We start from the raw sequence: 270,088 nt of genomic DNA on the forward strand, positions 1-270,088 counted from the left end.
CATCGTGCAAATCGTTAACGCCCCGTGGCGTAGCGTAGTCATCTCTCTCTATCACTCTTCCTTATTAGTGCGACGGAGACAGTAGCGTTTCGTTCGCTACGGAGCGCAAGCGATTGTAACGTTGGCTACGCACCCTGTTCCTGTCTCTGTCGCACACTCAGTCAATGTCACTATGCGAGCGAGACAGCATTATGCGGGTCAATGTACGATATTCCTCGTTGTAAGCTTATTTTCGCTGTTTTGAGTTATGGTTGGTTTTTAAACTATTTGAATCTAAAATTCTAAAAAATACGATAATCAAATAAAATCATTTGGGGCATTATCTATGAAAAGGGACCGTACCGGGAAAATTGTCGATGGCGCTTACGCCGCACAGCGTCGCGCGACATTGTATTTATATCGGAGCATCGTTAATAATGGCGTAAGCGCCATCGATAATAAGGTCCCTTTTCATAGATAACGTCACATTTGATGTTTTTGCATGTTGTAACATTTTGAATATGGCATTTCATCTAACATGCATTTTGAGTCTTATTAATAAGGCCGTATGGTGCACTTTTGTACACGTTAATATTGCATTTTGCGCTTCCCGTACTATTTAAATATACTGAGAAAAGTCCGTATATTTTTCATCGTGAAATATACAGTTTTGTAATTTTGGGGCTCAGTTCAGTATATTTTGATTAAGATTATTTAAGTTCCATGAGGAATTGAATATTTAAACAACATACATCGAATAATGGGTGTTTTTCGATTTTTATACCAAACATTATTTACATATGGCATTATGTAATAAGTATAACATGTTCTTTAATTAATGTTTTACTAAACACTTTTAAAGAGTTGTGAAATATGGAATTGGTGTTACACAGAAATTATTAGAGTAGAAGAAAAATTGATTGTTTTTATAGAAACATAATTTACAGATACCTTGTTTTATAGGCACAAAGGCCTACAGATGAAGCGCATAATTGTTTTCCTTCGTATTTTCTCGGAAACGTTCGTAATTGTCATGCTACTTCAGTCAACCTCAGTACTTTTTGTACCGAGACAGACTGAAATAGCAAGACACGTTCGTACGTTTCCGTGAAAATACTATGGAAAACAATTACGCACGATATCTGTACGTGGGATCCTCGCAACGACCAATCTTGCATCTAACGGTTTTCAGAGATCTTGATATGGGTGCCTAGCCAAAATGTCAATCGCTTGCGTTAGGACAACGAAACGCTTTCTGTCTCTATCACTCTTACATATTAGTGCGATAGACTGATTAGCGTTTCGTTGTCGTAGCGCAAACGATTGGCTTCTTGGCCCAGATGAAGATCTACCTTGTTTGGGGGCCTTCCTCTCGATATTTTCATCTATAGTTTGTCAAAGGACTGTCTCATTTCAATCATAGACAGAGAGAATCATACTATATTTGTCTTACACTAGTACTAGCACTCAAAAGAAAAGGATGAGTATAGTTTTCCTGGTTCTTACTGACTGACAAATTGGTTTGACCAACTATATACAAGGTTTTTGTTAGTTTTTATGACAAATACCTATTTTTTATCACCAAACCTGAATTTAGCATCTAGTTGAATAATTTGCAAAAGCAAATGAATACTTGCGAAATACATGAACATATATTTTATAAGATAATATAGCTTGAAAAGTTTGAGTCACAGGCGTTGTTAGCATGCAATATTAAACTATATCAGTATGAGAATAAGATACATTTTAATTGTACCTACACACATAGAATATTGTAAGACTGTGTGCGCGACTGTAGGCTACGGAACACTCAAGTCATTGCATAAAAATTGATTCTGGGCATTGTCATTTAACTTGACTTTAACCTTTTGTACGCCAATGACCGATATATCCGCACCGCAGGTTCAACGCCAAAGACCGATTAATCGGTCACAGCACAGAGCAAAATAGACCTACGTATTCACGTATATACGTTTCATATTCATGAATAAAGTTCAATTTCAGTTTTGACACTTCGGTGACGTGGCGTCCGAGTGACAGCTTTTGTATTTGACGTCGAAAAGGTTAAAGCGCGACTTAAGTCGTGTTTCAGTAGGGTCTAACCCTCTAACCTTCTAACCTAACCGTTACATTCCTGACAAAATGTATGGAATTTGACATTGACCGTCAGTTTTGTAACGATTGCTAACCGGCCGTTAAAGGTGCACAGTTAAGTGAAAATGCCCTTCTATGAAAGTTCAAATTTTTGCCACGTCGAGCGCGTTCACCACCCGCCACGCTCTTCGCGCCAAGGCTCGAAACCGGTTTTTTCTTCATACAAGAAATACCGGTATTATTACTTTCTTTGGTTTATTATTTCATTTTTAATGGGACAATCTAATAAGACGAAGTTGTTACCTAAATACATGATTCAGGCCTACGTAAAGAGCTTAAAATAATAACATTGGGATATTTTGGGATAAAAAAAACCGGTTCCGAGCCCTGTTTCGCGCACATAGCCAGTGATTATCTTATTAAATACAATGTCACTCAATATTAGTATGGTGTCATGCAAAGACCATACAACATTCAAATCTTGGGCTTTTTCTACACACAGTTTTATTGTATGTATGTTTGTCTCGTTGCTATCGCCTGTGTCTCAACCATTCATGTATACTTTGATAATCTTCCAAAATAATGATAGTCAATATTTTTATAAAAATTGCTGGTGCAAAAGTATTTAGTTTAGTATTAATATTATATTATATATGTAGTCAGCCGGCCATGAGTGATTCTAACTTCTGTTTCACTTACACATGTAACCTATAGTGTTTAATCATGTACATTTTTTTATGTGCAATAATAATCTAGGTATCATTATTATCTCTTGTAATCTGGCACATTAAAAAACCAGACTCTTTTTTATATTTTTATCCTAGCAACATTAACATCATTTGCTCATGTGTTGCTAGATTTTACGCAAATTTTAACTAGTATTTAAAAATGCTGCCCTCATAATATGGTTTATTAAGGCATCTGTCTAATTGCTTGCGAGAAAGCGAATATGGATCTATTTACTCGCTCAAGAAATGTGAATGTAGATTTTGTGTGAATAAACTTAACAAAAAACACATTAACTTATTTGTAAAAATAAACGTTAGCGGTGAGACAGTTGCCTATAACTATGCCTTAATATACATGTGGGCTTTTGGACGCTATCTTAAAATCTGTATTCAAAATGGTTGCCGGCAAAGAGTATTCGTATATTTACAATATCAACTTCTTTTTCTACACAATTTCTTTCTCATAGTTGTGTTATTTATTATATTTGTTACCTATTTTAGTTTTTAGCAAATGGATTTTAGTTAAGTCTCAATCTTAGGTAACCCTTTGCCAGGCTAAGGGATATATTTTCCCACATACGGCACTTCATATATGTGTTCTATTTTCAATGAGTAAGACTGTCAGTTTTCGATTGTCATTTTCGAAACGTCAGCCTGGTAAAGGGTTAATATTAAAATCACGAAATTGGGAATGTAAATACAAAATGTCACTGTATAGAGTCACTATCGATTATTGAGATTACGTGTCATATAATGTACTGTATATTGTATACTTTTAAGGCATTTAAAAATCGAAATATGTCTAATTTTTTAATAAGTTATGTGTAACGGCTTAGTAATAAAAATAAGGAATTACAATGATTTATTCTTCTCATCTCCCCGCTGGAAACCCCCATTAGCTTTAGCCAAGACGAATGCAAGTTTGATTAGTCAAAATAAAAATATAATTCCATTGTTGTTTATAAAATACTAGCGACTTGCCCCGGCTTCGCACGGGTTACACAAAACTTTAGCAAATTATACACCTAAACCTTCCTCAAGAATCACTATTGATAGGTGAAAACCGCATGAAACTCCGTTCAGTTGCTTTATAAGGGGTTGTGCACTAATCACGCGAGGTGTTTTCGGCTACTTTTTGACCCCCCTCCCCCTTCGTGATATTTGGTGTGTTTACGGGTCTAACGGGTTTATAGTAGTGAAAAACTCCAATTTATAAATAAATTAAAATTAAATTAAAATATAAAATAAGATGTTTAATCTTCTATTGTGGAAAAATGAGTATAAAATTTGACAAGCAAAAAAACAAAAGACATACGCTAACTTTTTTATAGGTAAAATTATAAGCTGCCAGTCTCTGCGGAGGTTCTATTCCATTTTCTTGCGAACATGCCCCCGGGCGTTGAAAGCTTGCCTTTCAACCCAAACTGCTCAACCCAGGATGCAAGTACATCATAACAGCAGATCGCCGAGTTACTGAAGAGGTATCTTCTCTTCTAAGAGCATAACGGCGTCAAGTTGCAACGCTTGAGTGTGTATCACTCAGGCTCTGGTGGAAGATTCCAATGCTTCCTGCTTGATTTGACTGCTGTCACAATTGTTCAACGCTAATAGACTGGCCAATGTAGCGTACTCCTCGAGGTCATGAACCGACACTGACGAAAGAGGGCGGTCACCGATGGAGTGGTAGCAGCAGCCTTGCAGCATTCTTGAAATAAATGGCAGCAATTCTTCTGGGTGGGACGAAATTCAAATCAGTGGGAAGTGGCAACCAAACCAGTGTTGAGGTCATCGACGATAAACATTATGTTACAATACCCAGCACTCCTTAAATAAAATGTGGTTAACTTTACCCCAGCTTCCCATGAAACTCCAATGTAAAGGAGGACACGCAGAACTAACGTTAGAAAATAATAATGTCATCATTGCTGCAGCATTAGCTTGCGAATCACAGCTGCGCTTTGATAAATAAGTTTAAGACTCAGTGCATCCATCCATAAATGATGTACAGTATATAACTTAAATAATGAGTAATTAATGCTAGCAAGTAAATACTAAATAATACTGGTTAAGTCACCTGCTAGCAGTAGATAGTACCTATATACATAGTACGAACACATACGAAAAATGCCTATATAGCACTTTTTTAAGTCTTAGTCTACTAAGAGCCAAAGTAGGTACACAAACGAGTTTACATATTTAAAAACGTAAGTAATAATAGCTGTGCTAATTAGTTGCTATTGTAATAAGTAAAATCTCAGAACACTAGGGTTTTTCTTTAACTTTAAATTTACATTTAAGAGAATATTTAGTCTTCTTGCCTAGTGAAAATCCTAGTAGTGAAATGCTTTCTAACTAATTTCCTGTTCGAGGAATGATGAGATTGTTTGGTACAGGCCTTGGCAGGCTGCTGGAACCGCGTGAGTTGGGTTCGAGTCTCATCGTCAAGCAATATATTACTAGCGCATGAGGTGACATTCGTAAAATAACAATTAATTCGCGAAGGAGCCGATACTTGACCGCTGTTTGTTGGGCCTGCGACTATATACCCTAATTTAGTCTCAAATAGTATCGTCTGTCCATCGCTTAATTCAATTTTATGCGACCCTAACAAGTTCCAAAAATGGTCAGCCCCAATCAAGATATCAACCTCGGATGGCTTATAAAAGTTAGGGTCAGCTAAACGGATGCTAGACGGAATATTCATTCGTGATATCTCCATCTTTTGATAAGGCATTTCGTCAGATATTGATGGCAAAACAGAACAATTTAAATAAGTCGAGTAGGTGTCATCCAACGATTTAATTGGCACCTGGCACATTTTACCTACGTGAGACTTTAATTTGTTTATGCTTGTAACCGATTTATTTACACGATCAGTATGTAAAATTAACTGCCGACTCATCTTCTCAGTCACAAAACAAGACGCACTACCATTATCTAAAACTGCTCTGGCTATGATCTCGCGATTGTCATGCCCATATACTTTAATCAATGCAGTTGTTAGTAGTCCGACGTCTGGTTCAGATGCATTCGAATGTGGAGTTGTGACTCGCATGCGGGCCGATAATGCAGGAACGGAGGCGGCAGCCGGCGCCGACGCCGTTGATGCCGGCGACGCAGGCCGCTCGCACGAGCTTGATTCCGTTGTTTGCGTATGCTCTGTGACATGAACGAGTGAATTATGCTTGCGCTTGCATATTCCACAACCTGCCTTCTTGCAATGTTTTGCATAGTGATCTCGTCGGAAGCAATTAAAACAAACTTTATAATTCGGCAGCAAGTTAAGCCGCTCGATATTGCTTAACGCGAGAAACTGAGAGCAGTTATTTAAGCTATGCTCACCATTACATTTCGGACATAACTGAGACTGAGAAGTGACACAGTGTTCAGTGGGTTGAGTAGAAAGCAAAACCCTATGTTTAGATGCGATTTTAGCCGGCTGACTAGATTGACCGGCGCCTGATGCGCTCGATAACTCTAAGGTTTCAATCAAGTCTGCACGATTACGCATAAAAGTGTTAAAATTATCAAATGAAATAGGCACAGTCTTATCAAAGCTTCCTTTATGTTCCTCCCACTCACGAAATGTCGTAGCGTCTAATTTGTTGCTAATAATGTGAATAAGGAGCGTGTCCCAATGTTTGACAGGCTCACCTAGGGATTCTAAGCATCTCAGATTTTTGTTTACGTGGTCAATAATACGTTTTAAATGCACGGACGACTCCTTGATGATCGGCTCGATGTTAAATAAAGCAGATACATGGTTTTGTAATAACAACCTCTTGTTATCGTACCGCTCACACAAGAGTGTCCACGCCACCTCATAATTGCTCCCAGAAAACTCAATAGAATTAATAACCAACGCCGCAGATCCTTCCAACGATGCTCTTAAATAATGGAATTTATTAATGTTATCGATATCATCGTTAGAATGGATCAGACTTGTGAAAGTATCTCTAAAGCCTAGCCAATTCTCGTATGAACCCTGAAATTTCGGTAACTGAATAGTTGGCAGCTTAACCAGTTTACGATTCGCACCACTTCGCGACCCACGATTACTACATGACTCAAACTCGTCACGTTTTTTATTAAAATTGTTGAGCATATCCTGGGCCCGCGAGAGTACAGAGAAGTAGCTATTTTGGAACTCATCTCGCTCTGTCATATGTGCATCTAAACTTTCACTGTTGCACTCTAACTGTGTCTGTACATCATCATAAAGTGCATACAATGCCTCAATCTTACCTATACGCAACTGCAATTGACTAGCTTCAGCTTGAGTTAATGACGACTCCTTCACTTTGCCTAGGTATGTAGTAAATAAGGTGAGTTGACCTTTATAACTGCCTCTTTTGCGAACTAAATCCTTTTCGTCAACCATTTCTGGGAAGCTGGTGTACGTACACCTTGAATGTAAACAATTTATAATGCTATTAATAAAAAATAATCCCTAGTAAAATAATTCCTGTTATAAATAATACAGATAAAATTAGTCCACAATACGTACGAAATTAAATATAAATGACAATAGTCTCAAGTGAATAGATTAGGAGTGCACGAATAACAGCAAATTAACGGTCAGAAGTTGCGTTGACAATATCACATTTTAAATAATTACAACGAACTAAATTACAAATGAATCTGACTCATATAACTACCAAATAGGTACACTTTATAATAAAATATTCACTAACCTGGAGTACACTATAAATCCTACCTATTTACACTACCTTAATAACGAGTGCTGGTCCTAATAATAAATCCTAACACACTCAACACTGGCGGATTCCGATGTCCCGGTGAATTTCTTCATCACAGCCTCGGCAGTCATAACATCCTCAGTGACAAATTGGTAATTTATAGGTTTAGGTATTTATAGGGTTAGTTTCCCTTCGGTCCTTCAATAAATTCTGGTTTCTTTATTTACACCCGGTTCGTGTGGACCATGTTTACGGGTCTAACGGGTTTATAGTAGTGAAAAACTCCAATTTATAAATAAATTAAAATTAAATTAAAATATAAAATAAGATGTTTAATCTTCTATTGTGGAAAAATGAGTATAAAATTTGACAAGCAAAAAAACAAAAGACATACGCTAACTTTTTTATAGGTAAAATTATAAGCTGCCAGTCTCTGCGGAGGTTCTATTCCATTTTCTTGCGAACATGGTGAGATTTTTGGCTACCGGGGGGTAGTAGAAAAATAAACAAGACCCCTCCCCCCACAAAACCTCACGTGTATTTTTTTTGATTTTTTTTCATTCTACCTAATTTTAAGATAAATAGTATTGTATATAGAAAATCTTGTTTATTTTTCTATTTTCGTCAAATAGACTCGCTATTTTGAAGTGCAGAGTGAAGATTTATGTTTAACGAAACCGAGAAAAAGTATCTACTCATGTGGTAGGTTTTTTCCTTAGTTTGTGAAGGAAACCTCACCAATACACGTGAGGTTTCCTTATACCCCCCTCCCCCAACGTGATCTATCGTGATTTTTTCGTGACCCCCCCTCCCCCTATCGAACCTTGCGTGATTTGTGCACAAGCCCTAAAGCCCCTGCTACACGGCAGCCGACAAGCCTACTAACCGTCTGACCTAGGTCTGTCCTTGGTGTGTGGGTCCGTCTGAGTTGTCTGGCTAGACGGTGGCAAACCACAGTGTGTTCAGAACTCGCGGACAGACAACACGTATTGCAAGCGCACAAAATGGCCCCTAACCTTTCAGAAAGTTGGCGTGGCATTAGTACCTACTCAGTGGCGTATGGCCCTAAGGGCTGCGTATGCCACCCCTGGCGGATTGCATTTTGTTTTTCTTCCTTCACTTCTGGGGCGGCAAAACTTATTGGCCGGGGCGCCAAATTTCATAACCTACCTACTCATACTAGTGCAATGACAAAAAAATAAGTTTTTGGCAAAAAAATAATATTTGGTACAAGCTTTTATCGCTGACTGTACTTTTCTTTCCAGAGGCATCTAATACTCGTCGAGACAATTCTAAAAACCCCAAACACAATTAGGTCGCGTTGTTCTATCACAGGGTTCCTATGGCCACCTCCTGTCTCCATCATCAGATCAGCTCTATGGTACCATAATTTTTAGCACCATCGGAAACTAGAAAGTGGGTCTAATTTAACTTGCAAGATTTGACCCATAATAACATATTTACATACTTACATTAGGTATATTGCAAGTTAATAAAAAGTTTGTAAAAAAAGAAAAGGGTATATGAATGAAACGCTGGCTCAAAAAACGGCATTTGTTGAATCATTTCAACTTAATGAATTCGCTGGACTCTACGCTACGGGGACATACATAGCTTTCTGAGAATGAAGAGGAAAGTATTTGATGAATTATTAGAAATGCTACTGAGTACCCATGGCATGGCTATTAACCACACGAGCGCACACGGCGCGTCCTTCAAGCGAAATGGCCTCGTGCGGTCGGCGTCGGGCGGCTACACGGTTCCGGACCGACCGCTCAGACCGCGGTCGCTGGCGCGCGCTCGCATGCCAAGGGCGTCCGGAGGTCAAACGAAATTTTGTTGGTAACAACTGTCTACACGGTCCGGGACAGACCAAGGCCACGCGGTTTGGGGGCTTGTCGGCTGCCGTGTAGCAGGGGCTTTAGGTGTAGAGTGATAATTCCTATTTGTCTCCGCCCGCGTGATACTTACTTTTTTAGAGATATTCATTCACACATTCTTATTGTAGCACCTAAAGTCTTGTCAACTACACTTAAAAAACTGATGAATGTGATGTTTAAATGAAGAAAAATAAATAAACAACAATACCAGTCTAAAACAATAGTCATTCGACGAAGCCGTCTAGACAGGAAAATCGTGCGGGGGAGTGTCGCGCGCACCCGAGCTGCATACATCGCCATTGTTAGTAGGTCGGTACTACTTACAGGGCTAGCGTGTCTTATAGTAAGTCTTGGGCAATTGTGTAAAAGTGTGTGACAACCCTTGTTCTTGTGCGGTGTCGGCATTTACGCAAACATCAAAGGCGTCGGTCCACTAGCTGTTACTTTTTAGGGTTCCGTATCCGTACCCAAAGGGTAAAACAGGACCCTATTACTAAGACTCCGCTGTCCGTCCGTCCGTCTGTCACCAGGCTGTATCTCGTGATCTGTGGTAGCTTAGACAGCTGGAATTTTCACAGATGTATATATTTCTGTTGCCGCTATAACTACAAATACTAAAAACAGAATAAAATGAAGATTTAAGTGGGGCTCCCATACAACAAACGTGATTTTTGACCGAAGTTAAGCAACGTCGGGCGGGGTCAGTACTTGGATGGGTGACCGTTTTTATAGATAATGGTACGGAACCCAACCCTTCGTGTGCGAGTCCGACTCGCACTTGGCTGGTTTTTACACTCCTTTTGCTTACTACTTACTTTTTATCCTCTCGTGCGTATATCCAGTACTTAAGTAACAATGACAATACATAAGAGGGGAATTTCGTAGGTAACTTGCAAATAAAACCACCAACTGATTTATTAACATAACTCTATTAAAAATAAACATTTCAACAACAGGCTTCTATGTACAGTGCCATTCTATCTACATGCGATCGCTGGTGGACTCGCCACTCTAGGACCCGCGCATCGGTCTATTACTCCAGTCAATGAAGAACTTTATTGTGAATAAAACTTTCCCGTTTATTTAACGGAATTAAGTCAAAATATAAAATCGAAGCGATTTATTTGACGAATTAGTATTAGATTTTAGAAGAGTTGATATTATCCATCTAAAATACTCATTTCTTCATAAACAATATAGAAAAGTGGTCACTCATGTAGAAAAACAATACTTTTCTGTTCTGAAAGTATTAGAACCTAATTTTTGGTTGTGACATATCTGACAAATCAGGTCCCAGCGAAGTTTAGAGCTATACAAAAATTATAGATATACATATATTCATTATTGACCAATTTTCTTAACTTTTTGGAACAGAAAAGACATTAGAATCTAAGGGTCAGTTGCACCAAACCGACTGTCACCGTTAACCTTTTCGACACCGTGTCAAACACAAAAGCTGTCACCGAAGTGTCAAAACTCAAATTGAACTTTATGCATATATGCACTTAGGTCTATGTTGCTCTCTGGTCTGTGACCGATTAATCGGTCTTTGGCGTTGAACCTGCGGTGCGGATATATCGGCGTCCAAAAGGTTAAAGAGTTTACTAAATTTTGTCGTATGGAAAGTTTCATAGTTCACTGCTGAGAGACGTTAGTCAGTTCGTCAACTGTGGTTGGTGCAACTGGCCCTAAATCTGTGTATAATCCCTTATGCCGGCTGTACACACTCGACGAGACCCCGCGACAGGCCGAGAACGAGTGTACATACTGCTCCCTTCTCGTCTTGCCCTTCTCTGATTGGATCGGAGCGGTGCCGAGACTCGATGAGAGGCTCTCGACGAGTATGTACGCCGGCATTACAGTAATGCTATAGGAGCAATTTTCTCGACTTTAATTGTCTCAACAATTTCTTCGTTAGTAAAAATGCCAGTAAAGAACGCACTTAGGCAATATTCGACTATTCTAATCTGAATTTTACTAACAAAGCAATAAGAGTCAAATTTGAATAAGTCACAGTTTGGCATATCCTAGTCCTAGAGTGACATCACAAATGCTCTCTGGCAGGGTATTTATATAACAAATATAAAAACGCTCTCATAAAAAAAGAAAATACATACATAGTATACACAGTGCCGAGAATGCTGTCAAATGTTGCAACTTTGCCTGTTTTGTGTCAACTTTACACTAAGTATCCGTTTGACAAATGTAAATAAGATGGAGATGTAGTGCATAATTGTTTTCCATCGAATTTTCTCGGAAACGTTCATATTTGTCATGCTACTTCAGTCAACATCAGTACTTTATGTACCGAGACTGACTGAAATAGCAAGTCACGTTCGTACGTTTCCGTGAAAACGATGGAAAATGTCTATATATAAAGTTCAATAAAATAACATTTTATACAGACCCGTCACTTTAGTTTGATCAATGCAAATTCGGCCAAAAATAATTTTTAAAACATAGGTACTTTTAAAACGCATTGTATTTTAAATGGAATAATAGCTAATAAGATGTCAAATATCGGCAAAGTTGCAACATTTCACATTTCCAAATACATGTTGTTCAGGCATTTTGTGATGAAATTTGAGTATACATATTTTTGGTTCGCCATCAAACGAAACTGCAATTATGCTATTTTTTTTCTGAATTTTTAATTTGTTTAACACAAGTTATTATAATGATAAATATCTTAATTATTCAATACCCTTAACGACGTATTAGACCATCCAATCTGTCGTAGGAACCCTAAATATCGGATTAGTGTAATACGTGTTTTATAAGTGTTTATAGTCTGTCGAAGCTAACTGTGCACCGGCTTGAACAGAACAAATATATTCATAGAATTTTGACATTGCCATACTTTGTCATTTCAAATGCCGTGCAGAGTTAGCGTGGTCCGATCTCCATATCTTGAAAAGTGACCCTCGTATATGTAGTTGAGGACAAAACTACAAATGTGGCTTTCCATCAGAAAAGGGCCCCTGAGGGAAAGATCCTAATTGGGTCAAAAGCAAAACTGTGGTCACGTCTTTCCTGTAGACATACCCAAAATTGCTTTAAAGATTAATTTTCTTATTAAACCCTTATCGACATGAAAAGCTACGTCTTTTATTTGTATAAGTATGATAAAATCATTACCTACATGCCCACAAGCTGTTAACTGTCCACAGAAGAGAAAACTTACCAGTTTTGTATTTGAACCAATTAACATGTAGCATAAAGACCCTTCTCTGATGGATAGCCACAACTACAGATAGTCCAAGTACAATTGTGTTACTACACAGAAAAAGGATACTTTTCTTTCATAATTCTTTGAGCTACCACCCATTACCAAATATCCCTTTTAAATGCAACTGGATTTAAGGTATGAATGTAACAAAACACATACATGCATACCATACATACAATATATGGTGGAAAGGAAAATTCACGCATACATTCAATGTCCATAACAATAATGAATTAAAATTAATGATTCGAAATCATTTTATAATATACTGGTCTTTGTCTAAACTCGTCAGGATGATAGCAACATGAACAACATAGTAATACACATTACACATAAGATACTCGTAGTAAATGTATACTTGGTCAAGCAAATCTTGTCAGTAGCAAAAGGCGGCAAATTGAAAAAATCGCGGCTTAGCAACTGTTTTCGAATAATCCAAACTCGCGTGTCATCTGCAGTGATCGTACATTTTCCAGCATTTTTGGTGCAGCGGAGTGGTGTTAACGGAATTGGTATAAATAATTTAAACCCTAATGATTAATTACGTTAATATTAACCTTAATTTACCATTTTAGTTGAAATTATCTATACCAATTCCGTTAACACCACTCGCTGCACCAAAAATGCTGGAAAATGTACGATCACTGTTCATCTGTGTTTTATCTGTGCAATGTGGATCGTGAATGACAGCCATCTTGTTTGTTTACATTCTGAATCGTTGCTATTCCAAGAGAAATCTCTGCTGTCACCATTAAATACCAATATATTAAATAATGTTATGCATGAACTTAAGCAAAGTGAAGGTGCCTACAATGTACAATCATGCTCTTTGAGTCATACCCTACTTCCCTTCGCTGTACATTCAGTTTTCAGTTTACAGATATAGTTTTGCTTGACAGATATAGTTTAGTGAAACATTTGGTTGTGAGACGCATTATGTGCGTGTTCACTATGTGTGGACAAAATAGTTGCTGATCATAGTACTAGTATACCACCCATATCACTGTTTTTCTCTCTTGTGTATAAAGTAATGATAGCTATATAAAATAGGCTATGTGCACGATTATAACGACAATGAACTATCTCAGTGGTTGGTTCAATACTTTTACAGTACATCTAGTGCTACATTAGTACATAACGACACCAGATGCTATAATAAGCTCATTACGTAACTACGTCGAAATTTTAAAGGGCCATATGTACGGTAAAGCGTACGATACACGTCCGATATTCCCATTTTTCACAATTGTATCGTAAATAACTTTTAATGTTTTTAAATCGAAACTCAAGGTTTGCTAGCGTGCGATGGAGCGTAGTATATTAGGTGTTCGCAGGACTGATCGGATCAGAAACACGGAACTACGCTCCAGAACTAGAGTTGTGGATGTAGGCGTCAAGACCGCTAAGCTTAAGTGGGACTGGGCTGGACATGTCTGCCGTATGCACCCAGAAAGGTGGGCCAAAATGGTTACCCACGGAACACAATAGACGGTGCAGGCCGGAGTTCAGGCAGACCGAAAAGGAGATGGCGGGACGACTTGGACGCATTCTACCCCAAATGGTGGGAAAATGCCGATGACAGGGTCGAGTGGAGAAAACGAGGGAAGGCCTTTGCCCAGCAGTGGGACACCAAAATAGACTAGAGAAAAATAAAAAGTCATTCTCTCCTATTAGTCAAATACAATAGTAGCATAGTTAAAATTAGTTATTTACGATACAAGTGCGGAAAGTAGGAAATTCTCAACGAGTGGTGAGAAATTAAAACACGACATAAACCCTTGGTTCAACATCGTCACTACCCAACCGTTAGGTGGGTTTTCTGTTCTTCCCTACAAAACGGAAAAAACAAGTTATTGGCTACACGCGTAGCGCGCAGCTCGCGTTGGCAGCGAATACGTTTAAGAAGTGACCTAGGAGACACTTCAGAAATTTAATCCAGTTGACAGATTCCACATAGTATCAAAACTTTAAACAATCAAGTTTTACACGCTTAGCACATAGCCAATATTATAATAACAAGTACACCACATATGTACAGTATAGAAACATACCGCTTGACAGTGTGTGGGTATCTTTGGGTGTCTAACCGATGATGAGTCCGCAGCCGAACTTGAACTGTTGCTTGGCCTGGTTGGCCATCCCGGAGAGTGCAAACGTAAAGGGCAGGGGTTGGAGCTTCTTCTCGAGGACCGCTCCGATGTTCCAGTTTGAGTCTACCATTCCTGAAAAAAAAATATGTAGTTGTTAATTTTATTTTAAAGACATGTATCGGCTATGGAGGAGCTCCTCTCTGATGCAGGTATTATTTTCATAATAGTAAAAAAAAAATTCATAATTTCCCATTATTAAACATTTTATTTAATAATTTTCTAAATAATTTATACTTCTTAACTTTAATAAAAACGATTTAATCCAGCTATGCTATTTAATAAAGTAAAGAAGCCAAAGTATAAGATCGTTATGTTGGGCTAGAATACAATAAACTACTATATGTCTAGATTTTTCTAGGTTTATCCTAGTTTGGAGCCAGTCTAGAGAGGGTAGTAAAAAGCGTTCAGGTCTAACCCGGACACTTTTATCAGTGTCTGTCTTACTATTTAATTATAGAAAATTATTATGATGCCTTATAACAGCGGTCGGCAACCTTTCAGCAGCCAAGGGCCACATAGTAGTTAACGAAGTTGACGCGGGCCGCACTTTGTTAATATTTATCAGATATTGTCGTTTGTCAATATTACATACAAAATAGCCAGAGAGGCTCGCGGGCCGCAAGTGAGAGGTTCGCAGGCCGCAAGTGAGAGGTTCGCGGGCCGCCTGTTACCGACCGCTGCTTTAGAAGAAAACACGGTTTTGCTAAAACATTTTGTTCAGAGTTACGAGTAGCAATGTGGGTGAATGCAGTTCTATTTTAAAATGGCAGCTTCTCATGCCAGCGCACAACTGAATATAAAATAGGTACCTAAATTAAGAAGTTATTATTTACCTCTGAAGACGAGCTCCGCCTTGGGGATGGTGACCTGGTATCCGATGGTGCCGACGGACTCCATTCCTCGGAAAGACGTGTCCATCTCCGCTACCACCTGAAGTTACATATAAAAATGTATAGCAGATAAATGTGTATAGAAAAAGTAAATATGTTGATTTTTAAGGTTCCGAACCTCAAAAGGAAAAAACGGAACCCTTATAGGATCACTCGTGCGTCTGTCTGTCTGTCCGACCATTCCCCCCCTTTGTCTCCGAAACTACTAAGTCTAAAATTATGAAAAAAATACACAAAATAGTTCTTTACCTATAGATGTCAGGAAAACCTATTAGAAATGTGCAGTCAAGCGTGAGTCGGACTTAATTACTTCGTTTTTGATCCGACCCCTACGGGTTTTTTAAAGACATTGCATTCACGTTTCACATAAAAAAATACATTGTTAGAAATTGGGTAATGTACGGAACCCTTCGAACGCGAGTCCGATTCGCACTTGACCGGGTTTTTTTAAATGCTATTTTTGGCAAAAATGATTAAAAAAGCTATACCTGAAGTTGTTCACTAGCTTGCTTGAAGTAGCATAAATGGAAGCCAGCAGCCCCCAGCGTCGCTGACACCTCCGAATCTGAAATATAGCAAATTAAGAGTTATTTATGTAGCATTTTGGACTAGTGTTGTGAATAACGCTCATTTCGAGGCTTAATGATTCGAACCCTTAAAGCTCTCGAGGCTTAACGCCTCAAAGGCGGCAAATACGATTTCTTACGCGATTTCTATACGCTAAAAATAAATAAATACAATTCTCAAATATAGTCGACTCTTCAAGACTTACGAGTCTTGAGTCTTTAAGCCTAAAAATAAGCGTTATTCAAATCAAATCAAAATATACCTACTTTATTCATGTAGGCCTAGCAACAAGCTTTTATGAATTCCCAACACTGTTTTGGACGCGTATGACTGCAATGTATTAGAGATAATTTATTACCGGGGGCGAGATGTGGCTGACGTCATTACCAAATGGAGTTGGGCGGGACATATTACCAGGCAGAGTGACGGCAGGTGGACCAAAATGTTGACCTTTTTGGTGCTCGCTTTCGGATGAAAGAAGCGCCTGTGGCGTCCGCTGGCTTGTCGGGTGGATGAAATTCGGAAAATCGCGGGACATTTCTGGATGAGACTAGCCCCGGACCCGGCGTACAAGAAGAGAGGCCTATGCTCAGCAAGGGGCGACTGCAGGCAGTGCAGTGTGTGCGGTGTACTGTGTGCGGTGTGCTGTGTGCGGTGTGCAGTGTGCGTACCGTCCATGGTGTAGCGCGCGGCGCCGGAGGCGATGGCGACCTCGCCGCCCGCCACGCGCGCGCCCGACTGGTACACGAGCTCCGCGCCCAGCGCCAGCCGCCGCGTCACCGACTGAACACAACAAAATTATGTGCTTTTAACTTTTTTCGAGTAGGTGTGACCATAGACATTAATGGAAGTGGTAAAAGCAGTCGTAAAAAAAAACGGGGAAACGAATCTAGAACGCTTTCTAATATCCCTCCCTATCTCTAATTTGTTGGTAAATATTTATATTCCATTCCAAAATCTCACATAAATAAAACTCCAACATATTTGGAGTTGTTTAATTCCTATCTATTCTCAATCAAACAATATCAAAAACGATTTATTATTTGAGCTAAATATCAAAGTTAAAGAAAAAAAGATGCAAGATTTGATTACAGAACGACAACGGGAGAGGTGAAAGTAAAAACAGTACCCGGCGATAAAGATTGCACATCGGTCTTTAGAAAGGGAATATTGGAGACAACGAGAGAGAAAGAGACAACACTCTACGAAGCCGAAATTCCGATGTGCAATCTTTATCGCCAGGAACTGTAAAAGCTTGTAACAAAAAAATAATTAAAAAACCCATCGGCAGAATCCACTGTTTTTTAACATGAACTCTAAATACATCTTCTTACAGATAATTTTTGCATATACAGTAAAATGATCATCAGAAATCGTTAACAATCCGTGTGCACTCATTATATCATTGACGATCTAATTACATTCTCGGCATCGCCATTACAATAAAAGCTATTAAATCTAATTACATTCTCGGCATCGCCATTACAATAAAAGCTATTAAATCTAATTACATTCTCGGCATCGCCATTACAATAAAAGCTATTAAATCTAATTACATTCTCGGCATCACCATTACAATAAAAGCTATTAATAAAAACAAAGATTGTGTACAAAAGCATGCACAATCGAAATTGGACTCTAATGATAAAGATTTACAAAATACTTTAGCAGAAATGCGGTACATTTGTACCACATGTGGTCACACTTTTTCTGACGGCTTTTTAACCGCAGCCATATTGAGACCAACATATCTTTCTTGAATGAAAAGAGATTTTTCAAAGTTAACTATACTTTAAGAAGCAAGTATATCCACTTTAATTTCACTTCACTTGCTTTTTCCGCAAGGCTTGTAAGATAAGGTATTTAGCTGTCTCAAAATAGGCATGCGGGTAGGAAATAAATTCTATAGATGCTAGGCCACAGTATATTTACCTGGACGTAATGCCCAACAAAGACCAAGGAGCTTTCACTGAAGTCCGGCTTGCCGACCGCCATGGCGAGCATGTAGTCCGAGCCTTTATATTCCAGCCTTGTTTGGCAGCTTATATACTGTACAGTTATATACTGACACTGGTGTACATACCTGGAGGTAGTGTCCTACGAAGACCGAGGAGCTTTCACTGAAGTCCGGCTTGCCTACCGCCATAGCGAGCGTGTAGTCCGAGCCTTTGTATTCTAGCGTGCCTTGTGTGGCTGTCAGCTTGCATTCTTGAACCTGAAGAGACAAAACAGTTTGTTAGCATGAAAGTTGCCAATAATTTCCTAAAAAAAAGTGTTTTGTAAAGTAGTAAGAATAATAAACTTTATTTTAAGTAATAAATTAAACAAATTCTTGTAAGTTTTATCTTACATCATAACCATACATTTATCAAAGAAAGAAAAGGTTTACTTATTGAAAGTTTTAGAAAAAAAAGATAATTGAAATTTTGTAAATAAATTTACAAGCCATATGAAATTTGTATTTTCATTTCTGTAAAATATTTGTATTTATTTGGTAAAATTTATATGGACAGTAAGCTACAGAGATAACTGACCCCCCAGCAAACAAGTTTCTATTGCTAGTAACTTCTGCAGGTGCTATACATGACAGGCAGGGCTCGGAACCAGTTTTTTTAAAATCCCAAAATAGCCCAACATTTTTCATTATTTTATACTCTTTCCGTAGGACTGAATCATGTATTTAAGTAACGACTTCGTATTATTAGATTGAACCATCAAAAATTAAATAATAAACCAAAGAACGTAATAATACCGGTGTTTTTTGTATGAAGAAAAAACCGGTTCCGAGCCTTGATGACAGGTATTACAAACACACTTAATAGTATAGGTCTTTTACCTGAGCAGCTCCTTTAACCCTGATCTCCGGTGTGAGCTGATGAATAAGGTTAAAGTTGAGGTTCCCCGAGGGATCCACATCTCCGAGTAGCACTGGGAATGCCTCGGTTGGTGACAGCTGTTTCGTGCCGATGTATGTGGCGCCCAGCTTGTAGCCGTTCTGAGCTGTGCTCATTGTTAATGTGTGTGACATCTGAAATTCAAATAAAATTTGTATAAATAATGTAATGTTGTAATTTGTATAAAGTATAAATTAGATAAATCAATAAATATTAGGGGCAATGCTTACACTGACAAGAACGAAAATAACAATTAGACACTTTGGGTACTAGACAATGAGATATGTAATCAAACAGATAAATACTTAAAAATATCCATAACTCAGGAAGAAATACCTGCATTCTTGAAACAGCTAAAAGCTCTTACAACAAAAGCTGATGGCCCTGGGTTCAATCACAGTAGAAAAGTTCAATCCGCTAGAGGGCGCACAAGTGTAAACACCTCCTCGCAGTTGCTCACGAAAAAAACACGATTAAAAAATAGCTAGACAGACCAATTCTAGTAGAAATAAACATTAAAACAACCATGTGAACTTTATAAATATGTGCGTGATATAAAACCCGTGAAAAAACATTCAAACGAAGTGATTTCTAGTGAAATATGAATACACAATCTCGGACGTAACTGACAACTCGATTCAAATCACCTGTTCGGAAGCCGTCGACATCTATACCGAACGTACGAACATACACCCGAAGATCAACGGAAACCAACGAGTAGCACCGACGTAAAAGGTACACTAACCCATATACCCACACAACAAAAAATAAATAAACAAACTGAAACATGAACTGTCAAGCTTGTCCTGAGAAAATTAATCCAAGAACAGAACTCCTAAAATGCATAGGCTGCAACGATAATTATCATTATAGGTGCCTTAACATGACATCAGCTTATTACAGGAGTAATTACCAAGAACTTCAACGCGTTTGGAAATGCCCCTTATGTGCAAATGTAACGCGTAGAAAGAATGACGACACCCCCGTACGTAATTCATTCCTTGCACAGTTAGATAACACCACAATGTCAGTTGATGACACCTCAAATGACCAATGTTTGTCAGATGACTCTATAGTCCACCAAAACGAAACAGAGAACAAAACCCAAGTAATCCAACACACTATTCAAATTTCTTCAAATACCCCTCAAGCTCACGAAACCATCACATTACAACAAATAAGTGATTTGTTTGAAGCAAAACTAAAAAATAATAATAAGAGTATGTTAATTGAAATGAGAAAAATTATCCATACAGAAGTTAACAACACAATCTACCAAGTTAGACAAGAAATATCACGTGATATCCAAACAATTACGAGCCGCCAAAAGAAGTTTGAAGACGAAATAATCCACACCAACACCAAAATAGGAATACTAGAGGCTGAAAATTTAAGTCTCAAACAACAACTAGAAGCACTTAACAACAAATTTGATAAAATGGAAAGGTCCTCTACTGTTGACAACACTGATAAGACGCTAGTACTGTATGGGCTAGACGAATACGACTATGAAACTGAAGGCGACTTATGTAGACGCCTTAATAATATGTTTACTGAGCTACTAAATGTACAAATCAATGGATATATAGAAACAGTTTTTCGTTTGGGAAGAAGAGGCCAGCGACGACCACTACAGATCGAGCTGGTCAGCAAAAGGATGGCTAGACACGTACTTAAAAATGCACATATTTTTAATAGTTACGGCTACTCTATCTCTAAACTTCTTAACAACGACCAGATGCAACACAGGAAACTACTCCGAGATAACTTAGTCAAGGCTCGTCGAGAGGGTAACTACGCAATAATCAGAAACAACAGATTATATATTAATGGAAAGGAGTACATACCACCATCCACACCAGCCCCCGATAGTCCCGTTACTCATAAATCCACACTGAAATCCGGTACGATGACACCATGCACCAATGCGTCCATCACTTCTGAGGTTACACACCGACTAAGCACTTCAATAGAACATGAACTAACCGGCGGCAGCAGCACCGGCAACGGCGGCAACACCGGCGGCGGCGGCAGCACCGGCGACGGCCGCACCGGCATATCAACTAATACCTCGACGACACCACAAAATAGCACGTTTTTTCGATAGTAACTCTGAACGAGACACCAACACACTTACGGACGACTTAAAAAATCAATTTAAAATTATGTACCAGAACATGCAAAGTCTTTTCAACAAACAGGTTATCTTAGAAGCATTTTTGAGCAAACATCACAATAACTACAATGTACTATGCCTCACAGAGACGTGGCTATCTAAAGAAAAACAACAATTAATTCACTTTAGCAATTACGTCATCGCGTCGTCATTCAATAGGACTAACTACACGGGAGGCGGTTGTTGCATACTGTTGCGCGATCAAATAGAATTTACCGAACGTAAGGATATCGTGGACATGTCCATCGAATATGTTATTGAAATCTCAGCCATAGATTTAAGTAAACTAAATATTTTGATTATTGTTATTTACTGGAATAGTAGAGAGGCCGAAATCTTTTTTAAACAGCTGTCACGGGTATTAGATGTCTTATCAAAAAAAGACCAGGGCAAAAAAATTATAATTGGCGGGGATTTTAACTTAGATATACTGCAAAATACTAACCAATCAAGACGCCTTATCGATCATATGCTAGAATACCATTTTACTCAACATATTAAATTCCCAACCCGAGTTACGAACACTACGTCCACGTGCTTAGATCTGATTTTCACGAACTTCACTGATACCATACTGAAAACTGATGTATGCGACCTAGGATTTTCTGACCATAAAAGTACTGAAATAAGCATCCACATACGTAGACAACAAAGGGATAATAGCTCTTTCAAAATAAGTAAAAGACTATTTACTGAGGAAAACATCCAAGCTTTCAAAATAAAACTACAAGATATAGACTGGAACAAACTTATTAATCCGAATCATGACATTAACCAAAATTATAAAATATTCAACGACACCCTAATAAATATCCTTAACAACTGCATTCCTATTGAACAAGTCAAGGTCAACACACGTTTTAAAAAACCCTGGCTCACGAAGGGTATAAAAATCTCATGCCGAACAAAAAGGCACTTAAAAATTTTAGTTACACAAACAAAAAATGATATACTAACTCGACATTATAAACAATATGAAAAACTGCTTAAAAAAGCCATAACCGCATCTAAGAAAATACAATACACCAAAAAAATACGAAAGTCCGATAACGTAGTAAAAGCCATGTGGCAATTAATAAAAGAGCGCACGAACAAAATTCAAACACGCACTCGACAAAATATAGAACTAGCGATCCATAATAAACTTACGTCCGATCCTAAAACTGTATCGAATAACTTCAACACATTTTTTGCGACCGTGGGCTCGGCCAACGGAGGCAACCCACCGCGCGGCCGGCCTGTAGTTCTACCCACTGTAAACACATTTTATTTGACCCCGGTATACCCGAAAGAAATTAAATCAATAATAATGAAACTAAAAAATAAAGTAAGTCATGGAATAGACGAGCTGCCACCAATTATTTTCAAACAATGTATAGAGGAACTAACTTTCCCTTTATACTTTTTAATAAACCAATCTTTTAATACAGGAATATTTCCGGACCTTCTAAAAAAATCTTTAATTAAGCCAATACATAAAAAAGGTTCCAAAACTGACCCTAATAATTACCGCCCAGTGGCTCTCCTACCAACGACCTCAAAGATATTCGAATCCGCAATGAATAAACGCTTGTACTCTTTTTGCGAAAAATATAACATCTTCGATGACGCGCAAAACGGCTTCAGAAAAAACCGATCTACGACTTTAGCAGTATATAAATACATCCAAGATATATTAACCACACTAAATGATAAAAAATACGCTATCGGAATATTGCTAGATATGTCCAAGGCCTATGACATGGTCCAACATGATATACTCTTAAATAAACTTTGGGGAATAGGGGTGAGGGGAATCACACACAAATGGTTCGTTTCTTACCTAAAAAATAGACAACAATATGTAGAAATTGAAAATGTTGACTTGACAACAAGACAAATTAAACGCATTCGATCTGACGTACACTATATGACCCATTCCATCCCCCAGGGTGGAGTACTCGCATGTTTGTTATTCTTAATATATATTAATGACATTCCAAAGTCTATAAAAAACGACTATACTTGCGTTCTCTTCGCAGACGACGTATCTCTCCTTACTTCATGCAAAGACAGTACGAGCATCGACAATGAAATAAACCTAACGCTAACTTCGTTGATAGAATGGATGGAAGACCACAATCTAAAATTAAACATATCCAAAACCAAAATCATTCAATTTAGGCCGCATCAAAAAGACCCCCTAGACATCAAAGTAACGCTTAACGGCATGGACTTGGAATGCACAGAGACAGCAACACTGTTAGGGTTTGATATCGATACTAATATAAATTGGAAAAAGCATATTGCCACATTAAAAACAAAATTGTCATCTTTTATTTATGCATTGAAAGAGCTTAAGAGAACGACGGATTTTCAGTCCGCGCTTACCGCATACTATGCGTACGCCTACTCGTGGCTTAAGTATGGTATAATACTATGGGGAAATAGTACAGATGTGAAAGATTTATTTATACTTCAAAAAAAATGTATTAGAGTATTAGCTAATATTTACTGCCCAGAAAGCTGCTTAGGGTATTTTAGGGAATATAAACTTCTCACGCTGACCTCTATATATATCTTGGAGATGGGTAAATTTGTTAGAGAAAACTCAAACCTATTTACCTGTATCGAAGATCAACCGCGACGATATGAATCCCGATTTAAAAATAACCTGGTAGCAATAACAGGCTCTAAATTAAAATTATACAGCTCAAGCCCGTACGCCATGGCCATAAAAGTGTACAACAGAATAGATGACAGTATAAAAGCAGAAAAATGTAACAAAACCTTTTTGACTAGACTTAAAACTTATTTGATTGACAAATGCTACTACAATTTAGAAGATTTTTTTACTGACCAGTCTCTTTAGCAACACCACTAATTTTGTGCACTAATTTTAAATTCGGACATTATCTGTATACTTACAAACCTTACTAGTTTAAATTGAATCAATTTGTTGACATATTGCATTTAAATATTAATCCACTTTTACTGCATTAAATCTACATTCTCATTATTTTTATACTCATTAACTTGACATCACTTAATAATTAATTCGTTGCCTATTTGTATTGAATACACATACTGACAATTAACTGATTCAATTCGACTTTCATATAAAAACTTGACTTACTTTCATATTATACACATAGATTTAAGATTAGATCCTAAGCATGTAATATTGCTATGCCCTCACAGGGTCCATGTGGAACTACCCAGACATTGTAATATCTATAGAAATACCATGGTTGCAATAAATAAATATGATATGATATGATATGATATGAAAATGTTCTATTCTATTACTATACCAAGGACCCCAAGGTGACTTTCTAGGTACTCTTAATGTGATTGAACCCAGTGCCATCAGATTTTTAGGCATACACACTAACAAGAAGGCTAAGTGGCTGTCTTATAGGTATATTTTTATTTTTTTTATATATTTCTTCTCAAGCAGAAAAATACAAAATAAAGTTTTACCTGGAAGTGGTTAGATATTCCCTTGTTGACCATTAATTTACCACCTTCAAAATTTACTGGCATTACATCTGAAAAATGGAATATCAATATCAGCATTGTTTGTGATGGGGTTTTAAATAATAATTAATATAGAAGTAATTGGTTATTGTGTGGCTGAACTGCTGCTGGTAAAGTTGGTTCTTATTGGATCCTAATCATGAACATTTACAATGTGCTAGTCCAGCGGTCAGCAACCTTTCAGCAGCCAAGGGCCACATAGTAGTTAACGAAGTTGACGCGGGCCGCACTTTGGTAATATTGATGACTTTATCAGACATTGTTGTTTGTCAATATTACATACAAAATAGCCAGGGATGCCCACAGGTTGCCTGTTGCCGACTAGCACATTAAGTGTAGTTTTCTTGTCTCTGTCTGCCTTATTTGATGGATGGTAAAAAAAAATATTTTGTTGTTTTACATGGTCTGATTATAACTGATAATAATTTTTTTTGTGATTTTTTAATTACTAATATGAGTGTTGCTACTCAATTGAGAATTCAAGGTCACTATTTAAATAATATTATCGTCCAGCATCTTAAAACATTTAATTAAATTTACATATGGAATCTTCTACTTCAAGCGCAACACTTTTAGAAGTGCCATCAAGATATAAAAAGGGTTCAGCTTGCATAAATCAGTTCTTATCAGTGAGTAAACAGAAAATTGGGTCGGGACACAGCTCACTTCAAGTACCACACTTTACTTACAAAATTAACGCAGAATAGCTTTCTACTTTAATTAACTAGCCTTGCATGATTAGATACAAGTATTAATTTAAATAATTGACTAATATTACATCACAAGATAACCAAACTTTTGAAGACAGCTCAAGTTATGTTTACCGGCTTTTTCTGACTGAACAGAAAACAACAATATTCCCGTAAGATGCGAATACCTTTGGTTATCATTTCTGATCACGTATATACTAATATTTCCACCCACACAACTCACCTTTGGTTTTTTTGTGCAACTCATCCAATGTCCCTGGATTTTCACGTTTATCTGCATTCTCTAAATTGTTAATGTCCGTGGGTGTTAGTCCGGAATTGTAGACGCGATATCTGCTTGCTATAGCACCCATTTTATTGAGGAATTTAATATACTTTCCCTAAATTCCTCAGAAATCGATGAACATGTGCAGTGAAACACAATTCTGTCGAATAAAAGACAATCGCAGCAGTGTGAAGTTGACAGTACACATGTACCAACATAACAGGTAACCATAAACAAACTAATTTCGTTTTTTACCGACTGTCAGGCTGTTTCAGATACTTTTAAAACTACTCAAAAAATAAAGGTTTATGAAAAGTGGTAGTACTGGCAACACGAGTTAAAAAAAGTATTTGTCACTGTCAGTTTGACATTGACTAATTAGATCAAAGAGCAGTGTTGCAGTGATTTTGGAAAATTAGAATTGATATTTCTATTAAAATTGGCTAACAAACAACAAGCTCTGTAATTTAGAGAAGAAACGACAGTACAATCTTTTTACGACTCCAATTACTGCGCTACACTCCGTTTTCAATCTTCACAATGCCGAAAGTAGTGTCTCGTAGCATCGTCTGTTCAGACACGAAAGATCAAGAAGAATACAACGAGACCAAGCCACTGCACATCTACTACTGCATATGCGGCCAGATGTCCCTGATTTTAGACTGCACTATCGACCGATTGCCGCTGCGGCCGACGGACGGAGCGCGCGTGATAGACGGCTCCAAACACGCCCATAAAATCACTTCAGACCCCGATGAGACAGTTTATTTGAAGCGTGAAAAGGGTATCGAGAGGCAATATAGGTTAAAATGCAAGAAATGCGCGATTCCTATCTACTACAAGGCGGATCAAGACAGCAATGTTGTTTTCATAATGAGAGGAGCCTTAGTACAAACTGCAGGTGAAAACAACGTTACAGATATGTACAAGCAAGTAGCGTTAACGCAGCCTAAGAAAATTATGGTTACTAAACACACTAAGAATATGGGCAAGTTTAGTTCGGTGACTGTTTCGACGATAGATGAGGAAGAGGATGAAATTGAAGCGAGAGAGGTAGCAGACAGCTACGCTAACAATGCAAGGATTATTGAGAAACAGTTGGAGAGGAAGGGCATGAATAAGAGACAGGCGGAGGCTCCCGTGCAGGTCCAGGAGAAGAGGGTCCGGGGGACTTTGATTGATAAATAAATTTTGATATAAATGACTGACTATTGAATTTTAATTTTAAACTTCAATTTACATTTATTTTCTTTCTAAATGTTGTTCCGACTGTCTCTGTGTTGTGGAAATGTAAATTTAAATCCATAACAGCAAACATATATTTCAAGTTATGTAATTTTACTGCCAAATTATGCAATATTTAATCTGCTTAAAAACATTGTTCGCGGAACACTTATTTACAATAAGAATCAGTTGCCTGTAAATACATTAAAACAAATTAATAGCATCCATTTTTTTATTAAATGAAAACAATTTTACAATGTTCATTTTAAACAATAAATATAATAATGTTTAAATATTAATATGACTGACGGAATAAATATACCTTTCACTTACGTTATCTATTTACAACAATTATGTACAATCAGATGTACTAGCCAATCTGTACTAAGATATAAAAATGTACTTAATTAAGAAGACAAATTGTTCAAATTCTGAAATTTCTATTTTGTACATTATTTACATATTTTTGTATACTTTTCGCAAAATGTGGCTTAAGTTCCTGTTGGAAAGAACAAATAAATAGAGATTATTTTTCCGACTTCTGAGGATCAAAAATGTAGGAGTTGACTAAAAATGTATGACCAACTAATAAAAAATCTATTTATCCAATCCAGCTTAACAAAACATGTTTTACTTGTAATTCACAATGAAAAGCTGCAAAACATTGGTGACAGTTTATGAAAAGCCAGAGAGAGTCACATTAATAGTAAAGACTCCTCATCATAATATGATATCATAGATTAAATCTAACAGAGACCTTCAAAGTTTTCGTTACTGGCTTTTTTATCCACTGTAAGAAAATGTCAATACAGTAGGTAGATAAAAGTAAATCAGGTACATTCACCGGCAATAATATGTTACACAAAAAAGGCCGCAAAAATATCTGACAAGAGCTTATTTGTAGAGCGATAAGAGCGTGTCACATATTTTTGCGGCCTACGAAGAGTAACATATTATTACAGGTGACTGTACATGTACATGAAAGACCATCAAAATTATGTCATACATTTTTAGGGTTCCGTACCCAAAGGGTAAAACGAGACCCTATTACTAAGACTTCGCTGTCCGTCCGTCCGTCCGTCCGTCCGTCCGTCTGTCACCAGGCTTATCTCACGAACCGTGATAGCTAGACAGTTGAAATGTTCACAGATGATGTATTTCTGTTGCCGCTATAACAACAAATACTAAAAACAGAATAAAATAAAGATTTAAATGGGGCTCCCATACAACAAACGTGATTTTTGACCAAAGTTAAGCAACGTCGGGAGTGGTCAGTATTTGGATGGGTGACCGTTTTTTTTTTTGCATTATGGTACGGAACCCTTCGTGCGCGAGTCCGACTCGCACTTGCCCGGTTTTAATTTTTTAGTATTATTTTACTCAATGTTGTGTCACAACAATGTATTCAAATTGAAACTATTCTTAACCAATAAAAATATTTAATATTTTTACATCTCTAATAAACTTTAATAGGGTAATTCGCCGGTAACTGGCCATTGGCCAATAACTGGCCACCCGAAACTAAATATGAATTCCATTCACTTATGAACAGAATTCATTTTAGTATAAGGTTTCAATAACTGGCCAGCATTCAATAACTTCACCTTATACTAAAATGAATTCCATTGGCCAATAACTGGCCACCCGAAACTAAAAATGAATTCCATTCACTTATGAACAGAATTCATTTTAGTATAAGGTTTCAATAACTGGCCAGCATTCAATAACTTCACCTTATACTAAAATGAATTCTGTTTATAGGTGAATATAATTCATTTTTAGTTTGGGGTGGCCAGTTACTAACAAGTGGCCAGTTACTGGTGAATTACCTAGCATAGAATAAACAGACGAATATACACAACAAGGAATAACAAAACATTTAGGATATACATACAAGTAAATCACAAAGAATAAATATCAAGAGTATTAAATGGGCACCATTTTTAAAGAAGACAATATTAAAAAAAGTTAAATTGGCATCTGCTCCTAACTTCACATTAACACAAAGGAAATAACTAACAATCAATGAATGTGAAAGTTAGCAACAAAATAGAAAATATGTACTTTGGATTTTTCAAATGCAAGTAATGCAACAGTATAATAGATTTCTCAGAATCAGGAAATGGCAGTTGGCACTTATAAAGATAGGGAAGCATAGAATTGTGCGGTTTCATTCCATAGTAGGCGAGAAAAGAATAATAGAATCGTTCCAATAATCTTGTACTAGATGGCGTTACTAAGTAATAGTAAGTTACTACTTACTACTTAGTTGTTAGTTGTTGCACTTGCTACTGCAAGTGCGCCATCTGTGGACTGTTCGAGTACAACTATTTGAAAATTATTAGAGATGCAACGGATAGTTGTTTGGCCGGATACCGGATATTGGATATTCGGCCTGAACATCGGCCGAATATTCGGTACCCGGCCGCCAAATATTCGGCCGGCGGAACTATACCTACATTTCGGTTATTCAGGTGCGCATTGTGCAGGTTTTGACCTGTTTCGTAGTGGACGTTCGCGCGGACTCATTTCTAGGTTCGAAATGAGTGCGTGTGCAAGTGAGTGGAATGTCTAAATAGTTTTAAAATAATAAACATTTACGATTATAACCGTGACTGTTTTTTATTCCAATTTTGTTTACTCCGAAATCAAGCAATGTTACTATCCGGTATCCCGCCGGATAGTAGGCCACTATCCGGTATCCGGCCGGATGTTAAAATCATGGCCGGATACCGGATGGTAACCGAATATCCGGTGCATCTCTAAAAATTATCTAAAGTCGTTTCTTGTTTTGTCTATCTTTTCTCTTTGGGCATAACGAAAACGTCGGTTTATTTAATTACCATTATATTGTTATTTTCTTATGTCTACGGAATGTTGTTCATTTGAAGAGATGAGAGCTAAACTACGTCATTTATTCGATTACTTAAAAGGGCACTTCCTAGGGGTCCTTACAAGGCTAAATTGTAAAATTTGACACGGTAAATAAAACGAAATGATTACATGATTCATAACACCTATGTTGTAGCTTTGACTTACGTTGGAATCTGAATTATGTAGTTTCCTCGTGGCTTCAAAAAAGATCTGCGTATGTTATATTTTGGTTACCTATGTAAGCATGTAATTTTGCCGTCTGAATAAGTTGACTTTAATTTTAAATAGCAACTGAATTTATTTTCATAGTCATTTACAGAATAATAACTACTTGTTTTTGTTTTGTTGGTCAAATATTTTACACATAATAAAATTACACGTTAAAGGTAGTACACACTGTCTGTACACACACTTTAAACATAATTTAGTATATTTTGAGTTCACGTAGTAAAGGAGGCATTGAGGTTTTAGGATTTTAGGTATACCGAAAAAGATTTAGAAGTTATACAATTTTGCTTTAAAATTTGTAGTGTAGGTATGTTAGGTAAGGTAAAACGTGGTCTAAATATTATTTTCAACTTCATTTGTAAGCTCGACTGAACTGTTGATAAATAATACGCTAATTGTAAACACTATAAAAACTGCATTTTGATTTCCAGTTTATCGATGTAGCGATTTGTGTGCAGCGCCATCTTTTAGTGACAATTATGAAACTTCATTGGTATTGAAATGCGGTAGTCAAATGTAAAGGTTATTCGTGAGTTTTATGGATGTTAGTTGGTCCATTAAAATGATCGGTTAGACTAAGCTTAGATAAGGCTAGGTTAGGGCTTGAAAATACAAATAATTTCTGCGTAAGGAAAATTGTTTTTTTTTTTGAAGTTTGCAAAGGATTGAGCCAAGTTCTGAAATACATGTTCTCCAATATAAAATCTCAGTCATCGCTAACTCTAAAATCTCTACGGAAAATTGTGTTTCTCTACAGTTTTAGACATATTATCAGTTCAACGATTTCCTGATCGGGTATTGTCAGACGGGTAATATGGAAATACGGATTATAGACCTTTGGAAGATGGTTTGATTTTTCGGGTTACAGACATACCTATAATTCTTACCGTAACTCATTAATAAAACGGAAAGAAACAGAGGGTAGTTTACTACCGTTGTAATTAGATGATTGCTATTACATGTACTTATTTGTTTATAAAAAATCTGTAGAAATAATAATAAGTTCTATACCTAATTATTTTATTTGTTTATAAAATGCTATTAATACTATATTGTTACATTGACATTATTTATAAGTAAAAGTCCCATCTATTGCGATTGGGATCTTTGTCTTGGTAAAAATAAATAAGAAACCAGAACGTATACAGCGATATTTGATATAATAATGGGAAATGGATAGGAACAATTTCCAACTGAATTTTATCAGATATCTGTGACTTTCAAGCCTTCTTATTTTATTTCGAGGAACCCTCTACAACCTAGCTCATTCTATCCGGACTTACTCAAACACTCAAATAATGTTGATCAAAATCGGTCCAGCCCTTTAGAAGTTACTGACTCGTCCCTGCCCCTTAGTAATCAAAGTTACTTCAGACACGTGAGACACGTCACTTGTATGAGTGCGCGGTATGGGGGCGTAGCCCAGATGACAATCTTTCATGGAAAAACGTCAAGAAAAAGAAAAAGTATACCTATACATATAAGTTTTTTTAATGTCATTTAAATCACGCCTTAGACTGATTTGTAAGTGGTATGTATGATTATTTATAATAAATAAATAATAATAAAGTTTCGATTGGCATTTCCTATCAAACATTGTCATCTTGCTAGCCCCTCTGCTCATTTATATTTTCTTAAATATTTACTACCTACTTTATATTAATGTAATCTGATATAACAACGGATCAAATTATACAATGAACAAATGTCTTCACGATTAGGTTGATGAATTGTGCGTTTTGCTTGGCCGTTTTCTTCCAAGCACCCAAACACAAAGGTCTAAATAATGCCATAAACACTTACCACGATACTGAAAGTTATTTTTGTCAATAGGTATACATATGTGTACCGACGAAATCACACACCTATATGACATATAGGTATGTATGATATTGATATATCTATATCATTTTCATATAACTGTAAAACTACACATCTAGAAAAATTACATTTTTTTCTAATACATAAGGTAAACGAAAGTATCTCTTAATATTGTTTTAGAGACAATTTTCTCTCTCTGTATTATGTTTTAAATCTAAACAAAGGGCCAATAGTACCAGCACAACTGCCCGTTACTTCTTTTTTAATTGATATCCGCCTGATGGGAAGCGGTGACCGTCGCCCGTGGACATAAGCAACTGTTTCATCTATTTCCCTCATACTATAGTAAAAAGGCAGAATTTTCTTGCCTTACCTATGTAATTAGGTAGGGTAGGCGATAGGTAATCGCCTCGCCACAAACTTGCAGGCTGTTTGCTACTTCCACAGTATTATAAAGATGGGTTAATTTTTAGAGGTACCTAGAACTATATTTCAAATTACGGATCCACTCCTGAAGTTGAAATTATTATTTGGCCCTTTCTAAACATTACAACGTCTAAATTTTACCAAATACATTACATTACATCTACTAATCTCACTTTTTCATCTGCCGTACACAGAAGTTAATAAAATAGGAAGTCTAGTATGCTTAATGCATAGAAGACCAATGTACCAACAAAGGTGTATGTACAGCCAACGAAGGTAGGCATCTAAGAAAAGATGCTAATAGACATTTTAATTAGCGACAAATAAATATTGAAGAGGAGGTTATCTATTTTGGTTGTAGATGGCGTTACATTAGCAAGATTTCAGTTACATATTTTGTAAGGCACTTTGACCTCAGCTTTTATTCCAATCCCATCTGCATTAGGTAAATCTCTCAGAGAGCACACTAGATCACGATATGACGTTAATAGGTCTATATTAGCCATACAAAATTTACGCTAAGTGGTGCCATCTATGCCAACGACAAGGAACGTGAGTTTGTGTAGTACTCTTATTTATTGCTCCTTGACCCGAACACAACTTACTGTCTTAGAACGTAGCCTTAGAGCATAGTCCTGTGTTTCCAAGCACTTTCCCCTATGTAGAATTAGTCTTCATTTAGAAGTTTTAATTACCTACTTTATAAGTCCAAGGACTTACTCGTACAATCAGAGAGCAATTGACAAGTAACAATGTTTCGCATTGACATGGAGCTAAATTCAATAAGGATTTACAAACGTTGTCGGTACAATCGATAAAGACACAGATATTTATTAAAAGCAGAACTATATTGCTGCCTCAATCTAACTATATTGCGATGATAAATTGGTGGTAAAAATCATCGGCCCCTAATCCTAAAGTAGAAACTATTCCCCGATTCTGGCCCCACCTCTCAGTGGTCACCGATCCTGACCCCAGGGCCGATCCACCGGCCCCGGTGAACCTACAAAAAAAAAAAAAAAAAAAAAGCCCCCCATTTGAATTGATTGCGCTAGGTCTCAGCAGTGCCCGGCGCCTCCTTCAGGTACTTACGAAATACGCTAATTAAACAATACACCTTGCTCACCACGGTAACAATAGGCTTATCGACCCTTTTCTATTGTTCGATCTCGACTCGGGCGCGTTATTGTGTTACCGAGAATACTACCTGGACCCTTCACCCACCGACGTCTTCATTCATGCCTTCTTTATGTGTGTTTTATACTGTAGGTGTTTGTGATAGGTATTAGCGATAGGTATTTGCAATAGGTATTAACGATAGGTATTTGCAAAAGGTACTTATTTGCGATGCATTATCTTATTATCTTACAACCTCTTGGAGCTATTTCGATTTATAAGGAATACAGTTCTAACCTAACCTAACCTAATTAGAATTTACACAAGTAATCCGTCGGTAGCCTAAACTAACCTAAACCTTCTTTTACCAAACCTAATTTGACCAAACCTAACTAAAATCAACCTAACTTCTCATTTCAAACTAACCTGCTTTCACCTAGTCTTCGTTCAAGTTATGTTTTAACCTAAATACCTAAACTTCTTACCTATCCAAACTAAAGCATCCTACATATCGTATACATACTTACCTATATTGTGCATATTGTATTGTGTTATTTTATTTAGTCTTACCTATTTCTAACTCATTATTTTTGTCTGCGATAAATGCAATTCAACCTAATGTAGCCTTTTTTATTCTTAAACTATTCTATCTTCTTAAACTTAGTATGTAAGTATGTCTCATTATCTAATACTATACAGTTTATTTTCACATACATTTTTATGTTCTTTGTAACACGATAGAAAGTAAACTCGTAGCTACTTGTTTCTTTGTATTATTAAAATAATAACTAGGCGTGTGAGGCATTTCTTGTGCACTTGTTTTCATTGTTATAACAGCTTAATTGCTTTATTGATAGACGTCTATTATATTTTATGCTGACAATGGATTATTATGTGGATATAATTTGGGTTTGAGTACAGGGAGCGTCTGTTTAGATGAACTTGTTGAGACATGTTACTTTGTATGATTTTAAAAAAATAACGAGACGTGTCAACTGGTTTCAACATGATTTAGTCTAATACGTCGGCATTTCTTGTGTGTTGGTATTCATTGTTATAACAGCATAATTGCTTTATTGGTAGACATCTATTATATTTTATACTGACAATGGATTTATTGTTTCCTATTATGCTTTTGAATTTGGGTTTTAGTAAAGAGAGCGTCTGTATTAGATGAACCTGTTGAGACATGATTTGAACGATACTGTATCCTGCTCACTATCACAGTATAAAAGCCGAAGAGAAATGGCTTTGAGTAAGTATTACTGTCGTGGCAGTCCTCTGTATCAGAGCTCCTTGTATCTACTGCAGTATATAGAAATATAGTGTTAATTCAACAGTGAAGTGTTTAAGTGTTTATAGAAAGACCCAACAATGGATGTAAGTATGTCTTTTATTACCGTAACTTACTTTGTTTTGTTTTCACTTGTGTTCTTTGTGTTTTAATTATCAAGATCGTAGACAGTGTGTAAATTATTGTTTTATATTGTTTCAGTTCACTGAAAATACTTTCAAGAACTATTACTACCCGGATGATAATAAAGACGAATCAAGCGATGAAGAGGGTACGCTTGGTCTCAAAGTTAAACAAGCCATCGCAAAGAAACGTTCAGGAAACAATATCGATAGCTTCTTTGAACGACCTAAAAAGCAGTCTAAAGTTGTGAAACGGTCTTCAAATGTGAGCAAAAGTTCACCAGACGGTGTTGCAAACTTGTCATCCGGACAAGACGACGGGGCCTATGCATCACATTTGATTAAAATCGAGATATATGATATGCATAAAATCAAAAACGTCCCACCCATGGAACACTGGAAGCATGCGGACTTCAGATTGAAATATTTTGCGTTGGAAGACGATTTGGAGCTACAAAATACGCGAAATATTATTTATAACATAACAAAGCAATTAGCTTCTAAGGACAGTAGTGTGAAATATTTTATAGATAATAAGAAACAGTGATAGTTATAATTATTAATGATAGTAGTAGCTTAATGATTGTGTTAACGTATTTCTCATTTTTTACCTCTCCTTAAGTACATTTTCCATGTAACAGATTATTTTTATTGTATCACATTACAACAAGTTTTAATTTAATACTTCTCATTTGTAAAGATTACAGTCCCCACTCTTAGAAATCTTATACCTGTAGTCAACTATTTAAATGAAAGTAAGCACTGTATGATTTCTCATTTCATAATGGACTCTTTGAGTTGTGATGTCTACGATCTTGAACTTATCAGGCTCTGTGAAGAAATAGAAGAAAATGAAGATCTATGCGAGGCTGCCCGTCTTGTGAGCCAACTACATCGAGAGGCGTAAGTAAAAGTATTCCTGTTCATACATGTTTATAACTCTTATCCAGTACCTGTTTAACAAAGGATGGGTTCCTCCTAACTTGTTGTGACCAGAACTTATTGTTAGGATAAACGTGGGGTGGGAGAGTGCTGGTTATATAAGCGGGGTATCTCGAGTTCATATCATTCAGTGTTTTGGTGCCTTGCTTGTACTGTGATATCCTTTGCATAATGGTGTTTACTTACTATCATATTGGTCTCACTTTGCCTCGTGATAAGATTGAGGAATTAAGTAAAGAATTTATTTTAGCATATTTTCATAGAAATATAAGAATGTGGTATATATCAAACAAATTACCTCACTCGTTACTGGAAGATTCTGATATTATACCGTATTATACACCATGTGATGGGCATATCAAAAATTCCAAGGGGAATACTCAGTCATCAGATGTGATTGATGGAGTTTTGATGATGCGGGCCTATTGTCAGCAGTGTCGAAAAGACTTACGTTAGTATATACAACCAACTGTTTTAGTAATTATTTTTATTTTATCTGACATTAAGATATTTATGTTTATTATGTATTGTTATAGATCTTCTCAAATAGGACGGGGAGTAAAAAGGACAGCTGCAGTTTTGGAGACCGAAGAATTCTTGGTGAAGAAAAACCGTTCAGCAGCTGCTGAACCTGTAGCATCAACATCATCCGAACCAGTTCCCGATGTCATTGTGAGTACAAATAATAATCATGAAATTGAATGTTCTGTGTGTAATAAGTTTGTTTCTAAAAGATATTTTAAAAATCATTTAAATAGTAATCTTCACAAAAATAATGTTTTAAGGGCTGACATTGAATGGGTTAATGTTCAGTTAATTGAAAATGCTTTTAAGAATAGGGTGGCCACTTACAGAATACTATTAAATGAAAATGTTCACCAACCATTTACTCCCGAATCCATTTTACTAGGAAATAAAGATAAAATCTTTGCATTATTGGATCGTTCCCTCACTGATCACCATGCATTAAAAGTAAACTTTATTTTGAATGCGGATTTTACTCAAGAGAGCAAACAAGTAAATAATACATTTGATTTCCAATTATGTAACAATGTAGTTGATGTTAGCAGCGACAAAGATGATATTTTCGAGTCAGTTGTTAAAGATATATTATCAAAATTATTTAACTTTGAGAGAAAGGACAGTGGATGGAGTTTAGTAAAATTTAACTATCTAGATGTCAATGTAAACAAATTTAATCCATTGCGTGGTTCTTCCTATATCGAATTACCACGTGATATTCAGAACAGAAAAGCAGTTATTAATGTAAAAAATAATGATCATGAATGTTTTAGATGGGCTGTATTGTCAGGCTTGTATCCACCTACAAGTCATCGTTCAAACACTGCGAAATCGTATATAGCGCATAAAAATAAATTAAATTTTAGAAATTTAACTTTCCCACTTAAGGTTGGAGATATTCAGAAATTTGAAAAAATGAATGATATAAGTATAAACGTTTTTGGTCTTGAATACAATTCGAAAAGTAAAAAACATGACGTAGTAGGCCCATTACACTTAACAAAGTGCAAAAAAGCTACCCACTTGAATTTATTGTACATATCCAAAGACAGTAAGGGGCATTATTGCTATATCAAAAATTTATCTAGGTTAGTATCTAAACAATTATCAAATACACAGCATGCTGCACATATTTGTGATGGTTGTTTGTCGAACTTTACAACTCGCGACAATTTAATGAATCATCAAAGAAACGATTGTTTCCATGTTTGTACACATTTACCTTCAGAACAGGATAAAAAGAAAAACTGGTTCAATGAAAACGTTTCCTCCAATATACTTACTTTCGATAATTATGAACGTAAATTAAGGGTACCTTTTGTTATTTATGCTGATTTCGAGGCCTTTCTAAACCCGATTCAAACAGGTACAATTAATCCTACTACATCCTCAACAACAAATGTACAAAAACATGAGGTATATAGTTTTGGATACTACATTAAATGTTCTTATAATGATAAATTGTCAGTGTACAGAACATATAAAGGCAAAAATTGCACCCAGGAATTTATGAAGTATATGGAACAAGACTTAAAGGCCATTTGTAGGAGAAATACTTTTGTAAAAACTCCATTGTCTTTATCTAATGCAAATAATCTGCATATTGCTCAGAGTAGTACATGTTATATTTGTGATAAAAATTTAAACGAGGATTCAGTCATTTCCTATAATTACCATACTGGTCTTTATGAAGGAGTGGCACATACATTTTGTTCTGAAAAATACAGGGCACCTAATTTTGTACCTGTATTTTTCCATAATTTGTGTAACTATGATAGTCATTTTATAGTGCATGGGCTTGGTTTGGCGGAAGGCGACATTGAACTGATTCCAGAGAACAAAGAGAAATACATTTCATTTTCTAAGAGCTTACAAATAAATAATCGCACAATTAAATTGAGATTTGTCGATTCACTTAAATTTATGTCCAGTAGTCTTGACAAATTGGCAAAAAACTTGTTGCCTGAACAATTTCATGAATTAAAATTGAATTTTTCATACGAGGAGGATTTTAAACGCTTATTACGAAAGGGTGTCTATCCCTATGAACACATGTCATCATACGATTCTTTAAACTTAACAGCTCTTCCCTCTAAAGATGATTTCTTTAGTTCCTTGTCTGATAGTCACATCTCAGAAGAGGATTATGATCACGCAAAAGATGTTTGGTCTCATTTTCAATGCAAAAATATGGGTGATTATTCTGATTTATATTTAAAAACTGATGTTCTATTACTAACTGATATATTTGAAAATTTTAGAAACCTTTGTCTTAAGACGTATGGATTAGACCCCGCTCATTATTATACTGCTCCGGGATTAAGTTGGGATGCAATGTTAAGAACTACAAAAATAAAACTAGAACTCCTAACTGATATCGATAAAATAGCTTTTATATCAAAAAATATTCGAGGTGGCATATCACAATGTAGTAATAGATACGCAAAGGCTAATAATATTTTTTTAGAAGATTATAATCAAAATATCCCATCGTCATTTCTTATGTACTTTGATGCAAATAACCTTTACGGGTGGGCTATGTCTCAATGTCTTCCTACCGGTAAATTTGAATGGGTAAATACAGATACTGACTTTAATATATCTGATGACGCTGATCATGGTTTAATTTTAGAAGTTGATCTCGAATACCCTAACGAGTTGCATGACTCTCATTCAGATTTGCCATTTTGTCCTGAAAACGTTTGTTTGGGTAATTCCAAAGAAAAAAAATTAATTCCTAATTTAAATAAAAAAACGAATTATGTCATTCATTATAGAAATCTAAAACAGTGTTTGAAGAATGGTTTGAAATTGAGTAAAATCCATCGCATTCTTAAATTTCAGCAGTCTATGTGGTTAAAAAGTTACATAGATTTGAACACCCACATGCGATCACAGGCATCATCCGATTTTGAAAAAGATTTCTTTAAACTAATGAATAATTCAGTGTTCGGTAAGACCATGGAAAATGTTGCAAAACGCGTAAATGTCAAATTATTAAATCACTGGGAAAATCGAGGAAAAACGCAGGGGGTTCAATCTTTGATAGCGAAACCTGAGTTCCATAGTTTATCCATATTCTCTGAGAATTTAGTGGCCGTTCAATTGAATAAAACTAAAATATTTTATAATAAACCGATTTATCTGGGATTTTGCGTATTAGATATATCGAAAACTTTGATGTATGACTTTCAATACAGCTACATGAAAACCAAATATCCAGACAATCTTAAGCTTCTTTATACAGATACTGATAGCTTAGTATATCAAATTTTCACGGAAAATTATTACGCAGATATAAAATCAGATCTTAATTTATATTTTGATACATCTGACTATCCTCCTAACAATAAATATGATTTGCCGTTAATAAATAAAAAGCGATTAGGGTTTTTCAAAGATGAAAATAATGGTAGAATTTTAAAAGAGTTCGTAGGTCTGAGATCTAAAATGTATACCTTAGATGTTGAAAAATATGATGAGAATGATGAGAAAACTGAAAAATATGGTGTTTTATCAAAAGCTAAAGGAGTCAATAAATGTGTTACAAAAAAATTTACTCTTGACAATTACAAAACGTGTTTATTTAATAAAAATTTGCAACGCGCTCAAATGCTAAGATTTAAGTCTATAAAACATATAATATTCACTCAAAAAATAAAAAAAATATCATTATCGCATGAAGATACAAAACGGTACTTATTAGAAAACTCTTCTGACACTCTAGCGTGGGGTCATTATAAAATACCGCAATAATGAAAAAGTTTCAAAGTTGTAATATAATCACACAGAACATTCGAATTCCAAATTATTGTTTGTACATTGTATATTTTTAAGGTATTACTTGTAAACATGTAAAAAAATGTATGAATTTTATTTTATTGTATCTTTTAAGGTATTTTTGTAAATATGAAACAAAAAAAATAATGTTTAAAGTGTAATCCTAAATAATAAAAAAAAAAATTTACGTAATCATTTTGTTTTTTTTTTGTCTACTATATCTGAGTTGTTTAAATAGTAATCATCTTTCTGAATATTACCATTTAAAGTCCATCCGTTAACATATCAACACTCACCCACACACATACACATAGATTACGATATCTAATAATGATTCACTTTTATCATCCTTTCACTACCATTGTCGCAGGTCCTAGTGGGTGTGGTAAAACGCAATTTGTTACAAACTTTTTGAATAACTCCAAAGAGATATGTAATGTTGAATTTGATGAAATTATTTGGTGTTATGATGAAATGCAACCTCTCTACAATCTGGAAAATGTAAATTATAGTCAAGGAATACCAGATTTTTCAATTTTTGATGGGAAGAAACCTAAACTTCTTATTATAGATGATTTGATGAGAGAATCAGATGGACGAATCGTTGACATTTTTACGAAGGGTAGTCATCATAGAAACTTAAGTGTTTTTTATATTACACAAAACGTATTTCATCAAGGTAGAGGGCAACGTGATATTTCATTGAATACAAGCTACATTGTATTTTTTAAAAATCCCAGGGATAAAACTCAAATACGCTACCTGTCACGACAAGTTTACCCAGAAAACTCAAAGTTTGTGGACGAAGCCTACAAAGATGCTACAAAGGAGGCTCATGGTTACCTCATGATTGACCTGAAACAAAATACAAATGACATATGCCGTTTTAAAACAAAAATATTTCCGTTTGATGGGCATTGCACAGTGTATGTACCTAAAAAGGGGTTTAAATATGATAAAAATCACCATATTTTAGTCAGTTCTACATGATGCATGCAAGAGTAAACACATATAAACATTTACTTGAAGCATTGCAGTTGCTTAAACCCAAATATCGTACTGCGTTACTTAAATCTTGTGACGATGAAGAGATCAACATTATTTGTGAGTGCATTTATAACGTCCTAAATGGGAAAATTCCATTAGAAAAAAAAGAAAAGACGAAACTAAAAAAATATAAAGATATTTTAAGAAAATTAGTTTCGAAAGGGAAACATAAAATAAGAAAAACTGTTATAGTTCAAAAAGGAGGTGCATTTCTACCTATTATTTTAGGTGCAGTTTTAAGTGCTTTAGTGAACTCTTTATCATAAACAAAATGGAAAACACAAAAAAAATGTTATTAGTTGAATCAGATTTTATTGAAAGGCTGAAACGGAATGAGAGTCCACCCGAAAATTCCTCATCTCGGCTAGATGGAGAGATGCAAAAAATCCTTAAAAGTAAAATAAATGATCGCGAAAAGTGGACGTTATATTCTCAAGCATTACAAAGATTTCTACATTTTATTGAAACAGATCGAAAACCGTTTAGAATACCCATCGTGATGGAGGGGGTAGATCAAGTCATCAACGAAAGTAATGATATTATAAAAACAAAAGTGAACAAAAAGGAGGAGATTGAAAATAATGAGTCAGTTACAGATAATGTAACTGAAGCAGCCACACCGTCATCGTTTAATACACCACCTGGCGAAATAAATCAAGAACTAATGCCAATTAGTCCGTCAAAAATTATAAACATATTACCTAAATCTTATGAAAAAAAAGCTCGAACGTTGTTAGATTACATTGTTTCAAGTAAACCGAAAATTTGGTGGAAACAGACTGGTGAAGTTGTTATAAATAACCAAACCATTCAAAATAGTAATATTACTGATTTGGTAAGCGACACCGTTAGATGTCTTAAACGTCCTAAGCCAATTGGATGGGAAGTGTTTGCTTTACTTTTAAAAGATATCGAAGTTCCTAGGTCATGCATAGGTAATCCTACAAATTTAGCATTTATTAATGGTACTCCTTTGATTGAACCCTTTACCCCCTCCACATCTGTGAAGACGAGAGCCTCAACAGATAAAGATAATAACACTTCTACGCCTCTTGCTACACGGGAGCAAAAGCGATCCGGAAAGAAAATAGAGTGGGAAAGATGGACTCCTTATTAGATATTAACAGAATCTATTATGACGTCTCTAATCCAGCTGGCTATAGCAGTTTAAATAATTTATCAAAGGAAATGAAAGGTCAAATGAACAAAGAGGAAGTGAAAAAATGGTTACAATCTCAAGATACGCACACGCTGCATAAACCTATTCATAGACGATTTACTAGAAATAAATACATTCTCTCGAACTTTAATGAACTTTGGCAAGCTGATTTAAGTGATATGAGTACTTATAGTCAATATAATGATGGGTACAAATATATTCTTTGTGTTATTGATGTGTTCAGTAAATATGCTTTTGCAAGAGCCATGAAGAAGAAGGATTCAGCAACTGTTAAACAATGTTTTGAAAGCATATTTACTGAAGCCAACTCTGTTCCCCGTCACATCCAATCTGATAAAGGTACAGAATTTGTTTCAAAGGCGGTTAGAGATTACTTTAAGAGCAAAAATATTAATTATTATACCACTAATAACCCCGACATTAAAGCAAGTATAGTAGAAAGGTTTCAAAGAACACTTAAAATGAAAATGTGGCGTTACTTCACTCATAAGAATACATATAACTACACAAATATATTACAAGATCTTCTACATTCTTACAACCATAGCTATCATTCTAGCATTAAAATGCGCCCAGTTGATGTTAGCTCTAATAATATTATGACTGTTTGGTGTAATTTATATGATCGCAAAAAAGATAGGCAAATTTCATTAGAAACTAAAAAACTAAATGTAGGTGATCATGTTAGAATCACTAAATATAAGCATGTGTTTCAAAAAGGTTATGAAAGTAATTGGAGTGATGAAATATTTATTATTGATTCGATTATTAACAGATCGCCACGAGTTGTTTATACAATAAAGGATTTAGAAGGTGAACCCATCATTGGTACATTTTATTCTAAAGAATTACAAAAGGTAACTTACCTCCCCTCCAACGAGTATAAAATTGATAAAATAATACGCTCGCGTCGAGTTGCTGGCAGAAAGGAAATACTAGTTAAGTGGCAAGGTTATCCTAATAAATTTAATTCTTGGATACCTGAATCAAACTTAAAGAAAATATGAGTGAAAATAGTTTTTATCTAACTTTGTTAAGTAATAGTTCATCAGATTACTACACGGATAACACGACTGCACATTTCTTAACTAAATTACCAAAGACCATTAAATTGGATGGAGAATGGGTAGTTGGGTTGGTGGAATTTCAATATCCTTGTTCCATGTATAATGTTCAAGAGCACGAAAACATCATTTATTTAAAGAAAAAGGTGTTATCACCCACCGATAAAACTACAAAAATAGTGGATATAAAAACTCATATACCAGCCACTACATATGATAATATAGATCATTTTCTTCAAGCGTTTAATGAAAACCCACAGTTAAAAAATAACGTAAAATTTCGATATGATGGATTAACAAAACTGGTTGGAATAGCAACAACAAATAAAGAAATAACATCTATCATTACAACTCCGATACTAAGTCTGCAATTGGGTTTTAAACCGAAAACAAATTTAAAACAAAATACATTAGGAAAAAGCCCTGCAAATTTATATTTAGGTTTACCATCTCAAATATTTGTTTATACTGATATAATACACCCACAAGTAGTCGGAGATGTTATTACTTCATTACTCAGAATAATACCTTTAGATCCAACTAAGTTCATTTATGGAGCTTATAAAACTCACATCTTCTCACCCGCTCATTATGTACCAGTTTTACGAAGAGAGTTCGATACCATTGAAATAGATATAAGAACAACGACTGGTGTCAGAGTACCATTTCAATTTGGATCTTCTTGCGTGAAGCTACACTTTCAACGAGTAAAATGATTTACAACAGATCGTCAGTCTCTTGTCCTTACGAACATTATTATTCACACCAAGCCGGCTCTGGGATAGGTATTGTCTATAAGGGAGTTCCATATCAACGAGGACATGGTATAGGCAGTTTTTTGGGTGGACTATTTAGATCAGTGCTCCCTTTGTTATCTAGCGGTTTAAAAACCATTGGAAAAGAAACCTTAGGGGCAGGGGTTGGTTTGTTAACTGATATGGTAAATTCTCGTCCTATGGATAGTTCCATTCGATCACGATTTAAGGAAGCGAGCGCTAACCTAAAAAGAAAGGCTGATGAAAAAATTGATTCTCTCATGTCAGGATCTGGGTATAAAATGTCGAATAAAAGAAGAGAACCGCTCATTACTCGAAAAGCATCGCGACGAAGAGGAAGTAGAAATAATAATAAAAATAACGATATATTTTCAAGTTAAATAATGTCATTTCTACACAGTCATTCATGTGAATGTGCAAAATCTGAATTAGATATATTTGCCCTTCCATCAACTCAAACAAGTATTGAAAGCGGACATTGGATTCATTACAAACCAATTTCATCTTTAAGTGATGATGGCCCCATTGAATTTCAAGTACCTGGATCAGGAGATGACTACATTGATCTATCACACACAATGTTACATATTACTGCTAAAGTATTGAATCAAGATGGGACAAAATTAAAAGCAGATGCCGGAGTTGGACCCACCAATAACTGGTTACATTCCCTTTTCAACCAACTTGATGTATATTTAAATCAAAAACTCATATCACCCCCAAACAATACATATGCTTACCGTGCTTATATGGAAAATCTTCTCAACTATGGACCGGCAGCCAAAAAAACCCATCTTACTTGTGGGTTATGGTATGAGGATACCCCAGGTTTTATGGATACCGTTGACGCCAACAACAAAGGATTTCAGAAAAGACTAGAATTTATCAAAGAGAGTAAGGAAGTGGAAATGATTGGACATTTGCATGGCGATATATTTAACCAAGAGAAATTCTTGATAAATGGTGTTGAATTGCGTATTAAGTTAGTCCGATCAAAAGAATCATTTAATTTACTTTGTCATCAAGATAAAAAACTTAAAGTACAAATAACAGATGCTAGTCTCATTGTTAGAAGAACAAAAATCAATCCTAGCGTTTTGTTAGCCCATCAAAAAGTATTGGCAACAACGACTGCGAAGTACCCCATTACGAGAGCAGAAGTTAAGGTTCTCACAATACCAACAGGGGTCCAGGGTAAAACATTGGATAATATATTTCTCGGACAAATTCCTAAACGCTGTATTATTGGATTTGTATCAAATTCAGGTTTTAATGGAAATTTAGCTTTGAATCCATTTAATTTTCAAAATTATAATATGAATTCATTTAGCTTGTTTGTAGATGGTCATGAAATTCCTTCTAAAACATTACAACCGTCATTTAGTTCTGGTTTAATAGCGGCGGCATATCATACCTTATTTTCTGGAACTGGTATTCATTTTCACAACGAAGGTAATGGAATAAGTAGAACGGATTATGGTGGAGGATATTGTTTGTTATGTTTTGATTTAACCCCTGATTTATCTGCTAGTTCAACTTCACACTGGAATCTTGTTAGACATGGAAGTGTTCGGATAGAAGTACGCTTTGATTCGGCTCTAACTAGCACCATTAATTGTATCGTGTATGCAGAATTTGACAACATTATTGAAATAAACAAAAACCGTGATGTATCTGTAGATTATAATAGTTGAAAAACATAATTATATAAATACAATGTTTTCTTTCGTTTACTTTATTTTGTTGTAGTCATTGTTTGCAGCATCATCAAGACATAAATTGTTATTAATTAAGTAATTATGGATACTAATGAGATTCAATTTTGTATGAAGAAATTAAACCCACTTTTTGAATCAAATGTTTTTGCTGCTAACAAAATACCTGTTTGGGTCGATCTACCTGTCTTTATTGTTAGTAATTTGGACCCTGACACGAAACCAGGCTCCCACTGGGTTGCCATACACATTGATGTTACTGGTATAGGAGAATATTTTGATTCCTTCGGACGGAAACCTTCAGGTTACCATAACTTATTTTTAAAAAGAAACACCAGACAGTGGTTTTATAACAATAAACCTCTTCAAAACCATTTTACTTCAGTTTGTGGTGAATATTGTCTAGTTTATTTGTATTTTAAATATCATGGAAAAACTATGACAGATATGCTAAGTTTGTTTTCTGATAATTCTGTATGTAATGACCTTATATTAAGGAATATGTTTAAAACATTTTTTGTGAAATAAAATAATATGTGTACTTAAATAAGATTTTTTATTTTTTCATATAATACAAAGACCTTTTAAACCACACATTTTTTTTTTTAATCTTAGTATTTACAAAATATTTCTTAACATTCTTTGTTACTTAAAAAACGAGACGACACAAAAAAATCTGTTACATGGAAAAGTACTTAAGGAGAGGTAAAAAATGAGAAATACGTTAACACAATCATTAAGCTACTACTATCATTAATAATTATAACTATCACTGTTTCTTATTATCTATAAAATATTTCACACTACTGTCCTTAGAAGCTAATTGCTTTGTTATGTTATAAATAATATTTCGCGTATTTTGTAGCTCCAAATCGTCTTCCAACGCAAAATATTTCAATCTGAAGTCCGCATGCTTCCAGTGTTCCATGGGTGGGACGTTTTTGATTTTATGCATATCATATATCTCGATTTTAATCAAATGTGATGCATAGGCCCCGTCGTCTTGTCCGGATGACAAGTTTGCAACACCGTCTGGTGAACTTATGCTCACATTTGAAGACCGTTTCACAACTTTAGACTGCTTTTTAGGTCGTTCAAAGAAGCTATCGATATTGTTTCCTGAACGTTTCTTTGCGATGGCTTGTTTAACTTTGAGACCAAGCGTACCCTCTTCATCGCTTGATTCGTCTTTATTATCATCCGGGTAGTAATAGTTCTTGAAAGTATTTTCAGTGAACTGAAACAATATAAAACAATAATTTACACACTGTCTACGATCTTGATAATTAAAACACAAAGAACACAAGTGAAAACAAAACAAAGTAAGTTACGGTAATAAAAGACATACTTACATCCATTGTTGGGTCTTTCTATAAACACTTAAACACTTCACTGTTGAATTAACACTATATTTCTATATACTGCAGTAGATACAAGGAGCTCTGATACAGAGGACTGCCACGACAGTAATACTTACTCAAAGCCATTTCTCTTCGGCTTTTATACTGTGATAGTGAGCAGGATACAGTATCGTTCAAATCATGTCTCAACAGGTTCATCTAATACAGACGCTCTCTTTACTAAAACCCAAATTCAAAAGCATAATAGGAAACAATAAATCCATTGTCAGTATAAAATATAATAGATGTCTACCAATAAAGCAATTATGCTGTTATAACAATGAATACCAACACACAAGAAATGCCGACGTATTAGACTAAATCATGTTGAAACCAGTTGACACGTCTCGTTATTTTTTTTAAAATCATACAAAGTAACATGTCTCAACAAGTTCATCTAAACAGACGCTCCCTGTACTCAAACCCAAATTATATCCACATAATAATCCATTGTCAGCATAAAATATAATAGACGTCTATCAATAAAGCAATTAAGCTGTTATAACAATGAAAACAAGTGCACAAGAAATGCCTCACACGCCTAGTTATTATTTTAATAATACAAAGAAACAAGTAGCTACGAGTTTACTTTCTATCGTGTTACAAAGAACATAAAAATGTATGTGAAAATAAACTGTATAGTATTAGATAATGAGACATACTTACATACTAAGTTTAAGAAGATAGAATAGTTTAAGAATAAAAAAGGCTACATTAGGTTGAATTGCATTTATCGCAGACAAAAATAATGAGTTAGAAATAGGTAAGACTAAATAAAATAACACAATACAATATGCACAATATAGGTAAGTATGTATACGATATGTAGGATGCTTTAGTTTGGATAGGTAAGAAGTTTAGGTATTTAGGTTAAAACATAACTTGAACGAAGACTAGGTGAAAGCAGGTTAGTTTGAAATGAGAAGTTAGGTTGATTTTAGTTAGGTTTGGTCAAATTAGGTTTGGTAAAAGAAGGTTTAGGTTAGTTTAGGCTACCGACGGATTACTTGTGTAAATTCTAATTAGGTTAGGTTAGGTTAGAACTGTATTCCTTATAAATCGAAATAGCTCCAAGAGGTTGTAAGATAATAAGATAATGCATCGCAAATAAGTACCTTTTGCAAATACCTATCGTTAATACCTATTGCAAATACCTATCGCTAATACCTATCACAAACACCTACAGTATAAAACACACATAAAGAAGGCATGAATGAAGACGTCGGTGGGTGAAGGGTCCAGGTAGTATTCTCGGTAACACAATAACGCGCCCGAGTCGAGATCGAACAATAGAAAAGGGTCGATAAGCCTATTGTTACCGTGGTGAGCAAGGTGTATTGTTTAATTAGCGTATTTCGTAAGTACCTGAAGGAGGCGCCGGGCACTGCTGAGACCTAGCGCAATCAATTCAAATGGGGGGCTTTTTTTTTTTTTTTTTTTTTTGTAGGTTCACCGGGGCCGGTGGATCGGCCCTGGGGTCAGGATCGGTGACCACTGAGAGGTGGGGCCAGAATCGGGGAATAGTTTCTACTTCCTAAGCAACAAATAAAAATTTGAGCACATCTCAAACATATTTCAATACACTATACCAATACTGGTTTCCTTTTTCTCTTCCTCTTGTGCTGTTTGTGGTGTTTCGCGCCATTGCCGCCATTCCGCGGCGCGGCGTCATCTTGGCTGCCATTTTGTTCGTGTCCGCCATCTTGTGAGGCGCGGCCACTCTCTGCTATAACGGCTTGAAGGGTGGGGGCATGGTTGGTGGCTGGTAAGGGTGGCGAGCTAGCATATCGCCCTGGAACAGCCCAAATGTTAGCCTATACATTCATTAAATTCTGTGCGCTTGGGAACTACAGGTAGGTTTATAAAGAGGGGCCGATTTCACCATTGAAAAAATGTTAACCTCGAAATGTTTCTTACTGAAAAAACCTACGACTGAACATAGGTACTTATTGAATTGAATTGAAAAGCAATCCTCTGATCTTAATTTTTGAGGAGTATATGTACAGTTAAGTAGATACCGACTATCATGATACGACACCAGTAATGCAGTCCACCTAATTAATTTATGAATTTTAGAAAGTTCATAACTAACCTCTCGGTTTTGTTGGATCTTCCAGCCAAAAATATTGAAAGTTAGAGTAGGCTAAGTTACCATTTCATTAAATATATAGTTAATTATTTGGAAAAATTTTGCCTAAGGGTTTCACAGCTGTGAGGGTAGGTATGTAGGTAACTATATACACACAAGCCATACTGGAATTGTCGTCTACAGGAAAAAACTGGATCGACCTCAAGCGCTAAGCTCATACCAACAGTTTTGACGGCGGAGGGCTGTGTTGACAATGGACATCCTCTGACTGATCATCAAGGGGTCATAGAACATTAACAAACACTGGAACTAGTATTTGGTTAAATACAAGGACAATTCGTGGTAAGAATGACATTCAGTTAGTGCGTTCGGATGATGCTTGGACGTGGTTTTTTATGGTGTTATCGACCCCACAGTGCTGAAGTAGATACTTACAACTTGAGGCTGGTTTTGGGCTTGCTTTATATTTCTCTCTTGAATCATGAGTTGGTGTGCCGCCCTATAAAAAGAAGTCAAATTTTAGTACTAGTATACTCGTTACCTGTGTGAATTTTCCTGATAAATTCTCTCAGAATAGGTAGCCAATAAAAAGTAAAAATGTAACCGGTATGAAAAATGAAATCGGCGAAGACAGAAGTATACAGAAGACATGACAAACCTACTTATACCAAGTCACTACTTTAAACTCACCATCAATTGAAAAATATCTATAACGGGAAGCTACGCTAATCAAAGACTTCTGAAGAAAAAGTTATGGTTTAATAAGTAGGTACCTATTACTAAAAATAATTCAGGGGATTGGGGGTAAAATGCAGCTACACACAACCTCTCTATTAACTTTCGTAGACATCAAACAAGTACTTAGTGAAAGGTTCGAAGAGAAAACAAGGTTAAGGCACCTTTATCGCAATCCAATCTTTCTTTTCAGTCTTTAAGGAAATCCATTGCACCAAATATAAATGTTTATCTCTATACCTGTTTCCTACTAGAGATCTGCAATAGCAATAGAGATGACGAATGAATTTTAAAACATGGATTTCGTGGGACTGTCTTTGCGCATAAAAAAGGTCCCAGTTTACCTGTCCATCTGCTCCTGCGTCATCTCAAGCGCCTCCTGCATCTCCCGCGAGGTGTTCCTCACGAATTCTGCGTCACAGTACGCCGCCAGACCTTGTTCAGCTAAAACCTGGACAGAGGATTAAGGAATAAGGGTTTATTCTGAGCACAAGTTCTCTTGTTCTTACTTTAAGCTTAAAAAAATAAATAAAATGTATGTAGGCACTCTCCTGCAGCTGTTTTTGTCATAGGCGCCTTCCGACATCCTATATCGGAAAGGCGCTTTCGATAAATCAGCCATGTTGGAGCCCCCCCGTCAGCTTTCGGACCGATAATATTTGTTTGGGTGCGTACGTGTAGGCATAATGCTTGTTGTAGTGTGCGTGACCGCTAAAGACGGCGCCCGGGCGCGCCCGCCCCCGCGGCCTGACTACGCGGATGTAGGATCTTACATCCGATATCGGATCGGACAATGTGAAAACGCTCTAATACTGAGCAATAGTTGTCGTCCTATGCAGTTGATATATATAGATAAGTAAAGTATCTGTGTATAGTACGTACCCTAGTAACGAGGCTCTCGGCTGACCCAACCACCGGGACTGAGGAGTTTATGCCGCGCGGACTGCCCGGCAGTGACACCACGCCGCGGCCCGAGCTATCGCCTCCTGTAATAAGAAAATACTAAAGATTTTGTGTAAATGTGCGGTTGACTACGCCATGTAGACTTTACTCACTAAAGTAAAGTTTCTTGAATTGAATGTCATACTATTCAAATTTTCAGTTTGTCAATAAACAAATAATGTTTTTTGAACTAAGTACAGACGTAGTGCATAATTATTTTCCATATTTTTTTCACGGAAAAGTACCTACGAACGTATCTTGCTATTTCAGTCAGTCTCGGTACAAAAAGTACTGACGTTGACTGAAGTAGCATGACAAAGACGAACGTTTCCGAGAAAATACGACGGAAAGCAATTATATATGCACTACTTAGGTATGTCACTTAATTTGTCATAACATTTTCACAATTTCATACCATTCAATTGTTCTTTGAATTATACCACGTGAAAACAACTGCCTAAAAGTGTCTGAAAGTAGTTTGAATGTACTACTTAGTACTCAAAACTATTTTAACTCAAAAACAATGATTGCGCTTTTATACATAATATTATGCCCTACAAGGGCATAGCAATAAAATTGATGTTACTTTAACTTTAATGTCTTCAAAATTATTATATTAAAATTCAGTAAGTATTTAGTTATGGTGTTGTCTAGGTATACTAATATATTTATCTATTGTTGAAGCGATTAGCTTCTCTATTTATTGTCATTCTAAAGCTTTAATCTATTTATTTAACAAACTGCAACTAAATCTGGAGTTCTCGTGAAACTTTACGATCTGTTTTATTAGAAGCTGTCGTGCTCAAATAAAGGAGGTGACAGAACGCCTGAAGTATCATTAATATCATTATAATTCATAAAATATTAATGAAATAGACAAAAAAATACCAACATCTGATAAAGACAACTGACTATCAGATTTGTACGATAGATCAAAAATAACGATCGATTTATGATATCATATTCTCATTATAAAGTTTGCATTTTTCTTTTTGACTAGGTAAAAGCTGAAGGTGAACAAATATTTCTTATAGGAATCTTTTATACTTACCTAAACAAAATTATACTCGTGTCACCGCCAAATATGTACTAGCTTTTGTTGTATTATTTTCACCCATAAACTTTTACTTTTTTTTTTTTATAAGTTGTTTATTATATGTGTCCGCGGCTGGCAAAACGCCTCACTTTGTCGCTTGCCATAAAGACGCTTTGACAGGTTATTCGTATCATGATACAAGCAAATCTCGTCCTTATGGTAAGCGACAAAGTGGGACCTTTGACTAGACTTCGACACATATGTTCTTGGTCATTGTCAATTTTATTGTCATTCTCTTTTTACTAAATGTTTTATGGATAATAATGATATTATTCAAAACATCCGTTCCAGCACCCGATTAAATTAAAAAATCAAATTTAACTTCTTCTATAAGCTGCTAAACCTCTTCTATTTACTAAGATGCACTATTTTAACTCATCAAACGATTTCTTTTCATGCTGCCATGTACAAAAATGGTTATTCTCGTAAATATTTAAAATACGTGTTAAATTTTAGCTGTTATTGTTTATGGATATGAATTATAATGTCACAGCAAATTCAGCGGTTGGTTAATGTGTACAATAATGTGCAATACAGTGTTAGTGTTATAGTCCGGCTAGCCAAATATGGCAGAAGACTGACATATCTTGTCGAAGCTGGAGATATTTCCCAATCTCTTTCTTTTAAACGGCGGTACCATAAGTAAGAAAGAGAATGGAAGGTTATTTTCTCAGCTCCGTTTACTGCCATATCTGGCTGGCCTGACTCTAATGTTAGTCGTAAAAAGTGATTTGATTGGCAGAAGCTCAATGTGATTGTGTTCATGTATACTCTGTTTCTTCCTTCGTGGTTCTGTAAAGCCTTGTAATTTTATTAGTGATGCATTCATGTTTACTTTTCTACAATTCGGAAGCTTCCTTCTAAGGAATAGTCAAGATAATTTGCTACATCTAAATGTTTTTTTGATATTTTTTTTAAACTGCCAATTTGAATGGTGCTGTAAAATAATCCAAAACTTCGAACATTAAAGGAAAAACACCAGTGTATTATTTGGTATCTAATTAAATAATAAGTAACATACCACGGAGTAAGGAAGTGAAACACAATAAATAACAGAAACTAATAAGGTTGTAAAGGACTAAAATAATTAAGGAGTTTGTTAAAAATCAATGATAATAACTTCTGGATTGTTTTACAACACGCGTCCATTAAGGACTTAAAGAAGGAGGCTCCCAAGGGTGCGGACCTGGCGAGTGCGGTCGAGCTAAAAGCTGGGCGGGCGGCGCATGCGAGCTCGCCGCCCCTGACGAGGCACTGCGCACCATCCGACCTGTCACCACCGGCTTGATGGCTCGGAGGCTCCTCCTCTCCCCTCCGCGGCACGCCGCCTTCGCGTGGGAGAACGCGAACGGAAGTTTCGCTGCTGCATTGTAGCCGTATAACGTCATCGTTTTCGACTCGGTCGTCGGCGTGCATTGGCTCGCCAGATGCGCGGAGATCTTCGGTTGTATCGCTTCGAACGCGCTCGGTGACGGCGTCTTATCCTCCGGCGACGCCTTCCTCGGTATCGGTAGCTTCTCCCTGGAAGACGTCGAGTCTTCTGGATGGATCTTTTGTCTAGACACGGCTGGGGACGTTTTTATCGCCTCGCTCGGCGTCGTTAGATAGTTAACGCAACCGAACGCGAGACCTATTTGACCTAACATCTCCGGGTAATTAGATTTCTGATTGCTGAATACGTTACCGGATTCCGCAGAAGGATGCAGTGAAATAGAAGATCGTGTTAGGAAAGGTGTTAGTACTAAAGCTAGGGTTATTTGGTGCTGTGGGCCAAAAGGCTGATCTACTTTGGGGAAGACAAACTCAAAACCACACAAGACTACCTTTGTAAGCGTTCTTTAGATCATTTGTGGTTTTTCTGCAACGTAACAATTAATTTGCATTTAGAACTGGAGATATATGGATTATATTCTAATTTATAAACAGTTGGCGTTGTGAACAAAAGTCTATATGTGCAATTTATCTTGCCAACGTTAGAGCTTAAACTACACATATTAATAGAATTTTAAGACAATAAAGCAATTAAATTACATTGGTCGTTAAAATATTGATACTCACTCTAGAACTTGATATATCTTCTCTGATTCTCCATTAAATATTAAAGGTCTAAGTGGTATTTGCTCCTTTGGTTGTCCATTCGGTCTGAAAGTTCAAGTTAAGTGACGTTACAGTTAAATGTTACGAAATTAATTACAGATGTCAGTTAAAAGTTTGTCTTAAATGGCGATTTAAATTGTGACATGTTGCATAATGATAATGATGTTGATGCAGTTAGCAGTACGTGTCATTCTCCACCCAAACTTCAATCCATAAATAAACCGTTATACACGTTATACAGGTTATTCTACAATAGCCTCAATGCCTGCTGTGACCGGTTCATGGATGTCTATTGTTGCGCCTGTGAGCGAGTTCCAGCAGGCGTTCTACATGACATTAAAGCTCTCCAAAGGACCTCTACGTGTTGGATCTATATCCCCACGCAAGCCTATCAAAAGACCGGGATTTATAGGCCCGTGAAATCCAAAATGATGATGATAGTCATGAAAATATTAATAGGTAACTTGAAAATAGTTTGAGAGTGGTTTACTTACACTGTCGGCGCTAGAGGCAAAGTCCCCACTCCGTATTCTCGCTGCATCATCGAACTCAGATGATTACCCACTCCTTCTCCTAATGATTGCAAAATAATAGTTATAAGTTACAAACATAAAAATATCTACTAAAGTGTTTTCGTTTGTTTGAACATATTTATCCTTATTATCCAGTCATATTATTTAATAACAGTTCAATTCATAATGCGTTTTGAATTTTAAATGATGCTAGATGTAGTGCATAATTATTTTCCATCGTATTTTCTTGGAAACGTTCGTATTTGTTCCTACTTCAGTCAACGTCAGTTGCATCGAGACGGACTGAAATAGCAAGACAAATACGAACGTTTCCAAGAAAATACGATGGAAAACAATTATGCACTACAGCTGTATCTGTCGAATTTAAACTGTATTTGGTTTTTAATGCATCTTCTTGTAAAAGGTAATCTGGTAATAATAACGCGACGCGAGATACTAATGACAAAATCTACTAACATTTTTGTTGGATTTCTAGTATGTTATGTGAATATTCATTAAAAAATCTAAATTTACCCATCGGAGGTTCCCCCGGTTTCCTCTGTCTGATGCTTCTGTTGGGTCCGTGTCTTCTAATGCTGGACCACACGCCTCCAAATAATGAGTGGTTTCTCTGTTTACACACATTCAGTCTTATTAATTAATAGATTCTGCATGTCAATTCGCTGTGTCTTAAAACATGTCCTTGCTTAAAAAATCTGATCCAAAGAAAACAAGGAAATTTATTGCGCCGAAAGTCCACTAATTTTAATACAAACACGAGAGTCTCTTGATTTAATTATTACAAGTTTTTAAAACAAATGCTTCCTTTTCAAATTCTGTGTTGCTTACCCTATGCATAGGCACATCACATTCTGTTGTGATGTCGTCCAGATTCCCTGATATAGCCCTTTTCAACTCAGGTCCTGCTTCATGAAGAGTCCTCAGACCAGCTTGGAGAGTCATCTGGTGACAGGCCTCATCGTTCTGCCTTAACTCTTGCTCCTTCCGCTTTTTGAACCTTGTGGTATAGAAGGTAAGACTGAGAATCGAATGGTACATTGACGGTACTTGTGCATCTAAACTATGAGATGGAAAAATCTAGTGTAAGCTAGGCTATGCGTGATCTAGGAGCCATCGTATATAATCTATAAAATTGGAGTATAATGGCTATTTGTATCTTTGAGAAATTGCGTAATATACTTACCAAATAAATAATAGTAAAAGTGCAATGGCGATAATATTATTCTTTATTTATGTTGTAAAATAATTAGCAGCCTAAATAAAATATTATGATTATAAGTGCTACAATTTTCCTAAAAGTACATCGGACAAAGACCTAGTTTAACGACAATTTAAGTTCTTAACGGAATATCACAAAAACACAACATTTAACCATATAATACCAAACAGAAAATTTTATGTACCATTATTATTTGGAATCGGGGACAACCCAAAGACATGCCTAGAAGCTTTTTATGGGAGCTTTAGTTATATAATATATTTATTTACGTCATCGTCTTAGGTACATGCATGGAACCCAAACTATTTGCGGGTAGTTACGTATATTTTATATTCTAATTTATTTACCATTTTTACACTGGTGCCTCACTGACGGTAATGTACAATCAATCGTGATTTCGTTTTTGTTTATTACATCAGAGAATAACATATGAAATAAAATGCCTAAGGGAAAATCGTCCTGTGAATATAGGAAAATGGCACCCAAATCGGAATATTATTGTGGCATTGATTTCTATTTTTGGAATGTAGGTACAAAAAAAAAACAACGGGCTGCACTCCGGGAGTGCCGGCAGAAGTGAAAACTCAATGACATTGTAACAGTTTTTCGATCAGGTCACGTGTCCGTCTTACGAGTTTTCAATCTGTCGAATCTGTCGGTCACGTGACCTGTCGCGAGTTTAACATTTTTTCCCCATCACAAAAAGTGCACAGCGCCGCTAAAGAAGTTTTCACTTCAAAAACAAATATTATTGCAGGGGGCCGTTTCTCAAAAGCTTGTAACTTGTAATACAAGTGGACGTGCCTTTCTAGCAAATGTTGTCAAAAAGTGTCTTGTTATTGTACAATTGACTTTAATGCACTATTAATGCACGAATAGTTGCATTAAAAACATTTTCCGAAGAGAATATAATATGTGATATAAATATTTGTCGATAGGTATAGTAACACAGCATTAAACTTCATAGTTAAATAAACAAAAAAAGAATTACGAATACGACATAACCGCCTGTGTGGAGCCAGCATTACGGCTCGGCCACGACATTGCGCGACTGGCGCCGGCGGTGGCGGCAACCATAGGTGGAAACGAAGGGTCGATCGCTGATCGATAGGTCGAACCTATGGTTGCCGCCACCGCCGTCGCTGGTCGCGCAATGTCGTTGCCAAGCCGTTAGGTCTTGCGTAAACACTAATTGGGAACATTCGAGACCTAGACATACGTCCGATGCGTTACTTACGCGTGATTCCTATGAAACAAAAATAACAGTGTCAGTGTTCGAAACAACTCAAACTTTAACAGAATGGAAATAAAATCCAAAATGGACTGGTTAAGACAAGAAAATAAGTGCCAATATTATACTTTTTTTCGTTATATTCATTTGCAGAAAGATAAGTATTGAGAACAAAATCTTTAACGTAATTTTATACCTAGTACATTGCTGGTTTGGAATCCCCTTTTATTTAAACCATGAAAGAGAACCACGAAACACCGACACGGAAATAGAAAATAAACATACCTAATATCTAAAATTCATAACATCAAATTCTAGTAAATTATTTAATCCAATTATAATATATTTCAAAAATGAATTTTGGTAAGTAAATTTAAAATTGAATGCAGGCGTTTCCAAACATTTTTGACTTCGAGCCCTCCTTGGTTTAACACAAATAACATCTTGTTACGCTGAGGTTAAAAACGCCTTCTAAGAGTTGGAGCCACCCCACACTAGCGTCTCCCGAGCGTCGGCGTCTTGTCAATTCTATGGCTGCTGCTCAACGCAACGTTGGCGCAATAGCGCAGCGATGCCATTTTCCACTTCGGCATCGCTGAGTAAAGATGGCATGGCAGAGTAAAGACGCCGACGCTCAAAAGACGCTAGTGTCCACCCCACACTTAAAGTTACAAAAAAAATTCTAAGTAACTAGGTAATTTTTTTAGAAGACCCCATCAAGTTCAGTTTGTTGCATAAGTATATAAGTATAAAATTAACAAGTTGACCAGAACCCTTTACCAACATATCCTACCTTCTAAAGTAGTCCTGTATCAGGAAGGTGGCATAGAACTTGCCGACGGTGATCTCATTCGGGTCCCCTGGTGGCGGAACCACCTGGTCCAAGAGTTTCGGAGACGTTCGCTTCCAAATCTTCTTGATGACCGCTCTTAGTTCTGTGTTGCAGTCGTCTATGTTGCCTGGGGAGGAAAATAAAACTTCGCAAAACAGTTTAAAATCGTACCATTTTATGATGGCCTTCTTCAGTAGTAAAAATTTACTATACCCCGTTTTTTTTAAGATTAGAATTTTTCTAAGCTCAAAAATAGTGGTACTTATTAACCTTTTCTTCCGAAATGCTAGGGTTCGTATGATATCTAATATTGCGGTACAATAATATGTAAACAACACTATAATTCAGTGCTTAATTACTCAGAGTCTCAGAGTCAATTTTAGAGGAAAAAAGGTACCGCTCCTTTTGAGGTTATAAAATTTCTAATCTAGAAAAACGGACTATAATGTACGAGTTATTAAATAGGTATATTCAAAGTTAAAGACATTCATGAGGGCTCTCCAGCAGATCGATGAATGAATACAAGGAATTATTTTACATTGTTTCAGTACAAGATTGAAAACTAGAGGTTTGAGTCGCCTAGTATAATAAAAAAATATCTGTGACAAATAAATCGAGAAATAACAAATAAATATATACAACATTGATAGATACGCAAGTTCTGTTATTGTTATTAACATTGAGTGTGTGTTAGGTATAAACGAGTGCTATTCCATATTCTAGTAACTTGGTGTGTGTAAATAGATACCTACATGTGTAGCTAGGGAATGCAAACCGGTAAATTTTAACATCCTGAGTCTAAATGTAGGTACATATTCATGCAATCTAATTTGAACTTTTCATGAACCAAATAAAGTAGCATTCCTTTTGTTTCATTGCTTTTTAAAACAAACGAAATACGTTCCAATTTAGATATAGAACAAGGTTCAAATTAAAAGTTGAAAAACTTTCTATGGTGGGTCTTATGTGGTTTGTAAACCGTATTATTTACCCCACAGGAGAGGTCAACCCTGGCGTGGGAATCAGCATAAATGTAACACTGTTATTTATTGTATTTCTGAAATGAACATTTTGTATTTCGTTATTATTTTTCATGCTAAATGTTTACCGGTTGCCTTCCCTATGTAGGTGTATTCTAACATTTAAATAACAGAAGATTGATGCTTACGTTTTTGTTAATTTTGTTATACAGAAGAACCGAAATTTTACGAAACTGACAGTTGGCAAATGGGTGAAAATTCTTTTAGTTGTCTTGTTTCTGATAACTCTGTCAAGCTTTTATTAGTTTCTTCTATCTTTTTCTAGCTCTTCTAACATATATTTTTTGTAAAAATAGTCTAGATTATATATTTTACACGAGGAAAATTAAAACTAATTTTCTCATACAAAAAGCACCATTAAGTCACATTTTTGAGGACAAAAAACAAGACAAATAAAATAATTTTGACCCAAATGATGACTTACTGGGAGTTGACGGTGCAACATTTTGATTGCGTCTTCCTGTGACCAAGAGGGTAACACCGTAAGGATTTGCGTAAGTAAATGTATCTTACTTTGTTCTTCTTCTTTTCGTGTAAAGTGATTAAACTTCTTAAAACTAAATTTTTGTCTGCCAATGCTTTGCTACTTCTAGCCCTTTGTTAGGTACATACTTACAACAAAGTTTGAAAAAAATAAATAAAACAAAACAAACAATAACTCAAATAAGCAATTACTTATATAAGTTACATATACAACTTAAAATATATATAGGTACAAGTAAAAAATGCTGCTATCTTACTTTTTATTGTTTTTAGAATTGTTAAAAGGATAGTTAATTTGATAATTGAAATTAGAAATATGTTTAGTCCTTGCGTTGGTAAAAGTGTATTTTGTGCATAAGTATTTATTTATACAACTTATTTTTTCCGGGATTTGTGATGCTGTCTGTGATTTGTAATAACTAATAAAGGAGTAATGTATAATATTGTCTTCATCGTTATCATCAATCCTATACGCGTACATCCTAGCAGGCCTCCTGTTGTGCTATACGTACCTAATCCCCTAGCCTAGACCTGCCATCACCTATGTTACTGATTACGGAAAATATCCAATTCATTTATAATTTTTGGTTGGGGTGACCGGCAAGAGTCCGGTTTTACCTGATAGACGGTCTTCTCCAAATTAACCATAATAATATTGTTTCTGCGCAAAGTTCCCCAGACGGGATTAAAACTACATCATAAAGGCCGTTGCGTCTATTGCAGACGATTTATGGTGTAACACCGCCTAAACACCGTTTTTGGTGGCTGAATAGACCGATTCGAGGCAGACATGGTCTACCACAGGCCTGACAAGAGCCTAAAACAACATAGTACCCCAACTACCACAGAATAAATCATAGTACTACCGTACAGAAAGGAAACTTCCTACAAAATCGAAGTTTGACAGCGGTTCAGGGTCGAATCATGCTGTCGCTTTCTAATATATGGCACTATCCTTTCGGCTATTTAGGGTTGTCAAAATTCAAGTGATTATCTTATCTTTGGTCGTGCACGCAAAGGGACGTCAAGTTGTGCCAACCCTAATAATTCGGAGCAATGCTGAGCCGAACGGAGCCGAGTTTGCCCGAAGCGAAGAGTTTCGCGCTCGTGATGGTACAAAAGATTTTAAGGGCGTCCCAGACGGACGGCAGCTTGTTATTATAGCAAGAAGAAGCTAAGTATTGGTACCCTCAGTTTTGATCTTCAGCGAAGTCCTGACGACGGCGAAGAGTGTCGCGTTGAAGAGGACAGTCCCGTCGGAGTTGAGAGGCATGTTCATCGAGACCAGTCTCTTGCAGGCCACGCGGTGTGGACACAGCTTGCCGAACCCTGCAAGTGGATGGTGAATAGATATTATTGTAAAATTCTTACAAATTTTCACAAGGACCAAAACACAGGATTGGCTTCATGGGCACATCAGTCTGAGAGGCGCAGAAATGAGCAAAAAGCAAAGTGCAATACGATATAATAATAAGTAGGTATATAGAATAAATTTCTTTATCTAAAATCTGAATGGACTTACCTAAAGGTGGACTAATTTTTCTTAACAAAGTAACTACATCTAAATGTTTTATCCGACCCTTCGCGTCCGGGTCGTATTCACTCCATAACCTGAAAATAAGTTTATATTAAATTCGAGTAAATCAATATATTTCTAAGTTCGTGTACATACACCTATCTTTTTACACTCATTTCTTCTGCACTTCAACACACAGCAGTCACGGTCACTTTGAATTTTGAATTTGGACCTTGAAGAATAAAGTAAACAATTGAATGTGTTTTCCAATATGTGTTACGGCTGTTATGCGTGGTTGGTAAGCCTTACCCATAGACTAGGAATCCTCTAGACCGAGTTTAGAGCAATTATTTCATGCAACCGATGACGCCAAAAATGCGGGGGTGTGCGGGACGAGGTGAGCGAAGTCCCGTGCCGTGATTGGTCCGTTCAAACGACGAACGAGTTCACGGACGTCACGAAAAGACACTTTCGACTCGAACATGGAGTAAGAGTACCGTATGCGTGGCAGAGAGGGTAGCGCGACTATGCTAAGTCTGGAGGATGTTTTGTCTGTGGCCTTACCTTATAAATTCATCTAAGTGGTGTGGTCCCAGTATTGACCAGTCTCTGGTCAAATAGTCGAAGTTGTCCATAATAACGGCTACAAATAAATTGATAATCTGAAACAAATAAATATATACTCATTATCAAGCAATCAATCATCAAGGGCATTATGAACTGAAAGACATCCATTATTTGAAACAGTTGAAGGTTTTTCCTATAAATAAATCGGCGCATTAAAAACCCGTCCACACGGGACAATCACATTGCCAAAAATATTATCAGATTGCGCGTGACAATGACAGGAATGGATGGTATAAGTCAATGTCATGTCCTAAGCATTTCTAGACCACGGTGCCATAATTCTTAGGTTTTGGTGCTTCACGTTTCCAATATTTTGACAAAAAAAATCATCCATTTTCCATTAATTACTGTTGATTATTTAATGGATTGGTTTATTGATCTTGACTTGTTACCACGTAAGAAAGATAGTAGGTATTTTATAAACGGAACTAAATATCCAATTGACATTAACATACCTATCGATTTTACGCCGTTTAAATACAAGCCATGTTACTACATTTCCAATTACTGCGACACATAAATCTTTAATAAAAAGCCATATTTTATTAACTTTCATAAGTATTATCTTCGTGATAATAATAAGCAGTACTAAGCAGTACCATACTCATAGTCTCATACTTGTATATACAAGCAGTACCAAGAATGGGTCCAAAACAACTGATACTATTGGTTCTAGTTTTGAACCTTGTCATAAATGTGGTCTGTGTTGAAAAAATTATTCCGGAATACGTTTACGAATTTGGTAAGTTACTTTGTACATACTGATATGCTTATTTTTTCATTGTCAAATGTATCCGTTTCTTCTGTGTGGACAAATGATGGTAGAGTCTGTACTCTACCATCCATCCGTAAAATACCCGTTTATTTTGCGAGTATTTCTATCTCTAGAAAGTTATCTTCATAATTCGCATAATTAATATGTATGAACCAAAATCCTTAGCTTTTGCTGATGCCCAAGAAATATCTTCCATTATTATTTGCAGGTAAGAAAGGCCGTGGAATAAAAATATATGATAGTCATAGTTGGATTGGGTGGCTTCGATTTAATACTCAAGTCACTATACCTGTAAGTATTTTGAAAAAAAAAAAAAACGTAATATCTATGATAAAAAAAAAACAAATCAGTAATAATCCTGTTTAATGTAAGCTCATTTTGTCCTGTGTTTCATTCATGGTTAGCGATCTGAGCTTGATATTGGAGTAGAAAGTTTTCGACCTGCTGGGCTAGCATATGACTGGCGCGACAGTATCTCGCGGCGAGATAGACTACCCGTCCCTCTTTTGTTAACATAGTTAGAAAAAGACCGGTAGTCTATCTCGCCGCGAGATACTGTCGCGCCAATCATGTGCTTGGCCTACAGCAACTGTCGTTTGTCTTTGAGATATATTTTTTGGAGGTTTGCATTCACAAGCTTACTTAATGACAAATGTTATATTTTCCTCAACTGCACATCTGTACCTATGAGATATTCAATAGTAAAACGTTTGATGATTTCAGACTCCACCAAACACTCAAGTAAGCTACGTCAAAGTTACAGTGAAAGCAATTAACCCTCCCAAAGTCGACTACGATGACAAAACCAGAACCATCAGTATAAAATACTCGCTGGTTGAGTTTTCTGGCAGTTCGTACAAAATTTATGCTGAAGGTATAAAGTTATATTAGAAATATATTAAAGGTATTGTTTATCCAGAATTTTAAGATAATGCGGAATTTCTCTTTATTGTATCTGAAATTTTATAAATTGTTTCGGTAAGTAATAAATCAGAAGTAAAAGAAGCATTTTTACTTGCTTTAGATTTAAATAACAAAACAAAAAGAGCAGCAAGAGCCAACATTTTCACCGGGTAGTAGTCTATAGTTATGTGGTAGGATGAAAAGAGAAAACCCAAGGAAAAGGTGGATGGACTGTGTGAGAGGTGATAGATAGATAGAATACTCTTTATTGGCACACCTCAGTAAAAAGATACAAAAGAAAAGAACAATTGATTAAATGTAGAGGCAGACAACAGGCGGTCTTATCGTTAAAGAGGTGATATGAAAAAAGCAGGTGAATGATAAGATGATGAACTACATAGAGGTATGGAGGAAAAATATATCCTACGACGATCCCTAGTAATAGGAAAAGGGCAAACGAATAAAAAGTTGTCTATTTTACGTCTCTCTCTTACCAAAAAAGAACACAGCACGTAGAAAGAGATGAAGTAGGGGAAGGCGAGCACAGAGCCGCAGGAATTTACATTCTCGCCGGGTTCTTCTTCGTAGTTGTCATCGCACTGCACTTCAGGCTCCGGGGACACCCCCATCATGATGTCCTGCCACGCCTCCCCTGGAACCGATAAAAATGATGACAATACTACAGATTTTAATTTTTAACAAGCAGAAACGTCTGCGAACGATGCTATTAAGCTTAGAACCCATAATATAGTGGAAAGATTTGCTGGCTATGGATGAGGTCTTGGTGGCTCAGATGGCAGAGCGCTGGAGTATCGACCCAGAGGCCGTCAAAAATCAAAATCAAAAATATACTTTATTCATGTAGGCCTAGCAACAAGCTCTTATGAATCGTAATTAATCTTAATCTAATTATCAGAGCAATTTATTGATGTTAATATTATTCCATAATAAAATTGGATTATTATACATATCAAATTTAACACTAAGAATTTCACAAAAGGATCGTCAAACAATAAAAAGATTGTATAAAAAAATACTAGTCTAGAATTTCTAGAATAAAATCTAAATGTCAAAAAAAAGCATAAGTAACAAAAGAAGTAGATAGTATTACATCGGAATATCCATTTCCTCATCAATAATCAAATATACCTAATAAATAAATAATCATTTCGAATAACAATTAATCCCACATTGTAATATCATTCATGTAGTCTTGTGTGGTATAATAAGCTTTAGAAATAAGTTTACGCTTTACATAATTCTTAAATTTATTAATAGATAATTCAGTAATATGGTTTGGAAGTTTATTATAAAATCTTACACAATTACCCATGAATGATTTTTTAATTTTATGGAGCCGAGTGAAGGGCACTGCGAGCTTATGTTTATTTCTAGTATTAATATTATGAATTTCACAATTTTTCCTAAAATTTACAATATTTTTATGTACATACAGAATATTCTCATAAATGTATTGACAGTGCACTGTCATTATGTCAATTTCCTTAAATTTATCTCTAAGTGAGTCTCTATGGTTCATTTTGTATATAGCCCTCTTCTGCAGAACAAAAATGGTATTTATCTCTGAAGCACCGCCCCACAGTAAAATACCATATGCCATAATGCTATGGAAGTAACCGTGAGTTCAAGTCTCACCCAAGACAGTAATTTTTCCACTTTTAAATTTATTCGAATACTACAGATACCTCATCATCACCATCATCATCATATCAGCTCTTTATCGCTCACTGCTGAGCATAGGCCTCTCTTCTCTCTTCTTCAGATACCTAATGATTCTTTTCTGATCTAAGTTTACCTACACTTGAAAACTGACTGTTAGTAGGATAAAAATATTTTTTCAGATCAAGAGTTGAATTACTTTTTGCACTAATTAATTCTTTCTAAAGTAAATATAATTCCATTCATGACTCTTGGATATAATAAAAATTATTGAATAATAATCCTAGACTGGATACCTACGGCTAAAACCGGAAAAGGATAACTTTTAAAGAAGGGAGAATATAATAAACAAAAATTGTCAAAAAGAGGTACGTAAGAAATTTTGTGTAGGTACAAACATGAAACAGCAACGCTCCTAACTGTACATCGGTGGACCTTATTACAAAAGGCGTAAGGTCCATGTACAGTTAACAGTGTGAGCGATGGTACTTAGGTAGAGACAATTTTACAGATGAAGTTAACAACGATTTTCACAATTCATGTTTTTTTAATCTGTTGCATCAAAAAATCCTAGAAAGCTAAAGCATTATCTATAACAATTTCTGTATATCGGCATTCTTACCTGTAGCTGAACGAAATAAGACTAGAATGGCTTGAGGGAATGTCTGGAAGTGGTTGTTTCTAGTGATCGGGCTTTCGTCGTCTATGGCTATTTTCCCAAACACCTGAAAACAAAGATAAGGTAAGACAAAGATACAGATAAAGTTTATTTTCCAAGTAGGCATATTACAATGCTCTTATGAAGGTCAAATAGAGCTACGCTGGCTCTAACCCTACACCTCTGACCCAAGAAGATGACCAAGAAGAAAGTTATAACAACACCATTGTAACTCCACCATCTTTCCCCGACTGAGCACTACTAATCTTAACTGTTAAAAAAAAAAATGAAATTTACCAGAATAGAAGTCATATAGCGTGATGATGACTTTTTATTTTCCTTATGAATGGACGGCTGGATGGTTGTTGAAACGAGTGTTTAAAATTATGCGAGTTACTGACCTAGTTATATATTATTGTAATATTTTGCTTAATATTTATGTTCATTTGTGGATATAATTAAGAACTGTAATGCCTTAGGTTATTGCCCTGTAATAATATAGCTAGACTACTGTAGTTACTAGAGTTAGCTTCCTGTAACAATATAGGAAGGTAACTCTAGTAACAACGACGACACTATTGACAAATGTACTTTTAGCATAGATGTAGAAAGAAACACTAAAAATTCAGAGACAATTAACATTAATGTTTGGAGCTAGTACATGTTTGGTTGCGATAACCTTTAAGCGTCGTTTAGTTAACGATTGGAGTGGCGTTGCCCTTATTATGAAACTTGCTTAGTTTGGAATCCCAATTGCACGAAATATTTCTTTCGTTATTAAGTATTACGTATGTGACGACAGTGACGACACTCCTAAAATTTTAATCAAAAGCGGTTTATAGAGCTGATGATCTTACCTGCATCCCCACTACAGCATAAATGAAGAACAGCATCAAAATCAGCAAGGCAACATACGGCAACGCTTGAAATGACTTTATAAACGTCCAGAGGAGAGTCCTGATCCCCTCCCCTCTCGACAGTAGTTTCACAAGCCTCATCACTCGAAATAAACGGAAGAAGTTGATCGATGGTATTGAGGTTTCCTGAAATGTTTATAAGTATTAAAAATTTTAAAGATTTACAAATATTTTTGGTTAATATGCAACGTGAACAGAGACCAACATTTGCAGATTCAAAACTTTCAATATTAATATGGCTGACTACTGACTATAGTTAGCTTTGAAACACAATCTTAATTTTTATGAACAGAGATACTATTTAATTGCTAGGAAATTGCTTAAATCTATTGGCTACAAATGTGTTGTCTTTTATTTTGATAATGTTAATGTCAATGCAATGATAAGAATTGAAAAATGATACAGCTACGTCATCAACTAAAAGTGTTGCTCTTAATTTAGGATATTGTGTCAGAGTTTCATTTTTACATTGCATGATATTGGCTGAGTGCTCAGTGCCAGATGCATTTACAACATTGGAAGTTGCAGATTTGCTTGTTACTGTCCCATCGTCTATATCTATATGTACATCTAAAGCTATATCGTTATCTTTATTTACAGCATTAAAAGGTTTTATTTTATTTTTAGGTACTTATTTTTGTTTAGTGTTTGGGCAGCTATTAGTGTCACCGAGTGCAACTTACCTTTATGTGGGCTTTTGTTAAACCGCTTCCCTGAAATCAACATGTTATCTACATTTGTAATAACATGGGAAAATATTACTACATCATGCGGCTTACATGAGTCATGAAATAATTAATTTGTTTGCAAAATGGGGATATAAACATTTTAAAATTACTCAGAAATGTTAGAAGTCTAGAAGAGTCTACAAAAACACACAACTTACTCAATTTATTCTTCACAGTTTGAAAGTATTTATGGGACAATGGATACTGTACTGTTGATGGTTTTAAGCATCAATAATCTAAGGGCTTGAAGATAGCTAGTTATAGAGTAAGCTACAACATTTACTTCTGTAACAACAAAATCATCCATGCGCGGGACAGTAACTGTACTATTTTTATCGAAAAAGTCATTTAAGTTTTCATTAATAATATAGTTTCTTAGTTATGTTGTTTTAAATGTTTACCTAATCATCATAATTCAATATGGTTATTAATATATACTGATTCAGTCTTTTGTTTTTATAGTAAATAACTTTTTCAATGTAAAATAGTACTTTTAATGTGGTCGGTGTCTGCTATAATACTAGTGGTGCACCGCGGTGTTACCTGGTTTTTGAGTTCGTTGACTTGTGATACCACAATATCTATAATACTTCCTAGCACGATGATAAAGTCGAATGTATTCCACGCGTCTCCAAAATAATTCTGAAAATTAAATTATCTGGTAATAATATTACATGGCAATTAATGGGACTTGAAATAGTACCTAATTACAGTTTGGATCTGACAGATGGTTATTACTGTAATCTTCTACTTTTTAAAACGTGTTGTGTAATGAAGGTATTAAAAAAGTTAAAATCATTATGATCACCTGTTGATCCGAAAGTAGAAGCAAGTAGAAGTAATCATGGTGTATATGTTACTGTAAAAGCCCGAAGTACGGCAAAACCTAGGATTTACCGGTAAAACCTAGGTTTTAAAATGATTGAAACTTTACCGGTCGCCGTGGTAAGACCTAGGATTTACCATATCGGTGTTGGTAAAAGCCCGAAGTAAACTAGTAAGATTTAACATTTCGGGCTTTTACCGATCGGCATCGGTAAAAACTAGGATTTACCGGTAAAACCTAGGTTTTGCCATATTTCGGGCTTTTACAGTAACATATACAGGGTATTTATCTAAGTAAATAGAGCAGTGAGGGGATATTAAAAACTACAACAGATAACTAAATTTGCTCTCGAGTGTGTATTAAAAAAGTAAGTATTTCAAAATAAAGAATACTACTACTTAGTACATGTAACAGTAAATTGATTCATGAATATTATTATATAATCTGTAATATCTGTATCTTATAGTTCCTCTTTTTTAATTTGTTCAAAAAACATTTTCTAAAATTCATCGATTGCCATATCATCCTAAATATTTACAAATTAACCATTTTGGGTTAGATTTGTTATTAAAAATAAAATAATTTAGGAATTTAAGGGCAAATAAAAACTACCTTTAAATTGATATTAAGTGAAAATATGAATCAAGTTTGCGACAGGTAACCACATTGACATGCTACGGAAGATAAAAATGAAATTAATTCAGAATTTATTAGTGACACCGAAACAATTTTCGTCATTATACCTGAGAACGTCTTAGCGGCTAAATGAAACGAAAGGATCGATGAATAACTGCCATGAAAAATTATGCTGATGATGATGATGTTAAAACTGGTGGTGATACAAACCTTAAACCTAAAGGCAGCGAGTTTAAAAATGAACTCAAGAGCAAAGACAGCGGTGAAAATCATATTGAGCATGTCCAAAGCTTTGCTGTATTCGAGGGGCTGATTGTGGTACTTCATGGCTAGTGTGATGGTGTTGATCATGATGAGAACGAAGATGGCGTATTCAAACGGCTGGGATGTGACGAACCACCACACTTTGTATTGGATGCGATGCTTTGGGATATACCTGAAATATAAATAAGAGTAAAAGATGATTTTAAAACCCTATATTATGAAATTTTGAGATATGAACTGAGAAATGCTGGGTTGCAGATGATTCCGAAAAAAACTGATTTTCCAATGAATACCGTAGGAAGTTTTTTGATTTTAATTAATACTACTTAATATCTTTTATAAATTTAGTGTCAACTAAATTTAAAATAGCTCGTTTCAGACGATGCTGTTGAAGCGAACTTGCGCGATCTCCAAGCCGATAACTGGCGGGAGATTGCGGGGGCTGCTGGAGGGCGCCGTGGTGGAATGACATCGATCCCATTGCGAACACGAACGACAAAGAGGGTGAACGCCAGAGTGGGTTTAGTGGGTAGGGCCCTCCCCCCCCCCCCTCTCGCCAGAAGAGGGGAAAGGAGCGGCGAGTCCCACACATAACGTGCGTAAACGCATTCCCACACCGTCAAGAAAGAAAAAGATCGAGACAACTGGCGTGTACTCGTGTCGGAGGCCAAGTAGACCGGGAGATAGTGACACATTTTACTGGGTCATTTGTACCAGTATGGCGGTTCGTCAGGGGTCTAAGCATGTAATGAAGGAAAGAAAATGCTATGACCATAGCGTTGGTACCGGCGGCCCAATCGCGTGGGCGTTAGTCGAACGTGTCGGATAAAATACGAGTGTCGAACGATTTGTACCACAAAAATCCTCGTATTATTCGATAGTCCATAAAAAAGAAGTAGGCGGTAGCGTAATGCCATACTTCTCCGGTGTGACTTACAGCCCGCCATACTGAGGCGAACACGTTAATTAAAAAAAAACAATTCAACCATTTGTACCAAGCTAATTTTTGCACAGGTGATCATCGTCGAGCAGCCATTCATGGACATCACCATGCCATACTTTTCGGATGGTTCCAAATGCCCGCCATACCGCCGCAAGGAAGTTAATTGTTTTTTTTTTTGCTAAACGATTTGCATTTAAATTTTTGGAGAGTATTTGATAAAATGTGACCGTTATTATAATTGCCATACTTATAGTAGGGGGAAAAAGTGCTGCCATACTTGAAAAACTTATTTAATCGACACGTTTCAAAAATACGACTATACAATACGTAAAATAATTTTTTACAACGGGCATTTGGAACCATCCGAAAAGTATGGCATGGTGATGTCCATGAATGGCTGCTCGACGATGATCACCTGTGCAAAAATTAGCTTGGTACAAATGGTTGAATTGTTTTTTTTTAATTAACGTGTTCGCCTCAGTATGGCGGGCTGTAAGTCACACCGGAGAAGTATGGCATTACGCTACCGCCTACTTCTTTTTTATGGACTATCGAATAATACGAGGATTTTTGTGGTACAAATCGTTCGACACTCGTATTTTATCCGACACGTTCGACTAACGCCCACGCGATTGGGCCGCCGGTACCAGCGCTATGGTCATAGCATTTTCTTTCCTTCATTACATGCTTAGACCCCTGACGAACCGCCATACTGGTACAAATGACCCAGTAAAATGTGTCACTATCTCCCGGTCTAAAGACTCATTGTGGGTCGCTGCGCCATTAAGTAAGTAAGTTATTTTTTTTTTAATTGTGTTCATATACCTTCTTATAGGTTTTGCTTTTAGGGCGAACTCTATGCAGTTCCGCTGATTCTTGTCCAGTTCACAGTTTTTATACTCCTGCTCTCCCTCGTTTTGGAATGTTACTATGACGAAACCGACGAATATATTTACCTGAAATAGAGTTACATAAACTTTTTTGGATTTTTTTTATTTTAAATACTAATTTTACATTTTACATCTGATTAATATTCTCCGTCGCTTAGAAGTAAATTTTGATCCTGTCAATTTAATTAAATTTGTGCCAAAAAAAATTTTTTTGACGCAAAATGTTGTATAAATTATCAATTTTTGAATTCTGTTCAGATACTTCAGATATAGTATAGAATAATATAGCTTGATAGTATTAAAGTTTATACCGTATTTATTGAGAATATTCACAAGTGTCATTATCAAAAATGTAAAATTATAAAAAACAGAATTGACCAACAACAAGAACACGACAGCTTGGGAGAGGCCTATTTCCAGCAGTGGACTGAAACGGGCTGATGATGATGATGATGAAGAACACGACGCTAGTGCGTGGTAGAGATAGACGGGTTAAAGTTAGATTATAAGTTCGCCTATTAAATAAAATGGCTGTATATTTTGGTATTGTTTAAGATTCAGAGTTATATATACGTAATAGTAATCATAGTAAGACGCACCATAAAGAAGGCAATTATAATAATATAAATAATATAGTAGGCTGCAACGATTGGACGGAAGTTAGTAATGGGACCACGGTCCTCTTGGTTTGAGTCGATGGACACGTACAACAACCTGCAACAGAAATATTTATTTTATCTTTTTTAAGGAGTTGGACCAAGCGAATTCTGCATGGCATTTGCAATGACAAAGTGTGGCCATGTCATCATAAATGTCACATTTCTATGAAAATATGACGCCTATAATGACTCTCCCTCCTTTTTATAAAAATATATACTTAACGATTGAAAATGTAAAATAAAGTGGAGCATTCTATGAAATTGTCTACCGTTTGTCCCGTACAAAATTTTCTGAAGATTTGCAGTATAAGAGTTTCCTTTTCTATGACAAATAGTCAAAAATATGCTTGGAAAAATAATCGCCTGCTTTAAATGCCGTAATAAAAGTCACAACACAGGAAATAAAATGTGTTTGTATGGGACAGCCCGTGGAATGCCCCAAGTGTAGAATGTAAATCTAAAACGAGAAAAAGAAAATGTTGCAATTAGCTAAAAAATAATCATAATAAAGAAGAAAACAATAATGACAAAACAACAATAGTAATTGACCGAAGCGTTAGCGAAGGTCTCCGTTTTAGCTTCTAGCTTTTGATAGACAATGCTGAACTTTGACCTTGAATAACTTCTGACGCGCACACGATATATGCGTCGACTTTTAAGAGAACCTTTAAAATGTCATAACAAAGGTGTATACGAGTTTCCAGCTTATTATCGCTCTTTCCGAGTATGACCCCCTTTTTAGGCTTAAGATGACTGGGCCAACAGAAGTTTTTGTGGCAAAAACGAGTGTTTGAGAAAATGAAACATCGATAAATCTGTTATGGATATTATATTTATAATTATTTAAAATATGTAATTTATACTGGCTGTAGGTAAATTACTGAGAAATATCAATAATGCAAATAAATTACAAAGCGGTACATAATTTCTTTAAAAATTAAAACGTAAACTGTAGTATACTATAATAATAGAAAACTACCAATATATCAAAAGAGAAGAAGATATCGAACGTGTTGCGTATTTCGCGGTAGCTTCTTATATCAGTATCTTCTTATAAAATGTAATAAATATCTAAGTAACTATAACGTTAAGGTAACATCGATAACAGACAAGTCGATATTTCATTTTGTCAATCACTTCTTTTTTTTTTTGCCACAAATACTTCTGTCTGAAAATAATTATACTGTGGTAAAACTATAAACTCACGCAGGCCACCCCTCGAACGTAGAGACGGTGAACAACGTCAGCATCCCTTTCATGACGTTGTCGAAATGGAAGTCATTCCTCTTCCACTCTCTATCTCTAACTACGTAATTACGATTTTCAAACACAAGGTATGTTCCTCTGAAAAATAAAAGATAAAGTTATTCCTTACTTTATGTCAAAATCACAACGAAATCAAAATGTTTTATTTATTCAAAGTAGATTCTTAAAGTATCTTTCTATGGAACTTGCTAACTATGTAAACAAATCGCCATATTGAAATTGTCAAAGAATGATGAATAATACTAGTGACTTTTGTTTACATAGTTAGCAAGTTCCGTAGAATGACACTTTACACAATATTTTTTGAAGAATTGTAACGAATAATAATATGAAATTGAATATTGATATACATTAGATATAATATACTAGACGACCGGCCTGACATAGTGGGTAGTGAACTAGTGAACCTGCCTGTGTAGCCGACGGTCCTGGGTTCGAATCCCGGTAAGGGCATTTATATGTGTGATGAACACCAATATTTTTTCCTGAGTCATGGGTGTTTTCTTTGTATATAAGTATGTATTTATCTATATAAGTATGTATATCGTCGCCTAGCAGTCATAGTACAAGCTTTGCTTAGTTTGGGGCTAGGTTGATCTGTGTAATATGTCCCCAGAAATTTATTTATTTATTATTTTATATGTAGGTACCTACAGGGAGCAATTTTAGATGTCAAGTTTAATTATAAAAACCTAATCCATATCCGACTAAATATACCTACGTGTTTATATGTCAAGTAATGTCTAAGCTAAAATGTGTCGCTTAATTTCAAACTCGGGTAAATCCATTCGACCCTCTCAGCAAATATCTACCCTATTACTTTTTCTTAATACCAAAATCGCTTAATCTGACAGATGGATTTACCCGAGTTTGAAGTTAAGCGACTCAAATAGGCTTTTTTATTAATGGCAGCTCTTATTGGATTTGGTTAAATGATTTTATTCCTATCATATTACACCAAATGAATAAATAGTTACTTACTGACACTCCGCTTTCGTCATCTTCGAAATATCAGTACATCTAAAAAACTTTCCCTGAAACCAAAACTCAATGATTAATAACGATTAAATTAAAAACCAAGAGATTAGTACCATGCTTTGCCACTACAAAAACATGAGTCAATTTAAATCATAAGATGACGTTAACCCTATTAAAGGATTTGATGGCGCCATTCATTTATTACGTAAGACGATTAAGGGGGGAAGGGGGTCACAATTTTTTTTAAATTTCTATGAAACTATGACAATTCAAAGAATACTTCCACACTATATGCTATCAAACATGGTGCAGAATTAGCTTAGACGGACTCCAATACCTTTTTAGGTACAAATAAACATTCTAAAAATGATTGTTTTGAAAAATAAACACTAAAACAAACCGAACATTGTATTAATTTTTTCCTTTAGATTCTTACGTAATATAGCGGTGTGTGCAGCTACACTCACCTGTTGCTGTTCCGCCGCGAAAGCTATACATGTTTTGTTTTGTTTGTTTGCTTTGTCTTAATTATAATACTAACTATAGATATAAGGGACTGTAATACCTAACCCTATATATGGACTACATGTTCGAAATAAAATATTTCATTCATTCATTCATATAGGGGGAGGGGGTCAGCCTCTTCTTATTTTTTTTACATAGGGGAGGGAGGGGGTCAAAAACTGGCAAATACCGTCTTACGTTATTAATGAATGGCACCTGATGTGTCTACACAACTCATTTCTCATGATGAAAAATACTATACAAAAGCATTGATATTGGCTACAGAATACAAATTTCTTTTGAATGATCTTCCTATTTTGCACGGTCTAACAAGCTGAATAACAATCAACTGATGGCTTGCAAGACTTTGTCACAACAACTGACGGTAAAATAAAGCATCTCATGTTATTTTTACATTTTTTTATTTCATTTTTATTTTATTTTATTTAGATAATACCTTAGCAACTCATGCATTAATTGGTTTGACTCTAGGTATAAGTGTTATGTTTGGAACATCGTTTGTTACCTAAATACATTTTATATCAAACGCAAGTTACCCATACCCACGCAGTTAAATGCCACAAAAACTCAAACCTTATAAATATTTAGTAGGGACCTTAAGTAACAATATTTAAAAGCATTAGTCTCTGATAGTCTTGCACCAGGGTGTGCCCTGGACCAGGTAAAGAAGTAAAGTTAGACTGCATAAGTTTGATGTAATTCTAGCACAAGAAGTCTTACTAATAAAATAAAATTTATCATTTTAATAGACCCGTGACTGACTAGACTGAAATGACGATCAATACGATCATGCCACAACACCTAGTTTACATGCGGCTAGAATTAGTTTAAAACTGAGATATTCTAAAAAGAGTTGAACACATTGATGTAATAACTGACTATTTGAGTAGGTAGCTCTATTCTTATAGTACTCACAAACCGCAGATAACGTCATATAACATAGCGTAACAAGTAATGAAATCATAACCATAACTTTGTAATAAAGATATTATTATGACTATCAGGTCACAAAAAGAAATTTGATTTTATATAATTTTGTATAAGTATAGAGTAGGAGCAGCTAAAAGTTAGCGCATGTATCGAAATACAGGCAGATGTAGACTATCTAAATGCTGTTCAAGTCTTTGTAGAAAATCCCAAGCACAACATCGAAATCTCACCTTAAACAACTGTACGCCAACGACAGCAAACATAAATTGTAACAAATATGTAACTAGCATTATATTGCCTATAGTCTTAATAGCTACTATCACACATTTCACCACATACTACTCAGGTTAGAGGGGCATACGTTACCAACGGGGACGACCGATCCAGCAGCGGAACATAGGGGAGAAGCAAACCAATTTTAATAACAAGGGACTTCGGGACGACTTTGTTATTAACGGGGCACTTGTTATCCTTGGGGGACTTGTAAACGCCAAGGTAGGGGTGGTTACCTCTAACATTCATGGGCTTTATTAGTCAACTAACGTCTACACCTTTGGGTTCGTTCGTTATTTCCATGCTTGACTATATTGACGACATACAGTTTTCTAAATTTTGCTACAGCTAACGAGATCACATGCCGACGATGAATTACTTTTCTCTTATTTTTATGTACCTATATGTTATTTTGGTTGTTTAGTTAATAGGATAGAGAGTGCGAAATGTGATGGATTCCTTTGGAAAATAATCAGAAAAGGAGATATTAAAGACAATAGGAATGAAGCAGAAGACGACATAGATATATCGTTAACCATCAAGCTTCCCAATATTGATCACATGGAAGCTTTAGCAGCAAAATAAATAGCGCAAGAGTTAGAAGCAGAACAAAACTTACAGAACTGACTTTAATAGACGATGAAATCATGAGAAATGAGTGAGATGTTATAGCAAATAATGTTTTGGGAGTAAATACTCGTAACAACATCACATTCTCATAAAGCATAGAGAATAGGATGGTGTAGTTAATACATTATATGCTACTGCACCAGGAAAAATAAAGATAGTTATAGAAAAGGTCATTTAGTTACCCAAAGGTGTAATCGAAGATTCTAGACAAGGAATCGATGAGAAATGTAGAGACCGTGGACCACACGTGTTCCCAAGGAAGGTGCTATGTGTGGAGAATTCAGAAGCCCCCTACCTTGAACATTTGTACTCCCATGACGGCGAACATGAATTGCAGTAACGACGTTACCAACAATATGTTCCCGATTGTTTTGATAGCAACGATCACGCATTGAACAACGTGCTATAATCATGGAAAAAATGTATCAGAGGTCAATTAATGTATAAATTTATGTATACAACAGCTGAAAGATCGATGATCTACAAAAAACATTGTTCTTACGAAAGTAACTTTCTGGATATAACTTTTTATTACACTGCATCCTCTATTTTCTACAATATTGGAAACCATTGTTGACATTGCCCAGAAATTATTTCAGAATTATGGATTTTTTTTATCTAAAATTAAAATGGCAGACTAATTATAAAGAACTTAAAAATCTTCACACATATAAGTATTAGGTAAAATATGAAATAATTAGGAAACAAGGTAGAAGATGACTGACCTTAAGGCCCTTGGCCCTATTGATGGCCCTGAGTGGCCTCAGCACCCTGAACACTCTTAATATCTTCACCACCGATATACTTCCTGACCTGAAATATTTATAACAAAATGTTAACGCTTTTCATACAATTTATTAGGAAGGAATATCAGAAAACTAAAATGATTTCGTTGAAAGGAAATTAATTTATGTTCTGCTAATAAAAGAGGATAACGAAGAAAATTAAATGGCAGTCTAGATAATTACAGATTACAGAGTAACAAATCTTGAAGACCATATACCTATATTATACTATACAACAAAATTTCACCACCAAACCTCACCTAGGTACCCTTCCAGATAAATAACTTGGATAAACTAATGTCAAAGAAAATGATTTAGTTATTGATAATACAACAAGCTATAGCTTATGATAAAAATTTGCAAATCAAAGGACGTTACGAACGGTAACATACTTAAAGCACATGGAGATGAGCGACACGCAGACGACGAGCATGTCGAGCACATTGAAGGCAGAGCGGAGGAATGCGCCCTCATGCAGGATCAGCCCGTACGTCACCAGCTTGAGGAACAGCTCCAGCGTGAAGATGCCCGTGAAGAACACGTCGAATTGACTTAGGAGCTGGAAGAGAAAGTAGAAACTAAATAGTAAACTTAGTTGCCATTGTAGAACATATATTAGACCTTTTAAAATGTGGAACTTTATGATTAAAATGTATCAACTATAGCGTGTACAGATATAGTGCATGATTATTTTCCTTCGTATTTTCACGCAAACATACGAACGTGCCTTGCTATTTCAGTCAGTCTCGGTACAAAAAGTACTGAGGTTGATTGAAGTAGCATGACAAATACGAACGTTTCCGAGAAAATAAGAAGGAAAACAATTATGCACTACATCTGTACTCCCGCTACTGGTTTTCCATAATAAAAAAACCAATAAGTACCTGAAGCAAGAAATCCCGGCTCTAGCTGTACAAAACTAGTTTTGGGAGCATATCTTAGTTAACTAACTAGATTCGCAAATGGAAGGAGAAAAAAAATTGGTGTCGGTTTGGGTTGGTGTCAGTTGAAAAATAGGCTAGGTTGAAGAGTTACAGCACGAAGGATTTAATTTATCAGTAAATGATTGTCGCTTGATTGTTTAAGCATAACAGTATGTTGTATGTGTAACAACACTTATCATAGAAAAAACTATAATGACTTTCTCTCACCCAATTCCTGAATCCTTTTTGCTGTGCATCCAAAGGATCTTCAGCAGCCAACATGGCCGACGAGAACATGATGCAGATCAGGATGATGTTCCCGAAGGTCGAAGATGCTGACAGCTTGTAGCAGAACACGCGGAACCTGCATATAATAACCATGTAAATGATGAAGGTAATTATACTGGAAATAAGGATAGAGCTGAAGGTAGTGATCTAAGGGGACACCAAAGTGATACACATAATATCGAATCGGGACTTAAAGTGACTATTGAACAATGATGCCAATAGGTAGGTTGGGTGCTACTTCATGTAAGAATACATTTATTATGTAGAAAGGTAAGAATATAATAGTATTCAGTAGAAAGTTGGAGTAAAATCTTGAGATAAACTCGAAAGGTCAGTATTTAGATAGGACAAATATTTAAACATTGTTCAGTAGTAATATACAGAAACATTTAGATGCTTTAATAACACGTATATAGTAAAGATACTTAAAATATAATAGTTATAACAAAATGAAGCTCATGCGTAGTGCATGCAACATAAATGCAGACGTACTAAATCAAACTGACAACATTTCATACATGCATGCAGACGATACTATAACTATTCATATTTTATAACGCCTAAATCTATCTAGGGAGCTCAATTCATGCTTTGATCTATTTATACTGCTAACAATCAAACCTAACGACTAACATGAATCTGCAATACCCTGAAATCTCATTGTTTTTCAACCTTTTGGGATTCACATTGAGGAACGACACTCGTGCGATGATTTAGACGGGACAATTGATATGAATGATGATGATAAGGCCAATTATTTGAAAGATATCACTACAATATGCGACGACAAGTAGAAGTTTTTATAAATCGTTGAAATCCATACACATTGCATGGGTTAAACTATATTGTATGTCTACGTTTACAACAAAATTTGAGCAAAATTCTTATTTTGATTATGTTTTATAGCTAATAAATTCATTGATATCGTTATGAGTATCTTAAATTTTAGGGATTTTATTAGCATTTAATTCTACGCGAAGCACTGATTTTTGAAGGATATTGATATACGAATGTAATATTATACTATTATTTGTTTGAATGTGCTCGATTTCATCGTTTATACAGTTACTGCTACTTGTATTCGCCCATTGTGACAACATGATGCTAATTTCGACAATGAGATCAGGTATGTCCCCCACCAATCACCTGTTCTTTGGTGACAATATGAAGAAACTACTAGCGTTCGGTATAGGCGGCACTTGATTGGTCATATTCATTTCTGAAACCCGCCGCGGCCTGGCGGTAACTAGCGTCCCTTCTTCTTCAGACTGCCCGGCATCTTTGTGAGATAGAAAGAGACGACAGTAGACTTTTGTTCAAATCTAAAATGCACTTTAAACCTAGAGCATACCCTAAACTAAAGAAACTCTTCTATTTACTTGCCGAAATCCCTGTAAAATATTTTAGATACCTAATTTCATTACAGTTTGTATCCTCAGCTAAAAGTATTTTAGAATAAGAAAATGCTAAATTAATTAAAGTGAGTGTAGCTGATAAACGTGTAGTTAGAGTAAATAATAGTAATATTAAAATATACATAATAAAACAGCTGAAAATATTAAAGTAGAGAAATAGAGGCGTGAAGAATAACAAGAAATTCGTCTTTGATAGTTAAAGTGACATCATTGATGTAAAATCAATAGTAAGAAATAAAATTGAAGTAGAAAAAATTGTAACGATAAAACTATCAATGACAAATCAAGAGACATCAAATCAAAAAATACTTCAAAAAATAACATCTAATTAATAGAAGCTGTAGATGCTGCTGTCCCACACCCTAACCTGTTGGTTTTGGTAAATATGAAGAAGGAGGTAGCGTCAGGGATGGGTTTCTTAGAGTCGTGTATGTCGACTTCAGACAACCTCCTTGGTCTCGCCGATGATGTTGTCGGCTTTCGCTTCAATCTTGGCTCCTCGCCCTCTGTGTTCACTGTTGTTGCATAGTTAGTTTCTGTTTCTTTGTGTGTTAGCTCCATCACGGTTACAGTGGGTCCTTCTTTGTTAGAACCTAATGCATTGTTAGTATTTTTACCATCTCCAGGGATTGTTTTAATACCTGTATATTACTTAAACTAGTACATAGATGTTAACAAATGTTAGTGATTAATAATTTTGTAAATTTGAAGTTTGCTGATGTTTACGAAATGTTCTTCAGTTATGAATTTATAATAGGAACATCATGTCAGAACATAAACAATTCATAGTAGATATCAGCAAACTAAAATCGTTTCATCAACATACATAAAAGTTATAGGTAAACCAGAATTTTGGGAGTATTGTCAAGAGGGCGCTCGTTTTGAATTTTATATAGCAACAATTTGTATAGTGGGGACAATGGAAATTGGCAGATGATTTTTGTTTTATTCCGACAACTTTAATAAGTGCGAAGTTTGATGTTTGGATATTTCTTCGGTTTTTACGCTATAAAATTCGTGAATTTTACGACGTATGACACATAAATCAAAATCATCCAAATCTATTTTATTTTTTTGTTTTCTTTTTTTTTTGGTTTGGTCGTTTAATTCCGCCCTTACGCCCTTCGCTAGCAATCCGTGATACCGATGCATGCGATACACCTAATACACAAATCAAATTATTACAAGACATCAACCAAATCGTGACGACCTGACTATAGTGACATTTGTCCATAAGTTTGAAACCTACCCGTCAATTCAGGTGGTAATTTTGTTATGTTTTCTAATGGAAGAAATTTCTCTCCCGCACGTTTTTTTTTTTTCAATAAATAACTATATACACCGTTTACAACTTTTTCTCTGTAAAATCTAAAACTTTCGGCATGATTATTGCAGTCTAATAATAATTCACACGAAACTAGACAAAGCAATGTTTACATTGTCAATATTGACAACTATCATAGAGGGTAGATGTTGTCTATTATTAAAGTTGTTGCCATTGCTAGAAATTAGTACCAACAAATTTCCGTAACATGGCGCACCCTCAATAGATCCTGGTTCACCTATACTTAACTATTGTACCTACAATAGGTATGTCAATTTTGAATTATTCTTTATATACTGTAATTTTTTTATCTATCACCACACGTCCTCGTAAATAGGTAAGTAATATTTTTAATTAATGGACGGAAAACCCTGTTCTTTTGGGTGGGTGGATATTGTTTTCAAATTTAACCGTTCGACCTTTATTGGTAATTTCTTATGATCAGGCATCCATCATTTTTTGTACTAAAGGACCTAATTCGAATCAAAAGTACTGTTTAAGTACATTTGAAAAAAAAAAACTCATTGAGACTTTAGCTTCTCTACAATAACGACAGAATAATCGATCAATCAATATACCTATATGATTCCTCTGAATAGTCTCTTCTTCCCGTTCTTGTTCCTCTTCTATCCTCTCTGTTTCCTCTCCACCCTCTATCTCAATTCTTCCATCTTCTCCTTCCTCTGAGCCTGTCTCTTCATATTCACGCTCCGAACTAAAGTGACAAAATATAAGTTCAGTTTTTGATTTTACTGTAATATTCGAATTTGCTTTTACTTCAGTATAGTGTACATACTTGTCCGTCGTATACGCATCGTCGTCGTGAATATATTCATCATCAGTGTCTGCATGTGCACCATCAATTATTACACTGCCGGCTTCCTTGTCATCGGGATTCTAAAAACATAATATAAACAATGTTAATTAAAGTGACTAAATTAAAGTATGTTACAGATTTAGGTTTGAAATTAATATGAGCTAGGCATTACGCACCGCTTCCTGCTTTTCAATGTTGGTCAACGATTCTGCGTCTGCGAGATTGTCTACGGCGATGGCCAAGAAAACGTTTAGTAGGATGTCTGTATTTATGAGCTCAGGACTTTAAAAGGCTTTTTATGATAAAGGTATTGAAATACAATTAACAATATCTTATTGAAGAATCACTTATAAAATAGGGATTCTACTGATGAACTTCGCATTTTTATAGATTAAAATAATGGGATAAAATATTTTAAAATTATACATTTGTTCAAGCGTATAATGTGTTCCAGCGTAGTTACCATGGCGGAACGTGTGTACCATGGTTTTCAATAAATAATTATGATTACGATTATTTGTATTTTAATTTAGATTTACGATAAATTAAATAAATACAATTGACCTATTTAGTTAAAGATATAACTCGAAATAACAGCTATAGTAAAGGATACAGTTGCCACAGATGAAGAGGATGATGAAGTAGATGCAGGCGACGATGCCGACGGAGCCGACGCCGCCGTATGCCTTGATGCCTTCGTACATCACCGCGTTCCAGTCTTCGCCCGTCAGGATCTGAATAATTGATTGATAATACTGTGAGTACTGTGACTAAGATCTTTGTGTTTATGTTCGTAAAAATGACAATTAAAATTTAAGAATTGCATTCACGAAAAATTTGGCTATTAACTACTACAACTATGAGGGGGATAAGATTGATGTCAATGTTGATATCATCATCATGACCTCATGTTCGTGTTGATAACAATGATAGTGTTTAATGATGGAATAAATGTATCCGCTTCCGTCTCTTTATTGTAGTTTTTATTGCTTAAATTAAAATAAAAGTATACAATTTTGCTTATGTACGCTGACAGCAGACAATAATGATGAAGTAGTAAGTAGCTGATAATGAAGATGATGTCTTTATAAATCTAAGTAACGTAAATAACAAACCTGAAATACCGTCAGCAACGCCTGCCAAAAGCAATCGAAATTGTGCCGATCCTTCTCCTCCACGGGATCATAGTTGAACTTCCCTCCGAAGACCTGCATGCCAAGTAGCGCGAAGATCATGATGAAGAGGAACAGCAGCAGCAGCAGCGAGGCGATGGACTGGATGGAATTGAGGAGAGACGCTACTAGGTTGGAGAGGGAGCGCCAGTATCTGAAGAATAACAAAAACTAAGTAACAATAGTCCAGAAGATGTTTGTTAGTAAAACTGGAAACAGAACTTACCGAGAACTACTTTTTAAGTTATTTCATGATTTCATGTTTCGCGCCATAGGCAAAGGAGGAGGTTTACATTTCGATTTCTCATCTTTAGTAATCAATAATCTCGTTTAATTTTCATGGGAACGTAATTTAGTTAGAGGCTTAGGCAAAATAATATCATAGAAAATGATTAGTTAATAATCAATGTGATTAACCAAAATTGTTAAAAGTTAAGTTATTAATAATAATAATTATTGAGTGAGTTTATAAGAGACACAAATAATAATTACAACTTAAAATAATTATTTTTGATTATCTTTTTAACGGGTAAGGAGAAATTAACAACAAATGCAAAAAAAGAATCTCGGGCAGTTTTCTAGGACGAATCTTATCATCCGCTAAAATATAAGTTTAATCTTACTTGGTGACTTTAAACACCCTCAGCAGCCGCACGCACCGCAGCACGGAGATTCCGAGGGGAGGCATCACCTCTGTCTTCGTGAGCACCATCTCGCTGATGGACCCGACCACCACAAAGCAGTCGAACCGGTTGAACAGCGACACGAAGTAACCCTGGACAGTGTTCAGGTTTGTAAAGATATGTAGATAAATAAATTATTTATTCGCTTACTCCTATATACCACGTGAGTAAATTGAAGGTGACGAAACAATTATTTGAAACTAAAAATCAGTCAAAGTAATCAATAATTATAATAATGACAATTAAGAGAATGCAAATATTAAAAGCGTATGAAATTGGAATGTAGTAATTGAAAAATGCATCGAAAAATCCATTTCTTGATAAAGTACTGCTAGTTGAGTGATTGAAGGCACAATGGTTGAGATAGACAAGATATTAATGGAGGTGGAAGAAAAAGAAGGGAACTGAGTTAAAAATTGTAGAAATAAATGACAGACAATAAATGTTGATAAAGATCTCGCCGTTGAACATGTTTGCCTGGGCATCACATGACCAAATCAATATGAGAATATAAATAAAACATGATTTAGGTCTATAACTTACTTGTAATCCTAGACTGTACATCTTGACTAACATTTCTAAAGTAAAAAGTGCTACGAAAAAGGCGTTCCCGTACTCTTGGAACAAATCCAGCCAGCTTGGTTGCCTGAAATAAAAATATAATCAATACAAAAAGTCTGCAAAAAGCCAATAAAGCCTTGAAAGCTTTCTGACTTATATTGTAAGCACTCTTTTCCCAACTGATTAACTTTATCCTCAGAGTTACATACTATACTTTAATTTCTATCCTTTTTAGAGGATTGCTCTTTACCTACTAAAAATGTATTTACATTTCCTGCGTTTTCTTGTTCAGGATAATTATTGTGTTCATTGTGTGTTTTAAAATCATACTGTAATTTTTTTTTTCTTTTATTAAATTTCCTTTATTTACGTTAAACCACTCTCATTTTTCTGCCTTTCAATTAAAACATACTCACTGATAATGCTCGCTGGCCAACACCACGGTGTTCAAGAACACAAGAAGAATGATCAGCCAGTAAAACGTCTGCGATTTCACGGCTTTCCGACAGCTACGCTTCATTCTTCGATTGATCTGGTGACGATTAAATTATTATTCCTTTTAATCTCATACATACAACATATTAACTAATACCTTTAATTTCAGTTAGAATTTTTAATGATTGAGAAATTCAGCAGCTGGCTTAGACGGTTTAAAAAGTAAATGACCAATTGATACAATTCTAAGCCAAAACTTGAATTCTCAAAAATCTGTTAAACACTTTTTTTTTCACGTTTAGTCTGTGCGGAAATAGAAGAGTCGTAGAATGTATGGGGCCCAATACATTCCACGACTCTTCTCTTTCCGAACAGACTCATAGCTATTAACATTACAAATAATAGTACTTACTTTATCGAAGTCTTGCTTCCAGAGTTTGCAAAGACAGCTCTTCTGTGGTTCACTCATCTCTACTCCCAAATGGTCTGATGAGTCGTGGTTTTCTGCTGTTCCTGCTCCTGTGCAAGCAGTAATTACAAATTTAAGCAAAAAAAAAATAAGCAATGAAAATGAGCGGCCAGGTATCAGACATTGGGAACACCTATAACCTATCTGGAGTTATGTCATTGGCGTTATCTTTTATCTTATTAACTAATAACCAAGTTTGGTTCAGTGTATTTTCCTTCAGTCCATTAATTTATTGAAATCATCCCTAGCGTCTTATCGCCGTTGCATTGAAGGTCGCATTGTTTTATTGTTTTTTCACTTTTTCAATGAGATACTTTGAGCTTTGAGCTTTGAGCTTTGTCTCCTATTAAAAATCATTATTAGTGTTAATAACTTTGATTTTTTTTGTTTTACCTAAACTATACTCCCTCAACTGGTCAGCAGTGTCGTTCTGATCCGCCAGAGGCTCCAAGTACTCTGCCTGCGTGATCCAGTCGAGGTAGCCCTTCAGGTCCTCTTCTAACTGCTGCTTCTCGCGAAGTTTCTGGAAGTCTCCCCGGTTTTTCGCCTTTTCTCTTTCTTTTGAGAATTCTCTGAAATAATGAAAATTATAAGTCACAATCCTAGTCTTTCGGTTGACAAAAAAGACACAATTTAAAAACCTCACGTAGCTAGAAGACGTTGATATTTACTTTAGCTTTCTTCTAACTTTCAAAACGTCGGAGATAAATTGGAAGTTTATGTATACGCAATTAAGTTCCTTTAGAGTTTTTAATCATTGATTATAATTTGGTTCATATTTAATGATTCGTACGTACCCAGACAACACACCGAGAATTAGGTTCATGACGAAAAAAGCTCCCAATATGACCATCGACACGAAATATATCCACTCCCAGCTGTTGCCCATCGCATCTTGAATCTGAAAACCACAATAATCTCACGTTAGGATCACTCTTAATTTTGTGGTCAATTTAAATGGCCCCAAAACACCTCCTTGTGATACAAAATTTATTGTATCTAAAACAAGCTTTCTGGAAACAGACATATCTGTCCGGTCACCGGTGGTTCTCCGTTTGCTTCCATTTACCAATGAGAATTTAAATAGAGGCGGATTGTCAAATTAAATAAATAATGTAGCCACAGTAAATTTACTGCCATCTTTCGACAGAAGATTAAAACTTTTAGAACGCAATTTGACTTTGATCTTTTTCTTTCACTGATATGTGTTAAATTTCTTTATATCAAAAAGTAGGCATCTACTCGAGATTATGCCAAACTGCCAAAGGTATGGTGCAATCTTTTCGAGCGATGGCGTCATACCTTTGGCCTAGTCTCGAGTAGATGGCGTTACCTTTTGATATTTAACAAATTTAATACATATCAGTGAAAGAATAAGGATCAAAGTCAAATGGCGTTCTAAAAGTTTTAATCATTTGTGTCGAAAGATGGCAGTAAATGTACTGACTACATAATTTACTTTGTCAATACTCCTCTAGTCTAAATTCTCTTTGCATTCACCAACGAATTCTCGTGAAACTTTGTGACCTGGCGGTGGCGGCGTAGCATGGTCGCGTTTTTATCGCTTGTCACCATGTCTGTCACGTTCTAACAAGCATGTAAGTGCGAAAGGGACGCGCATAGTGACAGGCGATAAAAATGGACCCATGCTGCGCCCGCAGGATCGGTAAATAGGTATGGAGAAATAACTATGGAGTTCGCGTGGTCTACATAACAGCTCACGTAGCCAGCCACTCGTATAAATAAAGTACTCACATTATACATGACTTCAGTCCACCCCTCCAACGTAATACACTGGAATACCGTCAACATGGACAGCCCGAAGTTATCGAAGTTAGTGATGCCAAAGTTAGGCCCGATCCAGCCTTCTTGGCACACCATCTCAGAGCCCAAGCTTGAGCAGTTGAAACCGTTATCCAAGTCGCAGGGGTGGGGAGATTCCATCATCTCGTCTGAAAAAAAGATCGCGTCGAAAAAAAGACGAAGTATTTTTGGAAAATGAAGAATTGAATGTTTCATTTAGGTGACCACACTTTGAAGATGCCAGATGCAGGCTAATGATTACGAGTAAATTAATTATTAGTGGCTCGTGCTAGTGTGCGATGCTCACAGGTAGAGAGGATACAAATAGAAAGGTAAGAAAACAGTTGCTGCCAATAAGTGATATACCGTTGAATTTTTTAATGTAATGTCATTATGACTCACGGCTAACTTAATGGCTCATTAACCCAAAACCACTGTTAGCCTCAGTCAAACATTAGTTTATGTAAGTTTAATCTTGCACAGTCTCCCATCAGTCACATAAAGATTGCACAAACCCGGTTCAATATCTTCAACCCATCGATATCTAGGGTGATTGCCTAGCTTTTATCCCACATATGTCACTTCAGGATTTAGAATCGCCTCACCTATTCATTCGATGGGGCTGATTTAGCAGATAGATATCTAGATCGATAGATGACTCATGAGTTTAAATTAAATAGTTACTGGTGTGTTTGTTGAAGCAAGTCTTGTGCATTTTCCCGGAGAAGAGCTCAAGGCCGATGATGGCGTAGATGATGATGACAAAGATGACCAGCAGCGCGATGTGGAGCAGCGGGATCATCGCTTTCAAGATGGAGTTCAGCACGATCTGGAGACCTGGAAATGGGAAATGTTTGTAAGTTTAGACTAAAGAGTAGTTAACTCACATTTATAGACGGGTCTAACGCGAATTTTATTCAATTAAGTACCTTGATTTACCGACGTTTCGACACAGATTTCACTGGTCGTGGTCGGGGCTGACTGATGTCCCAGCAAAATGTCTGTTTTGACATTTCAAAACGTCGGTAAATCAAGGTAATTGAATAAAATTCGCGTTAGACCCGTCTATAAATGTGAGTTAATATGTGTTCAAAACGCGAAAGTTTAAAATATTATAAAGAGTAGTTGTCACATGGTGAATTTTCAACACTTTATGCGGCTCGTGCCGCATTATAATCAAGTGCACTTGTCAAGTATTTTGATTTTAGACCAAGGCCTTATACATAGAAAAAATACTAACTTGGTACTCCAGAGACGAGCCTTAGAGGTCGGAGCACCCTGAACGCCCGCAGCGCCTTCACATCGAACGCATCTTTAAATATGCTCGACAGCACCGTGCTCACCATTCTGAAATGAGACAAACATGATTATTTACTACTTTTACTTTTACTTGTGAAATTCATCTCTATCATATCAGTTTAACAACATCCACTGCTTAACAAAAGCTTCACCCAATGATCTTCAAAATGTTCATTCGCTGCGGTCATTCGCTGCTCATTAAACAACTACGGGCAATTTTTATAAGATCAAATTGTTTTGAGGCCTCTTTCTCCTGTAGTGGGAATCTGTTTTACGAGTAGTTATGGCGTCCGTATACTGCCACTAACCTGGCATTTGTGTTTGATCAAATTTGTGTGTTTGTGAGTGAACTGATCAAATTTCATTGACCCTAAACCCAGTATATAAGTGCGAGATCGCATTACCGTTTTTCTATCGTGTCGGGAACAAGCCGCGTAGCCAACATGCTCAATCGCTTACGCTCCGTAGCGATCGAAACGCAACTGTCACTGTGGCACTAATATGGAAGTGTGATAGAGATACATAAAGCGTTTCGTTGTCGAAGCGATAGCGATTGTGACCTTGGCTAGGCCGGCGGTATGGTATCACAGGTATAATTACTACAGAAAAGGGCACTACTGAAGTTTTCACTTACCCAATAACGACGATGGTGAAATCCAGCAAATTCCATCCATTCCTAAGATAGGAGCCCGCGTGCATCACAAACCCATACGCAAAGATCTTCATCAAGCACTCCCCCGTGAAGATGACCAGGAACACATATTCTATTTTCTCCTGCAAATTGTAAAAAAGCAGCTTTAGAAGAAGACAAAAACTTTTTTGCGATATAAGGTCTTGGTTTAAAAATTTCGTAAACCGAAAGCATCTTTTCATGATTATTTTTTAAATCAAAAAGGTCAACTATCATCTCTCCAGTAAGTCTTTTAGAAGAAAATATAACATAATAAACTGGTCGTAAAACTTCCTACTGACAATTGGTCGGCTGGAAAAAACCGGACAAGTGCGAGTCGGACTCGCCCACCGAGGGTTAGAGGAACCCTAAAAATGAGCTTCCAGATCATTGATATACTTTCCAAAGAACGGCTTGGGACACTCAACGAATGTTACTTGATTTTGCAAAGGAATATTTTGCGTGGATCCTCCTCACCCTACTCCCTACTCCTGTCCATTTCTTCTCCAAGCGGCCCGATTTCCTACTCCTCTCCTCCAGAGTGGACCTACAATCTATTACTGTTACCCCCCCTCCTTCTAAATTTCTGGATTAGCGTGGATTATGTGCTGTAAGGGGTACTTACCAGCACAGAGTTGGTGTAGTTGGAATGCCAATGTCAACAGCGGTTGGGGTAGGGCGTGAACACCGCCAGCGCGATGCAGTTGGCAAGGATGGTGGCCAGGATCATCCATTCGATTAGTCTGGAGGATCCAGTGTCTGAAGACTCACCACTAGAGTTGGTGTGGTTCGTCTTTGTTTGGGTAAGGCGTGAGACAACGAGCAGTGGGTTACGATGGTGGTCAGGATTCACCTGGTTTGGAGTGAGAACACAGGGTCTGAAGATACTTAGTGGCACGGAGTTGATGGTGTAGTTGGTCTTTATTATGGTAAGGCATGAGACACCGAGTAGTGGGCTAAGATGGTGAGAATTCACCAGGTCTGGAGTAAGGATCCAGGTTTTGTAGACTTACCAGCACAGAGTTGGTGTAATTGGAATCGCTGTTGGGGTAGGGCGTGAACACCGCCAGCGCGATGCAGTTAGCGAAGATGGTGGTCAGGATCATCCATTCGAACGGTCTGAATGCTAGTTAAGGAACTCACAAAAGGCAACATTGTATAAATATAATATTTGTAATATAACACTTTAAACTGCTGAGCAAGCAGTTTCCACAGGGAGGATTGGAAAGGAAGAGGGGAGGCCTTTGCCCAGCAGTGGGACACACACATAGGCTAATAAAAATAAAATAAAAAACAGTTTAAACTCTCGCGTTTTGTACACATATTTAATTACACAAACGGGTCTACCGCGATATAATTTCATTGTTTTTAGAGTCTGGCTACTGAAATATTACACAAATGTTTGGCGGGAAATTCGAAAATTTTGTGTTATGTGAAATGTAGTGTAAATAAGACCTAGCTCGATAATACCGTAATATTAATTCATCACTAAAAAAATACATAGGTACGTACTATGCCAAATATGCTAAATGCTAAGTATCAAAATATTTATAGAGCACCAACCTCCTAATTTGTTTACATTTGTTTAGGAGTTGTAAACATTGCAGTTTTTCGTTATAAAACGCTACACGTCGACTTCGCACATTGTCGTAATTATTTACGAGCTTAAATAATAGTTTGCGAACCTCACTCAGTATAGACATTATTAATATTATTTAAAATAAACCCCCTTATAAACCGCAAACAATTTGACTGAATGACATAAATTGACAACTGACTTTTAGCTTTTTTTTTAAATCATAGACAATTGGTGATACAACAACGAAATATCTGTCAACAATTTTTGGCTAGCCAGACGCAGAGTGTAGGCGTTATATCGCGGTAAACCCGTTTGTGTAATTAAATATATAATATTTGTAATCCGTAAGCAGTTTTGAACTGTCATAATTATATTATACATATATATTGAAATTTGTATCTCAGTTATTAAATGTGGGGCCCATTTAAGCTAAAAGTCTTCATCGACTTTGACATAACAATGTGTGAAAGCGTCATAATAATAGTCATAATTTCATAAGTCGCTCGCCGTGCGATGAGTTTTTGGTTAAGTACCTATGGCCATACATTAACCTGCCAAGAAGACCAAGTCGGAAGAAACTTAAGCCTTAATAAGGCGGAGAGAATATATTTTACACCTGATTTTGAACTTTATTTCAAGGTGATACTGCCCGATTCGAACTTTAAGATACAAACAAAAACGTCACTTTTGACACTGACACATCTAATCCATATCGTTTCTAGATCTATTAATTGACGTATCTTAAAGTTCGAATCGGGCCGATAAGGTTTCAGGAATTTTGCATAATTCCTGACACCCTTATTCTACCTGTGTAACAACATTAACAACATACCAATATTGTCATTGTCAACTACTATGGAGGTTGAATGTCGTTATAATTTAATGTCTCTATTCTAAACCTTGAACCTGTATAGTTGCCGCATTTCAAACACTATACCCTTTCTAAACAACTCAAATGCTAGTTCACGCGATTATGGTCTTAATAGCTAGATGATTATGTCACAAAATAGCGTACACGTGTGTGTGAACTTGGGACAATAGGTATGGCGGCTTTATGGCGGTTATCACACTGGACGCGATTCGCACGTCGCTCCGATGTTTGAGCGAGACAACGCTATGCTCGTATTACAGCGATATCCCGCTCGCACACAGAGCGACGTGCGAATCGCGTCCAATGTGATAACCGCCTATGGGGCAGATTTTAGGCATCTGGAGAGGAGCCAAGAGCACAGTATATTCATAGTCTAAAGCAGTAGATCAACTGATTGGGAGCACTGGAAACCTTACTGACCATATATTCTCTGACTCTGGGAGTGCCGACAGAAGTGAAAACATTTAAAATACATAATTATTCTATTTGGAATAGTAGGTTATTAGTAGTAAATCATTGTGTGGATCCGAAAACACGAGAACCCGAGAACTCGAGAACACGAGAACCTATAGTCAACATAAGGAACACAACTTACACAACACTACATACAGAGTAAATAGCAGTGTTGTTATGGCTGTGGTTTCTCTATAAGGTGGAGGTATTTCCCCCGTTAGGCTGTTCCAGCTTCGAGTGAGATGGGAGCCATTCATTTATTACGTAAGACGATTTTTGCCAGTTTTTGATCCCCTCTCTCATGTATGAAAAAATAAGAATAAGCTGACCCCCAACCCCCTATATTACCATATATTACGTTGTACTACCAACTCATCAGAACGTAAGAATCGAAAGGAAAAAAATAGTAGGTACACGTTTGGTTTTTGTGTAGTGTTTATTTTTCGAAAAACAAAACGGTTTGCACTTCGGGAGTGCCGGCAGAAGTGAAAACTCAATGACATTGTAACAGTTTTTCGATCAGGTCACGTGTCCGTCTTACGTAATAAATGAATGGCGCCATCACATTTCTCTGTGCCCTACTTGTTTTCGTATATAATTGTTATGTTTAACTGTGGCAAGTGTCAGAAACCGGAAACGCGGGGCGCGTGGGACGGGGCGTGAATTACGAATTGGACTTCAAAAACTCGATGTCAGTTTGTTGAAACCAGGGATGTTGCGGATGCAGATTTTTTGACATCCGCGGATGCGGATGCGGATACGGATATTTAACGCCTCACATCCGCGGATGCGGATGCGGGTACCAAGATTTGGTACATAAAAAACGTCAAATATTACATTTTTAGCATTTTTTATTTTAAAAAAACGAAACGTTTAGTATTTGAGCAAGAATATAGGTGCGTTTTATTTAATAAACAGTAACTTGGCCGACTTTTCGGGATCTAGACGATTTCGTTATATATAATGACGAAATTACCTAGCACTTACGCCGCCGGCGCCGCTGCTAATACGTTCCTGTTACCGACTTGGGCGACATCGCATCATGCGGATGCTCCGCATCGATTTTATGCGGATGCGGATGCAGATGCGGATGTTGAAAATAATGCGGATGTTCCGCGGATGCGGATGGGGATGCGAATATTCGCAACATCCCTGGTTGAAACGGGGCAGGCGGAATTTGAAATGTTTAAGTATGTATGTTTCACATTGTTTCAACGTCTCTCTAACTTGCTGAACGGCCGATTCATACTAGTGTGAATAGGTTCCAATTTTGCGTCCATGTTGGCTAATATCATAGAGAATAATAATAAATAAAAGAATAATAATAAATAATCTAGATCTTGAGAGACTCTCGCTAGGTGGTTGGATCAAGGGTCGGATGCAGAAGGCGGTAATTTTGGACACGGCGCGTATAGTACGTTGGTTCCTCTCTCTGTAGCCCTGACCACCGGTAGCATGGGCCGTGCCTGCCCCACTGCCGGTGGCACCCTAGGTTAGGATTTTTATAATGTATTTGGTATTATTTATTGTTTTGTAAGTGTTTATATATTTTACTTTTATATTCATAATTATTATAAAGCATCTAGCCTAAGAGTTAAAATAAATAAAGAGAATAATAAAAAATAAAAATAATAACGGGTAATATAATCTTAGGCGCAAGTACCTTACGCCTGAATCAAAGAATAGTATTATTTCAAAATACTGCCCGTTTACTCTTTCTAATTTTCAAAGTGATCTCGCGTATTTATTTTCGTTCAATCTCCATAACGACTGTTTTAAATTTACAACCGCGATAAAAGTAGTTGGATTATCTTGTTCGCTCAATAAATCAGATTGATGGCTGCTCGTTTTTAACTGACGGACGCGCGATTATTTTTATGTTTTAGTGAGAATTGATATGTATGGTTTATTTTATACAACATGCCCCAACCTCTAGTCAATAGTTATCTTTACTATTTCATATCTAGTGAATCTCTAATTCATTTCCCGAATCGCGCCGTTATTGAATGTAATAAAACTAATAAAAAATACTTTTGTGCTACATATTGACTTTGATTTTACTTTGGACACTATATTAAAAAAAAACTATGACTATTTCGTTTGTAAATATGCATATAGGAAAACTAATTTGATGTTTTATTGAATTTCAATTAGCGATTATTCTTTAGGTCAGCACGTGCTAATGGTATAAATATCTAGTGCAAATGCAAAAAATACTTATAAAACATAACAATATGAACGTGCAAAAAACACGTCCGAAAATTTACTGGCTACAGCAGTAAGGCGTATTACGTGAGCTAATAAACTTGCACCTCTGGGGCTTTGTGGGGTAACATGGGCCGAAACGTAGGGTTAAATATACGGGTTCCCATTACTTGTCGAGAGACCAGGGTCACGGTGTATATCCGCATAGTTACTGGAAGTTTTTATATTCAAAATAGGTGCTAGACAATCATACGGCCCGCCTGATGATGAGCGGCCACCGTAGTCTATAGAAGACTGCATCTCTAAGTAATAGTAAAGTGCCTATAACGCAGCATTACCACGTTGGATAGCTATATACAACCTCTCCCTAATTAAAAACTAATTAGAATTCAATGAAAAGGTATTATGAATGTAAAATATGTTATTTTTTTATATCCGTGATATGCGCCGAAACATGTTCCAGTGCATATCGCATTAATTGAAAATTAATTAAAAAATACCCATTACACGAATACCTACACGTTTCATTATTCAAGAAGATAAATTGTGTTTCAAGATTCTGATTCAATTCTCATAATAACCCCTCTCTCTCGGCCTCTGCGACCCTAAAGGCTTTATTAACAGACGGATCTTCACAAAACACCAAACCAACTCCGATTTATAAGGTATCATTTTCGTCTCTTGTGACATAATGTGCTATTAAAAGCCCATGTGCCCGATTGTTGCGGATTGCGGCCGCAAATATGATTGTTTACTTAGCGCGGGTGGCCGGTTGAGCTCCACGGCTTAAATATTGTGGTTTCGAACGCATATTGCGCTAAAACTGCTAATTGCTTTTTCCGTATCCGTACCAACTAATGTAGCTACTTAGTTGACATAATTTTACCTGCATTTGTATTATATGGAGTATTTAGTTCAATATAATTTGCGCATTGTATTACGGATATGTGCTTTCCTTACCAGTGTATAGCGTTATGCTGTGGGGATACGGAACGCTGGGATACGGACTGTTGACGCAGTCCGTCTTCATGTTTCACAATTATTAATTAGCTACCTATGTAAAATGTGTAACGAAAAAAAAATTGATGTTAATTTTCTCTGTTATAGATTTTCTCTACATTATTTAACGTAATGACTAGGTATTTAAAACCATTAGAGGCTGAAAATATGATTGTTTACTTAGCTCGGGTGGCCGGCTGAGCTCCACGGATTAACGGCTTAAATATTGTGGTTTCGAACGCAAATGGCGTGTATATCTTCTTTTCTATATGTAGTATGTTGTGGCGTTAAATAAATGTATTTTCTTTCGACTTTCTTTCATATTGCGTTAAAAGTGCTTATTGCTATGCGTGTGTCAGTTGACGTCTTTAACGGTCAAAGGTTAATTAAAAATACAAAAAATTTAAAAGGATACTTCCACTCAACAATATCGATGCAGACCTTCCTAATCGGGTTCTTGAGCGTGAGACAGAAGAGCGCGCGCTTCGGTCTCTCCTGCAGGACTTTAGGCCCCCGGCGGGCGGCCTTGCGGGGCGCGGGGACCGGGATCAGGGGCCCGTCCGGCTCGGGGGGGTCCGCCGGGGTCCCGGCAGGGGCCGCCGGGACCGGCTCCGGTTCTGGGGCGCTCATGGTTGCCTGGAAAGGAGAGGTAAAATATATAATAAAAATTGCTGCAAAATCTACGTCGCAAAATTTTTACAACTGACCTACACCGAAACGAAAGTGACTTCCTAATTCCTGAGATCTACTCCGCCTAGGATTATTATATAAGTAAGAAAATAGCGCGCCAAATAAAATTTGCATTGACAGTTTTAACTAAGCTCGGACTACCTACCCTCAGTCATTTAAATATTGATTATTAAATAACAGTCTAAATTTATACCGATGTAGATATGCGTATGAGGGCTACTTTGAAAATACAAACGCATTATAATTTATAATTTTCGATAGGTATCAAAATAATAATATATTTCCACAGTTGCTCTAATGTTGCCCAGATTTCGCTTTTCACACGGACCTTTAAAAGTAGGCACAAGCTGTCTATATTTAAACGTGAACTTACTAATTTTATACGTACTATACTTATTTCCAATCGTGCGTATGAGTTATTAATAAATATGACCTGACCCATTCTATTAATAAATTATGACGTCAAAGACATTTTAAACTGGAGTCTATGAAAAACAGTATGAAAAAGCCATTAGAATCTGTTCGGAAAGAGAAGAGTCGTGGAATGTATTGGGCCCCATACATTTCACGACTCTTCTCTTTCCGCACAGACTCTAGCTGAAATCCAGCTCAAAATATATCCCTCACCAAATCTGAAAAGTATTAAAAATAACAAACCGGGCAAGTGCGAGTCGTACTCGCGCACGAAGGGTTCCGTACCATAATGCAAAAAAAAAACAAAAAAAAAGCAAAAAAAAAAACGGTCACCCATCCAAATACTGACCACTCCCGACGTTGCTTAACTTTGGTCAAAAATCACGTTTGTTGTATGGGAGCCCCATTTAAATCTTTATTTTATTCTGTTTTTAGTATTTGTTGTTATAGCGGCAACAGAAATACATCATCTGTGAAAATTTCAACTGTCTAGCTATCACGGTTCGTGAGATACAGCCTGGTGACAGACGGACGGACGGACGGACGGACGGACGGACGGACGGACGGACAGCGAAGTCTTAGTAATAGGGTCCCGTTTTACCCTTTGGGTACGGAACCCTAAAAACTGCTTTTTACCACAAAAAAGTTTCATTGAGTTATGTATTACGGTTACGTGCGTTCTGTTTTTGAGTATGGCAATTTGGTTTGGGAAAATAGGAGAAAGTGGTGGAATTGGAACCACTAACATAAGAATTAAAAAAAAATGGGTTTATTTAGAAAAGGTAGTTAGATAAGATAATAAATAAAATAAATTTACCTAAATCCCTAAATGTACACATTATAGATGTTGTCGCAAAATAATTGTTGTTAAAGTCAGTAATTATGAACAAAGTACATAAATGGCGTGTGGAATTATCGCTACAGTGTTAATTAATGTAAGTAGCCATTCACAACGACACGTAGGGTAATTATTTTGCTAACAAGCCCCCACTCCACATTTAATGTTGTGGTTGCCCGACTATACAAGGGAGCGCAATATTTTATTATACGCTTTATATTCCGTGACTATGTTTGTCTCATCTATGAAAATTAAAATATAATTGTTTATTGCCACAAATAAAATCAACAGGTACACATTATAGATGTTGTCGCAAAATAATTGTTGTTAAAGTCAGTAATTATGAACGAAGTACATAAATGGCGTGTGGAATTATCGCTACAGTGTTAATTAATGTAAGTAGCCATTCACAACGACACGTAGGGTAATTATTTTGCTAACAAGCCCCCACTCCACATTTAATGTTGTGGTTGCCCGACTATACAAGGGAGCGCAATATTTTATTATACGCTTTATATTCCGTGACTATGTTTGTCTCATCTATGAAAATTAAAATATAATTGTTTATTGCCACAAATAAAATCAACAGGTACAAAAGAAAATAGGTACAGTCGACGTCGAAAGATATATTTACACTTTTGAACCTTACTTCCTTGTAATAAGGCGGAAAATCTAAACATATCTTTGTCGTCGACTTTACCATAAATTCAAAAAGTCCAAAAAGTTGAAATTTTGCGAAATGTAATATATGGACGACTCCATACCCCTCGGCATCATCAATAGCACGCCTCGTTGTACCTAATGCATTTAGTTATTATTTATGTCTGTGTTTCACGGAAGTTTTGGTTATTGAAATATTATTTCTGGCTCAATATTGTGACATTGCATTAATGTAAGAATGATAACATCTGTGCCAATATCTGATTAACTAAATAAATAATGATAGACAGGGACAGGGACACGACGGGAAGTTTATGACGCGACCGGCGCGATGATAGAGTCGTATTATAAACAGTGTGTCAGGAAGTGAAACGGTGGGGCCCATTTCTTGAACGATATTAGACTAATATTATTAGTCCACGAACTGTCAAATCGTATGGGTTACCATGGCAACACACTAATATTATTAGTCTAATATCGTTCGATAAATAGGCCCCTGCTGTACCGTATCCCTAGTGTACATTTCATTCGATAGCATGACGTGACGTACGCGTTTGCGTTAAGCGTCACTTTGTATGGGATTTTCAGAAAAACGTCCCGTTTGGCGCGCTGTTCAAAATCCCATATAGACATAACGCAAATGCAAACACCCGTCATGCTATCGAATTAAATTTACACTAGGGATGTCTGATATTTCTATAATTTAGTATTTGGTATCTAAATATTCCGCTCGAAAAAACTGTTCCACATAATGTGCCGATTTCAAGTGTAGATGGAGGAATTGCTATCCGAATACGTACGCCAGTATTCAATAGGTATACCTACAGACTTTTGACAGTATGGCAATATGAGTAGGTATTCATTTTATTTAGGAATTTTTTGAACAAGGCGACAAAAAATGTAAAACCATTTATTTTGAAAGCATTAAAAAGCGAAATAATTAACTATTTGTTAGACCTGAATTTATTAAGGGTGAAAAAGCAGTTCCATCTCGGAAGTTAGTAAATTAATATCTAAAAAAAAAACTAATCTCTATTCTCAGTTTTTGGAACGATGTTAGGCTAATATCAAAGAGAATTTGAAATAGAGGCGGATTGTCAGAGTAAAAATGTAGTCACAGTGAATTTACTGCCATCTTTTGACAGATATTTAAAACTTCTAGAACACCATTTGTATTTAATCCTTATCCATTCACAGATGTGTTAAATTTGTTAAATATCAAACTCTATTCGCTTTGCTAATATTAAATGCGTATTGTCATGACAACCTATACAAAATGACGGTCCGTGGACTAAAATTATTCGTCAATTGAAATAAACCCTGGTAGGTACCTACGCTATAGTTCGTTTTTTTAGCATTAGAATAAAGGTAAACAATCTTGACGTGTCTTTTTATTGAAAACCACTTTTGAACAATAAGTCACGGCAAATATGTAACAATTATGAATCATATACGATTATTAACATTCTTTTGCTTTCATAAGTAATGGTTACTGATTTTTTTAAAAAGCGTTTTTCAATTAAAAGACACCTCAAAATCGTGTAGTCTTTTTCTAATGCTAAAAAATGAACTATAGATTTATCCTAAATGCGTTCGTTCTAATCCTTACTTCCTTATGTTTTAATTCACATTTTTGTGCCAAGGTCACAGTTGAATTACTGTTCTAAAAGCTACACTGCGACTGAAAGGCAAATTTTCCATTAGACATAAAATATGAGCCATTGAACTCCAAAACGGCCGGAATGATTATGTAAATTCAACTCTATTAACGTGGCTTTATTGCCCATATTGCCTTGGCTATTTTAGGTATGATCGAGAGATGCGCAGAACATTACTTTGCAGTAATTTCGTAATGTTTTTCGGGATCTTAGAGTTATGTTTGAAATAGAAGGAGGATGCGCGACCCAAGGATATGGTCAATTTGATTACAGGCCCGAATTTACAGACCTAGGGCCCCTAGGCACTTGGTACTTGGTATGGTACTTAGAATTTGTGGGGGCCCCCCTTCTCCATCTCTATCTCTCTATCTCGATCTCGACTACATCGATGTTTATTTTAAGAAAAATAACTGATAGGTAACGGTGTACACCTTACATTTAATTAAAGTTTCAAAAGGGACTCTACGTGTTGGCTTCGGCTTCAGGCAACGGCAAATGTCCGTAACACCATTGTTCCGTGATGAGAAAGCCTACATACATATACCTAACCTGCTAAAAAGTAAAATTAAAATACAACTATCTCTACCGCTGTCTAGGCTTTAGTATTCTAATGGTAAGTACTTTTTAGGGTTCTGTACCTTAAAAGGAGAAAACGGAACCCTTATAGGATCACTCGTGCGTCTGTCTGTCCGACCATCCCCACCCTTTATCTCCGAAACTACTGGGACTAAAATTTTGAAAAAAAATACACAAAACAGTTCTTTATCTATAGATGACAGGAAAACCTATTAGAAATGTGCAGTCAAGTTCAAGTGTGAGTCGGACTTAATTACCGTAAAATGGGGTGAGTAGGGTTCGCGGGGAGAGTTGGGTTATGAATGGGGAGAGAAGGGTTGAAAGGGGGGTGAGATGGGTTTTTAAGGCTACTGCTACAAAAATAATGTATTCCAATTTAAAATGGAGCTATAGTAATACTCATAATAAAAAAAATCGATCCAACAATCTACCAAAATCACCTTTGTATGAAAACCCAACTCACCCCAAATACGAGATATTACGGAGTGAGGTGGGTTTTCCTGTTTATCGTCAAAGTTATGAAATAGAACTACCCAAAATAAAATAAAAACTAAAATACAAACGTCCGGAACACTTATTATATACACCATTCAGTTTGCATATGTAAAAATAAAATGTTATCGAGGTTTGAATGTCAGTTTTGCGCCTACTCACCCCATTTTACGGTACTTAGTTTTTGATCCTACGGGAAGACATTCCATTCACGTTCCACATAAAAAAATGAGTACTTAATGTACGGAACTCTTGGAACGCGAGTTCGACTCGCACTTCACCGGTTTTTAATTTTTCTATAACTTATTTTATACCAACACATTATCAACAATCAAATATAATAACAACTCATTCAACATAAAATGAACTTCCTTACCCTAAATTTCTCGATATTCTGATTGTCTGAGTCAGCAGAACTCAATGCCCACTAAAAATATATTTTCCGTGAAACGGAGCGTTTAAAAGCTTCCGACCCGGTACCGGGAACATTAGCTGACTCAAGGCAGAGGAGGACAGCGATATATTAACTCTTTCTTTAAAACCAGATATCATGACTACAATATAGACTTTCATATTCTAGCCTATAGTCTGTATCTTTAGGTATTTAAAAAAAAAGTAAACAAAATCTACCATCAAATGGCTTCTTAAGCCAGTTGACGGCAGATGAAAACATTACACGATCAAATAATGTAGGTTAAAGTCAGGTCGTTCAGTACAGTACAAAACCACCTGGATCTGTCGATCCAGGTGGTTTTGTATTTGGTTGGTTAATCAATAAATGTTATAACTACCCGAAAATGTACAAATTATTTGTTTACTTTTATTTAAGTACCTAAAGATACGGAGTATAGCTGCTTCTTCCACTTGCGGGAGGGAAAATCGAACGTTCACTTTGACATCAAAATGCTATCTAAATGATGTCATTTAGTTAATTCGGGCGTGAATTAAGCTCGTAGGTATTTGTCCGACACACAAACTTTTACAGTACATATGGTGCTACTCTACCGCACTAGTGCGATAATTAGCACATTACGTAACTATGTCAAAAATTGAAAGGGCCATTTGTACTGTAAAACGTTGTACGATACATGTGCGAATAGGTTTGCAACTCGTGTCAATTTAAAAGTTAATTTGTTATGTGCAAATTTCCTACTTTTCGCACTTGTATTGTAATGTACTATTAGTTAGCTTGAAGGTCTAATACACACACAAAAAATTAAAATTTGACACTAAATTTAAGGGTTTACTTATGTTGATTCGTTTTTAGAAAACTCTGTTCAAACTCTCTGAGAATGGTCCATTTCATTTTACGAGTAATATACATTTTATAAGTGAAGTCTTTGTTACCATGCGACGAATTTAACGACGCACTAAAAACATTCTTGTTATGAAACGGAACGGTTATATAGTTGGTCAAATCAGTCAGTCAGTAAGAACCAGGAAAACTATACCCATCCTTTTCTTTTGGGTGCTAGAACTGGTGTAAGATAAAGATTAGTATGATTCTCTCTGTCTATGATTGAAATGAGACAGTCCTTTGACAAAATATATATAGATTATTCTATGATTCCTAGTAGATTGACATTTATCTGGGGCCCACTTCTCGAACGGTATTAGTCTAATATTATTAGTGTGTTGCCATGGTAACCCATACGACTTGACAGTTCGTGGACTAATAATATTAGTCTAATACCGTTCGAGAAATGGGCCCTAGGTACCGATTGAGAAAAGGGCCCCTGTGGCCTATTTTATAAAGCTACAAGTTACAATTTACAAGCGGAAGTCTCGTTCTAACACATAGGGTTAGAAAGAGACTTCCGCTTGTAAATTGTAACTTGTAGCTTTATAAAATAGGCCACTGATAGCGCCTGCAGATTTGAATACTACCCAATAACTACAGAATTTCCCGATATTAAATAAAAGTTTAATTACACAAACGGGTCTACCGCGATATACTTTCATTACTTTTATTTTTACATCGTTTCCATAGCAACGACGATGACGTTTCGACTATTCGTGACTTTTTGTGACCATCATAGCTGGTGCAACATAGGTGCAACTTATTGTCAGCTGAAACGTCGGAATTTAAGGTAGGTACCTAAAATTAAAAATAATGAAAGTATATCACGGTAGACCCGTTAGTGTAATTAAATATGTGTACAAAACGCGAGAGTTTAAACTGTTATTAAAAGTTGTAATTGGTGAATAAGAGTTTTGACTGGCTAAAATGAAATTCTTTGTGTGAAACGTACCTATATTTGAAGTTATTAACATGCGCACTGTACTTACACTTGAATTGCTCGCGGCATAATACACGTCGGGTTATTTTGGAACTCTAGTGAGACTTCTATACTTATTTGGTTATTGGTAATTTAAATTGTCATGTAATATTATAGACTACACCGTCTACACCACATGACCTTCACCTTTAAACCATTACCATTGAATCATCGGTCACAAGGTCATGCTGCTGCGAACTACATTGTGCAATAAACCTTAAGCTGTGTCTGCGTGGCTTGTGCTTCCCATAATGCTGTGGTCACATTGGTATATGGGCATTCCACAATAAGGTCTACCGCGGGGATGTGACGCGGATGGTAGCCACCTTAATAACCTGCAGAAATATATAAAGCCTGACCAGTATTATGATAATTGTCAAGAGGGCGCTGCACGCGCTGTTATTATCATGAATAGGGTAACAGTTCAGTATATTATGAAAAAAAATGTTCCAGTTTATATACATTAGTATATAATATACACACTTATAATATTAGACTAATACCATAACAGAAATGGGCATTTGGTCAGGCTTTACTTATTGTTGAATTTAAAGCGTCATCACACATTAATTTATTTTTTGTCTATCATAATAGCCGAAACACATCCACTACTGGACATGAGCATCCCTCAGCCTGACATGAAATTCGTAATAAATAAGTTTTTAATCAATTTTTATTGAAGAAGAGGGCCTCTAGTTCTTCGCTGCATAAGGCTGAATCACACCGCCTGTCTGTACCCAGCTTAACCGGTAATGGTGATTAACTCTGATTGAGTTTTTACGATTCAATAAAAGCTATCGTTTCCACTGAGCTGCTAGTTGCGGTGAGTTACGATGTGTATCGAGTGAATATACAAATATACATATTCGCGATGAATCTCTGTATCTCTGGTTTTTACAAGCGTTCATTCAACTGGTTGTGTTGTTTTCAACATACTACATATATAAATACCTACTACATACATACTGTTGTATGTGTGAGTCAAATTTTGGAAGGTAAAATAGAACCAGTTCCTGATGTTCGATTGGGCTCGGGCTCAAATTTGGTATACTTAAGTATGAAAAACTGGTGACAATGCCGTATTTATTTATTTATTTTATTGATCAAATAAGTAACACAGCATTATGTACAGTAAAACCAAGGCACTGTGAAACTACAAAAAATAATACTAGGAGACAAAGAAAAACAATACACATAAAAAACAAATGTGACGTCCCACGGTCAAAGGTACCTTATGGCGGGTATGGAGTTATGCATACCCCAGTAATCTACAATAAATAACCTATCGATAACACAAAAGATCAACCTTCTAGGTTGCGTAGTTACAGAGATATGATTTTTTGAAAATAATGTTGTGAAATGAGCAACTTTACGATAGAGAAGTTTTAAGTTTAGCCGCCTAAAAAACTATGTTCCTGAAGTAAGTTACATAGTTGACTACAAATAATAATGCCTTATATATCTGAGATTAAAAAAATATTGCGACTTGTTCTGTAATGCAAATAGAAACTTTTGATATCGACTGATTTATGTGTATACTAACCAATCTCTTGAAAATAAAGTTTTATTTCATTTTCACGATTGATTGCAATGAGCTCTCAAGATTTAAATTTTATCTATTAGAAAACGACACTGACAGACAGTTTTAAGCAAAAAACAATACCGATTTAGAGGTGAAAATGTATTTTCTGACTTTTTCATATAAAATCACAAAATTGAATATTTTTACTTTTAATGTGACACACAATCAATTTTTCTGAGCATATATGAAAGAAATTCTGTCATTCAAATGAAATAAATCCTAAAACCCCAACTAAATACTATATTTAACCCCTTATGCCACTTTAAACTTACATAACAATAACAGTATTTGCTCCATACATTTACAAAAAGGTACCTTATGGAAATAAATCTAATAATACATCACTACAAAATATCAATCATATTATCGTTTATCTTTTATGAATAGAAAATATTAATTTACATTAAACTGCCCCCAATTTAATTAGTTCTTCGTCATAATAATCTTAAAAAAGACCAATAATTTGTATGTAATGAAAAGGTACCTTGTGGTCAAGTTACATGATGAGGCATGATGATGATGGAACAGTTAGGATAAACTAATAATATTTTGGGGTTAAGATGGTATAAATCGTCTATTTCTTATCAATAATATATTTCGGTTGCTATTGAAGATAAGCGGCATTGAGGTTCAATGACCTCAGATATTCCATAAGGTAATGCGTCGGATATTGGCATTTTTCAGCAAACCAATGGCTGATTTACTGCATGCGACCAAACCAAATGAAGATTATTCTAGTTAAGAAAGACTTGACGAGAGTAACTTTGGTATAATAGCAGTCTACTTGGATTTGTGATGTCGGTCTATGTACGGTTATAATATTTGCGAGGCGCCCCAACCAGAACTGAAATTATCAAATTAGTTTTGCAGAATGCTAATACAGTTCTCTACCAAACTTCTTTTCCCGTATTGACTAGTTTTTTTGGGAATTTTCAATCTTTTTTCCATAAGGTACCTTTTCTACTAAACTCTGAGACGACATTACTAGGCTTATAACTAACTTATAACAAAAATAAAAACAGGTAAACAAACGTTACGCATTAAGGTTTCAGATCACACAATAAAAAAAAATTTAGCATTTTTTCACCTCTTTACAAAACATTTAATATCTCCGAAACTAGAAACCCTCATAAGGTACCTTTTCCCGTGGAACGTCACAAATATACTTACATAAATTAAATATTGGATTTTGGGATATTATGATGATGTTGATAGTTTTTAGTTTATAGCTATCGTGGTGTGAATTATTATAATTTTAACTTATATTTAATCTAATCTAATCATCGAGGTGATCTTATGATCTTACTGTTTGACTTCTGTTAACTGTTAAATAACGAACGTAACTCGTGGCTTATTATTTTTTAGGCTGCTGAAACTAAAGGGTAAAAACGGGACCCTATTACTAAGACTCCACTGTCCGTCTGTCTGTCTGTCTGTCTGTCACCAGGATGGATCTCATGAACCGTGACAGTTACAATTTTCATAGATGATGTATTTCTGTTGCCGATAAATACTAAAAAGCACGGAACCCTCGGTGGGCGACTGTCGCACTTGTCCGGTTTTTTCCTCAAATACTTTTTATTCATGAAACGTCAGTTTTATGTATTTATAGTGCATGGCTACTGTTCCTCAACCCACCAACTGAGTGGCAGCTGACGTTCATGGTTCAATACATTTCCCTTTTATGAGTTATCGCCGGAAAGAATTAGGTCATAAAATCTGGCCCGCGTCCCACTTAAAGTGAAAACCGCAACAGAGTTAAAACAGCATTATCGGTTCAACCTATAAATACCCGTTTACATTATCCCATAGCCATTCAACGGACGGGAATAGCTCAACCAATATTGTGATATCATTGCTCTATATAAAGACATACTGGGTTGCGCAAACACATAGTTACTATTGGATTCATCCCGATTGCGAAATAATATGATAGTTTTGCTTGTGACTTCGTCCGCGCGAATCTCCTTAAAAGGTACACGAGCCCGCCGAAAAAAAGAAACTATAACCTTACATTATAGTCGAAGTCTCTTATATTTAAAACGAGATAGAGTTAAGACCAAGAAAAATCTGCAGTGATTTTGATAGCCGACGCAGTGCAAGTGTTATTTTAAACATCAAACTTTTATGAAATTATGACGTATAAATAACACTTGCACTGCGTGGGCTATCAAAATCGCTGCAGACTTTTCTTGGTCTAACTCTACTTAAATTACATGAAACCTGGCATGAACATTAACTTAAGTATTTTATACTAGAGTCTGTGCGGAAAGAGAAGAGTCGTGGATTGTATTGGGCCCCATACTAGTATCAAAGACATATGTAACTTCGTATAAGACGAATAAAGTCTAAGGAAAAAACGTGCTTCGGAATTCAAGTCAAAGTCATTCTCGAATTGATGGCGCACACACCTTTAGCCTATCCTCGGCTAGATGGCGTGACGACACCGTTTCATATTTAACAATTTTTACACATTAAGATATCAGTGAACGATCATGGATCAAAATGATATAAAAATAATAAAATCATTTATCCATATATATACATTTTTTGATAACTTTATACGTTTTCATTTTGAGTTTTAGTCGTGTGACGATAGATGGCAGTAAATTTACTGTGACTACAAAATTTACAATGACAGGACCCCTCTATACTATCTATTCTTTTTGCTAGTATCTTTGTCTGGTACTACTGTACTAAAACTGTAAAACTCCTAATTTGAAAATTCATGTTCTTTCAAAATGTCGCTTTAAAATGAGAGCCACCTTCGATTGTATAGCGTCGGTTACGTCCATGTGACCCTTATGTCTTTTCAATAAAGATTCGTGTGACTTTTAACTGGAAGAGACCCCACAACGGGATAAGTTCGCCTTTGTACTTCTTACTAATTATAATTGCACATATGTTATTTTTTATTTGTATTTTTGTACAATAAAGAGTTTACTACATTTACTACTTTTATTTATGTGTTATTATGTGGACGACCGGTCTGGCCTAGTGGGTAGTGACCCTGCCTATGAAGCCGATGGTCCCGGGTTTGAATCCTGGTAAGGGCATTTATTTGTATGATGATACAGATATTTGTTCCTGAGTCATGGTTGTTTTCTATGTATTTAAGTATTTATATATTATATATATCGTTGTCTGAGTACCCACAACACAAGCCTTCTTGAGCTTACCGTGGGGCTTAGTCAATTTGCGTAAAAAATGTCCTATAATATTATTTTATTTAATTACACAAACGGGTCTACTGCGATATAATTTCATTGTTTTTACCTTAATCTCCGTTGACATTTGCTGGGACGTCAGTCTTTCCGTGACCACAGCTGGTGCAACTCAGCTTAAACGTCGGAATTTAAGGTAAAAACAATGAAATTATATCGCGGTAGACCCGTTTGTGTAATTAAATATATGTACACAACCGGAGAGTTTAAAGTGTTTTACTACTTTTAACTGACCATCAGTGCAATATCATTGCAAAATACAAATAAGCAGCTATATCGGCGATGGCACGAGTATATCACCCGTTTCTAGGTTAGCAGCATTCACGGAGCATTACATGCAAATCCGTGGAATGCATATTCTGGGGATTAAGCAAGGAATGCAATATGCAAGTAGTTTTAATATTTAAATTCTTGGAGATATTAAGTGGGGCTTGCTTTACGACAAGGCAACAGAATATAGCATCATTATAATAGAAAATAAAAATCTAATGAGTTATATAATATAATACCTTTAAACGAGCAATTCTTGTATATTTATTTCTTTATATGTATATATATTTCGGGGATCTCGGTAACGGCTCTAACGATTTCGATGAAATATGCTATATGCGGGTTTTCGGGGGCGAAAAAACGATCTAGCTAGGTCTTATCTCTGGGAAAACGCGCATTTCTGAGTTGTTATATGTTTTCCGAGCATAGCTCGGTCTCCCAGATATTTATGTACCTTGTTATTAACTCACATTCATAGTTCGCGGTAACGTCCGGGTCTCGTGTATCCATCTCCGGGGCCCCGTTCTCGTATTACACGAATCCGGATTTGTGGTCCGTTCGGAACGGGTAATTAGGATCCGTGTAATTAAGGTCCGTGTACCCGTGTTACCCGTTTGTCCGGATCCACGGATACAAGAGTACGGCCCGTTCTCGACGTATAGTGACGATCGGACGCGTTCTTTATAAGAGCGAAGAATGAAAAGTTTATAACGAACAATAACACATTACTAACGTGTAGCCATGTAACTCAAATAGCGCTTAGTGCGCATAGATAATAACAACACAAGTTTGATTGTATGTTTCAATGGCGGATCTCAAGCTAAGTAATTAAACAGTGGATTTACATAAAGCAGTGTCTTATTAAGTAGAGAATATCATATTGGCGACGAGGGCAAAAACAAAACCATGGCTATGATAGGCAATATAGAAAATTATCGCCAAGGAGGCGATTTTGTTGCTTACATTGAAAGGATGGAGCAATTCTTCATTGTTAACGACATCAAGGATGAACCGAAAAAGGTAGCATTGTTAATCACATTAATCGGGCCAGAATGTTAAGGCGTGCATTTACATAAAGCAGTGTTTTATTAAGTAGAGAATAACAAGCAAAACGAAAAACAAAAACAGAACAACAACAACTAGATCCGGACAACTACAATGTATATAATAGATAGATATAAATAAATATGTACACTCAGGAGGCGTTATTTAGTAAAGTGAAACTGCTGAAGACCCATGATGATATTTTAAAAACTGTTTTGTTAAATTGGGTTTTTATTAAAGAGTAAATTGTTTAAGTATGATCCAGTCTAGACACACCTTTACAGCAACATTCACATATCGTTATGGACGTTATTATGCAATATGCAGCGAATTGATTTTACACACGGTGCATGCACGACTGCATTTAGAACAGCATCGGTAAAAGTTTCAAACATGTCTCCAATATTCTATGCAGTTTATTGGTTTTGTTTATGCACGATATATCGGTTTAAAATCCAATATTCTTCAACCGTTCTACCGTACGGGGCTCCATAGTCAACTATTAGGAACCCTTATAGTTTCGCCATGTCCGTCTGTCTGTCCGTCCGCAGCATTGCTCCGGATCGTTAGTGCTAGAAAGCTGCAATTTGGCATGAATACATAAATCAAGCATGGCGACAGAACGGTATAATAAAAAACCCAAAAAAAAATTTTTTTTAAGGTTACCTCCCATATTTATGATATAGGAGGCAAACGAGCAGACGCATCGACAGATAGTAAGCAATTAACGTCGCACATGGACACCTGAAACACCAGAGGAGTATTAAGTGCGTTCGCGGTATTCGTATAAGTAGTATTCAATTAAATATTAAATTGTCAATTGACAGGTCAATTTAAAATGAATTTAGTGTTTAGGTGAAACAACTGAATTTCGTTTATCATTAAGAATTTTTTCATCGTTTTACCTCCTTAACTCGAAACCTTTTCAACACGAACCAAAAAGCCTATAAGAACCTCTCCACGTCAATACCTTCTATACCTAAGATTAAGACGAAAACTCGTTAGAGCGGTTTCGCACTACGTCCGATCCGAATCCGATCCGAACCCGTGAAAATATGGTCCGTAGTAGCCGTAGAACTATTTCTATGGTAAGTTACGCACTAGATCCGATCTCCGTCATCCGATTTCTTTCCGTCATTCAATGTGTGCGGTGCGTAATTTACCATAGAAATAGTTCTACGGCTACTACGGACCATATTTTCACGGATTCGGATCGGAGTCGGATTCGGATCGGACATAGTGCGAAACCGCTCTTAGAACGAAGTTTTTAGCATTTCCCTTGAGATTCTTGCTACCGAGATTCCACTTTACTAGCTAGTACACCTATCTAGACTTCAAATTTATAACTATGTCTGTTTAAATCTTCGGTGCACTGACCTGGGTTCACATCAAAGCAAATCTGTGCGTTTACAATTTAGATACAATCTTTTGAAATCCGAAACACTTTGATCCTTTGAAGTAAAAGGGGTGAAACTTTAAATTCAACTTTGGCTGTCTAAATATAGAACTCAATTTTCACTGTTCATTTGTGTTTAAAATAGCTATTTATGTGTTACCCCGATGAATAATAAATTAATAGCTGCTAAAAATAGTTAGATTTATTTGTCAGGGCCTTTTTCAGTTGATTTATGATTATTTGGGTATCATTAATTATTAATATATATCTCTTTATTTATTTTTCGTCTTAAGTTAGGTTATTTATAATATGAATATAAAAACACAAAACAATAAAAAATACATATAAACGCATTATAAAAAACCTAACCTAGGGTGCCGCCGGCAGCGGGGCTTGGCCCAAGCTGCCGGTGGTCAGGGCCGCAGAGAGAGGAATCGACGTACTATACGCGCCGTGTCCAAAATTACCGCCTTCTGCATCTGACCCTTGAGCCAACCACCCATCATTAATTTATTATTATTAATGATGAAGGCATATTTGCGTAAAGTAAAACTATATCAGAAGGAAATGAAAACGAAGAAAACTATTATTACGATCTAGTCGTGTGTTTATTTGTTAGAAAAAAAATAAATTAATTAAAAATTAAAAAACACGACTGCGAAAAAGCGAACTGAAAAGACAAAAATATTTTTTAGCTGTGTTAGTTACTCAACTTAATGAATGTAAAAAAATATTAGAATATGAGTGTTTAGTGAAGGTTATAAACAACAAACGCAAAAGTTTAATGCTCATTTAGGATCGTGACTGTACCTGTGTATTTTATTTCAATTGCAGTCGGGGACCTTTTAAATGGGAAAATGGTAATACATCAAGGTCCCCGACTGCAATTGCAATAAAATACACAGGTACAGTCACGATCCTAAATGAGCATTAAACTTTTGCGTTTGTTGTTTATAACCTTCACTAAACACTCATATTCTAATATTTTTTTACATTCATTAAGTTGAGTAACTAACACAGCTAAAAAATATTTTTGTCTTTTCAGTTCGCTTTTTCGCAGTCGTGTTTTTTAATTTTTAATTAATTTATTTTATTTTATACTTTTTAGAATTTTTACATTCATTAAGTTGAGTTACTAACACAACTAAAAAATATTTTTATCTTTACAGTTCGCTTTTTTGCAGTCGTGTTTTTTAATTTTTAATTTATTTAATTAATTTTGGGGTCATCATTTCTGTTACCGACTACCGGTAACACAAAACTTACTCTTAGCGTATTATATTTATTTATAATATGTTTTTCACTATTCTTCAAAATCAGATACTACTTTTCCATATTGCCATGTTTATTTACTCACAGCCATGACTACGTCAAATATAATTTGAATATAGGTAAAGAGTAAAAAAAAGGTAACTAAATGTAGGTTTCAGTAAGAAGTCCGCAACAATTTCCTTACTAAACATTGGACCGAGTGCAGCGCGCCACGTACGTCGGGCTACATCCGACTCTATTACTATTAGGGCGCCGAAGGCGCCCGGCTTTAGAACGCGTACAACGCGCCTCGTACACGCCCGACGCTTTGAGTAAGAGGGCGCCGAAGGCGCCCGGCATTGGTAAGCGTACAGCGTGTCACGCACGTCGGGCTACGCCCGACACTTAGTATGAACGAGTCGAAGGCGCCTGGCTTTGGACCGAGTGCAGCGCGCCACGTACGTCGGGCTACATCCGACTCTTTTACTATTAGGGCGCCGAAGGCGCCCGGCTTTAGAACGCGTACAACGCGCCTCGTCCACGCCCGACGCTTTGAGTAAGAGGGCGCCAAAGGCGCCCGGCTTTGGTAAGCGTACAGCGTGTCACGTACGTCGGGCTACGCCCGACACTTTTAGTATGAGAATGTTGAAGGCGACTGGCTTTGGACCGCGTGCAGCGCGCCACGTACGTCGGGCTACGCCCGACGCTTTGAGTATGAGGCCAGCTTTGGTAATCATACAGCGTGTCACGCTACGCCCGATACTTTTAATATGAGAGAGTCGAAGGCGCCTGGCTATGGACCGCTTGCAGCGCGCCACGTACATCGGGCTACGCCAGAACCTTTAAGTGTGAGGGCGCCTCGGCGCCTAGCTTTGGTATGCGTACAGCGTGTCACGTACGTCGGACTACGCCCGACACTTTTAGTATGAGAAAGTAGAAGTCGCCTGGCTTTGGACCGCGCGCAGCGCGCCACGTACGTCGGGCTACGCCCGACTCTTTTAGTATGAGGGCGCCGAAGGCGCCCGGCTTTGGAACGCGTACAGCGCGCCACGTACATCGGGCTACGCTCGGCGCTTTGAGTATTAGGCCGGCTTTGGTAATCATACAGCGTGTCACGCTACGCCCGATACTTTTAATATGAGAGATTTGAAGGTGCCTGGCTCTGGACTGCGTGCAGCGCGCCACGTACATCGGGCTACGCCAGAACCTTTAAGTGTGAAGGCGCCGAAGTTGCCCGGCTTTGGTATGCGTACAGCGTGTCACGTACGTCGGACCACGCCCGACACTTTTAGTATGAGAAAGTAGAAGACGCCTGGCTTTGGACCGCGCGCAGTGCGCCACGAATGTACGTCGGGCTACGCCCGACTCTTTTAGTATGAGGGCGCCGAACGCGCCCGGCTTTGGAACGCGTACAACGCGCCACGTACGTCGGGCTACGGCCGACGCTTTTAGTATGAGGTCGCCGAAGGCGCCCGGCTTTGGTAAGCGTATAGCGTGTCACGTCATACATGTTAAAATTAAATCAAACCATATGGTTATAATGATACTTTCACGATTTGTTCTGCCAAATTCGGTGCAGAGTTTGCTTAGACGGACTCTGCATCGTATCGATTAATAAATAGAATTAATATTTTAAACGTTTCGATTCCATAAGCGCAATTACGAACATGTTTTAAAAAGTATGAGTAGTATGTACCACCTAATATAATATAATTATATTTTTTTATGATCAGCGGACAAACCCTTTCCTTTTATTTTAATAAGTACCTATATCCCATTCAATAATAATATTTGGTTTTATGAGATTAGCTTATCTTAACATATTTTGTCAATTCTTACTTTCTCAAAATGAGACTTAAACCCACATGTTGCATATATATTATCAATCGGCTTTCAAAGCCCTTCATTTTGATACCCTACTCGATAAGTTTGCACGATATTTTTTTCTAAAGTTTGCGTAATATGGCGTATTAAGTCCGCCATATTGTTTTTATAATGACGTCACATAGCCTATGTTACCCGGGATGACGTAAAGATACTAATGATGTATCATACGTCTAAATCGGTTAAGGCATTCAGAAGTTAAGGTGGAATAAAGAAACTCACATACATACAAACATGAACGCTGAAAACAATACACTCTTTTTGTTTGGGCAGTCGTGTAATAATGAAACATACCTAAATTAACTTATTGAGGCTTGTCAATAAGGGGGTTAGGGTATATGGGGGATAATTTTAGCACGTTATTCAATACGATAACCACAATATACTATGTACAGTCGCCATCAGATATATCGGAGCGGCCAAGGTGTTCACAATATCTGAACACGCGCTCTAACGCCCTGATAATAGAGGCGTGTTCCGATATTTGTGAGCACCTTGGCCGCTCCGATATATCTGATGGCGACTGTACCTTGACCTACTGTAGGTACTGTGTGTACTGTAGCTATATACATACTGTAGGTACCCATGTTGTCACAAATAAAAAAATCTGATTCTAATTCATACAAAAATATGAGAAGCTTCTCAAATTTATCGATGTGAAACATTTTTGCACTTTCTAGTTTTTTTTGGTTAATATTTAAGTAATTGCAGCTGACTGTAATGCTGGCTGTACACACTCGTCGAAAGCCTCTCGCCAAGAATCTCGGAAGAAATTCGACCCAATCACAATGGGGATAAGTTCGCCTTTGTACTTCTTACTAATTTTATGTTATCTTTAATATGTATTTTTGTACAAAAAAGAGTTTACTACTACTAGTACAATCGAAGAAGAGCAAGGCGAGACGAGTAAGAGCGAGACGAGAAGGAAGCAGTATGTCATACACTCGTTCTCGGCCTGTCTCGGGGTCACTCGACAAGTGTGTAGAGCCAGCATAACAGTGTTTACTTCTAAAGAAACACTGTACGCATAAAACGAGATGTAAACATTTCAGCGAGAACGTGCAAATGTTACATTTAATTCAGTTTTATTGGGCAGATGTTGATTCATTACTTTACCTTATTTATTCTCTTACTTTAACAAGACGTGTAATAAAATTTATTCGGCCGTTTATTTTATTACTTAATTTTTCACTACTCTTTTACACTTTAAAATCTTTTTCTTTAGATAAATAAGTCGTATTTGTAATTTTTGACGGTTTGCTGGACGTAAAGACAATAATATTGTAGATGAGTTTTCGGTATTGATGTATTATGACATCAGTATGATTTAAAATTTGAAATATGGTAATTTGAGAAAAAAAATCATTCTGGGATTCAGGCATTTTGACACTCTCCCGCTTTGAACTCTAGGAATTTTGGTAAATGGAGACAACGAAATAAAATTGGAATGACACCAAATGACACCACTCCAAGGGACGCAGCCATACGGTAGAATGAGATAGCAATATCACTTGCTCCCTCTAACGCATAAATGCGTCCCTTGAAGTGGCCGGCGCCGGCCCATCGTGTAGAGGAGCCATAACACCATGCTGAGTCGGGACCATCTCTTGGCTAATATCATGTGTCATGTAATGCGTGTTATGCGTTGTAATGCTATGTACCTATAAGTTTGTTTTTGTTCCTTTTTTTATCTGTATATTTTTGCCAGGAATAAACTATTTATATTTCTATAAATTAATAAATATTGAACGTTACCTGTGTAGACACTCGGCCCCTTCCCACCTCACGGGAACCAGTAACCAAGCAGGTGCGGCGGCTAAAGCGGCCGAAACGCTCAAAGTCCAGAAGTACACAGGTCTCGGCCCCAAGTAGGTATATTTTTATGCCATTTGGGGACTTTGGGGTTGATACACTTCGCCCGTGGGGTCTTTTTGTGGGAACTTTTTAAAGAGCTATCAAAAAGACTAACACTTCGACTTCACTGGTGACCGAAGAGCTGGCAGCTTTCTCGCACAACGTAATAGCATCGCAATACAGCGGGGAAATGCTGCCAGCGTCCTCAGTACCATGCCAAAGGGGCCCAATTTCTTAGATACATTTTAATTTTATTTAGTATTAGTTTTTAATTTTAATTAAGTTTTATTTTATAGATAAGTTAGTTTATTACTTTTTATGTACCTGAAACAGAACTTAAGAGCCCATCAACGTGCACACTAGCGCCACTGCTAAATAATCGTGATTATTTAAATTTAACGAAATATATTTAAAAAGGGGGCCGCTACGTACTGTATTTTGTATTTAAGTACCTTTTGAATACATCAAACTAGTTTTTATGTTGCTGGATTCGTCGACCTGTGAACTCAAAACAAAAACGGCCGTTTTAACTTTGGACGCATAGATTGACAAATCCAGCATCATAAAAACTCGTTTGATGTATTCAAAAGGTACTTAAATACAAAATACATTACGTAGCAGTCCCCTTTTTTAAATACTTGTCGTTAAATTTAAATAATCCCGATTATTTAGCAGTGGCGCTAGTGTGCACGTTGATGGGCTTATAAGCATAAATATTGAATATTTGTTTACTCACCTATTAAATGTGAGGTGCAGTCATGCCTTCCACGACCATTATCCACGGACTGGAGTGGAGAGCAAAGGATCAGTGTCAGGTGTATAGGGCTCGGACTAAAATAATAGGTTATTGTATAGGTCGCTGTTTCTGTTAGGTTGGTCCCCTGAAACAAAGGAAAAGATAGTTTAATTCAACATAATAATAATCGCAACGACCGGTTCATGGGTGTTTATTGTTGCGCCTGTGAACGGGTTCCAGCAGGCGTTCTACATGACATTAAGGCCCTCCAAGGGGCCTCTACGTGTTAGATCTATATCCCCACGCAAGCCTATCAAAAGACCGGGATTTATAGGCCCGTGAATTCCAAAATCGCATCAGAAATGAGGCCATCCGCAGCAGAACCAAAGTAACGGATGTAGCTCATGTAGCCCTCCGAATCGCTTAAGAGCCAACAGGAGTAAACATTTCTCCATACAAACGTACTCCTCGTTTTCCTCCGTGGTTTTTGAAGCTAGAGCAATGAGTTTTTCAACACAGATTAATATTTTCAATATCTGTGTCAGACCGTTTTGCTATTTTTGATATTTTTGTTTTTTAAGGCGCTAGAGCCCTTCAAAAATGGCCAAAATGGCCTAATTGACTATGCCGCAATGAGAGGCGTGGCATTCAAAACTGATATCAATTAGTCAAAAAAGCAAAACGGTCCGACACAGATAATTTCATAATCATTTAGATTTCCAAATTTGGTTACGATTGGTTAAGTTTTGGAGGAGGAAACAGAGGAGTACAAAACCTCGATTTTTGAGATTTTTACGCCGGATTTTTCGCCTTGTCCTTATCGCACTACTTTTAGGTGCCGCTTCCGTTAGCGAGACGGGTATATTTACCTAAAATATTTAAAACTCAGCTCCTGTTTCGTCTTAACTTAAGTGGCAGCGGGCGGGGCACATTACACGTAGAACCGATGGCCATTGGGGCGGAAAGGTTCTCGAGTGGCGACCACGTACCGGGAGGCGCAGCGTGGGTAGACCCGCCACAAGGTGGACTGATGACCTGGTAAAGGTCGCGGGAGTCCGGTGTCGCAAGACCGGTCATTGCGGCACTCTTTGGGGGAGGCCTATGTCTCTAGCAGTGGACGTCCTCTGGCTGATATGATGATGATGAATAGTAGAATAACAGATTATAAGCCTATTTAAGGTGGGGTTGATCGGGTAATGGTTGCGTCAATTTTCTAAATATTATATTTCGACGACGAGAGAAGCGTAGTTACATGATACAAATTTTTTACATCGGGGGCACCCCGCGAAATGAGTAATTATTTATGTAAAGTTTTGTTTCTTTTTAAAAATAAAGGAATGCCTCCTTTAAGTAAAATGAGCCAGCTTAAGGATTTAAGGTAGTATCCCTCCAGGGCCCGACTTATCTTTCCACACTGTATAATAACAACATTATAACATTATTTAATGAACTAAAACGGGACTTAGAGTCATTTCGAGGGCAACATTGCCCCCTTGGTTTAGAAAAACGTCCAGTTATCCTAGCAGCCAATGTAGGCGAGGAAGGGGACCAACATGCATTCAACAATATGTCTACTTGTTACTTTCTAACGGTAGACATAAAACGTGATAAGATAAGTAAACATCACACCGCCGATATAGACGTGAAATATAATCGCAACGAGTACAATAAAGCGAGAGCGTTAGGAAATGGATCCAACACTTGTGCTTTCCCACGGTGGTACAAACAGCAACACTCTTAACTAGAGATGCCTCGAATAGTGGTTTTGGCCGAAAACCGAATACAGAATATTCGGCCCGCTCTCGGCCGAAGCGCCGAATATTCGGCATGACATGCGAACATTTTGAGTCGCAATGATTATGAAAACCGTTCGTCAACAAAACACAACGTTTGCTAAGATAAGTACCTATATTTTTTGTTGAACAGAAATAATTAGAGTCAATGAAATCAGACTCATGATAAAAATAAAATATTTTGTAATCAACAAATGCTCAAAAAGGGTCTTCGCATTTAACAACTTTCCAGGAATACATTTTAAATATTAAAATGTATTCCTACCTACCTACATATCTTTTGGTTATTTTACTGTGAAAATTTTCCTTTTTGGTAGGTGCAACAGATATCCGGTGTTCTGCCGAATAGTAGGCAACATTCGGCTTAATAAACTTAGAATAAATTTAAACGTGGAAAAATTACTGTCTTGGGTGAGACTTGAACTCACCCAATCAAAAAAATAAAATTAAAAATTAAAATTCGGCTGAATGCCGAATATTCGGCAAAGTTGTCGAATAGGCCGAATACCGAATAGTTGCCGAATATTCGTGGCATCTCTACTCTTCTGTCCATCGGTGGACCTTATGCATTTTGTAATAAGGTCCACCTATAGAGTGTTAACAGTGTCGATGGTACTGGGTTACGATTTTCCGCGGAACGAGACGTTAACGTTGTCTAATGTTAAGATACTGAGGGTCTACGTCGGTGCTCAAATTGCGGGCATCTTTCTCTTTTACTCCAATTAGGGTATCATTATAGTGACAGAGAAAGATGCCCGCAATTTGCGAACTTCGGTGTTTGCGGTTCGCGGTTGTGATTTGAACACATCTTCGCTTGTACAGTTGAGTTCACAAACATTTATAAGCTAACGTTCCAGAAATATATTTACACGCTTACGCCTCCAAACACGGTTTGTTGTATAACGGGAAAAAGAGTGAGATAATGATTTTTAAGGCTGGAAACAAGTATCCCACAATTATACCTCCCGTCCAATTAAACGGCATCGCCCTCACGAGAGTTACTCGCTTCAAATATCTCGGGCACATTGTTACTGACGATCTGAAGGACGATGCCGATATGGAAAGAGAGCGAAGAGCATTGTGCGTAAGGGCGAACATGCTGGCCCGCAGGTTTGCTAAGTGTTCAAATGCAGTGAAAATCACATTATTCAAGTCATACTGCTCGTCTTTTTACACTGGCAGCCTGTGGGTCCGATATACCCAAAAGTCGTACAATGCGATTAGGGTGCAGTACAACAATGCCTTTAGGATGCTGATTGGCCTGCCCAAATTCTGCAGCGCATCAACCATGTTCGCGGAGTCACGCACAGATGGATTTGCAGCAATTTTGCGCAAAGAAGCAGCGTCTCTGTTGAGCAGAACAAGCGACAGCCCAAACAGCATCCTAAAGATGATTGCTGATCATGTGTGTTGTCCTGTAATTAATGAAATAATTTTAAATGTAAAGTCAAATTTAGCTTTTAAGTACTAACATTATTTTTAAGTATGTACTAACAAAAATAAGATCATTGTTATCTTTATGAAATAAATAAATTGAATTGAATTGAATAAGACACTGAAAATATGGTCGTGTAAATATATTGGAATATTGGCTTGTGAACTCTACCGTACCTAACATTGACACTTAACTAGGAGTATATAGTAACAAATCCCTTAAATGAGGAAAATATAAATGATATTTTTGTGATGATTAATAGGGAAACTCTGCGTAGCCGCCACTACCACAATCGTTCACAATCTGGGGGTCTACCGCGCGCGAAGCAGAAGCGAAAACATCCTTATTTTGTTGTACGATATTGATTTACAAAAAGAAGTTATTTTTTAGTTAGTGTCTCGTATATTATAATAAGAACACATATCCAAATTATGGCGAATGGTTAGAAAACCTATTAGGAATACAAGCTACTAGAAAATAAAATTAATGGGAAAATATGCGAATGGTTAGAAATGCTTTCGGGAAAGGAAGCTATTCAGAAAAAATAAAATGGTAAAAACTACGAATGGCAAAAATCGTAATCTGGAAAAAACGATTTTTGGAAGAGACAGTACACATTCCGACTAGGTACGATATGGATTAGATATGTTAGTGTCAAAAGTGTCGTTTTTGTTTGTTTGAAACCTCATAGTGCGCGAAGATGTTAGATAATTAGGAAGATACCCTAATCGACACTCGAGCTTAAAGCACAATCTTGGGGCTTTTGTCAACATCTTGTCGGAACTTACGACAATTCGTTTTAGAGCACAGATTATCCAGATAGACTCCGCATAAAGAATTTTCAAGGTTTATCACTTTGCATAATAATTTCAAGAAATTGGGACTTCACACTTCAATGGTTGTAGCTTTCTTAAAATAGGACCGCTTGATTCTCAAGTTGAAAAACTCTTATAAAAAAAGTTCAGATCGTGAGTCTATGCTAAAAAGTCCAAATTTTCCAAATTTTCAAAGCACAACTTTTTTTTAAATTACTTAAGGGAGATACGGGATACTAAGGATACTAGGGCGTTTTCAGAAATAAATATTGAAAACCTGATTCTTTCACATCTGGACGTTTTTGGGCTCATTCTACTCAGAATCGACAGCATTCTCCATCCCACCATTAAAAAAAAGATGTCCCAAAATGTCCATTCCATTACGTCACGTTTTAGTATGAAAAATTTTTTCACTGGTATGTGCGTGACGTAGTGGAATGTACAATTTTCATACAAATTTTTGGGACATTTTATTTTATCATCAGAATTGAATATGCTAGTGATTCTGAGTTGAAAGAACCCAAAAACACCGGGATCTGTGAGAATCGGGTTTTCGATATTTATTTCTGAAAACGCCCACTAAAGTATCCTGAATCTCCCTTAAGCAGTTTAGAACATTGTACAAAAATGAAGCTCTACATTACGTTTTAGTATATTATTTAGTAATATATGACTGGGCTTTAAAATGAATACTTTTTTTTTATAATGCGCGCGGTTGCATGTGAGCGCAAATATAGGAAGAAAATATTGAAGTAACTTCGAGTAATTAACATGCTTTGTCTAGTTGACAAGTGATCTTTATAATAGAAGTTCCATTATATAACATAAATGAGCTTCGAGCTTTGATGAAAATTCTTAAGCGTAAGCAATTTGCTTGGACCAATAACTGTATAATATACAAGGAGATGAAGAAATAAAAACTTTCAAAATTACATTTATAAACTTATTTACACACTTTTACTAAGCTTCACTGCGTATACAAAAGATGGGTGTGTGTGTGTGTGTGTGCTTCAAATCTTGTGACTTAAATTACAATAATTAGGAGGCCGAGCTTTGCTCGGAAAACATATAAAAACTCAAAAAAGCGCGTTTCCCCAGAGATAAGACCTAGCTAGATCGATTTTTCGCCCTCGAAAACCCCCATATAGCAAATTTCATCTAAATCGTTAGAGCTGTAATATATACAGCTGTCCCTAGCTATTGGACAAAGCCGAAATGTACATAATATATGCATTAGGGTATTTAGAACCAGTATACAAAGAATCATAACAATCGGTGTAGCGGTTACGAAGAAATTAACAAATTACGATTTTTTTACTTTGGAGCAACCTGTGTGTGTTAGTAGCTCCTGAGGTAATAAATAGTATGAAACCTTCTTCGACCGCTTTGATTATTTTTTTTATTTATGACATTAATAAGATTCAGACTTTTGACAAATGTCATCATTGCCGCACATTTTCAAACAAATTGTCAAAAGCACTGCCAATGATTAATACAGTATGTTTCTTTTTGTTGTCGATTATTGGAAATAACTTTTGTTTGATAATAACTAATTTAAAAAATATTACCGTTAGAGCATTTCTGAGAAGTGTGGGATTTCAGGGTTTGTCCGATGGCTAAGGTCACACTGTATATGTATATCTATTTATTTCCGGACAATGCAATAATATGCTAAAATGGAGCTGATCTGATGGTACAGTCAAGTGCAATAACAAATCCCGTAAGAGAGCAATTCTCAAAAAGTTTGTACATTTCGATCACATCTTAGATTTCTATAAAAATTGCTAAAGTACATGAAGCTGAACAACTTCCACCACATTTCCCAAAATGTCCCAGAAAGTTTCTAAGAAACATTCCTTTTTTGTTACCAGATTTCCTTACACATTTGGTTTGGTTGTTAAGTAATGACCCACATATATACCTATATACCTCGAAGAGTAAGTACCTCGTGAAACAAAAACCTCAATAATGAGGTGTGTGGGTGTAATGTGTCGCTGACGTCACCGCCACAACGACATGTTCGTTAGGTGTAATGGCGATAACGTGTTGAAAAGGTACCCTTACAGATCACTTACCTATGCTAATAGATGGGCTATGTCTATGTAGGTACCATGGGAAGTTCTTTCCCAGTGTTTTAAAGGAAAGGTACGAGGTTCTACGAATAACTTATCTTCTTTGTCAACATACTTTTGAGTAAACAATAATAACAAACCTGTACATGTAATTATATGACAAACTATGGCTGTGACAATTATTTAAACATTCATACACAATTGCTCTAATAGTTATTTACGATACAAGTGCGAAAAAGGAATTAGGTAATTCGCAACGAGTGGCCTATTGTAAAAAATGGAAGAAGGGAGTGCTTTAAATCGTCACGAGTTGCGAATTACCTATTCGCACATGTACCTATCGTACAACGTTTTACAGTTACATATATGTGATTATATGGGCCTTTAAATTCTCGACGTAGTTACGTAATGTGCTTATTATGGCATAGGGTGTCGTAATGGAGCACCAGATGTACTGTAATAAGTAATTATAACGTCAAAATTAAAAAAAAAAATGTTATTCACGTTTTAGTAAATATCAATGTTTAAATGCGGAGTCTATGCGACATAGTCCGCCCTATATTGCCATACAAACACAGGACTACATATTATCGACCATAAAGGTCTCCACAGACTCTTTATGAATATGATTATGATATGAGCGTTCTCTTACACATAATAATTATGGCTTGGAACATACCTAATTATAATTTTATTCCATGGTTGTTTGAGTGGGTAATTACCCTACGTCCAGTTTCGATGCTATTTTTATACTATCAACGTCGGTGACGAATAAACATACGGCCTGCCTGATGGGAAGCAGTTACCGGCGCTTATGGATGCCTGTTCTAACTAAAAAACGAAACGACAGAAAAATTCTGTCTAACTATCGGGCCTTACAAAATTTCACGAGAATCGGTTGAGAAATTCGACCTACAGAGAAGAACATCCGGACATACGAAACGGAGACCTTCGGTAACGCTCGGTCAATTACTCCGCAAACCAAATAAAACCCAAATACCTTAGCAAGATGTCTGAAAGCCAACCTTCTACCCATGTTAACATCTTGACACATTGAAACTCAAAACCGAAAGGTTTCTAATGGAATTGACAAGTGCCAACCCTACATCTACGTGCAAGCAAAAACTAACTCTACCACTTACCAATAAAGTTGTATTTCCATTAAACGCGTAGCCAACCTTTAGATTACTAGCTGTAAGTGAAAACCTACTCTAAATCGTCGCAATAGAGTGGTATTTACATTAAAAGTGTTTCCAATTGTAAGGTTGCAAGCTTCAATCGAAAATCAATTTTAGCTCTTAGGGGTAGAGTTGAAATTACCGTAAATGGGATGGAGAGATGCCCGGAGTACTTATCAATTTATTGGTAACGATATTTGCACCTTGATTTGATTTTCAAGTATTTTACTCGTAACCTTTAATTGCTGCTTCGAGTGTTGAATTACATTAGGAAGAGGCTGCATTTCCATAATTACAATCTCTATAATTATACAAAAATCTGGTATGAAAAGAAGTTTTTCATCTCACCTACTCGGAAAAGGGATTTTTTACATCACCTATTCGGAAAAGGGCATTTTCTTCCCTGTTAGGAGGGATCACAGTGGAACTTTTCTTCCCTGCTAGAGGAGGGATGAAAGTGGCACTGTTCTGTTCTAGAGCACTATTATTTTACATGCAATTTTTTTAGCTTAAATAAGATTTTGAAACACAATAATTTCCTATTACGCTCGGGATTCTATTTTAGAATTCTTCGTTTAAGATTCAATTTACACCCACGCCGTAAATATGTCATTTTGCGTTTTTGTGACGACACAATCAACTATTTATTGTAGGTACTACAAAAGTGCAATGATGCTTTTTGCTACGACGAGAAAGCGACTGATTCTAGTATTTGATTTTAATATTTTAAGAAAGGTATGGGAACTGTGAATGTCATCTCGCTTTGTGTTGTAGGGAAATGCACAGCGGATGTCATACCTACCAGATCTAGAGCAGAGGCCAACTGGGGAAGTACCTCCATCTCACAGAAATCCGTAGCCAAATAACACTAGACCCTATATGCATAGTGTTGTGTTCCTGCCGGTTAGTAAGTTTACCAGAGCTCAACGAGTGTGCGGAGTGTTAGGGTCAGCAACGCGCATGTAACACCTCTGGAGTTGCAGGCGTCCATAGGCTACGAAGACTGCTTACCATTGGACGGGCCGTATGCTGGTTTGCCACCGACGTAGTATAAAAAAATTAAGTTTCTTACATACAAGTTGATAAGGGCGGATATGGCACTGGTGGCCTAGCGGTAAGAGCGTGCGACTTTCAATCCGTAGGTCGCGGGTTCAAACCCCGGCTCGTACCAATGAGTTTTTCGGAATTTATGTACGAATTATCATTTGATATTTACCAGTTGCTTTTCGGTGAAGGAAAACATCGTGAGGAAACCGGACTAATCCCAATAAGGCCTAGTTTCCCCTCTGGGTTGGAATGGCAGTCGCTTTCGTAAAAACTTGTGCCTATGTCAAATCATGGGATTAGTTGTCAAGCGGACCCCAGGCTCCCATGAGCCGTCGCAAAATGCCGGGATAACTCCAGGAAGAAGAGAAGAAGGGCGGAGGTACTTAGATACGTGATTTTACCTGCGACTGAAAAGATTATATGATGGGTTCCTTATCCGTTGGAAGGCGCTCAGTGGACCAAAGAGAGGATTATGATATTTTTACAAGCTTTTATTTAAATTTCAATGTTCATATGTACCTTGCTTACTATAATTAATTTAATTATCATTTATTCAATATATATATGTAGGTACTCGTATAGGTACATGAAGGCGTGTTATAATTAGGTATAAATTTGCCAATTGTAACCATTTCGCCGTCACGTCAATGAAGTAATAAAGTACCATTAACGCCAAGCAACAAATTGCACGTAGGCAACCCGTATAACATATCAAGTCGTGGCGTGCGAGGCACGAAATGTAGGTACTGACTTTATATCAAATCAATGGCGGCGAAAAGGTTAACCACAGAGAGAAAATCGAAATTTCATTATCGGCTTCATTCCACAGTTTTGACAGTTTAGCTCGTGAGGCAGGAAGACTTTTTTAATGATATATCTAGGAGAAAAACGAGCAGACGAATCACCTGATTGTAAGTGATTACCGCCATCCATGGACACCCGTAATACTAGAACGGAGTGGTCATTAACAGGCGTCCCCCTCTGTCGAAAATAGGCGGCCAATGGTCAACCACATGTCAACCACATGTATGGACTGACGTTTATCTGACATGGCTATGTTTACGTTACGTATACATTTGATGTGCCCCTCCCCCGCAAAAAACGGCAGACTATTTTGTACCGAAAATTATAGACATGGCGTCTCCGTTGGTTATATTCTCTAAGACCAGAAGGGATGTAAGTCCGTTGCCGGCCTTTATGTAGGTAGTATTATGTACGCTCTTTTCTTGAATGTTTGAAGGTCGTATCGGTCCGGAAATACCGCATGCGACAGTCCAGTCCACAGTTTAGCTGTGCGAGACAGGAAGTTTCTGGAGAAACGCACAGTTGAGGATTGCCAACCCTCTGAGTGTTGAGTATGCAAATCTGTCGTGTAGAGCAATGACAGAATAAGAGGCAGGGATTAATCATCATCATCATCATATTTATTCATCAACAACACAAGATTGTTTGTTTGAAATGGTACGCGTACCGGTTCTTATTAATATTAAATAAGTTAATATGGGTATATCCTTAATAATCAAGGAGAAAATTATCACAAAGTTTTTCTTTTAAAAGATAAGAAATATACCGCTAACAACACAAGATAACTTAGTGAATTACAGCCTTGAGCACAAAACACATTTCCCGTAGCCCAATGAATAAACGGATCTGAAAATAATAATGTTCTGTCGAAGCCAGGTCGAAGCGGATTGAGCTCGTAAAGGAGGTGTTTTCGGGCAAATTGTCTCATCAGAAACCAGTTTAACCTCTTATTGTATGTGTATAATAAGGGTAACATTTTTTTCTGCTCTGTATAGATAGTCACCTGCAATAATATGTTACACAACGAAGCTCGCAAAAGCATCCGACACCATCTTATTTGTAGAGCCATGAGAGCGTGTCACATATTTCTGCGGCCTTCGAAAAGTAACATTATTGGAGGTGACTGTACAGCACAACCGAGGCTTGTTGTTGATTATCACACACATGAAAGGATAAGCATGGTCTCCGTAAAGTTAAGTTTCTCCAGAAGGCTCATAAACCGACTGAGTCGCAAGAACTTAGAAACAGAAAAGAATAATTTTGCAAGTGTCACTTCTCATCGGCATGTCAGCGCCCTCATGCTGGAAGAGCCAGCGTAGCCCGACGTATGGGGCGCGTTGCGCGCGCTCCAATGCCGGGCGCCTTCCTCACGCCAAAAGCTCGTACGTACGGGGCGCTCTGCGCGCTTCATTACTAAGCGCCGGCAATGGCATTCTTGTGCATTGAATAGTTATTTGTTTTACAAGGGGGCAAAGTTGTTGTTTAACCGCTCGTGCTAATATTGATACACGAGCAAGCGAAAGATCCCAAAGTTGAACCACGAGCGTAGCGAGTGGTTCGAAAATGGAATCTTGAGCGTTGCGAGGGTTTCAAAGCACGAGGGTTAAACAAAATTTGCCTCCGAGTGAAACACAACATTTTTCACCACACCAACCCGAAGCAAATATTTAATGTAAAATATCAAACAAAATCAAATCCAAATGAATGTTTTTAAATATTTGTCATCCAAAATCATCATTTAAAAGTCAATTCTACCAGCAAACATAAGAAAACAACTCAAAATTTGCGATTACTTTGCCTCACATGTGAATAAAATGCAACTTTGCTATCAGTTTTTGAAGTGCAAAGGAAGCCTTTCCGAGCTGGTGTGGTGAAAAAAACCTTTCAACTCTGTGGTGTCAACGTGGCATTTTCTCAATAACATTAGGTGGCAGAAAAAAAACAGTACAAGAGTTTTAAGTACTGAAAATGAAGAAATTACGCCAAATATCCAAAATCAATCGTCAAGAGACTTGAGGTCAAATAAAACTGGTTTTCTTAGGTCGATATGTACAGTAGCGATCAGAATACAACTGTTTATTGCCTTTAAGGGTCCTCGGGCTGCCGCTTGAGCCGCTAATTCTGTTGTTTCCTTGAATTATTGATGGCGTATTTGATTTGGATGGCGGCGGGATTTTTCCCGCGTACATTGTATCTTTTGCCGTGGTTGAGGGAGGAAAAGAGGAATTTTGCAAGTGTAAATTCTTATCGGCATGTCAGCGCCCTCATGCTGGAAGAGCCAGCGTAGACCGACCAACGGGGCGCGTTGCGCGCACCTCAATGCCGCCAAAGGCGCCTTATGCCAAAAGCTTTAAATATGCCTGCTGGTACATACCATAATGACTTATATAGTTTCGGGATAAAATAAAAAAGTGAGAGAGAATAAATGGAGAGTGCCTATATGTTATTAAATTCGACAGTCGACGTCAAAAATATGTTTACATTTTTCGCCTTATTACAAAGGAGTAAGGTGCAAAACTGTAGACATACATGTCATGACGGCTGATCGGTGATCACGTCGTGCTTTCCATAGAAACCAAGCGTCGGAAGCTCCGGCCCGGCCCCGGCCCGGTCTAGCGTGAGTCAACCTTAACTCTTAATGTGGCACTGGCGGAACCCTCAGTGGTTTTTTCCTTATCTTACTGCCCCATCTGTGGTTCCCTGGGTACTAATATAATGTCGCTTGTCTTATTTGCATTATCGAGCCGCCCTTTTCTATCTACCTTCTATATCATGCAAATCCTTTGATACAATCGTAATCTACATACGGTTCTTTGTTTGACTTCGTTTTATAACAATACTAGCTGTTGCCCACGACTTCGTTTGTGTAAAGTTTTATATTGGCTCTAATCTTGTGTCATCCTACGAAGTTTCTAGACCATCACTCAAAAAAATCTTTTGGTTCTAATAATAGTTATTTGTACAACAAGAGAGCAAAGTTTGATATTATATTGTTTAAGTTATGATTGTCACTTTGTAAGGCCCCCTAAACTACATTGTTTATAATGTTTTGACAGTTACGAATACGTGCAAAGTTTCATCGGTAACTTCCATTACAGGGAGCTGTCAATAATCTGTCACGGCAAGTGGGCGGTTATGTTAATTTTGTAATTTCGGGTCCGACGCTTAATTTATGTCAGTTCTGCGGGCATCGACACAAGGGTTGGGAAACTGGAATATTATGTAATGTTTAACCAAGGATTCGCTTGTGGATATGGATATATCATACATCCAAAGTTAAGGGCTATAAAGGCTAATTTCCTGATTGAATCGTTGTCCGCATAAAGGCGTAGGTTACCTCCTTTTCGTTAAAATACGTTATTTCATGCAGGTGTACTGAAGGACGAAGGCCTATATTGTTCCCGCGGGAGTTATGGATAGAGAAAAAAAAACTATAACTCCCTAGGGAGTTGTCACCTTAGACAGGCTCCCAGAGGAGCTACAGTGCTATCCAGATAGAGTAGAGACTATCTGAATAGCACTGTAGCCACGTTTTGATTCAGTGGCAAGAAGCGGTGAACCGATAATGGGTTGTTTGTCTGTCTGCGCACTGAATTAACGATGTCTGCGCTTGTACTTCGTATTTTAATTAGATGGAGGAATGGAAATTACCAATGGGAAAAGCTTGTCTCATTACAATTTAAAGAAGAACGTAAATATAGGGACCGTAACAGGATAATGTACCTACTTAATGTAGTGAAATAACTAATAAGTACTCGAATTTCTAAAACAGATTTGTGATTTCATAACACGCTGATTTTAAAGCATTTATTTAAAGAAGTATTTATCTACACACATATCATAAACTATCTGTGATTTGTTTAAAACTGCAAGTTACGGTCAGCATAAAGATAAATTGTTTTGTTAGAACAAATTTCTTACCTGTGAAGTTTGAATCCAGAATATTCAGAATTGTAACTTTGTAATTTAATACCTAGAACATATATCTGTGAATATATCTTACTGCCATCCATGTATTAGGTATAGCTAGTATATATCAGCCTAGCTATAATTTGCATGACCGGGTACGAAGCGGTGAACCGATAAAAGCTGTTATGTCTGGTCTCGCATAGCGAATAGCAGACAGATATACATACAGTATTTCCAAACATGTTGAGCCAAGCAAATATGTTGATTAATATATGTGTCGCTTAACTTCAAACTCGGGTAAATCCATTTGACCCTCTCAGCAAATATCTTCCCTATTACCTTTTCTTAATACCAAAATAGCATAATCTGACTGATGAATTTACCCAATGTTGGCGACTGGCTGGCATGCGACCTATTTTATACTTTTAATTTGTATACTTTTTGAATGATTGCTTGTCAATCAGTCTGCCTGTCACCGCCTAACTATTAAGATCTTGTGTTTCGATTTAAATAAATTATTTATAATATTTGTTTAATATCTGCGTGTTTGCATTATATCTTCGATTCATCATACAGTCCATTCCATTAGCTATCACCCAAGTTTGAAGTTAAGCGACTCATACGGAAGGTACAGGCAATGAATTTAATTTCCTACCCATTTTGTACCTTGTCACAGTGACAATAGTATGAGGTCTCCAGTGACTTTCATATTGAGTGTCACTGTGATAGGGTACTAATTGGCCTATAAATTAATTGTTTCAATTATTTCTAGAATACATTTCTATTGTAACTTAGACATTTTTACGAACTGCGCGTACTTTTACAAAGTAATCTTTTAAAGATCTTCCATTGTTGAGGACTCAAAGAATGTTTACCATTTGTTTGTACAATAAAACGAAGATGATTAGGTAAACAAGGAAAATTGTTACCATGACAGTGCTCTTCAAAGAGAAAGTTTTAGTATTTCGTTATATTTGCTCAATAATATGCGAAATACGAGAAAGCCTGCATGTATCTGCCTAAATAAATTCAAGGATGGTAAACAAATCTGATCTGATCTGTGATCTGTGTAAGATTGTCTCCAAAAATATTAAGTACTTATTTTTATTTTTTGGAAAACTTACAGCTAGAGTAACAATGTAGGAAATAACATAGAAACAGTGAACCAATTATAAGTTTCCACATATAGAAACTACATAATACTTACTTTAGGTACTTACTTATAATAATATTTAAGGTACCTATTTACTTAGACCAATACTTAATAATTACGCTTGATTTACGTAGTTGGTCTTAACCAACAAGCAAGCAAGTATCTTAATACTTGTATTAAAAATTTAATCGTGACTAAATCACTTTAGACTGCATTCGTTCATTAACTCAGTAGGCAATTTATAGGACTCCGTAACATTCTAAAAACTAAGTAAATCGATTGACATCAGGAATAAAAAATCTACATACGAATTTCGAGATCCCAAAAAACGGGAACACGAATGGTTTACCATTGGCCCTTTTCCGTATTTTATCGCCTAAAGTGGATATCATTTTTCTCAAGACATTTTCCTGTCAGGAAAATAAAGAGCGATAACTCAAAACTTGTACAACATACCCCGGTCTCCCCTTGACGTTTAAAAGGAAAAACTTTGCTAATATCGTTAGGTGACGTGTGAAGTTTTAAATTTATTATGAAAGCGTACTAGGCCAGTTTTATTAGTTACATGAAGGCTGCCTCTCCACTGAAGCGGAGATGAGCGAAGGTGAGAGGGCCGAGCGGGAATCAACCTATTAACAACTACAACTAATGCTATTGGTTGATTCTCGCACATCTTCATTCATCTCCGTTTCAGTAGAAGGTAGAAGGTATCCTAAATACGTATACACGAAGATAGAACGATTCTTACGTAAATATCCAATATCTGGGAGACCGAGCTTTGCTCGGGAAACATAAAAACTCAGAATTGCGCGTTTTCCCAGAGATAGGACTTGTAATGACAATCCTACATAAAGATAATTATATCGGTATGTAAGTAAAATATAACATCAAATTTTTTTTTGTCACTGGCCCACTAAGCGTCAGCGCAACTAAAAACTCTCAACAAACTTTAGCAAGGAGTCATATACCTACAAAAAATGGGTAACCACAATAAAATAGATTAAATAAAAGAAATAATAAACATACTTACCTACTAAAAATATGGCTTTATACTGATAACATGATAAGGTTGTTTATTATCTATTGTGTACAGCTTATTCGTTATTTTGCTGTCGTTTCCTATTTTCGAACAATAAATAATATTTGTATTGTACTATATATATTTGCGGGAAATCCCTCCGTCCCATCCCACTCTGTGCACCTACGTGATGTAATCAAGGAAGATTATTATCCGAAATAATCTGCGAACTCAATTTTGCCGGCCATTGTGTCACACATTGTTAGTTATCAACATATATCACAATAGGTGCTGTAAGAGTAGAGTAACCAGGCATTTGAAAAGCCAGATCTGTGCGGTGGAAAAAAGGCAGTTAAAAAATCTAAAAAAAAGGAGCAGATTGTAGATATGCTGTACAGATGTAGTGCATAATTATTTTCCATCGTATTTTCATGCAAACGTACGAACGTGTCTTGTTATTTCTATCAGCCTCGGTCCAAAAGGTACCGAAGTTGACTGAAGTAGCATTACAAATACGAACGTTTTCTAGAAAATACGATGGAAAACAATTATGAGTAGTGACATCTGTAAGTTTTGGATTCAGGTCACATTTTTTAGTGGCGGCAAACGAGCAGAAGGATCACCTGATGGTAAGCAATAACCGTCGACCATGGACAATATCAACACCAGATGGGTTGCAAGGGCGTTGCCGGTTTATGGGAGTAGGCACTCTATTTTCTTGAAGGTTGTATCGGTCTGGAAATACCGCGGGCGACAGTTCATTCACAGTTCAGCAGCAGCTGTGCGAGGCAGGGAGTTTCTGGAGAAACGTATTGTTGAGGACTGCCAACCATTTAAATGGTGAAAATGGAAATGTTGTTGCGTAGAGTGATGGCAGAAAAAAGCAGCAGGGATTAATCCAATGAGAGAGAGTCTCTATAAAGTGAGACCTTAATAATACACTCGCGTGCAAAAGTATTGCATCACTTTGCATTTTTTCGTCCGCATCCAATATATTTGTAAACTGGTTAATTTCGCTAAATTATTTAAATGTAATCATGTTCCTTGAAGTTTCAGCTTTACGAAAAGTAAAAAAACATGGAAATCGGCTCAGTATTTTTCAAATTATCGGCATTTTCCCGATTTGTGAGCGGTTTCACGTTATCACGCGCACGAGTTGCGCTACCCTTGACCCCTATAAAACGGGGGGTAGAGAAGGGTTTGTTATCAGTCACGTATCAGAAGTCGATCGTTACATATTTCCGCGTATTTTCCCGTGAAGAAGACCTGAAAAATGGAAACCACTGAAGCTGAAGTCCGCCCAATCGTCCAGCCCCTGCAAGCGGGGCGTAGCCAACGTTGAGTAGCTGCCAAGCTCAATTTAAGCCAATCTACAGTTTGCAGAGTTTACCAGAGGTTCCAGGGGACTGGATCCTTTACTTAAAGACCAAGAAGCAGCCGCAGAAAGTGTACATCAGAGAGGGACGACCGCTTCTTTGTCACAACATCTCTCCGAGATCGACACCATACAAGCATTGACATCCAGCAGCATCTGCGTGAGGTACGAGGAGTGGCTGCCAGTGAGTGGACAATAAGAAGAAGACTTAAGAAAGCGAACTTAACACTCAGGAGGTCCGCAGCGGGGCCCATATTGCTGGCGCGACACCGTACAGCCTAAAGAGAGTTTGCTGAAAATCACAAGGACTGGACCATTGAGCAATGAACCCCAGTTCTCTTCTTGACAGAGTACAGAATGTGCTTGAATGGTTGTGACCGAAGAGGAAGAGTCTACAGAAGGCCAGAAGAACAGTTCGCTCAATGTTACGTCTCCGAAAGGGTCGCCTATGGCGGTGGATCCGTAATGTTCTGGGGCGGCATTTCCTACGACGGGCGGACACAGCTGGTTTTCGTGCCTGGCGGGGGCCGTGACAGTGGATTGACCGCTGCCAAGTACATCACTGATATCCTGGAGGAACATGTTGTTCCTTATGCCGGTATTTTTGATGAGGGGTTCATCCTAATGCAGGATAATGTCCCGTGTCATACCGCTAGGGCCACCGCAGCCTACCTTCTCGAAGTGGGCATCGACACCATGGACTGACCAGCGATGAGCCCGGACCTTAACCCCCTTGAACAGGTGTGGGACTACCTAAAAAGGGTTCGGAAGCGGAATCCTGCCCTGGTTAATGTTGAGTAGCTGAAGGGGGCCTTGCTGGAGGAGTGTGACGCTATTCCTCATCATCACATTACAAAATTAATTAGGTCTATGAAAAACCACTTGGTTTGTGAAAGGAGGGCTGTGGGTGGCAATAACAAGTATTAATTTAATAATAATAATTGATATTGTATCAAAAAATGACTTTTATTCTTAAGTTTCCTGATTTATTTTTGGAGCATTATGCGACTACTTTCAGTTTTCTGATTTTTTTTAGTCTTCAGATTCGAAATTTCATTGCATTTACCATTTTTCTAATGCGTTACATTATAAGCTTTCAGTTGATACCAACATTTTTAGAATCGGGTATAGAATTACAAAGATATTGGGTGCGGACGAAAAAATGCAAAGTGATGCAATACTTTTGCACGCGAGTGTAGTCGCATTCCTGACAAATAATCAAAATTTCTAATATGTCCGGGAAATTCCAGAAAGTCTGGTGACCCTAGGTGGTCGGGTAAAGGTCGCTCAGGCGCTCAATCCATCAGCGATCCAATTCGGTATATATACATACATACATATATACATACACTGTAGCCAGAGGGTTAAAATACTTGTTGATGGATCGTATGGTAATAAATATGGTTTTGGTTGACCGAGGGAGTTTTTAGTTTGGGTATAAAAAAACTCTATTTTGAGATTTGTATCTCTCAATCATTTCAGATTTTAACCCGGTTGCGATTGCATTTCATACTGCATCGGAGCCTAGGGTCCTCTGGCATAATAGTTTATTATACATAGTTAGTAGTACCTAATACCTAAGAAAAAGTAAGAGCGAATCGCCTAGCGTGATGCGGGCATGTGATGAGGAGGGATGAAAGTCATGTGGGCATGTGACGAGAAAGGTATTACGAATGAATGTGGAGGGAAGTAACGGGAGAGGAAAAGGTGGATGGACTGTGTGATATCATAGAACGCGAGTGAATGATGAGATGACGGGCGAGAGAGAGGTATGGAAGAAAAAGACATGCTGCACCGACCCCAAATGAATGGGACAAGGGCCAGCTACTGATGAGTATCTAATACCTACTAATCGTATAATACGAAAGTAACTCTGTCTGTCTGGTCCGGTACCTCTTCACGCTTCAAAAACGCTAAGCTGAAATTGGGTATGGAGATAGGTAGTTTTAAACCCAAGGAAGGACATAGGTACGTCTAAAGTGTCACCTTTAGCATTTTAGTTCAAGAAATGAGTTTAAAAATCCGTGAAATCTCATTTAATTCCCAACCACCCAAAAATTATGAATACTTACTGCGTAAAGTAACAAAATTAGCATTTACATAATAATATTAAAATTTAATAAATCGGTTTGCGACTGCGCCAGTTAATCGCAATAATTAATAATGTAAATTAACCTTAATTATTAATAATGTTAATCTACAAACCGAGTCTGGCACCGAGCGGTTAATTTAAAATAATTTATTCAGAATAAAATAACATTATATTCGGTGAAGTCAAATACAGATATTTTGTGGATATTATTGTGACAATTCATTTCGATATTTATAATCCATATACCTATATATGACAAAACTTTTGCGGACATTACAATATTTGGCGTTGTCCAATTGCTCGATATACACTATATTAGGCCCCGTGCATGAACTATAGGGGGCAGCATAGGAGCTGTCAGAATTTGGCGCGAGGCGTAAATGTGTCGTTCATGCTTCCGATGTAGCCCACAAGATGGCAGAACCTACTAGATATGCACAAGGAAACGTACCGACGAGAACGGTAGATGGTAGCACTTGCTTTGGCAATGTACATGTGCACATATGTTTCCGATTCAGGCCACAAGATGGCAGACCCTCCAACGCGCACGGTCCCTATTCAGGCTGCTTTAGTTATTCTAGTTCGTTGATTGTAAACATTTTTTGTTCACTGTTTCTAAACTCATTAGTAAATGAATATAAACTTAATTGAGTACGTCGTCCTAATGAATTGACTTCCAAAATACGTATAATGTAAATGACATCATAATATATTATAACGCGGCGCGTGGGCGTAATATTAATGAAGCTACCGGAATACAATTAGTTACCAAATTCAATTTCATTACCTTCCCTTAGACCGAGCGAGCGTGAAGCGCGAGTAAAGCGTCTCCGCAGCTCCGTTTCAACTTCTGCAAAGTTTTTTTTTACTTTGGCGGAAATAAAAAAAAATTAGACAAAGGCGGCAAATAAAAAAAAAATTAGGTGCGAAGGATTGTCCTCCCATAGAAAATTTGAAGCCTTTCTCTACTGACTTGTTTTGTTTGCCAGAGTATATTTGCAATCAGGGGGATTTCCGTGAAAATCGAAAATTGTCATTTTATTATCTGCTTCTCTATCATTTCATATTCCAGTGATAGGGAGGCAAATCACTACACCTTATAAAACAAAGTCCCCCCGCCGCGTCTGTCTGTGTGTTTGCATGTTTATCGCGATAAACTCCAAAACTACTGAAGAGTTTTTCATGCAGTTTTCACCTATCAATAGAGTGAATTTTTAGGAAGGTTTATAATCCATTAAGCTGTATAATCCATTCAGATCATTCTCATTCATTCCGTTTCTTCAGAACGTAAGTTAACGCAGCAGGTCTCCATTAAAAATGTACGCGCTTTCCGCCCACTGCCCCGCCGCGCCGACGGACGCTTTGTCAAACGACAATGGAGCAATTAAAAAAATATCCGAGTTTGTGTTCTTTGTCTTTGGAAGAAAACGGACATTTTAGGGAAATTAATTAGTAGGCCTCGTGTTTCAAACTATAGCATGTCAAGCCATTTGCGTCAGCAGTAGTAGTAGTAGAAAAAGGCGGCAAATTTTAAAATGAACCTGATACTTAGGCTCAAAGGGTTATCGTTTATCGTCCCACAGAAAATTTCGCGCCTTTTTTAGACAAAGTTGTTTGACCGGCTATGCGCGCACGTGTGTGTGTGTGTGTATGTGTGTGTGTGTGTGTGTGTGTGTGTGTGTGTGTGTGTGTGTGTGTGTGTGTGTGTGTGTGTGTGTGTGCGTGCGTGACTGTGTGTGTGTGTGTGGGTGTGTGTGTTCAATAGAAAAGGAGTATCCCTTTTAGGCTTAATTTTGGGTAACAGGAGAACCACTTCAAATGAAAGGATTATTATTTCCTAAGGCAGTAACAAGCTTATGTAACCCCTCGAAGCTTTCTATAGCCTTGCGATTAAGATGTTCAGAACACCATAAACGTGACTGAATAAGATTTCAACTTTCAGAAACGTCATAAATATTAAATTAGATAAAAATAAAATCAACTCTATATTCTTCCTCATTAGGTTGCTTTTTCAATGCATACAAAACTGTGGCGTAATTTTTAAAAACATCATAAGTGTTAAATTAAATAAAAAGAAAAATCAACTCTCTATTCTTTCTCATTAGGTTGCTTTTTCATCGTTATACAGAACTAAGGCGACGGAAAGTCTTTTGGTTGGATTCCAGCTTGTTTAGACGAAACTTCGCAACTGTTTGAAACTCCGAAGAGTTGCGAAGCATTTGAATAAGGGTTTCTTCATTTTTAAGTAAATTGCCCTCGCTTCGCCTAATTTGACGGGTTAAGGCTTAGACTACACTCGATAGATGATGTTTTATGATGCGTTTATAAGACCACGAGGTCACGAGGTCAGGTGTTGTGTGTTGGCACATAGGGTTTAGTCAAAGTCAAAATCAAATATACTTTATCCATGTAGGCCTAGCAACAAGCACTTATGAACGTTTTATCAGAGCAATTTATTGATGTTAATATTATTCCATAGTAATATTGGATTATTATATAGATCAAATTTAATACTAAGAATTTCACAAAAAGATCGTCAAACATAAATTTTTTTATAAAAAATACTAGTTGACCGAAGCGAAGCGAAGGTCTACGTTTTGACTCGGGCATTTTGCTTTCGTATGTCCGGATGTTCTCCTCTACAGGTCGCAATTCTTAACCGATTCTCGTGAAATTTTGTGACCGAATTTTATGACTAAATAGAATATTTTTGTCAATCCGGTTTTCGGAAATTTTTAAAAATGGCGGAGTCGTGATACCTGGCGCCTAAACAAATAGTCGTATCGATATCATAAGACTTTTTTCTTTTTGAGACATGTTTATAGAGTTAATAGCAAAAAATGCAGAAAAAAAATATCGCTGGTTTAGGCGGTATTTAGATATTTAATTTTAACTAATTTTAATTTGAGAAGGAGTAGCTAAATTTCGTCAACCCATCTAAGAACTATTTGGCTCAGTTTGTAAACGTTCGCTTTTTCTGTTTGCACAGAGGGTCTGGGTTCGATCCCCAGTAATTGTATGCTGGGATATTATAACTTTTTGTATTTTTTTACACATAATTTTCGTATTGTTTTTCTTTAATTTACTATACACCGTGTTTTTATTGAATTCCGTTAACTTCGGGGTATAGTTAAGTACGTTTATAAGAACTAAATGGCATAGTTAATTTTCAAAAAAAAAATTTTTTTTTTGATTTCTTTTTTGTTTTTTTTTTTGTTTAAAAAGTAATTAAATGTAGCATATAGCGTTGTTGTAACACGGGCATTACATTTAACTCAACCAAACAATTGAAATCTGTGACATATCAATGTCATTTCGTACATCAATCGACCGAGATTGTACTTAAGTTTAGTAGCAAATGTATGAACTCATTCTAAACACTAATCAATATGTAAGCCGGCCCTAAGGCAAGTGTACACGCTTGTAGAGGCCTTATAGTAAAAAAATAAATTATGGATTATCTCCGAAATGGACTTAATTAGAACATCGGTGTCTTTGAGAAAGTTACTTGATTTAAGCTCAGGAATGCACCCTTGAAATTAACGGAAATCAAAAAAAACACGGTGTATTTAAAGCTCTTAGCACCATGTTATTTCAAGCTCTGCTCGCGAGGTCTACAGCTCACAGAGCCACTAGTCTAGAATGTTTCTTTTACAGAGTAACTGTGGATGTATTAACTGAAATGAGCGCGACCGCTCTTATACTAATTTAGTATGGGATAGTGTGGCGATCTAGAGGCGTCTTATAGACGGGTAGGTACATATTCCATCTAGTGGGATGTGATCAGTAGATGAAGGAAATGGAACTTGAGATCCGGACGTGACAACGTTAAGAACTTTGGACTTTGGACTTATTCGCCGGCTGTCCGGATGTTAGGTATTTGGACATTATTTAGAATGATTTTGAATTGTTTTATCTATACTCCGTATCTTTAGGTACTTAAATAAAAGTAAACAAATCATTTGTAAATTTTCGGGTAGTCAATATTACCATTTATTGATTAACCAACCAAATACAAAACCACCTGGATCTGTCACTGAATGACCTGACTTTAACCTACATTGTTTGATCACGTAATGTTTTTATCTACCCTCAACTGGCTGAAGAAGCCATTTGAGGGTAGATTTTGTTTACTTTTTTTAAATACCTGAAGATACAGGCTGTATGTATTGTCTTCAACTGAGCATCTAGAGAAATGAGCAACCTAAAGGATTCAGAATTGATTCAGAAGTAAGTAGATACGAGAAAATGGGAGGCGGGTTTATTAATTCTGCTAAAATATACGATTCATTTTCATGACATAACAAGTTTTTAAATTCTAATTCCATTTTAAAAATTACAAAAGAAATTTCGTCAATCTGTAAAGAAAAAAAAAAACAAATTCTAAAAAACAACAATATCCGGCTGAATCTATTCATGAAAATACACCTTTGTGTAGGCGTCATTTTGAAAATAGTAAATTCCGAACCGTGTACATACACGTACCTATGTACATATACAATCCTTTGATCGTCGACACACCTCATTTGGGGTGTAAACGACGTATAGTCATGCAATTCCCCTGCCCCTTACGCCCGTTTTGCCTTACAAGCGTTGTTTAGAACAAAACGACATATATTTGTATGACTTGCCTACCGCTTACGTCTTTTTGGTTTTGGAGCAGATTGTCCGATGGACCGAACGGGTGTGCAATTTTGGAGCTATTGGTTAACCGGTTTTGCGAAACGGAGGTTCTGTAATTGACTTATAATTGAATACAGACCTGAGAGATTATCTCAAAGACAGCAAGATCGATATCGATGATTTTCAGTGTACCGTGATCCCGTAACGTAAGGGATTTAGGAGGCAAGAAGGTAATGCTCGCCCTTTAGTTGGTCAAAGGCGCCTAGCCTTTCAAAGATTGCATATTATGTATTTAATGAGCGTTTCTTTTATTTTTTGCCATTTTTATATATTGTGACCTTTATTGCCGTTTTTGTGTTATTTCTACTCAGAATCACGAGCTCTTTCGATCCTAATGGGATAAAAAAATGACCCCAGAGTTTTTATCCTATTGCGTTACCATTTCCCCATATACTTTGTATGGCGGTAACAAAAAGGAAAGTTTGAAAAAATTAATGGAATAATTAGGACACTTTTTTTCTCCTATAAGGATGAAAAGGGCTCGCGATCCTGACTAGAAATAACACAAAAGTGGCAAAAAAGGTCACAATATATAAACATGGCAAAAAAATAAAAGAAGCGCTCTAATTACGTATTGAACTTGAAGACCATCATACGCTCATGATCAAATTTAGAGGAACGCAAAGAAAAAGTTTAATTATGTAGCAATAGGTACCAATAGTAGGTTGAGTAAGGTCATTTAGCATGCACTTTAGTCTCAGGCAATGCCGCTTGGCACGATTGTTCCTTAGGTCAAACAAAGTTGATCTGGCCCGGTAGCCGGGAGATCATACCATGCAGACCCCCCAAAAAGAAGGGGTGAAAGGGTCGGCTCCCCAGGTCCAATCTATGCTATATTCCTTCCTAGTCTTAGCAACTAGGGCAAGTTATATATCATTTTCGTATAATTTAGGGACGGGGAATTCATTTTTAAAATAATTATTATACCTTTCCATACAAAAATTACAAAAAAATTAAATGTTATGTAATTTTTTGTGACAATTTTGGATGTTACAATCACAGTGTGGCGATTGTGAAAAGTGACAGTTATTTTATCATGTGGATAAAGCCACCCATTGGATTGGATTGGATGGATAATAGGTACGCAGCACACTTAATTCAAATAATATTTAAGGCTGAACAAGATATTCGAGTTAATTTTGGTCCATTGCTGGGAGCTTTTGGACTATAGACACTAGTTAGGTATAAGGTACCAATGCTCTTTCTCCATCACACATAAAATGTCGGAGTGAGACAGTGACCAATTCAGACTGTAATTTATGTGCCCGTGGAATAACGTCCGGGAGCTATAATTAATTAAGGCCATTAGTCTTTTTTTCGTTCCTTGGATCTTGGCTTTATTTGGATTAGGATTTTAATGTTTGGGCGAATCCGCTTGGATTGATAAGCCTTATTATTTAAAGTATTGCGTCATACAGGCTGGCCCAAAAATACAAAAATCTTTTTTGGATATTTTTTTCTTAGTTAAGAGAGACGCGACCCTGGCCACCGCCATACAATCGAATAGACGCTCTCATGTTAAAACAACATTCTACAACAACATGAAACTTGACATGAAAATTCAAGTAATAAATATCCAGCTAAAACATTTTCATGTAAAATGTTGCCAAGACCAAGCCATATGGTTGCACCGTCAAAAAGTTATCAGATCTCATGTAGAGCCAAGCTTCTAACTCTACAAGCCCCAACTTCACAAACTCTACATCTTAGTCAAAATACTTGTACTACAATATACCTACTTACTTACTTATTGTTACTTTATACTTTAGGTCTTAATGAATTAGATATGTGTTAAGTATTAACGCATGTCGTGTTTACCTATAATTCGATAGACACTTATTCATGTACTTTTTGTTGGAAAGTCAATGGCACACTTTATTAATTGACATGCACGTATATAGGTGTCTTTAGAATATTTTTGACTCTGGCAACTTGTGCGCTGTCATTCTTTCTCTTTGCTATCACGGATCGTACGGTAAACATGCTATTAGGTTTACTCTCTAAATATTATAAGTTATTTAATGTTAATGTGCTTACAGACGAATTTATAACATTTGTGCATTTTGAAAATACATTGAGTGTTTAAAGGACGACGTTGTTTTAGTTCACTATCGCACCACTTCCTCCTGCTGCGTATGCACCCCAGAGACGGGCTCTGCATAACAGGTTAAGATGCCCAGCATACCACGAGAAAAGGAGAAATCGTGATCCATCTAGTAAGTGGCTGTCGATCAAGTGGCAAAACCTACAAAATATTACCTCTTACGTCGTCCTACAACGTTAATTCTGAATATTTTTTTTATCATATTGCCACGATGGCTGTAAATGCCACTAATGTCGTCATGGGCACTCCCGTCATCGAGAAGCTGGACGGGAACAACTATCTGACGTGGAAGTTCGCTTTGAAGATGATCTTGATCACAGAAGGATTGTGGGACACTATAGACAGGGAGTCGGACGAGGCTTTGACGGGCGCAGATGCCGCGCGCGACCAGCGCGCTTTGGCACGTGTCTGTCTCAACATAAAACCGGCATTATTTCAATACGTTCGGACTGCGACAACAGCTAAAGAAGCGTGGAAAAACTTGTCGGACATATTTGAAGACAAAGGGCTGTATCGGCGGGTGTTACTTTTAAGGCAGCTACACAGGGTAGATTTCACCGAGCATGCAGACATGGCTACATATATTGAACATGTAATGTCCCTAGTTCACCAACTCGCAGACATCGGCAGGGTGGTCGAAGATAAAGAAGTGGCCGAAATCTTATTAAGTGGCCTTCCGGCAGACTATGACACTTTGGTGAGCAACCTAGAAACGTATTGTATATCTTCTGAAGAGCTGAAAAGCGACCTGGTGCGTACTCGTCTTCTTCAAGAGGCGCAAAGGAAGTCTGTGAATAACGGGAGCTCAACAACAGCATACATTACAAGTAAAATTAAGTGTACATATTGTCACCGAGTCGGTCACATCAAGCCGAAGTGTTTTAAATATAAGAGAGATAGGAAACAAAGGGATTCTTCCAAGTCTGCCACCGCCACCGCAGCTTTCTTCGCCCAGGACCGGACGGATGTCTTCTTGGACTCAGGCGCGTCTTCTCACCTTTCTAATGATCCAAACTTGCTCAGCAATATAAGGGATACAAAGAAGCAATCCATAAGTTTGGCTAACAGTGAAACAATGTCAAGTTCCAAAACTGGAGATCTTAGTGTTGCTTTAAATGGACAGGTGAGGACCTTTAAGAATGTCTTGTTAGTTCCCAACTTATCAGCAAATTTACTTTCTGTGTCTAAATTATGTAAAGATGGTCATTCTGTTTTATTTAATAATGATGGGTGTTTTGTTTATGATAGGGGTCATAGTCTCAATAAAGCACCTAGCGACTATATGGCTATAGCTAACTGTGTTAATGGAATCTATAAACTCTCTGGGGATGTGTCTAGGGCTGAGGGATATAATCCTAACAGGAAGCACTCTTTGGACCTGCAATCTAGGCAGGTCGCACCGAGCGCTGCAGTTGCCGTCTCTACCCCGTCTGTGATGGACTTGTGGCATTTTAGACTTGGTCACCTGCACTCAGCTGGGATGTGTAAGTTGAGGGATGCATGTGGTGTGTTGTTTCAGGATAAAAACCTCAAGAACTGTGAAGCATGCATTAAGGGGAAGCTTTCGGCCGAGCCTTTCCCTAAGGCTAGCAACAGTGCAACAACGCAACCACTACAGCTGGTGCACACTGACGTCTGCGGACCAATGCCAGAGACGAGCCATGGAGGAGGAAGATATCTACTCACCTTTACGGATGACTACAGCCGGAAGAGTTTTGCCTACATAATGAAGAACAAATCACAGGTATTTGATTGTTTTAAACATTTTAAAGCTATGGTAGAAAAAGAAAAGAGTTTGCCTATCCTTTGCCTTCGTAGTGATAATGGTGGAGAGTTTACTAGTTCTAAATTTACTCAATATTTAAAAGAACATGGTATTATCCACCAGACCACCATTCCCTACTGTTCTGCCCAAAATGGAGTAGCAGAGAGGACTTTTCGCATTATATTTGATAAGGTACGCTGCATGTTACAGCATTCAGGTCTCGGTAAACGATTTTGGGGAGAAGCAGCAATGACTGCTGTATATTTAAAGAATAGGTCTCCCACGTCGGCTTTGGCTGGACGTATACCTGAGGAGGTCTGGTCTGGCAAAAAGGTCAACCTTGGACACCTCAGGGTTTTTGGCTGTACTGTTTTTTCATTGTTACCTGAACATAAGCGAGATAAATTGGATGCTAAGGCAAAGGAATACATTTTTGTGGGATATTGTGATACATCTAAAGGTTATCGCTTAGCTGATCCTTTGGATCCCACAAAGGTCATTAAATCTCGAAATGTTGCTTTTATTGAGAATAGATTTTACAACCCCTGTACAAACCCCTTGCAAGAACTTTCCACGAGTGATAGCATTTTAACTTATAATGATATTTCTAATGAGATCTGTGATATTGGTAATGTTTCTAGTCAGAATAGTCAAGTAAATTCAAATAATGATAATGAAATGGAAAATAATGAAATTATTAATAATGAAATTTTAAATGATAATATTTTAATCAATGATACTAATAATGAGATTAATTTGAATTTATCTGACAGAGATTCATCATCATTTTCAGGTGGAGAAACCGATGAGTACTGCACTGGGAGCAGCGACTCCAGCACAGCTGATTCACTAGGTGTCGGCGGCCCACAACCAGTGAGCCTTCCCCCCGTGGCAGCTGAAAGTGATGGAGCGTCTCGTCCTGTGGCCGACGCTACACCACAACGCTCGTCTCGCTCCACTCGTAATGTACTCCCTGCGAGGTATTTAGACTATGATTTATCCTTACTCGCTCATGGTCTCTCTCCATCGACTGATGAACCCATTACCTACGAAGAAGCTGTAAGTGGCTCTAATAGCCAGCAATGGCTAGATGCCATGAAAAGTGAGTATGATGCTCTAGTTAAAAACAATGTCTGGGAATTGGTAGATAGGCCCGTTGGTAAAAATGTAATAAAATGTAAATGGGTTTATAAAACTAAATATGATGCTTCTGGTAATTTTGATCGTTTTAAAGCAAGATTAGTCGCCAGGGGCTTTACCCAACGGGAAGGCATTGATTATAACGAAACGTTCGCTCCTGTTGTCCGTCACTCGACAATGCGAATTTTATTTTGTATAGCTAATCAGTTAGACTTGAACATTGACCATCTAGATGTGGCAACAGCTTTCCTCAATGCTGACCTTAATGAGACTGTATATATGGAACAGCCTATTGGTTTCAGTGATAATAATAAAAATAAAGTATGTTTGTTAAAGAAAAGCATTCATGGCCTCAAACAGGCAAGTAGAATGTGGAACTGTAAAATACATAGTTTACTTAGTGAGCATAATTTCACTCAATCCAAGTGTGAACCCTGTGTATATGTTAAAAGTAACAAGGATGATTTAGTGATTTTGGCTTTATATGTTGATGACTTTTATGTGTTTTACAGCCAAAACAGTTCAATTAAGCGAAATTTGTTAAACATTTTAGAAAGTAAATTTAATGTTAAAAATTTAGGTCCGCTTAAGAGCTGTTTAGGTATAAACGTGTCTAGGGATAAAGTTAAGGGAACTTTGACTCTAGATCAGAGTGAATATATCAGAAAACTACTTGTACGTTTTGGCATGGAAAATTGTAAGGCCGCAGCCACACCTATGGAAATTAACTGTAAACTTGTAAAATCTGAAAATAATGACTGTTTGCAGGATGATGTTTTTAACTATCGACAACTTTTGGGTTGCTTGATGTATCTGTCTGTATGTACACGGCCAGATATATCATATGCATGTAGTCAACTTAGCCAATTTAACAATTGTTTCGATAGGTCACATTGGTTAGCAGCTAAGCGTATATTGCGTTATTTGGCAGGTACAATTCATTATTCTCTATGTTTTCATAAGAATGAGAATTGGTCTATGTATGCTTATACTGACGCAGACTGGGCCAATGATATTACTGACAGAAAATCCTATACTGGCTATGTCATTAAATTGGGAAATTGTACAGTTAATTGGGAGTCTCGCAAACAAAGGTGTGTCTCTTTGTCTTCATGTGAATCAGAATACCTAGCAATATCTGATGTATGTAAAGATGTATCATTCATTAAGAGTCTTTTGTCTGAGATTTTGCCTAAACAAATTAATTGTATTGTATATAATGACAACCAAAGTGCTCAATAGTAGATTGTTAACCAAGGGTTGAAAGGCACCCATTTCTGTCGAGGTAGTTTGGCGCTCGAACGCAGTGAGAGCGCCAATAGTCCGAGACGGAAATGGTGCCTTTCACCCGAGTTAAACACTCTACTTTTCATATCGAATGCGAGGAAACCACACAAGACAAGGCAATTTCGCAAAATCAGTAATTGAAGTACCCAATAGACCTACAGCCATGATTTTTTGCCTTAGGACTTACTTGCAATCGGAGACTTTACATGTGTAAAGATTAATAACGCCTAGCGAAAATCATTTAGATTGCAATAGGTATTTACGAAAACACACATTTTTTAACAAACTGCAGTAATTTTAAAATGATTTGTTCATTATAGTACGAAAATCAGCAGGATTGCCTCTTACTTTTTAATTTTATACTTTTTCGTTCTAAAAGCCGCCACAGACTACCGGACCGTACCGCGACCTTGGTGCGCCGCACCACCTAATAATATAATAAAAGTATTTTAAATATTAAATAACAATTTAATTAATGATATAAGAAATTTTTATCTTGTATTTTATTTTATTTTCATGAATATAGTGCTAAATAACTTTAAAAACCAATTTCATATCGTACAAACGTTTAACTGTGGCTGTATAAGAATCTGCCTTTGCTCATTTACGCAAGTGTAAGGTTAAAAAAAATATTTTTGGTGTATTCCTTTTGGTTCCCGCCTTATGAAATCGAGTAAATAGAATTCAACGAAAGAAATCAAGAATAATTTGTTTTAACAATTTACTTACATCATTTTTTATAAAAAAAAGGATCAACGTGGGATTAGTAAAATTAAAGAATTACCAATTGTTACAGGCGAGGAAATAAAGACACTCTTTTTCCATTTTGTTTCCACCCAGTTGTTCGTGCCTCGTGGGACGGGGACGCAGAGGAGTACACCACTTTTCTGCGCTAGAGCATAAACGTATCACTTTCTGCGCACCTTTTAGAACAACAACGACCCACTTTCAGAGCATGAGATATGAAAAAGCTTTTACAAGCTAAGGAATACTGTCATAAGCGAACGAAACACATCGACATAAGGTACCATTATGTTAAAGATTTAATATCTAAAAATGTAATTAAAGTAGAGTATTTGCCTACAGACAAAATGATTGCCGATGTGTTGACAAAACCTTTAGGTAGAGTTAAGCATAATGAGTTTATCAAAGCTATGAACGTTTGTTAATACTTAATTCAATAACTAGAGCATATAAAGTAAGTTGTGATTGTACTCTAAATTTATATTAAGTATTTTTATCTGTTGTTTTTTTTCTTTTATAAAAAGCTAACAGGTTTATTATTATTACTAGTATATGGTAGAGTCAATATGAATTTGTTTTAAATGTACATTCAATGTTTATTTGTGACATTTAATATGGTAGAGCCAAATTTAGTTGTTTCATGTTAGTTTTCTCTTTGAAATATTTGACTCTACTATGGTTATTATTTAGATAACAGTGTGCCCTTGAGGGGAAGTGTTGGAAAGTCAATGGCACACTTTATTAATTGACATGCACGTATATAGGTGTCTTTAGAATATTTTTGACTCTGGCAACTTGTGCGCTGTCATTCTTTCTCTTTGCTATCACGGATCGTACGGTAAACATGCTATTAGGTTTACTCTCTAAATATTATAAGTTATTTAATGTTAATGTGCTTACAGACGACTTTATAACATTTGTGCATTTTGAAAATACATTGAGTGTTTAAAGGACGACGTTGTTTTAGTTCACTATCGCACCACTTCCTCCTGCTGCGTATGCACCCCAGAGACGGGCTCTGCATAACACTTTTGGCTTTTCTCTGTAATTTCTGTAGTGTTATATCTGTTGGTAAACCTTAAATAAATAAAATAAAATAAATGAATAGGTCCGACTCTATACCGTAAGTGACAATTGAAAATCATTTTCAGGTTGAAATATGAAAACCATTGAATTAGTAAAAATCAAAATTATTCACCGAACATTCTTATCGTGCGTAGTATACGTCTTAAAACGTCGTCATTGGCAAAATCCCTCCTGCCAATACACACAAGAGGGGAAAGCCATAAAAAAAAAAAAAAAAAATTCAATAAGTGTGAAGTATGGGACTATAAAGTACGAGTCAGGCATATTCATTTCCGAGTCCATAACCTATAGGGTCCCACGGTCCTAATACTAATACAAATTACCTTCAATGAAATTATTAAATGAAACAGCGTTTCTTTGTTTCGTTTGATTTTAAAATGAAACGAATACAATACTCCAAAATGCTTACAAACATCTACTGTCGAGGCCTAAGAGTGCGTGTTCAGATATTTTTGAGTACCTCGGCCGTGCTGATATTAACCAAACCGAGGCTGAAACAAGGCTGCGGCGACTTTATTTTTCGTTAATATAATAATAGTTTAATCTGGGTAGACGACATTCAGTAAGACTAGCACAGCAAGTGGCGTGCTGAAGAGAGGCATACCTATGCTCAACAGCGGGTAATAAAAGCCTGATATTATGATGGGTCATTCTCTGAAAATTTTGTCTGCGGTTGCGTGTAATTGCCACGACTTATTTCATACATTTTGTATGAAATATTATGGGTCACGGTAATTAGACCGCAGACATATTTTTTTAGAATAACTCTGATGATACTGAAGTATTCATTTATCCAACCAACCCAGATGCATAAAAGCACCTTTAAATGTACATAGTTACATTAACTTGCGAGGCTCACATTAATAATTAAAGTGTGCCCGAGATCCACATTAGGCCGCTAATTAACTTTTTATGGTCCGGGAAAAGGATTTGTATGTATGTATGTATGTATGTAGAAATGGGTGATGAATTTTTAGCTTCCGGAATTTTTAACACGCTTTTACTTAGTTTCACTCGGTAACTGGGGTTGCCTACTTATAAATATAAGTATGTTCATCATCATCTTCCTCGCGTTATCCCGGCTTTTTGCCACGGCTAGAAAGAAGAAATAACATAAAATTAATAGGAAGTACAAAGGCGAAATTATTCCTTTGAGGGATCTCTTCCAGAAGTCAACACTAACCATGCGTCACAAGGTAAAAAAAAAACAGTTTTTCATTATTAATACGTAGGTACTCGTATCTTTAGTTTTCATTGAGAGATGTTTGTGCAGCCCTTTCAGGACCGTGACCGGGTCACGACTCAACCGGGAGACTAACACCCGAGGGAGTCCATTTATTCGATACGAGAGCATGGTGGAAATATGGTTAGGGTATCTTGTAAAGAAACGTTGCCTTTCTACAATAAATGGAACAACATTTATCAATCAATCTATTATGATCTTTCTTTGATACAATAACTAGTTTTTTTTTTTAATAATTTGGTGTTTTTAATGTTTTTTCTACTCAGAATCACGAGGACCTTACGTTCCTACATAGGAGAAAAAAAGCGTCCCAAAATATCCATACATTTTTCGTTTCTTACTTATGTCTACGAAGACAATACACGTTTATGGACTCGACTGTACAACTGAATAAAATTGCTCATGTAATAATTTATTGGTAGATACACATTTCAGTATATACATATTATAGTCGTATATGGTAAAAACATAGCCTTTATTCTGCCAATTAAGGTTAAAATAAGTCCTTCAAAGCACTAGGGTTCTAGTAAGTATTTACTGAGGAAACTAGGTCTTGTTGGGATTAGTCCGGATTCCTTACAAAGTTTTCTCTTGAGCTAGTAGTAACTTAGTATCAAAGTCCGTACAATGATGATAGGTTTGGAAGTCTCACGCTATATATCAGAAATAGAGAGATAACACATGTTAAATTTTATAAAAAAATATTTTATAAAAATGTATACTAATTAAATCAATAGAAAATGAGCAATTTATCACAATAAATTAGACATTAAGAAATATGCAAATGGAAAAAAATACAAAACCTCAAAGTTACAAAATTTAAGTATGTATTTAACTTCCAAAAAAATGCCACCAGTAGATTCCTTAAATCAACAACAACATCAACAATATATTGATTTAAACTAACACGATTTTCACTCACACTTTTATAACTAACACGGGACTTAATCGCGTAAAACAACAAGTGAATAATCAAGATCATGTGCGGGTAGTTCGCAAAACCCGCGTAAAAGTTCGCTAAAGTCCCGTGTTAGTTATAATAAATATGAACATCAACAATAATTTATTTACCCACATTTTATCATATCTTGTGACAAGTTTTTCCTCCACACTTCATTATTAATAAGATCGTCACATAATTTATTTCTTTATCCCGCGAAAAGTCTTTCCTCCTCACTCATCACATTTTATTTAACGCTCCTCGTCTTGTACCGCTTAACGTCCGCAATAAAACGCAACTATTAGCATATCCATTGTCACATTTATAGTCGACAATTAAACAGGATGCGGTCACCGATCGCCAGTAAAGGTTTCATCTTTCAAAAAACTCGGTTGCTTATCATTTTTTAATAATTATCACCAGACATCGTACATTTTATAGCATTTTCGGTGCAGCGGAGTGGTGTTAATGGAATTGGTATAAACAATTACAACCCTAATTATTAATTAGCATTAATTACGTCGTTAATATTATCCTTAATTTACCATTTCAGTTGGAATTATCTATACCAATTCCGTTAACACCACTCCGCTGCACCAAAAATGCTATATACCTACCTACGATGTCTGATTATCACTTAGGGCCACTTGCATCATTCCACTAACCCGGGGTTAACGGGTTAAACATGGAATTACCGTGGTTACCAGTACAATTTGACACTGGGTTAACACTCTAAGCGGTTAACCCCGGGTTAGTGGGATGGTGCAAGTGGCGCTTATTATCTTACTCTTACTTACTCTAAGTGCTATTTATTTTTATGGAAAGATGATAAATGCGAATTATATTATATTTTTATTAATTTTCTTAATGTTGACTTTCGCTGTGTACCATCTGTGTACGCACTCCTCTAACCTTTTTCGCATATTCCGAAATTAACACAAAATATACGCTCTGCGTTACTAAGTAAAAATCCTTTGGCACGATACGCCTCAATATCATATGCACGACGTTCTGCTGGCCAGAGATCCATTGTTGGGTCATTCTCTGAGAATATATCTGCGGTTGCGTCTAATTGCCACGTATCTGTCATACATTTTGTATGGGTCGCGGCGATTAGATCGCAGACATATTTTTTGAGAATGATCCTGTTACAAATCAATTCGCAATACTCATGTAACTAAAACACTTGAGTAAATTATTTGAGTATAAAATATGTGTACAAAATGCGAGAGTTTAAAATGTGTATAAAATCGAAGATCTATCTATCTATACATGTACCGTCTCGTAATTTTTGCTTAGGCTTACGTCTCGGGTGTCCACAATAGATACGTAGTTTTATTAAACTCTAATGGCTAGGTAATAAGAGTCACAGCTGGTAACTAGGGCTACCAAAAGCAAGAATGTTTTCCCAGGTAAAGAATTACTGTTAATTAAAACAATAATAGTACTGTGCTAATCCCTAAAGTACCGTCTGATTCTTATAATGACAATGCTATACAAATACTCTTTATTGAATACCTCAATAGAAGAAAATAATACAGAAAGAAAACAGCAACACAAGTAGAAGTAATCATCATCATATCAGCCTTTTATCGCCCACTGCTGAGCATAGGCCTCTCTTCGAGTACGCCACTTATCCCGGTCCCGAGCCAATCTCATCCAGAAGTGACCCGCAGTCTTCCGGATGTCAGGAAGTAATCAACGCCTGTTAATGTCTTATTAGGGTTCCGTACCTCAAAAGGAAAAAACGGAACCCTTATAGGATCACTCGTGCGTCTGTCTGTCTGTCTGTCTGTCCGTCTGTCACAGCCGATTTTCTCCGGAACTACTGGACCAATTAAGTTGAAATTTGGTACACATATGTAAGTTTGTGACCCGAATACGGACATGTAACGTAAACAAATTAATTTTAAACATGGGGGCCACTTGTGGGGGGTAAATGAAAAATAGAAAAAAAAATTTTTTCAAACTATATCATGTTACATATCAAATGAAAGAGCTTATTGTAAGGATTTCAAATAATTTTTTTTTATAATTTTCGAATCAACAGTTTAGAAGTTATTCAAGAAAATAGGCAAAAAATGACCATTCCCCCCCCTTATCTCCGAAACTACTAGGTCTAAAATTTTGAAAAAAATACATAAAATAGGTCTATACCTATAGATGACAGGAAAACCTATTAGAAATGTACAGTCAAGCGTGAGTCGGACTTAATTACAGTTTTTAATCCGACCCCTACGGATTATTTAAAGAGATTTCACTCACGTTTCACATAAAAAATACATTGTTAACAGTGCCGGATTACTTGGAGTAGTAGTTTTCTTAGAGTAATTGGTGATAATTTTCTGATAAGATAATCATTTTAAATATTTAACGGTCTTACCTACTTACGAGTAATTGTAAGGTCAAATTAAAAATAATGTTAAATTGAGAGCTAGCTTAAAGTTTTTTGTACTCGTCGACTTTAATGGTTGAATTAATAAAGACTTTGTAACCAATAAGCAAAACAAGCACGTGCTTAGGGCACCACGTTCAGGAGGGGCACCAAAATGCCAGGTTGAAAAAGGTGAACAAATTTTAAAATTAGGGACAGACACATCGTTTTTACCACACGATTTTTTTTAGCTGTCCAAAAGCTAATTTGCAAAAATAATGGCGCGTAATTCTTTCGGAAACAATCGGTAGCAGTAGAAGAGTCGTGATTACATGCATAGATTCGATTTCAACCCACTCTTTTGCGGTTCGGCGTTAGGTCTTATGCGAGGCCTTCTGCCTTAATTACACTTGGGCGTGGATCCAAATCCAAGCTTTCCTCTTTCGCAGCTAGGCCTACTGCCTTTCTCACACTTCGCCAATTCAATTCCAAGCTCTGCTTTCTTGTATATTTTATGCATGAAAACAACCTCGAATATCGAAGCCTAAGAAATATCGAGCCCTATGCGAAGCTAGGCTGATAGAAAACTGTCCCATCCCTTCTCTGTATGAAATCCTGGATTCGCGCCTGGTTGGGACTAAAAGTAAAATTGCGTTTGTATATCGAAAAATTTTCGCGCTCGCTTCGCTCGCGTTTTCAATAACTTTATAAGGTATGATAAAGGTGACATTCGGGTGGCGACTGCAGCAACATTACTCTGTTGCAACGTTACTGCTGCAGTACTGTCAACTTCCGTGATAAAATGATGATGTGACTGATTTCCATACTAAAAGTAAAAATTTACAACTGTCTATCATATTGCGTTTTTATATCGAAAAATTTCCGCGCTCGCTTCGCTCGCGTTTCTATTACTTTCTAAGCTATGATAAAGGTGACATTCGGGTGGCGACTGCAACAGCATTAGGTACTCTGTTGCAACATTACTGCTGCAGGGCACTGTCAATTTTCGTGATAAAATGATGTGACTGATTTCCATTCTCAGCTGTAACGCGGCAATGAACTTCTCTCAATTTACCAAAAAATCAATGTAATCTTGATGACCCGAGGGAGAGGGGGCACCTAGAATCCTTAGAGCATCAACATATCTTAATCCGGCACTGATTGTTAAAAATTGTGTAATATACGGAACCCTTGGAACGCGAGTCCGACTCGCACTTGGACGGTTTTTTTTTTTAATTAATGTTAATTCTTAAAATTAGCGCAGCGACTTTCTGGTAAATCTTATTGGGTCTAAATATTATTATTAGTCCAGTTTCCTCATTATATTTTTCTTCACCAAAAAGCTATTGGTACCTACATATAATAATCATTTTATAAGCACCAAAGAAAATAATTGGTACGAGTTGGAGTTTGAAACCGTGACCTTTGGTTTGAAAATGGCACACCTTTTTTGGACAATGTTACACAAATCGACCTAATCCTACTAGTCAATATACATCAAGGCTTGTGTTGTGGGTACTATACTTAAATACATAAAAAAAATCCATAACTCACGAACAATTAATATCTGTGATAACCACACAAATAAGTAAATGGATCCTTTACCAGGATTCGAACCTAGGACCTGAACCATAAACCGATGAGGTTAGAACACCGTTTTAGTTCACTTTCTAGGCCACCAACGTTGAAGTATTAGCATATCCATCGACACGTTTATAGTCGACAATTAAACACGGGATGCGGTCACCGCCGCGCCGGCACCGCTTTTACAACTCTTTGCAAGCGAAGGGAAATTTTTCAATGATTTAAGGATGACTCACATTAGACCGCGCCGTGTCCGGGCCGGAGCTTCCTTTTCTATGAAATGACAGGTGATCATGTGACGCTTTCCATAGAAAACGATGCGCCGGTAGTTCGGGCCCCGACACGGCCCGGTTTAACGTGAGTTATCCTCTAGATAAATGAAATGAAAAACTTTATTTCAGGCAACTGAGTGGCAGCGTACATGGGGGTTGGTACCAAGGTACCATGTTTCCTTTTTTTCGAAAAACCATAAACTGTTGGGCTATTTACATTCAGAATCACGAGTACTATTGAATGAGAAAAAGAAAAAAAGTGTCCCCAGTTATTCAAACAAATTTTGGGTGTCTGTTTTGTAACGGTCCATAAATGAAAATGCGTTACAAAACTGTCATTTTAGTGGGACACATTTTTTTTCTTTTAAATCGATAGCCCTAGTGATTCTGAAGGGGTCAGCCTAACCTTATTTTTTCTTACATAGTGGAGGGAGTCAAAAACTGGCAAAAATCGTCTTACGTAATAAATGAATGGCGCCCTACGCAGTTGAAATCGCAGGCAGAAGCTAGTAGGTATATAAAAGTGCAACACTGACGTATAAAAGTGTCCCTGAACCAGTTTGAGCTAGGCTAGCTATCAGTTGCATCGGGTCGTTGAGCACGGCCGCTAGTTCAAACCTAATACTTACATGTCTACTCTAGCGAAACTTTAGAGAAATATGGCCCTTGTAATAGTAGGCCCTGGGGGGCGATTATTGTATTTCGATCGCTCGATTTCGTCACTCGAAAATCGGTGGAAAACGGCAAAATGCTTATTTTTGAATTATGAGCGATAGAAATTGGGAATCTAGTGGTATAGACCATTCGACTTCAATTATATTAGTAGAATTTAAATGCCTAGTAGTGGAGATATTATTGAACGAAATACACGAAATCTAGCGGACGAAAATTAAAAATCGGCCCTGTAATAGGAGCAATAAATTAAACTGTAGGCTGTACTCTTCAAACTGACCAACATTTGCTCAGCCATTTTTGTTAAAAATAAAACTTGTGTTATGATTTTGTGTACATTTTAAAGTTTATTCTAAGACGCAGTGTGTTACGAATTTCGTTACGTTACTACTACTAACCAATTACAATTATGATAGCGTACATTGAAGATAATAATCAATTTGTATGAAAAATAGGAAGTCTCATAATTTTTAGAAGTTGTTAAACAACAGTTGAATTGTTTGAAGAGTACAATATATGTTTCAATTGTTTGCTCATGTTACAAGGCCCACCCGGTAAGTATTCCCCTATTAAAGGGTCATTCTCAAAAAATATATCTGCGATCTAATCGCCGCGACCCATACAAAATGTATGAAAATAGTCGTCGCAATTAAACGTAACCGCAGACATATTCCCAGAGAATGACCCTTGACAGGAATATTTTGGTTAGACGTTGAAATAGTGCGAGGATAATGAAACTTTACAAGCCGATGTCGATAAAATGATGACTTATCACGTCACCAATAAATGAAAGAGGTATATGGAAGTAGGCAATGAAAGAACTAACGCTCCTAATTAATGACATTGACTTCAAGGATGACCTACATTTTTTATTACGATTGAAATATTTTGTTTTCGATATCGATAACTAAAAGATACCTTGCATTATTTATTGTTGCTTATCGATATTGGCAACTCTTGAATGCCTCTTTGAATGTAAATCTGTCTAATTTTATGGTTATCAGTTCCCAAAGTCTCAAGCAAATAAAAAATCTATTCCAATAAAACTTGATTTATTAGCGGCCAATATGAATGATTTATTGCATTGGACTTTGCCAAATATTGTGATAAGAAAACGCATTAAGATCTGTTCAATGTCCATCTGTTGTAAAACTATAAATAGGTACGATTTGTATAAACAACGTTACAAATAAAATTTATGTAAATACAAGATTTAATTATAGGGACTGTGCAAGTTGGAGGGTCTGCCATCTTCTGGCCTGAATCAGAAACATAAACCATACATTGATACTTCACGCCAAAGCAAGTCTGTGTTGTCCTCTACCGTTCATGTACCTACCAAACGCCCAATATTCATAAAAATATCCTAACCAATATTATAAATACGAAAGGAACAGACGTCTGCCTGTCTGCCTGTTCCTTCTTCACGCTTAAACCGCTGAGCTGAGCCGATTTAGATGAAGTTTTGTATAGAGATTCCACGCAGACGAAGTTGCGGGCAGAAGCTAGTCCGAGTACAGTCAAGTGTAAAAATATGAGCATACAACTTACTCAAAAATATGTCCCATAGTTCGTAATTCGCTGACAAAAGAACTATGGGACATATTTCTGAGTATGATGAGCGCTCCCATATTTTTACACTTGGCTGTATGTACATATACATCCACTGGCCGCGCCACGATATGATCCGACCGCGGTACAAGGCTATAACCGCAAAAATCGAATTTCGCAAATTGCGGGCATTTTTCTCTGTCACTCTAATTACGCCTGCATTGGAGCAAAAGAGAAAGATCCACGCAATTTGCGAATTTCGGTTTTGGCGGTAGCCCCTCAAGTTCGATCGGTTGGTCTGTGTAATTCTACTGTAACTTAGTGTCATGTATTTACTTATGTCGTCATGTTGTATCTCTTTTTTGTATTAGTTGTGTAAACTGTGTGTAATTTATTTTTCGGCTTATTTTATGTTTCTTTTTTTAGTCTGTTACCTTCCGTGATTATTTCTCACTTGATGGTCTCATCGGAAGATCAGCGCTGGAAGTCGCCAGCAACATGCCGAGATGGGGCCATTTCGTGACACTTTATTTTTCACTATGTTTTTTCTATGTATGTCTATTGTCTGTGTGTTTGCGAATAAAAAACTATTCTATTCTATTCTATATACACGATATATTACATTCAAAAGCTGAAGATATTTATGCCTCAAGAACTAAGTAAGCAGGCAAGGTCTACTTTTGAACTCACTAGCTCGTAAGTCGTAGCTCGGAAAAGGTCACTGGGTTTTACGATCTTTGCTTTGTCTGATATTACTTGAGCAAGAATAAGGATTTCAAGTAAGTTATGTTATGGCGAGTGAAATATAAATTAATATACTGTAACGTATCGTACATAATAGTAAAGAGCATAGAAAACACATAACATAATAGGTAGGTACAATCATCATATATCGGAGCGGTCAAGGTGTTTGCTAATATCTGATCACGCCTATAGAGGCGAGGAGAGACCAAGGTGTTAAAAATATCTAAACACACACTCTAATGCCTTAACAATAGTGTTAAGGCATTAGAGTGTGTGTTTAGATATTTTTGAACACCTTGGTCGCTCCGATAATTCCGATATATCCAATGGCGACTGTAGGTACTCACTTTATGGTTTATTTTATGTTTTGAATTTCGTTTCTGTCACCATGAATCAACTGGAAAGACAAAGACCGAAATGAAGTATTTTGCTTAGGTAGGTACTTACTAAAATTAACTTTACAGTACATATGGTCCTATTTTCCCGCACTAGTGCGTAAAATAGCACATTTCGTGCGTATGTCAAAAGTTTAAAGGGCCATATGTACTGTAAAACGTTGTATGATACACGTGCGAATAGGTAATTTGCAACTCGTTTTAATTTATCGCCACTCGTTTCGAATTTCCTCTTTTCCGCACTTGTATCGTAAATAACTATTGTGAAATACTTATTTCGCAAAAAGTTGTAAAAATACTAGGAAATTTCTGAATAATTTGCCAGGAGGGTCATTTTCTGAGAATATGTCTGCGGTTGCGTCTAATTGCCACGACTCTTTTCATACATTTTGTATGGGTCGCGGCAATTAGACCGCAAACATACTTTTTTAAGAATGAGCCAGGAAATAAAAGTAGATTCCATTTTGGAATTGGATTTCGTTTCCCATACAAAAATATAACAAAATTCTGACCTTCCGTAAAGTTTTTCATTTTTTTTTAAACTTTCCTTCACTATTTCCTATAAGTACCTAATAGTTATTACAATTTCATTTCCGCTCACCCGTAAGTGTCCCATAACAGTTATAACTAAGTTTAGATGAGTGATAATCACCATTCCCTAAGGAAGTATCCTTAATGGTTGTTCTCGTAAGTAATCGAAGGAAGTTCGTATCGTTTACTGCGCGGTAGGAGTGCACCGGGGACCGTCGGTCGACGATTTCACGCCAATAACTTTTCTACTCCAGAACGGAATAAGGTCCGTGCGCGTTGGAGGGTCTGCCATCTTGTGGCCTGAATCGGAAACATATGTGCACATGTGCATTGCCAAAGCACGTGCTACCATATACCGTTCTCGTCGATACGTTTCCTTGTGCATAGTAGGTTCTGCTATCTTGTGGGCTACATCGGAAGCATACTTAAACGACACATTTACGCCTCACGCCTAAATCTGACCGCTCCTATGCTGCCCCCTATAGTTCATGCACGGGGGCTTCTGTCACGTCGACGTCGTGCCACAATATTCTAACAGATGGCGTTAGCTACCTAGAACGCAATTAGTTAGTAACCTACATCGCGCTTACGGAGTTCGAAATGTCAGTTACTAGGTATAAGTAGGTACAACTTCTGACTAACGCTCAGTGGACTTCGGTCCCCGGGCACCCGCCTGGAGAGATTAATCAATCTTTCCTACATAAAGCTGGCAATTGTAGGGTTCTTGAATTCGAAGAACCTTCCATAATGACTGATGCTTATCTGACACATAAGTATCACTGAAAGTTATCCCTTTCTCCATAAATAGGTACTGCCCGCAGCTTTGAACATTTTTCAATACAATTTCCCACCCTAAAAAAAGTTGAGATTGGTCAATACAAGTTTTGATTGGATAAAAAGAGCGCAGTAGGCAGACTTCTATAGTTATTCTAGTTCGTTGCTCCAGAAATTGAAAAAATTACGAGTTCGATATTTTTAGGTGATACTAGTGGGCATCTTTTAGTTATCGATATCAAAACAAAATATTTCAATCGTAATAAAAAATGTAGCTCATCCTTGAAGTAGATGTCATTAATTAGGAGCGTTAGCAGTGGGGAGACACTCCTGACTTTGGGCAAACTCAGCTCCGTTCGGCTCAGCTTTGCTCCGAGCAATTATTAGGGTTGACATAACTTGACGTCCCTTTGCGTGCACGACCACAGATAAGATAATTACTTGAGTTTCGACAACCCTAAATAGTTGAAAGGGATAGTGCCATAAGTTAGAAAGGGATATCATGATTCGACCCTGAATCGCTGTCAAACTTCGGTTTTGTGGGAAGTGTCCTTTCTGTACGGTAGTACTATTATTTATTCTGTGGTGATACAGGGTACTCGTATTTATGTGATTGTATATGTACTATCATTGCTAAAAACAACTTTTACTTTAGCAATACCTCTAAAATCGCAAATAGAAATCGTATCCATGCAATTGTCGAATTGAATTTTAGTGTGAAATCTTTTTTTTTCTCTCATGACAAAAGTTGCTCACAGTTTAAACTGCACAGTCGCGTATGTATATCGTGTTTCACCTAAAAAATACACCCCGTATGTTCAAGGTCCTTGGCGTTATCAGTTGCCTTAAATATCCCTTTCACGCCCGGGGGTAGTGCGTAAGTCACCGCGTGGGCGAAACACGATTATTTCCTTTCATGGGGTCGATACCGATACGTATTGGCAACAATTGAATGTAGGAGTTTCAGTGATTAGAGATACAGTGATTAAGTCATTGTCAATAGAGGTGACAGCAGGGTGTCAACTATTGGGCATTAGCATGTCGAGCACTAGTACCACCACCTCACACGAGCATGATTAACCTCATACAAACACGCACCTCGTCAATGCTATACTTACACTGGGTGCACGTCCACGCGAAGGACGAATAAAATTATTATGGGTCATTCTCTGAGAATATGCCTGCGGTTGCGTCTAATTGCCACGACTCTTTTCATACATTTTGTATGGGTCGCGGCGATTAGATCGCAGACATATTTTTGTTAGAATGACCCTTATGTTATAAACGTCACTTCGCTCGCCGCAGGAGATCGCGATGATGGTGTCAGTATGTTAATCGCTTAAGCTTAGATTAAATACGTAAGATTACGACCCTTTTTTTAATTCATTTTTTTATTTTACTCCATACTGATGTTGTTGTTACAACAGTTTAAATAAACTATAGTTGACCTGATCAAACCATTCGTCAGAAGTCTAAATCTACCGTAGGGAACCCTAACTTCGCCGTTGGTGCCCAATTTCGCCCAGGAAAAATATATAATTTATACCACATCGGTGGCAAACAAGCTTACGGCCCGCCTGATGGTAAGCAGTCACCGTAGCCTATGGACGCCTGCAACTCCAGAGGTGTTACAAGCGCGTTGCCGACCTTTTAAAAACCTGTACACTCCTGCTTTGAAGAACCCCATACTGTAGACCCTCGGGAAAACCTCGGAAGGGAGCTCATTCCACAGCCGGAGCGTCCGCGGGAGGAAATTCGTCTTAAATCGTACAGTACGCGACCATTTAGGTTCTAGGGTGTGAGGATGAACACCCTGCCGACGGCGTGCGGTGCGGTGATAGAAAACGGCCGTTGGCATCATGTCAAATAATTCCTCAGAGCACAGCCCATTGTACAAGCGGTAGAACACACACAAGGAGGCAAAGTCTCTCCTTAGACTTAAAGGTTCAATACCGCTTGTGAGTTTGGGATCATCGACGATTCGTACAGCGCGCCTTTGGACTGAGTCGAAAGGTCCAAGCTGGCATCCAGGTGCTCCTGCCCAAAGGTGACAGCAGTACTCCATATGGGGTCTGACTTGCGATTTATAAAGCAGCAGTCTTTGCCCCACTATTTTTTGTACTTATATCAAAATAATACTAAAACTTATTCCAAATCCTAAATACTGAATACGCCCATGAATCCGTAAACTATGATTTAATGCTAGTCAAGGCGAAGTTTGCAATAATAGCGAATTATAAGGGCTTCTTTGGTGTTAGCATAAATAAAAAAATCTTTGGTGTTAGCAAAGACATATCTAACTTCGTATAAGACGAATAAAGTCTAAGGAAAAAACGTGCCTCGGAATTGAAGCAAAAGTCATTCTCGAATAGATGGCGCACACACCTTTAGCCTATCCTCGGCTAGATGGCGTGACGACACCGTTTCATATTTAACAATTTTAACACATAGATATTAGTTGAATGAACATGGATCAAAATGATATAAAAATAATAAAATCATTTATCCATATATATACATTTTTTGATAACTTTATACGTTTTCATTTTGAGTTTTAGTCGTGTGTCGATAGATGGCAGTAAATTTACTGTGACTACAAAATTTACAATGACAGGACCCCTCTATTAGCATAAATACGTATTTATGCTAACACCAAAGAATTTTTCGGAACTTATGTACGAAATATCATTTGATATTCACCAGTCGCTTTTGAGAGGAAACCGGTGTAATCCCAATAAGACTTAGTTTACCCTCTGCGTTGGAAGGTGGATTGATTTCTGACACAATGATTGTATTGTTTAAGAATAGAATAAATGAAATGAATGAAATGGTCAGATGACAGTCGCTTTCGTAAAAACTAGTGCCTACGCCAATTCCTGGGATTAGTTGCCAAGAGGACCCCAGGCTCCCATGAGCCGTGGCAAAATGCCGGGACAACGCGAGGAAGAAGAAGTATTTATGCTAACACTTATTTGCAACAAACTGCAACGTTTATAACCTGTTATCCATCTTGCTCGAGGTTTGAAACCATTGATGACTTTGCGTATTTTTTGTTGTTTATATTTAATCACTTAATTGCGCATAATTACAGCAAAGTAAATGGCACTAACGATGCCATTACATTTGACTATTTAAAAGCCGATTAGTAGTTTAAAAAAATCAGACGGATGTTTTTAGGGTTCCGTACCCGAAGGGTAAAAACGGGACCCTATTACTAAGACTCCACTGTCCGTCTGTTCGGCTGTCCGTCTGTCCGTCTGTCTGTCACCAGGCTGTATCTCATGAACCGTGATAGCAAGATAGTTGAAATTTTCACAGATGCTGTATTTCTGTTGCCGCTATAACAACAAATACTGAAAAGTACGGAACCCTCGGTTGACGAGTCCGACTCGTACTTTTCCGTTTTTTTACACACTGCAACCTCTAAAAATCTGTTTCGGACAAATAGAAATTTGGAACTATAAAACACCAAAAAAAAAACTATTTATTAAAAAAAATAGTCATTATTATCTATCTGACTATTGTTAACCTTTATCAATATTGGCATTTTTTTTTCTATTTATTGACTTTTTTTAGACTCAATCCAAGCTATAGAGATTTCAAGGTGGATCTAATAAAAATGAGTCTTAGGGATGTGCAATGCGAAGACTCGAGTCTTTTTAAGTAGGTACAAGTATAGTGTATGTGTGTTAGTGTATGTATATACTTCTCAGGGATAGGTTGATCTGTGGTATAATATGTACTTGATGTTTAACTCTTTTTTTACGAATAATAGAGTAGGTTATATATTTTTTTAATTACATTACAAGATAGTATATTTTTATAAGTATGTACCTATAGCATGTAAAAATAAACGTATTTATTATTACTAAGACAGTGAATCACGTTTCAATTATATTAAATAATTTACAAATGTATTTTTATCTCAAAAATGATAAATCGCCTTAAAATGCTTAGCCTAAAATTTATCCGCTTTTAAAAAATGAGACTTAAGCAAGTATATTAAACTATATACTTACAAAGGGTCGCGTACAGTAAAAACAGTTAATTCACTCCACTTTACTATTTACACACAAACACAAGAATTAAATCTAAAACCTAAGTCCCGTCTCCACACCGAAACATATTGTGCATTATGTTGGCAGTTCACGTATCACAACCACAGCCATATTTGTTATTTAAAAAAAAACTGTTTGAAAATTGAACTGTTTGAATTTCGAACACGCCTTGATTCCGCTTATTATTTTTTAATTTTTATTTTTCTACGCGAGATGGTCGAAGACGGCTGGGCGGACTGGCGCGCGCAACCTCTGAGCCAACTTCAAGTCGTTCGGGTGCGCGCGCATTGATCAAAAATGGCTGACTTCACGGCGTTTCCTGACCTCATTTTGGACGATGAATTATTTTCTCGTGCACGCATCCTTATTTGCCATTAAATGTCTACAACGTATTTTTTAAGGAATGTATTTTTAACGGTTATTTGCTCGCATTTTTTGTTCAGTACCAACACTTTAGTTACCTACCTTACAGTAAAGTATAACCACATCAACAGGAGTTCCATGCATTGAGGAGGAGACGAGACACTCAAAAGGATTTACAAATTAAGAAACAAATATTTATTTTTAGATTATATAGCAATAAATAGTTATTTGTTTTACAAGGGGGCAAAGTTGTTGTTTAACCGCTCGTGCTAATATTGATACCCGAGCAAGCGAAAGACTCCAAAATTGAACCACGAGCGTAGCGTAGCGTAGTGGTTCGAAAAATAGAATCTTGAGCGTTGCGAGGGTTTCAAAGCACGAGGGTTAAACAAAATTTGCCCCCGAGTGAAACACAAAATTTTTCACCACACCAACCCGAAGCAAATATTAAATGTAAAATAAAATAGGTATCGAACAAAATAAAACCAAATCAAATCCAACTTTGCTATCAGTTTTTGAAGTGCAAAGTAAGCCTTTCCGAGCTGGAGTGGTGAAAAGGTGTTTTTTATCACCAACGAGGTCTTGCCCTAAAATGGCTGGGAACCACTTACCTACTCGTATATACAGGATGAATTAATGACCGTGAAAACTAAACGTTGACCTAATAAAACGAACTGGGTCTGAGGGCGTGAGGTTTAGGGATGGCTATAGCTATCGTAATTTATATTTCCACACGTAGAAAACATTATTCAAATATGTACTTCTTAGAACAAAATTACAATTAAATTGTCTTCAAAAAGGTTAAGTAATAATAAAAGAGTTCATATAAACTTTTAATGAAAGTTTATACTCTCTATATGTACATTTATATCTCTCTCCGGATTTAAGTATCATATGATATATAATCAAATATGATATATATATATATATGGCGGCGGGATTGTGTTATTAAGCTTAAAGGTGGACCACACCGCTGCTTAAAAACGCACGTCACTGCGATTCCGCGCCGTCACCGTATTTAGAGTTCCGTACCCAAAGAGTAAAAACGGGATCCTATTACTAAGACTCCACTGTCTGTCTGTCACCAGGCTGTATCTCATGAACGGTGATAGCTAGACAGTTGAAATTTTCACAGATGCTGTATTTCTGTTGCCGCTATAACAACAAATACTAAAAACAGAATATAATAAATATTTAAGTGGGGATTCCACATTTTTTGCCGTTTTTTGCGTAATGGTACGGAACCCTTCGTGCGCGAGTCCGACTCGTACTTGGCCGGTTTTTTAAGCAGCGTGTGGCCGCACCTTTAGATCCCGCATGCTACATCGAATAACTACGTGCCTGTTGTAATCATGCGGACATGTTGCGTCACAGACCACTCACCCACCAGACACAGCATATAAGGCACTCAGACCACGCGGTCTGAGTAAACGCTTTATAAAGTGGAGTCTGAGGTTAGTTGTCTTTGTGTTGCGTTCAACATAATATGTTTACGGTAGGAAACTGGGTCGCAGAATTATTTGCTTTTTTAAGGTAAATAAGGCGTGTTTTGTTTATAGGTGTAAAGAGAAGCCACGCACACGTCGTGTATTTGAAACTAAACTGTCAGCGCCATTTTTAATTTAGAATTTTTACCTTGCTATCTTTCATGCGTTTGTAATTTGATGTATATAAAGTACAATTCTGAATTAGTTAGGTAACAACAAAACGCGAGTTTAGTGACCGCGCACATAATCTCATACTAGAGATTTTGCACACATATGTATGTAGATTTAAGTACTTTTTGGGAAATAAATAGATTTAAATTTTTTTTTTTTTTTTAATCATGCCCCATTTTTAAATATATTTTTTATTTTAAAATAGCTGTTAAAAAAATGTATCTATAGATATGGAATTTTGTTTATCGCTTCTAACCGTATTAAAAATCGAAAAAAGTAATACGAAAATGTATAACTATGGTTAATATACAATAATTTGTATTTTTTTTTCTATAATCTCAATATCCAGGGAAACGGGAAATGCAGGGAAATGGGGACTCTGATTGTATGGAGAAGCGGTTATTCACTATCGTCTTGATGAGGAGGTGATGGTGAATAAATTTTGGGAATGAAGAGAAACCAAAACTAAATATTCTGCTTTATATTATTAGATCTATAAGAAGAAATTAAATTATTTTCAGAAATTATTTGAAATTGTTTTTATTTCAACTAGAAACACTACTATATAAATTGTAAACTGCAATAAATGTCATATATGTACTAAGAAAATGTGACCAAGGCCTCCAGTACCCCAGGGCCCCAAGCTGGGATAAAACCTTACATTTTATAGCGGAATAAAGGTTTTATAACGTATTTCAGTCCTATATCACATCATTTAGCCTTTTTAGGGTTCGGTACCTCAAAAGGATAAAACGGAACCCTTATAGGATCACTCGTGCGTGTATCTGTCTGTCCGACTATCCCCCCCCCCCTTTATCTCCGAAACTACTGGGTCTAAAATTTTGAAAAAAATACACAGAATAGTTCTTTACCTATAGATGACAGGAAAACCTATTAGAAATGTGCAGTCAAGTGTAAGTCGGACTTAATTACTTATCCGACCCCTACGGGTTTTTTAAAGTCATTTCATTTACGTTCCACATAAAAATACATTGTTAAAAATTGGGTAATGTACGGAACCCTTGGAACGCGAGTCCGACTCGCACTTGAACGGTTTTTTATCAGACTATATTATCCTTACAGCCCATATGTAAGCTATCATTACAAGCCCACGAAGTGTATATAACATAACACTGCCTTCACACCGTATCAGCACATCACAATCGCGCTCACAAGCGTTGCCGCTATCTCGCCTGTCAATCGGCGGTGTTTCGAGCGCGACTGTACTAACAACACACTACTAAGCTTTGGTAGACCGCATTTTTAGAAATAAATTATCTCTCATGCCTTTTTAGGGTTCCGTACCCAAAGGGTAAAAATGGGACCCTATTACCATCTGTCTGTCACCAGGCTGTATCTCATGAACCGTGATAGCTAGGCAGTTGAAATTTTCACACATGATGTATTTCTGAACCCTCGGTGGGCGAGTCTGACTCGCACTTGTCCGGTTTTTCATTGTTTTTGAAAGGGTTGTTAATGAAAAGAAGTAATTAGGTTAACTAAGTAACCAAGGGGCATGTTCAGAAACTCGTATTGGTATTGAATTTGTAGAAATTGGTATCATATTTTAAGGGGCCCACTGATTAACAGTCCGCCGGACGGTATCGGCCTGTCAGTTGTTCGGAACTGTCAAAATTTTGTTCTAACTGCCAGGCCGATACCGTCCGGCGGACTGTTAATCAGTGGGCCCCTTTACGTGCATTTCGTTTGTTTGAGAACGCAGTTACATATTTTTTTGAACTTATTAGGTTGATTAGGGAAGGACAATGGAGAAGTCTTCAAATCATATTTACTCTTAAGGCAACCGCTTACGGGTTTAGTTAATTATTCAGTTAGTTTTTCTGGGCATTTTCTGATCGACATATCCACAGTGCCTATTGTGCGTGAAACGAGGTAGCCCAACTCTAACCACCCCAGCTCCTCCACGAAACCTAGCAAGGTCTTCATAAGCGGTATCATGGTCGCATTTTTATCACCTGTCACGCCATGTGTCACTTTCGCACTTACATATTTGTTAGAACGTGACAGGCATGGTGACAAATGACAAAGAGCTGACCATCTTAGCCCTACAGGTTGCTAACTGCCTCCTTCAGTGTGCACGGATTCCGCTTACGGGTTATTCTGTAGCTTAATAATTATATACGAAATAAAAATATGCAGGAGAGGAGGAAATATATTAATAGAGTCGGACTAAGAGTCTGCAGCGGACTTGATAGCCCACGCAGTGCAAAGTGCAAGTGTTATTTATACGTCATTATTTCATAGAAGTTTGACGTATAAAATAACACTTGCACTGCGTGGGCTATCAAATCCGCTGCAGACTTTTCTTGGTCCGACTAATAACGGAACAAAATAACAATATGCAGGAGGGATAATGCAGATTTTAATAATAACGTCGTTTCGCCGGCACCGAGATAAGACTACTAATAATGTCATATCATTATCAAATCAAGATAATATTTTTAATATCCGAATCCGCCCGGGTCAAGGTCATGGACTATCGCGTCAAATATTAGTAACATGCTCCCCACGGAGTCGTAGCACGCTCGTAGCTTGTTCGTAGCACGTAGAGGGTCTACGACTAAGCCCGCACCACAATGGGGTCCGTAGAACGCTTAACACATTCAACACCAAGAACCCGACTGTCGGGTACACTGTTCGTAGCGACTACGCGCTACATACGACGAAACCGTGGCTACGCGCTACGAGCGTAACCCGTAGCACTTAGTGGTATTGAATGTGTTAAAGTGTTTGCTTTTACGGCGACCGGTCTGGCCTAGTGGGTATGATGCCGATGGTCCTAGTTTCGAATCCCGGTAAGGGCATTTATTCGTGTGATGTGATGAGGACAGATATTTGTTCCTGAGTCATGGGATGTATTTATTTAAACTTTTTGCACAAAATACAAAAATAATGTACAAATGGCGGACTTAATGCCTATTGATATTCTCTACCAGTCAACAATTGGGTTAAACAGAGACACATGTAAAAATTTAAAAATGCTGCAAGAAGAAAGAAAGAAGATGTTTATTAGAACTGCCGAGAAAACAACTATATATTTATTTATATAAGTATTATATCGTCTTAGTAAGCACAACACAAGCCTTCTTGAGCTTACTGTGGGGCTGTAAGAATCCATTATTTATTTATATTATATAAAATTTTACGACAAACTTTACTGAACTCGTAGAGGCCAATTCTAATTAAGTAATTTGAAATGAAATGAAATGAAATGAAATATATTTAAAAACAATTGTTACATGTCGAGGTAGGTACAATTTTGACAATACCATAGTGTAAATAACTTTATATTTAATTTATTGAATACTATTTTAATAATTATATAAGCCAACTTTGTTACAGTTTTTGTTCTTGTTATGATAAGACCTTACAGCTCCCAGTGCATTTCGCGCCTAATCAGTGTGAGTAATCTTCTTGATTGTATCATAAGCATAACGATATCAAAACAAAACCTTAAAAAATTGGAAACACAAAATCGGTCTCTCAATCAGACGAGACATCAATTTGTATGTTCTTATCTAACCTTGAATATGTATTCTTAAAATTTTCGTCTAAAACGTAAGTGATCTATAATTCATAACAGTCGTAACTATGATCTTTTGATGTTGATATAATTTATTGTTTATGAAAAGCATAATCTACATGTGTTCCCTAACAAATGTGTTAGTACTTATACATTTATCATTTTCATTTTGAAATTGCTGCCAAATTTTCAATACTAATGAAACATACATTGAAATGTTGGACTAAGAAAAGTCTGCAACGATTTTGATAGCGCACGCAGTGCAGGTGTTATTTTAAACGTCTAACTTCTATGAAATTATGACGTATAAATAACACTTGCATGGCTTGGGCTATCAAAATAGCTACAGACTTTTCTCGGTCTAACTCTAAACAGACATGGCCTGCGGGCTCAGCACGGTTCCATTTTTATCGACTATCACTATGCGCGTCCCTTTCGCACTTACATACTTGTTAGAACGTGACAGGCATGGTGACAAGGGATAAAAACGCGACCGTGCTAAGCCGCCAGGAAACCAGAATCTATTACATGTCAATTAAATACTCAGAGTAATGAAATGGGTCATTGTGTATAGAATTTTCACACCGTTTTCATCAACGGCCTGTCAACTCGCCTATTTTCTAACACCAAGATAATGAGTCATTAACATGTCAACACCAATGTGTGTGTGTGTTATAAGCTTGGCGGTAAATACCAAACCCCGTTATCACTGTTGCATTTCATTCAAAATTTGGGATGGCAAATCTACGTAACCTAAATTCGCCTTTGGTACATAACTTCGCCGTAACAAATCTTATAAACTGTGCCGTATTATAAATTGTATCATGGGCGTTTAATAATTCATAATTTAGGATTTGAAATAATTTTAAGTATAATTTTCATAATTAAAAAGAAATAATTATGTTATAAGGCGAAGTAAGGTTATTTTGAAATTTTTGTTATTTTACGTTATAGCAATTTTTACGCAGCTCTATTTATTGTAAAAATGGATATACATTTCTTTATTATTTAATTTTACTTCTGACTGACCGAATTTTAGTCATATTTTTGCAATTTATTCAAGAATGTTTTTACCTGCTTTATTCAGCACAACCGATATGAAAACAATTAAAAAAGCACAATGAAATAAAAAGACTCACCTGTTCCTTATTTCGAGTCCGTTCACATTTAGCTCATAATCACAACTGTAGAAATCCCATATGAATGAAGAAATCCACTGATTCACACTTTCATGAGCAAACTGACAAAAATGCACTCACTCGCTGTTTAGTCATTTTGGTAAGCTCTAACATAATTTATTCCACTCCCCGCGCAAATATATACTTTATTACCTACCACTTAAAGTTCACTTTCGAATGCATTTCTAAATCAAGCTGATTGGTCCACATCGTCCACAAAAAACGTGCGGTTTGTTTATTATACGGACACGTTTTATATTTTTTAGCGCCTTTATGCTTTGACAGGTGTTTTTTTTAGTTTGAAAAGTTATTTATAATGTTAACGCGATTCGTTCGGTCGATCGGAAGTTTTCGGTAAAAATAAACGGCGCGTGGCGCGCGCGCAGCGGCGGCTAGTGATGTGACGATCGATGTCGATGTTGCTATAATCGACCACGTAACAATGCAAAACAAAGGTTCAATGCAAATATGTACCTAAAAAGCTATTGTGAAAAAATGGGTATATTATAAATATTATATTATAATACTGCACAAATAAGTCCTACCTAGCTATAAGAATACTTGCTATACCCTCTATAGGGTGCCATGTGATTCAATAATATACTGTAACAACTATGTACCATGGTTCGCAATAAACGATTTCTGATTTCTGCATAAAATACCTAGTGAAAGGGCAAGTTGAAAGCCCATATGATATGAGTCAAATCGCCAATAAGGTGACAGATCAAAGGATAAAATAAAAGCCGTTGTGTGAAGTGTCAGAGATAATCTTTGAAGTCGCTGGCCCAATATTACAGGGCTCTATGTAACATTTTCAAGATAGTTGAAATTAAAAAAAAATGTCACTATGAAAATGTTCAAATTTCAGTTCGATAAAAGTGAAACATAAACCCTGTAATATTGGGCCAGCGAAGTGTTATCTGCTCCAAAAACCCCAAAACTAACAAAACAGATTTAGATAAAATTTTAAATACAAATGAAACATGAATAACCTACAATTTACATTTATACACAAATTCTGCAGAAGTAGAATCAAGCCCCACACTCTTTACGTTCTTAAAACCTGAACTGGTACAGTTCGTGCTCAAACTGTTACACATATATTATTTTTTATCCTGTAAATTATTTCTGTAAGTGTACATTATGTTTGTGTACGTATATATTCTATATTGATAACTGTGTATTTCCTTAAAAAAAACATAAATAAGATCCTATACCTAACGCGCGCTCTGCATTTTTACGGCACTTTAAATAAATAGGTCCTCCATATACATGTGAACTGATTTCCAACATTAGAATAATCGAAACTTTTTATAAACAATCGCGTATACAAACGAGATTGTGTAGTTGTGTGTGTGTAGTTGTGTCTACGTAATAAAAATCGTAGAATCATTAAAATTTACTCGATATTTCTATCGACACCGTCCCCTCCTTAGCCGTTGCCATCGGCGCCAGCGCAATATATCAAACGCGAACTATCTCCGAAACGGAGTAAATATGCTCATTTAAACGACATGTCGTTGGCTGTCATTCCCGGAATGCCTGGGTATATTATTGTATGGTTATATTTAGAAGGTATTTCCGTTTCCTGTGAACTTCCGGTTTGCTTGTAATTCAAAATGTAAGGTTGAGTCATAAGTATACTAACTACAACATAGTTTGTGAGCGTCAGCGGTATGGCGTGTTACGTCTACAGACTGGAGTTGCAGGCGTCCATTGGCTACGGTGACTACTTACCATCAGGCGGGCCGTATCCTTGTTTGCCCCTGAGGTGGTATGAAAATCACATACATTTTGGAAACATGTAAAATTGTGTTCTCGATAAATAATAATTAGAAATTTTCAAAATTACGGGTACGTCAATTCAATGTACATGGACGAAGCAAAATGGGCTGGTGCCTTCGTGAGGAGTTGACCGATTGCAGACTCGCGGACTTGTACCAATCAATCAATTAATCATTTATTTGCAAAAATCTTGTAATACTCGAGTATACGTTACTGTGAACTGAAATAAATCTCATATACTAAGGAAAAGTGACCAAGGCCTCCATTGCCCCAGGCTGGAATTGAACCAGCGTCCTCTGCATTTGCTGGCTATGGATGCGGTCTTGGTGGCTCAGATGGCAGAGCGCTGGAGTATCGATCCAGAGGCCGTGAGTTCAAGTCTCACGCAAAACAGTAATTTTTCCACTTTTAAAAATAATTTGAACTGTTCTAATAGTATAGTTTACTGTCCTTCAGCTGACGAGGTTTCTAAAAATGTTTTAAGGCTTCTTCTAAAGGGGTATAAAAGAACAAAGTTATTAAAAGCCGAACATAATGGATTGTATTCGAAGTAAATAAACAACTTTAATTAAATTCTAGGATAGTTCGTTCTATCTTTGCGGCCAGACTTACAGTTCGCGCACGAAGTCCGAGACATGCCAAAGAAGAAGGCATTGAACATGTACAGACACCTAGAATAATATGTTACTCTTCGAAGGCCGCAAATATATGTGACACGCTCTTATGGTTCTACTAATAAGATCGTGTCAGATATTTTTGTAGCCTTCGTTGTGTAACATTTATTATTGCAGATGACTGTACAGCCTCCCACTTTCTTAGCCCCAAAATTCTTGGAACTCGTGCGGAACTGTAGTCAAAATATTATAACCATGAGGGCTGCGATTTGTATAAAAAAACACTATAGTAATCATTATCAAGTACCGTAACTTTTCTCAACATTGCCTACAATCAGAAACATTGCTTGGTTCAAAAAAATCGAATAAACGGCTGTTTATATTTAATTCTTCGTAAGGTGCTTTGGGGCTACTTCGAAAATGAGGTATTATTGAAAAATGCAAATATCTCCAAAACTAGAAACACTTTCTACTGCAGCAGAAGAAAATAAGATGCTTTAGTAACCGCTGTAGTAACGTAAGTCTTACCAAAGTACGAGTTCCTTCTAGTTATTTTTTGCTTTTTTTTTATGATATAGGAGGCAAATGAGCAGACAGATCACCTAATGGTAAGCGATTACCGTCGCTCACGGACACCCGCAACACCAGAGGGGTTGTATGTGCGTCGCCGACCTTTAAGATGGGAGTACCCTCTTTTCTTGAAGGTTTGAAGGTCGTACCTGTCCGGAAATACCGCAGGCGACAGTTCATTCAACAGTTTAGCAGATATTATCTATGTCAGCATTATCCCACTTTCGAAGTTACCCCAATGCTTCATAAATTGAAGAAAGGCGACCAAAAATAGGAATTAAATATCCTTAAACAGCGGTTGAGTAAGGTCAGGTCAGCAATGTTTGTGACAAGCAACGTTGAGAATCTTTACGGTACCTAAATACACTAAATATGTCATTCTCAACCAAAAGGTCGTCAGGTATTGTCGGTTGTCAACAAGGCGCTATTTCCATGTAGCTACAATTTGAAATCAACCTTATCGACAACCGACAATGTGGTACCTTTTGGTTGATAACTTCACAAATGGTCAAACAGACACTTCTTATTCCATATTTCTTCAGTTACTTGGTTACTTTGTAGCAGTCTTAAGGTACGCGATGATATCTGCCACGTCCGCCGGCTTTTTAAGCCCGGCAAACACCATTTTTGTGCCAGGAACGAACTTCTTCGGGTTCGTCAGGTATTCAGTCAAAGCTGCCTCGTTCCACGTCACCCCTTTGTTCTTCATAGGGTCCGAGAAGTTGAATCCGGCAGCGGTACCTGACTTACGGCCGAAAAGCCCGTGGAGTTTGGGCCCAACTTTGTGTTTCCCTACGGAATCTACGGTATGGCATTGCGCGCAACTTCTCACAAACAGCTTTTTACCATTTTCGGCGCTCATGTTTTACATTTAGGTTTGTTCGTTGGTAAAAAGGCTAGCTATGGTTTTTTTATCGTGGGAGATTGAGGTGGAGACGGGGCTTGATTTTTTTTGACGTTTTTGACAATGCTTGACAGTTACTTTTTGTTTGTTTTTTGACATGGGAACTCTTTTAAGTTGTGAGCATAGTTTCCAAATAGTTTCGGTGCCTTATGGCAAAAGAGTAGTATAATTTATTTATACTTAGAGGATATAACCATTAATTACTCCGAGAATATATATGAGCCTTATGGTCACCTTTCATTTCGTATTTTTTGTCACAGATTAATAACGTTTTGAAACCATGCCGTTTTCTGTGCTTAAAAATTTAGGTAAAATTTAATTAAAGTTTATTTTCCTCGAAAGATCTATTCTGGAAACTTTTGATAGTTTAGGCATAACCATAGAGTTATATATTTGAGGTCCATGGGCATAATAATACTTTTACTCCGAGTAATAATACATTCTATGACTTCACTTTCTACACAAACTGTGACCTCAATAAAAGAGTGTTTAGCGTGTGTTGTAGAGGTGGGTTTATTACGTCTGAGAGAGACAAAGCCAATAATAAATAAATCGTTTATTCAATAAACTAGACACACATTTTACAATTTCGCATTCAAGAAATATCTCCTCACCTCACCTCACGAAAAATCATTTAGGTACAGTCGACGTCAAATATATGTTTACACTTTTGCACCTTACTCCTTTGTAATAAGGCGAATAATGTAAACATATCTTTGACGTCGACTGTACGATTAAGGTTTTACTTCCGACTCTGACAGTTTCTTAAAGTAAGCCATTATGTCTTCCCGTTCCTGCGGTTTCTTCAGGCCAACGAACAGCATCTTGGTACCGGGGACCATTTTCCTGGGGTCTTCTAAAAATTTTTGTAGGTTCTCGTCGTCCCAGACGGGACCCTTCTTACGAATAGCTTCAGAGTAGGCGTAATCTGAGAGAAAATTTATAAGTTAAAATAGCAAAATATTTTGCAATATTTTGTATTGATGCAACTCTTACATACAAGTAAAGATTTTTGCAGAAATCGCGAAGCGTCTGGTTGACATAATTGGTGACCGAAGAGCTGGCGGCTTCCTTGTACAACGTATCAGCATTGTGATACAGCGAGGAAATGCCGCCAGCATCCTTTATAATAATAATAATAAATACGAGAATCTCGTGAAGGCCGAGAAGGACAAGTCCAGTAAGTACCTAGACTTGGCTCACGAGATAACCGCCATGTGGGATGTTGATTCGACGATCATTGTCCCGATAGTCGTTTCAGTGAACGGTCTAATAGCGAAGAGTCTCGACTAACATCTTGAGAGACTCTCGCTAGGTGGTTGGATCAAGGGACAGATGCAGAAGGCGGTGATCTTGGTCACGGCGCGGATAGTACGTCGGTTCCTCTCTCTGCGGCCCTGACCACCGGTAGCTTGGGCCTTGCCCTGCTGCTGGCGGCACCCTAGGTTAGGTTTTTTATAATGTGTTTATATGTATCTTTTATTGTTTTGTAAGTGTTTTTATATTTTACTTTTATATTCTTTTTTTTTCTATTATTTATTTATTTTATGCCTCAAGGGCCTATTTTAGATTTAAGCTATATATATATTTAGTTATTCATTTAGTTTAGTATTAGTACCTCTGTATAATATCTATGGCAAGCTATGGCCAATATAGTTATCGGAAGGTTTGTAGTAGGTTAGTAGTAAAACACGTGTTACTAAGAGCGTTTTCACTTTGTCCGATCCGATATCGGATATCGGAAGGAAGTACATGTGTTTCTCTGTATTTATATATGCATTTAATAAATCATAGTTACTAAAAAACGATAAATAACGCAAAAAAGGTGGACTTAATGCCAATGACACTCTCCTGCAGCTGTTTTTGTCATAGGCGCCTTCCGACATCCGATATCGGATAGGCGCTTCCGATATTTGTTTGTGTGCGTATGTGTAGGCGTAATGCTTGTTGTAGTGTGCGTGACCGCTAAAGACGGCGCACGGGCGCGCCGCCGCGCGGCCTGACTACGGGGATGTAGGATCTTACATCCGATAGGTATCGGAACGGACAATGTGAAAACGCTCTAAGGCTCATTTTTGGTGATGATGGTGGTGGTGATGGTTATGGTAGTATGCTGAGATTAGAGTATATTTATACCAGTGAACTGGCTGTATTATTTGCCACCGTAGTAAAATAAGTACCTTCAGATATGCAAGCTCTTTTTCCATAAAACCCGAAAAGATTGGGTCCTACTTTATGCTTAGCCCCTAATTCCATGGAGTGGCAACACGCACATCGGGTTAGGAAGAGCTTCTTCCCAACGTTGGGGTCGCTCATGTCTTTCATATTGAATATTTATTAAATTTTGTGGTTTCGTAAATTTATAAATATAACTATAAATTTAGTGGTTTTGTTTTAAGGTGAAAAGTGAATGAATAAAATATGGCGTTATAATTTGACATGAATTTGACAGTGGTCATCAGTTGTCAGTGACTAAAACAGTTACAGGCACGTAGGTTTTATATTAATATACCTAGTACGCGAAACTCTGCGTAGGGCCACTACTACAATCCATCACAATCTGGGGGTCTACCGCGAAACAATAAAATAGAAATTTCGTTATCTAATCTCTTTCACTCTTGCATATTCGAGCGATAAAGAGGCAGATAACTAAATTTCGATTTTCACGTTTACCGGTAGATCCTTGTTAACAAACCGCCTTGATTCATCAATGTCATATTTTATTGTCTGTGAAAACTTGTCAAAAAACAGTTTAAGGTTTAAGTATGTATAAGTTAGTCTATGAATTTACTGAGTCGGTAGTGCTGCACTCTGGCGGCAGAACATTGCAGTAATATCCCCTATAGGGAATAGTACGCGAAACTCTGCGTAGGGGACGCCACTACTATAATCCATCACAATATGGGGTCTACCGCGAAACAATAAAAACGAAATTTCGTTATCTAATCTCTCTTTCACTCTTGGATATTCGAGTGATAAAGAGGCAGATAACTAAATTTCGATTTTCACGTTTCCAGGTAGGCCCTTGTTAACAAACCGCCTTGATTCATCAATGTCATATTTTATTCTCTGTGAAAACTTGTCAAAAAACAGTTTAAGGCACAATATGTATGAGTTACTCTATTTGTCGGCTGTAATAGGGAATATTACGCAAAACTCTACGTAGAGGGCGTCATTAACTCAACTTTAATCGTAAAATATGCTCGTGTGCACAAATTTAACATCTGAAGTCGGTGTCGCTGTATCACCCTGTATGTTATGCACTACCTTCATACTATATCTAGATTTTTCTAATAAATTCATGGCCTACTGTGAAACACGAGAATCGAAAGATCGGTTTCTACCTCTCTATCACTCTTGCTTATTCGATCGATAGAGAGGCAGATTAACGAATCTGGGGGTCTACCGCGAAACAAGAAAATCTAAATTTCGTTATTTAATCTCTCTATCATTATTGCATATTCGAGCGATTAAGAGGCAAATAGGTCAGACCAAGAATAGTCTGCAGCGGATTTGATAGCCCTCGCAGTGCAAGTGTTATTTTAAACGTCAAACTTCTATGAAATTATGAAGTATAAATTACACTTGCACTGCGTTGGCTATCAAATCCGCTGCAGACTTTTTATGGGCCGACCGATTTTCGCGTTTCGCGGTAGGCCACCTGTAAACAAACCGCCTTGATGCATCAATGTCATAATGAAAACTTGTCAAAAAACTGTTTAAGGCATAGTATGTATAAGTTACTCTATGGTTTACTAAACAAATTAGTGCTGCACTCTGGCGGCAGAACATTGCAGTATACTCCCCATTCTGATTCACAGCATTTGTAATAATTTTATAACAAGTGTTGTTTTCACGGATGTTGTTGAACGTGTTCCTGCGTAGAACGAAGTCGGAAAGCGGTATAGTTTACACTGTGAGGCGTTAAAAACATTTAACATCGGGTGCTTGAATAATAGGGGATATTACTGCAATGTTCTGCCGCCAGACTACCGCCTCTAGTAAACTCATAGAGTAACTTATACATACTGTGCCTTAAACTATTTTATGAGAAGTTTCCACAGACAATAAAATATGACATTGATGCATCAAGGCGGTTTGTTAACAAGGGCCTAACTGGCGCCACCTACGCAGAGTTTCGCGTAATATTATCTATAAGGAACTATGGGTGGTATTCTACCTGTCCAATTTCTTTGTCCAATGTGTATTGCGTCTCATATTTGGCTTTAATGAGAGAGTAAGACGCACTGACATTGGACAGGTGGAATACCACCCTTTAAGGCCTGTGCACACCGGCTTGCGTGTGCGTGACGTGCACGTGCACGTGCGCTAAAATGTTGGAGCCGCACACGCACACGTCACGCAGGCGGTGTGCCATCTCTCATAAGGATCTGTATATGCTGTAAAATGCCACTACAAAATTAAATAATATATATGGCAATGATTACGTCACTTTTCGATTTTAACTTGCAGTATTTGATTACCAGACACACAGAAAACGGGAGAGGTGAAACAAAAAAATAAAAGCTTGTAAAATCGTGCAAACCTGAGAACCGATCAGGGGCCCGTTTCTCAAAAGCTTGTAACTTGTAATTTGCTTGTAATACAAGTAGAGCCTCTACCATCAGTTTTAACATTGACATAACGCTCACGTCTACGTAATTTACTTTCTGTACATCTCGCTTCCACTATTGCTCGTATATGCGAGTACGAGCGAGATGCATAGAAAGTAAGTTACGTAAACGTGAGCGTTATGTCAATGTCAAAACTGGTGGTAGCCGTACTGAAGTCCCTTTGTAACAAAAGCTGTCAAAAAGTGACATCCGCATGTATTACAAGCTTAGAGGATATAACCAACGGAGACGCCATGTCTAAAATTTTCGGTACAAAATAGTCTGCCGTTTTTTGCGGGGGAGGGGCACATCAAATGTATAGGTACGTCATGTCAGATAAACGTCAGCCCATACATATGGTTGACAAGTGGTTGACCATTGGCCGCCTATTTTCGACAGAGGGGAACGCCTGTTAATGGCGGCTCCATATTGTTAATTACTCCGAGATTACAAGTTACAAGCTCTTTTGAGAAACGGGCTCCAGATCAGGATCAGAGTGTACTTGTCGAAATGCTTACAAACTTTTTACAGCACACACTGGCCATAATACCTTTCCCCATTTCAAACATTCAGTTCTATTAGACACAAGCAAATTCTTCCGTCAGTCACAAAACACATCAAACTCAAAAAATAGCGTTTTTAACCATCCAAACAAACTAAGTAAGTATACTTCATGTTAGACCGAGGAATTTGACCTGAACCAATAGGGGAAGTTAGGTAGGGTTTTACAGGGATTTACAACATGGCGTAAGAAGGACATTATGGCTTGCCCTGAGTCCACATTTCAATAGTGTTACCTACCGAGAAAACAGCATATCCTGCATTGGCTATACAAGTGATTTATTCAGTACGGTGAGTTGAACTGATTATTAAATTTAGTCATTTAAATCTTCAATATTAGTCTAAATTTGAATAACTCGGTTCGTTTTCATCAGTCATTAAAAAACTTCAGATTCAAATAAGTCCCGAGTCGAGTCCTGTCAAAACCGCAATTAGATTATCATAGAAATATGATATGATATGAAAGTATAGGAACAATTATGAAGAACTTATGACGGAGGTTATGACTAGAACTTAGTGGCATACATATTGCCAGGCGATGGCTGGTGGTGGAGTTTAAATCTGTTTTGTAAAATGTACCAGCTAAGTAATTTGACTCTAATTTGTACAGTGATTTGGTTTATACTATCAGACTGTATACATGTTGTTTGAATAAATATAAAAATAAGAAATCTACGATCATATTTCTATGATAATCTTATTGCGACATTTGCGGCCTAACAAAACAGTTTAAGTTGTCTTTAATTATACGATAAAGTTCATTAAAATTAAACTCTTCATTTTATTTATGGCTTGAATCATCTCTAAAGATTTTGCGTTGTATACATACGTCTTTTAACTAGGAAGTTGATGAAATATATTAATCTATGCACAGTCCGATCTTCATCCAGCGTTTCTTTGGTTCCAGCTCTAAAATGGCACATGTCGACCTCAGTCGATACCTAATGTTCCTTGTTTTGCTATTCAGTATAATTTCCTCAGTATACGGCTGCAAATGCTGCCGAAGGAAGGTCCCTTGCTCTGGCAGGGCCCCGTGTAGACGAGGACCGTACAGATTTTAGACTTAAAACCATGGAAATAAGAATAAATATTCAACAGCCCCTACATTCAAAGCTAGATATTGCTTCAGACAAGCTAATATAGAAAGAGCTTCTACAAATTATATCCCTAAAAGCATCAAAACACCAATAATCACCAATAATTCAAGACCTGAACTGTAGAAAGTCACCTACTCAAGGAAGATACGCTATGGATTAAAACCCTAGAGATTTCAATCATAAAAGATGGAAACTACCGTGAGAATTCCTCAACAACTTTCAGATGGCAAAAGAAGGTGGCCTCTTAAGCGGACCCTACAGTTTTTATTTTAAACCATTTAAGAGTATTTCACCGTTAAATGTGCAAAAAATTTCATATCTGCTTCGTCTTTTGTAATTTTCGAAATATTACATTGTAACTGACAACATTTTAACCCGCTTTTTAATAGTTTTCTAGGAAACGGTACATTGCCGTCACTATGTCGTTTTTCAGTAAATACCTACATAAATATAATAATATTAATAATTTAGGATTATGTGTGCATCAAAAGTCGTCAATGTGGCTGCAAAGTTCAGTTTTCTTAATATATATTTGTTCTTAGTTTAAGCTAAAACGCTTTTTGCACGGAAAGTATTGGTTCGGGTCAAATTCCACCTGTTTTTTTCATTTTTATTATTGTTTTTGTATGTATTTAGATTTATTTTAGATGATAATGTCGGTGGAAAGACTCAAATCAATTCTTTTTGTTGCAGATCTAGAGTGGAGAATGAATTTAAGACTATTAACTACATAACCCAGGCAAGCACGAAATTAGTTCTAGTGAGTATGACTCAGCTAAAGAAGAGACCCTTTTCAGATATATTTTCGTACATAGATCCGCTTGTTGATCTCTATTGCACCAGTGGGGAGACACTCCTGACTTCGGGCAAACTCGGCTCCGTTCGGCTCAGCATTGCTCCGAGCAATTATTAGGGTTGACACAACTTGACGTCCCTTTGCGTGCACGACCACAGATAAGATAATTTCTTGAATTTTGATAACTCTAAATACCCGAAAGGGATAGTGCCATAAGTTAGAAAGAGATATTATGATTCGACCCTGAATCGCTGTCAAACTTCGGTTTTGTAGGAAGTGTCCTTTCTGTACGGTAGTACTATTATTTATTATATAAGTGATTGCACGCGCATAACTATACTGCTGTCAAACTGGCAGTGACATTGACAACCGGCATCATGGGCGAAACAGCAATAGGGGAAGCTGTTCTACCTCGGATAGTTTTTTCTTTTAAGAATTTTAGAAAAAACTAAAGGCTGCAGAATTATTGTTTATCCGAATATTATAAGATACATTAATAAACTATCTAATACGATATAAAATTTAAAGATTAGTTTATTTATTTTGATGGGATACGTTGACGAAAAAAAAAGGGAAAAGTGTCCAAGGAACAACACCCCTTGATGTACCTTGATCATTTCCAGTTGTACCTCGGACATGATAATTTTAATTAATAAATTTATAATATAATTATAGAAATAATATTTATACATGAAATCACAGATATTTTTAGGATATTTACGCCATTGAATAGATTTTTTAGTACAATTACCTTAGAAAAATTATACTTAGCAATGGTCATTTTTTATTTGCCTAAAACATTTTAGGCATCCTTTCTAAGATCGATTACTTGGTAACTTATAACGCAGATAGCTAATAATTAGAAATACTGCAAATATGAAACCTTATGTTTAAAAAATATATTTTCGGTGTCCGAGGTACAACAAAGCAACTTTTTGAACAAGTAAGCTTCGTAATAGCACTAGAAGTAATAGCATTGAGATTAGGCTGAAATGATCCTACCATCGAGTAGCTATTGACTTAACTTTAACTTATTATATTAAGTATTATTATCTATTAGCAAAATATGAAATAATCATCCTTAATGTAAAGTTCGAAATACTGACTTTTCATAACACAATTTATATTTTAATTTTTTTCTTGAGTTACCGGCCGGCCGCTCTCAAGTTTCGTTGATAGCTTGTTTTTTATACTTAATAATAACGTTTCAAATAATATAAATGAAATATTTCGTATGAAATACCGTGGCAACGTGGAAATATTGCCATCTGTCCGAGGTAAAACTAGGTCCAAGGTACAACAGTTTCCCTATAATGTTGCGCGTGCAATAGAGATAGCAACAGGCGGGTCAACGTACGAAAATCTATCTGGAAAGCGTCTCTGCTTTATCAATTTTAGCAGAATCTGAATAAGAGCATATTTTTTAGAGTCTGTGCGGAAAGAGAAGAGTCGTGGAATATATGGGGCCCAATACATTCTACGACTCTTTTCTTTCCGCACAGACTCTATTTGAACCACATATCGGGTCATACTAAATAGTAAGTGGCCGCTCTTAACAATAGGGCTTCAATTGGCTTGTTTCTTTCTGATTTGTTATAGGAGTGGCCACTTACTATGTAGTGGCAAAAATAATGTGAAATAGAGAGTTACTGTCATAGTAAATTATGTAGCTAAACAGTACATTTACTACCGTCTTTCGACAGAAGATTAAAACTGTTAGAACGCCATTTGACTTTGATCATTATTCTTTCACTGATATGTGTTAACTTGTTAAATATTAATATTAACGCCATCTACTCGAGAGTAGGCTGATCAAAGTCAAATGGCGTTCTAACAGTTTTATGTTCTGTCAAAAAATGGCAGCAAATTTACAGAGGCTACATAATTTACTTGGTATAGTCGCGGATGGTCTAGAACGCAAAATGACTAGTGTAATATTTTGCCTATATCTCTTTTAGTCTACATCGCGAACGGTCTAGAACGCAAAATGACCACTCTTTTATATCACTAGGGTAGGTTTAGGTTCGTTAGTTATCTTCAAATGGCCGAAGGCCAAACAGCACAGAATAGGAGCCCCGCGACAGCGGGGCTCCATCGACATCGCTAACGCAAAGATAAAACGAGTAGGCATTTTGCGTTCTGGACCGTTCGCGATGTAGACTAAAAGTGATATAGGCAAAATATTACACTAGTCATTTTGCGTTCTAGACCATCCGCGAATAACCCATTTACTTTGACAATCCGTCTCTATACACTCTAGTCTCTTTGGTAGTGGCCAATAACTATAGCAGTCAACCTACACAGCATTTATTAATTCACGTGTGGACATGTCCAAAGCCAATGGCTTTAAAACCTCATTTTCTGATTGAAACCTTAGTGTAAGTGTAAGGCCTGACTGGAGGCTCGAAGCGGAGCGTTCGGCGGGGCGTGCAGCGTGCTGGCGTCGGGCTCACAAGTGATTTGAGCAGCGTGCACTAAGGCCGCTCCTATACGTTTGCATTTGTTTAACATGCACGCCGCACGCCCCGCCCCGTTGCACGCCCAACTCTAGCGTCCACTCAGGCCTCTAACCTCCTCGTCTATCCCTTGTGTGTGGTGGTCAAAATTGTGGGTTCAAAGCTCTGTGATTCTACCGCGAACGTGCGACGTGTTGTCTCTCTATCGCACTTGTAAATTCGTACGTAAGCGTGACAGGGAGGCAACACGTGGATAGGGCCTCTGTTGTGCTGTACTTGAGTAGTTAGTCGTTCTCGAAAAAAATGCAAGGAGATGACGGAAAATTCGGTCAGCAGCGTATCATGGTCGCATTTTTATCACCTGTCATGCCATGCGTCACTTTCGCACTTACATATTTGTTAGAACGTGACAAGCATGGTGACAAATGATAAAGAGCCGGCCATCATAGCGCTACAGCCGGCCTAGCCAAGGTGACAATCGCTATCGCTTCGACAACGAAACGCTGTGTGTCTCTCTATCACTCTTCTATATTAGTGCGACAGCGACAGTTGCGTTTCGATCGGTACGGAGCGTTAGCGATTGGCACGTTGGCTACGCGGCCAGGATCCTTATGATACACAGACAAGAGATTAACCCCCTTAACTTAACTTATTCATAAACGCTCTACAAACCTCAATTAGTTAATAGGTAATCGTTTGTCCTTATCTGTCATTTTGACTTATGTATTTGTAAGAAAGGCACAAAACATTAATTTAGCTGAATCAGTCCCGTAAAGTTTTATGAATAAGTGTAAGGCCTGAGTGGACGCTCGAAGCGGAGCGTTCGGCGGAGCGTGCAGCGTCACAGAATAAGTAATAGTATTATCATACAGAATGGCCACGCACCGCCCCGCCCCGCCCCGACTCGCATTACCTCGCCCCGCGACTGGCCGCTACATGAATCTGGCGGACTTCTGATATCCTTTCGGTAAAGCGACTTACCAACACATACACAATGACGCGTGTACAGACGTGCCGCGCACACATATAAACGCAAATGATTTTTGATATATGGCGTGTCCGCCCTGTGGCAGCGTGGCGTCGGGCTCACAAGTGATTTGAGCAGCGTGCTAAGGCCGCTCCACTTCGACCGTCAGAGCTGCAAAATTAATAATTTATGCTGATGAATATTTTTGGGGTATTTTTACCCGCGACCGAGGGTAAGAGCCTTTCTCTTTTTGAAACACGTCAAGATTGTATACCTTTTTTCTAATGCTAAATAAACGAACTATAGTAACTGTTGTGTCCATGTTTCAGATAATGAAATGGGGTTTGATGTTGTTGCTGCTGGTTGGTATATTGGCCAACCTTTTAGTAGCGGAGGCGTGCAATAGGAAATCCACCTTACCTTGTATGACCCCATCACCCTGCGAGACTCCCACCTCTGCCTCTACCGCTAGTAGTGCCGCTTCCAGTCAATCTTAGGTAATAAATACTACACAGTCGTCATCAGATATAGCTGAGCGGCCGAGGTGCTCAAAAATATCTGTACGCGCACTCTCCGCGACAAGACCGCCTGTTGTCTGCCTCTACAATTAAGGCCTGTGCACACCGGCTGCGTGTGCGTGACGTGTACGTGCGGCGTTGTAGTATACAGATCCTTATGAGAGACGGCACACCGCTTGCGTGACGTGTGCGTGTGCGGCTCCAACATTTTAGCGCACGCGCACGTGCACGTCACGCAACGCAAGCCGGTGTGCACAGGCCTTAAGTCAATAAAATTGTTCTTTTCTTTTGTAGGGTAATTCGCCAGTAACTGGCCACTGTTAGTAATTGGCCACCCTAAACTAAAAATGAATTCTATTCACCTATGAACAAATTCATTTTTACACATTGCTACGTTATTTAAAAAAAAATATTCCAGCCCTCATGTGATGGAAACCGTCGTGGTGCAGGAGCTGATAGTCCTGGTCGTGACCCTGGTGCTGTCCTACTTGGAGTCCTGTTACGGATCCCCCTGCTGAAGACACTTGCTTTAAGATATACTCTAGAGATTAACCAGAAAAATAATTTTGTGCTTACCGCTGGCATCATCGCTGAAAATTTGAAGTCTTATGTAAGTTTCATTAGCAGTTACACTTCACTTAAGAGGCCATCAACGTGCATACTAGCGCCACTGCTAAATAATCGTGATCTATGAACTCAACAAAAACGGCCGTTTTAACTTTGGACGCATAGATTGACGTATCCAGTAACATGAAAACTAGTTTGATGTATTCAAAAAGTACTTAAATACATAATACAGTACGTAGCGGTCCCTTTTTAAATACCTGTCGTTAAATTTAAATAATCACGATTATTTAGCAGTGGCGCTAGTGTGCACGTTGATAGGCTCTTAACCATGCTTTATGAAAATAAATTTAAAAGTTACTATAACATCATCTTCCTCGCGTTGTCCCGGCATTTTGCCATGGCTCATGGGAGCCACGCTCGGCAACTTAAAAGTTTCTATAACAAACACTAAAGGTATAATTTTTGGAGAGTTACCTAGATTTTCCCAGGATTTTTTAATCAGATTGTGACATGATGATATAGGAGCGAAGTGATGAAAAAATAATTTTGCAAAATGGGCTGGCCGTCCCCGTGATATCGCCTAACATGACATAAAAAACGAAAGATCCCGATGAGATTCTCACCCTTCTTTTTTGCAATTTATTAAAAAATACAGGCAAAATTAAAGTTATAAATTTGATTCTTTAAACCTTATGGTTGCGGGTAGAGTGGAGGTTGATCTCCGTGAGCTCGGCGTTGTTGAAAGTTAGCGTGAATCCGCTCAGGACCGAGTAAAATGGCGTGCTCTTGTGTTGGAGACAAGACTAATTTCGGGTCATCGCACCAGCCAAGTAATAGTAGAGTATTAGTAGTACTTAAATCTACGAGTATATGCTAATTATTCTTGTCCATAATTTAACAGAAGCCGTGGATGAAGAGCTAGAAGACTTCATCACAGTCGTGGTGGCCCTGATCATATCTTTCTTCGAGTTCTGCTATCAAAGCTGGCAAGAGCTGACCGATTACCTCGTGCCTCTGGTCCTGTCGTTTTTGGTGCACAGAATAAATAATGACTAGGTACAGAAGGTTCGCACTCTATAACAAAACGCGTCTGTTACGAGAGATATATGACCGCAACAGCGGTGCGCGGCAACCACTACTGCTAGACACCAAAACTGGTGTGGCCGCATGTACTTGTAGCGACGCGAAGAAATCGCGGAGTGAGCCACGCCTGTTTGGAGTCGGTGACGGCTCTCGCTATTGAGAGGAGAACGCATTAAAACGGAGCAATTAGGTACAAAAAAAATGATTGTGTCACTTCTTATCTTGTTACAATTACAATACCAGTCAATATGAAAACTGCTATCCGGATTCCTTAACTCTTTTCCAGGCATAGTACGATTTATCGACCACATACGCGCCACTAAAATTTCAACTTTAGCATTCCGATTTAAGATTCAAATTAGATTGCACTTTCGGGAGACTTGTGTCTTCAAATGAACCATCAAAGCTGGATTAATTGGAATATATTTGGATTTTTCGGGAAAACCTTGTAGATTGGTGCGGCCTGGAAAAGGGTTAATGGGGTTGGTCGGTCTGAGTATTTCACAGATGGCGCTATTAGCTATTAGCTATACAGTCAATCCTACAAACAGTTGATTTCAAATTCTTATTGTTTTTTGGAATTTTAAGGCCTAGATGCCAGCTTTTTGAGCCAAATCTCATAGAACAAAACTAGACTCTGGTGAAAGTATCGTGCATGACAAAACATGACTGTGTGTGTGTGTGTACAACTTTTTTTTATTAAGATTATTAGTGTAACGAGCTGCCCAGTATAACCATAACACAACATACCTATGTTCCCTCTCATCTGTTCATCCCAGGTAAATGCCTTTCATCAACGAGTTCACCCTCCTCTTCCTTCACATCGTGGTGTCTCTCTTTAGCTTGACACACGGCAATGAAACGGGTCATCGCCTGAACGAGCAACGTCGACAACCTCGAGATAATAACAAACCTTTAAAAATTCGAGGTAATTAAGGCTGCAATCATTCTCAAAAGAGATTAATCCTGTAATCTGTCAAGTGGTGTAGCTAGGCGTGGGCGAATGGGGCCTTCGCCCACGGCCTCGCACTTAGGGGGGCCTCGCAAAGCCCATGGTATAATAATATACTCCGCCTGGTACTCTATTCCGAGATTCGCGTATGACCTAACTGACACGGGCCTACGTCATCATGCTGTTTACAGGTTCTCAAACTTTAAAATGTGGGAGAATTTTAACCAACGGTGAAAATTATTTTAACGGCATTAATTTTAAGTTATTCATGTAGAAACATAGTAAAATAAAACAAATCTAATGTATTAAATTAAACTTTATTTATCTATACAAGACAAACGTTTGAAAAACTAATTCACAGTTACATATTAATTACCAAGCTTACGGCGTGAAAAGTTTGGAAAACACTGCGACTGCTGACACTGAGCGAGAAGGAAATAACAATTAACACGCGTTCGACAAGGATGACGGTCAGGGCATGAAGTTATCTAGATCCGAATTGTCAAATGGGACAGAGCTATCCTGTGTTGTCAGTAGTGTAAACAGAATTACCCGAACGTCTGAAATTTCTGTCGTGAATCGGAAGATATTGCTAACGAATAATTAAAAATGACGTGTTATTGTAAAATTTAAGATAAAATACATATAAATGAAAATTATAAAATTATAAAGAAATATTTTAACTTATTAACCATAGGTATAATGTACCCATGTAACATGTTATGTTGAAATAAAGTGACAATGTTATTGTGACGTAGACCCGTGTCACTCTGGGAATAGAAGACCATGTTTTATTAGACCATGGCAAAGCCAATCTTTTTATTGCCTTGGGAAAACACATAGAAATGGGCCTCGCAGATGTGGTTTTCGCCCAAGGCTAGATTGGTTCACACTACGCCACTATCTCAAAAATTGTGTATGCTGTCTAATTGCAGCAACCCATACAAAGTGTATGAGAAGAGGCGTGGCAATTTGATGCAACCGCAGTAAGCAGACGCAACGTAGGGCAAACCTTGGCTTATCGGTGATACTTGGTAATTCGGTGATACTGCGTTGTTATCTTACGCTGAGCTTACAATGCTGAAATGTAAGCAATTAAATTGCTGCCAACCCGATTGCAAGCATCAAAACTGACAGCTGCCAACGATTTTATAGCTCGCATTTCCTCATGGTGAGAACTGTGTAAGATTATAACGGAGTATCACCGAATTACCAGGTATCACCGATTAGCCAAGGTTTGCCCTAATTCTCAGAGAATGGCCCTGATCGGTATCGTCTTAGGTCGTCCTATTCGTTTTTCGTCAAGTTCTTAAATTAGTCCTATTCTGCTTTCGTCACTCATTCTACATTGAAAGCCATCGACGATTGTGATGAATGTAGAATGAGTGACGAAAGCAGAATAGGACTAATTTAAGAACATGACGAAAAACTAATGGGACGACCCAAGACGATACCCCCTGATCGGCCTGTAATATAATATCAAATAGTAATTTAATCATTTGAATCAGTCATAATTATTTGTACCTACCTAACCTTGTCGATCCCCACCATACTCAGTTTCAACCATTGAAATGTAAACCAAATTATTTAGAGAATAGAGTTGATTTTCCTTTGGTTCACGTTATAAATTAAATAAAAGATATTTCAGTGTAACCTCAACATCCAGGCTTTTTATTCGTAACTTGCTAAAAATGGAATAAAACTCACACTGGGCAGGACGAAGAACATGAGTTATCAAAATGTATTTTTTTTTATTTTAATATATTCCGTATTATTTTCAGCCTAGCTACATTTTCTGAAAACCGAAGCAAACACACATGAGCCTGAAAAGTATTTTTCTTCTTTTGTTCACACACATTTTCCATCCATTTCTGGACGTCCTGCGAAGTACGAAAACAATTTTCTCATATAGAAAACCGTCCATTGAAGTTCTTTATTTTCAGAAGGTTAGTAATAGCAAAGACATATGTAACTTCGTATAAGATGAATACAGTTTAAGGAAAAAACGTGCCTCGGAAATCAAGAAATAGTACATTTCAATGCAAGTGTGGAAAGTATGTTATTATTTACGAGTCCCGAGATGTCTTTTATGAGCCGTAGGTGAATAAAAGACACGGGACATGTAAATAATATATTGTAGGATTGTAGGGGTTGTTTGTGCAATTTGTAGCGTTGATGACACTTATTACTTCATTAACGTGGGGGCGAAAAGGTTAAAGAAGTCGTCGATCAGGACGATCAGTAGTCGCTCGACTACTATTTATTTTTGCCAACCCGAATTTTCAACAAACTGCGGCACTGAAAACGGCATTTGTTTATGATACGACGTTTTAGGAACCACATATCCAAGAAATTCCGGAATAAATTGCTGGCAGCAAACTACTTGAAATGTGCGGAAGGAAAAAACGCTGTACATGCATAAAGACTTACGAGAAACAATTGATGAAAGAAGCCAAGCTTTCTGGCGGGAGTAAACCCGCCACGGCCGCGGAGGGAACTCCTTTGTTCAAAGCAGAAGCTAAAAAGGGGAAGAAGGCGAAGAAGGGTGAAGCGTGCTTTTGCGCAGTACCTTTGTTCGAAGCAGAAGCTAAAAAAAAGGGGAAGAAGGCGAAGAAGGGTGAAGCGTGCTGTTGCGCAGTACCTTTGTTCGAAGCAGAAGCTAAAAAGGGGAAGAAGGCGAAGAAGGGTGAAGCGTGCTGTTGTGCAGTACCTTTGTTCGAAGCAGAAGCTAAAAAGGGGAAGAAGGCGAAGTAGGGTGAAGCGTGCTGTTGCTCAGTACCTTTGTTTGAGGCTGAAGAGAGAGCTAAGAAACGAAGGTGATGCTAATAGGTGAGTTTAACAGATATTACATGGACAATTTATCGCGAACAAACACACAAACGAGACAGACGCGGACTTTGTTTTGGGGAATGTGTAGTAATTCATTTTTCTTCCAACAGATTGTAAATAATCATGAGTGACAGCGACAGTGACAATTGCTGCGTAAAGTTTCTTCGCCGCTTCGGCTGCATGAAGAAAGATGAAAGATGCACTTGTATAAGGGCCTTGATGGAAGAGTCCGGTCAAAGCACCAGTAACACTAGTAAAAGCAAGGGAAATGACTAATAAACTGATATAGCAGGTAATTTTTTAAATATTTCACAATTCGTTTTTTTTAGAATGAATTATAGTCTTATTTTGCACCATTGGCAATGGGCAAATTTTCATTGAGTAGGTAAATATGTATAGTAACACGCCACTTTCGTCATTTTAGCGCTTTATTATCTGTTATCGTATGCATGCAACTTTTGACAATATTGCTTTACCTTTTCAACCCCATAGTCTGTCAATTCCAAGAACGTCATGCACACGCCAATATCTCTGGCATAAGCTAGCAAATATAAACCGGACTAGAAACGTTGAAAGTTATTTCACAACATTATACGCCATAGAACTTAATAAATAAGCGTTCTTGGCGCCGCGGGCACTTTTTCTTACGAAGCCTTTAATGGTTCTTGGCGTTCAAAGCGTTAAAAAAAAGTAATATCAATCCCAAAACACGAGTTAGCACACTCAGAAAAAATATAAACCGTACTGGAAACGTTAAACGCCATAGAACTTAATAATAATAAGCGTAATTGGCGCCGCGGGCACCAGCTTCTTACGACGCCGTTAATAGTTCTTGGCGTTCAAAAATAATACTTAACCCTTTGAACGCCAAACGGCGCGTCCATTTGCCGTGCCACTGACGCCACGGGGGTAAAATTTAGTTTTGTGAATAAATAATGCCAACCTAAAAGTGGGGTGTTTTTCAGTAGATTTTCATCAAAAAACGATTGACGTGAAATGCCGTCTTTGGCGTCGTTTTCACGATTTTGCGTTGACGTCAATTGCCGTCTGTGGCGTTCAAAAGGTTAATATCAATCCCAACCACGGGTTCACATCATTCTTAGAAAAATCAAAAGCTGCTAACGCACTTAACCTTTCAGATCGACAATGAATTTTCTCTACCAACTGCTATTCCTCATTCTGAACGTTCTCGCCTGTTGTACGGGGCGCGCGCTCGGCTGTCGGAGACATGGTCTGACCAGTCGCCGCAGTCAAACTGGGAGACCACGAGTCTCGTTCACTGTCGATAAGAAGCATAAATGTTCAGGAAATTATGAGAATAGGGTCGCGACTCTATTACACCCCGTATGTACATAACCATTCAATTTAATTCTTGTTCATAATAGGGAATATTACGCGAAACTCTGCGCAGGGGGCGCCACTACCACAATCCATAACAATCTGAATCGAGCGCGTCAGATTTTTAAAGAGATGTTAACTGATCCTAAAAAAAGCTCTTATACAATAATCTGACGATTTGGATGAGACTAGGGCTTCCAAATACCGGACTTCTCCCAATACCGGTATTAATACCGAAACTGTCTTCATCAATACCGGGATCCCGGGATCCCGGTATTGAATATGAATCGCTTAAAAAATATAGTTTTATTAAAAAGGGAATTAAAAAGGTTTACTGTAACACCAGATATGTCCTAAAAGCTTTTAGAACAATAAACAATCAATGTCGCCATCTGCATTAATTTTATTTCACACTCCAGGTTGGCAATAATTTTATCCAACTTGTTAACTTCACCAGTCACATTTTTAGTCCAACAACCCACCAGCCAACTTTTTTTCTAATTTCCGCCTAAATTAGTTTGCCATACTACAGTATGTATGTATGTATGTAAACACTTTATTGTACATAAGACAGGTTAAGATACAATTAAAAGAAAGTATACAATGTACAAAGGCGAACTTATCCCTATAAGGGATCTCTTCCAGTCAACCTTTGAGCAATTGAGAGTAGACAAATGAAAATGACAGACAAACGAACACATGTACAGAAAAGTAAATTATGGTTCAATTATTACCCAAGTAAATAATTAAAACCTTTAACCTACATTCTAATATAAATACACATATATAATACATATTAATATAAATACATACATAGAAATAAATATATACATAAACATAATTAAATAAAAATACTTAGTACTCAACCAGAACACAAGTCATTGGACAGTTCACACACACACACATCCACACACACACACACATCACACATTGTCACAGTTCCTTGTTCCTTGCTCTTTTCTTTAATCATCTCATCTCATCTCAGCCTATATACGTCCCACTGCTGGGCACAGGCCTCTCATGCGCGAGAGGGCTTGGGCTATAGTCCCCACGCTAGCCCAATGCGGATTGGGGACTTCACATACACCTTTGAATTTCTTCGCAGATGTATGCAGGTTTCCTCACGATGTTTTCCTTCACCTAAAAGCTAGTGTTAAATGTCAAATGATATTTCGTACATAAGTTTCGAAAAACTCATTGGTACGAGCCAGGATTTAAACCCGCTACCTCCGGATTGAAAGTCAGACGTCATATCCACTCGGCCACCACTGCTTTTTCTTTAAAATTTTTGATAAAATTTTAAGAACTAAGTATATTAATCTCACTGTCAGGATTCATCCACCACCAACCACCTAATATTTATCTGACGTTCAGGCATCGATCTTATTTCAAAAATAAAATAAGGGGTAAATGCAATTTAGATGCGTCTGACGTGTAGTAAGCTTTTTAATACAGCCGAATATGACCATTTCAATGGATATAAATGGTTTATACTGCAAATTTTCCTTGTTTTTGAAAATACCGGGATCCCGGTATTGCATTTAAAAATACCGGTATTGAAAAATGCGTTTAAAAAGACGGGATCCCGGTATTTCGGGATCCCGGGATCCCGGTATTGGAAGCCCTAGATGAGACGCAAATTCGCGGCCATTATTAGATGATGTGCAAAAACAATTCGCCATTTTGGAATACTCAAGCGCGTCAGATTAAGATATATATGGTTCATTTTTATGCCCTAGACGTGCTGTCTCATAATCTGACGATTATCTGGAGGGGTCCGCATCTGGCAGTTAAAAATTTAATTTTTTTATATTTTTAAATCATTTAACTTAATTCATTGAAAAGCTCAGGAAATAGCATGTAAATAAAAAAGTGTATGTTTTTTTATGTAGAATACTTGTAAGAGTATATAAGAACATAATTATTAAAAAATATTTTATTTATGTATTTTTTTTAATTATCATCTTCATCGGTGGAATCATCTTCCTCCTCTGGCTCGATTTCATCCTAGTTATCGTCCCATAGAAAATTGAAATTCGCGCCTTTTTCTATTGACAAGATTTGCTTAGTCGACTTTTCACTTGCTTAAAACTGCACACATACACGTTTATGGAATGGGAAGTCAAATATCAGAATGAAAATTGTATAACAAGTCCATTTATACTCAAATTTCAATTGGTTCTCGTAAAAAAAAATCGTACTTGGTACCTAAAATACTCTAGTGCAGAAACGTATCATTTTCTGCACCCCTTTTAGAACAACAATGACCCTCTTTCAGAGCATGAGAAATGAATAATATTTATTCTTTTCAAGTGGAGAAACGCAAATCGCCGGATAAGTACGCGAGTACGCAAGACCATAAAATAGTACGCAATGCGTACTATTGCGTACCCATCTGACAACTCTGGTCCAGAGTGGGGACGGAGTGAGAGAGTCATAGATAGAGAAAGAGTGAGAGAGGAATAGAAACGCAGAGAGGGGAATATACGAGTAGGCATCACGTAGCTGCACGCATTCAACTTTATCGATGAGTTTTTGTTACTTCGGCTTGTGGAAATCGTCAGATTATATATTTTTCGGATTCCTTGAATTATTCCCTTCAAAATAAAAAAAAGTTTAGCCACGCTCGAGAATGTCGAGATGACTTTTTACAACTTTGTAGCCCCCTCCCCCTTCTTTACGTCACTCCAAATTGTCAGATTAGTGGAATATACACGTTTTAGCATGTAACTAACTCACCCTACCTTAATCTGACGCGCTCGAGAATTTCAGATGATTCATTTTTAGGGTTCCGTACCCAAAGGGTAAAACGGGACCCTATTACTAAGACTTCGCTGTCCGTCCGTCCGTCCGTCCGTCCGTCTGTCACCAGGCTGTATCTCACGAACCGTGATAGCTAGACAGTTGAAATTTTCACAGATGATGTATTTCTGTTGCCGCTATAACAACAAATACTAAAAAAAGAATAAAATAAAGATTTAAATGGAGCTCCCATACAACAAACGTGATTTTTGACCAAAGTTAAGCAACGTCGGGAGTGGTCAGTACTTGGATGGGTGACCGTTTTTTTTGCTTTTTTTTTGTTTTTTTTTTTTATATGGTACGGAACCCTTCGTGCGCGCGTCCGACTCGCACTTGCCCGATTTTTTTTTACAAATCCTGATCCTTTATCCTTGTTGGGCGGCCATATTTGGTGGAAGTACTTAACCGGGTACAAGGTATCCTCCTGTATATTAATCTGCCGCGCTCGAGTAGATCCCGAAATCCCCTCTTGGGCTCCCCTACTATAAAGCGATTGTTTCCAGCCTGATTACGCATCTCTACACGGACGACCGACCAGACAATGTACACGCATTGACGTACCTGTTGAATGCCGGCCGTCGAAAAGACGCTAAACTAGGTATATACATTATATACTTTATATTATAATTTATAATGTAATAAGTAATGGGCGGCTGACGGATGCAATAATGGTGACGAATGCATAATATGGATAAGACTTTTTTAATAAATTTCAAGTAATATTTATAATAATATATGCATTTTTTTTATATATCAGTAAATTCCAAATAATGGTGAAGCTATGAATACGCACCTCTTACATCTGTAGATGTAGAGAAGCCATTTTCCCAATTGATATAGGTAAATGGATAGTGAACAATAGTTCGTTTTTTTAGCATTAGAAATAAGGTAAACAATCTTGATGTGTCTTTTAATTGAAAAACACATTTTTAAAATAAGTTACGGCAAATATGTAACAAATATGAATCTAATACGATCATTTATATTCTTCTGCTATCATAACTAATAGTTACTGATTTTTAAAAAGCGTTTTCAATTAACCACTCACATGCTTGATATTTTTCAGTGACCTCTATTATTATAATAAAATAAGGATGACAGCTGGTAGCTACATAGTTACCAAAAGCAAGTGAGTGGTTATAAGACATGTCAAGATCGCTTACCTTCCTTCAAGTTCTTTCTAATGCTAAAAAAAACGAACTATATAAAAGGGATGGACTGAAAATATCTACCTAATAAAAAAAATATAATTATTTACTTCAACCACACTTCAACAATAAAATTCTATAGGTTTCTTACGATCATGTTCTCTTGTTTTAGACCAATTGTAGTCATATCCATATTAAGCCTATCTTAAAAAAGTTAACGTTCTGCCATAGCGAACTCGCTTGGTCTGACTCTATAACTCTTTATATCACTCGACATGTTTCTACAGCATCGAATTTCCATTTCTACAGGCTCAAGATGAAACTCTTTTACCAACTGCTGTTCATTATCCTGAACATCATGGCATGTTCGGTCGGACACGCCCTCGGCTGTCGCTCCAACGTCGATAGGACGTCTAAGACGCGACGCGTCCATCACAGGTCGCATCATTCTAGCAGAGCTCAGGTAAGAACGTAAAAGTTTAGCGAGATACTAACTACTATCACCAAAATACGAATGTGTAGAAATAAGAATCTAAACTCATTGGTTAAGGCGCTCTGGGTCAAAACCTCAACATATTAATCATCATTTCAAAATCAGAGCTGCCTCTGAGCAGAACTCAAGTCACAGGGACTGGTCGGGACCCGCATTAGCACCGACTGGATCCAACCATTTGCTGCGTCCTGAAACACCGTCGACACTGCTGTATGTATCCCGTTCACACTACCTTACGAAGGTCGAGGACATCATAAACTTCGTAAAGTATGTACGAGTCAAGTCCGGATTCGCCCTGAGGGCCGCGAAGTTGGAATCTCGACTCAAAGCGAATTTCAATTATTTTGTGATGAGCGGTCAGACTGAACGTTTAGCGTGCATCACCAATGAGGAGTTTTGGCCGAAGGGTGTCAAGCAATTCAAGCATAGAGTATATTGAATGGTGTCAAGTTTCGGCGGTTCCGCGGCCGGCTCCCTGACACAGCAAGGTTACGAAATGCTTCGCAGCCATAGTGTGTGTTTTAGTGTTTAAGATATATTGTATAATATGTACTTATGGTAATGCTAGTTTTAAGGTGTTTTGAGTTAAGATGTTGCTGTTTGTATCCGTACTAACAGTGCTCGTTTTTCAGTCCATATTTTCAGACCCAGAGAGACCGACCTCTCCGTGCAGCAAGGAATTTCCGTACCAACACCCGCTGGCAAAGGTTAAAGTCATAAAGAATCAGGTAAATAAGCATTATTTATTTATTCAATAGGGAATATTACGCGAAACTATGCGTAGGGGGCGCCACTACCACAATTACTCACAATTTGAGGGTCTACCGCAAACGAGTCGAAATTTTGTTATCTAACCTCTCTATTGCTCTTGCATATTCGAGCGATAAAGAGGCAGATAGCCGAGTTTCGATTTTCGCGTTTCCCGGTAGGCCCTTTGTAAACAAACCGCCTTGATCTATCAATGTTATATTTCATTGTCTGTGATTCTGTGAAAACATGTCAAAAGACAGTTTAAGGCACAGTATGTATAAGTTACACTATGGTTTACGATGGGTGCTAGTGCTGCACTCTGGCGGCAGAACATTGCAGTAATACTCCATATTATTCTGCATATATAAATCATTAACATACAGTCAAAAAAAGTAATTTCTTTTTTTTTCGTACCTTGGCACAGTGACAGTCAATATGATAGTCACTCGGGACATAATACTGTTGCACTTCATACCTACCATTTTTTGACTGTATGCTAATGATTCTTATGTATCGTATGATAATTGTACTTAAATTAAATTACTTGACCGTACAAAAGAATAACATAACGCTTTTGGCGCAATTTTTAAGGTTTTCCGCAAAACTTCCGATTTCTGACATTGCACACAACGCCCGCAATTTGCAATACAAAAGGAAGTAATATTATCATTAACCCTTTCCCAGGCATAGTACGATTTATCGACCACATACGCGCCAATAGAATTTCAACTTTAGACTTCCGATTTAACGTTCAAATTAGATTGGAGTTTCGAGAAATGTGACATGTCTTCAAATTAATCATCATATTGATTGGAATATATTTGGATTTTTAGGGAAAACCTCGTAGATTGGTGCGGCTTGGAAAAGGGTTAAATGTCCCAATATTTGCCACCTTCAACCCTAATTCCTTACAATAGGTTGAGATGACACACACGGTGTCAACCACAGGTGCAAACTCTTATAGCCTGTCAAGTACTAGATTGTTTTACCTTACTTGGATTTGTGCCAACATTATTTAGCGAAAATTAAATAGAATACAATCCGTTTTTAATTGAAATTTATTTACCTTCCTCACTCTTTTTCAGGCTCGCGATGGCACCAACCGCGTGGGACCATTATAACACACTGTTTAATTTAGCACCCATGTGAATATGACTATGGACGCACACCTGTCGTCTTGTTTTTATGACTTTTTAATCAATAATTTGGCTTGTTGTAAATGTTACTGTCTTCCTACAGTTAATATGGCCAGCGCAATGTAAGAACTTGTATTTGACAATTAGGAATTGACCCTTATTTATATGAAGCTTAGATCCACCGTTTAACTAATAATACTCATACTAGCCTTAGCTTCATGTATTTTATTAGGTTCAATTCATAATTGTCGCATAGGAGTTATTACGTTGCGCCGACTATATCTGGTCCCCTATTTAAATTATAATAACAACTATTTTGTAAGAAACAATAATAAATTATAATACCTCCATCAAATTGAAAGTAAAAATGTTTGTTAATTAATAATTATGCATCTTTTGAAAATAAAAACCATGTAATATAAAAATTGTTTATTGAATACCTATTTAATCTTAAGTAATTGAATATAATTTCAATCATACATAGAAATAATAAACAAATTTAATTCCACGCTAAACTATAACAAAAATTAGTAAAGTAACTTGTTTTTATATTTTATTTGTTTAAATCGTCACCTTAAACAACTTACTTTTCTATTTTCGCTGACTAAACACAATTATGTTTACGATCTAGCATTATATTACAAGTGGAAGAATGGCTATGTCACTACAAATCGAATCTAATCCGTCCTTACTTATTAACTCAAAATAGCCTTAACGCCGCATTGACGCATATGTGTCGTCATTGGCATTGAGCACAGGGAAGGCTGTAAATGGGTTTTTTAATACATAATTACAATATCCTACAATAGTATTAAATACCTTTTAATATTTCCACGTGTTTGCCTTCCCTATATTGACATACAGTCAACAGATATTTCAGAGCGCCCAACGTGTCCATAAATATCCGAACTAAGACTATTATCAAGACGTTAAATTGCATGTTCAGATATTATTGAGCACCTTGGCCGCTACGTTATAATAAATCAAAACAATAACAATTAATGCCAATAATTTATTTACACAGTTGTGTTCGTAAACGATTATAATTTCTATATATTTAACAAAATTTATTTTATTACATAAAATAGACATGGAATATAATATATAATACAAAATCTTAGCTATGATGGAATAACGGTATCGTCTTGGGTCGTCCCATTCGTTTTTCGTCAAGTTCTTAAATTAGTTCTATTCTGCTTTCGTCACGCATTCTACATTGAAAGCCACCGACGATTGTGACGAATGTAGAATGGGTGACGGTGACGAAAGCAGAATAGGACTAATTTAAGAACTTGACGAAAAACGAATGGGACGATCCAAGACGATACCGGAATAACGGGTGGGGAACATGAATACATTTTGTTTGATAAATAACTAGTTATTCGTTTTTATCGGCCGTTATTTTAGAATTCAAATAACTTGGTTCAATTTAACTGAGTAAACATATAAAAAGTAGTTTTTGACAATCAGTATGTGACAACACCACAGAAAAAATATTAAATAGTCTTGATACTTGAATTATTCTATTAGGTATGGTAAATTTTCTGTGAAATCAAAACCTTGGTCTAAACTAATATTATATTTTCCAAATATGGTGCAAGTATTAAGACGTCTCAATCTACTTACCTGTCATCAACATATATTTGTGACAGCTAAGGCCCACTTGCACCATCCGCATCCCAATAACCCGGGGTTAAGCGGTTAAACCGTTAACCTAGTGTCGAATTGTACTGGTAACCAAGGGGCTACCATTATCTCCAGGTTTAACCGGTTAACCCCAGGTTAGTCGAATGGTGCAAGTGGGCATAAGAAATATTGCCAATATTGCCATACCTGTATATTTTTTTTAACCCTTTTCCAGGCCGCACCAAACTACAAGGTTTTTCCAAAAAATGCAAATATGTACATATTAAAGTACAGTAGGTACATATTAAAATGTATGCAGCTTTGATGATTAATTTAATGATATATGTAACTTTTCCCGAAAGACCAATCGAATATGAACCTGAAATTCTATTGGCGAGTATGTGGACGCTAGGTGCACTATGCCTAGAAAAGGGATAACTGGTTATTAAATTATTGCGCTGCAGAGTTAGCTTGGTTAACTCTAAGTATTTGTTTAAAATTAAACTTCAAATGAGTATTAGTTCAAAATACTGATATTTACTAGGCATTTCATTTTATTAGTTATTAAAGAAAGATTGATCGTTTTCATATCTGAATAACAGATTAATAATTTTTTTAACACATTTTTATATCGTGACAGTATGTTGAATTGGCTTCTGCCTTCATGCCTTCACGTCAAACAACAAATCAAATCGTTCAAATTATAAATAAAATATATACCTTTTAACATACTGCAACGCAGCTCTAAAATCCAAATTCTTAATGCGCGTAAACAAAATGGCGGACGATATTTTACCGTATTTAAAACATAATATCTGGGAGACTGAGCTTTGCTCGGAAAACATAATTATAATCACTCAAAAATGCGCGTTTTCCCAGGGATAAGACCTAGCTAGATCGATTTTTCGCCCCCGAAAACCCCCATATAGCAAATTTCATCGAAATCGAAATCAGACCAGCAAAAATAAATAATGGCAAACTTTCTTAGATGTCACAAAGACATGTTGGTGACAGATATAAACTTGCACCATATTTGGAAAATGTAATATTAGTTTAGACCAAGGTTTTAATTTCACAGAAAATAGACCACACCTAATAGGTATAGGCATACTAATCTTATTAACTTCATCTTTGTGTTCCGCATTTTTATACCTACAGTTAATGATAGAATAATTCATAAGTATCAAGACTATTTAATACTTTTTCCGTGGTGTTGCCAGATACTGCAAAAACTACTTTTTATCGATCGCTTCAGAGTTAGGTTGGTCTAAATACCCTTCCATGTGTGACACTCAAATACATACTGTAGATCGTATAAATGATATTTTCCATAATATACACTCACAGAATAAAAAAATTAAAATAACTTTTCAGTTACTTGTTAAATCGTTATTGATGATGATGACGCATACTGTCGTGTATATTTACCGTATATGAACGAACGTTTTAACATCATATAACTTTGCATTCATTCATTCAATGTACAAATATGTCAACATATAACAAATGACCAAGTCTTATTCACATTTGCAATGTCAACCACGCGATAACCATTTCGACTGTCACGGGTGGTATTAAGGCTTTGTTTGGCTTTAGATTTCAACTATGATAATGTTATTGTTATTTTAACAGAGTTCTTTCGGGTTTGTCAGCACCTAACGTATTAAAGAAACGACACAATTTCCACTCACGACACGTTGTCGTGATGCTTTAACCTTTTGGATGCCAATGACCGATATATCCGCACCGCAGGTCCAACGCCATAAAACGGATTAATCGGTCACAGACCACAGAGCAACATAGACCTACGTGCATATGCATAAAGTTCAATTTCAGTTTTGACACTTCGGTGACGTGGCGTCCGAGTGACTGCTTTTGTGTTTGACACGGCGTCCAAAAGGTTAACATGGTGCGCAGATTATGAACTCAGCTTTAAAATCACAAATTGGCATGTTTCCAGGCCTTTTTTAAATGCGATCTAGCCAGTCTTATAAGATTTCAAGCTAACACGGTCATTTTCATAACTACTATTAAGACCTAGATTTATACCATGCATTTTTTTTATTTCCAATACGTTTAAAATGCCATTTTTACAGAGTAACACGAAAAAAGTAATATACATGGTAAATATCGTGTATTTAGTAATAGTTACAATTATCAATTCATTCAGCGCCAATCACGACACGTTGTCGTCAAGTAGTAGGTCTGATGGTTTTGATACATATGAATTTTAATATGCACCTAATCAGTTAAGGTGACAATTGTAGATTGAAATCGAAAGCGCACCATAAGGACCTTTTACCCACCGCGTGCGTACGCGCCATTAAGCGCGTTAATAGTACAAATGCTATAGCAACGCGCGGATCTCCTTGTGGATGTGGCAGAGGAAGTCCACGTAGGAGGAGGACCCGTCCACGCCGCGGTCCTCGACCAGGAAGTGACGGAGGACTGTCTCCAGCTTGTCGTGTTGGCGCATCACGGTTAGCTGCAACAAAATGGGTTTATTAGCTTTTTGACCACATAATGTACACGACGTGTAAGCTGAGTCGTATAGTCTAAAACTGCATTTCTAATGAAGCGGAGATGAGCGGAGATCAGATGATTGATTGTAATCCACCTCTCTTCTCCGCTCCGCTGGATTACAACCGATGCTATTGGTTAATTCCCTCACGTCCTCTCATCTCCACCCTGGTGGAAAGGCAGCCTAAAGGGCTTTTTACAGGTAATTATAAGATCTTGTGTTATTAGGGTTTAGAGAAATTTAGATTTTTCCTAATCAGAATCATGAACATTATTGATTCTACAATAAGAAAATGAATTCCCTATTTTTTTATTCATTACCGCTACTTTTCCATGGAATTAACGTAATGTAAATCGAAAATATTAGGTATTATAATTGTAACACTTTCTTTCTCCTAGTCTAGGAGAATCGATAGTGCTCGTGATTTTAAGCTGAAAAACCTAAACTTTACGAATCCCTGGTGTTTTATACGATGTAGTTATAAATGATATTTCTCTCATAGAAAATAAACAATGTATAATGATTATAATGAATGTTAATTGGAGGTGATGCACATGTTGGTGTTAAATGTGTTAAGACAAATCAAATAGCAGAAAATACAAAACAAAGTCAGTTATGTTTGTAATTTCTAAAACACGTTACGATGATACAAAATACAGAAAAATCCCACTGGAACAAACAAATTGCGAAAATTTAAAACTCTCATTAGAAAAACACTCGATTTCCGAAAACCTGTAAAAGCGAAAACAACAGGAAAACCTAAAAAACCAGCAAAGCTTAAAAGCAGACAAATCTTGGCATATAATGTTTAACGTCACCTTAATACAAGAAACTACTCACGACGGTAGGCGTTCTTGGCGCTGTGGACATGACTAGTCACGACGATATACATTCTTGACGTCCAGACGACAAGGCCTCAAATTCTGCCGCTTCCGCCACGAAACGATGGGTACCATGGCTGAAGAATATCCCATTCCCTCCACCATTAAAAAATCAAATCCCTTTTAACTCACGCTGTTGAAACCGCTGCTTTTAAAAGCCCAAAAATAATAGCTTGTAGAAGTATTATCACAGTTTGTTATCAAATAATGTTTATGGAAACCGTCAACATCCTCGACATTTCCTACCATGCCCAACAGAAAACAGTTATTCTTTAAAAAACACTTGTCTTCGTCTAATTCTTAATTTTGATCGCGATTCTCTAATTAATAGCAAAGAGAATAGATAGTATAGAGGGGTCCTGTCATAGTAAACTTTGTAGTCACAGTAAATTTACTGCCATCTATCGACACACGACTAAAACTCAAAGTGAAAGAAATTATCAAAAAAATATTTATATATGGATAAATGATTTTATTATTTTTATATCTTTTTGACCCTTGTTCATTCACTGATATCTATGTGTTAAAATTGTTAAATATGAAACGTTGTCGTCACGCCATCTAGCCGAGCATAGGCCAAGCACGTGTAGGAAATCCTCATACTCTTGCCCAAAGCAAAATAAACTATGTTTCTCATAGATTATATATTAAATAGACAGCCATTTTGTGAAGAATCACCTTTTTTTAAGCCAGACAATGTTGAGCATAATGCAATGTTGAGAAAGTTGACGCGCAAAACGCTTCGTTGAAGCGAAACGACAACGTGTCGTGATTAGCGCTGAATCAGTTATGAAAGAAAAAAACTGTTTTTAATACTTCCACAGGCCTCCCAACGCGACATACTGTCTAAATGAGGTCTTTAACACGGCGATGCGTCTCCATAAGCAGCTCCAAGTATGATGCAGAGCCATCCAGGCCGCGATCCTCGGCCAGCTGACGACGGAACAGCGCTTCTCTCTTGTCGTACTGATGGACGATCTCCAGCTGATGCGGGGAAACGAGTTAGGCGTGCATGCTATAGCATACTATAGTACTTAACCCTTTATGGGGCACGCTTAGATATTACACGGAAAAAATTACTTATAAAATCATCTTTTTGAATTAGGCATTTGTCGTTCACGAGTGAGTGATTTAAATGAACTGTATCATTTGACTGAACTCACTCACTCTTCAACTCAGTGTAGATTCAACTCGCTCATTTCGCTCAGTAACTCATCTATCTCAGTGTTCCTTGCTCGCTCTTTCCCACTCATGATTCGAATGAGCCGGCCGAGCGTGTCGAGCGAGTGAGCGAGTGAGACGATGCGAATAGGTTTCGGAGCAGTTCGGAAGAATTCGGAGGGTGTCGGGAAAACATGGCGGGATCGTATCGCGTTATTCGCCATCTTGGTCGCGCTTATGTCATCTGATTGATTGACATCTCTCTCTACTCACTCGTGAACAATATAGCTTACAGATCCACTGAGCGAAATGAACGAAATGAGTGATACATATCACCGCGAGCGAAAGATATGAATCAATCTTATCAATTCAGTGAAGCGTTTTTCTATTTTGAATTTTATTCGTATGAATAATTTTCAGGACTTTAGAGGTGTAGTGTATGAGGCTTGAATCGTGTATTTTTTAATCTGGTCCGTTAAAGGGTTAAGAGTGTAAAGCCAGGAAATAAGAAGGGAATAAATGATATAAATCTTAGGCGTGCAGACATGCGACATGCTAATGTGCTAAGTGAATAAACCATGCATTTATCTTACCCAAACGGTTGCTTGTCAGTAGTTCGTTTTTTTTAATATGGACATTATTTCCAAATTATTATATGGTTTTATGCAACATAAAGCAAGCGCCCGTTACAACTAGGCCTATCATTTAAACGCTTATCGTTTAAAGTATGTTTAAATCTTCGAGCAACACCGGCTTCCGACACATCGGAAGGGAGGGGCCCAAGCGATATCTCACCGTACAAATCTTTCTGCCATTTTTCGCGGGGGGAAAGGTGCACACAGTCGCACTTCTCACACACTTACATACAAAATCCAATCTGTAATGACGACACAAATACATAGAAAATGACACACGTCAAAGACAAATCTTGCAAACCTCGATCTCTTTTTGTGTACGGACGAGTGACAAGTGTCACAACACGCACACTAACACATTTTCGTTGAAGTATGTTATTGTATTCTGAGAGATGAGAAGTCGGATTTGTCGCTCGACCGATCCGCAATTTGTACTGAGCGAGCAAAATCGATAAATCCAACAATTACATGAGACTAAAATATAATAATTGTGTTTGAATGTAATTAAACGTATGATATGTAAAAAAAAATATTACATGTGAAATGTAACACTTTCTTTTTGTAAATTTGGTGTCCCCGACCTCTTTTTATAACAAAACACCGAGCAAACAGGCATTTTTGTGCAGCAGTGTTCACGCGCGCGTCTGGACTCGGTCTAGTGAAAAATCCAAGTGCAACTAGTTTTATTACCCGCGCTAGATTAGATTGACGCGCTAATCTTGTACCTCGGCAGAGGGGAAAGAGTGCGAATGCCGCCTCCCTTCCGTGTTGCTCGAAGGTTTAAATCATCAAAAAACATGTTCAAATTATAAATAAAATATATACCTTTTAACATACTGCGACGCAGCTGTAAAATCCAAATTCTTAATGCGCGTAAACGGCCTATCTTCGTGTACGCCACTTATCTCGGCCCTGAGATGGTCTCAACCAAAAGTGCCCCGTGATCTTCCGAATGTCGTCCACCGATTTTTTCACCCGAATCTTATCTGTACCCCCATCGTCCCAGTCGCATCTTCTAAGGGCCGATTTAGACGGCGCGCGAACTCGTATGCGATTTTAGTTACATTGAGGACTATTGGTTACATCCAACTCAGCCGACGTTATGTAATGAAACACGCATGCGAGTTCTCGCACCGTCTAAATGAGCCTTAATACACCTCACAGCGACGCTGAGCTGATTATCTAGCTCAGGTAACATGCATACAGTACGCATGTCTGTTGAGGTGTGTAACTAACAATTTAAACCTTATTGCCTTGAGATAAGTATCAACTATGTAACTTACCCTCATGGCCTTTCTTCTTGATCTAGTCGCATCTTCTAACACGCCCCTCACAGCTACGCTGAGCGGATTGTCCAACTCAGGTAACGTACATACTCGCGTGTCGATCTGTTGAGGGGAAGCCGCGTCGAACACGTCTCGTACGAAGTCGAGCGGGGCTTGGGAGCCGACCCAGATTAGCATGTGGACGCCGTTTTCTGAGAAAAAAAAAGATAAAATGTTGAGTGCCAATGACGACACGTTGTCGTTATTTAGTGCAATGAGCTCTGGGACAATAAAGACATGGCTTTTCGGGTTCCGTACGTTAAAAGGAAAAAACAGAAGCCTTATACGATCGAAATACTTATTAACCTATACACAGATTACAGGAAAACCAATAAGCTGATTATATCACTCTCAATTTATAGTCGAACGGCAACGGCATCGACGACAGCTACCACTGACGACACGTTGTCGTCAAAGAACCACGATTTAATTTGTGTGTTAGCTTTTAGTTTCTTACCTAATAGATAAACTCCTTGGTCATTGTGTCCGTGTACACGACGGACGTCGACACGTCGGCAGTTAGAGTGCGGTATAGGCCTTTAGTTTCTTACCTAATAGATAAACTCCTTGGTCATTCATCTTGTCCATGGAAGCCCTGAGCGGCGTGAGTGCGGGCTCCTCCGCGAGACGGTGCAGCGGCAGTTGGCGAGGGTACGCGTACACGACGGACGTGGACACGTCGGCGGTTAGAGTGCGGTATACGCCTTTAGTTACTTACCTAATAGATAAACTCCCTGGTCATTCATCTTGTCCATGGAAGCCCTGAGCGGCGAGAGTGCAGGGTCCTCCGCGAGACGGTGCAGCGGCAGCAGGCGAGGGTACGTGTACACGACGGACGTGGACACGTCGGCGGTTAGAGTGCGGTACATCGCGCACGATTTGTCGTCGCAGGTTATGTCCGTGCCTGAGAAAAAAAACAGTTAATGATAATGTACTAGCATAATTAACAGAGCACACCGGCAATTCCCACGCTGGATTGCGAAGCGCAGTGTCTCCAGTAGGCGAGGGACTTTTGACGGGGAAAGGTTCACCTTGGTTACTATTAAGCTATTACACCGTATGGTGTTATAGTCTGGGGACATTTCTAATGTTCCTAAAGCATCCGATCGTAAAATACAGCTAGTATAAAGTGGCAGGAGCGATTTTGACCGGGGGAAGGTTTACCTTAGTTACTATTAAGGTATTACAACGCATGGCATTATAGTCTGGGGACATTTTTTTAAATATTACCTACTCCTAAAACATCCGATCGCAGCTCACAGCTCAGAATATAGTTTTAGTGAAATAATAGCGTACCTACACTATATAAACCTTTATATGGCATTATATTGTGGGGATAGTTTCAGTTTTTTTGTGTCTTACTTGCTCCTAATGCGTCCGATCGTAGAACACAGCTAGTATAAGGTGGCAGCAGCTTCATACTCTCCGGCAGCACCAATTGCCCAGCGCTGGACGGCGAGGCGCAGTGTCTCATGTACGCGTGGGACTTTGACAAGGGAAGGTTTACCTCGGTTACTTACAAGGTATTACACCGTATGGCATTATAGTCTGGGGGCATTTTTCTAAATATTACCTGCTCCTTATGCGTCCGATCGTAGAACACAGCTGGTATAAAGCGGCAGCAGCTTCATACTCTCCGGCAGCACCAATTGCCCAGCGCTCGACGGCGAGGCGCAGTGTCTCATGTACGCGTGGGACTTTGACGGGGGGAGGTTTACTTCGGTTACTTACAAGGTATTACACCGTATGGCATTATAGTCTGGGGGCATTTTTCTAAATATTACCTGCGCCTAGTGCATCCGATCGTAGAACACAGCTGGTATAAAGCGGCAGCAGCTTCATACTCTCCGGCAGCACCAGTTGGCCAGCGCTGGACGGCGAGGCGCAGTGCCTCCTGTAGGCGGCGAGCGACTTGGCGCAGCGAGCGGCCAGGCCTTCGCGGATTTGGCGGGGGGTGTGTTCTCTGAGCGCCCACACGGCTGGAAGAAATAGTTAAGGTTAACAGGTGCGAAAAAATATAATTTAGTTTGTAAAAAAAGGTTCAATTTTCGCATGAGATACTGTAATAGTGGGTAGAAACGACCGAACGCGACAGACAACGAAAGTTTGTATGTCAGTTAGATTCGGTTCGTGTGTGTGTTACTGGTATTATGTATGCCAAATAAGGTCAGATATTGAACTTCATACCTGCAGCTAGAAAAAAAAAACAAAATAAACTAAATTAAGGTTTAATATAAATTCAATCATGTTCAAAATTTAACCAAAATCATACCATCCTTCTAACCTAACTTTACATACATCCAACTTCACTTTGATAACTATATAAACCAGTCTAATAGCAACAAAGAGTTTGCTATTACGGCAAATTAGTTATGAAAGCGGATTAATACTACTTCAAAGTCGATTAATTCGTCGGTATTTTTGAAGTGAAAACTTCTTTAGCGGCGCTGAGCACTTTTTGAGGTGGGGAAAAAATGATAAACTCGATTCAGCGTAACGCGTAACGTAACGCTGACGTCATGTGTCACGGACACTGTTATTCACCAAAGAACTTTAGTCATAACGTATCATGATCAGGTAAATTATTTAAAACTGGACTTTTATATTAAGCAATAAAGCTCAATGTTCTAATCTTGTACGGGCTGAAATACGAGGATCTCACAGTTACATTCTAACTTTATATCACTCAAATATAATTCAATAAAGCTACATCTTGATGAAATCGCTAATAAAAGTGAACTCTAGTACTGGTGAATAAAACTCAAAATATCATGACCAAATATATTTAGATGCGAGATCTGCAAGGTAACTTTACAATTTCTATTCTAGTTTTAAACAATTAACGCTACAGTTTGAATTTCGAATTTTAAACAAGATCACTGACCAGCAATTTCGGAACTAAAGTTTTTCAATAGAAAGGAGGATGGGTCAATAATACATAGTGCTGCAGACATTTTGGACTAGTCATTGGGTTTGACTTCTGTCGGCACTCCCGAAGTGCAACCTGTTGTTTTTTTACTAACTTACTCCGATAAACATGTGCCGCCATATTGACCACCCTCAATCTCTTCTGGCCGCTGCGGTGTGTGTATAACAGAGCATGTATATATAAAGTCTATTTCAATAGAACTTGCTAACTATGTAAACAAACAACTTAACTTTGTTGTATCACTGTTTCTCTTTGAATTTTCACACCACCTCATCAAATACCATTGAAACCATACACATATACACTATTGAAACGGTCCGTTCCGTAAAATACACAAATATATAACTGTATCTTGGATATTTCATTAAAAGTTTAAAATGGGTTCATAAGTTAGGTTATTAGGACCTGTTGGAATGACGGTTTTGTTTCTTTTAAATTCTACAATTGTCTATGATGGGTAGTGTTGTGACTAAAGTTTGTGATATAAACCCGCTACACACTACCCAACCCACGCTCTGTACCTACCGCCGCGGTTATAAAATACATCAATACATCATTCTTAAGTACTAATTTGTCTTCTGGTCGTGATTAAACAAATTAAAAATAAGTAACTACTTATCAAACTGCACAACGGGACTTAATCGCGTATTTAAGTTTTAAGATTTACCTCCGACGTTTCGAGGACGGCGTTGTCCCCGTGGTCTCGGAGAAGACTGGCTCAAGTTGACATCAACATCTTCTAGCCGCGCGAGTTTTTCGAACTACCCGCACTTGGTCTTGTTTATCAGTTTGAACGTTTTGCGCACTAGGGATGTCACTCTGTCGACACACAACACTAACGATATTCGATTTATCGACTGTCGATATTCGTTTCCGCTTACATTTACTAATGACTGGATTCCATGTGGATGAGATCTTAAAACCCTCGTCCCGATTAAAATTGCAATGTTTTTTGATTTCAATGGCTTCCCGCACTTTTCTACTATAGAAATGGCGATCCGTGGAGAGGATTTTAGGGTTATGCAGCTCAATCCAGTGGTTTGGTCCTGACTCCAGCAAAAGCAGCAGGTCCGTTGTGCAGTTTGATAATGTTTAATAATCGTGAAAGTTTAAATAAGTAACTACTTGTTTTTTACTTTTGGTATTTTATTATTCGATATGGTTTGACATTAGTAAAGTAGTAAGTAGGAGTCTTGCCCATCACTAGTAAATTCATCATTCAGAGACAATTTCAATATGGCGGTTTGTTTACATAGTTAGCAAGTTCTATTGAAATAGACTTTACTCCTCCTCTTTCTAATACTATCTGTTAGAGAGCAACAGGTTGTTATAAAACTAGTTACCTTGATTAGTAAGGAAGTTGAGCGTCGTATCAAGCTCCATACTCCGATAGACATCTGCCAGCTGCGGCGCCGCTCCTAACGCCAGGTTGAGCACCCTCAATCTCCTCTGGCCGCTGCGGTGTGTGTATAATAGAGCATGTATATATACTCCTTCTCTTTCTAACACTATATATTAGACAAAGCCACAGATCTTTATATAACTACATAGTTACCTTGTTTAGTAAGGAAGTTGAGCGTCGTATCAAGCTCCATACTCCGATAGACATCTGCCAGCTGCGGCGCCGCTCCTAACGCCAGGTTGAGCACCCTCAATCTCCTCTGGCCGCTGCGGTGTGTGTATAATAGAGCATGTATATATACTCCTTCTCTTTCTAACACTATCTGTTAGAAAGAGCCACCGCTCGTTATAAAACTAGTTACCTTGTTTAGTAAGGAAGTTGAGCGTCGTATCAAGCTCCATACTCCGATAGACATCTGCCAGCTGCGGCGCCGCTCCTAACGCCAGGTTGAGCACCCTCAATCTCCTCTGGCCGCTGCGGTGTGTGTATAATAGAGCATGTATATATACTCCTTCTCTTTCTAACACTATCTGTTAGAAAGAGCCACCGCTCGTTATAAAACTAGTTACCTTGTTTAGTAAGGAAGTTGAGCGTCGTATCAAGCTCCATACTCCGATAGACATCTGCCAGCTGCGGCGCCGCTCCTAACGCCAGGTTGAGCACCCTCAATCTCCTCTGGCCGCTGCGGTGTGTGTATAATAGAGCATGTATATATACTCCTTCTCTTTCTAACACTATCTGTTAGAAAGAGCCACCGCTCGTTATAAAACTAGTTACCTTGTTTAGTAAGGAAGTTGAGCGTCGTATCAAGCTCCATACTCCGATAGACATCTGCCAGCTGCGGCGCCGCTCCTAACGCCAGGTTGAGCACCCTCAATCTCCTCTGGCCGCTGCGGTGTGTGTATAATAGAGCATGTATATATACTCCTTCTCTTTCTAACACTATCTGTTAGAAAGAGCCACCGCTCGTTATAAAACTAGTTACCTTGTTTAGTAAGGAAGTTGAGCGTCGTATCAAGCTCCATACTCCGATAGACATCTGCCAGCTGCGGCGCCGCTCCTAACGCCACGTTGAGCACCCTCAATCTCCTCTGGCCGCTGCGGTGTGTGTATAATAGAGCATGTATATATACTCCTTCTCTTTCTAACACTATCTGTTAGAAAGAGCCACAGATTGTTATAAAACTAGTTACCTTGTTTAGTAAGGAAGTTGAGCGTCGTATCAAGATCCATACTCCGATAGACATCTGCCAGCTGCGGCGCCGCTCCTAACGCCAGATTCAGCACCCTCAAACTCCTCTGTCCGCTGCGGTGTGTGTATAATAGAGCATGTATATACTCCTTCTCTTTCTAACCCTATCTGTTAGAGAGCAACAGGTTGTTATAAAACTAGTTACCTTGTTTAGTAAGGAAGTTGAGCGTCGTATCAAGCTCCATACTCCGATAGACATCTGCCAGCTGCGGCGCCGCTCCTAACGCCAGGTTGAGCACCCTCAATCTCCTCTGGCCGCTGCGGTGTGTGTATAATAGAGCATGTATATACTCCTTCTCTTTCTAACCCTATCTGTTAAAGAGCCACAGGTCTTTATAAAACTAGTTACCTTGTTTAGTAAGGAAGTTGAGCGTCGTATCAAGCTCCATACTCCGATAGACATCTGCCAGCTGCGGCGCCGCTCCTAACGCCAGGTTGAGCACCCTCAATCTCCTCTGGCCGCTGCGGTGTGTGTATAATAGAGCATGTATATACTCCTTCTCTTTCTAACCCTATCTGTTAGAGAGCCACAGGTCTTTATAAAACTAGTTACCTTGTTTAGTAAGGAAGTTGAGCGTCGTATCAAGCTCCATACTCCGATAGACATCTGCCAGCTGCGGCGCCGCTCCTAACGCCAGGTTGAGCACCCTCAATCTCCTCTGGCCGCTGCGGTGTGTGTATAATAGAGCATGTATATACTCCTTCTCTTTCTAACCCTATCTGTTAGAGAGCCACAGGTCTTTATAAAACTAGTTACCTTGTTTAGTAAGGAAGTTGAGCGTCGTATCAAGCTCCATACTCCGATAGACATCTGCCAGCTGCGGCGCCGCTCCTAACGCCAGGTTGAGCACCCTCAATCTCCTCTGGCCGCTGCGGTGTGTGTATAGTAGGGCAGCCTGTATGTATACTCCGTCTTCGCCTGTTAGCTTGTCGTCATGTTTGATTTCTACGCCGATCGCCTTGTCCGCGTCTGAGAAAAATATCATATTATTCATAAATTATTGCCTGAAAGTCAAAATATCCATTAACTATTATAAGTATAACGTTTTAATATTTTGTGTTCTACATTGTAGCGATGATTGTATTTGTAACGCAAGTCGATAAATGAGAACTCCTTATGACACATAAAAATGGCCACAATATTATTATATTATATAATTATATAATATTCCGGTCTCTGTTCATAATAAATTAATTTGTTGAAAAAAAGTTGTACTTTTGTAGGAGGTCCCGTGTTTGAATCCTGCGGGCTCAGCACGGTTCCATTTTTATCGACTATCACTATGCGCGTCCCTTTCGCACTTACATACTTGTTAGAACGTGACAGTCATGGTGACAAGGGATAAAAACGCGACCGTGCTAAGCCGCCTGGTAAGGGTATTTATATGTGTGTTTATCACAAATATTTGTTACTGACTTAAAAAGTATCCACAACACAAGCATGACTGAGCTTTTAATTTTTTTTGGAAATTTTCCGCAACTCGCTTTATCACTTATCAGTGATCTCTTATCACCAGGCGGGCTGTATGCTTGTTTGCCACCAAAGTGGTATTTAAAAAACTTGCACATCTACAGATGGTGTCCGTATAAGCCCTCCTCTGCTTGAAATAATGTAGGGTAAAAAAAGTGTAAAAACATACCAATGGCAGCCAGTTCAACATCAGTCGTATTAGACATGAAGAAGTGTCCATAGAAGTCGGTGGCGCGCCGTCGGACGGGACACCACACGGATCACGTCAGACACTATTCTGGGGCCGTCTAAGTCTGACAGATGCATTTACCTTTGTTTGAGATTAAGCGACTCATATGTAGAAATTGTAGAGTTAAGTTTTACACTTACCAATGGCAGCCAGTTCGACATCAGTAGTATTAGACATGAAGAAGTGTCCATAGAAGTCAGTGGCGCGGACGCCGGTGGATGTCCGCACGCGTATTACTGCGTCATGCGCCGTCGGACGGGACACCACACGGATCACGTCAGACACTATTCTGGGGCCGTCTAAGTCTGACAGATGGATTTACCTTTGTTTGAGATTAAGCGACTAATATGTAGATTGTAGAGTTAAGTTTTGCACTTACCAATGGCAGCCAATTCAACATCAGTAGTATTAGACATGAAGAAGTGTCCATAGAAGTCAGTGGAGCGGACGCCGGTGGATGTCCGCACGCGTATTACTGCGTCATGCGCCGTCGGACGGGACACCACACGGATCACGTCAGACACTATTCTGGGGCCGTCTAAGTCTGACAGATGGATTTACCTTTGTTTGAGATTAAGCGACTAATATGTAGATTGTAGAGTTAAGTTTTGCACTTACCAATGGCAGCCAATTCAACATCAGTAGTATTAGACATGAAGAAGTGTCCATAGAAGTCAGTGGCGCGGACGCCGGTGGATGTCCGAACACGCATCACTGCGTCATGCGCCGTCGGACGGGACACCACACGGATCACGTCCGACACTATTCTGGGACCGTCTAAGTCTGACAGATGGATTTACCTTTGTTTGAGATTAAGCGACTAATATGTAGATTGTAGAGTTGAGTTTTGCACTTACCAATGGCAGCCAATTCAACATCAGTAGTATTAGACATGAAGAAGTGTCCATAGAAGTCAGTGGCGCGGACGCCGGTGGATGTCCGCACGCGCATTACTGCGTCATGCGCCGTCGGGCGGGACACCACGCGGATCACGTCAGATACTATTCTGGGGCCGTCTAAATCCGCCTGTGGGCAAAATTAACATTATATTATAACAATTAAAACAGGCAAATTTGACATTCAATTCTATATTTGTGACAAGTTATTTGAAAAGTTTTCATCACAGACAAGACATCCTCCAGACTGAGCATAGTAGCTTTACCCCCTCTGCCACAAATACGGTAGTTTTACTCCATTATCAAGTCGAAAGTGTCTTTGTGTGACGTCCGTGTCTTTGAACGGACCAATCACGGCACGGGACCTCGCTCACCTTGTCCCCCGCACCCCCGTATTTTTGGCAGCATCTGTTTCATTAAATAATTGCTCTAAACTCCGTCAAGAGGATTCCTAGTCGATGGTTTTCATTGATACAGCGATCCGGTTTTCCGTGAACAAATAGGTATATCGGATTTTTGGGGGCGCCTTACTTATGGCATAAAAGCAGAGCTGGTCTAGCTCGTTGCAGAAGTAGTTGAGCGGGCAAGGGGCTCAAAATGATCTACACACGTATAAATCTAACCTGGAAGTAAGTGTACTTGTGTAGCTCTCCTCCAGTTAGTCTGGACAGTTGTCCAATAGTAGCGCAGTCCATATACGCGTTGTTGCATATAAACAGTTCTACCGCAACGCCGGCTTGAGAATAGAGCTGGCCTAGCTCGTTGCAGAAGTAGCTGAGCAGGCAAGGCACTCAAAATGATCTAGACACGTAAAACACTAACCTGGAAGTATGTGTACTTGTGTAACTCTCCTCCAGTTAGTCTGGACAGTTGTCCAATAGTAGCGCAGTCCACATACGCGTTGTTGCATATAAACAGTTCTACCGCAACGCCGGCTTGAGAACAGAGCTGGCCTAGCTAGTTGCAGAAGTAACTGAACGGGCAAGGCACTCAAAATGATCTAGACACGTAAAACACTAACCTGGAAGTATGTGTACTTGTGTAACTCTCCTCCAGTTAGTCTGGACAGTTGTCCAATAGTAGCGCAGTCCACATACGCGTTGTTACATATAAACAGTTCTACCGCAACGCCGGCTTGAGAGCATAGTTGGCCTAGCTCGTTGTATGCTGTCGTTTGCGGTGCTGGAAATTAAACTTTATGTTAGAGAATGAAGGTCGAAATTAAAAGGTAGAGATATAACACTGATTTAAACTTTCACGATTTTTACACATTATTAAATTGTACAACGGGACTTAATCGGGTATTAAAAACCCACACAGGCACAGAGGACAGAGTTGGCCTAGCTCGTTGTATACTGCCGTCTAATGTTAGTAGTAGTAGTAGTAGTAAACTCTTTATTGTACAAAAAGACATATTAAAAATAACATACAATTAGTAAGAAGTACAAAGGCGAGGGATCTCTTCCAGTTAACCTATGAGTAGATGAGAGGAGAAAGTGAAAAGAGGGTGACAAATGCAGCAAAATGTACAACAAGGTACCAGAAAGATAAAGGATATAAATACATACAAAATTTATTGGATAAACATACATATATTACACAAAAAGGAATGGGGAAAATACACTAAAAATTGGAAAGAATTATTAATGTTTTTGTAGCTTATTATATTAACAGCAACGGCTATATAGTATCCCATATTTACTTCAAAGTTCATTGTCTTCGAGATATTTGGCATAAAAGTTGAACAATTTTAGGCTAAAAAACTGGTTTTCTGGCCATAACTTTTGTGTTAATTAGTTTAAAATGAAATTAATGAAAACCCTAGACACGTTTTTCGACACGTCATAGAGGAAGCCAAATATGTAGATTTCGTACACGTAAGATCCTTCACAGCAAACGAGATACGAAAAAAGTGTTTTTTTTAGACAATGTTTAAAAAAATCATAAAAAAATAAGTATTCATTTCTTTCAAAATCCGGTAGACAAAACCGGAGATAAAAGATTGAAAAACCGATAACTGTTTGTCTTGTCATTCTATCTGTAGTGCAAAAAACGAGATACGATTCAAAACTTGTCAAAAATCTCCTCGGGTAGCCCCTTAAAAATCAGATTCGTTAATTTGAATAATGGCCGATCGACACTTTGATTCTGATTAATAGATAATTGAAGCTTCTAACTTGTTTATGAATACAGTTGTAGTGCAAGGTGCTCTAAAGAGGTGAAGGTCACTTTGTTTAAGGCGTTTTGCACTTCCCTCTACACCTGCAATCTGTGGGCGGAGTATACGCAACGGGCATATGGGGCCCTTAGGGTCCAGTACAATAATGCGTTCCGGGTGTTGATGGGACTGCCTCGTTTCTGTAGCGCATCAGGGATGTTCGCGGCGGCGCGCGTGGATTGTTTCTATACTACCATGCGTGCACGCGCAGCATCCCTGGTGCGCCGTGTGCGTGGCAGTCCCAACAGCCTCCTTCGCATGATAGCGGATAGGGTTGACTGTCCCTACTTGTTACACTGTGAGGGATTGCATTCGCCCATCAGTGTTGTTTTGTTTTAAAAAATAACCCTGTACCTACTAACCCCTTAGTTTGTAAGCATTACTAATAAAAATTGTGTCCATGTGTTACACGTAATAAATAAAAATATTCATTCATTCATTCATTCATTCATTCATAATTATTTTCCATCGTATTTCCACGGAAACGTACGAACGTGTCTTGTTATTTCAGTCAGTCTCTGTACAGCCGCCATCAGATATATCGGAGCGGCCAAGGTGTTCACAATATGCGAACACGCGCTCTAACGCCCTGACAATAATTTGTGAGCGCCTTGGCCGCTCCGATATATCTGATGGCGGCTCGAAAGGTACTGAGATTGACTAAAGTAGCATGACAAATACGAACGTTTCCGAGAAAATACGATGGAAAATAATTATGCACTGCATCTGACGCCATTAGCACATTTAAATCCAGTTTAAATGTACTATTAGAAGTATTAGAACAAATTAAATTATTTTCAGAAAATATTTTAATTTGTTTTTATTTCAAGTAGAAACACTATTATTTATAAACTGAAATAAATGTCATATACTAAGAAAAAGTGACCAAGGCCTCCAGTGCCCCAGGCTGGAATCGAACCAGCGTCCTCTGCTATCGCGGCAGATGCCTGTGCCATTCGGCCACCGGGCCACAGCGGCATAGGTCGAATTTTTCCAAGTTATATAGATTATATACTCTTTTTACTGAAGGCTTAAATATTGCCTCTAAAATACTTACAAGTGATCTGTTTCTCCTTATCCGTGCCTAGTAGTTTCCTATCCTCCCTGTTGATAAGTTTGCCCGGCGCGTTGTAACTGGGCAAAGTTGTGTGGAACACGAGCAGTTGACCTGATGTGTCCGCCGCTTTTAGCGCTTCGTATCCCGCCTGCGGAAAAGCGGAAGTTTAGATTGAGTAAAGTTGCAAAAATCGTGGGCAAACTTGTATCCAACACGAGCCTTGTATGTAGCCCGTCTACAGAAAATTAGCAGATAATGAGATTGGGCACAGTTGACATGATGGGGTAAAATTGCCAAAAATATAATGTAGGTGGGCAAAGTTGCGAAGAGATGAGATGATGGCGCTTGACGAAGCTGCCTTTAGCGCTTTGTAGTTCTACTACAGGATAGTTCAGTCACCTGCAATATTATGTTACTCTTCGAAGGCCGCAAAAATATGTGACGCGCTCTTATGACTCTACAAATAAGATCATGTCAGACACGTGAGGTGGGGACTAAAAAGCTTATAAAGTCAGCATCACATTCGCATCGAAATCGCCGGACGGCATTTTTTGTACTCTAGGTACGTCGGGCAAATGCACATGCGACATAATGTGTGTGTTGTTTTATACATTTGTGATTGATTTTATTTCTATTTGTCTACATGTAACTATTTATCTGAAATAAACGTTTACAATTGAAGGGATGTTTACAAAAACAACATAACTGCTTAGAGCGGTTGACACTTTTTTAAGAACATTGTTAATCGTTTCAGGTGTCAACCAGTGTTGTCAGTCATGTTGTTTTTGTAAACATCCCTTTAATTACAAATTACAATTGCCATAATGGGCAAAGTTGAGACACTAGAACACTTATAAGCAAGCAACGCACCTGCACGGCTGGCAGCAATATCGTTTCCGTCTCCTTGTTGTCAGCAAACATATTGGGTAGTTGCTGCAAAAGTGCTTGTAACACCACCCCACTTTCTTCTGGCGTCACGAGGAACCCTTCCAGTAAAGGTACGAACATGTCCGCCACATCGCCTACTGACATCATTTGTGGCTGTGCTAGGGAGCCCTGAAAACAAAAATGTTTATTTTATTTTTGACCCCCTTATTCTAAAAACTTTACGCCCTTTTTTATTATACCTTTTATAATGTAATTTATTTTTATGTGAAAGTATTTTGGACGTGCATAAACTTGGAAAAAGTTGCCACGCGAAGCAAAGTTGTGAAGGACAAATGGGCAAAGTTGCAATAACTTACCTTGATATTGTAGAAGTGGACGGTGGAGCTGTAGGTGATGAAGCCTACGCGGGTCCAGCTTTTACCCGTTTGCTCGTCTTTGGGTATAGCCTGTAAAAACAAGCCATTATAAGCCTAAATGCTATGAAATAAGGTCGAGAATCAGTAAAATTCGGCTGCTCAAATTCAATAAATCATTTATCAAAAGTGTTCTTTATAATTGGAAAAGCCAGATGGCCTACCGCGAACCACGTTCAACGTGTTGCCTCTCTGTCGCACTTGTAAATTTCTACGTAAGTGTGACAGGGAGGCAACACGTCGAACGTGGTTCGCGGTAGGCCCCCAGGCACATTCACCGTCATATAATTATTATGAATACATGATGATGGCGGGAGTGAAGAGATTAATAGTTGAAGTTTTAGCTATATTCTAAAACTTCAACTATTAATCCGATTAATCCATTTTACTATTAATTTATTCTAAAATAAATCCCTGAAGTTTTATAATTTATTCGAATTCGCATTCGCGATATAATCGCGAGCGTATAGTTTAGAATAAATCTGAAATAGCCTTATTACTACTATGTATATTAAATTATATGGCGTTACGCCATTCTGCACATGATTCGAATTCCAATTAAAAGTTCGAAGTCACAGTAAACATTGTAACAACAGTACCTCAATAATCTCCTGTATGTTCTCGCAGATGGTGTGGACGAGGCCGCTCTTGATAGCATTGTAGGATACGTCAATTAAAAACACTATGGCGGGCGGGTTAGGCAATGTGTTATTCTGAAATAAAACGATCAAATCATTAAAAAAAGCTGATTACTTACTAAATTTTTACTACTTATTTAAAACGTTAAGATAGGAACTGTCCCATCCTAAAAATAGACTATAGGTCTAATTGAATAAAATTCTCTGATAATTGTGATTTACTGTGATTAGGTTGTCTGGAGGAGATCGCTCTTTAGCTACAAGACCGTCTGTTGTCTAACATAGTTTGTATGTCATGTTTCTTGATATTGGTGAGCAATGAAGAATGATTGTATTGTAATTATGTACTTACTCGACAATACTCCTTCGTAGCGACGATCTCGTAGGCACCGAGCGCCATTTCTGCGGGCAGATGTCCGTATTGCTGCATGCTGTTGATGTACTGTGTGTACTCCATGGGTACTGTGGACAATCACAGGTATATTGTCAATTTATTGCAAATATATCGAGCGTTGTATTTACAATTACATACAGAAATTGAATAGGTAGGTAAAACGAATCCGCATTTTTCCTTTAGTTTGTTTTTTTTAGCATTAGAAACAAGCGAAGCAATCTTGACATGACTGTTTATTAAAAATCACCATTGAAAAATAAATCACAGCAAATATGTTACAATTTTAAATCATATACGATCTTTTACATTCTTTTGCTTTCATAAGTAATATAAACTATTTTTTAAAGCGTTTTTTCAATATTGTTTAATAAAAAGACACATCAAGATTGTTTACCTTCTTTCTAATGCAAAAAAAAAACGAACTATAGATTGTGATTAGAAAAATTAATGATGCATAATTAATTAAAACGTCTTTTCACAAACGACGTGCTATCGCCAGATACTCCCGATACCCTCTCGGCCTTACGATCTAAACATCCCTCGGCTCCTTCAGTACCACACTCGTTTGCCCCACCTACAGCTGACCAGGCCTGCCTCCAAATCGAAGGCAAAGACGTTATTGACGCCATATTTTCTTTCAAAACCGGTTCGGCGGCCGGCCTGGATGGGATCTCGCCCCAACATTTGAAAGATCTTATTTCTCATTCCGTGGGCGACGCAGGTGAGCAGCTTGTCTGTTCCCTTACTAAATTAATAAATTTTATGTTTTCAGGCAAAATTAACACTGATATCGTCCCGATTCTATACGGGGCAAACCTGATCGCCCTAACCAAAAAGGACGGAGGGGTGAGACCCATTGCGGTGGGGTCTACTTTACGACGTCTGGCTTCAAAAATTGCGGTTAGACACATTAGACCAAAATTACAATCCCTTTTTGAACCAATACAGCTAGGTTTCGGCACGAAAGGTGGGTGCGAGGCAGCCGTCCATGCCCTAAGGACCTACCTTTCACTCGATGATTGCGAAATTGTTGTCAAAATTGACGTTAAAAATGCTTTTAATTCGGTTAGTAGAGACACCTTGCTGACAGAAGTTAAGGACAAAATTCCGGAACTATACAATTACCTTTTCTTTTGCTATTCAGACTCATCTAAATTAATGTACAAGTCACATGAATTATCTTCCGAGGTTGGCTGTCAGCAGGGTGACCCTCTCGGGCTAGCAATTTTTAGTTTGGCTATAAATCCAATTATCAAAAATTTAAAATCAAAATTCAATGTGTGGTACTTAGATGACGGAACCCTAGGAGGTGACGTGAATACTGTACTCTCTGATTTGTCTTTTATTAAGAGTAGTTTCGAAAATATTGGTTTAGAACTGAATTTCAGTAAATGCCAACTCTTTATTCAAAAATCTTCTTGTACTTTGCCCAACTTACAACCCAAATTTGACGATCTGACTCCCAATATCAAATCAGTAGACAAGTATTCTCTTTGCCTCCTGGGTTCTCCTATATTCGAAGAATCTTTTCCCGATTATATTTCTAACTCCATAACTAAATTCAAAAGTCACACGGATCGCTTACTCGAAATTAGCCCTCATTATGCTCTTGTGATTCTTAAATTCTACCTTTTTGTCCCTAAATTTACGTATGTGCTCCGCTGTTGTCCTTTTTGGATACATCAAAATTTATTGTCGCCCATAGATGATTTGATCAAAATTAGTTTAGAGACGATTCTAAACATTCAGCTAAGTGAGCCTTCCTGGTCTCAAGCGTCCCTCCCCATTCGGTTTGGAGGTTTAGGAATTCGCAAAATTTCCAGTGTGGCTTCCCCAGCCTTTTTGGCGTCCACTCATAGCACGTCTGGTCTCATAGGAAATATCTTAAGGGCTTTGCCCACAAACTGTGAGATCGCGGGCTTTGAGGACGCCAAAAATGCTTTTAAAATTGCTTGCCCAGGCAAACAATTTCCAGACAACCCAAATTCACAAAGGAGTTGGGATAATGTTTACTGTGATTTAACTTACAATACTCTCCTAAACAACTGTACAGGTCCAGACCGCGCGAGGCTTTTGGCGGTCGGAGCCCGGGAAGCCGGTTACTGGCTACATGCCCATCCTTCGCCCAATACTGGTACTTTCTTGGATCCGGCCTCCCTTAGACTGGCGACTGGTTTGCGACTCGGGGTTTCGGTGTGTACGCCACACATATGCTCTTGTGGCACGGACGTGGACCGACTGGGACACCACGGATTATCTTGTCAAAAAAGTGCAGGCCGTTTTTCGAGACATGCGTCGCTTAATGACATAGTCCGTCGGTCTCTTGCCACCATCAATGTGCCTGCTCTTCTTGAGCCGACTGGCATTATCAGAGATGATGGCAAGAGGCCCGATGGAGTGTCCTTAGTTCCTTGGAGCTTGGGACGGATGTTGGTGTGGGATGCTACCTACGTAGACACACTGGCACCGTCCCACCTCCAACGGACTACTGTAAAAGCGGGCGGAGCGGCGGAAAGCGCCGAAATTCTAAAACGTAACAAATATAAGAGCCTCGGTAGAGAGTACCATTTTGTACCATTTGGTGTTGAAACTCTAGGTCCATGGGGTCCCAGCGCGCATAAGTTGTTCGCAGAAATCGCGAAGCGTCTGGTTGACGTAACTGGTGACCGAAGAGCTGGCGGCTACCTCGCACAACGTATCAGCATTGCGATACAGCGAGGAAATGCCGCCAGCATCCTTGGTACAATGCCTCAAGGGCCTATTTTAGATTTAAGCTAGTTATTAATTTCGTTTAGTATATATATTGTATGTAAATAAAGATTTATTTATTATTAATTCATGAATATCACAATATATGTATATAAGTATAGTTGAATTATCGAGAAGATGGAATTGCATTTGTAGTGGTTGTATGCTGATAGTACAAGAAAATAGAAAATTCAAATATAGAATGCCTGTAAACAAACAATACTACTACATATGCAATTCCACGCTCTCGATGATTCAACTATACATGAATTCACAAAGCTTAATTTTTTTGACACGACGACACTATGCTCTCATGGTGCAACTTTGCCCAATTTTTGCAACTTTGCATATTTAATGCGACTTTGTCCATACGTTACAACTTTTCCCACGTGATGCAATTTTGTCCATATAGCGCTAATTTGCTCATACGGTACAACTTTACCTACATGATGGAACTTTTCTATTAATTTCGGTAATATTTTATGTCCTACAAGTAACAAAATCAAACCATAATAAAAAAAGTTTCAAATCCAAAGCTGCATAAATTAAGTAGGTACTATGAGACTTGGGATGGTAAAGAAGTTTAGGAACGAACCTTTATTGGTAGCTTTGCAAAACGTGCACTAAAAATGTCTTCCGTCGTCTATAAACTTCATGTAGGGGCACATGTAAGCCTTGTGCAACTTTGCCCATATGAAGCAAGTTGGTCCATATGATGAAACTTTGCACATTATGATGCAACTTTGCCTAGGTTATGCAACTTTGGTCATTTAATGCAACTTTGCCCATAATGCAACTTTGCCCATATGTTGCAACTTTGCCCACTTTTTCTTCATGATGGAACCATGGTCTAATAAAACATGGTCTTCCATTCCCAGAGTGACACGGGCCTACGTCACAATAACATTGCCACTTTATTTCAACATAATATGTTACATGGGTACATTATACCTATGGTTAATAAGTTAAAATATTTCTTTATAATTTTATAATTTTCATTTATATGTATTTTAGCTTAAATTTTACAATAACACGTCATTTTTAATTACTCGTTAGCAATATCTTCCGATTCACGAAAGAAATTTCAGACTTTCGGGTAATTCTGTTTATACTACTGGCAACACAGGATAGCGCTGTGCACATTTGACAATTCGGATCTAGATAACTTCATGCCCTGACCGTCATCCTTGTCGAACGCGTGTTAATTGTTATTTCCTTCTCGCTCAGTGTCAGCAGTCGCAGTGTTTTCCAAACTTTTCACGCCGTAAGCTTGGTAATTAATGTGTAACTGTGAATTAGTTTTTCAAACGTTTGTCTTGTATAGATAAATAAAGTTTAATTTAATACATTAGATTTGTTTTATTTTACTATGTTTCTACATGAATAACTTAAAATTAATGCCGTTAAAATAATTTTCACCGTTGGTTAAAATTCTCCCACATTTCAAAGTTTGAGAACCTGTAAACAGCATGATGACGTAGGCGCGTGTCAGTTAGGTCATACGCGAATCTCGGAATGGAGTACCAGGCGGAGTATATTATTATACCATGGATGGAACTTTTGTTACATTTTTTTTTCTAGTTAAAAAGTATACGAACCTTCAGTGGTAGCCTTGCAGAACGCGCACTTAAAATGTCTCCCTGCGTCTATAAACTTCATGTTAGGGCACATGTAGGCCTTGCAGCGCGAGCAGCGCACCGGGCCCAGCGTGGGGCTCCCCGTCAGGGCTGCGAAGTCCAGGAGGGGGGGCGGACGCTCTTGCTCGAAGGTTTCCGCCATGGGGGATATCTAGAAAAAACAACATTAGTGGTGGTAATTGCTAATTGATAATTGCCTACCCACCACGACGCGTCGCCGCAGAAGACCCCCCGCCACCTGGCTGACGACGGTCCAGAGAGATCTGAAGGAGACCGAGATGGACGCAGCAACAGCGCAGGATAGAGAAAAATGGAAAAGACAGACAAGGAGAGCTGACCCCAGATGATGGGAAAAAAGCTTAGGAGAAGAAGAAGAGTGGTGGTAATTGCTATAACTGTTCCAAATTTTAGGTATCTACGTCAAACGGTCTCTGAGAAAAACGAATTTAACTGATTTGCAAGACCGAAGTGATCCCATAAGTGTTCCGTGAACGAAGTTTTGTACGGAACACTAAAAATATTTGGGGACTATCTTACTCAGACCAAACTAAACTAAGCTTCTACTTTAGAAACTAGGCGACGCTATATAAACTTAGACCAGTGTTGGCCGAAAGTTAATGCAAATTGAAAATGTTGGCCATTAACCATTATAAATTGAACCTTAGACCGTAACGGACGATTACAGTTTACGATTCACTTTATAATGGTTAATGGCCAACATTTTCAATTTGCATTAACTTTCGGCCAACACTGACTTAGATACATAGATAGAATCCAGAAATCATACTGGACTGGCCTAGCGGGTAGTGACCCTGCCAGTGGCGTGCACAGAGATTTGAGACTGGGTAGGCAAAATTACATCAGAAAACCGGGCAAGTGCGAGTCGGACTCGCGCACGAAGGGTTCCGTACCATAATGCAAAAAAAAAAACGGTCACCCATCCAAGTAGACGTGCGCGCCGGTAGAAAATAATCGGGCGGCGGCGCGCCACGAAAAAATCCACGGCGGCGGCGTGGGATTTTCAACTTTTCAATATACGTATAATGAAAAACCAAGATTAACTCTAAATCAACAAGGGAAAAAATCTCAAAAATAACTGTGTTACATCGTTTTTTTGGTTTATTGTAGAAAAATCATGAAAAAAAATCTAATTATAATGTTGAAAAAAACATATGTCAAGTATGTTGGACGTTGCTATGATCGGTGTAAAAAAAAATATCGGCGTAATGAAAAGACGTCCAGTATTTTGGACACGCCGAGTATAATAGAGTACCTACTGTACCTATGTGCATAAGGGTTTTTTAGTCCAATTCATGTTTTTTTAAATAAATATAGAATAATTGCATTTTTTAATTAGAAATACACTTACTGATAATGTCAACTGTATGTAATGAATTTAAGTAAGTAAAACCTATTATTTTTATATTTTTGCAATAACTTTATAGCTAGCTATCGTAGGTGGTAAAATTTTACCAGTCATTGACGTCATTTATTTCACATTAAATCTAACTTAGCGGGGTATCCTAGGAAGCAGTATCATCTGAGCAATGGTTTTTACAATAATGCATGCACTTTTATCAAAATTTTCGTAATATTTTTCTCAAATGAAATCGGGTCTGTCTCTTGATGAAAACAAATCCACACACACACACACACACACACACACCACATCCACAGGAAAAAAAATCCATAAAAATATTTTTTTTTTAATCTATTTGGTTAATTACGTTGTATTACCGCAAGTAATGACTTTTTAGAACGTTTTGAAACACCTAACATCCCTCTATTTAATTTATTTACCACAAAAACTACCAGACAATTTAATAATTTTACTCTTCGCATACTTGGCAACGTCCAACATATTGGACTTAGCAAAAGTGCTGTGTAAACGACAACGGGCAAAATACTGGACATTACACTTTTTACACTTGGTTTTACACATAAACACAAAACATTTTTATGTAAATCATATTGCCACGTAAAAAACAAACCAGTTAGTAACCTATTACACGTTATAACGCTGCTTAATACTGTCATATAAAAAAAAAATGGGAAAATGTCAGTCTGTCGGATGCTTCCTTGCAAGTTCTGCGTAGGTAGTCTGCTGTAGGACTTTGACAAAAAGATTATGTTCACACTGCTTCCCAATATTTTCTTACTTACTTAAAAATAACATATCATTCAAGTAGTAGTAGTAGTCGTAGTTTCCTGGTAGTGTAAGTACGCTACCAGGGGAAAGTAACGCTATGCTTTAATATTTGGTGCAGAATTTTTTTCTTGGGATGTCCAGTATAGTGGACGTTATCGATTTAAGGGTAAAAATAAATCAAGCAATGAATTAAAAAAAAACGGAACAGTCGGAACGCTAAAGCTAGGCACGTTGCACGCGCTTTATATCCATTGATTTTAAATTTGTACCCTCTTGCGGGTTTTGTCTCGGCGCGAATTTTAAACTACCGGCGGCGGCGGCGGCGCGCTGATTTCTTATGGCGGCGGCGCGCCGCGGCGGCGCGCACGTCTACATCCAAGTACTGACCCCGCCCGACGTTGCTTAACGTCGGTCAAAAATCACGTTTGTTGTATGGGAGCCCCACTTAAATCTTCATTTTATTCTGTTTTTAGTGTTTGTTGTTATAGCGGCAACAGAAATACATCTGTGAAAATTTCAACTGTCTAGCTACCACGGTTCGTGAGATACAGCCTGATGACAGACGGACGGACGGACAGCAAAGTCTTAGTAATAGAGTCCCGTTTTACCCTTTGGGTACGGAACCCTAAAAAATGAGAGCTACTAACTCACCAAAAAAATTTGCTTGATGGTTTTCATTTTGTTGTCAAGTCTTTTCAATTACTTCTTTTTTTTTGGCTAAACGAAAGCTTTGAAAACGCATCATTTTTAATAGTTTGCACACACACACACACACCCACCACAACTTTCACAGTTAAAATTATCAATTTTTTCACTAATCGCACTTTATAATTTCCGGCAACTGTTAACTGTTATCTCATAAACTCACCAAAACAAACAAACAATGGCGACCGAATAAAAAATGTAAATAAACTTAACCAAATACTGTAAACGAATAAAAAAATAGTCTCGTATTAGCACTAAATTACCATAGCAAATACTTTTTAAAATAGTCACGTAAACATCGGAACTATTCGGAAACTTTCGGGCGTCATTCGTTTAGGTTTGGTACGAAAGACACTGCCACGGAAGAAAGAATGAGCGCGCCGCGCTCTGACGGGAAACGGCATGTGCCTGGATTAGTATGGAAACCTATGTCGCCAAAACGCTGTCACAAAAATTGGCCATATATTTCTTATTTCGAAAAGGATTATGAGCCCTCGCCCATCTCAATAATTTGAACTTTACAGCAAAGAACATTATGTCGAAAATGCACTACGATTTTTATTTTTGTAAATTGACATTTATGCTCTATTGCTTTTACACTTGCATGGCTTTTCCAAGAGTGAATGCGATAGGATAAAATATTCGACTATGAGGTTGACACATGCGATAGGAATGTGCATGATTCGGTGTGATATCGATAAACGCTTATTAAAGATTAGTGTACACGTAAACTACTCAGGTTTTTTATACATATATGTATTACTATATTTTCTGGCGACGATTAGGTACCTACTTACTTACTTTATTTTATTTTTTATTTTTATAATAAAAACTGTTACTCCTTAGCACACCCCGCGTGATGTCCGCGTCCTCAGTTACGTGCTACATGTCGCGCAACCATCATCTTCCTTCTTCCTAGCGTTGTTCCGGCTATTTGCCACGGCCCGTGAGCCGGCCCGCGTCAGGCACGGAGCCTGGGGTCTGCTTGGAAACTTATCACAAGAATTGGCTTATGCACTCTTTTGTACAAAAGAGACTGTCATCTGGCCGTCCAACTCCGAGAGGAGACTTTACAGCCGTATTCGAACAATGAGATACGTCAAATACTAAATATTGAAACGATATGGGTCAAACAAGTGTCAAAAGTCTAGTCAAAGGTCAAATGTGAAGACCGCTTTAAGATTTGTCCAAGAGTGTGGAGCGAGCTTTAGACTGGCCAGCAAATACCCGGCAGTAAAATTATGTGACAGCTTAAAACTGACACCTTACCTACTCGTATTTAATATACAAAATTGACAAATATGTATCCATGGATGCAATACTATAAGAAAAACTTTAAATTAAATAATCCATTGAATAGCAATAAATAAGTAAGAACATATTTTGTACATAATATAAAATGTGTATAAGCGACGACTTTTTCGATATGATCATCCAGAGGCAAAACAAAAATAAATTATTAAGAACATGTATGAACATAAAAAAAATCGAACTGTGTATTTATACGAACATCGACATCGATAACATTTTTGATATGGTCCTCGCACTGTGGCTGAATAGCGCACCCGTACATGACTTTGACGCTAAGTAGATATCAACCTTATCTCATTTACATAAATTTGATTTTTGCACTAAACAATCCAAAAATCCTTGCGGAAACCGAAAATGTAAAAAATATTGAAATATTACTTGAAATAATACTTACCGATGATATGAAATGCCTCCATATCTAACATTTATTGTTCGGCTAGCGTTTTTACACTCCAAAATGGAGCAGCGCGGCATATTTGTAATTATTTCTAATTTTTCCTGGAATCGTTTTCACATCTGACATCTCAAAAGCGCCATACTGAATTGACACACGACTGACAATAGTCTGTGGTGAAACTGAGTACAATAAGGCTTAATCATGCCACACGCTATAGATGTACGTTTCACTTCTATTACTTCTTTGTTTTGTGGACACTGCCTATTGCGTCTAAATGTGTGCGTTACTTGTATAATTGTGTGCTCGTACTTATAGGAAGGCCCACTACAATGTAACCGCGTAACGACGACTCACGGAGAGGCACACATAGAAAGATTTAGACGGAAATGTTTTCTGTCTTTGCCGTGCAAGGCACGTAGCGGCGCTATGGCCGCGTGGTGTAAACTTCGTCGCGTAGAATTATAGATGATGACTTGATGACAAAGCTTAACCGGTAGATGGAGCGTTTATTAATTTTTAGAATGTTTTAAGTTATATCGATTACTGATAGTACGATCAAGTATAAATTAAATTAAGTAGTTTAAGAGGATAGACATCGGAATTATAGTAGGGTAGGCAGTGCCTTTTTGCCTTTATGAAGTGCACGCCACTGGACCCTGCCTGTGAAGCCGATGGTCCTGGGTTCGAATCCCAGTAAGGGCATTTATTACTTAGTCAATCTGTGTAAGAATGTCCTATAATATTTATTTATTTATTATTTGTATATTCATAGTTATGGCCGGTCGGGCCGTTTGATTTTTTGCGATTTTTTTATTATAATAAGAGTTAGGAGCAAAAAATGGGTTTCATACAATTTTTTATAAGCTCCTAACTCTTATAATAAAAAAAAATCAAAAAAACCCAACGGGCGGGCAATCGGGCATAGCTATGATTTAAATACATCAAAATGTGTGAACATATTTTCCATAATGTCAATATCCAGGGAGGAAGATGAGGACTACGTTTGTGTCGAGAATAGATCGTCCCTTATTCTCTTAATTTCTCAAATGCCTGCAACTATTCTTGGCAAAACTAACTTTATTCATACAGTAATGCGCTAAGATCAGGCAGACGTATTAAAACCGGCCAAGTGCGAGCCGTACTCGCGCACGAAGGGTTCCGTACCATTACGCAAAAAACGGCAAAAAATCACGTTTGTTGTATGGGAGCCCCACTTAAATATTTATTATATTTTGTTTTTAGTATTTGTTGTTATAGCGGCAACAGAAATACATCATCTGTGAAAATTTCAACTGTCTAGTTATCACGGTCCATGAGATACATCCTGGTGACAGACAGACGGAGAGACGGACAGTGGAGTCTTAGTAATAGGGTCCCGTTTTTACCCTTTGGTTACGGAGCTCTAAAAATGGAAACTGACCACAAGACAGAACGGCATGGCGGTTTGTTTCAACAGATCAGCGGTCACAGGCACGTTGTACATCGAGCTCCTGATGAATCGCGGACCTGGAAGGGACAAATATTTAATTACATACTGAATATATATCACTAGCGACCCGCCCCGGCTTCGCACGAGTTACGCAAAACCTTAACAGATTATACACCTAAACCTTTTTCAAGAATCACTGTGTTGATAGGAGAAAACCGCATGAAAATCCGTTCAGTAGTTTTCGAGTTCATCGCGAACATACATACACACAAACAGACAGACACGGCGGAGGACTTTGTTTTATAAGATTTAGTGATACAATACATAGAAGTACATATAGCAGCAAATGGAGCATACTTTGATAAATTGGTGGAATCAATGTAGAAGTTGCTAAGCGGGTGAGATGTTCAAAATGACCTTAACGCGACTTTATTGTAAAGAGAATAAGAGCGTGTCAGGGTAATTTTGAACACCTCGCCCGTTTAGCAACTTCTGCTGCTGACTGCACTTTGGCATTTGTTGTTACAAGAATGATTTTAGTAGTGCGGTTATACTACAGCTTGGCAAAAAAGAGTAGAAATTAAAAAGTGGCAACACTGTATTGTTGTCCCGTTTTCTTATACATATTGGTTTGAAAGGGACGACACTACAGTGTTGCCACTTTTTAATTTCTACTCTTTTTTGCCAAGCTGTAGAGTCTGCGTGGAAAGAGAAGAGTCATATAATGTATTGGATCCCATATATTTCACGACTCTTCTCTTTCCGCACAGACTCTAACAATATGTATAAGTTTGATCAATATGTATTATTGATCAAAATTTGCTGTTTCTTTTCAATATACGAACACGACAATCATGTATTCATTGTTTGATTGACAAAATAAAAATTTCTGCAATATTTTTTAATAAAAAATGGTGCAATGTTTTTTTATCAAAAGTTGTATAAGTTTATATAATAAATATATTAGATATTAGGGGGACATCTTACACAAATCAATCTAGCCCCAAACTAAGCAAAGCTTGTACTGTGGGTGCTAGGCGACGATATACATACTTATATAGATAAATAAATACTTATATACATAGAAAGCACCCATGACTCAGGAACAAATATTTGTGTTCATCACACAAATGAATGCCCTTAGGGATCATCCATTAATTACGTCACACGAATTTCTAGGTTTTTTTACCCCTCCCCCCCTCCTTGTCACACTTGGTCACATTTTGCAAACCCCTCCCCCCCTGGTGTGACGTCACATTTTAGGCAATTTTGTTTTCAACGAAATCGACAATATTAACTCGGCATAATTTTTTTATATAAAAAAAAAAATTTGATATATAAATATTAGTAATTTTATAACACAACGAAAGTTACATCCAAAATCTCATTATTTAACTGTACAGCGAATAAAAAAATATAAAATAATTTTCGGTTACTGATGAAGTTAAAGTGACATCATAATGTTTGTGTCTCCCCCCTCCCCCATGTCACAACATGTCACATTTTCTTGACCCCCTCCCTCCCCCTAAACGTGTGACGTAATTAATGGATGACCCCTTACCGGGATTCGAACCCAGGACCATCGGCTTATCAGGCAGGGTCACTACCCACTAGGCCAGACCGGTCGTCAAAATGTATGCATTATTTTGGTTTACTTACTAGCATTCCCCTTATCGTAGACAATGAAGTCGGTAGTGACCAGCGGCGGCACGGCGCCCTTCTCGTTGGTGCTGAACACGCCACCGCGGCTCGCCTGGTCGTCCGCCATCACTTGGATCTGAAATTACATCAATCAATCATTCAAGAGCCTTCAAGATGTTGTCTGGAAGAGATCGCTCTTTAGTTATCGTATCTTTTGTTTTTCTTTAAGCTGTATGTTTTACTGAGGTACGCTAATAAAGAGTATTCTATGTAAGATGAAGTCTGGTTTAGCCTTCTTCACACTAGGCGAGAACTGAGACACCAGCGCGCCGCTCTCCCAGCTTCGTCACCGCGCACGGCATTCTCCTGCAGCTCCGCGGTCGCGGCTGCCGCTCGAGCATTGGCCTTAATAGTCATTTGCGGAAGCGCCGCACTCTTACGGCCTGGCCACGACATTGCGCGACTGGCTTCGGCTAAGGCGAAAACAATAAGTGGGAACGAAAGGTCCGATCGCTGTGTCTCGCTCCAGCCTATGGTGGTCGCCTTAGCCGAAGCCAGTCGCGCAATGTTGTGGCCAGGTCGTTATGGACGTGTTTAAACCATCATCTTATTGATGTTACAGGCCAATGATGATCTAAGATAGATATCTAAGATTCGGCTCCCTCCATTCCTTTTGCGGGGGGCCAGATCGTATGGCTTTGGCTCTCCCACTTTATATCTCCGGGGGCTAAAAAAATCAGTCGTAATTGTTTACCGAAACATCATTTGATATTTACCAGTCGCTTTTCGGTGAAGGAAAACATCGTGAGGAAACCGGATTAATCGCAATAAGGCCTAGTTTACCCTCTGGGTTGGAAGGTCAGATGGCAGTCGCTTTCGTAAAAACTAGTGGCTATGCCAATTCTCGGGATTAGTTGTCAAGCGGACCCCAGGCTCCCATGAGCTGTGGCAAAAGGCCGGGACAACGCGAGGAAGAAGAAGGTGCTAATTTACCGTCCTAGTGCAGTAACTAGCACTATACGTGCGTATGTCGAAAATCTGAAGGGCCATATGTACTGTATACTGTAAAACATTGTGCAATACACGTGCGAAACAAAAATTTAGCCTTCCCATAGAAAACGTCGACATCCACTCGACCAAAATGTATGAAACGGCCATAATTTTTTTTGTGATTTCGGAGTTGGTCCCATAGAAAAAGTTGTTCAGTATGGCCTACCTAATCACCTCGCCCAATATGGCTAGTTGTTCAAAAAACGCCCTGTATATATAGATTTTCAGTACTTACAGGGCTTGGCATCTGGTCAGGGTCCAGCCGCTTTTGAGGCTGCTGGCCGTATTGGGCGGGGTACCCGGGCTGCTGGGCGGGGAACGGGGCCTGGTACTGCGGCGGGTACCCGGATTGCTGTCAAACAATGGAACTCATTTAAACATAGACTAGGAATCCTCTAGACGGAGCTTAGAGCAATTATTTCATGAAACCGATGCTGCCAAAAATACGGGGGTGCGGGGGACGAGGTGAGCGAGGTGATTGGTCCGTTCAAAGACACGGGCGTCACACAAAGGCGCTTTGAAACGAAAATGGAGTAAAACTACCGTATATTTGTGGCAGAGGGGGTAGCGCTACTATGCTCAGTCTGAAGGTTGTCTTGTCTGTGCATTTATTAGTAGCGCAGTTTTGTGGTGGTTTTAATAGGGTAGACTGTATTTAAAATAAATTATTTTACACAATGCAAGAAATAAAGCACCAGATTAATAGATAAACGTAGACAACAATTATTTTTAGTAACAATTTATATTTTAAAACCCGTATAAAACTATAAAGAGTAGGTAATTTGATCGTGACGTCACATGCTAGTGTTTTATATTTCCATAGTAGGGGGCCATCCATTAATTACATCACACGTTTAGGGGGAGGGAGGGGGTCAAGAAAATGTGACATGTTGTGACAAGGGGGAGGGGGGAGTCATAAACTTTGTGACGTCACTTTAACTTCATCAGTAACCGAAAATGAATTTAAATTATTTTATACGCTTATTATTTTAATTATCATTTAAATAACAAGGTTTTCAAAAGATAATCGTTTTTATTCGTTTTGGGTTATAAAATTACTAATATTTCTTTTGTCAAAAATATTTTGATAAAATATTAAATAAATATTTGCCGATTTCGTTGAAGAAATGTGACGTCACACCAGGGGGGAGGGGTTTGCCAAATGTGACCAAGTGTGACAAGGAGGGGGGGAGGGGTAAAAAAACCTAGAAATTCGTGTGACGTAATTAATGGATGACCCCTAGCAAAATCGTTTTGGCAGTCCGAAAAAAGAAACTGATTTGACTGGTAGTCAAATACCTTATTTTAGACAAAATATGTGCCGCTTACCTTCAAACTCGGGTAAATCCATTCGACCCTCTCAGCAGATATACCCTATTACCTTTTCTTAATACCAAAATTGCATAATCTGTCAGATGGATTTACCCGAGTTTGAAGTTAAGCGACTCATATACACTGCAATTGTTAAAGACTTGTATGTATGAGTGTATGTCTAAATCTAAACTGTTTGATAAGTCATAATTAGGTGTAACATTAGTGTTTGGATATTTTGATGTTTAATTGTTTATATTCCTCATGGATCACAGATAGTTTCTACGCGGACGAAATTGTATGCAGATACAGAGTCTATTTCTAGTTCAATAAAAGAACACTCTACTGGGGGATTAAAAAACATAGTAAGTTAATGTGTTAATTTGGCCACAATTAAAAAAATGAGAAAATAGTCATACTGGTTGCTGATATCCTTGCTGCATCGGCGGTTGCCCAGGCATCGGCGGTTGCCCAGGCATCGGCGGTTGACCAGGCATAGGCATGGGCGGTTGTCCCATCTGCTGACCCATCATCGGCTGCATTGGTTGACCGGGCATTGGAGGTTGGCCTGGCATTGGGGGTTGTCCAGGCATTTGTTGTCCTGGCATTGGCGGTTGACCAGGCATCGGAGGTTGACCTAAAAATGTAAATAACCTTCTTTGAATAATAGGTACGGCTCGGAGCTTGGATTTGTACAATAAAATATAAACATCCATATACTCACTGCTATTAAAATAATAGTCCCTCATTATAGTATAAGTATAGCCGTACTTTGCCTAAAACTAATGATTTGTTAGCCATTCATCCAACAAAAAAAACGCAGTTTGTCCATTTCGCAACTTGTCATTACGTAGTTGAGTATAATAATTAAACGAAACCTATCGTAGGGTCAAGATAAAACCATCTGAATATAAAGGGACTCCCTCTGGTCGCATAACAACTTTTGTCATATTTTTAATTGTCATAACACCTTATGTATAAAATTGTAAGTCATAAAAATCTTTAGTCAGAATTATTCCTGAGCATAACTGGGTTTTTGTCATAAATTAGTTATGTCATAATTTTTGTAGTCATTAATTTAATTCGCATAAAATTTTAAGTCATCTGCTTGATATCCATAATAAGTCATATATTTAGTGGTCATAAAAGAAACTAATCATAATAAGTAGGTTAGGTTCGTTAGGTTGCTTTAGATGCCCGAAGGGCAAACTACGCAGAAGTAGGAGCGAAATTCCGTCGAATTAAGTGTTTGGACGGAGATTAGGGAAAAGGTTTTTTTCGAGGAGTTGTTGAGAGGCTAAAATTAGTTTCTTAAATTATTTATGTAAACCATTATGGTTGAAAATTATTATGCTACAAAACGTTATACGTAAAAACCATATAAATATCGATAAATATGCTTTTAGCTATGGTATGACATTTGAATCATTATAATCAAAACCTATATGCACAAAAAAATTATGATAAGTGCTGAGTATGTCATCAAATATTATGGCTAAAAATGCATGACACAATATAATATGACTTTTCATTTGTATGCGCAATGATGATTATGACACAAGTTGTTATGCGCATCAAAGATATGACCTAAACTTGTATGCAACCCAATATGGACCCCAATACACCGTGTTTTTATTGAATTCCGTTAACTTCGGGGTATAGTTAAGTACGTTTATAAAAACTAAATGGCATAGTTAATTTTCAAAAAAAAATTTTTTTTTTGTTTTCTTTTTTGTTTTTTTTTTTGTTTAAATAGTAATTAAATGTAGCATATAGCGTTGTTGTAACACGGGCATTACATTTAACTCAACCAAACAATTGAAATCTGTGACATATCAATGTCATTTCGTACATCAATCGACCGAGATTGTACTTAAGTTTAGTAGCAAATGTATGAACTCATTCTAAACACTAATCAATATGTAAGCCGGCCCTAAGGCAAGTGTACACGCTTGTAGAGGCCTTATAGGAAAAAAATAAATTATGGATTATCTCCGAAATGGACTTAATTAGAACATCGGTGTCTTTGAGAAAGTTACTTGATTTAAGCTCAGGAATGCACCCTTGAAATTAACGGAAATCAAAAAAAACACGGTGTATAAATGACAATAAAATCAAAATAATATGCGCGCCAATGAACAGGGGGCTCCTGTGCTGCCTCCTACAGTTCATGCACGCCTCTACTCACCATAAGGTCCCTTTTGCTGCAGCGGGGGCGGCATGTGCGGCATGCCGGGTAACGACGCAGAATACTGGCTAAATTGCGATGTTGGCGGTTGCTGGGGTGCACCGGGTTGAGGCGGCAATCCTGAAAGGATTGTATAATTACGATTTATAGCACACACACACTTCTAATCTTAAAACTGCAAAATTCTCATAAAATTGACTATATTCATAAAACTTGACATGCATTTTAACTTGTGACAACTTTTAGTTGATTGTTTTTTCTCGAAATTACAGAAATTTTTACAGATGTTTAACTGAAATTGATGTGATAGGTGATAGACGTTATTGAATAAGTAACCATTACTGGTTAATTTTGAAATTATTTAAAAAACTGCTTAATTCACCATCATTTATTTATGTATGTAATATTGTTATGATTCATTATCATTACTTAAAATGTTAAAATTAGGAGCATACAAGCACAATTTTGTACCAACTTACCTGGTTGACGCATTTGTTGGCCAGGCATAGGAGGTTGGCCGGGCATTGGTGGTTGCCCAGGCATTTGTGGTTGGCCAGGCATCGGTGGTTGCCCGGGCAGTTGTGGTGATTGCCCAGGCATTTGAGGTTGCCCAGGCATCGGTTGTTGCCCAGGTTGCGGCGGTAACCCTGGTTGCGGTGGTTGCCCTTGAGGAAACTGAGGGGCTCCAAAAGGTGGCATGCCTGGTTGCCTTTGTTGTTGAGGCATAGGTGGTTGCCCTGGCATAGGTGGTTGCCCTGGCATAGGTGGTTGCCCTGGCATTTGTGATTGCTGAGACATTGAAGGCTGTCCTGGCATTTGTGATTGCTGAGACATTGGAGGTTGTCCTGGCATTTGTGGTTGCTGTGGCATGGGTGGTTGACCTGCCATTTGCGGTTGCTGAGTCATCGGTGGTTGCCCTGGCATTTGTGATTGCTGAGACATTGGCGGTTGTCCTGGCATTTGTGGTTGTTGAGGCATTAGTGGTTGCCCGGGCATTGGTGGTTGCATAGGTTTATGTCCAGGAGGACCCATAGGTCCCGGACCTTGAGGTCCTGGCTGACTATGTGGAGGCAACTGTCCTTGTGAACTTGGAGGTTGTCCTGGACCTTGAAAATTTTGCCCAGGCGGTCCTTGTGATGGTATTTGACCAGGCTGGCTCTGCGGACCTCCAGGTTGAGGGCCAGGAGGCATATGGGGCGGGCCCTGTGATGTAGGAGGCAGACCAAGACCCTGTGAACTAGGTGGCATTTGTCCTGGAGGTAATTGACCAGGTGGACCCTGTCCAGGCATCTGACCAAACTGACTTGGAGGACCTTGGCCTGGAGGCATCTGGCCTGGCTGCGAGCTTGGTGGCATACCAGGATGAGGTTGAGCACCAGGAGGCAATTGCCCTTGAGGCCCCATAGACCCAGGTGGTTGACGATTTGGCATCGGCCCAGGACCTTGCTGACTAGGTGGTTTTGCTTGCATAGGCCCTTGCGGGAACGGCCTGTTTTCTAAATTAGGAGTCTGACTTTGCGGTGGCTGCCCAGGCATTGGTCTCGGCGGAAACTGTCCTGCACTTGGTGGCCGGAATCCAGGCTGTCCACCAAAATTGGATGTTGGCAGGAAAGCGCCAGGTGGTAATTGTCCGGGTGGTAGTTGGGAGAAGCCCTGAGGTCCATTCAAGTTCATGCCCTGCATTTTCTGGGCCATATCGCTGTCATATGGCTTGTGTGGCCCATTCTGACTGTACATGTTGGCGTTTTGGACTCCGTTGTAGTCGGAGCCGAGAGGGTTGTTCGGTGCATTGTTGTTCGGCCCTGGGGGCAGGTATTGTGGGTTCATGGTGCTGGTTAAGCCTTGTACCTGCAATGATAAATTAATATGAAATATTGTCCATTTAGCGAATTAAGTAACTTTTTGAAGTATTAATTAGTAATTACTAATTACCTTAATTATCTATTAAGGTAATAGACACTTGCTATATTTTAGCAATTTTAATAACAAAACTTCCATGAGACACAGGCTGCAGGAATATGTCTGTCTCTCATTGAAGTTTTGTCCAACCAACCAGTCCGTTCTCGGTATGGAGTGAAACATGTCGAGCGTCTTGCGACTTAAAATACGTGAGTGACCCGTTTTGAATATATTTAATATATGAATATATTGACTACTTCATTATTACTATAGATCTCATGACGGGGGTGACATCGTTACTGCGTTACAAAAACACATCCAAAGTGACAACAATGAACTGTGTGGAAATATATTCTAATATGTGATCCTGTTATTATTCACAACTCAATATACATTACTTTGATGCAATAAGATTTTAGTTTACTTTCACTTAGATGACATTTATTTCTAGATTCATTTCTCCATCTTGATACTATTAATAAAGCAATACATTTTTATTGTGAGCCAAAACCTAGGACACTCATTTGTGACATATTGCATTCAATTAATTTAACTGCATAGCATGTAAATAATCTATAAAATGTCTACGCCATTCAAGTGCCTGTTAAGAAGAAAATGAATGGTAGGGTTTCTGATAAATATGTTTTTTACACAATAAATTGAATGATATGAAATATATGTCAACCAGTTTGATAAGAATATACAGTTAAGATATAATTTAGGTTAGTCTTTTATTACCCAGTTTCTTAATATTTTAACAGGTAGATATCATTAATCGTAGCCTAAACAAGGATAAATCAGGAATGACAACACGGTAAACGTTGCAAAATAAGTCTAATTAGGATTCCATTAGAACCTGTTAGGTCACTTGGCATAATCAAAATACTACCAAACATCATTCATTTATATTCAAAAAACAATCTCCAGATATCTCTCAAGTCACACATTGCACAATAACGTCGTAATTACAACGAAAATCACTTAAATCTGCTGAATTATCCCTAAATATTGGTAAGTGAAATCTGACAGCTGCCGTTTTCGATTCGTAAGTTATTTTTACATAAAGAAACAATAACTACACTGTTGTAATTTCCACAGGACGGAGGTAAAGAATCCCTTTTTAATACTTACGGCTTATGGAGTGTTTTTTCACGATATTTTCTAGTAAAAAATATAAACAAGAACACGACCAGCGGAATATACACGGGCCACGTATCTTGGCGGTGTTGTCAGCCACCAAGCGCTTATGTGGAACTTTTGACTGTTCAATTCCTGCGCGTCGAACGGAACGTAAATTCTTTATAATTTTCAGCTACTACTACAGCAATAATTAATAATTTGAAAAAAAAACATGTGAAATGTTAAATCAATACATATATTTTAATTAAAATTCGATTTTACAGATAAATAATTTGAATACATATACTGCTGTGTGTAAAAATAATTTCATAACGGAACGGTGTGACTCAGCATGGCAATGCCAAAAATCATCTGTCACATTTAAAGCAGCGTCAACAGAAAATAAGCTTTAGGAGTTACGTAATAGAGTATGGTATTGAAATATAATTAAAATTTTGACGAAATTCGAATGGTAAGCAATTAGCGTCGCCCATGGACACCCTGGACCACCAGAGGGGTTGCAAGTAGGGTTACCAGATGACAGGAATTTTCCTGACATGTCAGGAATTTTGGCCGTTTGTCTGGAATGCGGCCGGAATACGAAAATGTCAGGAATTTTAGTGAATTAGCAGACTTTTCTATTATGTACCTAAAAAGGTACATTATTCAAATCAGGAATTTTGTCAGGAAATCCCGAATTTGTATCTGGTAACCCTAGTTGCAAGTGCGTTGCCGCGTTTAATATGGGAGTAGGTACGCTCTATCTTGAAGCTTGAAGGTTTGATTGAATGTGTATCGGACCGGAAATACCACAAATGACAATTAATTCCAGTTTAGCTGTGCGAGGCAGGAAGTTTCTGAAGAAACGCACAGTTAAAAATAAATAAAAATAAAAATAAATCGGTGAACTGGCTACGATTCGGGGACCTCTTCGGAGAAACCGATGGTTTTGCCTGTGCAATTGCGGACGAAGTTATGACGAATAACTACCGGAGATATATCCTGAAGGACGGTACGGTCGACATTTGTCGGGCATGCCGCCGTCCCGGAGAGTCACTCAGGCATATTATCTCCGGTAGTTCTCATCTTGCTAACGGCGAGTACTTGCACAGACATAATCTCGTAGCCAGAATTATTCACCAGCAGCTTGCTCTTCTATACGGCCTTGTGGACCGTGAAGTGCCGTACTACAAGTACTCACCTGCACCAGTTCTCGAAAATGGTCGTGCCACGCTCTATTGGGATCGATCTGTCATCACTGACAGGACTATTGTCGCCAATAAGCCTGACATCGTGCTGATAGACCGATCGCAGCGCCGGGCCGTGCTCGCCGACGTCACCATCCCTCATGATGAGAATCTCGTGAAGGCCGAGAAGGACAAGTCCAGCAAGTACCTAGACTTAGCTCACGAGATTACCGCCATGTGGGATGTTGACTCGACGATCATTGTTCCGATAGTTGTGTCAGCGAACGGTCTCATAGCGAAGAGTCTCGACCAACACCTAGAGAGACTCTCGCTGGGTGGTTGGATCAAGGGTCAGATGCAGAAGGCGGTAATTTTGGACACGGCGCGTATAGTACGTCGGTTCCTCACTCTGCGGCCCTGCCCTGACCACCGGCAGCTTGGGCCCTGCCTCGCTGCCGGCGGCAATCTAGGTTAGGTTTTTTATAATGTGTTTATATGTATTTTTTATTGTTTTGTAAGTGTTTTTATATTTTACTTTTATATTCATATTATAAATAACCTAACTTAAGAGGAGAAATAAATAAGGAGAAAAATAAATAGGTATATATAAATATTAAAAAAAATAGAGAAAATACCTAGAATCATAAATGTCTTATTTCAAAGCTTGTTAAGATAATTGGTGCCAAACATCACTAATTCTAGTGAAGTAAAACTCAATTAACTCATAAAACTTTATCTAACTTCACAACTCAATTAGAACTTGGAAAGTTGGAAGCATCTGATACGTATCAAACGTTATCGGTTACATTGCTGCTTCAATATACACAATATTTCTACCTAACAGTAAAACCAGCAATGGAAAACAAAACATTAACGTATGCTGCAGAAATACGAGAGCGAATACGCTCCAATGTGTGCGTGGAAACAATACTGCGCAAGACAGAATTCGAAATACGAAAAATCAAAAGTACGGTTCTGCTCTCCTTTTTCCTCTATGCTGGTTGTAAAGGAGTGGAAGCGGGATGGGAGTAACAGTTTCGATAACGAATGTCTTGGTAGAGATAGCAGGGGATGACACGCCCTGTGTTGAGCGCATGCGTGCTTCAGTATTCAGAGGGTTGGTAGGGATGGGGTACCTATTGAGTTGTCGATAGAGTTTATCGTGATCGAATAAGAACGAATTTTAATTTTAGAACAGCAATTAAAATTTATAAACTGCACAACAACAAAAATTCAAGCAGTTGCGAATTTTGTTGTTAGGTTAGGTTAGTAATATTAAAAATATCAAGTATTAAGATCATTTCATACCGATGTTCAAGCGAAAGATTTAAACAGAAAAACTACTTGACTATGGCTATTCATTTATTTGCTGTAGAATATTATAATATTTTAGCACCTTGATATTTCTAACTGTCACATTTAACTTTCCTTGGCATTTTACCTAAGTACACTTATCTTCTAACGAGTCTTCGTCTTCCAAATCATACGATATCTCCCCACTGAATATTTTTATCGATATATCTTGGTACAAACATCCCTACGTCAACTGCCCTCCCTATATCGATCTGCACCGACAAAGCCTAATTTTGCCTGTTTGCTCAATACTGTCCATAACCAAACGTCCGAAGAACCACCATTTAACAAGCCAAAATAAACCTTAAGTGATACACCTAAGGTTGATTTTAGATTGTCGGAGCTTTAAGGTGAAGCCTATAGGGGATTGAATTTAATTTCTTCCCATCACGTCACAGCATGCGATATTGTATTTTAAGCAACTGAAAATAGATGCTATTCCGTGTACTGCATATTAAGTGTGGTTTTCATAGGCCGCTGGAAGAACGGTTTCAGGAAAATGTGTGTTTTACTATGATACCTGAGTCCTTAGGCTCGGAGAGACGGTCTGAGCTGGATTGTGGGATGGTGTGGGCATAGTGGGAAAGTGGGCAGTGGGACTCAGCATGTGGGCCTGCGGTTTCGGTGAGTTTCTTCATCGTTTGCCTTTTAATAAAGTGATTTAAGAAATTTTGGGAATTTTAATTGATTAATTAAAGAAGATTTGTTTTTGGGTTGTTAAATTTATTTTGAGTGATATGGTACTTATAAGTAGCCCTGAATTTAACTTATTGACCTAGAGACTATTTATAATTATATCTACCGAGACCCAAGGCGAACTTTGCACGTAGCCTAAACGTCATTCGGCGACTTTTTTTATTATTTTAATATTAGGTAAGTAGTTTATTCGTTTGTATAGAATTGGTGATTTATACTGTAAGAATTTTTATTTAGATAGGTAATATATTAAATAGGTACCTTCTTAATGCATTTGAGTACTTGAAAAATATTGTCGTTGTTTCTCAAAGGACGTAAGATTATTTTAGACTATTTATCTGTAGTTTAGTGTAGAGCTGTATAATATCTGAAAGTTTTTTGATAATCAAAAACCGGCCAAGTGCGAGTCGGAATCGCGTTTCTAGGGTTCCGTACATAAATCCGACTCACGCTTGACTGCACATTTCTAATAGGTTTTCCTGTCATCTATAGGTAAAGAACTATTTAGTGTATTTTTTTCAAAATGTTAGTCCCAGTAGTTTCGGAGATAAAGCCCCCCCCTTTATCTCCGAAACTACTGGGACTAACATTTTGAAAATAGTCATTTTCTGGATATTTTCTTAAATAACTTGGAACCTACGTATTTTAAAATTATAAAAAAAAACATGTCCATCTTTGGGTCACTAATTTACATATGTGTACCAAATTTTAACTTAATTGGTCCAGTAGTTTCCGAGAAAATAGGCTGTGACAGACGGACAGACTGACAGACGCACGAGTGATCAATTGATCATATAAGGGTTCCGTTTTTTCCTTTTGAGGTACGGAACCCTAAAAATTAATGTAATAGTAAAAAAATTGAACCGGCATCTAAGTTTAACATATGTTATTCCAAAAAAATCGAGACAATAATAATTATGACATATTTCTTAATTTGCGGGTAATCTGCACGACTTATAATAATAATAAGTCTCTAGGGTAGGATAACTGCGCCAGAGGAGTATGTAATTAAACAGTAGGAAACTACACTCTACTGACAATCTAGCAATTCTAGCACTATAGTTCGTTTTTTTTAGCATTAGAAAGAACTTGAAAGAAGGTAAGCGATCTTGACATGTCTTTTAATTGATAAACGCTTTTTAAAAACCGGGCAAGTGCGAGTCGAACTCGCGCACGAAGGGTTCCGTACCATAATGCAAAAAAAAACGAAAAACAAGCAAAAAAAAAAACGGTCACCCATCCAAGTACTGACCACTCCCGACGTTGCTTAACTTTGGTCAAAAATTACGTTTGTTGTATGGGAGCCCCATTTAAATCTTTATTTTATTCTGTTTTTAGTATTTGTTGTTATAGCGGCAACAGAAATACATCACCTGTGAAAATTTCAACTGTCTAGCTATCACGGTTCGTGAGATACAGCCTGGTGACAGACAGACGGACGGACGGACGGACGGACAGACGGACGCACAGCGAAGTCTTAGTAATAGGGTCCCGTTTTACCCTTTGGGTACGGAACCCTAAAAATCAGTAACTATTACTTACGAAAGCTGAAGAATATAAAAAATGATTGTATTAGATTCATAATTGTTACATATTTGCCATAACTTATTTTTAAAATGTGTTTTTCAATTAAAAGACACATCAAGATTGTTTACCTTATTTCTAATGCTAAAAAAAACGACCTTTATAGGTATCGTTGGGGTAATTGCGACCGTTATTATTAATAAGTATTTATTTTTTCTTTTTTGAAATAAATAAAAATCACTAATTATTATTCAATTAATAATTAATCATTTGTTATTAATCACTAATTTAACCAGGCATTAAGTATTTTGTTCATTATTTTTGTGTTTTGTGCAATAAAGTTTAAATAATTATTTATTTATCCAGCGATATGGCTGCTCCTGGCGCTGGTGGGCGCGCAGAAGCCGAATCTCGATGCCATCCTGAACCGACGGACGGACGTCTACATCGCCGGCTTCTTCCCTTTTGGGAAGGGCGTCGAGAACTCGCATACTGGTAACTATCCGCTGCCCACTGGGAACCATTTCCATCATCACAATCTTCCTCGTCGAGACACTAGGTCCGTGGGGTAGGGGGGCTCGGGGGCTCCACAAGGCGCTCAGCAAACGCCTGAAGGGAGGCCACAGATGACCCTCGCGTAGGCAGCTTTCTCGCGCAAAGATTAGCCATAGCAATCCAGCGCGGGAACGCTGCCTGTCTAATGGGCGGTACCAAGGGCGCAAAATTTTGATAGGTATTTTTAATTTTTTAGCTTTAGTCTTAAATGTAGTGATTTTTTTATTCATTTTATAACACTTATTATATATTAAATTAGTTTTTGTCACCTTCCTCGGGTTTTAAACCGAAATAAATGTCATATACAAACGAAGTCCTCCAGTGCCCAGGGTAATATTATTCGGGTTGTTGTGACTGTTTTGTCACGGATCATAGAAGCCTGGGCTGGGTCCGCTTAGAATTGTGCCGTTTTTTATTTATTTATTTATTCAGGTAATTACAACACAATATCTAAGCTTAATTACAAAAGTATCGTTAAACCAGTAAGGTTTGTCTCGATACTCCATCCGCGGTAGATTTTATACAACAATAGAATAACTTTTAACAACAACTTAAGAAACTACTTACATATTCATATTCATAACATGCTCAATTTAATCTATCATTTAAATTACAACAACCGACACCACTGCACTGAGCGCTAAATAAATAACATTTTTTCCTTGTCCTATTGTTCTGCCGACCGGCCTGCACTCGCCTAAGTTCCAAAATGCTCCAAATTTGTTTGAGTTTTTAATTATCTTATTACGTATAGTTAATAATCCTACCAATGATTTCAACTTTTTGTAGTGTAGTATTTGGAATTATTTACTATTATTACTTATATAATAATATAAATACCTATAAGTGCGAAGTTAACTCTGACTCTGTCTGTCAAGTCATCACGCTCTAACCACTGAACCGATTTTGATGAAATTTGATTATTATGGAACCTATAATTCTTATGGCTGGAAGCGAAGGGGTGGAGGGGGGGGGGGGGATGCAATACGAAAGTACTAATTCTAATTCTACAACTACTTTCCTTACAGCTGATTCAATATTGCTCTTTTAAGATAGTTTGTAATATTATTAGGTGACATTTCTGCCTTCCATTCAGTTGGGAGTTTATTTATGAGATGGTAGTATAAATTGCGATGTTCGTCGTCCATAGAAGTTTTTAAATAGAGGTTTCTTTAGCACGCTATTTGTAACCCGCCCGTTCTCGAGAACGTTCTCCATTTACCATCCATAAATTCTGAAAACCACATAAAACCAAAAAACATTTCATTCTTTTCAATAACATTTTAAGAAAAAAATCCTCCAACAAGGCCGTTCATGCAATGTTTTCTACGTCGTTATTGTGTTCAAATGCAATTTTATCGATATCGATAAAACAAATCATTCGCGTCACACTTCACACTTATGCACTAACATTCATATATGTGCAATGAATTAATATTCTATTTAAATCATTTATTTACATACAATATATATACAGTGTAGACGTGTGCGCCGATTATAAAATGATCGGCGGCGGCGTTTGCCAAAAAATCTGCGGCGGCGGCGTGTTTTCGGCGTGAAATCGGCGTGACCTTGACGTTTCGGTTCCTTAAGAAAAATCATTAATTTGTTGTTTTTCTTGAAAATTTGATCAATTCAGGTTGCTGGTAAGTGAATTACGTAATCTACGTATAGTTATGAATAGGCCTTGAGTAAAATAGAGTTTGTAAATTGATATAGGATAGATATATGTAATAACTTGATTTCCCTAGTAACTGGCTTGCTGTAAGCGGTCACCTGGTCCCAATGACCTATGATCCGATCTGTAACTCTCCGTTTTTTTATGCTTTCCATGAGTTATCGTATTAAAATGAGGTAAGTACGTTAACAAAATAAAACATCAGATATCCTAGACATGCGGACTGCTATTGTGTCTTCCCTTTAATGGTTTTCCTATCGTACAAGAACCAGGCTCACTGAGATGTATCTTCTTCTTTCTCGTTTTTTCATTGCTTTTTTGCGTTTGAGCATTGCTGAGGATCACGACATGTAATTTGTCTCCATTTCGTGCGGTCATAAGCCGTGTGGACAGTACATCTGTACACTTCTTCACAACGTTCGACCATCTCACACATGCCAGGCCTCCGTCACACGCTCAAGGCCACGCGCTATATGCCTACCGCTCGGCGTATCGTCGACGATACAACCGACAGAGGGCCGCCGAACGCCCGCCTCAGCGCTCGCACCGCATTGCACCGCGCGTTTCCCGCGCTTATGCTTCGAAATGCCGAAACCACGTAATTATTGTGCAGTAGATGGGTGAAAAAGTCAAAAAAACAAAGGAAAAGGCCTATAATAAAAATTCATCTTTTTAAAGGTCCCACCTGAAACGTTTAATAATTATATTGAAGGGTTAGAAAAAGTATTTTTAAATAATTTTGACGACGTAATAAATTAATAATTAATCGGCCTGGTAGCACCGTATTACAACTTTTAAAAACCGTTGATTGTCCGTTGCTTTGCTCCTGGATATTTATTAAAATTATTTACGCGATTTAGGATACATATTTTCAACTATAAAATTTTAATAACAGAGAATTCCGAGAAGTGAAAAAATTATAAATCATTATATTAAAACTAAAACATATTTGATTCGCAACATTCGTTTTATTACAATAATCATCATAGGTAGGGTAGCTACAACCCTAGCGCATTCTTACGAAGACGCGTTGGCACGTGACTCGAACGGCGGGCAACACAGTCTCGACTCTTTGTGCGCGTACTTATGGTACATTTCTTCTTGTCCTGAGCAGCAGGTATTATTATTAAGGTTTTGTAGGCTATTATAGCGTAGGTATTTTTGCTTTTGTTTGGGAATGAAGTATCTGTTACGTAGTAACTATTTATTAATCTGTGCACATGCTCCACTCCTAGCATGTTTGCCATTCGCCATTCATTCATGCATCCATTCATGCGTTGGAAACCGCATAATAATTATGTCCGAAGAATCTAAGGGCTCGCCCATGGCATGTTGTGGAGAGCCAAGTGGTAATATTTTCCTAAGAATTAAGGGGTTTGTTCTTCTAGCTGTACTAGGTAGAAGCAGCAATCTTTGTCAACATCACATCTCAAAAGCACCTTTGCACGTTACTTTTTGAGGCTCCACTTAGCGGCACCATACTGGAATACTGAAAAGACAAGAGCTCGTATCAAGCGCACTTTACATAGTTGCAGGTCGAATACCTCTGTACAGTGGTACTACTAAACGAAATTAATAACTAGCTTAAATCTAAACTAGGCCCCTGAGGCATTGTACCAAGGATGCTGGCGGCATTTCCTCGCTGTAACGCAATGCTGATACGTTGTGCGAGGTAGCCGCCAGCTCTTCGGTCACCAGTTACGTCAACTAGACGCTTCGCGATTTCTGCGAACAACTTATGCGCGCTGGGACCCCATGGAGCTAGAGTTTCAACTCCAAATGGTACAAAATGGTACTCTCTACCGAGGCTCTTATATTTGTTACGTTTTAGAATTTCGGCGCTTTCCGTTCCGCTTTTACAGTTTTAAAATTCCAATTCCATTTTAACGTTGCGGGAATGAAAAACGAACAGAAACATTACAAATAAAGCCAACATAATAATACTGTACTACCACCGAATTATAAATAAGTACAATCTAATAAACTATTCAGTGGCTGATACGGACGGACGTACAGAAATTGATATCTACATTTACGTTTTGCATAATTTAGTTTTTTCTTATTCAAATAAACTTTATTTGATGTAGTTAATAATTATGCTCAGTTATAATTCTAACATACTCAACTTCCGAAAGAAATGGCGTCAAGCTAATTTTTGAAGTGAAGTTTATTTTTGGATTCAGGTAGGTACTTACCTAATAATCTGAAGCCCTTCCAAGAAAAACTAGTAAAATACCATTTAAAAAAAACACCTACGCGTTTATGCCAACAAATGCCTTAAATATCATTTTGGAAAAGAGCTCATACTCTTCAAACAGCTGGATCGATTTTTATCAATCAAAACTAAGGACCACCGCAAGGAAACTCGCTTTCACGTAAATACCGCATCGAAATCGGTCCAGATAGACACACAGAAATATATTGGCGTCAAACGTATAAGAGCCTCCCCAGATTTATCGACGCGCAATCAGCATAATCAGCAGGCGCCGGCCGATGCGAGCCGAGCCGAACGACGACTTTTTCGATCTAATTGCACAGACATAAAGCTTTTTCCTGGGGAGACTCTAACACCCTTCTTTTTGCGTCGGGCAGTAGGGCTTAATAATTGTTAAATTATTATCACTCGCTATTTTACGATATTAATGATTTCGTGAACTTTACTGTAGGGCGAGGTGTGATGCCGAGTGTCAAGCTGGCCTTGGACCACGTGAACGAGCATGACAGCGTGCTGAGAAACTACCGGCTGCATATGTGGTGGAATGATACTGAGGTGAGTATTCAAGTAGTAGCCAGTCAATACTGGACAGCGGAAGAAAGACGGAACAAGATTAAGATCAGTAAGCGAGGTGACTGAGGTGAGGTATAGGTAGTCGCCATCAGATATATCGGAGCGGCCAAGGTATTCACAATATCTGAACACGCATTCTAACGCCTTGACAATAGAGGCGTGTTCAGATATTTGTGAGTGCCTTGACCGCTCTGACATATCTGATGACGACTGTACATAAGGGACAACAATGCATCAGTGCTTCTAAATCCTAATTTAACAATAGTAATAGTAACTCCTTCTTGAACTAAACGTTATATGTAAATTAATACCGTCAGCTCTTTCATTACCTACTTGCAAACCTTTTTCATTTCTTAGGTATTCTTGTTGAAACTATGAACCCAACAACTGACATTGATTCCAGCCATTGTAACAAAAGTTTAAAATTAAATTAAATATTAATTCAGTCAGTAAATATCAGTTCATACGATAATAATTTCTTAGAATTATTATAACGGTGATGTGATATGACTGATACATGTCAATGTTTATCGATATCGACCTATAAAACAACTTTTATTTGCCCCCGCACTATTTAACGTCAAACCTAAAGGCATGTCCAGACGAGGGCAATTTTTCGCCAATCTGATTAAATTGTCCGATCCAATCAGGCCGTGCGAACGCATTACGCGCGCCGAATTCAATATTCGCGTTTGGGGCATTATTTTTATTTTAGAGCGCTCGAATATCGGCATAAATTTTAAATTGGTGAATGTGGCCAAATTGGCATTTGTGTCCGCACCACCCGATTGATCGGACAAGATTGGCGAAAAATTGTTCTCGTCTGGACAGGCCTTAAATTGCCTCCATAAGACCGGGGTATGGTTATAAAGACACCATGTTCCACTTTACAAACTTAATATTTACATACTTTGCTGGTGGATGTGAAGACTTTCAAGACTTCAAAGCCTGACTTTTTTACCTAATATTATGAAATATGATTTTAGCAGTCTATGTTTGCATGAAACAACAGGATATTTTTTTCGAAATCAAAACGTATTCGGGTGAAAATTCTAGATTTTTTTTTAAACATTATTATTTCCTCCAGTGCAACGCAGCGGTTGGAGTAAAGTCCTTCTTTGACATGATGCACTCGGGCCCGCATAAGCTGATGCTGTTCGGCGCCGCCTGCACCCACGTCACGGACCCCATAGCCAAGGCTTCCAAGCATTGGCATCTTACGCAGGTATAGGGTTTTATTTTACCCCACAACAGCAAGCGTAAGTCAGAAAGATAGTAAACGTAGGTATAATACTTTTACTCCTATTTATTTTAGAAAACGCCCCTTAGCATTTTTCCGGTTGCATTTTAAAAGCAACTGCTTTATATCAAAATGACATTTTGTAAGTACCTACATAAATAAAAGCCAAGAAACTCACTGGTATTGTACCACTCTTCGATTTTGAACCAATGATATCCACCAGCGCTTATCAGCTTATAGTTTCATACTTAATCTTAGGTTTGTGCTCTCTTGTGCTCTTTTCAGCTCTCCTACGCAGATACTCACCCCATGTTCACGAGAGAAGCCTTTCCCAACTTTTTCCGCATCGTGCCCTCGGAGAACGCCTTCAACATGCCCCGCATCCGACTCCTGCAGCACTTCAACTGGACGAGGGTCGGGACTATTTATCAGAACGAACCGAGATATGCACTGGTAAGTATTGGTGATCTACTTTCATCAGCCTGTTGCCATATAAGAATATAAGGAAGGTGGTATTTTAGACAGGTATTCTTCCACTTAATTCCTTGGCAGTTTGGGCTAGCTCTTCGCACCAAATCCGCAAAACATACAACGACAATGATGATCTAGCCAACCTCGGAAAATTCTGCTACATATAGCTGCCCCATTTTACCTAAAACTAATTCAAATACATACAATATACAGCGGTTCCCGATGTTACATTGGTTATGCGTGGTGGTTCAGAATGCTAGAGCCTAAATTTTGGCAAATTTTGGTCATGAATGCTGGAAAGGCATTCATTCAAACAGCCATGAAAGCATCTCACCAAATAACTCCACCACCAATCAATGTTAAGTACCTAACCTTGAAATATTTTAAATTTGGTTTGTTGCGGACTTCTTCATAACACTTGTTCTTCATCTTATAAGACTTGATCTTCAATTGCTTTCCATTGTGCCATCATCAAACTTTACAATGGAACCTTTTCTCCAGGCACACAACGACCTAATCTCCGACCTGGACAACCACGAGATAGAGATTCTGGAGCAGCAGAGTTTCGCGTCAGAAGTCAAGTCCGCGCTCGCCAAGCTTAAGGAGAAGGACATAAGGATCATTTTAGGGAACTTCAACGAGACCTGGGCTATGGAGATCTTCTGTGAAGCTTACAAGTAAGTTTGAAGACGAAGAATCCTCTCTGGGTTTTCCCCAATAGCTCAAGGAGAAGGACATTAGGATTATACTGGGGAACTTTAATGAGTCCTGGGCAATGGAGATCTTCTGTGAGGCTTACAAGTAAGTTTGAAGACGAAGAATCCTTAGCCTCAGGGTTTTCCCCAAGAGCTTAAGGAGAAGGACATACGTATCATTTGGGGATCTTTAACGAAACCTAGGCTGTGGAGATATTCTGTGCAGCTTACAAGTAAGTTTGGAGACTAGAAGAACTATTATAGGGTCCTTCTTATCTTAGCATACCGGTTGCGTAGGTACTAAAAGATCCCGGGGTATGCTTGTAGTAATTATATTTAACTGAAGAGACTGCTCTGTGACCTTCTAGCTTAGAGGATAAACTAGACCGTATTAATAGCGGTTTTCATTATGTTTTCGTTCACTGAAGAGCAATTACTAAATATCAAATGATTCATCCACATATTTCTAACATGAGTTTCAATAAACTTTGAAAACCAGCAAACCTTACCGCTGTTTACATGTCGCTCTCATGTCGGTAGCTAATAAACATATCTCCAAAAAACGAAGTTTCCTCAATGTTACACTATAAATCCTCTATAACATACCTTACATACCCAAAGACCTTAATTTGACCATCATTGGACTTTACTTCTTTGCAATAAGGTTTACGAATTGTAAAGTTTGGATGACGAATTGACGATACTTATAATATTAAACATCAAATTTATTTTCCAGACTTGAGATGTACGGACGCGCTTACACCTGGCTTCTCCTCGGCACCTACACCCCAAAATGGTGGAAACGCCACGCTCCCTGCTCCAAGCGGGATCTCACCACAGCATTGGACACTGCCATCCTCACGGATCTGCTGCCGCTGTCCACTACTGGGCAGATGACTGTCTCCGGCATTGTAAGCCTTCATTAAATTAACTTATTTAGCGGAATAATCACCGTCACTCAGCAGTCAACTATGAAACTTCCCATAAAATAAAATTTTGCGAACGCTTTAACAGTGACACGGTGGTGCAACCGAACCTAACTGTCTTATTGAAGTCGCCATAAAAAGACCCAGCAAATATTCGTCATTCCTTAAAGTATGAATTGCAAAGCGAACTCGCATGCGATTTTAGTTACATTGCGGACTGTTGTTGGTTACGTCCAACCGACGGTTCAACCGACCGATCAAGCACCGCAATGTAATGAAACTCGTATGCGAGTTCTCGCATCGTCTAAATGAGCCCTAACATTGACAGTGGAGTAAACTTTATTACTATAAACCTAAAATTATTCATAGCCTTTCTATCCTTCCTTTGTTTTTAATTTCAGACTCCTAAAGAGTACCAAGTCGAATACGACAGGAGAAGAGGCGCCGAATATTCCAGATTCCATGGTTACACTTATGATGGTACGTAACTCTTATAGTAAAAATATATTAATTTATCATCAATCCTTCAGTTCAAATGCAGCCCTTTAGGATGACGCGAAAGTTTAGAGCAACGTTGTAATCAGAGTACCAACATAGTTGACACAGTTAAGTAATGCTCCGAATATTGCCCGCAAACAGGCGCGGATCCAGTCCTCAAAAAAGGTTGTGGTCACAGCCACCCAAAAATCAGCAAGTACGAGTCAGAGTATATCATATCATATCATACTCGCTCATGAAAAATTATGACTACCTATTCATGACTCTTGAACGATCATCCCGATCTCAATAGACCGTGAAGGTGTGACGTCACAAAGTCTTTTAGAGGGGTACCTAATGATTCCCCGACCAATTTTTCGCAGTTTATTGATTCACAGATAACGTTTGGTCGAACATCTACATTTTCTAGTTTTGGTTCACATACCAGAACAATTATTGTCAGAATTTCATTTGGCAGAGTACCTAATCTTCTCATTTAAGGACTTTTAGTCGAGTAACGTTTTTTTAGATTTTATGCATTTTTTAAAGATTTCGTTAGGTAGTCTAGTCGACAAATTCAAAATGGTGGAAAATAGAGATACTGCTCCTAAAATACGTGTGATACCCAATTACAAAAGTTATAAACATGAAAAAATACATACGGTATTTAGTTTTTGGCCAATATCTCATAAAATTAACATTTTAGATATGAAGACAAAATATTCCTAGATGAAATTTCCATTAAAAAAATTCTAACTCTAGGTACCTAGGTAGTACCTACCGTCGTTGTCGGCTAGAGCGAGACTAAAGTTATATTCCAATTGTGTTACGCAACATTGATTCATTGATGCATAGAATATAGCACTTTTTATACATAAATAAATATGAAAATAAACGCTACGCTAACTACACTAAAAAAACTCCTACAGCCGTAAATTAAAAGCTGGCATTATTTTAGGAAATTCAACTAATATTTGTGAATGTTTAACATTTCTAAGACCATATAATAAGCTAAAAATAATTGCCCCTGTTAGTAAATGATCTTTATTCTTGCATAATAAGTGTTATAAAATGAATATAAAACTAAAATTAACTACAACTAAAAACTAAAGCTAAAAAATTAAAAATACCTATCAAAATTTTGCGCCCTTGGTAAGGTGCCCATCACGCAGGCAGCGTTTCCGCGCTGGATTGCTATGGCCAATCTTTGCGCGAGAAAGCTGCCTGCGCGAGGGTCACTTGTGGCCTGCCTTAGGCGTTTGCTGAGCTCCTTGTGGAGCCCCCGAGCCCCCCTACTGGAGCCCCCGAGCCCCCCTACCCTATTTTATTATATTTATTCTTGCATATATTTAGGGGTCTGTGGTCAGCTGACATTCTAAATTCTAATTAATACCAAATGATCACTCTACCTACTGTGTTTCGACCAATGGTTACTCGGGTAAGCGTGACAGTTACCAAACGATCATTCTACGAAAAGTAAATCCGCGTATCAATATTATGCCAACTACTCTGCCTAGTGAAATTCTGCCAAAGGTTCCTCTGCCAAAGCGTCTGCGAAAAATCGGTGTAATTTTTACTCGGGGAATCGATAGGGCACCCTATTAGGGTTGTGGGCATGCCCATCGTGCCCACAACGGTGGATCCGCGCCTGCCCGCAAATAATCTCAAATAGACAATCTCCAGAGAAATTACTTCATCAAAATGACTGACTCCTCATTCCGAACAATACTTAATACCTAAAGTCATGGACAAATTTAGAGGAACGCAAAAAAAAACCGGGCAAGTGCGAGTCGGACTCGCGGACGAAGGGTTCCGTACCATAATGCAAAAAAAAAAACGAAAAAAAAAAGCAAAAAAAAAAACGGTCACCCATCCAAGTACTGACCACTCCCGACGTTGCTTAACTTTGGTCAAAAATCACGTTTGTTGTATGGGAGCCCCTTTTAAATCTTTATTTTATTCTGTTTTTAGTATTTGTTGTTATAGCGGCAACAGAAATACATCATCTGTGAAAATTTCAACTGTCTAGCTATCACGGTTCGTGAGATACAGCCTGGTGACAGACGGACGGACGGACGGACGGACGGACGGACAGCGAAGTCTTAGTAATAGGGTCCCGTTTTACCCTTTGGGTACGGAACCCTAAAAAACCGGGCAAGTGCGAGTCGGACTCGCGCACGAAGGGTTCCGTACCATAATGCAAAAAAAAAAACGAAAAAAAAGCAAACAAAAAACGGTCACCCATCCAAGTACTGACCACTCCCGACGTTGCTTAACTTTGGTCAAAAATCACGTTTGTTGTATGGGAGCCCCATTTAAATCTTTATTTTATTCTGTTTTTAGTATTTGTTGTTATAGCGGCAACAGAAATACACATCATCTGTGAAAATTTCAACTGTCTAGCTATCACGGTTCGTGAGATACAGCCTGGTGACAGACGGACGGACGGACGGACAGCGAAGTCTTAGTAATAGGGTCCCGTTTTACCCTTTGGGTACGGAACCCTAAAAAAGGTTTAATTATTGGATTACAGCACCTAAAGTAATTCCAAAATGAGTAATACAACTTTTTTTTGCATGCCTCTGAATTTGTCCATGAGTGTACTTATGGCAAATTTATGTGGCAGGAATCTGGGCCATGGCGCTGGCGATCCAGACTGTGGCACAGAGGGTGAAGCTGCGTTATAAAGAGAAGACAGTCTTGGACTTCAGGTATCGGGATAAGGAGTGGGAGCAGTTATTCCTGGACGCTCTTAGCAACGTCACATTTGAGGGGGTCACGGTAAGTTTGAATTTATTTTTTTATACCACGTCGGTGGCGAACAAGCATACGGCCAGCCTGATGGTAAGCAATCCGTAGCCTATGGACGCCTGCAACTCCTGAGGTGTTACATGCGCGTTGCCTACCCTAACACTCTGCACCCTCGTTGAGCTCTACTACTTCTACAATAATATGTCTATGAAAGTGATTTCACTCAAATGTCGAAGAAGGATATATTATGTAACTTATTGAATATACACACGACAGCCAGTTTAAAGTTACTTCAATTAATTGTATGTACTCATATATTTACCAAAAATTTTATTATTTTCCTAATTCCAGGGCCCAGTCCGCTTCCACAACAATGAGCGGAAAGCCTCTATCCTGGTGAAACAGTTCCAAGGGGACGAAGTTGGGGAAGTGAAAGTAGGGGAGTACTGTGCGGAGCGAGATCATCTAGATCTTACCAACGCACAGATGTTCAAATGGTTCGGGAAGTAAGTATTAGATACCATCAGACCGTCTAGTATGAGTTGCATTCTCGCGCGCGAGTCCATACTTGAAGTCGCGTGAAAACTAGACTACACAGATCTTCAAAGGTCCTGGTCAAAATAGCTGATAAATAGCATGATTGTCGCATTTGATTCATATGAAATACTTGGTGCCAAGAAGATAAAATGAGAAAAGTGAAAGTGGTGGGACAGGTGCGAGCACCTGAACCTTATTTGCCTTTGATGATGTAACATGTTAATGCCACGTCATCTTATCTTTAAATATATCTTAAATGGAAACATTTGCTTTTAGGAACCCTCCAAAAGATCGCACGCTGCTCCTCATCGAGCACACCCAGGTCAACATCACCATCTACTCGTTCCTGGTCTCCTGTTCCGTCATCGGTATCATCCTCGCCATCGGTTTCCTGGCCATGAATATACATTACAGGGATCAGAGGCAAGTATACTCTTAAAGCTGTTAATGTTGTGATGAAAAGTTGATTCAAAGTCATCGAATATTCAAGGCTCCAGAAGCAGGCTGATTTTGCCAACATTTCTGAACGAAGGTGGAGGGCATTGCAAATGTTAGTTTTCTCCCGAATATACAGACGACGGCGCTGAAACGCAAGCTCTTCCAATTAATAGAAGCACGCTCCGAATGTCTGGCTTCGCCTGCCCTTAGTCGGACTACTTACAAACCTTATACTGTGATTGCGGTTACGGCGCCCCTTCACATAGAACGTCATCATTCTTCCAGGTACATCAAGATGTCCTCACCGCACCTCAACAACCTCATCATCATCGGCTGCATGTTGACTTATCTAAGCGTCATCTTCCTCGGTCTCGACTCCAGCCTCAGCAGCATAGGTATGCCCTTCTCCAAACACTTCTCTGTACTGACCTATCGCTGTGTCATTAATATCTATATCTTCTCTTCAACTTTTCGGACAAAAGGTAATCACTGATCATCTTTCAAATTTCCACAATTCAATCATGTTTATCTTTAAAGCTTAGACTGCTGAGAGCTTGAAGAATGTTCTGTCAGACAGAACAGGACTGAAACGGTAAATTAAATAAGCAAAGCACTGCCGGGCATGTGACACCCGAGCTAAATCATCTGATCTCATCACCTTCATTGATTCTTAGGTCTTTCTCAGGAACCCCAGCGTGGAGGTAACGACGCTTGCTCCCACCCTCCGCTTGAGCTTCGACCCTGGCGATGTGGATGCCGTTAACCAAATTTTGGGAACTCTAACCCCCGACTATTAGACTAGAATTTTCATTCTGAGAAAGACCTAGGTCGTTTTTCTAGGTCGACGAGTCGTCAGCATGTTTCCAAGTTTTGGTTTCATTTTCCTTTACTGCGAAGCTTGTGTCGGTGGTATGTGATCTGTTGTAACTGTAGCTATATGGACTAGTGCAGGGGTTTCCAATCCCTTTTATGCTAGGACCTCCTTTACATGCGACTGTTCGTGACATAATATTCCTTGTAAAGAAAGTGTACTTGCGTGTCGCTCTAGAATGTGCTAGCAACATAAGCATGACTGAGTCGTGACACTCTTTGAACAACGTCTTTACTATCACAGCTTGGAATCTCCTGGACTAGCGCTTGTTTTAACTGTCATGTTTTTGCTTCGATGTTCTTATTCAACGCATTTTCTCTTCTTTGCATACGTACATCAAGACATAAAGTACCCTACTCTTGAGCAACTATCCTGATTTTAACATGTTTTTTGCTCATGAACAGTTTCACTTCTGAGCATGTTGGGATTGTTTTCTTAAGGAACGATGACCAACTTTGAATTGAACTAATTGTAATGATAATGAATGTCCATAGTTTTGGAGTGGAATAACGATGGTAATGATGGTAGCCCTTGAATGTGGATTGTAAAGTGAAAACCTTTAATTGAAAATAAGGCTTCTGGATGCGAGAAAATATAAACTTGTTGAAATATCTGGAACATCTGAAACCTTTAGAAGATGCCTGTAAAGACTTGATGGATGGCGTCTCCTTATTCTAAAGCATACAAGATCTGGATATTTTACAAGATTCTATTTTGTTTCTTAACTCTTTGTGGTGTATTTTTCAAAATAAAGTCAAAAATAAAAGTGGCTGATAAACTGGGTTAACAAATTTACGGGTAACTTATTATTCTTATTAACAAGGCGAAAGGCAATACTGTTTTTCATTACTTCTGTACAACCAGATCAAAACCTGTGACTGTTCCTGATGATCATGATATAAATCTTAGTTAAATAACTTACAAATCCTCTCTCTAACGGTTATAGAGAGGTGACGATGAGAGTTAGAGAGGTTTTCGAGATCTACACCACAAATTGTCAGAGAGCCTTCCTTCTCTTTCCACCGTTAACCACTGTCTCTCTCACAGCCGCGTTCCCCTACATCTGCACAGCGAGGGCGTGGTTACTTATGGCCGGATTCAGCTTTGCCTTCGGTGCCATGTTCTCCAAGACTTGGAGAGTACACTCCATCTTCACGGATGTCAAGCTCAATAAAAAGGTACGTCACACAACATTCAGTCGATCGTTCAATACAGGGTCATACAATACGACTTACGAGTATGTCCTATTTTCGAAGTCTCAGGGGTTTAGCTAAGATCAGCGGTCGGCAACCTTTTAGCAGCCAAGGGCCACATAGAATTTGACGCGGGCCGCACTTTGTTAATATGTGTGACTTTATCAGACATTGTCGTATGACAATATTACATACAGAATAGCCAGGAGGGCTCGCGGGCCGCATGCGGCTCGAGGCTGTTGCCGACCCCTCGACAAACGCCAAACGGAAAGATAAAATGTATCAGGATGACAGATCCTACGAAAAGTCACTAGTCTATTTCCATCTATTAACGATTGTGTTTTTGGCTAAACCTTCAGGTGTTTTGTGGCGTTCGAAGACACGCCTATTGTGACCAAGATTAAGGTAATTGCCTTTGTTTTCATTTTGTGTGTAGGTGATCAAGGACTATCAGCTATTCATGGTGGTGGGCGTGCTGCTGTGCGTGGACTTCGCTATCATGATCACCTGGCAGGTGTCCGACCCCTTCTACCGCGCCACCAAGCGGATGGATCCTGTGGTAGGCATCCTTATCTTTCTCTTTTACTTAATTTAAGGCGTAATAAGAGTGATAGAGAAAGGTGCCCGCAATTTGCGAACTTCGGTGTTCGCGGTAGGCCCCCTTATCGGTGACTCTTGACATTGATAATCGGTTCATGATGACGGGGTTATTGAAGACTGTTGGCGTGCCTTCCACTCGTCCTGATTCTTAAATTTTTATAGTTTGTTATTTTCTCCATGTCAGTCAACTGGCCTTTATCATGGCACCCCACTGGATTTGATTGAATTGAATTTGAATCTACAGATTTATCATAAGCTTACGACAGATCTACAGATCTGTCACAAGCTCTACTTTCAATCCCTTCCTGCAGTTAATAGACTTAATTGCTATCTCAAAAACAGTTTACCCAATTCGGTTTATATGATTTCATATATTCTGCAGAGTGGATGCAAATAGGTCAGTGATGATGATGACATATGATGACGATAATGATGATCTGAGACATGCACTGATAGATTATTTAAATTCAGTAAAATAACTATTTTTTACGTTTTTATATGACATTTGTTGTTGTTTCAGCCACATCCGACGAGCGAGGATATTGAGATAGTTCAGGAGAATGAATACTGCCAGTCAGAACAGATGAACATCTTCATAGGAATCATCTATGCTTACAAGGGACTTCTGTTGGTAAGAACTGTTCTTCTTTATAAATAATGGATTACAGTAAACCTTTAATCATTAATGCCTATGCTGAAGTGGGACTGGGTCAGTATATAAATATATAATTTGCTACATGCGTGGGTAGAATGATTTCATATCTCAATTCCAGGTTTTGGCAGACCACAAAGATGCTCTGTTTGTCCTCATCGCTATATTCATAATTTTTTGCACAACGGCAACCCTATGCCTGGCTTTTGTATTGAGTGGGTCCCGGGACCCCGTTGGGACTTGGAAGTATGGGTCTCAGCCTAGAGGCAAACCTAGAAAAATATGACATTATGACTTGGACACATCCTTTAAACAGATGTAGAAACTTTCTCTCAGGGTCGAGTGCATAAAGTTATAAGGCCTTTGACAAACATAAGCAAAAATAACATGCTATATATTAACAGAAGAAAAATTGCCTAATTCAGCCTTATTAACTTGTCTTTTTCTCTCCAGGTGTTCGGCGCTTTTCTGGCCTGGGAAACGCGGCACGTCTCCATACCAGCGCTCAACGACTCTAAACACATCGGCTTGTCTGTCTATAACGTGCTGATCGTGTGCATTACTGGAGCTCCCCTTGCACTGGTCAGTTTCGTAAAAAATACATTTTTAGCGTTCCGTACCCAAAGGGTGAAAACGGGACCCTATTACTAAGACTCCACTGTCCGTCTGTCTGCCTGTCTGTCACCAGGCTGTATCTCATGAACTGTGATAGTTGAAATTTTCACAGATGATGTATTTCGGTTGCCGCTATAACAACAAAGACTAAAAAGTACGGAACCCTCGGTGGGCGAGTCCGACTAGCACTTGTCCGTTTTTAGGGTTCCGTACCCAAAGGGTAAAAACGGGACCCTATTACTAAGACTCCGCTGTCCGTCCGTCCGTCCGTCTGTCACCAGGCTGTATCTCATGAACCGTGATAGCTACAGTTGAAGTTTTCACAGATGATGTATTTCGGTTGCCGCTATAACAACAAAGACTAAAAAGTACGGAACCCTCGGTGGGCGAGTCCGACTAGCATTTGTCTGTTTAGCTGGCCCAAAGCTCTCACGATTATAAATCAGCATTTAGTAGCCTTATTTAGTTTCTTCATTTCATTGTTGCTTATATAAGTATTTTAATACAGGTTTTTAAAACTAACCTAGATTATGACCTTTGTAACTTTAGAAGCTAGAAGATTTTAAGAATAATTATATGATTTCATATCTCAATTCCAGGTTTTGGCAGACCACAAAGACGCTCTGTTTGTCCTCATCGCTATATTCATTATTTTTTGCACAACGGCAACCCTATGCCTGGTTTTTGTTCCTAAGGTAAGAAACACCAATATTGATAATTACAAAAATATAGTTTACTCCACAAATACCATAAGCATTGCTTTTAGTTTAGGACAAAAAAAAACCGTACTAATTCCTCCGATAGTCATTCGTAGAAAAATAGGTAATCTAATGAGCACCACAAAGGGATGAAGACATAGTTTTAGTTTTTGATCCTAGTGACTGCGCCAAATAAATGAATTACATGGACAGCTAACAAAGCATGTAGTTGCTTCAATACATATATTTTTAAACGACATATAGGCAAAAACAGATTGTAGATTGGTAGCTTTGAAAGATATATTCGAAAAAAACTATGTGTCAGTAGAAAAGGCGCGAAGTAATAATTAATTATAGAGATCGAACCTAAGCGCCTACATCTTTCAATTTTGTTTCAGCTATTAGAGCTCCGTCGTAACGGCCAGCCCGGCACGGCACAGTCCCGGATCCGTGCCACTCTCCGTCCAGCGTCCACGCACGAGTGTCGGAGTCCGGGACCGGAGCTCGAACGAAAGCTGAAGGAGCTCCGACAATACAACAATCGGTACCGGAGGACGTTGCAGGCTAAAGAAAATGAATTACAGGTAAGCTAACCATTTAACAGGTTCAAAAAATAAAAGTTCAAAGGAATAAGAGGGAAGAAGAGCTGTAAGAGTGGTTGGCATACGTCCTTCGTTTTAAAATTTCTTCGTAGCAGCCCGAAGAATGGTTGATTGCCAACAAAATCACTTTTCGTATGAAAGTGACTGCCAAACTTTTAACCAATAGAAGAAACAGGAAATAATAATATGACAATCGGAAACTAATGTATCCATCGCACATCATGTAGACATTATCTGGACTTCTGGAGTTCTATTTTGTCAATCCGAATCGCTAGTAATTGACATGATGATTTCTAAAATGTGGTTAGGACCACTAATTCCAATCCAAATATATTCAACAAGGTTTTCTTTCCAGATGTTACTTAGCAAACTGGGCAGCGATGCTGGCTCTGAATCATCCACAACCAAGGACTCTAGATCACCAGCGGCAATGACCACCAAGCTCCCATTGCCCAAGGAAAATATTAGCCATCCAGGTATACAAAAATCACATGTAGTAATCATAATGGCACAAAACATAAGCTAAACAGAGTCCGTCCAGGCAGTCACCAGCCAAATACAGCGCAGCAAAGACGGTGAAAGAAAGCGCAGTCGGAGCGTTTACGTTACAACCAATTAATCGATTTTCGTACCTATGGTAATGGTAATGGTAAGCTACTCAAACACGTGAAAAGATCGATAGGGTAATATAACATCCGTCAGACAGACACTGATTGTGCATTGGCACGAATAGATGATGAGAATGTCTTTGACGAAACACAACTTTTGGTCACATTATACTTGCTTATATTTCCTACTGAAGTAGAGACCTAGTAAAATTAAATACATCTAGCAAAGCGAGTGATTGTACTAAATATTTTCTGTTGTTGCAGAAACTAGTGATATAACATCGGTATGTAGCCTCAGCGCATCAGCAGGGGCAGAGGCTGAATACATCAATCTACAGAATCAAGTCAACGAAAAGTGAGTTTTTAGCCAGTATTTTATGTTGAAAACCTATTTCTAGACAAATCCTCATTCCTTCATAAATGAGTTCTCTCACTTAAAAACGGATAGAGGTAAAATGGGACGTAATAGTACTGCAGGAGTGCTTCGATCGAGGCATGGGTAGACGATCAGGGCATAAGTTTAACGATCTTTACGCATCCAAAGTCACCAGCAAAAACTAGAAGACAAAATTAATGCAGAAACCAAGTCTAGTGGAAAATTGTTGAAGCATACAAATTACTTCGACCAGGATTCAAAGTTGTAATTGTTTCTCCTGCTACTACGCTTGCTCTTTACTCATTGTTACTTTCACAATCATTGCAGAACAAAAGCATCAGCACCTCCAGAGCCAGTCAAAGAAATCCTCAAAGAAACCCCCAAAGAGCCAAAGAAGGAGCAGACCAAGAATGTCTCCTTCAAGAACCACCTGGACTACACTAGCCCACCGTCGTCCAAGGCTGTTCCTGAGAAGGATCAGCTCGCCAAGCTGCCTTATGGGTGGACGGCAGAGGTGAGAATGGTGAGAGACTTTTGTGGGAGCAGTCCCCAGGATATTGAGTTTGCATTGTTTTCCTTTTTTAAATATCTTTGTTATTGGAATGTCAAAAAGTTTATATGTTTCCTTTACCTCTCGAAATTAACCTGACGAATAATGAACATCCTGCAACCTAACCCGGTTATTAAAATAAATGCATAAAAACTTAGGCCATATGACCCTCTTTTCTGTTGAGATCGATTTAACCCATCATTTGCTCCACAACCTTCATTATCGTGGTACACGGTAAAATTATATTTATTATGAAAACCGGAAAATGTAATATTAACACCGTTTACACCCTAAAACTTTTCCAAACTTTTTAACCGACCACGGCCCTTTCTTTCCACGGACCATAATTCTGAAACCCCTGGCCTAAAGCATGAGCATGCCCACAGGAACCCTCCGAACCCGCCCCCAAGTCCTCACTCAAGCAAGAACCTGTGCGAGCTGAAGCCAAGACGGTTCCAGCGCTTAAACCAAGCGACACACCTACTGCCAAATCGGTGCCAGCTAAAGTGCAGGAGCCTATGTATACTAAGGCTGCTACACCAAAGATCAATAAGGTGAGAAACTCTGCATCTTAGCACTTTTCCGATCGAAACTGTTTTACAAGAGATACCTGCCAACTCAAAGAGAAAACCAGGATTAGTCCGATGGTTCCTCACGACTTATTAATTCAGCGTAGAACAAATATTAAATATCAAATGAAGCCGTATTTAGTATTAGAACACCGCGACACTTCGCAACTTACGATAATACCTACGAAATATCGTAGTTCTTTGATTCCTAACCCAATTCTCAAATTCAGTCTCAGATCTTTTGCATGTCATTTGCTACGTATACTTTTCTTAAATCCGCCTTACAGCTATTTTTCATTTTCTAAACATCTTAATCATCCACAGACACCAGAACTTCAAAAAAAGCAAATGAAAATCCCCGAGCCCAAAACACCTCCTCGAGACATGAAGCCGAGGGGCCACCGACGCATGTCCAGCGTCAGTGGAGCCCTGCTCACGGACCTTATGCACGTGTCCGTGGACCAGGATGATCTGGAGCCCCCACCTGGCATGGAGAGGAAGGTTATAGGTATATTTCCAAAGAGACAAAGAAAGAACAAATCAAGTAGACTTCAAGAACCACTTGGACTAGATAGATGATAAAATATTTGGATAGAATAGGTAAAGAATTTTACGATAATACGGTCAAATTAATGTCAGGTTCCGGTCCACTGATTATTAGGTTGCAAGTCCTCAGTACGTGCTGAAGTAGCGTGACAATTCCGCTCTTCTACGATAGACCTATGGCCAGGGGCGTATTTACCCTAGGGCCATCCGGGCCATGGCCCGGGGCGCCAACCCCTAGGGGCGGCATATGCAGTGGTAGTCCTTCAATTATTCCAATTTACATTATGATTTACTTCCAGGGCAAGAAAGAGACCCACCAGTGCCTCCTAAACCTAAACAAGAAATTGAAGATATACTAGATATAGACGCAGACTACTCCACAGCAGAACGAAAGAAAGCTTGTAAGTAAATCAAAGGTTAATCTTATAAAGAAATTAATGCTATAATATAGATAATATATTTAGGAGACTATGATGTGTTGTGAAAATCGGTCTTCACAATTTAAATTTCCTTTTTTTTTACCCAAAAGGTAAAAACGGGACCCTATTACTTAGACTCCACTGTCCGTCTGTCTGTCACCAGGCTGTATCTCATGAACCGATCACTGTTCATCTGTGAAAATGATGATGATAATTCAGATGATGTATTTCTGATGCCGTTATCACAACAAATACTAAAAAGTACGGAACCCTCGGTGGGGAAGTCCGACTCGCACCTGTCCGGTTGTTTTGCATGCCAAGTGATGTAAACGGCGACATTTCCATCACACACAAACTTAACCATAGCTTAATATCTAATCTACGTTGAATTATTACAGGTCAAAGAAGAGACTCCGAAAGGAGAAAGAAAGAGTTCATAGTAGTGCAGAGCGACCTGTGGGACACGAACACCTTTCAATACACGTGTCAAAAGTCACCACCTGGAAAGACTGAAACCGGCCACCACCACTCTCCGATGCAGAGGAGTGTGTCAGAGAAGAGCCGGCAGCAGTCTTCACCTCATCATCACAGGTGAGAACATTGAGTATTTTTACTCTTTCAATTCTCAAAATCACATGAAATATTAAGGACACAGTCCTTGAAAAATTTTACCATTCATTATACACACCGATGCAATTCTACAGTAAGATGGCGCAGGTATTTTTCAAATAAAGTTATGAAATTAGTGTAGCGTTGCTTGTTGTTGTTGTTATCCTATGGCACCCCAGAGGTGCAAAGGGCCTTCACAAGCTCGCGCCACGCCTTCCTATCTTCAGCGACCCCTCTGGCCTCGCTCCAGCTCAACCCGACCGCTCGTAGTTCATTTGTGACGTTTGTGTTGTTGACGTTTGTAGCGTTGCTTAATATTGTCTTTCTTTTTCAGGGAGGTTGATAGCAGGAATTTAGAAAGAAGAGCTTCCAATGCTTCCATAAATTATGGTAAGTTCAAAATGTCTGTCCTGTGTGTGTTGAGCTTTTATGAAAAACTTTTCTAAGAACGTATGGTACGTTCTTGATGACGAAGTTTAATGGTCTTAGCCATGCTAAAGCCAAAGAGAATAGAGTGTATAGAGGCGGATAATCAAAGTAAATTATGTAGCCACTAAATTTACTGCCATCTTTCGACAGAAGATTAAAACTGTTATAACGCCATTTGACTTTGATCCTTATTCTTTCACTGATATACGTATGTGTTCATTTGTTAAATATTGAAATTAACGCCATCTACTCGACTGTAGGCCAAAGGTTATGGCGCCATCGCTCGAAAAGATTGCACCATACCTTTGGCCTACTCTCGAGTAGATGGCGTTAATATTAATATTTAACAAGTTAACACATATCAGTGAAAGAATAATGATCAAAGTCAATTGGCGTTCTAACGGGTTTAATGGCGTTCTGTCAAAAGATGGCAGTAAATATACTGTAGCTACATAATTTACCATGACAGTAATTAACTCTCTATTTCAAATTCTCTTTGCTAAAGCAAACAGAAAAAGTATCAATCATAATTTATGTGTATTAGTAACATAATATAACTAATGCATTTTTAGTAAGTATGAGTGTTTGACTTGGCTAAATGCTCATAGCTTTGACTTTGCATAAGCAAATTCTTAACAAACTCATTATTGACGTATTTGTTTATATTTACAGCAGGTACCACCAGAGGCGGTACACCTGAAGGTTACCGGGAAGCGGAGACTCTTCGAATGACTGACCGGCTAGCGAAGGTAATCCTTTCAGTCCTTTACATAAACTTACTAGCTTTTAGAATTTGTGACAGCAGCTAAAGTAGGTATAGCGCCTGGATAATGCTAATAGCAATCATTCAATTCGCGCATTGCTTACTTCAATTATTAGGCAATTCATTAACTCTTTCAATTCCACCCCCCTTTGCACTCTCTTCAGGGATGATTTTCGACATAAAAACTATCCTATGTCCTTCCCGGGACTCAAACTATCTCTATACCAAATTTCAACTAAATCGGTTCAGCGGCTTAAGTATGAACAGATAACAGACAGACAGACACACTTTCTCCTTTATAATATTAGTATGGATTTGACAAAAATAGTGACCTTATCCCATTTTACATTATTTTTGATCATTTCAAAAATACCCGGAAAGCATAAAGATGGAAGACGCATGTATGATGCCTTGACTCCGTAATATCAGGGACAGAATCTTCAAGAAGCTAAAAGAGACATGATAATTATGATTTTTATGGAGTAAATTTAAATTTCTTGCAGCGTCGAGGGTCAGAATTCCCACAACCAGTGAGCACACCCCCACTTCAGAGCCAGAGTAAACGAAGGCAGTCTTCAGCTCAAGTGAGTTATAATTTCATGACAAGACTTTCGTAATTCGATCTTACTACTAAAGACGAGATTCAAAGAGTAGATTGCTAAAATCAAAACTCTTCTGGTAGTCGGGCAAAAATGATACCAGTATCTCTAGATACTGATACCATACACTATAATACGTCATTGGTGAATGAAAGTTCATTGAATTCGTTTTGATGACGCGGGTGATAGATATAGGCTACCTGGCTTTAAGGAAATATGAGAAGGTGGTTTTCCACAAAAAAAAAGCTGTAGCCCCGCCAAAATATAAATTGTGTTGTATGAGGATTCTGATGATGATGCAGTTATTTGAGGACTATACCTAGACACTTCTTACACTGTTACATGTTATGAAACTGAACGTACCTTCATTATTTCCAGGTAAGAAGTTTTCAGGAAGAAAAGCAAGATAGGTCAGAAAAGTCTGAAACGCCTCGAAGACACGACGATATACCAAGAAAACCTCTCCCTGAACATCAGGTAAACATATTATCAAAAGGGTAATCCTGGAAATTAAGGAGGTCACACGTCTTTCTCGAAAGCTGTGTAACTGTAGCACGACTAAATTTTTTCTTCCTCGTTCCATCACGTGACATCCAGGAGTGGGGAGTGAATGTATCCTCACATTGTTGAAATATTATTTTTTTCGCCTCTCGATTATAAATAACTTAGTGATTTTGACAAACAAGGATAGAGGCAGACCTATTATTGACACCTATACATACAAAACAAGCATGTTTTTAAAACACAAAACCAAATAAGCTAGCAATTCAAACTCCAAATACTTACACGAAGTAACTATTTAGTCAAACCCGTTCTTGACCCGTGCGTGACATAGGCCGTCGACTTAGGCAAAAGGGAGAGGATCCCCGCTCCGAATCGTTTCTGGTGCAGAGGCTGTCCATAGCCATCCAGCGGGGTAATGCCGTGAGCATTATGGGCACTTTTGCACCGGAAGCGATAAAGAACGGGTTTTACTAAATAGTTAAGTACTTCGTGTAATTATGTAACTCAGTTAACTTATCAACGTTATCATCTTCCAGGAGAATGACTGGAGACCGGACCCAGACACGATACGAGTTACAAAGTCGCAAGACTCGCCAGCGAAGAGGTTACGGCATGAGGCAGAGCCCCTAAAACGGGCGAAGGGGATTGGCGATTCGCCGAGATTGACGCAGGCGCACGCGCCGAGGCCAGACCATCATAAGAGCAGCCCTAACGTCGCGTCTAGGCATAAATCAGGTGTGCGACACGGCCATTCTGACCTAAGATGGACTACGTATGATACTTGTGTGCTAAAAGCTTTGGGACCCATTTTGACAGACAGATGACAAAAAAGAAAAGCTCACAATCTTGTCACGTCAAGCGTGATCGATTGTACCTAGCTCCTCCACGAACTACGCACATAACCAATAAATAAAACTACATAATTATGTCCCAGTGCTATAGGAAAAAGTACAAACTTACATACCTACAGAATAGGCCTGTTGCAAGTAACAAAGAATCATGGAAATAATGGTTTCAACGAAACATATATATTAATATGTTTCTAAAAAATGGCCCAATCTCAGTATAAACTGAAGGATTATTAATATATTCAATAAAATAAAAGTGCATAATTCTCCAATCGGCCATTTTTACTGAAACGCCAATCAGAAACGTTCCAAACAGTGACGTCATCAATCCATAACATATTTCTTAGAGCAACATAGACAACCTCATTGACCGAAATCTATACGTGGGCACCAAAGAGTTCGAAAGGTGCAAAAAAAATGTTATTTCGCCACTAAATCTTTATTACGTCCAAAAAATATTATTACACGATATAAAGTAGATATCTATTTGTTATTATTTAAATAAAATGCTAAATAATACGATATTTCAACAACAAACTTTTTTAATTATTTGGCGGAATGGAACTATCATTGCCATGTTGGCTGTCGTAACTAGAAAAAAATAAAAATTAAAAAGTAAAACCGGCGTTCGGTGATTTTCACTCAAAATTTACATGTATCTAAATAATTCATCTTAAACTGCAACCGTGTGAGAGTTTTTGTGTAAAATGAGTTATTGTGATAAATTTTTGTAATGTATTTATTATCCCTAATCGTAATATATGGTGCTGAATTAACAATATCATTCGGATTCAAGGGAAATTCGTAACTGTAAGTATGTAAACAATATCTACCACCCTACCACCAACTAAATGATGACGTCACAAATGGCATGCGAGGCGTTTTCGCGCGAAGTTTAAACTAGCTATAATAAAATGCAATTATCTATGTTAAATCTTATGAGTATAACTGAAATATAGTGTTTTTCGGAACTAATACAAGTGTACCGACGATATTAAAAGGGTTTTCAAAATTTGTCATCAGGCCTATTATAAGTACATCCTGGAGATCCTACCACAGAACCATCTAATATAAGTAAGGTGGGCCATACTTGCCCAGATTATTTTTTTAATAATATTTTTAATTTCCAGGATCACCAAACAAACGCGAAGAGCGCAAATCCGCAACGTACGGCCGCAGCGACTCCAAACGCCAGGACTCCGTTGACCAACGAAAGATGTACACAGCAAGCTCAGAGTCCGAACTTTTCGAGTGCGCAATCTTACCCATCTTCCACAAATTACTCACAGAGCGGCACAAAAGTCAACCCCATGGTCTCAACCTCACCTATGGCGTCAGCTGCCCTAATATCTCGATAAAATGCGACATAGTTGAATATTTGTAAGTAGCCGTTTTAGGTTTAGGACAGGAACAATACTTTACCTGTGTTGAACTCGGTTTCCATGTTAACAACGTTAAAACTGTTCATATCTCAAATGTCAATTGTAATAGAGACAAGACTCATAATAATTTCATAACCAGAAGAAAAGTTGAAAAAATAATAATTTATTCTGATTGCGTTTTGATGCGGAACCCGAAAGCCCCCTCCATACTCGTGCGCGAATCGCGGCGCGAAGCCGCGAACGCGAGTAAGGCGTCGATTTTCGCAGACAGCGAAATGGACTCCACATTCGCGTTCGCGACTTCGCCCGCGATTCACGCGCATAGTCTGGAGGGGGCTTAACACCCCTGACACTGACACAATTTTGACATTTCAGTAGTGTTGCCACATTGACAAAGATTAGTAGAAATAGTAGAACAGGCGTAGGTAATTTCTAAATATTTTAAGCCGGTTTAAATATCGTTTCTGTGTAGTAAAATGTCTTTTATTTGTAATTTTTATATTTTGGCAATAAAGTGTTGTGAAATTGTGACCAGGGCGCAATAAACAATATACTTAATAGTTGTTTTTCTTTATGATTAGGTAAATGGAAATTGTAAAATCTGTGTAAAATAGGATAAACCGAAAT

General features: G+C 37.8%; 6 protein-coding genes and 1 long non-coding RNA gene across 12 annotated transcripts; 3 read left to right on the top strand and 4 right to left on the bottom strand.

Annotated features, from left to right (window-relative positions):
* Positions 1-14,646: 14,646 nt before the first annotated feature.
* LOC134801490 (mitochondrial import receptor subunit TOM40 homolog 1-like) lies at positions 14,647-25,980 on the bottom strand. The gene is made up of 8 exons (XM_063774100.1): positions 25,740-25,980; positions 24,750-24,817; positions 19,054-19,245; positions 18,301-18,432; positions 16,889-17,000; positions 16,139-16,215; positions 15,594-15,690; positions 14,647-14,832 (listed from the first exon to the last, which is right to left on the bottom strand). Exons 1-8 carry the CDS (start codon positions 25,867-25,869, stop codon positions 14,693-14,695), a joined length of 948 nt encoding a protein of 315 aa, XP_063630170.1. The 5' UTR covers positions 25,870-25,980; the 3' UTR covers positions 14,647-14,692.
* Positions 25,981-26,183: 203 nt separating this feature from the next.
* LOC134801501 (STING ER exit protein) lies at positions 26,184-26,989 on the top strand. Its single transcript, XM_063774112.1, has one exon. The coding sequence runs from the start codon at positions 26,322-26,324 to the stop codon at positions 26,967-26,969; it is 648 nt and encodes a 215-aa protein (XP_063630182.1). The 5' UTR covers positions 26,184-26,321; the 3' UTR covers positions 26,970-26,989.
* A 2,860-nt stretch (positions 26,990-29,849) lies between these two features.
* Positions 29,850-162,852, bottom strand: LOC134801445 (voltage-dependent calcium channel type D subunit alpha-1-like). 6 transcript variants are annotated; one of them, XM_063774011.1, is made up of 49 exons: positions 162,432-162,852; positions 115,833-115,977; positions 95,400-95,620; positions 89,891-89,996; positions 88,842-88,981; positions 88,149-88,255; positions 87,593-87,745; positions 86,861-87,057; positions 85,903-86,006; positions 85,499-85,677; positions 85,049-85,155; positions 84,618-84,733; positions 84,184-84,286; positions 83,581-83,732; positions 82,901-83,111; positions 82,399-82,519; positions 81,962-82,047; positions 81,765-81,865; positions 81,547-81,683; positions 80,012-80,237; positions 78,170-78,305; positions 77,411-77,577; positions 76,959-77,046; positions 75,561-75,668; positions 73,879-73,931; positions 72,838-72,975; positions 71,572-71,686; positions 70,908-71,038; positions 69,086-69,311; positions 67,957-68,055; positions 67,369-67,398; positions 66,626-66,811; positions 65,733-65,835; positions 63,925-64,082; positions 61,690-61,787; positions 61,132-61,220; positions 60,798-60,938; positions 59,551-59,586; positions 58,048-58,213; positions 55,633-55,801; positions 55,318-55,414; positions 54,766-54,844; positions 54,233-54,316; positions 53,998-54,032; positions 51,019-51,122; positions 50,481-50,587; positions 49,837-49,900; positions 48,856-49,126; positions 29,850-33,280 (listed from the first exon to the last, which is right to left on the bottom strand). In XM_063774011.1, the coding sequence occupies exons 3-48, from the start codon at positions 95,612-95,614 to the stop codon at positions 48,896-48,898; spliced, it is 5,799 nt and encodes a 1,932-aa protein (XP_063630081.1). In that variant the 5' UTR covers positions 95,615-95,620; positions 115,833-115,977; positions 162,432-162,852; the 3' UTR covers positions 29,850-33,280; positions 48,856-48,895. The 6 variants fall into 6 exon arrangements, 5 of the variants coding, with proteins under 5 accessions (XP_063630081.1, XP_063630080.1, XP_063630082.1 ...); XM_063774010.1 differs by lacking the exons at positions 53,998-54,032; positions 75,561-75,668 and adding exons at positions 53,361-53,845; positions 76,529-76,636; XM_063774012.1 differs by lacking the exon at positions 29,850-33,280 and having other exon boundaries at positions 48,914-49,104.
* On the top strand, positions 62,391-63,532 carry LOC134801527 (uncharacterized). The gene is made up of 3 exons (XR_010145673.1): positions 62,391-62,494; positions 62,736-62,818; positions 63,251-63,532. It is a non-coding gene; the product is annotated as an uncharacterized LOC134801527 (long non-coding RNA).
* Positions 162,853-171,513: 8,661 nt separating the features above from the next.
* Positions 171,514-173,053, bottom strand: LOC134801545 (cytochrome c-like). Its single transcript, XM_063774141.1, is given in 1 exon segment — positions 171,514-173,053. A coding segment is annotated over 1 exon segment (321 nt). The 3' UTR covers positions 171,514-172,732.
* Positions 173,054-200,918: 27,865 nt separating this feature from the next.
* On the bottom strand, positions 200,919-238,861 carry LOC134801665 (protein transport protein Sec24C). The gene is made up of 20 exons (XM_063774284.1): positions 238,725-238,861; positions 236,174-237,542; positions 235,695-235,814; positions 233,926-234,143; positions 232,431-232,547; positions 231,164-231,281; positions 229,496-229,581; positions 223,475-223,664; positions 219,087-219,196; positions 218,696-218,809; positions 218,040-218,129; positions 217,666-217,851; positions 216,796-216,943; positions 214,542-214,702; positions 213,482-213,650; positions 211,682-211,894; positions 207,126-207,320; positions 206,060-206,245; positions 205,300-205,493; positions 200,919-201,303 (listed from the first exon to the last, which is right to left on the bottom strand). The coding sequence occupies exons 2-20, from the start codon at positions 237,519-237,521 to the stop codon at positions 201,166-201,168; spliced, it is 4,101 nt and encodes a 1,366-aa protein (XP_063630354.1). The 5' UTR covers positions 237,522-237,542; positions 238,725-238,861; the 3' UTR covers positions 200,919-201,165.
* A 2,501-nt stretch (positions 238,862-241,362) lies between these two features.
* On the top strand, positions 241,363-269,648 carry LOC134801511 (gamma-aminobutyric acid type B receptor subunit 2). Its single transcript, XM_063774123.1, has 32 exons — positions 241,363-241,876; positions 243,839-243,967; positions 248,372-248,475; positions 249,581-249,718; positions 250,019-250,186; positions 250,706-250,881; positions 251,636-251,810; positions 252,227-252,305; positions 254,929-255,083; positions 255,405-255,559; positions 255,867-256,013; positions 256,314-256,423; positions 256,703-256,729; positions 257,947-258,077; positions 258,529-258,651; positions 259,213-259,323; positions 259,798-259,926; positions 260,559-260,654; positions 261,056-261,241; positions 261,615-261,735; positions 262,132-262,222; positions 262,571-262,766; positions 263,180-263,347; positions 263,687-263,870; positions 264,208-264,309; positions 264,726-264,918; positions 265,271-265,326; positions 266,041-266,114; positions 266,632-266,712; positions 267,106-267,204; positions 267,768-267,966; positions 269,210-269,648. The coding sequence occupies exons 1-32, from the start codon at positions 241,858-241,860 to the stop codon at positions 269,461-269,463; spliced, it is 4,176 nt and encodes a 1,391-aa protein (XP_063630193.1). The 5' UTR covers positions 241,363-241,857; the 3' UTR covers positions 269,464-269,648.
* The last annotated feature ends 440 nt before the right edge of the window (positions 269,649-270,088 follow it).

The sequence above is a fragment of the Cydia splendana genome, chromosome 22 (assembly GCF_910591565.1).
Source record: "Cydia splendana chromosome 22, ilCydSple1.2, whole genome shotgun sequence".
Lineage (NCBI taxonomy): Eukaryota > Metazoa > Arthropoda > Insecta > Lepidoptera > Tortricidae > Cydia > Cydia splendana.

Coding starts and splice junctions, on each gene's coding strand:
- LOC134801490 (XM_063774100.1), bottom strand. CDS start 25,869: ATGGGTGCTATAGCAAGCAGATATCGCGTCTACAATTCCGGACTAACA. Junction 18,433..19,053: donor GGGTTAAAGGAGCTGCTCAG/GTAAAAGACCTA, acceptor TTGTCTCTTCAG/GTTCAAGAATGCAAGCTGAC. Junction 15,691..16,138: donor AAGCTAGTGAACAACTTCAG/GTATAGCTTTTT, acceptor ATGTAACTTCAG/GTGGTAGCGGAGATGGACAC.
- LOC134801501 (XM_063774112.1), top strand. CDS start 26,322: ATGCCGAAAGTAGTGTCTCGTAGCATCGTCTGTTCAGACACGAAAGAT.
- LOC134801445 (XM_063774010.1), bottom strand. CDS start 95,614: ATGAGCGCCCCAGAACCGGAGCCGGTCCCGGCGGCCCCTGCCGGGACC. Junction 54,845..55,317: donor ACCGGGGGAACCTCCGATGG/GTAAATTTAGAT, acceptor TGCAATCATTAG/GAGAAGGAGTGGGTAATCAT. Junction 54,317..54,765: donor TTGCCTCTAGCGCCGACAGT/GTAAGTAAACCA, acceptor TTGAACTTTCAG/ACCGAATGGACAACCAAAGG.
- LOC134801665 (XM_063774284.1), bottom strand. CDS start 237,521: ATGAACCCACAATACCTGCCCCCAGGGCCGAACAACAATGCACCGAAC. Junction 231,282..232,430: donor CTGACCAGATGCCAAGCCCT/GTAAGTACTGAA, acceptor ATGTAATTTCAG/ATCCAAGTGATGGCGGACGA. Junction 211,895..213,481: donor TGTTGAATTGGCTGCCATTG/GTAAGTGCAAAA, acceptor TATTTTTCTCAG/ACGCGGACAAGGCGATCGGC.
- LOC134801511 (XM_063774123.1), top strand. Junction 248,476..249,580: donor TGTGGTGGAATGATACTGAG/GTGAGTATTCAA, acceptor TATTTCCTCCAG/TGCAACGCAGCGGTTGGAGT. Junction 263,871..264,207: donor CATGGAGAGGAAGGTTATAG/GTATATTTCCAA, acceptor ATTTACTTCCAG/GGCAAGAAAGAGACCCACCA.